This window comes from Symphalangus syndactylus, chromosome 21 (assembly GCF_028878055.3).
Source record: "Symphalangus syndactylus isolate Jambi chromosome 21, NHGRI_mSymSyn1-v2.1_pri, whole genome shotgun sequence".
Classification (NCBI taxonomy): Eukaryota; Metazoa; Chordata; class Mammalia; order Primates; family Hylobatidae; genus Symphalangus; species Symphalangus syndactylus.
Window position 1 is genome coordinate 80391963 of NC_072443.2, and position 288358 is coordinate 80680320.

Sequence of the window (288358 nt, forward strand, 5' to 3'; positions counted from 1 at the left end):
TTGCAGTGAGCCAACATTGTGCCACTGCACTCCAGCCTGGGTGACAGAGCAAGACTCCGTTTCAAAAAAAAAAAAAAAAAGGAATTTAATGTAACCATTACCACCTCTGAAGATCTGTAGCAATATGAACAAAAGGAGGCTGAAAATGCAGGCATGTAATGATTTAATTTATGTGTAAACAAAACGACGATGCTATTGTACTATGACGCAGAATCCTGGGTGCAGTCTTTTTTTCTTCTTAAAACTGCAGAAAGAATGTGGATTTAAACAAAAAAAAAAAAAAAAAAAAAAAAAAAAAAAGAATGTGGATTTTAGAGTTCTAGATAGGGCTTTTCATTTAGGCCTTGCAGCATGGCTGTTACATGACCTTGGTTGGTCAGTTTCCCTAACCTCTTTGTGCCTCAGTTGTCTTACCTACTAAATAGGCTAATAGTACTACCTCGCAGCATGAAGATGATTTTAATAAGATGAATGAAGAGTAACGACTCGACAAACTATGGTGATTGTTTTTATTGATGCCATTACTACACTTCCAGTTTTCAAAAAATTTTAAGCTCCCATCAGTTACAAACGGAAAGTAAAATAGCTAAAAAGGGAGTGAGAAACAGATTCAAGAAATTGTGCTTTTGAGTTGGGCTGCACCCACTCTGGGACTCCGCGAGGGTCCTTGAGGGTGGAAAAGCCCCGTGACTACACTGGCGCGCAGGCGCCCAGGCCGAGCGAGGCGTTCCCGGAGGTGTCCAGCAGAGGACGCTGCCGGCGGAGACGGGACCGGAAGCCGGGCCGGAGGCGGCCGGGCGTATTCGCCGACTCCTCCCGCTTCCGCTGCCGCAGCCGGTCGGAACCAAGTTGTCTCCTGTCAGCCGCTGTCCCCATCGCCGCGATGCCGCTGGAGAACCTGGAGGAGGAGGGTCTGCCCAAGAACCCCGACTTGCGCATCGCGCAGCTGCGCTTCCTGCTCAGCCTGCCCGAGCACCGTGGAGACGCTGCCGTGCGCGACGAGCTGATGGCGGCCGTCCGAGATAACAGTGAGGCTCGCACGAGCGCCGAGTCAGCGGCCTAGGCCTGGGCCGTCCCCGCGTTCCGGAGCCTGCGGGGCCTTTTTTTTGATGGAGCTCCAGATCCCTCTGACGGGGTCTCCAAGACCAGGCCTGGCTTCTCCGGCCCTTAGGGTTTTGCTTTGGTTTGGGGATACCCTGGGGGACGTCGACTTATCTCAGACGGGTCTGCATCTCTCTGTGCCGCCTTCCCCTGTAAGGGCAGCTTGGAGGAGAATCGTGAGGCATTAATATTTACCCCTGTGCTAGGCACAGCGTAAAGGCCCCGTGACTTACTGTCACTGGGGACTGCTCCCGGGCGCGGGGTATTCCGGTAGGAGAGTTCAGCTTGCCCGTGGAAGGGAAATTTGGGTTCGGTTTTTTTGGCCCTTCTATAGTGAATGTGAATGTTTGAACATATGTATGTGAGTATGTGTGTATAAACCGTCTTTCCCTGTTCGAAGACTTTTGGAACAGAATCCGGCAAGAGCAAACCGAGGATTGCCCTCCCTCTAGCCCTAGTAGAGGTTGGCAGTGCCAGAATTGGCCCTCACGCAAACCTCCCACCAGCATACGTTTATGTTTTGCCAAGCCGATTATTAAGCCCCATCGCATGCCTTCCTGTTAGTGGGGAAGAGACTGGTGGATGACTTGTGGCGGGGCGGGGGTTGAAATACGTGGGCAGACTTTGGCTTGAGGGCACAAGTGTCCCCACTCACACATCCCTCTTTTTTGCCTGTTAGACATGGCTCCTTACTATGAAGCCTTGTGCAAATCCCTCGACTGGCAGATAGACGTGGACCTACTCAATAAAATGAGGAAGGCAAATGAAGACGAGTTGAAGCGTTTGGATGAGGAGCTGGAAGATGCAGAGAAGAATCTAGGAGAGAGCGAAATTCGCGATGCAATGATGGCAAAGGCCGAGTACCTCTGCCGGATAGGTGACAAAGTGAGTAGAGATGATTTTTCCTCTCTGTAGTTAGTATAGGCTAAAATTGGAGACTATTCCAGATAGTCGTTTCTCGTTAAAAAAATTAACTTCGTTTTAGAAAAAGTATAAAGGTAATCATGCTTACTTGTACTAGTGAATCAATGTAAAGACGAAAAAGTTGTCTCCATGAAATGCCTTGTCATTTCCCCAAACAGCAGCTAGGGCTGTATTCTTCCCCATTTCACCCCATGCCAATAAAAACGTAAGTGTGTATCTAGAGAGTTTTATTTACTGCTTTTACAAAATTGGGATCATTTTCAGCAGTTTTCTCACTTGGTTGGGAAGCACTGGTTCTGGTGTCTTTAGTACCTTACACGAGTAATACTTAGCAGAAACTAAGAAACAGTATAGTAAATGCTGAAGTTCTGTTGATCTGTCTTTACTTTGTACCTGCCCAGGGATAGGCTTTTCAGTCCTTTTATTGTGCATTTATATAAACTTTTTGGTAATTTTTTTTTTTTTTTTTTTTTTTTTTGAGACAGAGTTTTGCTCTTGCCACCCAGGCTGGAGTGCAATGGAGTGATCTTGGCTCCCTGCAGCCTCCATCTCCTGGGTTCAATCGATTCTCTTCCCTCAGCCTCCCGAGTAACTGAGATTACAGGCGTGTGCCACCACACCCAGCTAATTTTTTTGTATTAGTAGAGACCGGGTTTCAACATGTTGGCTAGGCTAGTCTCGAACTCTTGACCTCAGGTGATGCACCTGGCTCGGCCTCCGAAAGTGCTGGGATTATGGGCGTGAGCCACTGCACCCGGTCATAAAATCTTTTTTATATAAAACTTTATATATAAAAGAATATAAATGCTCAATAAAAGAACCAATTTTTAAAAAAATTAATACTTGCAGAAATTTTTCATTCTACAGCATTTTTTTTTTTTATGAACATGGGATCATAGTGTATTAGTGTAGTCCTGTTTGCCCTTTTCATTCAGCATTATGTTTAAGAGGTCTTTTCCATGCCAACATACATAAATCTGGCTCATCCTGGTTAACTGCTGCCAAATGTTCCACTGCAGAGCTAGCTCTGGCATAGTTTATTTGACTGTTCAGCTGTTGTTGGACGTATGTGTTATTTTCATCTGTTTTTGCTTTAGCAAACTGCTGCTGTAAAAACGTGCTTATGTATGTCTCTGTGTATGTATGCTAGTGTTTCTCTAGGGTATAGTATATGAAACAAAATTGCTGGGACAATGAACAATTTCTTTTTTTTTTCTTTTTTTAAAATGTGTGGCCAGTTGTTCTGCGTAACAGCCAGCTTACTCCACCATCAGGGCACCAGAGGGGTACTCACCATTACTGGATCTTTGAAATTTAATTGAGTAACTGTGTAATAGTGGTTAAGAAAATGGGCTTTGAATGTTTTTAATTTTAAATTATCTGCCTGGAAGTATTTAGGTATAGAATGACATGGTGCCAATATAAAAAATAAAAATAGTGTGAGCTCTGGAATCAGATTGCCTGGGTTCTATTTTCAACCTCGGTAATTATGATTTATGAAACCCTCAGTTTTCCCATGTGTAAAATAGGAGTACTGATAGTTTTTACTTAATGCGAATTAAGGATAGGAAAAAGCTTAGACTGGTACCTAGCACATAGTAAGTGCCTAAATGTTGTTTTGTAATGTGTATCTAAAACGAGGTTTTTTTCTCTTTTCTAGTTGTAAACTTAAGACGTGGTCATTGTAAAAATTTGGAAAATACAGAAAAGTTTAGAATTAGCTAGTGGTTTCCATTTACTTTTAAGCTGTATGTTTGTGGCTTGGTTTTAAAGACTAATATATTACATATGAATGAGAAACTTCAAACTTTTGATTCAGGTTTTGAAGAATTTCAACAAGGACATGCTTGAATCAGTATCAGGAAGTTGTAAAATGTTCTTATATTTCCTCTGTATTTATTAAATATTCTTCCAAAATGAACAACTTTTCCCCTCCTATTTACTCTCCTTTTATATTTTATTTATTTTATTTAGTATTACTAAATACTTAATGGACTCAGTGGGCTTTTATTATTCACTGTTTACCACTGATGAGAGTCTTTATTCTTTATGGTGCTAAGTTTGTTGCAAATTTGTTAGCAGAGGCTCCTTCAAGACACTGTCTTTGTCCTTTTGACATATCTCATTAGTCTTATTTTCTGATAAAACAAAATGTCACAGGTTCACCTGTTATTTTCACTCTAATAAACCTAGAATTATCTATTTTTCCTAGGATCCCTGGTTCCTTTTAGTGGGGGATAGTATTTAAAAACCAAGATCTGAGTGCTAGGTGTATCCATTGCTGTATTCCCAGTCCCTTATAAATTTGTGAAATATAACTAATAATTACATGAGACAAACCAGGCAGACACATACTGAAAACTGCCAAGTATGAATAAATTATTTTATTCATATTCAAAGCAAAGGAAACATCCCACAATGCTTTGAGAGAAAATTACATATTTACAAATTTAGTCGTATTCTAATAGCGACTAAGATACAATTTCCAAAACCCTTCAGATGATACAAGTTATTTTGAAATAGTGTATTGTGATTATTAAAGAGAGAAAACATTGAATATACAGAACAAAGACAAATACTTAACAATTGTGAATGTTTTTCTTAAATTGTTTTCCAGAATCTAAGTATATGCTTGAGCATTTCTTATGTATTTTTTATACTTTATACAGGTAGAGAAAGTAGAATAATAAACCCTTATGTACTTACCACCCAGCTTCAACAATTAACAGTTAATGGCCATCTTGTACCTCTACTCCTACCTCTTCCCTCAACCTTTGAAGAAAATCCCAGACAGCTCATAGCTTTTTTTGGAAACTTGTAGCCTTTTCTCACCTATTGCCTTGGCTTTCTTGACAGGAGGGAGCTCTGACAGCTTTTCGCAAGACATATGACAAAACTGTGGCCCTGGGTCACCGATTGGATATTGTATTCTATCTGCTTAGGATTGGCTTATTTTACATGGATAATGATCTCATCACACGAAACACAGAAAAGGCCAAAAGGTACTTTCTAACAGTGGGATTATATTCTCTCTAAATTATGATGCTATAAATGAGAAGTTGATATAAGAAACTGCCTGTTTTGTTTACAGCTAGTAAGTTTGGTCAAATAATTGATGTACTTATTTAGTAAAATATTTTAAATATTTCCTTTTCGTTCAAGTTGTTACAAGTTGTTTTCTCATTTCAAATAACAGAAAATTTTTTAAAACGTGGCCTTGTCTGTTTCCAGACTATGATCTTACTGTCTTTATTTCACAGCTTAATAGAAGAAGGAGGAGACTGGGACAGGAGAAACCGCCTAAAAGTGTATCAGGGTCTTTATTGTGTGGCTATTCGTGATTTCAAACAGGCAGCCGAACTCTTCCTTGACACTGTTTCAACATTTACATCCTATGAACTCATGGATTATAAAACATTTGTGACTTATACTGTCTATGTCAGTATGATTGCCTTAGAAAGACCAGATCTCAGGGAAAAGGTAATGACCAAACTTTAATACTCAAATTTAAAGACTTGTTTTTTTGTTTAAATACACAAATCATTAAAATGTACATTTTGTTTTTGTATATGTTTTTTAAAATACCTAGGTCATTAAAGGAGCAGAGATTCTTGAAGTGTTGCACAGTCTTCCAGCAGTTCGGCAGTATCTGTTTTCACTCTATGAATGCCGTTACTCTGTTTTCTTCCAATCATTAGGTAAGGATAGAGTTGGTGTTTTTGATTATCTGTCTTCATCTTACTCCTGCTCCTGTGTGCAAATAACCTAAGACGATTTTTCACCTGTCTGAGAAATGTAGTGTGTAGGTAGCTGCATATCTTTGATCAGTATTCCTAATGTGCCCAGTTTTGTTTAGAAGGGTCATCAGATTGTGGCCTGCTGTATGGCCCAGGAGGTAAGAATGATTTTTACATTTTTAAAGTGTTGTTTAAAAAAGGAGGATGTGACAGAGAGCTATGTAGCTTGCAAAGCCTAAAAATACTTACTCTCTAGTCCTTTGCTGAGGATATTTGCCAGACCCCTGGTTAAGAGTCTTAGTGGGGTGTAAGGCAAAAGTGAGCAAATGGTTATAAGTATTGAGCTTCATGGGGCCAGAAGTGAGGGAATTCTGAATGTGATTTGGGGTAGAGATTAATTGAACCTTGAATTCAGCAATGGCTTATTCTGTATCAGTAGCTAAATAGCTAAATCTCTGTGCTGATTTGCAAATCATTTTCAAGGGCTATGGGTTAAGAAAATAATCTGTTGAACATAATTGTATTCTTTCAAAGCTAGTTTGTAGTGATCCTGCCTACACACATTTGCTTGCTTTTCCCTCTTGTCCCCATTCTTTCCTGGCTATTTGGTTTCCTAATAATGACCACAAACTATTAAGATGATAGAAGAATTAGCTTGCATCAGGTTGACCCAGGGGTCTTTCCCAAAACTTAAAATTTCACATTGATATGTTTTCTTGTTTATGCTGCAAATTTCAGAAGGTGTTTGGTTAAATAGATAGCATTGGGGAAAAGTGGGAATAGACGGTTCCAAATGACGATTGTTAATGTTTTTGCAGTGGGTTGTGGCCCAGTGTTTTTGGATGCTTTCTCCATGCATACAAATTGGGCTGCTTTATGAGAATTCATAGTACTTACCTCAGGTAATGTAGAACAGGTTTCCCCAGCATGATGAGTTACTCACTTGGCCTTATCTTCTCATACATACACACAAAGTCATGTTGCTTTTGCACATAAGGTTACATTGTAGAATTGCTCTTTTCCCTTTTTTATGCTTGAGGTCTCCTGGTCATCACTCAACTCAAATATGGACCCCTTCCCTGCTTCCTTCAGTCAGAAGAAATCTCTTACTTCTCTGCATTCCTGGGTTCTTATTGTATGCCCCCTCCTTTAAAAAAACTGAGGAATAAATCATGTACCATAAAATTACCTAAAGTGTACAATTCAGTGCTTTTTCGTATATTGGCAAGGTTTTGCAAATATTAATAATTCCAGAACATCTTGATCACCCCAAAAGGAAACCAATACCCATTAGCAGTCACTCCCTATTACTCCTTTCCCCCAGCCCCTGGCAACCACTGATCTACTTTATGTCTATACGAATTTGCCTATTCTGGACATATCATCTAAGTGCAGTCATAAAATACATGGCTTTTTGTGCCTGGCTTCTTTCACTTTATAATGTTCCCACATTCATCCATGTTGTAGCATGTATCAGTACTTCCTTTTGTTTTATAGCCAAATGGTAGTCTGTTGTATGTATATACTACATTTTATTTATCCTTCATTAGTTCATAGATTTTTGGGCTGATTGCACTTTTTGGCTACTATCAGTAATGCTATAATGAAGATTTGTGTACAGCTTTTTCTGTGGACATATGGAGTGGAATGGCTGCATCTTAATGGTAACCCTCTGATAAACTTTTTGAGGAACTACCAGTTTTCCAAAGCAGGTGCCCGCACCATTTGACATTCCCATCAGCAGTGTGTGAGGGTTCCAGTGTTCCCACATCCAGTACTTATTATTTTCTGTCTTTTTGATTATAGGTATCTTTGTGAGTGTGAAATGATATCTCATTGTAATTTTGATTTGTTTCTCTCTCATGACTAGTTTCGTTGAGCATCTTTTCATATACTTACTGGCCGTGTGCCCCACTTGCGAAAACTTAGCACACTGTTTTGTGATAATTTCCTAGTTTGCCTCCTTTGCTAATTAGAATTTCTGGGAGCAGACCTTAGGCTTTTTTTTTTAATCTTCATAATGACCCCGACAGCAGGACAGCACTTGGTACTAATGTGCTCTAAACTAATTCAGTTGGAAAAGGAAGTAGTATCCTTTTCTGGATAATACCTGACTATATTTAGAAATCAAAGATAAACTGAGAAAGTAAAAGGTTTTGTATCTCACCTCACCCCCAAATCCATACACACATTGACTCACATACAAAATTTCTCCTGAGACAATGATTTTAATATTTTGTTTTATATCCTTCTAGACCTTTCATTCATTTATTTATTTATCACAAACATAAGTATACTCTAGAGTCTCTTTTCTTGCTCGCCTTCGATATACCTGTTGCTGTCTTCCTGCTTGCATTCTGAGTCTGGCATCCTTTCTGTTCCTGGGCTTCACCATGCTTTTCCTGCCTTCAGACTTCTGTATCATTTACATTGCCCTGTGCTTAGCCAGCCCCTCAGAGAGGTATTCCCTGTCCACTCCAATCCAGTGGAGGGCTTCCTAATCACTCTATCATGTTACTTTTATTTTCTTCACAGGATTTATCTTGTGTATTTGTTCATCTGTCTCTGCCCTTTGAAAATTTAGTTTTTGTGGCAGCAAGGGTCTTGTCTTTTGGTTCACTGCCATATAACTATCTAGAGTAGTGATATACAGGAGTTATTCAGTAAAATAATTTATATTTGTGTGGATTGCTCATTAATACTCTACGTACATTTTACCGTCTGACTTCCAAAGATCTCTTCTGGATTAAGGCCATTAACTCATTGTTATAAATAAATTTTCTAGTTTATCATTTGTCTTCAAACCTTGTTCATAGTGTTTTGTTACGCAGTCTGTTTACATGAACAAATAAACAGGAAATAGTCATCAGTCTTTGCTTTCTTCTGAGTTTTGTTGCTTTTTGAAAATGTCTGATTTATACCTTTTTTCTGGTCTGTATAAATCGTTTTTCACTGTACCTGCTGTTTCTCTGTTAGAATTGTTTAAAAAATGAATTTTACTTTATTTTACTTAAGGCATAAGTAGTTCTCCGTGGTTAAAATATTAGTATGTGAACTTTGTCATCTGTGAACAAGTTCCTTTAGAAGCTGAGCTCTTTCTGAGAGTGATGTCAAATAGCCACCTGTTACTTAAAGACGATGTTTGCATACCTGGCCCCTCCTTTAGCACTGCTGTTGCTGCCGTTTGTTGATGACATGACGTGGAAAGGCAGTGAGAAATTTGATACTTGTTTATCTATCTGTTGGACTCAACTAGTGTTGCTTTAGTTTTTAATCTTTTTATCTGAAAAGGAGAGTCTGTTATAATTTGTCATTTTATTCATTGCAGCGGTTGTGGAACAGGAAATGAAAAAGGACTGGCTTTTTGCCCCTCATTATCGATACTATGTAAGAGAAATGAGAATTCATGCATACAGTCAGCTGCTGGAATCATATAGGTCATTAACCCTTGGCTATATGGCAGAAGCGTTTGGTGTTGGTGTGGAATTCATTGATCAGTAAGTTTGAATAATACCATATTAATTGAAGTTTTAAAGTTGCCTTTTAAAATATGTGAACTTGTACAGCTTTTTACTTGTTTACATTGGTTCCCTCAATCTTAACGGGGAGGGGTGAGGTTGTTTTCTCAATATTATCAGAACATTCATATCCTGTTGCCTCTGACTTCCTCATGTCTGCCCCTTGCATTAACAGATGGGAAAATGAGTTGTAGTGAGGCTAAGTGATTTGTTAAAGGTCATCAGACCAGTTGTTACCAAAAGTTGTCTTCTGTTACTTCTTTATAGACCACACTGCAGCTACAGTAATGACTCTTAGATCTGATATTTTACAGTTGGTCATATTCCCTCTGATAATTCCTTCCAGTTTTTAGGTTGCTGCTGCAATTCTGGTCAAATTGGTTGTTAAATGTGGGACTTTTAGTACTTGCATCAGTGATTGAACAAATACTTAATGAGCCATTCATTACTGTATGTTTGGTACTGTTTTACAGCTCCCTCTTCACAGACTTTCATTGTAGTAGTAGGGAAGAGATGGCAAGGAAGCAAATAAATATAAAATAAATTATATAAAATATATATATTTTATATATAAAATATATTTTATATATATTTTATATATAAAATAAATATAAAAGGTGAAATGAACTTATGGAGATGAGAAAATGCTATCCTTACATATGGCATGCTTGAGGAGGTGAGGTTTGCTCTGAGATTTGAATTGAGAGGAGTCAGCCATATGGAGTCCTTCTGCATGCAGAAAAGGGAATAGAAAAGGCTAAGGCTTTGAGCCAGGAATAAGCTTGGATGTTTGTTGTAGGAACAGAAAATGTCAGTGTGGCTCCAGCATAGTTGGGGGAGCGGTAGGAGATTGTGAGGATAATACATGGAGAGTTAGGCAGGTGATGATTTGTGTAGGGCTTTGTAGGTCATGGAATGGAGCTTGAGTTTTAAGTTTGATAGGGAGCTGTTGGAAGATTTTGAGCCCAAGTTACATGGTCCTATGCCGTGTCTTATATAGAGTAAGGTGGCAGGGAGACCAGTTGTGCCGTTTAGTAGCTTTTGGAGAAGATGTTAACGTGGCGTGGACGAGGGTAGTGAGAGTAGAGTTGGGGAGGAGACAGACATACACAATATGGGATGTCCGGATGGTATCTAGATCAGTGGCTCCCACATGTAGGTGTTTTTAAATGTTGATGGTGTTTTCAATGGTCCGCAGTGGAATCTTTAAATGAAGATGCATTTCTTTTAAATAAGACCATTCTCTTTTTAGTATTTTTGAAATTTCAAACATCCATAAAATTGTAAAGAATTGTACAGTACATTTTTACATATTTGCTTGTTATAATCTATACATTTTATGTTTTTTAAACACTTCAAAGTAGGTTTCAGACACCAACACATTTTTTAAATGATCCTTACCAAAATGGAAGGCTGGTATCCCAAGGTTTTGTTCCATTTCTGAATTCTAGTCTGTGCAATTGAAGTCTGGTGACCTCTCTAAGAGGGTTGTTCATTAGGGTGCTGGCTGGGCAGTATGAGTGTGTTTTTCATGAGTCAGTGGAAGGAGTGGCTTGTTGTGAGCAGTGCCTGAGAAAAAGGGCTTGGCTTTGCTTCTTTTTCCAGCTCTGTGGCCTTGGTCAGGTTACGTCTCTTCAGTATTTTAACTGTAATATGGAGATAAAGCCTTCATTAGGGGCACACACCGCAGTATTCCTTAAGTCATCTTGATGACAAGTGAATGCAAGGCAACTGGTACCTTTCAGGTAGTAGTTGAATTCAGGTAGTATTTGAATTGTTCAGTTTTTTTTTTTCCTTCATGTTCTAAGACCAGCTTGAGAGGCAAAGTTTGTACCACTGAGCTCTAGTTGTTTGTTGTTACCTAAATACCTAAGAATTTTAAATCTGGGTTGTCATGGATTCTTTGTTCTTTTTTTCTCCCTTAAAAAGTTAAATTTTAGATGAAATCCCCTTTTTTAAAATGGGCAAAGCAATAATTCTACATCATTTCTCCCCTTCCACTTGTTTAGACTAAGATATGTTAGAGAGGGAAAGATTGCTGTTGACGTGTTTACCCATGGGCTGTGTTCCATAGTTTTGTTTTAGGTCTTTTGTTTGAAATAGTTTACTGTTTTATCAGTTTTGGTCCCTAATTTTTCCTAACCTACAGTTTTTCTCTGAGTACATATGGTTTCATTGTTTGATCTACTTTCTCTCTGAATATGACTTTCTCTCTGAATATGAACTTCTAGGATCATGCTTATTCTAGTAGATGATGACCTAAAGCCTGCAATACACCAGGGACTACCTCAACTACTGTATATTGCAATAACAAGCTTGAAGGGAAGCTAAATGTTACAAATTTAAGACTATTTTAATGCAGTTTGCATTTTTCTAAGAATTTTCTATAAAGCTAATTCTGTTATTTTTTTTTTTTTCTCTAAATTAGGGAACTGTCCAGGTTTATTGCTGCTGGGAGACTACACTGCAAAATAGACAAAGTGAATGAAATAGTAGAAACCAACAGGTACTCTCATTTTGTGTATCATTTGTTACACTGCTCGGAATAAGGGGCATTCCTAAATCTTAAGTAAGTGCCTTAAATTTTAAAAGTAGGTCAACTATTGTCATGGAATAACGTGACTGGTAAATAATTCATTTTTTTCTTGAATTTATTTATAGACCTGATAGCAAGAACTGGCAGTACCAAGAAACTATCAAGAAAGGAGATCTGCTACTAAACAGAGTTCAAAAACTTTCCAGAGTAATTAATATGTAAAGCCATGTAACAAAAGATTTGCTTTAGAGATAATTATTTGGAATTTTTATAGCTTACTTCACAATGTGCCCAGGTCAACTGTATAAAATAAATACTGCATTGTTGTTTCTTTCCATTTATTTTTTTCTTAAACACATAGGCCTTCTAGAATGGGGTCCACTTACATTAAAATAATGTCACTTGAATTATTCATTAATGAAAATCTGGTTTATAGCATAACGTTGCAGCTGGGTTCAGCTAGGTTCAGATCCTGACTGCCTCATCAGTAAAATATGGATGATGACACAGCCCATTATCGCTTACCTTTAACCGGGTTCAGCTAGGTTCAGATCCTGACTGCCTCATCAGTAAAATATGGATGGTGACACAGCCCATTATCGCTTACCTTTAAATCTCTTACCTTTAAGCTTCCCGATTTTAGGAATAAGAGTACATACTATATAGTGGCCTACAATTAAACAGTGTCTCCCACTTAGTAGACAAAAGATAGAAGATAAAGAAAATAAGCTTTCCGGCAGTAAGTTACCCTTTTTTAGGAAGCTGACATAACCTGGATTACAGAATCTACCAAGGCTTATCTCAGTTTTCTAAAACCTTATACATAAGTAAGTATTGGCAAACTGAATCTTTTTTCCAAAAGTAGGACCATAGTAATTAATAATAGCAGCGAGGAAGACAAAGTTGTTCCCCTGTTTGTTTGAAACAGTTTATAACTAACTTTATTAGTTTTATCAGTTTTATTCAGTGTGTCAGAATAAGTGCTATAAGAAGTATAAAACCAGATAGATAGATAGAGATACAGGGTATAGGCTCTCTTCTGGGGTGCTGTGGAAGGCTTCTATGGTAAGGTGACATTTAAGTGAAAAGGAGGGAGAGCCCGTGAACATATGGAGGGAAGAAAGACAGGGAAAGTCACTGGCAATTTTAAGTGCGGATTTGGCTTACCTTTTAAGTCTCACTTATGGCATTTGGTGGCATGGATTGTACAGGCAGCTGGATTTGCTAAAAGATTTAGAATGGGGTGAGGAGGATGAGGGGGAGAAAATTTGTCAGAGGAGAACCTAGGCTTTTTGGCTTAAGTGAAAGACAGCTAGTGACCTTAATGAGCAGTTTTGGTAGAGGTGAGTTCAGAAGAGAATGGGAAATGGCATTTTACTGTAAAAGGCAGGGGAAGGAAAGAGTTTTGAGTTTTTTTGTTTTAAAGAACATTTACTGATGGGAATGATCCCTGTTAACATATTAGTAGAAAAAAACACATGATCTCATTTGATTGAAAATAATTTGATACAATTCAACATTTCTTCATGATAAAAACTCTTCAGTAGACTAGACTATGAATAATAGGTTGGGAAATCAAAGCCCTATCACAAGGTAATTAATGGCAAAATATTAGAAGGTAATTAATGGCAAAATATAGAGACAGCAGCTCTCATCGCTGGAAGAAGAGCCATTGGTTATATGCCAAGGAAAGCAATGTGGCCAGAGCTCTGTTTTGAAAGGAGTTTCCTGTAGGCACTATATGGTGGAGGGGAGGCTTTTAAAATGCGGAATATGCCTAAAGTATTTGAGAATATCCACCTATGAATTTCTAAAAATGCTTATCTAGAAAACATATTTCTTGAAGGAAAACACCTCAGCTTTTTGGTTTTCTACAGAAAACCAAAGCTAGTCAGGAATGCAAAGGTGGCTTCTGAATGCTACAAAGTTGCAGTTGGTCACCCACAGGCTGCAACTGACACACCCTAAATACTTTTCCAAGAAAAAAATTTATAGTTACCACATAAAAGTTGACAGTTTAAAAACCACATATCTAGCTTCTCTGGAAAAAGGATAGATGAGGCTAACTCTGGACTCAGGCTCCAATAAGCTGAGCAACAAGCATAGCGTGTTTTCCAGTGTGCCCCAGTCCACCCAGTCTGTTCATATATACTGCCTGTCTGCCTGGCCCCTGCTGGCATTTGAGTTTGTTATCCCTGCATTACCCCCAATATTGTACGTGAGGTTGATGATTAACAGCCTCCTGTGTTAATCAACTAAGACAGGGGTGTCCAATCTTTGGGTTTCCTTGGGCCACACTGGAAGAATTGTCTTGGGTGACACAAAATACACTAAGGATAGTTGATGAGCTCAAAACAAAACACCACATAATGTTTTAAGAAAATTTACAAATGTGTGTTGGGCCACATTCAAAGCTGTTGTGGGCTCTGGGTTGGACAAGCTTGAGCTAGGAGAAACTATCCAAAGAATTTTTTTTTTTTTTTTTTTTTTTTTTTGAGACGGAGTCTCGCTCTTTCACCCAGGCTGGAGTGCAGTGGCGCGATCTCGGCTCACTGCAAGCTCCGTCTCCCGGGTTCACGCCATTCTCCTGTCTCAGCCTCTCCGAGTAGCTGGGACTACAGGCGCCCGCCACCACGCCCGGCTAATTTTTTGTATTTTTAGTAGAGACGGGGTTTCACCGTGGTCTCGATCTCCTGACCTTGCCATCCGCCCGCCTCGGCCTCCCAAAGTGCTGGGATTACAAGCGTGAGCCACCGCGCCCGGCCCCAAAGAATTCTTAACCTTCATCCTGTCTCTAGTAGCTTTAACTGATACAGCTTGTTTTCTGCTTTTATTCAAGAAGGGTACTTCACAATATGAAAATAAGGTTATGAAATGATGCTAAAACAGTTATACATAGTTCCTTTTTCATGTTGGTAAATGTTTTCTTTTGAAGTTGGAAACAATCTTATTTTTAACCCTGGTTTCAGTCAAAATTAACTATCCTAGTGTGAAATGATATCACCAGAATAAACTATCTTTTGTGATTATTTTTAAAGCAAAAATGCCAGTTTCTCTTACCTCAGTAAAATCTGATTTTATAGCAAATCTATCCAGTAAGAGATAAATATTTTAAAGCTATGTCAAATTATGGTAATCTATTTCCTGTATTAGAAATAACAGCTTTAGGTCAATTTTTAAGTTATTAAGTAACAGTGTCTCTTAGGACAGAAACAGTCTAAAAACCACTTTTGTTAAGCACCCAACTTTTACCTGCCCCAGATGGCTAGAAGGATGCCTACAACTTGATCACTAAGCATGCAATACTCAATACACTTAGGATTTTGTGACTGAACACATTTGGTCTTTTATTACCTGACCAAACATTAACTGATAAAAGGCTACTAATCATTAGCAAATCATTTCTGTAATTTCATATTCTGAATTAGTCCTTGGTGCTGCTGTTAACCTAATGTTGTTAAGAAGATGAACAGCTGACAGTTGAAATATCTGCCCCCATGATTATGGGGAAAAAGGGTGGAGGGAACTATGATAATCCCTGGCCTTCCCAATGCTACATAAACTTGTAGTTGCTGGTAACAAACCTGTGGCCTCCACGGTGGCAATGGGGGAGTGAGGTAAAATCCCCATCTGGATAACATGAAAAGCTCTGATCATCACTAGTTTTGGTTTCAAAGCTATAGAGCCACAGATTTGCATTATGCTTGTGTTTCTGAAGGAATACAAAGGCTATCAGGAATTTGTAGCAGTCTGATCCAGGCCATTTTAACCTTGACATACATGGTCAAAGGGTATAACCTTTTTTTTTTTTTTTTTTCATTTAAAAATCTCTTATAGTGGCATAACTTTCCCTGTACAAATTGGGTTTAAGAAACAAAAGGGACAATTTGCTAATCAATGATGAGCCTTTAATCCAACCATTATATATCCCCTTTCCATCCTGAGATCCCTTGAAGCGACCATTTAGTTAAGACTACCAACAGGTGACACCCTGACAACCTTACCAACCTTGCCTTTTAGACGTGACCAGAGACCTGTGCTTTTCCAAAGTACTGTTATACGTGTAATTAGTGTAGTATCAATGTGGGGAAACTCTTACCTTTGGATTTTGAGGACTCTGCTTTTCTTGAAAGCCTCTGGGTTAGAGGCTGTTTATTCATGTGCACCTCAGGAACTTGGGGCCAAGATGAAGTTCACCGTTTCCTAGTCCTTTGCTTGTTCTCCTGGCCGTTATGTTTCCACCTTCATTCAAAATGCCTTCTGTTTGAAGCTGCTTATAACCCACCAACACCATCAACTCACTGTGCTCACTGTCCTCAATCACACATCTCCAAGTCACTCTCCCCTCTTCATGCAGATCATCCCAGAACCACGCAACCCTAACTAATTTGAAATGGACAACCTATACAACACCCTTGACTTCACAGTTCCTCAGCCTGAATTCCAGTGCTCTTTTCCTCCATGCTGCTTCTGTCCACTGCCATGGTTTCCACCCAGGAATCACAAGCACCTCTGGCCAGTTCTGCTTTTGAAAATAATATTGGAATTCCAATTCCTCTGGCCAGTTCTGCTTTTGAAAATAATACTGGAATTCCAATTCCTCCATTCCCTGTCCTATTTCTAAAAGTGCTGCATCACTTTGGTAACTCTGGCCCTTGGATCTCACTTTTATTGGCCATATGGAATTAAATGTGGAGTTTGCTCTGTGACCCTGAACAAATCAATTGTCTAATCATAGAAAAAGTTACCTGGAAGGAGATTCCTAAGACCTAACAAGAAGGCAATTCCAATCAAACCAATGTCTTAAGAGCACCTGCACAGATTCTAGTGGTGGGCTTCTAGTTCTCTTCCCTGAATACCCAATTCAGACCATCATCAATTACTCAGCCACATCTTCACTCATACTCTTAATTCTTTGGCAATCTCCCTGCTCAAGTTCTAACTTTTCCACCCACCCAATACATGCTGTTCCAATTATCCTGGAGAAAACAGCAGGATAATAGGTAGATGCATAATGGAATCGACTCAAAACATCTAACCCTGTAAACCATCTCAATGCCTTCCCTTACCTCTCTTTTTACTCTAGTGCTCTTCTCCATTTGTCTTCACAAAAAGAGTCTTCTCCAAGGTTTTATCCTGGGTTTTCTCTCTGGGCCATGGAGGATGGGCTTCAGGTTTTTGATATCCTGGAAGCGGAATATACAAATGTGGTGTGCCTGTGCCTCGGTCAGACAGGATCCATAACTTCATGTGATTCCTGGAGCCTGAGGAGGAGAAAAATTAAGAATCACTGTTCTGGCAGACATGAATTACCCTGGATCTGCCACCTATTCATTGTGGGACCTTAAGCAAGACACCTTCTTAGGAGTTCCAATCAGTATGATTGGAATCAAAATACCTGCCCTATGAGGGCTTAGTAAAAGAGAGGATGTATACAAAATGCTTGGCACAGTATCTGGCATATTAACTGCTTAACTAGAGAAGTATTATTTTAACATAATAGCCAAATCGAATAGCTACTTAATTTTCCCAGGTAAACTCATCTACCCTTACGACCTCATTGATCATCTAAAAAGTGAAAGACAACTCTCCATCTTTATTTTCCAGCCCAAACCTCCCTCCTAAGGTCCATGCAGCCTGTACAGCCAGCTGGGCACTAAACCAGAATTTCCCACCAGCAGCTCAAATCTATCGTTACGTCTTTTTCCTTCTCTGTTGCCATATCGCACATTTCACTTAAAGCTCAACTGGTTTGGCCAAGCTAGAAACCTAAAGTCTTCTTAGACTCACTCTTCCCTTTAATGTTGAACAGAATTAGACCTCAAGGCTTGTTGGTTCACTTTTTAAAGATTTCTGAAATCAGTATCAGTTATCCTCACAGTCAGCCTTCATTTGGAAACTTAATAGCTCTTACCTGGATTACAACAGCTTTGTAACTTACTTTTGTCCCGAGGTTCTCACCTGTTGATTCTTCTTCCATTGTTATTGAAGGGCCATAGATGGCAGAGATGTTTTTTTGACAAAGTATTAAATTATAAGTGATTCTCCCCTTCCCCCTGGAGACTTTTTCTTTGGCTGATAGCCTCACTCTCCCTTACCTCCTAAGAGATATTCTGGTCCATGGGTTTTGGATGTAGAAAATCAGGATAACAAGTGCCAAGAATTACAGCCTTACAAGGTGAAAGACTACTTTAATTAACTTCCATTAACAACAGGAGCAAGAACTTCTTACGAGAAAGAGGAGAATATGAAAGGAATGAGAAGGGAGAAGAACTTAGACTTGATTTAGGGGAGTGCTTTTTGTTAGGACTGGGGACAGGGGCAGGTAAAGACAGATCTTTGAGGCAAAAGAGAGTGAGAATGCAAGAGATGGGGAAAGAGACTTAAGTGCTCCTTTGCGTTTCCACAGTTTTCAGTACAGATTTGAATGGCTTTGACTTTTGGCAGCTGCACAGTGCGCTAAGACTGGACCATGAAATATCTCTGGGCTCTGACAGTTACATTTGGGTTAATCTAAGCCTGATCCCATGTGTTCCTGGATGAGAAGCCCCATGACATTCAAAGTCCTTGACAGTCTGACACCAGCTTCTCTAACCCTATAAGGCTCTTCCATCCAGCAAACTTCTGCAGAATTATTCTCTATGCCTCACATCTTCATACCCATGCTCGACGCATTCGCTCTCTCTGCCTAGAATCTTACTCTTGTCTGCCTTTCTGCCTGGTGAAATCCCACATACGCCAAGATCCAACACTGCTAAACCCCTTTCCTTGAGTTGGGATCATCTTGTTATGCAGGACCGGGATACCTGCAAGGGAATGGAATTAAAAAGGGTAAGAGATTGAGCAGTTGAACCTTTTCTTGGGAGGTTTGAGGACGGCCATAGTGAAAGGATTTACCTACAGAGAGCACCTCATGATTAGATTTGTGGAAAGTACTGAGTGGGTGGTTGACTTAAGTAAGGAGGGAATGGGAAGTCCATAGAGCAGTAGGAACTGAAGCCAACATGACTCTTTCATATCAGGTATGGACATTCTTGCTAACATACAAAGCAGTTGCTCCTCTTAAGCAACAAAAATAATTTATCAGAATGATTTATTTGCAAACAGTAAAAATGTCTGGATTTCTAGAGGTAAATGATTATGCTGTATTCCAAACAATACTAAAATGCACTTGTATTGCCAGTAAGGGAGGTATGTAAAAGAAAGGAAGAGATTAGACCAGGTCTGGATAAAAAGCTTATCTTAAACCAAAACTACATGTCATCAAATTTGCACCTAAGTACAAACAGAATGTGTTTCTCAATCCATCAACTCCCTCGTTTCCTTCACAAACATGCAAGGCCAGAATACAGTAATGTTCACTGTTTACACAGTTACTAATTTATCCAAAGCAAAGCTTTGTGCCCCCAGATGGAAACATCCCCATGCCTTACAAGTATTTAGCTTATATAAGAGGAAGGCTAAATTGAAGGGGCTTCACAAGGGTGTTCAATGCCAAAAGTGATGAAAAGTCAGAGTAGACTGAAAGGGTTTAGTATCACGAGGCAGAAACATGTAAAATATTTCATGCAGCCAACCTTATTTATTGAGAAGTCCTAATTTTATTGCCCGTTTAGTAACATGTTTGTTCCACAAGCTAATTTCTTATAAAGCAAAGCACAACCTTTTCTTATAAATAGTATAAATTATTTTATTTACAGAAACTTGTTACAAAACAAATAGACTATATATTTCTTCTCTTTTAAATATCCAAAGTAATTTTCTATCCCTTGACATTTGTTCATGTTCTATACAGCAGCCAACACAAAGTCCAGCTGAGATGCTCTTGATTATGTGTACAAATTATGAAACTATTCACACGTTTTTAACACAGGAGATTGCTTTTATAACCAAGCTCAAAAAAAAAAAGAAAACAAAAAAAAAGCAAAATGCTTTCAAGGCCCTACATTCACACTGACAGTATGTAGTGCTCATTTAAATTATCTGAAAATGTAAAATGTTTTGCACAAAATGTAAAAATGATTATTTTCTGCTAAACAAACTTTTAACAATATTTTTTCAAAGCCCAATCCCCCCAAACCCCCTGGACAGAATGAGCGACATTAAGAAATTCCTTGGCAACAGAACTCTTGCAGGAAGACAGCTGCCTTTATAAGTTACATTTTTTCAAATTATCCATTTTTTTCAATGTTCTCAGAGGTACTTCTTTGTATTATATTTTTGGAATACAAAATATTTTAAATATTTTAAATTGTATTTCATGAGTGAATAACAAAACGGACACATCGTGTAAGTTGCTGGCTGACAAAAAGATCTGTAACCCTTGGTGCCACCAGGCTATCCATCACCAACTGAATTACTATGAACCAAGAGGTCTTAATTTTAAAATACCTTATAAAATTACCAGCATTGGTAGTTTTCAACTCCTCCCCTAAAATTTTAGAAACAATATTTAGGTGGAAAAAGCAAACTCCAAAAGTTCAACTGAACATTCAAGTCTTTTTAAAGAGATTCTGTCTAAGCTTAAAACTAGTTTCAGGCACTTTCAGTTTTTTCCATTAGTTTTAAACCACATCACATACTAACATACATGTGCTCAGAGGATACACACACACACAGGCGCGCACACACGCAATCACATACTCTCACACATAAAATACTAACAAAAGAAAAGCAGTGTGTCACTTAGTTACATGTAGTCTATCGGGCAACCAGGCAACCAGGAAGAAGCAATGCCCACTTCATCTGTATGAATCCACTCCCGAGACACTAAAAGGGACAAAGACTTTTCACAGAACAGAGGCATCCCTTAAAACTGTAAAGGAGGCAGGTTCTAGAACTATTGGCTTGGCAGTGAACCACTTCAAATTATAAAAAGGTATTTACTTTTATTAATTAATAAATAAATACTAGATGATCTCAATTGTACCAAAACAGGATATCAGAAAAAAAGACCTGTGCAAAAATACATATTTAAATATGTACAATTCATTTTTAACAAAATATGTCTTCTGAAATAGGGATACTTCCATATTTATAATAGAACAAGAAATTCCAAAATAAAGATACAAAAGTAGGTTTTGTATAATTCTTTGTTCATCATTGCAGCACTTTTTTTCTTTTTGTAGGTTAAGAAAACTGCAGGAGTTGTCATGAAATTCTATTGGAAAGAATATAAAAATTATCTTGGTTTTAAATTGATACCAAAGTCTGTCTAGAAACAACCCAACCACTGCAAATTTGGTTTTTGCAAGTTAATTTAATTCAAAAAAAAAAATACTTGTACTCCCGTGTTTTAAATGGTCTTAATTATTCATCATCATAAAAAGTAGTGTAGGAGAAAATAAAATATTTGAACAACAGTCTAAAATTTAATAGCACTGTTTAGAATAGGTCTGTTTGTGGCAGGCAGAATCCGAAATGGCTAATTTCCTAATCCCGATGCTCTGTGTATTACCGGGAGACATAATGAAATTCAATTAAAACCTCAGTCTAAGAAATCAAATGTTCAATACTTGCTAATCTAAATATCTACATTAGTCTGAATCAACTTGTTATCGTGGATCCTATTCACATCTTTCGGAACAACATGATCTGTTTGTAAATTCCATTGCTAAAGGCAACTTTATTTATAACCATCAAGTCCTCTTGGCTCTGAAAATAAATTCTACCCATACCCCATTGCACTTGTCACCAAGGAATCAACTAGGTATGTTCTGATTCCCTCTCACCTCCTCTCTCTTCCCCGACTGGGATGGAAACCAGACTGATTTCTCCCAACTATACCAAACTGGCCCATCCATGCCCTCTCCTTACTAAGCTCTCCTGTAGTATCATTTTAAAAACATTTACTGATTGATTGCATAATAATTGAACAAGACACTGTTCTCTCCTTCCTTTAAAAAAAATCAGTATTTTACATCAATTTATAGCTAAAGTATCTGCATAAAGTTTTTGTTTTCTTACATAATAAGAATAATTCTGTAGCAATTCACATTATTAGGCTGGTAACCAAGTTTATTCATTCTACCTGTTGTTGACTTGAAATTCCCTGAAACTGAAGTTTGAAACCCAAGAATTGTAGGAAAAAAAGAAGGTACTGACTGGCTCTCATCAGGCCCTGGCCAGGGCAATGATCAGCGCCTTGGAAATTTTACCCTGTGTTCGGCAACTTTGTGTGTTCTTCTAAGCAACAGTGCCTGGTTCTCGTGTCAGGAGCCTGTAGTGATGGAAGCACCCATTTAAAGGCTCCGGCTCATCCCCGAATTCAATGACACCTTCTCCAAGCAATGCTGTTTTAACATATTAATTTCTTTAGGGGTGGGGGGTGGGGTACTAGAAAAAATATCCTAGAGGGCTCCAAAACTCTCAGGAAGATGGCTGGTATAATCCCAAGAAAGGAGGATGTGTGTCAGGGCAATCCTATACACGCATCACAGAAGACCTTCAGGTCACGACTTACATGTTCTCCAACTCCCTTCCCTTCGTGTCTGCTCTCGTCCCCAGCCACATCCAAATAAACATCTGGAGTGGCATGAAGGGGAGTGCATACAAAAACACACAATGCCAGAAGTGCTTGAAGCGGAAATCTACACTTAGTCCCAGGACAGTATCCAAAGAGGAAAACAAGGGTAATGCAGAGAGTGCCTTGGAAACATTTAAGTGTATCTAATAATGTCACTTTAAAAGGTGACTTTTAAAAATAGACCAGGTAGGACAACCAACCCAATCTGCCATACTGTTTACTATGAAAACTTAAAGGATTAAGAAAATTTCATCTCTTTGGAAATCTTGAAAAAAGTTTTTTCTCCCTATAGTGATTTTAACTTCCTCACTCCCACCCTCCCCCAACCCAATTTGGCCTTCCTTTCTCAAAACTAGCTTGCATTTTCTTTCTTCTTAAAAAAAAAAAAAAAAAAAAAAAAAAAATCACACAGAATTGCTTTTGTATCATGAAAAGTAAGCCTCCAAAATGATTTATACTTGCTGTCTGGGCATCAACAATTTCAAACCAGTTTGTAAGTTAGAAACTTCTAACAGCTTCTTTTCCCAAAGTACTCTCAAAAGGCTGGGCTATTTTGTTATGGTGCCTTGGGCTGACATCTGTATTTCATTCCTGGAACATTGCTATCAAAATCTAAAGCCTAATTCCCTTCCTCAGAGGGTTGCTCGGGATGCAGCCCTCTGCTCTCTGGAAGGTTTCTGGTCTCCAGTTAAGGTGCCTAACTGCTGGAGAGTGACCTACAGATGACAGTGTTAAAAAAAAAAAATGGTAGTAAAAGGAAGGAGGGAGAAAGGTCTACAGTAACGTTCTTGCCAAAACATTCTTTTGCCCAGCCAATCTACTTGAAGAGTGGCTCCGTGATATACTGCAAGTTAAAAAACAAAACAAAAACGAAAACTTCTCACAGATTGGTAGCAAGCAGTCCAGACCACTTTAACACTGATAAAAGCAATTCGGTGGCTGAACTTGATCCAGTGTCCTTTATGAGTACTCACTGCTAGAGACATAGCTTCAGGGAAATCCTCGTTAAAACAACAGCCCGGCAGGTTTCTACCCTTGAGGCCCACAGGAGGTTGGGAAAACAGACTCAAAGGCATCGTGGAGTCCAGAGTGCTGAGTGGAGGTGTAACTTGTCCTCAAAAGTGTCCGCATTATTCCTCCCCGTGCTATTTTCAGCTGTCAGGGACGTGCCTTTGGCTTTCAAAAAAGAGGGGGTGGGGAAATAATGAAAAGGTAAGTAAGCGTTTGTACACTGCACTCTATTGATTCTAAACAAGAATATTCCAAAGGCTGCATGCTACTAAAGTCTCCATTGACTGACAGACACCAGGAACAGTCAGCTATAGATTTTGGTCTTAGCTTTCAAATGCCTTCACTACTGGCACAAGATTCACTTCTAGCCAACTGGCTAGAAGAAATGCAGGCCTGGGTTTCTAACTTAGAGAAAAGGCTCTTATGTTTGCCTGTTGGTTTTATTTACTGATTTTGTGTCCTTGAAGGTATTCCAGTGATTTTGTGTCCTTGAAGGTATTCCAGGTTGTTAACTGAGAAGGGAACAAGGTCAAGTACTAGCACACACAGGTGTGACAGTTCGCACTCAAGGCAGTGCCCATGCTGGGGAGGAGGAAACTGGCATTCACACTGGGCTTTTACATCTTTGGTAGCAGAGGCCATGAACAGACTCTTGGGGGTGCCTACCCAACCCCATCATCTCCTAGGCTTCCCAGCATGTCCCACTCTTCATCCCCTTGTTTAGAAAACTTCAACTAGCCCAGTTATTTTTGTTTTAAAGGCAGCTCCACAAGGAACAGCAAGTAGAGGTCCCTACTTTTGTAACTGCAGCATTCTTATAAAGCATTTTGGGGTCACAAGTCCCTTTGAGATTCTTATGAAAGCTATACAATAAATGAACAAAGACATAAAAATGTGCAATACTTCTTGGGGTTCAATGATCCTTTGATCTCTAAGCAAGCAGCCCTGCTCCTGCCCCAGGATTTGTGTAGCATAATAAAAAGTATTCCTCTGCACAGAGAAAATCTCTCTGAAACACAAACTTAAGTGGAAACTGATTTTAAGGAAAAAGCCCAAAGTTAGGCTGTCTGCGTTGTTCTAGTAAGACACAGTGGCACTACATGGTAAAAATCAAAGGTGGTAAAATGGCAGGTCATGAGCCAAAGATGGCCCACAGATACATAGGCTATACCAGATTTAAGAAGAGAAAAAAAAGCATGTGTGTGTGTGTGTGTGTGTGTGTATATATATATATACACACACACATACACACACACACACACACACACATCTCGACTAAATTTCACATGCAAGTCCAGATCTGCAGCCTCTCTTTAAAACTGGTAACAAATGTTTGGAAGCAGCCGCTCCATGTCCCCCGATTTCTAGTAGGCACTGTCAATCTCTGCTGTGCCCCACCTGGCCCCCTTCTGTCCTTTTTGTTACCTGTGGGCATTAAGATCTACACTCCTGTCTAAATGAAGACAGTGTGCTCCCTAATACAGATGTGAGATGGACATTACAGCACAATGGAATGCCCCTCCCGTGGGGATCATGTCTCTCTCAAAGACGGTGTGTTGAAGAATGAGTACACCATGTCTTCTGTGTTTATATTGGACTGTTATGCTTATAAACTGTAATGAGTAACTACAAACCAAGAAGGAAAAGCACACTTCTCATTTGTCCAGGAATCCCATGATCAGAATGCCAAACAACATATAATAACCCATAATGTATGCAGCTAGTTAAATTCAAATATTCTCCCCATACCTTTGGCATTGGGTGTTAATTCACCCAAATATTAGAGGAAAATTATATCACACTAAGAAAATACTAAGAAACTTCTTGGTATTTTCTGAAAAAGTCCTAACCTGGCTGGCATTTGAGTTAAGTTCTGAAGATGAGGAAGGGGAAAAAAAACCATGAAAAAGAGCCTCACATTTTAAGTCAGGGCTCTGGGGTGATGTTGCTGAAATTCCTGTTCGTAAGCAAGGTGAGGAGATATCCTGATGAATAAAATAACAAGATGAGAGATGAGCTGGAAGTTAGAGCAAAGGAAGCTGGAAGAAACAGCTACAGGTGAGGTCAGTAACAGGCAGAAGAGCTGGGACGAGACAAAAATACAGCCTAAGAGAGAAAGTCATGGTTAATTATGAATCCCACAACCACTTAGCCACTTCTCTACTGATGGGTTCATATGCAGACTTCTTTTTACTATGAGCTTGGAATGAGACTTCAGTCTTCTGCTATGCCCATACTGAATCCTGTTTTCCTGCCTCCCTCAAAAACGGGAAGAGAAAATATGGGGTGAGATTTAACCAAAATATCTGAAATTGTTTTGAGAGGGAAAAATAATAATTTTTTTTTTTTTTTTTTTTTGAGACATAGTCTCATAGGCTGGATGGAGTGCAGTGGTGCGATCTTGGCTCACTGCAACCTCCGTCTCCTGTGTTCAAGCAATTCTCCTGCCTCTGCCTCCTGAGTGGCTGGGATTACAGGCGTGCACCACCACACCCAGCTAATTTTTGTATTTTTAGTAGAGACGGGGGTTTTACCATGTTGGCCAGGCTGGTCTTGAACTCCTGACCTCAAGTGATCCACCTGCTTCAGCTTCCCAAAGTGCTGGGATTACAGGCGTGAGCTGCTGCGCCCAGCCTCATTTTAAATCTTAAATTACCCCTTTCTAGATCAGTTTGATTTTAGCGCAGCTTTCCTCAGTAGAACATACTAAAGAACCACTATCCAGGAAACGATGCCTGCTTCCTTCCTTAAAGCCTCGAATGGCACACACTTCACAGCATTGGGATAACACATTACTGGCTATTTCATAAAGGGATGCCCCTCCAATTACGATTTTGCTGTCATGCCCGATGCTGGCAGAAGTGCCTGTTTTACCTTCATATGGCTGTGAACTTTTTTTTTTTTTTTTTTTTAAAAAGACACCATGAAGCTGAATATCTGTTTACAAACAAACCAACCAACCCAGCCAAACACATTTCTGAGCTGGCAAAAGATCTTAAGGAGAAGAAATGGGCATTCCCATGGGGCTCACAGTCCATTTCCTACCTGATGAAGGAGGGAATTGTTCATCAGTCCTTGTGCCCCTGGGATGGCGCCCGTGTGTTTCATGTGGACGTTGTTCATGGCTGGCACTTTGGCAACCTTTGTGGGTTTGCTGCTGCTGTTGTTGATGCTGCTCGAGCTGGGTGAGCACTTTCTTTTCTTTCCTATGAGTTTGTCTAGAGGAGTGTGTGAGTGGGAAAAACTGCCGTGGGAGTTGACAGGCAGTTCATTGGACTGGTGAATGAATGGCCCAAGAGAAAGAGTAGAATCACTGCTGTTCACCATCACACTCATCCTCTTGATAGATTCAGCGGGGCTCCCGGTGGGGGGGCCCCTCCCTGACTGGTCATGCCGGACGTTCACCGCATTTGCTTTATTCATCACACAGTTGAGGCCGATGCTATGGGAAGATGTTACCGTTGAGGGGTAGGGAGGACCAGAGTGAGCCACACAGTTTTTCCTAAAAGACTCCATGGAATGAGAAGAAGAGGAGGAGGAGGAAGAGGAGGAGGAAGAGTGAACCAACAGTGGGGAACTGTTTTTGCGTTTCTTTCCTGAGCCGCCACTGGTACTGCTGCTGGCATTTTGACAGTTAGTGCTGTTACCAGAAGACTCCTTGGGCCTCAAAGATTTGCTGGATTTCAATTTCTGAGGTTTCCTGGACATAGGGGAGGAAGGAACCGAGGAAAGGCCAGAGGGCGTGGAAGGGGATGAGGATGAAGAGGACACTTGTCTGGACTGCATACTGCACACAGGATCCATCGCCCCTGAGGCAGCAGGCTGTGCATTTAGTGTGGTTCCATGAGCTGGTACCGATTTGCTATTGGGGGAGATGCAGGTAGATGAGAGCAGGACTGGGGATGTAGAGACGGTGGCTGCTGCCAGATAGCTGACTCCACATTGTGATGTCGGCACAGAGTTTGTCCGGTGAGGAATACGTGTGGAGATGGGTGAGGTGGTACTGGGCACTAGTGGGATTTTCCTGAAAAAAAACGAGAGGACAGTGAATAACACTGACCACAGCCATTCACAGAGACTTTCAGATGGCACCACCCTCTTTGTTTATGACACAGAGAAACCATCCACATCAAAGCAATCACTGAACTACAAAGCCAATCCTGTCACCTTTCTCCTTCAAATTCTTTAATGCCTTCCTGGGGCTCTTACAGTAACTGTGTGCAACTCCCCCCTGCTATTGCCCCAGCCTCTAGCTCCACCTCCCACCCCCAACGCCCCCATTCCCTGCTTCCAGCCACTGTACTTCCTTATATTCTGAGAAAATGCCATGACCCAATACCCCAACTTCTGCTCAACCTTTAAGTGTCGGATTGCTAATCACCAAATCCTCTGCAGAGAGAGTCATCCCCAGCTTAATTACCATTGTAGTCCTAGTGTTCAGCACAGTGCAGGAAATACAGAAGGCAGTGAATAAATGTTGAGAGAAGTCAGGAACGAAAGAGAGAAAAGGAAAGGTGCAGCTAATTAACAGCAACTGCTAGGTCATAACTATTGGCCTGAACAAGGGAATAAAGTCCCACAGTATCAAGGGATATTCAGCATGGTGTTGTAACAATGGATTCTGTTAAGACTGTGTGGGCAAGGTATTTATTAGGGGATGCGGAAACCATCTAAATTCAAACCAGGGAGGGTCTCCTTTTATTTTAGCTCTGAATCTTTAATGTGACAGTAACAAAATTTCAAAAACTTCTTTGGCAGAATTTAAACCAAGGTGGCAGAAGAGAAAAAGGCCTGACTGGAAGGCAAGTGCCAGGATTGCCTTGATCCTGACTTAAGGGGTAGCCCTGGCTGACCCGGCCACTACCGCAGTGAGAAAGCTGGCCTAGACTGCTGCCCAGGTGATTTTCAGATGCTTTTAAAGACTACTGTTATTAATAAAATGAATTAATGACTGCAAGTATTTGCAAATGCTTTAAAAATCCTATTCGGCCAGGCGCAGCAGCTCACAACTGTAATCCCACCACTTTGGGAGGCTGAGGATGGTGGATCACTTGAGGTCAGGAGTTTGACACCAGCCCGGCCAACATGGTGAAACCCCATCTCTACTAAAAATACAAAAATTAGCCGGGCATGGTGGTGTGCACCTGTAATCCCAGCTACTCAGAAGGCTGAGGCAGGAGAATCACATGAACTGGGGAAGGGGAGGTGGAGGTTGCCGTGAGTTGAAATCACACTACTGCACTCCAGCCTTGGTGACTGAGTGAGGCCCTGTTTCAAAAACAAAACAAACAAACAAAAAAACCTAAAACCCCATTCAAGGGTACAGCTCTGGCCTGATGTTAGTGCTTGTCAACTCCAACTGTCGCACATTACGGTCACCTGTGGAGCTTCAGCCACATCCATAATGATTACACCAGAGTCTCTGCAGGGAGTGGGGACCCACATCAGTCATTTCTAAATCTCTCCAGGGGATTCTAATGTGGAGCCAAGATTGAGAGGCTAGGCTCTCTCTCCGCACTACTCATAGAGGAGCGTGGCTCACACTGTCATTAATTACCTGAGAGGTTGGTTAGGAAAACTGAGTTCCTGGGCCCCACCCTAGAATGATGCATCAGAAGCTGTATGGCAACAAGACCCATGGGTGATTCTGGAGCATTCAGAATCCCTGCTCTAAATGAAGTCCAGGCCCTACTGCTCACTGGGAGCAGTGGCTTCTCATGACCACCAGGTGGCTCAGGAAGCCAGGGCCTAAAGACCCGGCTGCCTGGAACCAAATCTCAAGGAAAGGAAAAGCCTTCTAGAGCAGGGAAGGATGTGGATCTCTCCGGGAGGCAATTACTAGTTCCTCTTAGAAAAGCTCATTTAAGTAGTTAATTACTCTTTTGTGTATAAAGAGGCAAAGTAACAATATGTACTCATACAGACTTGTGTTTGCATAAATAAACTATGTAGAGATACATAAAAAATAGTAAAAATGTCTGTGGGGGCTGGATGGAAAACAAGCATGTTTACACAGGAGGACTCAGGGTTTTCAATGTACGCCTCTTTATACTCGTTTTTCCTTTTTTTTCTTTTTTCAGACGGAGTTTCGCTCTGTCGCCCAGGCTGGAGTGCAGTGGCGCGATCTCGGCTCACTGCAAGCTCTGCCTCCCGGGTTCACGCCATTCTCCTGCCTCAGCCTCGTTTTTCCTTTTTTAAGCCCAGTGATTGTATTACCATTTCAAAAAGTAAAAAACAAAAACAAAACAAAACAAACAACACCAACAAAAATCTTTGAAAACCATTCCAGCCCCTTCTTAGGGAATATGGGATACTGGTCCCAAATCAACAGAGGACAAGCAGTTCACAGAAATCATAGGAGGTGGGCAGTGGCCTTTCGGGTTATGGCCGTGCTGCAGAGAAAAGTGCTGGTCTAATTTCACCACTGGCCAGAGACTCCACAAACTGAAGTTTACTCATTTCATAGTCAATTCCCACTTCACTTACCTTCAATTTTACCACAATAACCCCGTAAGGAAGGATTTTGGGCTGAGCCAGTAGGGTGGGACCTGGATCACTCTGAAAGTTTCCTTGAGGGCTTCAAAGATGCCAGGTGAGAATAGTTCTCTGGATGAGAAGTGCTGAGCTCCCCAGAGCAAATCTCAGGGGCTGCCTGAAAAGGCCGCCAGCACTCCTATGTTGGGGGGCAACACCAAGTTCCCATCTGGCCCAAGCCTACATGCCAGCTCATTACTAAGCAACATGTCCCTTGTTGCTGCAGACTTTTTAAAAACCAATGGTCATGCTAATGGAAAGGGTTGGTTTCCTTCTCCCCGGAAGCAAGTAGGCAGCCTTGAGACAGAACGGAGAGTAGACGGCGGAGTCGACCTTATGATCCTGCTTTTTAAAAAGTTCACAACATCAAGAGGAAAGTCTCACCATACAAGCCACTAGGAACTGAAACTATCTTTGCCCAAACTGTTGGCCATGAGCCACATACCAACATAATGTGGATAAAACATTCAGAAATCCATTCTAAACTCTTAGGAGTACATTAAACCCATAGTTTCATGAGCTCAGCGTGCTTTCCAAGTCCCAATGGGTAGTATGAAGAAATATGAAGTTGAGATTTCATGTATCTTAGGGAGTTCTGGTGTGGAAAAACCCCTGCAGAACCCCCAAAACCAGTCCCCTGATTCTGTGTCTGGCCAGGGACAATGTTCCTTCATAAAGAAGAACCTCTTATCCAGCAAGAACCAGAAAGAAATATGAAAAAGAAAAGCAGAGTAACAGTGCTCTGGATCTGGTGTTCTAAGGAAACAGATGTAAGTCCTGCTAATGATCATGGAGATGGTTCTTTGGGTTGCAGACAATCCAAGGCCTCCGACCAGCGTCTGACTTTATTAGGAAACCAAGGCAGGGAGGTAAATGAATGTACTGGCAGAGTCCATTTAAGGAGGCACTAGTAAACAATGCCGAAACAGAGGATCTGGGACGGCCTGGGGATTACTGGACAGTCACTTTAGCAAAGCTTACTATTCACCAAAGTCACTCCCACCGAATACTAGTTCTCCAAGACGTTCTCCTAAAAAACGTTCCGAGGTGAAAAGAGCTTGGGACATGTTCCACATTATACATGACATTCCGTGCTTCAAGAGTTACAAAGCACAGTGCCCATTAGGGCTCCGGGAAGTTCTGCAGTAAAAAAGCTTTTTTTTGTTTTGTTTTGTTTTTTACAGGAAAGGCTGAGTTAAACCTTTTTGGCCATGAACTCTTCTTCCACTTACAATCCTGTTTGGGAAGCATTAGGTACATAATATCACACAAGGTGTCTTAAATTGCAAACTGGAGCACATGGCTCCTCTACCTAAAACCTTCAACACTGAAGCAATTTCAGTGTCACCTGGCCTCTGCTGGTTTCTTGGACCTCATCTTGTACTGTGCTCACTTTCTTGCTCTCTCTCCAACAAGCTGTCTTTTCTGACTCAAGACCTTGACACAGCTGCTTCCTTCTGCCCAGAACCCAATCCTCCCTACCATCCTAGTGACTGCTATTTCTCATCCATCCTTCTCAGTTTAAGGACTGCCTCTTCAGAGAGGCTTTCCCTGAATCCCTCTGGCCTGTATATTTTCAGCTCTTTACTTGAAAACATGTTACCGCTAGGTTCAATTCCTGGCCCTACCACTAACTTGCTGCATGACACTGTATCTGTTTTGTCATCGATTAAAACCAGGGGTGGGGGTAGGGTATAATCATGGTCACTGACAGCGAATTGTGACTGTTAAGTATATTTAAGTTGTTTGGTGTATAGTTGGCTCTAAGTAAGTCTTGGTGATTGTTATGGTTTCCATTATCTCACTTAGGACAAGCTATCATCTCATTCTTCTGTAGACTAGTTTTTTTCTCCCCTCACCCAATCCCAACTAGACTGTGAGCTCCATACATGTGGGAGTCCTTCTGCTTTGAACCCCAGCACCCAGAACAATCTGTAGTTGTGGAGTAAATGAATGAATGAAGGACAAGGCACCTTCTTCTCAGGGCCAAAGGCCAGCTTCATTTAGATAAGCATATCTTCATAACATCAGCCTCACAGGAAATAAAAGACAACACAGCACTGTGTAAAGTCAGCTCCTCTCCCAAGAACAACAGGCACTCACTTCCATAGCTGTGCATTCAGATGCTTCTCCACCATGAGGTTGAGGGCGCAGCGAAGTCGATTCCACCTGGAGTCAAACACGTAATAGCCTCTTCCAATCTGCCGGCTCCCAAATGTGCAAAACTGCAAGAGAGAACATAGCCGCGTGCTTGCTGACTCCCACAATGGCATGCCCAGTTGGGGTTCTCGCTCCTTCAGGAAAGGAGCTAATCAGGAAAGACAGAACTGCCTCTGAGTACCGGAGGCTGTGAAGCATGAGAGTGACAATGCCTAGCCCTGAGTGTCATGCAAGAGAAAGGGAAAAAAGCATGAGATGTCCCCCACACAGTGTGTGTGCTGCTTCTGGGGCACCCTGTTCTGAGCTTCTCTCACACCTTGACTGCATCCCACACATATAGGCATGCCAAGGTCCCTGGCACACCCCCCTGCAGTGCCCTGTCCATGCTGTGTGGGGAGGGTCAACGCGGGGGTGGACGTGGAACTTACAGATGCCGGCTGAGGATGATGACCTGAATAATGACAGTCCAGTTTTTCAACAGACTCTTCTTTGTCATCGCCTTCGCCCTCCTCACTGGATAACCGAGAAGCTGGCTCAGTGGCAGGCAGGGGAGGGTGTGGAGATTCATGGACTGGAGGAGGGTCAATGGGGGCACTCCCACCTTGCTGAGCAGGGCAGCCTGGAGGCCTTGGTGAGTAGAAAGCGCAGCACAGATCAGATCACACACCTGGGAATCAGCCGCCTTAACTGAGATACAACAGTGTGTCCAAAACAACCTAGCAGAGGCCTGGGTTCCACCTCTAGCACTGGGGGAAAACAGATGTTGATCCAGGTGGCTTGGGAGTAAAGGAACCTCTCTCCTGAACTGCAGGATGTTAAGTTCAGCTGTTTGCCAGATACAACCAAGGTAACTTAGAATGAATCCTTTCTATTGCCATTTGGGTGGTTCAGATCCCTCTTCTATTCTCCCCCAAAGAAGGGGAAATACATGTGGAATTTAACAGAATTCTTTGATTCCTCTTCAAATTTCAACTGGATTTGGTTTACTAACACAATAAATGAAACATAGTCATCCCTCGGTATCCATGGGGAATGTGAGTCCAGGACCTCCCAGGGACAGCAAAATCTGCAAATCCACAAATGTACAAAGTGGCCTGATATAAAATGGTGCAGTATTTGCATATAACCTATGAGTATCCTCCCGTGTACTTTAAATAATCTCTAAATTACTTTTAGTACCTAATACAATGTAAATGCTATGTAATGTATTGTTTAGGGAATACTGAGACAAGAAAAAAAAGCCTATATATGTTCAGTACGACACAATTTTTCTTTCCCCAAATAGTTTCAATCTGCAATTGGTTTAAACCACGGATGCAAAACCCATGGATATAGAGGGCTGACTGTAATTTGCAAAGTGCTCTAAGATAACCTAGGAGAGACAGGAGGTGATACAAGAATAAGGTGGTATTACCACTTTATGTGGATAGCCTACAGCCTCTTACTCAAGGGCAGTAATGTATTTTTCCTACACCTATAATGGCCTCTGGAATTAAGCTTACATTTTTCTAGATGCAAAAACTTGAATGAGAAGAAGACCAAAGAAAGGACTTGGGGAGGAATCTCTGGCCAGGTCCTGACCACACTCTGAGGAGCCTCCTCTGATGGCTCCTCCAGCATACTGCACAGAGACCACAAAGCTCACGTTGCGAGAGGCTCAAACAGACACCTGGGTTTCCACGAGGGAGGTGCTTCCACCTTTACGCAACCATTTTAAAGATCAGATATGTGAGGGTGAAATGGTAAGCAATAGCAACCGAGGACTGGCACATTCCTCAGCAGAAGCTCTTGCTGCCAATAAATGAACGGCCAACACTGAAGCCCCTCTTTCTCTATGCCTTTCTCTTTCTCTTCCTCTGGAAAACTAGGTACAGTCTTTACTTCAACTTGGTTCAGTATGTAAGCACAAACACACACATATTCCACCATCACTGTCTCTGAGGTATGTGTATAAGTTCTCATTAAAACACTGTGATCCATTGTTTACTCTGCTACTAAAATGCTAATACATGCTTGGGCCAAAGCCCCAAATGAATGAATGAAAACACATTGATAAATGGATGCTGTAAAAACTCAGGCTAAATGGCTTGTCCCCAGCAAGAATTCCCACTGCTATATAAAGACAAATGAAAGGGAAACTGCTGCCAAAGCCATGTGAAGAGTTCCTGTCACTAACCCGCAGGAAGGACCCAATTTCTGCCTGCTCAACAGAGTTGAGACACTTGATGTTGAGCAAGTGTAGAGCAGATAACTCTAGCTTTATTTTGCTGCTTGCATTTACAACCAAGAGGAGCCCTGGTTGAAACTTACTGAACTCAACCTTTTTTTTTTTTCTTCATAGTAAAACTCCCTTAAAAAACTATCTCCACAGAGAGGCTGAGATAAGTTTCTCAACATCATGACCATACTGAGATTTTACAGTATCTGCAAGTCTCATCTCTGAAGGCGGGAGAGAGTTGGAGGGCTTGGCTTACCTTGGAAGACTGGGGGTGTGAGGTTTAGGTTTACTAGCTACAAAAGGCTTTGATTCGGAAGGAATCACTCCGTGAGGGTTTTGGTGCGGCTCCTGTGACGTTCTAGGAGGGGCGGGATGTGGGTCCCTGAGAGGCTGCGGTGGTTGCTGAGAGTCCGGATGGCGAATCAATTCCTTTTCCCTGGGTTTGTTTTTGTGCTCGGCTAATAACACATCAAATCGTTTTCTTCTACCCTGGACAGCCCTGCGCTGGGTTAAGGAATGTGTCTGCGGACCAAAAAAATACAGAAACTGAGGAATCTCATTAATAATTTTTGGTCTGCCTTATATCACAAAACACCACTCCCAATAAATAAGCAATCTAGACCATAAGCATAGTGAAAGGCTACTCAGCATTTGATAAGCTAAAAACCTTAAGAGCCCGTTATTTTCTCCCTAGACTAGAAGCATACATTCTAGGCTCTAAATGCAGAAGAATCTGGAAATGTTATTTCCATCAGAAGAAAAAAGAAATGTGAGCGGTGACACCTGGTATGTAACTAAGTGCAACCATTAGTGCTATATGACAAGTACTCATGTTTTGTGACACAATAGCAATTTGGTTTTGGTGGCTCCTCTTACCAACTCCATTAGAAAAACCCTCTTTGGGCCATTTAAAATTTTGAAAGTTCATGTAAACGGAAGAAACAATTACTCCATAAAACATGTATCAGAAAGTGTTCTTTTAGTAACTTCCAGAGAATAAAAATTAAACACAATTCCATCTCTCTATTCCAATGAAAATGCCATGTAAAAATAGAAAGTGGCCCAAAGCATTCTGCAGACAGACTGCCACAGCCAAGGAGCACTGGACAGAAGATGAGGCTAAGAAGAAATGCTATGAACAGGAAGGGAGACAAAGTAATCCCTATAGATAGACACTGGCTATGGAAATCAAGGAAATGGGATGGACAACACCCTTGGGTCTTCAGACAATGTCTAATTTCAGAATTAAGAAATGGACACACAGAGGAAAAAGAAAAGTCAAGTTATGGCAGTGTTTGTCTTAAGGCAACCAATACACACACCTGTGGTTGAAGCAAATCTTGTAAGAAAATGTGTCTGTAGTCTAAACGCATTTCATAGTTACTGGCATTAAAACAAAACAAAACAAATAAGCCTAATACTATTGCCAACAGAAGATAAAGTTGAACGTACAAGTGTGAACTGGTCAGAGTTGGGCAAATCTTATTGACAGCTGAGTCCAATCACTCAAGTTAAACCTGACCATTCCATACTGCTGAGATCTCAGTCTGCAAAAATGCAAGGAGATGCTAATCCTGAGGAGTGGATGAGTTTGTATGAGCTACAGTGGCCCCTAATCACATATCCATAAACATACATGAATTAACCCACGTTTCCTTCTTTTATATTACAAAATACTGTAAATATGTGTGTGCATGCCCCTACACATAATACAAATGTATTGGCATAGTTGCTACAACTTTAGGGACTTAAAAAGGGAATTATGCTTCTAACTACCATTTTCCGTTGAATAACACAACCCACCTCCTTATGAGACACACTGCAAACTATGTCTATCTAAATAATCTAACCTGGTACAGATAAATGTGTTTAGCTTTTTACATTTTTTACTTGATTTTCTTTAATATGGAAAATGTCCGTAAGAAAGTAACCTAAATGAAGACCAGGAACTTTGTTTTGTTTGTGTTGTACTAGCATCTAAAAGAGTACCTGACACTCAAATGCTTCGAACAAAAAGTTTATAAAAATAATGGCCCTCCAACGTGTGTTGAAAGAACGAATGAACGTATAATATTACTGGTCCACCTGCCTGTCTCTCCAAGCAGATGTATAAACCTCTCCTCAGCTTGAATGTTCCCGGTGCCTAGCACAGTACAGCCAAATGAAGAAAGCCGGCAGATACATTTTTCCAGCTCAGTTTGAAGCGTTAAGTAGGGTTTCCACTGAGCTGTGAAGAACATTCCAAACAGAAATCCGACAAGGGTTGCCCAAGGCTCACAGGATAAAGACTGCCTGCATAACTAGGCTCCAGGGCCCTGCACGCTCTAAGACGCTTGCTCACTGCTCCCTGCTCCTTTGGTCCCGCGTACCTCTTCTTCCCTCTTTCTGTTCAGCCACCTGGCTGGCTTTAAGGTTCTAAGGAATTTGCTCTGCCCCTGTCACAGAGCCTTCACACATATTGTTTCCTCCACCTCTCCTACCTCTCCCATCCCTCTCAGCCCAGATAAAATCATCATATTGATTTCAGCCCCATGTTCCTATGGCAAGAAAGCCTTCCCTGGAAAAACTTCATTTTTGCAGGCTTTCATAATGTAGTCCTCTCATCTTTTTATAACTCATCAGTGGTAATTTTACACTTATTTTGGTGATTAATAACCTCCATCTCTTTCATTAGACTGTAAGCGCCACAAGCATACAGAACAGGTGGTTATTGTGCTAAACCCTTTATTCCCTGGGACCTAGAACAAGTGAGGCCTGTGCTCACAGATATATGTAATAAAAAGTTCTACAATGGACAAAGGCTACAGGAGTCACAAATCTCTCTGCATGGAAGGCACAGAGGACATTCGACGGGATATTAGACAGATGAAGAAGTGAGGAGGGGCAGTGAGGGTGGCAGACAGACAACAGAGAATGAGTAATGGGAACGAACAGCAGCAAATCCCCTGACGGTGAAGAGAAGAGATAACGTTCTAAGTCTAAGACAGAAGAGACCTGGCAGCAACTTGGGAAACACTCAGGGTAGGGACAAGCAGGCATGTTTAGCCCTACCGAGCTTAACAGATTCAGACCAAAGTGAAGGCAAGGAAAAGGAAAAGAACCGACAAAACAATGAAAAAAAGTCAAGGCATCCTGTAAAAGGGCAGGCCTGGTGGATGCTGCATTTTCTGCCAGTTCTATGCTGATCTCATGACAAGCTGGGTCTCAAGACTTATTAATGCAATGACAGGCTTAGCCCAATGCCACGGAGAGTAATGACACCCTTAAAGAAGGACAAGGGGAGCACATATCATTTGAAAAGGAAGATGGGAGAAAAATGCAGACCCATTCAAAGTCAGTCTACCTAGCAATAAAGGCACAGGAAGAATGCTAGTCAAGCTCCTTGAAGATTCTGAGTTGAAAAAAAACTTCTGGCAACCTCACTTCTGGGTAGTTATTCAAAATAACTGAAATCAGAATCTCAAAGAGCTATTAGAACTCCTATGTTCACTGAAGTATTATTTACAATAGACAAGATGTAGAAACAATATAAACGTCTGTCAACAGGTGACTGGATGAAGATGACGTAGTATATACATACACTGGAATACTATTCAGCCCTTAAAAAGAAGGAAATTCTGCAATATGCTACAACAAGTATGAGGTAAGCTTGAGGACATTATACTAAGATAAATAACCCAGTCACAGAATGATTAAACACTGCATGATTCCACTTATACGGGATCTATAATCAAACTCACAGAATCAAAAACTAGAGTCATGGCTGCCAGCGGCTGAAGGGAGAGGGAAATAAGGAGTTACTCATCAATGAGCATAAAGTTTCAGTTATAGCAAGATGAACAAGTTCTAGACATGCGCTGTATAATATTCTATCATAGTCAACAATACTGTCTTGCACACTTAAAGGTGTGGTTCCCTGCCACGCTTTGTAAACCACTGAAAAAGAACATCTTGGGTTTGAAAAAAGCAAACCTCATTGCCCACAGGTACTGTATTACTGAGAAATCCATGTTACTGAGAGTCAGGTGGGCAGAAGGAGAATGGCAAGTTGTGATCATGATGTGGACAGGGCTGAGGCATGCTTTCACACATTCTCTTAGGGACAGCTGAAACTGACATAATTCTACAGAACTCAGGTGGCTATCTTCATACACCACCGTCACTACACCACTGTGTGTCCAATTAGTACCCTATTAAAAAAAAAAAGCAGTTTGTTTTATGAGAGTTTTTAATCTAGAAATCTAAGGATGGGCTTGGGGTGGGGGTGTCCATTAATTCAAGATAGGAAAATTCAGAATGTGTATGTGTATGCACTATTTTATTCTTGGAAGATGGACCGTGGTTTTTTTTTTTTTAAATGAGATATTTAGAGGTACTCTTGACCAATCCTTTTCCCCAAAAAGGTTCTGAACCACTGTTGTAAGACAAAATCTATACACTAAAATTAAATTAGAAGCTTAAACTAAAGTAAGAACCACTTAAAAATTTCCCACTCCACAAGACTGTAACATGCCTCCACTGGTTGGGGCATGGGGCAGGGCCTGAAGTCCTTTATTCAAATACACTTTAATAAAATTTAAAACACTAACAATTTTACTAATTTTTAGAAGAAAATGCTAACTTTTATCATTTTGACCCCCTCCCTCTCCCTCTAAGGTTTTAAAATTACGTGCTTCAAAGCAGTGACTCTGAATGCTTCTTGAACTTTTCTGGGGGGTAGCTGGGGACACTCTCCAGAGAAATGCACATCAACACACAAGCTCATTTATGGAGAGGTGTTCACTGATGACCTGAAGCCACCCCACATCAATAACCCTTACTTTTCAGCAAATATACCTTATTAGCATACTGGCATTTTAAAAGAAGTAAGGAAGACCCCAGAGCAAAAAGGAAGACCATTACATTTTCTTAGCTTGTATATAAATTATTAATATATTTTATCTAGTTTTTTTGTTTCTCTTAAAAGAGATGGGTCTCGTAATGTTGTCCAGGCTGGACTTGAACTCCTAGGCTCAAGCAATCCTTCTGCCTCAGCCTCCCCACTAGCTGGGACTTACAGGCATGCCTGGCTTGCAGTATTTTTTTTTTTAAACTAGAAAACAGGGCTATCTCAAAGTCACAGATTTTTTAAAAAGTGGTTCTTTAAAATTTAAGACCATGGGTGACACATTTTTTAAATGTTCATACAACACGCAAAGGAAATTTCCGGACTTGCTTTAAGTCAGTATAATTTAAAGCAGTCAAGGGTAGCCTATATGGAAATATGAAAAGTTTTTAAAAATAACAGACTGACTGGGAGAGAACACTATTCCTGTGGATACAACACTGCTTATTAGAAACAAAACCTCTGTCAAGATTGTAACAACACGCTTCACATTTTGTCAATCTGAGGCTTTCTTCAACAGAACCAAGTTATTCCTTCACCTACACAATTCAGAACAATCCACAAAGCATCTTCTCTGGGTTAGAGAGACTTTGGGAGCAGTGTGGTACATCCCAGTCACCCATGTTTATCAGGATAGTCGGCTTGACTTTCAGGAGTCCACCTACCTTGCATGTCAAAGACCGGGTGCAGGGCTTCTTGGTGTCGAGATCAATAACCCCACAGTGGATGTCAGGATCAAACTCTCTTTCTGTCAAAAGAACACAGGCATTACATGAGGCCTGACAAACTCTCCTCCATGTATTTTGTAAGTAAGAAAATAGAAGAAATCAACAGTTAGATAAATTATACCTGGAATAAAATCCACATTATCATTAAAATAAAAAATATACAACGTGTGAGCGCTGCAACAAAGCAGCAACATTACTAAGACGGGGTGACTACTGCCATCAGATGACAGAAAAGATATTAAGTCTGTATTACTTCCTTCAGAAATACACCACTACAAAGCTACTTTTACATGACCTACACACACAAACACACACACACACACACACACACACTCATGCTCTTTAAAAACCAAGAATGAAGAGAACAAACGTATTAACTAAGGAACTTCTTCCTAAAGCTGAAGTTGACCAGTTTTAAAAATAGGAATTCTAGATTGCAGTTGATTTGCTCCCCATGAATGCCCATTTAATATATAGAGAAGCATTATGAAGAAAGAAAATTTCAAGTTACCTGATAATCTCTTATTTAAAAATTTCCTATTATTGGAATTGTCTTCAGGTTTCTTTTCCAGAGTGGGCGGTGCAGGAAGCCCTTTGCCATTCAGAATCTGTCCAGGTGAAGGCAAGGTTGGCTTTGGTATTGAGGGGCAGTTAAGGCCAGGCTTGACTAAGGAACTCACAGTAGCAGGACAGGTTGGCCCCACCGCAGATTTCAGTAGTGTGCCATCCATTTTCGGATGAATCTTTTCCACTTTCACAGAGGGTGTCATGCTGTCATAGGAGGAAGTGAGAAAACCAGTGCCTGAGTGCCCCAGCAGCTCCCAGGTGAATGGTGAGCCAGAGGGATGAGGGTAGAGCCTGGGCCTACCCAAGTGCTGAACAGGGCCAGCCTCTTGGAAGGCTCCTTATGAATTTTGTTAGGAAGGTTCATACTTATTAAGTCCATAAGCCCTTCTGGTGAGGCAAAACCCTCAGTGGACCATCAAATTTGCCTGGTCTTTCATCATTTCAAAAAATTTTACACATGAACCAATGGGAAACTTAGACCTGATACCCAATGCAATGCAATTTCTGTAAGAAGCAAAACATGAGAAGGTCTCAAAGAACCAAAGACTATTTGCAGAACCCTTGGAGAACATCTTTTGAGGACTGCCATTTGTAAGAAAGGATTCATCAAAACAAAGTAAACTTCTGAGTGAGCAAATATTTCAGAATAAATGTCACTAAAGACTTATGAGAACTCAAATATGCTTAATAACATATCTCCAAGAAGAGGTTCTTTGCTTCTGTCAATAAGGGAGACTAGTATTTAATAAATACATGTTGTGTCACTAAAGTGGTAATTCTCCAGTCCTTGAAAAATGTTTCTATGACAGAAGCTTAGGGAATACCTGTGCCACTAACAAAGAAATGAATCTTGGAATCTTACTGACACTATCATTTTGGTTGGTAAAACTGAAAATACTGGTAAGAAGCTAACAACTGGCCTGGTTCCTATCTAAAGGCCTAGCTCTAAGCAAATATTTGAATAAACGAGGTTGTATAAACTTTGTTCAGTGGAGTCAGTGCTCTAACAGCTGTGAAGCTGGCCAGTGACTTACACACTACATTGGCACCGTTTTTGGCTTTCAGACAGCTCCCAGAACAAAAACCATGCTTGCTGTACTGTACTTCTGACAGAAGAACAGGGGCTGGGGGCTTAGCAACCAGGACAAACAGCCCCAAACAGCTGTACCTGGAATAGCCTGACAGCAGTAGAGAGACTGCAAGATGTCACATCCTCTCCCAGCTGGCAAGGTCCTTATGCAGCAGCAGGTGCTGGATCCCACCCTGAGATTAACCAGGTTACCAGATCTTGGACCTACGATGTGTGCTATACCCTCCAAAAGCAGGCTGGCCCGAGAAAAGCCATCCGCCACCAGGCTGAGGGATGCCATGACAAGGCGAAGTATGTTTCTATTGGAGTACATGGCTGCTCCCTCATTGGACGTCAAGAAACCTGTCAATCTACTGAGTGACCATGGAAACTTGCCAAAGCCATGCCTGGCAGGTGTGAGCTTCCTTCAGTCTTCCCTCATCACTGCTGTGATGTGAACCTAAGGCTGAAGGGAGGAAGCACTGCTTCTCTATTTGCTCTGCAGACCCCCGAAAATTCTGCAGCAGCATCTGGGGATCTCTGCATCTTTTTATCATTACTATTATCCACAGCAGCAGTAGCAGGAGTGCCAGTATCCATTTGTTAACCGTCTCCTATGGCCAGACACTATGGCAGGTGCTAGGCATATATTAACTAAAATATTCTCAATAACCCAGCATAGTGGCTGTTATTCTTAGAGAGAAATGGTGCCTTGCCCAAACCCCTACAGCTAAGAAGTGACACAAATGGGACACAAATCCAGGCCTATGTGACTTGAGGCCTTCTTGGACAAAACTCCCCCACCTCACGAAGCTTCCTTCTCCTCATCTGGAAAACCAGGATAGTAACAGTACCTATTCCATAGGGTTGCTGTGATAAGTGACATAGTACACACATAGAGTTAGGTTTCAGTAGCCAGCACACAAGAATGGATCAATAAATATTAGTAACCTTATTATCATTGCTATTACTACTCTGAAAAGTTTCCTATGACATGATAGGGAAACATCAAGAAACAATATAACATACATTTGAATTCTTCCCCAAGTAGGCTCTCTTTTATATTATTCACAGGCACTCTCACATGCCACTGGTGTACACAGTTCCATTTCCAGCAGGTAAGCTTTAAAAACCCTCCTGGCCATACTCACATTCTACCATGGGGAACTCTACTTTGCTGAATGGGATGCATTGGCCTGGTGTTCCCCCTGAGCTGCAGTTTCTCTTTGGGTGATTTCAACAACTTGGAACTTGATGAGGATGCACTAAGAACACCTCCACTGGAAGAACGGTTGCTTCCACTTGCACTGCCTCCTTTGCTTTTGGACAGAGAAGGGAAGAAGGAAAATACTGAGGTGGGAGGAACGGCCAAAGGCGGCTTGCTGGATGAGCTATGTCTTCTTTCTGAAAAGGAAAACAAAGAAAAAAAGACATCATGTTTTAGGCAAATCTCAAATGTAATTCTGGAAGAATTCCCTGAAATCAACATATTCAGGTTAAAACACGTATCACTAAGTGAAGATAGGTTAAACTCAGCAGCCTTCAGAAATGGCTCATGTAGGCCCCACAGACTTACTTAACACTCTAGGTCCTTCTGTTTCTGAAGTATCTCAGCATAAAGAGTTTTATCACATACACCCATCAGGAAATTAGACAACCATCGTAAACATGAGAATACTGCCTTTTAGGTTTTGCGTGCTAAAAATGAACCTCATTGGCTCCAACTTGCATTAAGAGAGAGGAAAATTATTCATTCATCTGCAGAGCTCTGCTAAATGACACTGCAAGCAATTCTTTCTTCTTTTCTAACACAGCACCTCTCTGATTTGCAAAACAGCAAAATCTTAAAAAAACAAATTGTACCTTCTTTTTTTTCCCTGTCACTACCCACCAGCATATGACACCAAATAAGAATGTGTCTAGGGTTATCTTATCGTTCCCTAAGAATCTGTGCTGAAATTTTCCAGTGAATCATTTCACTTCCCACCCCCCCCTTTTTAATAATCTCACTTGACTACAGATGGCATAGCTCCGGTTCACACCACTAAGATGCCAAAGGCGCAAGACAAAAATACCACAAATAGCTACGCCTGTTTTTTAAACCAGGAAGTAATTCATGGTTAAGTATAGACTACAAAGGTGTAGCTGAAAATAAATCTATCCACTGGAGAATCAGGTTTTCTTAGAGTAAGGTAATCCATACTAATATAAATCAAGAGCTGTTGAAGAATGTTACCATCGGAAACAAGTAAATTATTTGGTAACTTTATCTGCTTGAGTACCTTAGTGGCTGCCTTTAATTAATTAATTTAAAATTACACATTTTCTTAACTCTAGGTTTTAAAATGCACATGATCCAACATTGACTTATCACAATACAGGAGCTATAGGAGTATTTAAAACATCAGGCACATGATGATCAATGACCACAAGTAAGACTTCAATGGTTTATTTCCAAAGATCTTCTTATAGCAATCCTGAGCTTCTTGGTAAAACTGTGGTGACTTATTCCTGGAAGGGCATTACTGCAATGATGGCTTATGAAGTACTTAAGAGTGTGTTCCACACCAGGACAAAATTATTATCCTAGCTATCTACAGACAAAATTCAAATTTCTATTCTCCAATTCAACTATACAAAGGCTACAATCAAGTTAGGAAGGTTAAATTGATAGTGATTTATATTGTAAGTGCCTTTTGCTTTTTGTTCACCCCAAAATGAAAGCTGTGTATAAAGGAAGAAGAAACTAAAATAAATTCAGTTTAACAGTTATCCAAATTTGGCATCTGAAGATGTTTTTAATTTTAGTTTTTCTCTCTTTTATGATCCCAAAGACTCTGAACATACTTTTAGGCATCAGCACTTGTCAGCCAGGATTGCAAACATGTGTTTGCAGTTTTGTCACCTGCCTTAGACAATACAGCTTCTGTGGGCCACGTCTCCATTGTCTTTCTCTGTAAGGCATGGGACAGAGGTCTTCAATTAACTTCTGCATGACTGGTAAAGCTTTTCTTGTGAAAAGGAGTGATTTTGGAAGGCCCTAGACCAGTGGCTGTCAACCTTGGCTACCCACTGGAATAACATAAGGAGCTTTAAAAACACTAATGCATAGGTCCCTCCCTCAGAGACAGTTACTTTGTTTGGGGTGTGGACTAGGCATCCAGATTTTTGACAAGTTTCCCTGTCTGATTCTATTGTGCAGCCACGGTTGAGACACTACAGTAGACCAAGGCATCCAGATTTTTGACAAGTCTCCCTGTCTGATTCTACTGTGCAGCCACGGTTGAGACACTACAGTAGACCAGGCTAATGCCTCAAGAACCATTAACCACAGCTGAGTAAGTTATCATGCGCATGGCACTGAGAATACTGCCTGCTGCATGGCACTAAAGGGTTTGTCAAATGAAGCTCACCACTACTACTTGTGTTGAATTAGTGTTTTCCAAATTTTCATCAACTGCAAACTATTTTCAGCGTTCTTACCAAAGCTACATAAAACACTATTTTTTTAAACTCAACATTTTAATTTACATTATCAATTCTATCATCTCCTCCTCCTTATTCTAATACTAGCCAGTCTCTCATGGGGACATCATTGGTATTTTGGACAGGACAATTCTTCATACAGGATTTCGGGATGGTTAGCATTCCTAGTCTCCTACTGCTTCTTCACCAGTAGTGCCCGTCTGCCAAAGACAACCTGAAACCACCCCCCAATCCATTTCCAGATGGGCTCCAGGGTGAAGCAGGGCACCTCCACCCTCAGCTGAGATAGGTTTTTTCCAAAACAATAGTATCTATGAAACAGTAAATTCAATGACATTATATAAACTAAACATTAAAATATTCATCCATGTTTATCTACAAAAATTACCTTGTGTACCCCCTGAAACAGTGCACTAAAGGAATAGCATGTCTGCGATATGAAGAAGACAGAGAAAACCCTCAACTAGAACTTTGACTTTTAAGAAGTACACTCTAGGTATCAGAATTCTCAAGCAGTTGTCTCAGAGCAAATGTGCGATGTATTTTCTTTGAAGATCAAATGATTAGATAAAATTCTCAATCGAATTAAATACCCTCAGTTCTGCTATGAAGCCTGTTTTGAGAATGCAAATGCATTCCAAAGCCACCGATATACTAAGAAACAATTTGAACATACTGAAATTTTGCATTCGCTTTTTCATGATTTTTGTCTGTAAGAAATACCAGGAGAACACAGAAAACTATACCTGGCTGAAATGAGCCACGTGGGAAAACACAAAATGCACACCCCCTCAAACTTCCACCACCTACCTCAGTTCACCACCATGGGTGTTATTAACCACACCCAAACACAGTTGATGCTACAATTTTTCATCCAATTTCAGATAACCTCCTTCCATCACTTCACAGTCAAGCTGCAACCTTTCCCACGCCTTCCACAAGCAAATGCCAGGTCTTTTCAAGGTAACTAGCATGTTTATTCTAGTGTTTATGTATTTTTTGACCACTTAACATTTGTAAGACTGTGCTACCCTTTTCATTAGGTTCCTATGTTTTTCTGTGTGTGTCACTGATGAAGTCTTTGAGTGTTGTGCCATAACCCCGTTTTCCCAATAAGCCTCATGTGGTTTTTGCTGCGTAATTTTGCATTGTGCAGTAATTTTTTAGGAATGCATGTTGTGTTATAGCAGAACTGACTGTAACTTTAAGCTTGTCCTTTCAATTTTCTGTTCCCATCATTGTCCACCCTCCCCCTGTTTTCTTTGGTTAAGATCTTCTTTTCTTGCCTATTAACTCTTGATATGAGATTCCACTAGAAAAATCAAGGTTCAAAGCTTCTTAAAAGTCTGCCGATGTATCGATAATATTTCCAAAAAAGTCTATTTTCTACTTCAATAACAATAAAAACTATTTAAAAACTAAGAATGACAATCCATCATGTGAATTTTTCATTCACTAAAATTTGAAACAGATTGTGTGTGTGTAGTGTGTGTAAGTAACTGAGATTCTGGCTGAAAAGCGCCAGCTCAAATTCTTGTCATGCTACTGAATTAAGCTGTTCCTTAACATCATGGACTGGTAACTTACTCTGTGAAAAGGACAGCATCTGGCTTTCCCCACCACAAGAAGGCAAGAAGGAAAAACCAAATTTAATTGTAGTTGAGTTGGACTCCCCTTATCCTTTCACTGTGAGTTCTTATGTTTCATAAGATTTTAAACTGGGCATCTAGCTCTTAAAAAGTGTTTGTTCAGGCTGGGCGCGGTGGCTCACGCTTGTAATCCCAGCACTTTGGGAGGCTGAGGCGGGCGGATCACAAGGTCAGGAGATCGAGACCACGGTGAAACCCCGTCTCTACTAAAAATACAAAAAATTAGCTGGACGTGGTGGCAGGCGCCTGTAGTCCCAGCTACTCGGAGAGGCTGAGGCAGGAGAATGGCGTGAATCCGGGAGGCGGAGCTTGCAGTGAGCCGAGATTGCGCCACTGCACTCCAGCCTGGGTGACAGAGTGAGACTCCGTCTCAAAAAAAAAAAAAAAAAAAAAAAAGTGTTCCCAGATCAGAAGAGAAGTGGGCAAATTATAGGTGGGGTTAGGGACCCTATCTTAAGTGGACAAAGTGATGGCCAGATGCTGAGCACAACTGCAGTGTGGTCTGCTGAGGAGTCCAAGTTGAGTTTTCAAAGCACTCCTCTCTCCAGGATCTGGCACCAGCCCAGAGAAAGCATACTCTGTCCCTGAATGAGGAGGGCATGATGAATGGCTCCAGCAAGGGAGAGACAGGCCGACTGACAGACAAGTATAGACACAAGAAAAGAGCAGAGACAAAGAAAGACAAACATGCCTAAGTGTGTATGTGTGTGTTGTGCTGGGGAGAAGAGAGGAGACAGAGCTTCATGGGGCTCTTTCCCCTTGTGGCTTCCATATGTCACATGGCAAGGACAGGATATTAGTAGTGGTGTAGGAGGGTGGACAGCTCTCTATAGGTCTTCCAAAATAGAATGCAACCAAGAATACTAAGCTTATAATTCTGAATTCATGCTGAGATTTTTTTTAAATTATAAGTATTAACACCCAGGTACACAACAAAATGGAGTTCAAAGCAAATAATTAGATCTTTTTATATCATAAATATTGCTTTGAAAACAACTAAAAATAATTTATAATGAGCAAGTGTCAAAATTAGGGCACAAATCTAAAAAGCAATCAACACAAATTATAACTCCAAATGCTAACATTCATACTTGAAAATAATCTAGAAGGATATATGTCAAGCTTTTTAAAAAGTGGTTATTCCCGGGATTATAGCTCTATTTTTTAAACCAATTGTGTATTGTTTTTCTATAATGAATATCGTTTACTCGGTTATCAAATACATACTTCTAAAGAAGAAAAATTTGGTGTTCTGGTTTCAGTTTTACACATGCCAAAATAAAGCAAGGCATACTATCATTCCTGAGCATAGTATCAATTTGTCCCATTCTCAACGGGTATCATGCAAGTGGCTAACTACTAAGAAACCTCCACAGAACCTGAATTAAATATCTTCAGTTCTGCTATAAAGCTTGTTCTGAGAATGCAAATGCATTCCAAAGCCACCGATATACTAAGAAACAATTTGAACATACAGAAATTTTGCATTCACTTTTTCATGATTTTTGTCTGTAAGAAATACTAGGTGAACACAGAAAACTGTAACTGGCTGAAATGAGCCATGTGGGAAGATTCAAAATGCACACCCCTCAAACTTCTACCATCTACCTCAGTTCACCACCGTGTGTGTTATTAACCACACCCAAACACATATGATGCTACAATTTTTCATCGAATTTCAGATAACCTCCTTCCACCATCTCATGGTAACTCACAAGCTGCAACCCTTCTCATACTCTTTATTCAGGGCTCTTTTCTTATATCTTATTAAACCTTTTACTAATCTTTTTTTTTTTTTTTTTTTTTTTTTTTTGAGACGGAGTCTCGCTCTGTCGCCCAGGCTGGAGTGCAGTGGTGCAATCTCGGCTCACTGCAAGCTCCGCCTCCCGGGTTCACTCCATTCTCCTGCCTCAGCCTCTCCGAGTAGCTGGGACTACAGGCGCCCGCCACCACGCCCGGCTAATTTTCTGTATTTTTAGTAGAGACGGGGTTTCACCGTGGTCTCCATCTCCTGACCTCGTGATCCGCCCGCCTCGGCCTCCCAAAGTGCTGGGATTACAAGCGTGAGCCACAGCGCCCGGCCTACTAATCTTTTATAATCCAAACAACTGGCTGATGAGAAATCTCACCTTCAAGAACAACAACATCAACAACAGCTGCTATTGTGTATTGTGTACAAACCACATGCCAGGCACCATGCTACGGGATTTACATGGATTATCTCATTCAATCCTGACCATCTTTCTAACAAAGTAGATACTATCATTAACCTCATTTTCCAGATGAGGAAGCCAAGGCTTTAAAGGACTCAAGTCAGTCGTCAAACATCACATGGTTACTTAAGAGGCAAAGATGGCTGCAATCCCAGGCAGGCTGACTCCAGCACCTGGGTGAAAGCACAAGGCAACTTGCCTGCTCTGAAATGGCATTATTAGCAAGTCATAATACATGATGGAGGGGCAGGCATAAAGGTGAGGGCTGGGGCATAAATCAGTAAGAAGCCCATCTTCCCCAAGTGCTCGGCAAAATCAGGTTGTTAGTGTACAAGTCTGCATAGGCTGAACATTTGTCATCGATGACAGTTTTTTGGGATATTCAGGGTGGGATCGAGAATATGTTTAAGGGAAATTCAGATTGTTTTCGATTTCATCTTTCCATTTTGGAAGTTGCTAAGCTAAAAATCAGCTATGGGTGTGTCAGCCAGTGTAGCAATTCCCTGCTTGGAGGGTCTTAAAGCATCCAAGATGGTTTTGATAGAGGCAGACAAATGCCTAAAAAGACAGGGGAGGGTCTCCGACGAAACCCCACCTCCAAGTCGAAGACAGTTTAAAGCCTGAAAACCAAGCTACAAGTTAAATCCTAGGACTGGATTAAGAATTTGTCTTACCGTTTGGGATGCTTTCCTCTAATCGGTCCCCACCCTTCACCTATTTTTATATATACCTACCCTTTCCAAATTGGTTTTTCTACACTGTCATGCCCACCTTTGAGTTGTGCCTTCCCTTTAAACTTTTTTGCATACTCACAAACCAATCAGCAGGCACTCCCCATTCTGAGTCCATAAAGGGCCCCAGACCCAGCCACATGGGGAAAATATTCCCCTCTCCCTGAATCCTCTCTCTGCTTGAAAGCCATTTTCATTGCTCAATAAAATTCTTCTCCACTCTTCTCACTCTCCAATGTTCCACGTATCCTCATTCTTCTTGGGTGCAATACAAGAGCTCAGGAACCGCCAAACGCAGGTACAACCTTAACACAGGCACGCTGTGACACACCCAGCGTGGCCGAGGGAGGCCCAAGCAGGGCATATCGCTGGCCAGGCATCCCTGGCTTGCAGAGTGACCAAGAAGAAAAATCCTGCATCAGTTTGAAGAGTGAACTGTGACAGAAAGTGCCAACTGGGGCTGTCTTTATAGCTTGGCTAAAAAGAATCAACTTACACAGTTTCCAGATGAGCATGCTCTACAAAAGACCATTAGCAAACACCTGCTCAATAGGGTAAGGCTGGACCCACCAACCAATACTCAGTACAATATGCATGCTTCGAGTCACTCTCAGGTTGTTTATGGTCACCTTCCCAGCAGAGGCTCAGGGCTGTTGGGCACAGTCTTGATATGTATGGGTTGAGTTCAGCCTGAATAGAATCCAAATCAAATAAAAATACTTTTTAAAAGATTACCTGAAAAGGGCAAGAACTTTAGAGTCAGGGATATGTGGGTTCATATCCTTGCTCTGCCAGTTACTAGTTGGGTGACCCTGGGCAACCAGCTCACTCCATCCTCGGCAGCATCTTCAACTGCCAAGCCTACTTTGCAGGACTGCTGTGGATTAAACGATAAAGAGTTGCAAAGCCTGCAGCACAGAGCCTACTATGGACCAAGTACTGGGAACTCAACAGCACATAAGACAGAGGCCCCTGTTAGCTTGGCTGATGCCAGCTACAGGCTTATTTATTTAGACAGAAAAGTACTCACAGGTAACACCTCCTGACTTCTAAAGCAGGTGGAAATCATTTAAGAACAAACCAAACCCTCTTTACTGTAAGTTATCTTCTCCAGTGTGATAAGGATTTAGTATACATATTTTTACATGCCATTTCAGGAAGATATCAACCTCTTCTAAGATAGCTCAGGGGAGCAACTTTAAGAATTCATTTAAAAATCAGCAAATTCACACCAAACAAAAAGAACATTCACTCAAGCTAAAGTTATTTTACAAATAAAAGGTTGGCTCATTTTCCTCACAGAACTCAGAAGACACTCAGGAAGAACTGCAAGTAGAATAAAATGAAGATTAAGTCTCAAATTCAGCTTACAGATTCAAAGGTGGAAATTTTGGGCAGATTTTCTAAGTAAAACCCACAAGTTTTTCTTTAAATGAAACTCACTCACACTTTGAGATAGACTCAGTTAAGGTTAAACAGAGTGTGCACTCTGTCTGCATGGATGGGCCTTATGAGAAATACCAATGCATGCTTCAAGGAATGCATGACTTCATGCCTTCTGACAGCTCCATTCCACAAACATCCCATAATGACGCCCATTTAAAGCAAGGACTTTCAATAATGAAGGTTATACATGGCTATAAAATGTAAAACATAGGTAAACATGCACACAGTCTTTGGCCAGTCACAGTAAGTAACAATGCATGTATCAAAAGCTCAGTTTAAAAACTTTAGGTCATTCATTAAGCTGTCCCTTCACAAAATTATTTATTGTTTATTTTTATGTCCAGGTTGAAAAATGACTGCAGCTTGCCATTATACAGCTCCCAATTAATCCAAACTGTCATACTCCATTTCCAGGCCACCAAACACAACTCGTGAGGTGTCAACTGGCATCATGTGTCTTTCACAAGGATTATAACTCCTTAAGAAAACACCCAAGAGCAGGACCTGAGGCAGACTAGAAATAAAGACTGCGTTAAAAAAAAAAAAAACACACACACACACAAAAACTCAGCACTTTTTTCTTACACGTCTACTTTGCTCCAGACTAGTGTTTTCCCTAAACTTTTGTTATTCACAACAAATCAAATTTTGGATCCTTTTCCAAATCTGCACAATATCTAGACCACTATTTACTTAATATATTTTTTAAAATTCAGTGGCTGACTAGGTACTAATTTAGCATTATCCTAAGCAATAATATCTCTGAAAGAATGACTTTGTATTTGATGTAGGAGTTTTATATATATATATATATTTTTTTTTTTTTCCCTCATGAATATTAAAAAATACTTGGCATACCATTGAAAATCACACTATGGACTACACATGAACATCAAGCATTTAATATTTCCTCACTACTTTCATTGTTGTCAACTTTTCCCTCTACATTTTCTTATTCTTCTTAAAAGCACTCACATGTAGCCTGACAAGCAAACATGGTCCTACTCCACCCACTCTTTGTAGTCACAGGTCCTTTTTAATCCTAAATCTGCTTTATCTTTGATCCAATTTCCTTATGTTCCCCAGGCACTTGATGAAACTATTCCAGAGAGAGCTGAGTGTAGTCTAATTGCTTAAAAAAGGAAGCAACTCGGTGGGACTGTCCCTGGAACATTCAAATCTCAAGTTGGGGAATTCAGAACTGACCTCTGACATGCAGTGCCTCAAAGGACAATTACCCAAAATTGGGGCTGTGAGGCAACTCCAGAGCATGCTTAGGTGGGTTACAAATGGCACTGGAAAACACTGAGAAAGAAAAAGTCCTTGCCACAAAGCACTCGGCATCATTTCCACTAGAGAGATTTAACTGAAAAGGATGATTTCAACACTGGCTGCCCTAACAAATTAGTCTCCAACTGCTACCTCTGCCAAATGCATCTCTCCTCCTCCTAATGCAGAGGTGCTTTTAAATTAAAACATAAGGGGAAAGTGCAGAAAAGAGAGTCATTTACAGCACTTGGGCCACTTGAAACAACTTTTCACCAAAGGTCCTAATCAAATTATCAAGCTCTTGAAGTCAGTGCTTTATGACAGAAATAAAGGCTCCACTAAAGTATTCGGGCCTCTTGGCATTTCCACGTCTCTGGGCAGAGCGCGCACTGCAGCATACCCATTCACACTGGCTGCATGAAAGAGAACAGATCACAAAGGGCAGATTACAAGGGAGAACGACTCCACTCCAGTGGGGGAAGGGACAGGCGTGAATGGATTGTAAATAATGTTGCTAAGAAAGGAGCAGAAATATGGCAACCTCAAATAATCCTCTTGCCAGGAATTCTTCCCAAGAGGACTGTTCTTTCTGAACTCTGCTTTCAAGTATGTGAGAAATATGAAAAACTTATTGAATATCTGGGGGATACTCCTTCCCTGCCTAACTTGTTGCTTTTTGCAAACATTTGTAAAAGGGCTTTAAAAAAATCCAAATATTTTATTGAAAAAGATGGAATGATAGGGAAAAAGAGGAGGTACAGAATGTTATAACAGTTGATCACCTTGGCTATGAGTATAACACCCCTTTTTTTGTCTTTCATAAAACAGCTTAAGTAAAACCGAGTGGTCTGAGTCATCAGTTCAGTTCCTGAGGGACGCCCTTTTTATGCTCCTGCAACCCTGTTCAAGGTGCAGACTTTTGACCCGAGGATTATCATCCTCTCTAACACATGCATACACACAACACTTAGGGAAAGTACCTTTTGGGAAAAGGATGCTGTTGCTTTTGAGCATTAACACAACCATCCAACTGTTTATGCCACCTCTGTGATCTTGCTGTCACTGTTTCTGACTACAGATACCACACAATGAATGACATGCTGGCTGACACTTCTACTTTGCTAACAGCCATAAGGACTTCTCTCTGCTATCCTCAGAGAGCACGGTGTTACCCAAATGATGCTGACAGAGTACAGCAATAAATCACCCTGGCCGATTTATTTGACCTCACTATCTGGGTGATGCACATCATTTTGTAAAATTTCACTCCCCTTTCTTCCTCTTACACCATCATTCACTTGAACTGTTTCTATACCTCAGGTATACATGTGAGAAGAAAAGAGAGAGCCAAAACCAAAATCCACCAGTCTCTGGCTACTTTTGATTTAATCCTCTATCTGTTAGGGAAAAGAACACCTTAGAATTTTAGCAATTTACCTTTATAAGGATAGCCTTCCAATTTGTTTTACTACCTGTAGTTCAAGCATCAAACACACTCAGTCTTTACACAAGTATCTCTATAGTCTCAATTTGGTCTAGGTCACCATTTTCCTAAATGAAACATATGGGCTATTACCAAAATGCTAAAAGACAATTAAAAAAACAAAACTATGCCGTTAACCACTCCAATCCAATTTTTACAAAAACACAAACAGAGAATAAAAGGAACCTGGTAAAACTCAAATTAGAGGAGCTGCCTGGTTTTTGTTTTGTTGTTTCTGTTTTGTCTTTTAAAATAGAAATTTCTGTGTAGGAATCCCAACAGGGAGCATCATCTTCCCAGTCCAACAAACAAGAGCAACTCTGCAAGGTTCAACGAAATGACAAAACTATCTGCTGAAAAGTGCTACACTGAGCCAGTCACAATCCTTATTGCTATTTTCCACGAGTTTTATATCCTTTTCATATCAGCTTATTCTGGGTGGGGGAGGGCAGAATACCTGAAGACCAGAAGATGGAAATAAGAAAAACCTCACATTTTGAACACACCCTTACAGCTTCCTTCATTATACATTCTTTTAATAACGAATGAGTGATTAATTACCCAGGAATGCCAATGTTTTCAATGAGTCTGCAACACACATTTATTTTTTAGAGAGAAACAGTATCTGCTCCACCTGCACGCCAGGGCTGTCAACTAATAAAACATCAGAAGTGACATGCAAAAACGAAAGCAGAAACAACGAACCTAAAACTGTCTGACAAGAGTTTTCAGAAAAATCAATTATAGAGAATCAACAGCAATTTGATTAAAGGTTTAAGATCTTTTCATATTTAAAGTCTACAACTTGGGAGCTAAATTTCAACCTCAATTAAAACCATCCGGTCAAGCTCATTATTACACAAGGCATGAAATCTGAACCTCCTGAAAACTAAAGAACTCAATTGACACCTCACTTCCTGCATGAAGACATAAGGTCTGAGACAGGTAAGGTAATATTGAGAACAGCCTCCACATCCACCCAAGAAGAATCAGCTTAGCTCTGCTGGCTACCTTAATAACACAACTGAAAAAAATCATCTTTTCTGGCAGTCAGTCCATAATTAAATTTTTATACACTCAATTTAAGTTACTGAATGACTTCCTAGGGTTACTGTTTGTATTTTGAAGTTGTTCTTCCTCTTGACGCAGTGTTCTGTTTGAAACTTTGCTGTGGAATTGAAGTATCTGACAAAACAGCTTTCAAACACATTCTACAGGAAACACTGCAAACTGCCTGTCATGAAACCTCACTTACCACAAGTAAGATAAAAAACAAACAGTTAAAGCGTGTTACAACGTTCCTCCATTTTTAGAGAGCGACGTAACCAATACTCTCTCTGTTTTGAGATATGGGAACTGTTTGGTGCAAACCTCAGCATTTTGTTGGAGTTAATAACAAACTCGACTCCTGTCTGCATCTGAACTTTGGCCAGATCACTCAAATGACATTTCAGAATGGCTTCTGTGGACAGCTTGCAGCAGCTAATCCCTGTGGCTGCGATTACCCACGCTGATCCCCTACTTCTGCAGGCTCCCTCCCTCCACTACTTGAGCAGCGGAACCCTCCTGGCCTGCTGGCAGGGCAAGACAAACGCCAGGAGGAAAGAGGCCTGCATAAACTCTTCTCAAATCTGCTTGGTTCTATGTAAGGTTAGCAAAGACCTACCCCACCGTCCACAGGCTCATCCAGAGCTGGGCCCTGAGCCAAGCCCAGCCTCTGAAAACTGCCTCAGAAAACTTACCCAGTGGAGCTTTCAGCTCCTGCGCAGAAGAGCTGCTTTGGAGAGGCGTCTTGCTACCTTCCATTCACAGAATTTGGTTGTGCTTCATTGCACACTTGCTACTGCAGGCTTGCATCATGATTTGGGTCTGCCCACCAACTCCAAATATGCTCCATGTTTGGGCTTATGTAACATTTGCTACTACTGTAAAAAGCACTTGAATTACAAAGGTCCTGGCAGATCAACAGAAAACAGGGGGTGGAGTCTAATTTCATCTAATATGGTCATACAAGGCGTCCTGGCCGGTGTAAACTAATCTTTCTATTTGAAAGGCAACTTGTCAAAACTGGGGAAGATGGAATTTGTAAGCTTAACCTGCTAAAATGCAAATTACTTATACTTCGTGAATTTTTTTCTGAATACCTTTAAACTGACAAAGCTACTACCAGGTATATTACAAAACTTACATGATTTATTTAAAAACCTACATTTTAAATCTCAGTAGACCTAAAGGTCTTAAAGTTAAACATTTCCATAAAATACCTGCAGCATTTTTCCAGGTTTTATTTCCCCTATACTATCTATAGTTGCTAAGCTTTTCAAAAAAAGTTTATTATTCCTAAGCATACTTTTCCTTCCTAAATCTAGTAACAAAAAATCTGAACCCACTTTCTGTGCATATTTGTAAAATATGTATAATTTCATATCCACGTTTGTCCAGTTTGTTGTTTAATCACTGGAGGACTGACTAAAGCTTTCATACTTTTAAATCCAAGAATTTCTCTCACTGAGTGCCCCCTTGAAAATAGTGTCTTCCTGGCCTGTTTCCCTATCATCCCTATCATGCTCCCTCTCTCTGGCCGATCAACAAATCTACTGTCAAATGACACAGAATGGGGTGTAATGGCTCACACCTGTAATCCCAACTACCTGGGAGGGTGAGGCAAGAGTCCAGGACTTTGAGGCGGCAGTAAGCTATGACTGTGCCACCGCACTCCAGCCCAGGTGACAGAGCTCTAATAAAAACAAAACAACAACAACAAAAAATCCCCACAAGTGACATGGAAAAAACTGCCAAGTGATCTGAGTTTTATGATAATAATGACTTAGACACCTGATAGTTCAAAATGAACTCTTTTAAATGTCAAAAGAAGCAGCAAAAGATTCTTCTACAGAATCCTATCACCCCACACAGAATATTTGGCAAAAGTCATGAATTACATATGTGGAAATGATTTAGCCTCAAAGGGGTGGGGAAGAGTTCTGAGACAGGCATGAAAACGGCTTCTATTAGACAAAATTCTAAATTGACTCTAAAACAGAAGAACAGTAGCTGCACTGCCCTATTTTCACAAGGATTCAGATCCCAACCCATGTCAACAATACTAAGACCCAGGGGGTTTTCTGAAACCCACTTTTTCTCCCCCCCGATTCCTTACAGTAACGTTTATACAATCTAAAACTATGGTAGCCCTTAGAAGACACTAGAAGAACGCAAGGGAAGAGCCATCAGCAAGCCTTAGAAGCATAAGATGAGGAGACATCTCCCAAATCTTTTCAAAAGCTCATAAGCGAAAATAAGAATTTTAAGTTAATTCACTGAAGCTTCTCTTAAGCTAGAAAAAAAAAAAAATTCCATGGCTGTACAACCTGATTGCCACAGGTCTTAGTATTGTTCATCCTACTTCACCTGCCCTCCCTGCAGGGGTAGCCAAGGAATCTCCTTAATGCCATCAATAGCAGAAAAGAACAGGGTAGGAGGATCTTTCTCGAGCTAAACCTCACTTCCCTATCACTGTACTTGTACGACAGAACACCAGAGTCCTTGCTGGCCTTCCTAGCACAAATGCTTGCCTTTCTAATATTCCCTTTCGTACACAGTGATTGTACCAGTGGTGAAAAATATTATTATGAGAGTCAGCCAATCCAAGACAGTTCTAAGAATCAAGTCGTTCTGCAACCCTGTAGAAAACCAGGGTGAATTTTAGCAAATGTTCTTAAATGCTACAAACAAACGTCTATATTTAAGTTCACAAATAAACAAGAGAAAAACCAATTTTAACTTATTTTTAAGACCTACATCAGAAAAGGGATGAATGAATGGTCGTGTAAGCCAGGAAAATATAATTTTGTACACCAATAATACAGACAAATACACAGAAACTGAGAACAAAGCTCAGATTAAAATTTTAAACACTCACATGTGCCCCTCTTAATGCCCTGAATAAAATGTTTAAGCAAATGCTGCTTTGTTCTGCTTGTAAAGCATTATCACAATTTTCGTCAAACCATTTCTCGATATTCTACCCAAATAGTTTATTTGATATTAAATATCCCAATGACGGCTCAGATGTAAGTGTCTAGGTCTGGGGACATGGTCATATTTCTTTTTCCCTAAGAAAAAAATTAAGACTACAGACTAAAAAAAATACTACAGACTAAAATAACATCTTCATAGAATAACATCCGTGCCTCACTGACCGAAAATTATATGTATCAGCTGTGGTTTGGATGGTGCACACATGTCAATTTTACTCTAGTGCACAAAGGGAGTTCTGAACTGTGCATTAGCCTATTCGTAGCAAACAAGCAAACTTGCAGGAGGCTAGGAGGAGCACTCAAGGTTTGGGTTCAGGGGGCAGCTAGCCTGCAGTCTGAGCACTTCTAGTTGCGCAGCCATGGGCAAGAGACTCAGGAGAGCTAAGGACTGATACTGCCTCCTCCCACAAGCCTGGGGTGAGGAGTAAATTTGGGATAACGCAGGTAATGCAATGCCCAGCACTTGTTAAACGTTCAGCAAATGTTAGCTATTATGATTACAACCAAGGAGAAACTGGATGGATGATAGAAAAGAAGAGTTAAACAGAAACAGAAAAACTGAGGTTTCTATCATAGAAATTAGTCAAGTCCCCTACAAATCTTGGGATTTCCTCAACTGAATCCTTGAGAAGGCAGCAGAGGTGTCACTCAGTGCTCTGGAGGTCAACAAACAAGCTGCTGGCAGTTATGAAATACTGTGTTCCTGTCCCTGGTGAAAGCCAGTTCTCCATTTTACAGGAATACAAGTCTCCACTAACTCCACTTCACTGTCTCAGCAGGCCGGGCGAGTTGTAATTGGCCTTAATTGGCACTTACAGGAGCTTTAACATTCCTTACCTGCTGCCAAGGAGCACTTGAAAGGGGAAAAAAGTATTTTCAAACTTGGAAATACCAAGCAATTCATTCGGCTGTGGGCCTGGAAGCCTGCTATCCAGAATCAGATTAGCTTCACCTAGAAATGTTGCTATGTTATTATCCAGAGCTCATTAGGTACTCACACTGGATTAGGAGAGGTGGGAGATGAAATTTAAATGGGGATAATTCACCTTGCGGGCTAAAACCATGCAGCAGCCTTCCTCTAGCTGATCTTTTGGTCGATGGCTCTCCAGGGCTCAGCCACACTTCATGTGTGTAAGGCAGGCAAATAAAATATATCTTCATGGCCTGATTTACACAGGCTTTGAGTTAACCACACCGTGACCTCAGCCCAGTCATTATTTGAAACACGCAATGAACACTGCTATAAGGTGACCAATCATACCAACTGCAAAGAGGACAGCGTGATCAGAAACAAAACTGGCCATAGTTTTTCCTTGGCCTTGCAATTAATCACACTCAAAATTGTTATCCTTTAGGAGGCCTCACATTTTGCATAGTGGAATCCTAGCATAAGAGAATGAGATTTCTTCCTTAAATTCCATACGGAATGAATAAAAACTTCCCACAGATGCCAGGGAAACTGCCTATAATTGTTTAAATATTTTTAAAAATAATCACTCGTTTTGAAAGATCCCTTTGTCTCATATTATTAAGCATTACCAGACTCGTGCTTGTTTGAGAAATTTATTTCAAATTAAAATTAATCATACGTGTGTATGTGTGTGTGTGTATGTGTCTAAGGAACATTGTTAAGAGGCTTTAGAAAATTAAACGGAAGCTTAGAAAAATAAATACAACACCTACTCCTTTGGAGATACTCTCATAGCGGCTGGTAGAGATATAAAGTATTATAGCCTTTTTGGAAAGCAATCCAGCAGCAGCTATTAACACTGCAAATAACTATCTTTTGTGGCCCAGGAATCCCTTCCTGAGACTCTATCCCACAGAAACTAAACCACCAGTAATTAAGTATGTATGTACCAGAGTGGTTACTAATGTTTGGTTTACACAGACAAAACGCAAGAAACAAAATCAATGTCCATAGAGGGCCTGGCAGAGGAAGCTAAGCACAGCCACACTTTAGAGCAGTATGCAACCATTAAAAAGAGGGGATTAGTGTTATGCAGGGCTGTGAATGGATTTACATGAGCTATTGTTGAGTAGAAAAGGAACAGAAGTGTGCATAACAGGATCCATTTTTTTTGTAAAACTATCACCAAAAGCCCCTACTAATAAAATACATGATTCTATGTGCCTGGATAGAGTTAGAAGGATGAGAAAAATATACAAGGATGCATACTAAGTTACATACTAAGAATGAAGCATGTGTGATTTATAGCGTAGCACGGACTGCTACTTAGAGAAGGCAGGTAAGTTGAAAGAGCCAATAAGAAATAAGAAAAAGGCTGCACTGAAAATAGTTGAGATGATTACATTTGTGTATTTATATAAAAATACATTATAGGTGTATATATTTCATATATTCATATGCCGATCAAAAAATCTATAAAGAAACAGGTCTAAAAAATTTGTGTTATAAAAATGCACTGTGAAGGTAGCTAAGAAAAATTAAAGAAATACAAAATTCTGGCCAAGTGTGATGGTTCACACCTGTAATCCCAGCACTTCAGGAGGCAGAGGCAGGTGGATTGCTTCGGCCCAGGAGTTTGAGACCAGCCTGGGCAACATGGTGAAACCCTGCCTCTACAAAAAATACAAAAATTAGGTAGGTGTGGTGGTGCGTGCCTGTAGTCCCAGGTACTAGAAGGGCCGAGGTGGAAGGATTGCTTGAGCCCGGGAGGTGGGGGTTACAGTGAACCAAGATTGTGCCACTGCGCTCTAGACTGGGCAACAGAGTGAGAATCTGTTTTGAAGAAGAAGAAGAAAAAAAAAGAAATACCAAATTCTGGTATTACATCAAACAAGTGTATCTTGATTATTGTCACTCTCTTAATTTGTTTGGCTAAGCAGACTGAGACTTAAGTAGCGCAACAGACCACAGTTGAATCAACCAGAAAAAGGCCTATTAGCCACTTTGGCAAAATAACATCTTAACTCTCTAAAGCTCACTACAGATCTTCAGTATTAGAAGTTGTAGGCCAGGCATGGTGGTTCACGCCTATAATCCCAGCACTTTGGGAGGCTGAGGCAGGCAGATGACTTGAGGTCAGGAGTTCAAGACCAGCCTGGCCAACACGGCGAAATTCTGTCTACTAAAAATGTAAAAATTAGCTGGGTGTGGTGGCGCATGCCTGTAGTCCCAGTTACTCGGGAGGCTGAGGCATGAGCATCACTTGAACCTGGGAGGTGGAGGCTGCAGTGAGCCGAGACTGCACCACTGCACTCCATCCTGAGCGACAGAGTGGGACTCTGTCTCAAAAAAACAAAACAGAAGTTCTAACAACCTTTTTAAAAAATATATCAAGCATAAGAGGCAATGAAACAAATTTCATTCCAAAGTTTATTTGTGACCTGAAGAGAATACAAACCAAGAACTCTATATTGTGTGATCAGGGGCTATTTGTATTTTATTTTAAATGGAAATAATTATCTTTTCTTCTTCTTTTTTAACATTCAAATGCACAAGATAAAAAGGTATAAAATTACTTTGAAGTAAACCTCAAGAGTGGGATTTCTACACACAAAATGTGGGATGAGGGAAATAGGTAAATTTAGCTATTGGGCCCCTCCCAAACCAGTTTGTTTTATGGACTTGGACTAGTACATACATCAGAGGAATTATTCCAGTCAAGTAGTAGGTACCACAGCATTAAGAAGTGATAAAAACTCCCTCTTCTGGTCATATGTAAGACCACAGCTTACTAGGGTTGAAATCGCAGGTGTGTTTATCTTAGTCAACGTACAAATTAGTCTTGTGAAATGACTGTCAGGAAAAGTACTTTTTAGAAAATATAAATAAAATATGGATTTACATCCTGAAATATCTCCATTAAAGCTGAAGCATGGCGATCCTATAATAGCTAATGATTTCTACATGTAGCAGGCAAGTCAAGAGTGACACTGGTGAATATCAACAATTCATATATATATAAAATAATAATTTCTTGCTTAATTTTTATTAAGCCTTTTTAAAAAAAAATTTCCAACTGTTTTTCCCTCTATTAAGGTAAAATGACAAATAAAAGTTCTATATATTTACAGTATAATGTTTTGATACATATATACATTATAAACAATTTATATATATATAAAGATAGATATTGCCAGAAACTCACATTTTCACTGCCTTATTATTGTGGCAACCCATATCAGAACTGCTGAAGTAGTTCATCAAATCACAGTAGTACAAACCTGGAGGGCACTGTGACCAGGTTCCATGTGGAGAATCAATATGCTGAAATACTGACAGACATTCCCAAAGAAGGACGGTCCTTAGAGCACTGTATACAGTAACAAAACACTGAAGATCTAAGTGTCCATCAACAGGAGTCAGGTTAAGTGGAAATACATTAATAAAGTGGAATAACAGGCAGTCCTTAAAAAGACTATAGCAGAACAATATGTATTAACATGAAAAAATATTTTAGATAGATTATTAAGTAAAAAATGTAAATTCACACTGAATCTACTTTTTTTTATGTGAGGGGGAAATAATATACTGATAAATATTAGTTTGTCCAGGTTCTAGGAACCCTCCAAGAGTACATGTCAAACTGTACCCCTGAAAAGTAAGATGAAGGAGTTTTGTTCATTCTGACTGCATACTTATCCTCTGGTTGTTTAATTTCTTTTACAATGTATTTTATTTTAATAATTAAAAACAAATTGAAATGTAGTGGTTTTTGTTAGTCAATAAATTTTCACAATTACCCAATGAATACATGAGAAGTCCCAGGAAAGTGCACACAGTTTCTTTTGTTTCCTGGCTTATATGACTAGATTACAGTAACATTAAAAAACTGAAAAGAAAAAATGACCCCCCCCCCACCAACTTGGCATCACCGCAATAATTATTTTCTTCTACAATCTTCAGAAAATGCCTAAAGACTTAATATATCAACACTTTTTATTCAGGTCAGTGCACTTCATTAAAAATAAATGCACATATACAAACTGAAAGAACAACCTCCTGATCCATAAGCTCAAGTAAATAACCCAGCTGCTTGAGCCAAAAACCCCATGAGTCATTCCTCCTCCCTTCCTTTCCCAGTCCATCAGCAAGCCCTGCTGGCTTTATACTTCCGATGCAGATTTTAATTCTGTTCACACTTCTCTGCCCCTGCTGCTACAATCCTAATCTAAGCTTTCTCTCCTGATCCAGCTCTCACCTTAACTAGTATAAAACAGCTCACTAACTGGTCTCACTGGTTCCACATTTGCCCCCTGTGTTCCGTACAGCAACCATGTGATCGTAACACTTCCTGGCCAAAATCCTCCAGTGACTTCCCATTGCCTGCACCGTCCAATCCTGATTCTTCTCATGGCTTGCAGGGCCCAGTGTCATCTGGTCCTGGACTCACTTTCTCCAGTTTCAACTTGGACCCCTTTCCTCCTCGCACACTTGTCCTTCAGCCTCCTCACTGGCCTTCCTGCCAAGACCACTTCCATCTAAGGAACTCTGCACTTGCTATTTCCTCTATGTGAAGCACTTGTCCTCTACATCTTCAAATGGGCTGGCTCTCTTTCGTCACTGAGTTTAAACATCAACTCCAGAGACAGGCTTCCTTTAACTAGCCTTACCTAAAGTAGTCTGCCCCAGTCATTTTCCCTCACATTATTCCTAGCATTTATCACTACCTGAAACAATCTGATTTCACAATTTCATTTTTCTCTCTCCTCCTTAATGCAATATATTGTATTAAGTTGGAATATACGGTGCATGAAATCACAGACGCTGTTTTTCTACCTCAGTGGAGGGCAATGCTTAGCATATATTAGGCACACAGTACATTTTGTTAAATGCATGAATAATACCACTGCTAGTTTAATTCGTTTCTAAAGGAGCCCCAAAGGCACAGACATTCATAAAAGCACAGATACCAGTAAGAGGAAAAATAAGTACATTTTATAACTAGAAATTAAAATGTTGCTCCTACAAATGACATAACTTTATTTTAAAGATATCTGCTTATAATACAACTAAGGAAAAAAGAAATTTATATTAGCTGAGAGAGAATAAACCTTTATCTAATGCTACTTAAGTTATCTGAAAAATTTAATTAGCATTCTTTCACTTGTAGCAGAGAAAAAAATGAATACACTGTATGTCACGCTATCACTCTCTAATATTAATAACAATAAATGACAAGTGAAAGAAAAAACATTTTCTTTCTTTATCCAAAAATGGTTACTTAATGACAAGAAGTTTAGGGCAAAAGGCCAACCTGGAATTTGCTTCCAGAGTTAAACTAATGTCCACCTTGACATCATTCATGTTTTCATGTGTCTGTTTTGGTTAGCTCCCATCCCTGGCTCATCCCCCGACTGCTGGAGAAAGACCTGGTACAAGTCTTCCAAGCAAAAGAGTGAGGTAATTTTTTTTGCTCTGCAACAAGTTTCAGTCTTTATACTGACTGCAGAAATAAACATGTCAGCCAATTCTCTAAAGAAGCTACAAAATGTTATGAGTCTCATACAAAAAGAGGAGGAGTTTGGCTTTAGATAGCTACTATGATTTAGAATTAAATAAAGTAGAACAGGCAGAAGAGAAATCCAATGACTATGCTAAATCAATTATCTACGTGCCATCATTATATCTTTGAATTACTAAATGTTCTGAGGTAACAGGTTTACAATACTGATCCAGCTTCTCAAAGCAAACTTAAAATTCTACTTCAGCTAGAACATCTGTCACTAATGATAGTTTTGTGACACAGGCGATTCACATTGTCTCCGAATTTTTTTTTTAACTCAATACATCCTTATCATGCAAAATAAATCAATGTTAGTAGGTAGAAAAGATGGTCTGGTTGGTATATTTTATCTGTGTGAATGAAATTTAATTTACGAGTTTGATCTGTAAACTACCCATAAAATCCATTCAGTGGATTGTTAAGAACAGGAAATAAGATAATACATGCAAAAATTCTCTGTAAATCACCAGGTACTATTAAGTTATCATAGTAAGTGGACTTAAATTTAGCATACTTAAGAGAAAAAAACATTCTCTTTATCAAAAACAGTTTTGAGCTAAATAAAATGACATGTTAAAAACTATCTGAACCTGCTACCTTCCAGGTCTAAGTTAATCAGAGAGCAAAAGCCGAGGGAAGTGTTCTGTATTAAATGGTAAAACCTCTGCTTTGTGATGCAAGATAATTACACGATGGCAAGTGCTGGTCAGGACTATGAGAAATGTTGTCAACAATGAGAAGCAGCGTTTTTGCCAGAGCCAGCCCATCGGATCTCAGAGTAAAAATTCATTTTTCTTATAGTACTAACATTTTTCTCTTATAGTACTAACATCCTTTGAAACCAATTACTCGGCTCAAAAAAGTATGAGTAAGTTCTCATATGAATATATGAGTAATTTGCTCATCCTGATGAAAATGGTATTTTAGAAAATATAATTTATACTAGCATCTAAAAGAAGCCAAACCACCTCAGTGCATATCAAGGAACATTAAGTCCAAGCAATGTGTGTAGCTGTTAATTTTACAGGATTTGTAATATGTGCAAGGAGAAAGCTGTAAGATCACAGGAGTGTTTCTACTAAAACTACATTCATAAAGTCATGAAAAAGCCAAATTTTGACACTTCTGTTTGTGAATAGTCTGAGAGAAAGGCAGATGTTTTACACTGAAGCCTCACCAACAGACTCACATACCATTCACGGTGATCAGTAGTGGCTCAATATATAAACATATTGATAGATGACAAAGGGTATTTGTCTTACGTGGTCTTTTTACAGATCAACATGAGATTCTAAAATTCTGTTTTCAAGGTCTGTTATTTCCTAGGGCTAAGGCTGCCCTCAGTAAATAGCTCTTTAAACATCTGATTTAACAAAATTCAAGAACTTGAGCTGGTATTTCCCAACAATATGGAGTAGGTATCACTCTCTAATATTAATAACATCAAATGACAAGTGAAAACTTACTCCCTTTCCAATCTCTTTCCATTTTCCTGATAATATCACACTACTGTGTGGACAACACTTGCCTAAAATGTGCTAGTCTCCATTTTAACAGAGAGCAAGCCTCAGGCTCAGAGCCAGCACTGGCAAAAGCATCAACATAAAATTAAATAATCTTCTTTTCACAGCATTCATTTTCACATTTACTATTTCTTATAGCAGACAACACTAGTTTCCCCCTTTATTGTTCTACTAAGATTTTCCTGGTAAATTGATTTATTTAAATAAAAGTGGTCTGATTTAAAGAAAAATACTAGGTGGAATTAAGTCAGCAGATGATAAAGCCAGCACTTGATTAGGTTGGGAAAAGGTGGCTGCTCCAACCTGCTCAGAGACTCAAGCTGAGCCCAAAGGTGAACAAGTGGATCAGCCTAACTAATCTGAAGCAAATACTTCAACAGCCAACATCTGAGTAGGGTTTCAATTAATCACAGAGATTCTAAATGTGGTACTTGTCCAAGCTGAATAAACATCATTCATCTATTTCTCCTAGGTAAGATCACCCCTGTGTCTGCATAAAAGAGAAACATTAAGGTATTCTTCATAAGCAAACTCAGTGAAGCTGCAGAGCACAAAATAGCAATTCCTGGGAAGCTCTCAGTATACAGCCTCAAAAGCACCCCACAAGTCATCTGCTAACCCTGTGCTAATCCCACCACTCAGATCCAGAGTAAATGCATGTAGGTAGTAGTACACACTTTATGCTATTCAGTAGCCAGTACAGGACCAACACACTTATCACTAAACTAACTGAAGAACTTAAGATTCCCACCTCAAAAGAATGGGGCTTCTGACCTTAGGAACGTCACCATCTCAACGCTGCCTCCTACTCAAAGTTTTTTGGCAATTAATGTGACATCTGCAGCACACAATACACATAGTTTAAAAAGTAGGGTCCTCCCTTCCTGCCATTCTGGTTGGCTCAACTCATCTCTGAGCACCCATCTCTGTCAGTCCCTATATGTCTGCCACTGTATGTACCAAGCAGCAGCTCCACCAGAGTGGACTGTATCTGCATCTGTGAAAGCAATGCATCCCAGCCAGCCAGTGTGTCAGAATCAGCCCAGGGAGCTGTTTAGAATGCAGATTCCTGGGTTCTATCCCTGGAAATTCCCATTCAGAGCATCTGGAGGGGGCCTTGGGAAGCTGCTCACTTAGAAAGCTCCTCTTTGATTCAGATGCACAGCAGGTTTGGGATCCACTGATTCGAATTATATTTTTAAATCTGAAATTAGCAGTAAGAAACACCTTACTCTTTTTTTTTTTTTTTTTTTTTGAGACGGAGTCTCGCTCTGTCACCCAGGCTCGAGTGCAGTGGCGCGATCTGGGCTCACCTTCAGGGTTTCAAGCTCCACCTTCAGGGTTCACGCCATTCTCCTGCCTCAGCCTCCCAAGTGGGAGCGCACACTACCACGCCCGGCTTATTTTTTGTATTTTTAGTAGAGATGGGGTTTCACACCTTACTCTTAAAAATACTAAGTAACTGAAGAGAAATATGAGGCACACTGGAGTATTTTAAAACATTAAAACAACATCAAGAAATCATGCTATTACTATGTAGTTTCCAAGAAAGCAAACTATGCTATGAGAACAATCAGACTGAAAAACTGGAAATGCCAAAATGGCAGCAAGATCATTCACCATCATTGCTCAAATGGAAATCCTGGTTAATTGTTAACTCCTAAAACTGCAGCTTGGCTACCAAAAAAGTACAGGGCTTCTTAACTACTCTAATAAGCTGCTCACCAATTCAGAATAATTTTACCATCAACACTGACTGATTTTACAAGACTTGCTGCCACTGTAGCATGTTTTCTTGTCCTAGTAGCAGTGGTTTTAACGGAACTGCCTGCTGGAGTTTGTAGGAACTATTCATTTGTTCATAAAAGTCACAGATGGATATCAGCAATACATGAATTCACAGAAGACTGCCGACACATTTTCACCAATATCACTGAAAGAAAGTACCATCCCTCTTTTGGCGGTAAATAGACTACAACAGTCACTCTGAAAGATTCTGAATTTGAAAACTGTTTTTGTTAACTGTGGAAAACAGTAATGCAACAACTGGCTTTCTAAAAATTTCAACAAAAAAGAAAATGTTCCAAAAATAATCTTTCCTGTCACAACCGCTGTCCCCAAAAGATAGAAGAGACTGTGGCAGCACTGGGAAAGGTTGTTGGTCCTGGGAACCCTGCCCACCTCTCCTTCCCTCCAAGTAAGTGGGGTGTCACTCCAGGGCCACCACATGATGCCTCCTTCTACTTCATGCAGTTACTCTCCCAAACCCCCATCCACCACTAAACCTCTTGTCAATTCCACCAGCAGCCATCTCCTCCACTGCTGATTCAAAGAGGACATTCCTTACACATTTCCCAGCAGAATCCCTCTCTCAGAGCACTTGGCCCTCATCTTTCTGCCAGGAACTCTCCTCTCTCCTATCTTTAATATTTCCCTTGTCATTAGAGGGACCTCAGACCTCCTACCTAGTGGCTTTGTCAGTCACATCTCCTGCCAAGCCACAGGAGACCTTGGAGTATATGAATCTTGAATTCACACTTTCCCATTTACATGTTTGAAGTTACCACCAACCCTCATTCAACAAGCATCTTATTAGGAGATACCGTGCTAGGGACTGAAAGGCAGGAAAGGAGAAAGGCAGAAAAATGTGATTTTAAGATACTTTCCTGGCCGGGCTTGGTGGCTCATGCCTATATTCCCTGTACTTTGGGAAGGCGAGGCGGCAAATCACTTGAGGTCAGGAGTTCCAGACCAGCCTGGCCAACATGGTGAAACCCCATTTCTAATAAAAATACAAAAATTAGCCGGGCATAGTGGCATGCACCTGTAATCCCAGCTACTCAGGAGGCTGTGGCAGGACAATTGCTTGAACCCAGGAGGCGGAGGTTGTAGTGAGCCGAGATCGCGCCACTGCACTCCAGCTCGGGTGACAGAGCGAGACTCCAACTCAAAAAAAAAAAAAAAAAAGACACTTTTTCCTACCCATACACTGATATTCTAAGAGGGAAATGAGAAGATTAAAAAAAAAATAAACTTCATATAAATATGCTGTAACCAATGAGTAAATGCTCCTAGAGCAGGTCTTCTTTCTACCTAAGGAATCCACTCTACCCATCAATTCTCTGGGGCACCACTAAGTCACATCACTCTGGTTCTAAAAAATCTGCAACAGGTCCTCACCAACACGTCCAGAGCAGGGAACTCCGACTGGCATTGAGGCCCTATGAGCTAGTCCCAGCCTGCCTTTGCACTCCACTCATCCACAGGTGGGTACATCAGTTCTGGCCAATGGTGAGTCGTGCAGCACATCCCAGGGAGCCTGGAATTTCCTGCTCCTGTGCTTGCTCACGTCAACCTTGTTGCCAACCTGGGGCCACAAAATACGGTTGTTCAGTGCACAAACTGTGCAGCCATATGCGGCAGCTCTGTCTATCCCCAGTAAAACACCTCCCATCTTTAGTGGATTACAAGTGATTTTTCCAAAATATTGTCTGTATTGTCCACAAGTCAGAAGCAGGGAAATGACATCTTATCCACCTCTGTACCCATTCTAGTGCCTACCCTAGGGCTTCTCCTAGAAGCAGGAACTCAAAGAATCTTTTTATGGTTAAATAAAGGATTTATTCCTTGAAAAAAACGGTGGAATGTTGCTTATGATGGTGTGATTCTTAACCCAACAACAGCAGTCTCAACAGCAAGATCTGTAAATTCTAACTTTAAAATGTTTCTTGGCTGAGCGAAGTAGCTCACACCTCTAATCCTAGCACTTTGGGAGGCAGAGGTGGGCGGATCACTTGAGGTCAGGAGTTCGAGACCAGCCTGGCCAACATGGTGAAACCCTGTCTCTACTAAAAATACAAAAATTAGCTGGGCGTGGTGGCGGGTGCCTGTAGTCCCAGCTACAAGGGAGACTGAGGTAAGGGAATTGCTTGAATCTGGGAGGCGGAGGTTGCAGTGAGCCGAGATCTCACCACTGCACTCCAATGTGGGCGATAAGAGTGAGACACCATCTCAAAAACAACAACAACAAAAATGCATCTCAAAGCTATGCAGCCTTCCTAGCTCTACTGCCAGATCTTACTCTCAGTCCAGTGTTACCTCTAGCCTCTGAACTATTCCCCCTACTTCTGCCCTTCTCCCAGAACTTATTCTCAGCAAATCAACCACCGAAATAGGACTGTGTTACTCTCTTACATAAATCCTCCAGTGCTCTCAAGCTGCTTCTTAGCCTGGCCTATGAATATCAGGTTCCTGCTTACAATGCTGGATTCCTCCAGTTTCTACCTCCCTTCTCTAAATACTAAATACCCTTGAGCCACACGGGCCTTCTTCAGGTCTGTGTGCTGGCTGTTCCCTCTGCATCAAACGCTCTTATTCTAGATTGCTGCCTGAGTTGCTCCTTCTCATCACTTAGGACTCAGCTCCAGTGTCACCTCCTAAGATGCTTTCTTTAAACACTCTATCTATAGAAGAACCCCAGTGTTACTCTCTATCGCAAGCTTGCATTTGTAGCAGTAAGAGCAATGAGGAAAAAACCTATAGTTATTTTTAAAGTGTATCTAGTTAGTTTTGCCTGCCTCTCCAATTAGACTGTAATCTCTGTGGCGGTAAGAATCATACTACATACTCAATGCCTGAAACAAGGTAGGTATTCAAATACTTATGATTTGCTATTGAGCCAAACAGGGCAGAAAACCAAGTTTTAGAATCAGAATCTTATCTTAAATACTTTAAAGGCATTATGACAATGCCAACTAACTGTATTTGGACTCTTCAACAATTAACACCCAATATTTAGAACTATTGAACAGAGAAGTTTCAAAATCACATTTCCTTAAAAAAAAAAAAAAAAAAAGCCCATGCATCCATATTGTGAGTGTATATAATTTTAAAATCCACTGAATTGACAACCAGGGGCTCCAGAAGGAAACACACTTGTAATTATACTGATGCAACATTTTAAGAGAGATTTTATAAACTATACTTTCTCTAATTTTGATAAAAGCCAAAAAAATTCCTATCACTTTTAATAAAAATTTAAAAATACCCAACATCTGATAGCTATTAACCCATTGAGTGAATTAAAAAGTCTACTTCCTGGTGGGGGAAGGACATGATGCCCTATGCATGCCATCACTGTTCCTTAGTTTAATCTTGCTTTACCTTTTACCTTCTATTAACAATTTTTTAAATGGTTAAGCACTTACCATAATGTGATTGAAATGCCTGTGGTTTGACAACCTGATTACAGTCGTTACACACCACCAAGTAGAAATCATCATGGGCTGGACAGAAACCAAATATTGGCATGTCTGCAACACAGAAACAGAGCATCACTCACTCATCTAGTTCTGACTGATATAAAACCATTTTGGGAAACAATACTTTCTAAAGGAGTTGCCTTATTGTAAAGCGTACCAGGACAAATGAACTGATGTGGTACACCACCACTATTAAACAGAAAGAAATCAAACCAGGCTTACAAACACACTTTAAAAAGGGTTAAAGTGTACCAAAAATAATTATGATGAGATGGAAACAGACAATCTTTAAAAATGCAAACAATGAATACACTTGCACAATAAAGAAACATTAGATGAACTCTACCAAGAGTTAAGGGAAAGAATCTGCAACCATATAAACTGCTTAGTTCACAAAGCTGTACCATCTAATGCTTTTATTTGTTTAACTGTGCATTGGATTCCAGCTCTCTGGTTCCTGAGTTCTATGGAACATAAGAAAGGGAGCAGAGACAGAGGAGTAAGATTGTTGGTTTGCTAGCACGTCATATAAAGAAAATTATTTTCATATATTTTTTCCAAGTCATAGCAACCTCTAGTCCTTTTGCTTACATACTAATGCCACCAGAAAGGCAGAATGAACTTTAGTACAAACAGCATTTCATACATTAATCCGTTTGGTTACCAAAATAGGGTAGGATACGAGCTGTTTGTTTGTTTTAACAGTAAGACAGCAACTTAATTAAATGCAAAAGTAAAACTAAACTATCTGCATATACATGAAAACTGAAAGTAACTTGATATATGGTAAATACGGTTAACTAAAACATCTCAATCATTCAATTAATTATGAACAACAATTTGGGGAACAGAGCTAAAAGTTCAGATCCAGAATCTAACTTTTTAAATATTTCAAAATCAGTGGATTTTCAACAGCATTTTACACTATATTCACTATTTAGAATATCTGCAATGAATGGATAATTAGCACACTTCAATTTAAGCAAATGTTTTAGTAGATCAAATACCAAGTTTAAAGGACAAGGGGGAAGATCCAAAAAGCTGATAAGCATCTACTTTCTTTCCTATGAAGATTTAATTTCACACTTTCTCCAGCCCGGGAGATCCTGGTGGTTTTAAAGGGAGAAGAAAATTCCTTAAGGAGATGTCAAGTGATGATAATCTCTAAAATATCAAATTACTGATCTAGTATCTACACATGGCTACGGCTTGAATTTTCTTAAACAGTTTCTATTATACTGAATTGCACAGATAGCTAGCTATAATCTGAAATATACTAGAGTCCAGCACGATTTGGGGATGTACTTGCAGCACCGAGTAGTTTCTACATGCTATTATTTCATTTTATCCTCACAACTACCTAGGTAGACACCATTATATCCCCCCTCTACAGAAGAGAAAACTGACTCACAGAGGGGTAAAGTACTTTGTTTAAGGTCAATAGCTGGAATTCAATTCTGACTTATAATGTAGCTTGGATTTCTTACCTCTTGAAGACCAGAGGAATAATGATATCTAGAGATTCCTTCCAGATTCCAATGTCAATAAATTGGAATGTCAAGGCTGACCATCTTTGACGGTATAAACTGATTAGATAAGAAGCTTCCAGTAGACTACAGACTTCTGTGACTATGCTTATTTAATAAAAAATAAGAGCCAAACAATATGCTATTTTCCTTGAAAGCCTGCCCACATTGAGTTAAATATAGTACATGTGGGAGAAGGGGAAAGGTTATATCTATGCAATGACATACATGTAATAAGTCATTTTCCAAGATTACAGTTTCTTGACATTTCGTTCTGAAAAATAAAATTTAAAGTCGTTTACCGTAAGTTCCATATGCTTCTGTGCTAAATGCCTCTGATACATCTAAATTACAGAACTGGTATAACATTAATAATTTACAACTGAAAAGTGTGAGATAGATATCAAATGAACAATTTTATTAATGAAATTAACTCAATTAGTTTTATTATTAGAGAGCAGTTAAAACAGTATTAAATAAACAGTCTTAGTTTAGTTTTAGGTCTCTGCAATGTGCTGCTGGTGGTCTCTGTGATTTCCCTCAGTTCTGAATGTAAAGCAATGTTGCTTAAAATAGATCACATTGCCAGATACCAGATTCTTCTGTGGACTAACCCTCTACCCCTTTAAAAATAAAGCAATTAAGAGAAATAAAAACCTAAACTGATCCTTTCAAATAATAAGGATTCAATCTGTCACATGATGTTTATCATGTACAAAATTATTCTTTTTTGCCCTGGTTCCTTTGATCCTTTTCTGAGACTTACGACTAGTAAAACTAAAAAGGTAGGGATTATCCTGTAAGGAACCAAGAATCTATACTTCTGTAAAAATTTCTATCTCCTCAGTAACTTAAGATCAATTGCAACTGATGATGACTGTAATGATAACCAGCTGACATTTACTGAGAGACTACTATGTGCCAGGCCCTATGCCAAGCAGTTCTTACATGGTTTTTCCCATTTATTTCTAACAATAACCCTACAAAATAATCCCCATTTTACTTATGGAGAAACAAACTTATTTAGTATCACTCAGCAAGAAAGCAGCATAACCAGGACTCTGGTTTGTGTGACCGGAAAACTCGGTTCTTAATTTCTCATGAGCACACTGAATCTCTCTAAAAAGCATGCACACACACATCCCCTCTGCGGAAAGAAACATGGTATACTTAAACCTAGTTCATTCTACCCTATGAAACTGAGCTCCCTGGGCCAGGCGTGGTGGCTCATGCCTGTAATTCCAGCACTTTGGGAGGCCGAGGAAGGCGGGTTACCCGAGGTCAGGAGTTCGAGACCAGCCTGGCCAACATAGTAAACCCTGTCTCTACTAAAATTACAAAAATTAGCTGGGTGTGGTGGCAGGCGCCTGTAACCACAGCTACTCGGGAGGCTGAGGCAGGAGAATCACTTGAACCTGGGAGGTGGAGGTTGCCATGAGCCAAGACTGCGCCACTGCACTCCAGCCTGGGTGAAAGAGTGAGAAAAAGAAAAAGAAAAAGAAACTGAGTTCCTTTTATGAAAACGTAAAGCAACTTTAATTTTAGCTTTCTAAATACTTTCTGATATCCATATTTGGAAGTAAACTAGAGGACAGAAAATAATTTAAATAAAATGTCTTCTTCAGAAAAAAAAAAAAAAAGGAATTCTATATTCTTTTTCTGCACTGGGACATTCCAGGGGCCTAAGCAACAGGAACAGAGTGTGGAATGTTTTGGCAACAGAAAGAAATGAAATGATGTGTGTGTGAAAGACAGTATGTATGTTCCTAAATATTTTAAAGCATAAATTCACAATCAACCCATCTGCAAATTAAAATAGGGATCTTGCTCAAATGCTGTGAAAAGCGTGATTTACTACAGAAAATAAAAATATCAAATTAATAAAAATGAGTTCATTATTCAATTAAAAAGTTTACAAAATATACGTGTAATATACAACTTAGGCCATTAATTATGTACTTGAACATAAAGTTTAAAAATTGTACTTGAATTAATGGATTCTAAACTAATTTGAAAGAATGGATTTTATTGTTGTGTAAGCCCTAAATCTTTCTCAGGATTTAGGTCACCCCTATGTTCCAATTAGCGAGTAGGCCAGCACCCACATCTAGGCCATCATGTACTTTGGAGACCCCAGGCCAGCATACTAGGGAGGATTAGGTTTAAGCACAAGGACACTTGAGCACATGTATATGGAAACTTCAGTCACATGCAGAATGAAGTCCCTCTGCTAGAAACCATACCCCAAACTGTGGTGAATGTATTTACTTTGGTGTTGCTATCTCCATTTTGAGGACTTGTTCAGTAACAAGAAAACCTGAATGGCATTGCAAAGCATTTAACACGCCCAGTACCCTGTGCGTCTCCCTTTTCCCACACATCCCAAACTTCTACATGCCACTCACACGTTTCCATCTCCAGCCCAGACTGCTCCCAAGCTCTGTCTAGTTTCACGTACCAGGCTGCCTACTAGACATTACCATCTAGATGTCTTATATACATTTCAAACAGAACAAGCATGTCCAAAACTTCACTCTTGACCCCTCTCTGCTCCTCACCCAACAACCTTCCCCATTTTGGTTAAATAACACTATTCATCCCCCAACAGCTCAAACTAAAAGCCCAAGTGTCATCTCCAACTCTCTTGTCCCTCATCACATTCAGGCCACTAGCAGATCCAGTTAAATTCTACCCTAAAATCTCCATCCACTTCTCTCCACTGCGATGGCTGCCACTATTAGGCCTGCCACCAACACCCTTTCAATGAACTCTGGAAGAAGTCCCCTAAGTAGTCTACAAACCTTTCCACAAGGCTGCCAGAGTGATTCTTTAAAATTCCCCACCAGATCACATCATTCCCCTGTTTAAAATTCTCCAGTGGCTTTCTACTCCTCTTGGAATAAAACTCCAGCCCTTACCCTGGCCCCCAAGGTCCTGCCAGATACACGTGCACTTCCCTCTCATCCTCTGTTCCCTCGTTCCCCACTTCTCTCTCCTTGGCTCACTCTGCTCCAGGCACACTGACCTCCCTTCTCTCCTCAGACCCAGAAATCTTTTCCCCAGCCAGGCTCTATGCTTGCACTTCACAAGATGCCTGGTGTATTCTCACACATCAGGTCTCAGCTCAGCTGTCACCTCTTCAAAGGGCTGTTCCTTCCCCCTTCCCAGTTAGTTACTATCACTGGCATTTTAAGCAGAGTAGCTAAGAGTGTGGGTCAGTATCACTCTGAATTGTGGTTCCCTCAAACAAAAGAAACGTGACCTTGGGCAAGTTATACAATCTCTTCAAATATCACTTTTTTTTCAGACACAAGGTTTCTGTCGCCCAGGCTGGAGTGCAGTGGCGCAATCACAGCTCACCGCAGCCTCAATCTCCCAGGCTCAAACGATCCTTCCACCTCAGCCTCCTGAGTTGCTAGGAGTAATCACAGGTGTGCACCACCACACCCAGCTAATTTTGTTTTATTTTTTTGTAGAGACAGGGGTCACTGCCCAGACTGGTCTCAAACTCCTGGGCTCAAGTGAGCCTCTCACCTTGGCCTCCCAAACTGCTGAGATTACAAGTGTGGGCTACCGCGCCTGGCCAGCATTTTCTTCACATATTAAATCGTGAGGATCATAGTACCTACTTCACTGGGTACTTCAAAGGACAGAAAGACTAAGAGAGCTACTACATGCCAAAGTCTTAGAAATGCATCTGGCCCTAGGAAGTGCTCACTCAAGGTTTGCCCACAGCCTATGAGATAAAAGTCATGATTGTATTTGTCAGGAAACTAAGGCAAACAGGATTGAAATCTCACAAACTAGTGTATAGCATAACCAAGGTTTAAACCCAGGTGTGCTAGACTCATAAGCCCTGGCAATTTCCAGTATTCTCCCAGAATCACCTCCTCTATACCAGTGCCACTCCCACTACCAGTGCCCAAGGTCAAGGTATGGGGCCTCTACTCACCTGAACAGGTCTCCTAACAAGGCCAGAGACTGTTCCTCTTACAGCCTCCTCCTCCCAGCTGCCTGAGCCCACAAACTTGTAAAGCAATAATACCACTTCTCTACTTGAAGACCCCTGCTGGCTTCAAAGTGAGGGTTGGACTCTGGACCTACTTCTCTGCAACAAGGCACCTACCTAGCATTCTGGTCCCTCCCACCTCTCCAGCCTCAGTCAATGTGCTTCTGCCTCAAGTCTCCTGGCATTCTCAAAACCTGTCTTGTTCTCCCACAATTCCTTTTTTTTTTGAGACAGTCTCGCTCTGTTGCCCAGGCTGGAGTGCAGTGGCACAATCTCAGCTCATTGCAAGCTCCACCTCCCAGGCTCACACCATTCTCCTGCCTCAGCCTCCGGAGTAGCTGGGACTACAGGCGCCCACTACCATGCCCGGCTAATGTTCTTTTTATATTTTTAGTAGAGAAGGGGTTTCACTGTGTTAGCCAGGATGGTCTCGATCTCCTGACCTCGTGATCCTCCCGCCTCAGCCTCCCAAAGTACTGGGATTATAGGCGTGAGCCACAGCGCCTGGCCCACAATTCCTCCTTTCAGCCAGAACAGCTCCTACAGCATAGAAAGCTCTTCTCTGCTCTTTCTACAATTCCCACCGTTCGACAAGAACTAGCCCCAATGCCTTCTCTGCTAGGCTCCTACTCATACTCTTGATGCCTGCCATTTCAGCCCTTCACTCACTGATTTATGATTTATAAATAAAAATTTACAAATGGAAACCTCAGTGGTCCTGTCTGGACAGCAGACTCTTTGCCTTGCCTAGCACAATACCTGAGGAGTACCCTATCACCGTGTGTTTATGAAGTAAATGACTGGCATATGGAACTTTTCTGTAGCTTTCGGTTGCTCTTAGGATAAAAACAATGATCCCCGACCTAGCCCACCAGCCTTGAACAGCTTGGCCCTGCCTCTCTGCATCTGGTTACTCTGGCCTTGGTTTTGCTCCTGAAGCACACCACACTCTCTTGTCGCAGAACCCTGCGTGGTACTTGCTGCTCCTTTTGCCTGGAACTCAGTTCCCCCAGACCTGTACCTGGCTTGTTGCTCTACTTCATTCAGTCTTAGCTGCAATGTCGCTTCCCCAGAGACTTGGCTACGCAGGGCTCCTAGCCAAGCACTATCTCCCATTTGTAATCATTCATCCAGCTGTGCGAGCCTTAACTTCCTCCCACTAGACTATGTTCCATATCTATCTTGTTGACTGCTCTGGTGGCAGTGCCTAATGGTGCCTAACCTGGCTGACAGAAAGTAGCAATGAATATGTGCTAAATATTACTTGATGAATAATAATTGAAAGATTAAGTCCTTGTGATGCCACCATAAGTCAGAAGGTTATAATTGTGCCTTTACGTCATTTAGTGACACATGGTCATCATCTGCTGGAATTGGGTATGCCATTCAGTGACAGAGAAGTTCAAGTTTAATAGTCTTCCCTGAAAACATTTTATACCTAGAGGCAGTTTCTAGTAAAACTTCTGTGTTTCAATGTCTGATTCTCAAATCTGCATGTTGGCAAATTCTTTTGTGCTAGTGAATCCAGCACAGTAGCTAAAAGCAGTTCTGCGGTGAGACTACTTGTATTCAAACGTCTACTCTTCCTCTTACTAGCTATGTGGGCATGGTTAAATTATTTAACCTCTCTGAATCTCAGTTGCCTTGTGTGTAAAATACAGTTAACAGGACCTGTGTTTCACAATAGTATTGTGAAGAGTAAATGATCCATGGAGAGCACTTAGTACTACTGATAATAATCACTCAATAAATGTTAGCTCAAGAAAACAAAAACACAGGTCGGGTGCGGTGGCTCATGCCTGTAATCCCAGCACTTTGGGAGGCCAAGGTGGGCAGATCACTTAAGATCAGGAGTTTGAGACTACCCTGGCCAACATGGTGAAACTCCATCTCTACTAAAATTACAAAAATTAGTTGGGTTTGGTGGTATACACTTGTAATTGCAGCTACCTGGGAAGCTGAGGCAGGAGGACTGCTTGAACCTGGGAGGCAAAGGTTGCAGTGAGCTGAGACTGCGCCACTGCACTTCAGCCTGGGTGACAGAGCGAGATTGTCTCAAAAAAAAAACCAAAAAAACAAAATAAAACAAAAAACAAAAAACAAAAAAAGAATAACTCACAAAATTGATTCACATTAGAAATGTTTGTCTCAAGTTCCCCGGCTCATACTAATTCACAGAAGTCTGGTCTACAGTAATCCCCGCTTATTCATTGTTTTGCTTTCTGAGGTGTCAGTTACCTGTGGTCTGAAAATATTAAAATGAAAATTCCAGAAATAACTTCTAAGTTTTAAACTGCAAGCCATTCTGAATAGCAGGATGAAATCTCACACCATCCCACTCCATCCTGCCCAGGACGTGAATCATCCCTTTGTCCAGTATATCCACACTGTCTACACTACCTGTCCATTAGTCACTTAGTAGTTATCAGATCAACTCCTGCTATTGTAGTACTTGTGTTCAAGTAATACTTATTACTTAATAACGGCCCCAAAGTCCAAGAATAAAAATGCTGGCATATTGTTATAATTATTCTATTTTATTAATTAATTATTGTTGTTAATCTCTTCTGTGTCTGACTTATAAGCTAAGCTTTATCATAGTTATGTACATACAGGAAAAAACAGTATATATAGGGTTCAATACTACCCTCAGTTTCGGCATCTACTGGGGATCTTGGAAAGTATCCCCCACAGATACGGGGGAACAACTATATATACCAATTAGCAGCTGACTATTTCACAACGTGAGCTTAACTCTCAAGTGGTCTTGTGCTCCTACTGCTGGCCACACACTCCTCCCTGCAGGCCATGCAAGGGACAGGTAGGGGAGGCATGCTGAGGCTCCAGCAGCAGAGGGCCAATTCTGCAAGCCAAGGGCAACCTACGACTTTCAGCAAGGAAACCACGCGATCCAGAAGGTAACTCTGCCATGAATGTGTATTGACCTAGGTAAGGAAGGCAGCCCCCAAAGGCTGACGCAATAGAGTGAGACAGGAAGAGACTATACAATGAAAATGAGTGAAACCAGACTGAAGACATGGTCTAGAGTACCCTGCAAAGAGCTCAGGAGACCATGGATGTGAGGCTGAGGCAGAGGAAGGAAACCAAAGATGAGTCTGTAGTTTCTTCCTTCTTTACTGCAGCTAATATAAACACATCAAGGGTTAGGCACAGAATAGAAGAACTTAAGTTTGCTACAGCAATAGATCACAGAGGTTAAAATACAGCCTTTAGGAGCCAGACTGGATGTGTTCAAATCCCAGCCCTGCCACTTACTAGCCTATACCTCAATATTCTCATTTCTAAACGGGTAAAGTCAAAGTACCTACCTCACAGGCTACTAGGAGGACTACGCAAATATATGTAAAGGCTTCAAACAGTGCCTCCTACACAGTAAGTACTTTGGAAATTCAAGCCATTTTTATCATCTTCTCCACTGTTGTCCTTTGGTCTCTGAGCTGGCCATGCTTACCAGGGCCCACTCTACACTCCCCTTGCTCCCCAGTAACCACAGTGATACTCCTAAATCATAAATGTCATCAGGCCCAATTAATCTCCTCAGTGGTTCTACAATGTAGTCAGAATAATAACAAACACTGGAGGGCCCTGCCTAACATCGGCAACCTCAAGACACACTGCTCTCTTTGAATTCTCCACTTCTGAAATCCTTTACAATCTGAAATCCTTCACAATTATGCCAACCCCACTTCAGGCCCTTTGCTAATTCTGTTCCCTCTGTATGGAATGCTTTACCTGCCTGGCTCTCGGCTTGAGCTCACATTTCATTGGAAAGACTTTCCCTGAACACCCAACTTAAGGCAGGCCCCTGTGGCTTCACACAATTCTCTCTTGTCACTCAGTTATTTCTTATTTGTGTTTTGGCTATCTCCTTCATTAAGATTTAAACTCCATGAGGTCAGGGGCCACATGTGCACGGCACATTACCTGGCACACAGGTTTTCAACAAAAAAACTTGAGAATGGCCTCTGGAATAAAACTGAGTTCAAATCCCAATCTTATCACTTATTAGGAGTGTGACCCTTGGGCAAGTTACTCTGCTCAGTATACTCACTTGTAAAATAGAGATTATAGCAGCAACCTTAAGGGTAGTTATGAGGATAAAGAGAATTACCACACATAAAACCTTTATAACGGTGTTTGGCATGGAGCATGTGCTATGTATATAATACTATTACAATCATTTCTATTTTTACTATCAGTGGGATACACTAGCCACTGCTTCAATCTCTACTGGTCTGTAGCCACTACCTCTTGTAACACTATGTATTAAGTACTTAATGGGTGTCAGTTATTGTGGCAGGTATTCTAAATACATCATTCTTTCATTTATGCACTGAATAAATACATGAATGGCTACTCTGACTAGGCACTATTCAAGGTATTGGGTAAATATATCAGTGAACAAAAATCACAACCCTACACAAAAGAAAAAAACCCTGTGAAGTGTTAATACATATAACGAAAATAAAACAGTTTACAATTATGGAGTGCCTCCTGTGTTCCAGGTACAATGCTAAGCATTAACTTATTTGACTTCTCAGGGTCAATATCCCTACTTTATAGAAAGCAAGTGAGGCAGCACAGAGAGGCTGCCTGCCTTATGTCACAAAGTCAGTAAGCAGAGGAGCTGGGATGTGAAGGTAGGCTACTCCAAAGTACATGCTCTTTACCCTCTTATTAGATGAGCTCCTCCACTGCTCAGTGCCCTTCCTAAATTACTCTCCACCTCTCCCAGGAAATCCCTGCTCTTCTGTCTCATTTCATGAGAAGTCAATCAAGCTGTTCCTATCTGCCAGCAGACTCCTGCGGGTACCTCTGTACTGTCTGCTCTCGCCGCTGCTCAAAGTTTTCCTGAGATGTTAGGACTCTCAGCTCCATTGTTGGATATATTTCTAAGAAACCAGAGAGAAGGAGAAGGCTGGTCTCCACATAACAGGTTTTACTACAGTCAGTTCCAAATTTATTTCAACTGGTGACTCTCAATAGTTGGTAATCAAAAGTAGAATCAATGATATTTTTAAAGTTTTAAATTGCTGTTAAGTGAGCTTTAGTCTCAACTAGGAAAGGAAAAAAGTAGAATTTTATTTCCACCTTCCATAAGCATATCTCCCAGATTCATATTGTCTACTCCAATAATTAAAGATAACTGGATTTCCCTTTGACCAGAAGATGTCAAACGATGGAACCAACCAGAGACCAATCACAGCAAGCTGCTAAATGTATGAGGTCTGGCCCTGCGTAAACCAAAGCAGTCAATAAATACTGGATTTAAAGAAAAAAAAGCGAGATGTTTCAAGTAAAAAGCAAGCAACAAAAACCACAGCAGCAGTCCCCAACCTTTTTGGCACCAGGGAACAGTTTCGTGGAAGACAATTTTTCTACGGTACTGGGGCAAGGAGAGAATGGTTTCAGGATGAAACTGTTCCACCGCATATAACCAGGCATTAGTTAGATTCTAGGAGCACACAACCTAGATACCTTGCACGTGCAGTTCACGATAGGGTTCACACTCCTGTGAGAATCTAATGCCACCGCTGATCTGACAAGAGGCAGAGTTCAGGCGGTAATGCTCATTCCTCTCCCTCTCCCAACCCACGCACCCCATAGCCTGGCTCCTAACATGCCAATGACAGACCGGTGCTGGTCCACTGCCCAGAGACTGGGGACCCCTGCACCAGAGGACCAAGGAGCTAGAAAGATGAAAATATTCCTAATATTAATTACTCACTAATTACAAATGGCCAATAATTATCATAGTGACCTCTAACAGGTAAGAGTTACAATCTTTACATTGTCATTGCTTGTACTGAAATTGAGATAAAATGCTTGGGATAGAATAGAGGAACCTGCATTAGGAATGGCAGGTGGGGCCACAACAGTGACCAACATGGCAGTACACATGACAGGTTGTCTCACGAGTTCCTTAAGCTACTCCTCAAAATACTGCCAGCAAATCCTGACCTCTCAAATCAGAAAACAAGCTTTCAATGCCATGTGTCCCAAATCTGGAAGTGCCTACCAAAAACCTTATAAATCTTGTCTGCATCCCTACCATTTGGACAAGCGTGTAGTCTAGAGTAGGATACGGGCTCTAAGAGTCTACCACTTAGCTTGGTTTTGTAATCTCCAGCACTGCACTTAACCTCTAGGCACATCTAGGCACACAGTTTCTACATTTGAAAATGACAGTATCAACTTTAATGGACTGTTGGACTGAATGAGATAATTCACGTAAAAAGTTGAGGTCTATATCTGTCTAAACACAGTAAGCAGAGTGTACACATAAGGGCTCGATAAAGAACAGTGTTTATTTTGTTACTATTATTATTATTGTGGTTATGGTTATAATCTCATGACTCAGTTAAGAATACCATTCCTTCTTTTGTTCATTGCAACACCACATCTGTCAGGTGTATTGTGTAAATTCCATGGCTCTCATTCAACTTAGAACAAAATTAATTATGAAATGGCATTGGCTACTGACCTGTCTTTATGTTTTCAAATGCTTAATGTAGCATTTATGTCTGCCATAAGGCTCCCAGCCTTGGCTGAGGGCCTGTGTGTGTGTGTGTGTGTGTGTCTGTGTGTGTGTGTGTGTGTGTGTGTGTGATGGGGCATGGCCTCAATGCTCCAGCAGCGAGTTTATGACTCTGCTTTAGCCTTCACTTCCTGCTTGTATACAGCCTCCAGGTTAGCAAGAGGTGAGAGATTAGGGCCTTCTCAGGTCCTTTCTGGGCATGTGCACAACTCTATACATCCATGTGGTTTTCTGGATTCCCAGGAGTATGGTGGAACTCTTTAAAGCCCCCAACTGACATTTCATTCCCTGACTTTTTTGGTCAGCCTCTTGTTAGCCCCAGTTGGCATTACCACCTCAAGCAACTGTGACACTGAAGAATCACTGCTGATTTTTTTTTTTTAACACCCTAGGAACAGGTCACAGAATGAGCTCTGAGCTAGCCCAAATAAAGACAAGTCCTGAGAATGGGGCTTTTCAGGGAGCTACCAGATAAGTCAGTGACAATTCTCTGAAAGTAAGGCTTTGGGGGAGCTCCAAACCCATTCTGTCCCCTCCAGTGGCTGCTAGACTGCTGGCTTTCACGGCTACCCTAGTTGTGAAGCTGCTGGTTTTCAAAGTTACTGTGGAGCTGGGGAAGAGAGGTTGAAATAGGGCAAGTTAAAACACTATAGAACTCTCTGTACTTACAGATTCAGCCATTTTTCTTGAATATATGCTCATCAGAATTTGCAAGCCTTTAGGGTTAATTTGCAGAATTCTAAACAAGTTGATTTTGACAATTCTTGCCAGTGCTTTTATTGCTTTTATGGCAGAGGAGATTTTTGGAGGTCCTTACTCTGACATTCGTTAGTGCTTAATAGAAGCATTTTAATGGAGGATAATATCATCAATTTGTTTATTATTATGTTCAACATTGCTTCGACTACAGTATGGAGAAGGGAGGTGCTTGGTTTGAAAGTGGAAGTGAGGTGGTCAGTCAAGAGCTGTCTGCAGCAGTACAGGGTGAAAGACATGGGGATGGCAGTGAGATGACATAGAAAGGATTCCAAGATATTTAGAAGGAACTGTTGACATAACTTTGTAATAGCCTGGATACAAAGGTGGTGAAGAGAAGGATGCCATGCTTCTCATCCTACAGAACAGATGGATGGATAAGAGGTATCGGTCTCTGAGAAAGAATCCTGGAAGAATGCCAGGTCTGAGAATGAAGCCCATATATGTGGGACCTCTAAGTTCTAAGGGCCTCTGAGACAGCCAAGATACCAAAGAAGCCATCATCTTGAAGATTCTCCCCTAGTTTCAGGCAAATGTCTTATAAATCAAGTCCTAAAACTTTATTTCTTCCATATGCAAAAAAAAAAAAGCTTAAAAAAATTTAAAACGCAAGGCACGTATACTAAGTATCAATAATTCAAAGTCACCCAGGAATTTAAAATATAGTTCCAAGAATGATGAGACCCATGCATTAATATCTGAAACTACTCATTGCTTGCAATGAAGTGAATTAAAGTTTTCCCCCAAAGGCAGTTTTATTTAAAGAGAAGTTACAATAAAAATAAAGATAAATCTCCTGTGTCTAAAAGATTCTGTCGCACTCATACACATCAATTTAATGCTTTCATTGATGCTTCTGAAAACAATTAAAATCAATCAGACTCCTTCACTTTTCCACTCATTCCATAAATATTCATGGTGCCTCACAGCTGACAGCACTTGGTCAGACCAGGTCCTGTAAGTGTGAACTGTTCTTTTGGTTTTAATGCCAACTTCTCTGAACATTGTACCCTGTTAGCTCTGAATGCATTTTCCTTAGGTCTCACTTTACGCATAAAACCCATCTGTACAGCTGCTTTCTCTGGTCTGGAAAGGGGAGGGGAGAGATTTGTAAGGCAACACTGAAGAGGGGAAAGGGGAGTGTTAACTGCTGGTTAATTACTTCTACTCCTAATCCTTCTTAATATTACAAAGGCTTTTTCTGTTTAAACAGATTAGGTGCAGTTTATTACCACTGGGAAATACTTAAATTCAAGTTTGTTTTGATTGTTAGTTCATTTGCTTATTTCTGTTTCAAAAACTAGAAGACCTAATGGCAATACTTTCACAAGAAAGTATCATGCATTCTCTTATCTCAGTTTTACTTCTTCAGACTTTGCAGTTTCACTATTTGTCCTTCCCGGGGAACCTGGTCAACATACCTGAACAAGGTACTCAAAGCTCACTTTACCACAACCATATGCAAACAAATGTGGTTGGCAGCTAACACCCTGACCAGCTATAGTTCAGATTGATGTCTCAACCTAAAACACCTATTTCTTCCCAGATTTGAGTGCTTCTAAAGTAAAAGGTCAGGCAAATGTTTAAAATACAACATAACAACAGCTACCATGTCAAACATTTATTGAGAACTTAATGGGCCAAACAGTGTGCTAAGTACTCTACATGCTTTCCGTTATGTAATCCTTGCAACCCCGTAGTGTAGGTACCATTCTTAACCCCAGTTTACAAATGAGGAAACAGGCACCAAAAGATTAAGTAACTTGCCCAAGATCACACAGCTGACAAGAGGTGGGGCTGGTGTTAAACGTTAAAACTGGTTGACTCCTAGCTGGGCATGGTGGCTCACGCCTGTAATCCCAGCACTTTGGGAGGCCGAGGTGGGCGGATCACGAGGTCAGGAGATCGAGACCATCCTGGCTAACACGGGGAAACCCCGTCTCTAATAAAAACACAAAAAATTAGCTGGGCGTGTTGGCGGGCGCCTGTAGTCCCAGCTACTCGGGAGGCTGAGGCAGGAGAATGGCGTGAACCCAGGAGGTGGAGGTTGCGGTGAGCCGAGATCGCGCCACTGCACTCCAGCCTGGGGGACAGAGAAAGGACTCTGTCTCAAAAAAAAAAAAAAAAGCAAAACTAGTTGACTCCTGATCCCAGTCCCTAACCAGCATGCAATGATACGTCATTGGTTACAAAGCTTCATTCCTTCCTCCAACACATATTTACTAAGGGTCCTACTATGTTTCATCTCTAGGGAAGAGTAAACAAGTAACTTAAAAATTCAGCTCTTACAGAAGTGACCCAGCTTCTTACACTATAAATACTGTTTACTTTAAGATACTTGTGTATGTAAAACTATTCACATAAGTTACTTTATACATAGTACTACTTAAAATTCACCACTGACCTAATAAACCTCTATTACCCCAAACTGTGGTGTACAAAAAAATTACATTGAAAATGATTTGAGTAGGGGTTAAGTTCCAAATATGTTCAATTGAGGCATAAAGCATTCAAGTATTTTTGAAAAAAACTAATGTGACAATCCACATTTCCTCCCCACATTCAGCACTTAAAGACAAGAAGAAAAAAGAACTTTATGGGCTAATAAATGGAAACTAACAGAAACTATTCTTTTCCCCTACTAAGCCTTTGGTCTATTTTATTTTTGTTAACATATTTCTGTCCTCCCTCATTTTTGAAAAACAGTCGACACACTGCCTTATTGACGTCCGTGCTTATCAGTAATGACATGGCCATATCTCTGCAAACAGTTGGTTAATTAATTTGTACCCCCATCTTCTGGCAGCCTGCCTATGCAACTGAACAGCAAAAATAATTACACTAGGCTAGGCAGGAACATTTTCACTCTTGTTTTTTAGACTTCTTATCATTGAGCTTGTTGCCTTTCTTTAAATGAGTTTCAGTTGTAGAACACTTACAAATTAGATGGTGGTCATTTGAAAATGACAATGTTTTCATTCTTTACTATAGCTTGAATATTCCACTGGGACTGAAAGGGGCAGACTAGAAAATGGACCAACCAGTCAAAGGTACAAAATATGGGCTGAGTAGAACCATGGATAAAGAAAAATCAAGCTGTATTCAAGGGGAGATCATTATCTCTTTCATTATGTTATAATCTGAGGTTAAATCTATCAAAAAATATTTACCTAGTACCTATCACAGGCAGTTCCCTCTACTTTCCTACACAAAACCATATGTGAGAAAGTCAAACAGGAGGTTATTAGGATCCTGTATGCCCCACCTCAAATCACAAAATTTCTACTTAGACCTCACCTTTGGGACTCAGTCTGAAGGGATATATTTCTAGCACTTGAAAGGTAAACATGACAGTCTTTTGACTAGCGTTAAGACCACCTAAGATATAACTGAGGTCATAACTTACTGCATGTCTAATGATTTTCCTCTTTCTTGATTTTATAGCAGGTTTCCATTTTAAGGGAGGATTCAGTTGGCTATTTTAAAGTCAGCTAATATAATCCTTGAAAATTTCACAGACACCACATGGAGGCCAACCAGTTAAGTCCTACACAGTAAGTTGTGTCACTGATGTTACCACAGATGGCTGTTTCAACCAGATGAGATAGCTGGCTTGCATTTAGGGGCCTTACTGTATGAAAAAAAAAATCCATATAATTAAATACCAGAATCACAGGACAATGTGATGCTTATAGTTTGAGAGACTTGCAGGAATTGAGACTGAATAAGGGAAAAGCGACTAACGTTCCACAATTATTTGTGTGTTTACTATGTTGAAGGTACTTTCTACATGAAAATATGGTAGTGAGCAAAACCTTGCCCTCACGGGACTTGTATCTTAACATCTTAGTTGATTCATACCTCCTACTCCAAGCATATTTCAAAACAATATGCATTGAATGACTGGTAAAATTAGCCACACTATTTTTCTTTCTTTACAGCATATAGTACAATTTGCCTAAGCTAACAACACTTAAGATGCAACCCTGCTACATAAGGTTCGACATATCTGCTCATCACCAGCGTCTGGACATTAGTTTGTGCTGTATATTCACTTTTATCATGAGCAAAACGCAGTAAAACGATCAAATAACCACTCAAACTCATTGCTGAAAGGGCAAAACAGTGACTATTGAAAAAAACACTGTTGGTACTAATATCATCATGTGAAAGACTGTACTGTTTGTTGTCCTGAGCTGTATAAAGGTCCAAACCATATGAAAGGCAGTTTAAGGGCATCATCACAGAACACAGGAAAGTGTAGACTGTTCAAAAGTTTGAAGCAGTATGTTCCAGTCACTGAGCTCACTACTGGGGAAAAAAAGGCACAGTATTATAGCCTTTGCCCATAAGGAGCTTCCAATTCAGTTGCAAAGCCCAGATATTCACAGAAATAACACATTCCTTAATGTCAAAGCTGCCATCGAGTGTGTGTGAATAGCTTTGGGGGAATAATTTTTTTTTTAATGTACCCTTAAATGTTATAATCCATTCTGATTTCAGAAATACTAAAACAAGAGAAAAGTAGGCATCTTGGAAATAAGATTATACAGAGCAAGGGCTACTTTGGGACTTCATAGGTGCCACTATGCAACACCAGTGAAACTCAAGATAGGGAGACAGTGCTCCCCTTGGTAGCCACCCCAAATAATAATTTAGTTACTGCAGGGCCACAATAATCTCAATAAGTGATCTCCTCCATAATGTGACTGTTGAGAAAGGAACTAGCACTCTTTCAATAGTGGAAGAGCAGCAGCATCAACACTCATTCATTCATTCATTACCTTTACTAAGCACCTACTATGCAGTAAACACTGAAGAACATTTCTACATACCAGGCACTGTGCTCAGGGCTTTCTATATATAAAAGTTGTGGTTTTAAAGCAGGGACAATTTTGCCCCCAGGAAACACTGGCAATGTTTGCAGACAGTTTTGGTTGTCACAACTAGAATCCAGTGGTAGAGGCCAGAGAGGCTGCTAACACACAGCAAGATTAACTACTGTAATCCTACAATGCACAGAACATTCTCTCACAATAAAGAATTATCTGAGTCCAAATGTCAATAGTGTTGAGACTAAGAAACTCTACATTAATTAAAGCATTCTCATAAGAGCCCTATGGGGGAGACACAATTCAAATCCATGCCCACTTTGAGGAAACTGAAACAAAAAGGTGTTAAATAACTTGCCCAAGGTCTGTGGTAAGTGCGGTAGGGACTCTAACCCAGAAATCTGATGCTGCTGTGCAACAAACATTAAGTTCCTACAAAATTCTTGGTGATTACAGGAACTCAAGAGAGGAAGTACTTTAAAAACTGAGTCACCACGACATAATACTCCTCAATTCACTCTCTATTCCTTCAGTTCCCATCTAGAAATATTCTCTTTCTGCCTCTCACCAAGAACATCTCTTTCCTCGTGCCCTACCCCTATTCAATTTTGATCTCTGGAAAAAAGTAGGATGACTGTATGATTTCTCCACCCATGGCTTAGAGTGGTTCCCATAAGCATAAACAAAAACATCCCCTGCCCCCAAGAACCCTGAAAACCAGCAATTCTATCCCTCTGTGAATCTTCTTCCCAGAAGCGGCAAAACATCAGGACACTGTGCACCAAAGAGGCCAGACTCTATCATAGCCTCCGAGTAGGCAGGAATGAGTAGGCTGTGGGAGGTGGAAGAGGCTGCCAGCTGGCAAGAAGTATGAAAGGACAGGACACAAGGGGGTGGTTTCAGACTTCCCCAGCTCCTGGAGGAATTGTCTTTGGCTTCTCAATAAGAATACAGTGTCAGCAATTAGCTGCAAAGGAGTTAGGCCAATTGATGATTCTAAAAACAATAATGAAAATAAGTAGCTTTTTAAGTACAACATTTGTGATTCAACCAACTACACAATTTCCAATCACCACTGTTTTGGAAAACCCAGGGTCATATCTTAAAAATAAATAACCATACTAGCTAATTTCAAAAAAAAAAAAAAAACACAACAACAGAAAAGAGAAAATCAACTAGCCACTCCCTCCAACAGGTAACGACAGTTATGAAGCATCAACTTGACTACCCATTCAGCAGGATCCACTGCGCACTCCCTTATCGCCCATTAAATGTTATATAACAAACTACTTTGCACAGGTTTCTTTCAATACCTAGTAGAGAATACCACTTAATTGAGAGGGATACAAGGGACATTACCACAGGGATATTTTACTTCCTTTTTTTGCAAAAGAAAAGTAGCTGAAACTATAGTCACTTAACATTGTTTCCTGTTCAACCCCAAAATCTTGTTACAAGATATATACTTCACTCATCACAGACTTTCTTGAGGGAGGCAAAAACAGTTTTTGCCTTTGAGACTGTGGAGGCCAGGGCTTGCGGAGTACACGAAGAAAGTCAACAACAAGGTGGTAAAAACTGCACCTCAGATTCTGTGTGGATTAAAAACCTAACGTCCTAGGTACTTTCAGATTCTCAGATGAAGAACATTATTATAACCAGGAAGCCTTCAATTAATTCTTCCTTTAACAGCAACACTGACTACTTTGAAGGTCAGACTGCATTTTAAAATCACAGGGCTCTAAGTTTCTACAGGACAGAAAACTGTAATTTCAACAGCCCAAAACTTGAAGAAAGGGAGACACAGGAAAAAAAGCTAGAGCCTGCCAGTTCCTTAGGGAGAGACCAGAGAGAAAGGAAACATGTCCCGAGCCGTAAAACATACTTCTCTGTCATCTAGATAGACCTCTGACACCTGAAACTAGTAGAGGCTTTTTGGAGGGCACTTTGACATTACCTCTTTAGATATACTCTTAAGTTGTCCGAGTTTACTTACAAAACAAGCAAACAAAAGCCTCACTACTGCAAATAAACTTGTAAAAATAACTGTAGGACTGTTGGTAAAAGCAGCAACACTGCCAACAGTCTGTATGTCCATCCATAAAGGTCAAGTTTAAACAAGAATAGCACACCCATAATACCAAAAACTAGGTGGTAGTTGAATAAAATTAGACAGATCTATCTGTGACGACATGTTAACAATCTCCCTATGGCTGAACACAAAACGCAAGCAGCAGATATAAAACTGGCCCAGAGGCCTGTGGAAGCTGCCTGGAAGAACTACGGCCTAAGCCCCGATCTAAGAGATGAGAAGTAACTTTCTTTTTGTTGGGGAAAGGGGTCACGGGAAAGGAGCAGAGGGAAATTGTCTGGGAAAAGGGAAAGCGTACCTACACAGGGACAGCACATAACCTGTGAAAAAGCCAAGGAGTTTAGAGGCTGTGGTGGCCTTGGGCAAACAGAACATTGTCCACCAGCCACATTAAGTAGTTTTACCTTTACCCTAAGGGCAATGGGAATCAATGAAGTCATTTAAGCAAGAACAAGACACTATTATATGAGAGTATTAGAAAGATCACCCTGGCTGCCACCTCAAGTCCTAAAGTCTGTCTCCCATTTGCCCTTAATTTACAAATAACTTCAGTTCCAAAACCTCAGGTAGGACTGAAATTTTTTTGTCTATCTGAAATGATGCATGCCTATGTGGTATCACTATGACAAAAAAATGTTCATCTTCTCAGCCTGGCCTACTTCTGACTCTTAACTTTTAATGCATCCAAAATACTGTACATTTCTGTAATTAATATGGCAGAAAACACAGCAGTGAATGCATTAAGCAAAACAAAACATTTAGAAACCAAATTAACTTTTTTTTAAATTACCTTGAATATGGGAACCTGAACAAACACCTGCTTTAAGTACAAGTAAAATAATAATGGAAATTTGTGATGATCTTATTAAAAAACACTCTGGATATTCATTGGTGGTGCTAAACACTACTGGGTCATGAGGGCTTTTGAAAATCTGTTGGAAGGTATATTTTCTCTCCCTAGAAAACTGTACTCATGTAAATATGGCCAATATTCCGCACATATGGATGAAGTGATGCAAGGACCTCCTACTGCTCAAATAACCCCAGTCTGAGAATCCCTGATTTCAAAGCCCACACCCTCGTCCTTCCTGTGTCTACTTCCAAATTTCAGGCTTCTCTTTCCTTTGACACAGTTTTATCATCGTTATAACTTACATCTGCCACCCATGTCACCTAAATGACATGGGAGACACTAGAAGAGAGCAGCATTTAATGTAAACTCTTTTCCTAAAGTAAAAGTTTCAGGAGCAGTGGGGCAATGTAAAGAGGGTATGGGTGAAGACAAAGGAGATCACCTAATACAGAATAAATACAGTCAAGGGTATTAGAAAAAATAAAAAAATAGATGGCAATAATGTTCCTTTTTTCTGAAGAGAAGACAAAAAGGCCATAAGGAAACAGGAACACTGGATCAGACCTGCAGCGGCCTCATTAGCCAGGGGCCTTCAGTTTGCTTTCTGCAGCAAGAGAAAGTCCCTAAGTGTCCTCTATGGCCTCCAGGGGCTCTCCCTGAGCCCCTGACAACCTAGTCAAGACCAGACACACTATAAGCATAGATTCCACACATGGGTATCCACAGCTATTGCGTACAAAACCTTTATCAGAGTTATAATCCAACTTGGGGTAATTAAGCTTCATGCTTTCTCCTCTACTTTTTTTGGGGGGGTGGTGCTTACAAGTTAGTAACAGCAAGAAGATCAGCACTAGAAACAATAAATCTGCAAACTTCTGCTGTAGGCTGGATGTGGTGGCTCTCGCCTGTAATCCCAGCACTTTGGGACACCGAGGCAGGAGGAATGCTTGAGCCCAGGAGTTCAAGATCAGCCTGGAAAACACAGTGAGACCCTCTCTTAAACAAACAAACAGACAAAACTTCTACTGTATATGCCATTAACTCCAGCGTTAAGGGTCTCCCTCTTCTAGATCCTTGTGTCTCACTTCAGTTTTTTTAGCAGTTCTTTGAAACAGCATCATTCTACTCTCCCAATCCACATACCGCAATCAACAGCTGTATTTAACAAAATCAATGCACAAGTTCTTATTGTATCTTCACAGAAGTAGCCACCTGTCTAGTGTCCTAAAACTTGGTGTAAAAATTCTTCAGCAGTACATTCGAATCCATTAAAAATTTTGTAAACTCGCTGGGCGCGGTGGCTCACGCCTGTAATTCCAGCACTTTGAGAGGCCAAGGCGGGCGGATCATGAGGTCAGCAGATCAAGACCATCCTGGCTAACACGGTGAAACCCCGTCTCTACTAAACATACAAAAAAATTAGCCTCCTGTGGTGGCGGGCGCCTGTAGTCCCAGCTACTCAGGAGGCTGAGGCAGAATGGCGTAAACCCGGGAGGCAGAGCTTGCAGTGAGCCAAGATTGCGCCACTGCACTCCAGCCTGGGCAACAGAGCGAGACTCCGTCTCAAAAAAAATAAACTGTAAACTCTGGGATTTGAAAAAGATCAAGTGGCTATTCTTCCACTCTGGACTTCTCTCTTCATTTGACAGTGCCCAGATACACACAGAATTATGGCCAAGGCCTTCCAGGGAAAGCTGTGGAGGGGCTACACACAAAGGGATCCTATTACAAGATATTTTCATCAGGCAAATAGGAATTTGAGTAATGATGCCAAACCAATAGCTTGCAAGGTATATTCCCTACTCACTCTCTAGTTACCTTCTCACAAAACTGACAGCACTTAAAATTTCCTGGGGATTTGGGAATAAAAATAAAAAACTTATCTTTTAAACTATAAGGAAAATCTGTCTCTGAACAGGGGCTGGTAAATTTTACCAAATCAAGCATTAAAGCCTGACCTCTCAAAGTCCTCAGCACTATTTCAGAACCATTAAAATATATATCAAGACCTATTTTTCATGTTAAAAAAATTATGGCCTATTTAGTCATGACCATTTCAAAACCCTAGATTCCTGCCAAAGACTACTGGGCAGGTAATTCCTAGTTCCTGTGGATGGATAAGGGAGCCTCTCAGTCATCTCTCCACTACTTGTCAGTCAGCTCACTGGCAATACACAGTGTGAACCACTGCATGATGAGCCAAGGACAGGGTTCTGCGACAGGCTCTGCGGTCAGAAACAGCAAGCTGGCCTGGTCTTTGAGCAAACTCCCATCGGCCTTATGCCTACGCTGACACACACAGGTAAGGCCACAGTAATGTAACATAACCAAGTCTAAAGAAAATATCTGATGAAAAGTTCTGTCCTTTGTTGTTGTTTGAACTTATTTCCTTTCTGGGTAGCATTACCACCCGGGCAAGCAGAGAGGGGGATGAAAGAATGACAGTTCAGATCAATCTACTTAGTTACTTAATATCAACCAGAGCCTTGCTTAATGGGTACGAGTAAAAATTAACAATTCTAATTTTCAAAAGAAGGACAGGCCAGGTGCGGTAGCTCACGCCTGTAATCCCAGCACTTTGGGAAGCAGAGGCAGGCGCACCACGAGGTCAGGAGATCGAGACCATCCTGGCCAACATGGTGAAACCCGGTCTCTACTAACAATACAAAAATTAGCTGGGCATGGTGGTACGTGCCTGTAATCCCATCCCAGCTACTCGGGAGGCTGAGACAGGGGAATAGCATGAAACAGGGAGTTGGAGGTTGCAGTGAACTGAGATTGCGCCACTGCACTCCAGCCTGGCAACAGAGCGAGACTCTATCTCAAAAAAAAAAAAAAAAAAAAAAGGAGAGAAAGCTTCCTGGATAATCTTTGGATTACAATGATTTCCATGCATTATTCTAAAATGTTGGATTAGTTGTGTTTATCTTCTCAGATGTAGACATTGCCCTAAGTGGGTAATAAATACACCATTTCCCATTTAGGTTTAATTTCTAAATTGTTTTCACTTGTCTCAACTAACAAACTATTAGGATTTGCTTTCTCAGAGTTAACCATTTCTCCACCATGCATTCTACAAACTATATACCCTATAGAGTTTAGATTAACCCTTACGTGGACTAACATGCACACTCAAGCCTCCCAAAGGTTTTAGGCCCAAGGTCCTGAGATAATCCATTTCCCCCTCTCCACCAGAACTTCACTACTGCTGCTATTACCTAAAACATTAACCAAGCAAATTCCCTGATTTTAAACTGCTCTCTGGAGTGCGCCTGATGCTTTACTCATTTACCAATAAATAAAAGCCTATTCCTGTTGTCCCCACAAATGTCAGCTCAACATGCAGAAATAAGCCACTGCTGAATTGATAAATCAGGGAACTATCTGGCTATGGGGTGAGCCAGACCAGGAATCGCAGCTTTGCCACTCATAAGCAGTGAGATTTGGGACAGCGTAACTTTCCTGAGCCTCAGTTTCCTCTTTGAAACGGGGCTACTATAAATACCTGCTTCAGACTACCGTGGTAAGGACTAAGTGAGGCAGTGTCCATGTAAAGCTCTTTACTCAGTGCCCGACACACACAGTAAGTGCTCAAAGAATGAGAGCTATTATTATTACTACTACTTTCTACCAGGTATTGTCTAAGATGTTTAATTTTTTAAGTTACCAATTACTTTTCAAAAATATCTTGGCACTCAAATAAAATGGGTATGCAACCACATAGCTATAAGGATTTGTCATGTGTTCATAATTCTTGATTGCCATCTATCTAAATGCTATATATAAGTAGCTTTTTTTGGTTTGTTTTTGAGAAAGGGTCTCGCTCTGTCACCCAGGCTGGTGCAGTGGCATGAAGACAGCTCAATGCAGCTTCAACCTCCTGGGCTCAAGTGATTCTCCCACATCAGCCTCCCAAAATGCTAGGATTACAGGCGTGAGCCACTGCGCTTAGCCTTCAGTAGCTGTTTTTACTTTAGAATTACTAGTGAAGAAAAAAAGAGGATCTTTGTGAAATTTCTACAGGCTACCCAGCACTGATGAATAAAAAAATTAATTGTTGTATTTGTTACCCTAGCGTAACTACAACTAAAATGAGAAGAATATGATTCATGAATAGATTATAAACTCACATAACACAGATTATTTTCAGCAACAGCCACCAGCTTTTAAGAAAACATGTACCAAACAACAACATCCTTTGAAGAAATAGCCATCGCAGCTGACAGTTAACAATGAAAAGCTCACCAGACATGGGGCTAAGATAAGAGGAACAGAAAGTGTAGCATTTAAAATCTACAGCAGACACCAAGTCTGTCTCCAGTACAGTAGTTCATCAGAGTGGAAAGAAAAAGGCCTAGAAACAGAAATAAAGGGAAGGGAGAAAATAAATATCCTATTCAGAGGCTGAAAAAATCACAGAGTTTATCTTGGGAAAGAAAACCCTGGTGATGTAACAGAGGGATTCAACCATACTGTCATTTATTTGTATATACCAGCTATTCCAAAACCATTTCTCTCTCCACAGCATATTGTTAATCAACCAAAAAAGAATACCAGGACGTTGGAACCAAAGACGAACCACACTCTATCACCAACAGGGGAGTGTTATGCAGTGAATGTTATCTCCCTCCTTCAACAAGAATTATTATTAGTGGGTGCTCAATACTGTTTTCCCCCTCAGGATCAACTGTGAAAATTAGCCAAGACCTATGTAAACACTTGTCATGATAATTCCTTCTGCCTGGCATTTATACCCCAAATCTAACAATAACAGCATCTTTCAGCAAGAGTGATGGCTTGGTTTATGTTGACACCAGAAAGCAATGGATATCTTTTGATAATGGCTATAAAGCAATATAGAGAGTGATGTGGAAGACTCAAAAAGGTGACTCCTACCAGAAATACATTTGACCCAGCAATCCCATTACTAGGTATATACCCAAAGGATTATAAACCATTCTACTATAAAGGCACATGCACATGTATGTTTACTGTAACACTATTTACAATAGCAAAGACTTGGAACCAACCCAAATGCCATGAATGATAGACTGCATAAAGAAAATGCGGCACATACACACCATGGAATACTATGCAGCCATAAAAAGAATGAGTTCACGTCCTTTGCAGGGACATGGATGAAGCTGGAACCCATCATTCTCAGCAAACTAACACAGGAACAGAAAATCAAACACCGCATGTTCTCACCCATAAGTAAGAGTTGAACAATGAGAACACATGGACACAGGGAGGGGAACATCACACATTGCAGCCTATTGGGCACTGGGGGGCAAGGGGAGGGAGAGCATTAGGACAAATTAAAAAAAAAGGTGACACTTAAGTCTAGCCGGTTTAGAAGAAACCATCAGGGAAGAGGTGTGGGACAGCAGGAGAAGCAGTAGCCCAGTCAGTGGGAAGAGCATATGCAAAGACTGAGCAGTGGGAAAAAGCCCAAGTGCAGCCTGTGGGCAACAGTAAAGGATTTGGATTTTCAGTGGGCTACAAGGCCCTGTATGATCTGCCTGCCCAACTCACTCATAACCCTTCAGCATCTGACCTTTTCCATTGCACTCTCTCCACACCGGCCTCTCCAGCCACTCCGCCCCCTGCTGTTCTTCAAAACACCAGGTCTTCTCCAACCAGAGACTTCAGATTTGCTGTTCCTTCTGTGTGAAAGCTCATCCACAATATGCACAGGACTGAAGCTCTCACATCCTAAAAGTCATGACTCAGAAAATCCCTTCTCACCCCATTTAAAATTGTATTTCCCATACTTTATCTTTTTCCAAAACACTCCTTACCACCTGCCATATACTTTTCTTTAACTCGTTGTTGTTGCCTGTCTCCTCCACTAAAATAAACCTTTAGAGGGCAGTTCTGTTTGCTGCTGTTTTTCTGAAAATGAGAACAATACCGAGCACAAAGTAGGTGCTCAATAAATGTGTTGTATGAATGAACAAAGGCAAGCAAATAGAAACCATTAAAGGGTTTTACCAGGGAGAAACAATTCATTTTGATTCATTTGAGTGTATAAGTACATTTTAAAATTCCACTTCCTCCATTTATCATTACCTAGAAACTTGGGGATTTCACATTAAGGTGGTGGCTACATGCCCAACTGGCCCTTAACTTTAGCTACCACCAATTCATTTCTACAATGCTACCATAGTGATCTTTCAAACACATCCACTCCCATCTCCTCCACTACCTACCTGCCAAGGCTGCACAAGTTCCAGGCTCCCACACACCGATGCCCCAGCCTCACAAGCTGCTTCCACACCAGACTGGTTAACTCTCTAACTCTCCCCCTTCACCTCTTCCAGGAAGCCTTCCTTTCCTGATCTCTACTTCTTCACCCCAGTGCTCTGACAGGATTCCACCTCAAGTTGCTGAGATTTCTGATTTTCTGGGCACACACTCCCACTATCCAGGCCTTGCTAGGGAGTTTAGATTTTCTTCTAAGGGTGCTGGGAAGCCTCTGAAGCAGCAGTCCCCAATCTTTATGACACAGAGACCAGTTTTGTGGAAGACAATTTTTCCACTGACTAGGATTGGGGGGGGGGTCGGGGGAACCTCAGATCATCAGGCATAAGAGTCTCATAAGGAGTACGCAACCTAGATCCCATGCATGGACAGTTCACAACAGAGTTTGTGCTCCTATGAAAATCTAATGCCACTGATCTGACAGGAGGTGGAGCTCAGGCAGTAATGCTCAGTCCCCCACCCCCACTTACCTCCTGCTGTGTGGCCTGGTTCCTAACAGGCCATATGTGGGTACTGATCCACAGCCGAGAAGTTGGGGATCCCTACTATGAAGGATGCATAAATGTCTGTTGTTACTTAGCTGTATCCCTGTATCCTTGGCCTGTATACTTAAAAAGGAAGACAAAACTCTTCCTCTTACTGTCAACAGATGATCTCCCAACTTCCCTCTGCCTTCACATAAATGACAAGAACGAACTAACCATCTTATTCCACAATTCTACATCCCTACCTGCAATTGAATCCACATGCTTTTCCTCTCATCAGAATGTGATAGTCTCTGATTCCATCCAAAACCAGCCTGTCCATGTGGACTCTGAGTTGCATCTCCTTTTTCCAACTCAAGGTACTATACTTGTGATTATCAATTTTTGTCACATGTGACCAATTATCCCTTACTCTTGGATCATTCCCAGTGGCAGACAAACATTCCCTAATACTATCCAAATAAAATAAAACAAACCTCCTCATCATTCCCTTAGATCCTTTACCCCATGTCTTCATCCTGCTACTGCCTCATTTCTCCCATTCCGTTTCAAAGCGAAACCCTTTAAAAAGCTGTCCATACTTGCCCTCTCCACTTCTTCAGCTCGGGCTATCACTTCCCCATACAATGAGGGATCTGCCCCCCCAACTCTCCAGATTAAGGTCATTAATGACCTTCATACTGTCAAAGACAGAGATCGATTCTCTGGCCTGACTTTACTTCACAGCAGCAGGTAACACAGACCATCACTCCTCACTTAAAGCATGGTCTTCTCTCCTCCCAGATTCACCACCACCACACTAATCTGGTTTCCTTACTGCCTCACCGCACAGTCCTCCTCACCCACCCACCACCTCACTGTGGAGGGACCCAAGGCTCAGCCCTTGGCCCTAATGGATTCTTTATTGACACTCCTATCTTAGGAAACAAACCTAGGTCCCACGACTTTTCATGTCCTCTGTATGTTGAGGATACAGACTGACCCAGTCTCCACCCCAGGCTGCTCCACCATGCTCCAGATTGTGTATTCAATTGCTGACACCACAGCTGCACATGAATGCCCAGTAAGTACGTCAAAAGCAGTGTGGCCAAAATCAGAGCTGCTGACCCTTAGTCTCCCACATTCTCCAGCATTCCTCAGTTCACTAAGTGGTACCATTCAGTTGCTCAAGCCCCAAATCCCAATTCTTCTATTTCTCCCTCATCCACATCCAATTTTTCATCAAATCATGTAAACTCCACCTCCAAACATATCCTCAACAGGATAACCTCTCTGCATTACCACTGCCATTAGCAAAGTCTAAGCCACTATCACCTCTAACCTGGTCAGCCAGTCCTTCCACATATTAGCCGGTGATCTTCACATGAATTAGATCATTCCCTTGCTGAAGCTACCCCTAACCACCAACTATCCTCCCAACTTTCATTACACTTAAATCCAAATTCCTTTCCTTGGCCTCTGCAATCTAACCTTGTCAGCATTATTTCCCTACATTCCTCCCCCTTCCCTTCTCAGAGTGCCCCTTCCAGATGATCTGATGGCTGCTTCTTTCTTTTTTACTTTTTGAGACAGGGTCTTGCTCTGTTGCCCAGGCTGGAGTCCAGTATGTGCAATCACAGCTCACTGCAGCCTCGACCTGCTGGGCACAAGTGATCCTCCCACCTCAGCCTCCTGAGTAGCTGGGATTACAGGTCACCATACCCAGCTAATTTTTTTTTGTAGAGATGGGATCTCACTATGTTGCCAAGCTGGTCTCGAACTCCTAAGCTCAAGTGATCCTCCCACCTCAGCCTCCCAAAGTGCTAGGATTACAGGTGTGAGCCACCACGTCCAGCCTGTGGCTGCTTCTTTCTCAGCATTCTGGTCTCAGCTCAAATGTTAAATGCTTAGAAAAGTCTTCCTTGATCATGTTAGTTAGAATCCCCCTAACCCCAACTCATTAGCCTACTTTGACTTCACAGCATTCAACAGTCCTTGGAAATATTCGTGTATTTACTGTGTCTCACTTCCCTAGAGGGCTGGGGCTCCATTTGATTTGTGTCACTCTATCCCCAACACCCATCAGAAAACCTGGCACTTAAATATCTGCTGACCAATTGCCTGACTTGGGAGTTAGGACTGTGCTTTCTCACCTTCTGCGGAGTTGTATCCTCAGACTCTAGCCTAGCATGAGGCCCAGAGAACATGGGATAAAAGCTAAATGAGTGAAGTTAAGGCAAAACAGTCAGAGGATTCTCAAGGCAGTAATCACAAAATAAACAAAATACACTGAGGCCTACTAAAGGACACAGCCTGAAACTGGTCAGAAAGTGAAATGACCAGGTTGGCAAGTTTCAGTTTTGCTTACCAGTAACTGCCCAAAGTAGTTACATTGGTGTCCTTGATCAAGTGTGATTTGCCCTAAGTCCAAATCCTGTAACTGAAAATACAAAATTGGCCCAGAGTGGGATTACACAGAATGATGGCTTCTGTGTTCCATACTTCTATTATTAGTAAAATCTTTACAGTGAGCATGTATTAACTTCTGTAATAATTTTTTCCATTAAAACTAATCTTTCTATATAGTTTCCAAAAAGAACAAGGTAATTTAAATGAAGAACTGCTAAGTTAAAGTGGAAATTTCCAAGAACTGAAAAGCCAATTTTCTAAATTCCCTCTACAGGCAAAAAACCCCCACGACTATCACCACGCATTAAAAATATCATGTAAGTAGTATCCTCATTTATCTTTCTGATCCACTCCCCACCTTCATGATGACTTTATTCCGTTGCCTATAATTTACCTTTTTTTGCCCAGAAAAAAGGCGGTTTGAAATTCATTACAAGCAGCAGCATAAAGAAGCACAAACTACAGGCTTCCAGAAGATGAGCAAGTACAACTCTGCACAAGCAGGAAAAAGTAAATACCCACATCATGCTTCTCTCTGCAAATCAAAGAGGTGGCTAAAGGAGGAACTAAGAAATGTCACCTCCCACTTCCCATTTTTACTAGAGTCCAAGAAGGCATGAAACTGGGGTTTGGGCATGATTGCTCATGCCTGTAATTCCAACACTCTGGGAGGCTGAGGTGGGAGGATTTCTTGAGCTCCAGAGTTGGAGACCAGCTGGGCAACATGGTGAAACCCCGTCTCTACAAACAAAATACAAAAATTAGCTGGGCATGGTAGTGTGCACCTGTGGCCCCAGCTACTCAGGAGGCTGAGATGGGAGGACTGCTTGAGATCAGGAAGTGAAGTCAAGGCTGCAGTGAGCCGTGGATCATGCCACTGCACTGCAGCCTGGGCAATACAGCAAGACTCTGTCTCAAAAGAATGAAAAAGAAAAAAAAAAAGAAAACAAAACAAAAAGAAAAAAACTGCGGTTCATTTGCTACACTCTGTCATCCTGGGCATGCCAGAGTTTCCTCTCACTGCCTACACCTTGCCTGCTAAAGCAAAACTGGCATTTCACTTTCTGCTGCTCTTCCGACAGTCCTGGCTGATGACTTGATTGTGACAATGTGCTTGTGACACTGTGCTTTCATTATTGATAACCTGCATTATATCGTTTAATTCTCCCAACCCCTATTAGTTACTAGCATTATTCTCATTTTATACCTGAGTCAAGTGAGGCTCAGTAAAGCTATGTAGTTTCCTTCAAATTGCTTACCTACTAGAGCTTAGATTTGAGCCCAGGCTTAATTCTAGAACTGGAGTTCCCAGAACTGCCTCTGTGTAAAGCTAACTTCTGCAAACTTGCCATATGGAACCTCTTTTCTGCATAGCACCAACCAAGAGCACACAGAAACAGGGTTCCCTGGAACACACTTTTGGAAATAATGATTTAAAGCTATGGTACTCAAACACCAAAACAGATACTCTTCTCTATGAAGACCATAGTGAAATGAAAAAAATAATGACAATGTAATATGTCTTTCCTAAAGTGAAACTTTTTCACAATTAAAGGACTGTCCTTTATTCCAAAACAATGTTCTCATACTTTTTTGAGGGTAAGTACATATAAATTGCCAGCAACCATATGTCTGGAGTCCCCAAATTATTTCTGAAGCTTTCTTGTTTGAAATATTAAGCCTGGGGACCACCGGTTAAAAGCATTACCTTTTTTTCTGTTGCATGACTGGAGTTCAAGATTATGGAAAACATCTGTATAACCTGGGAGGGAAATAGTTTCTGTTTTAAGATTGTGAATCTAATTGATAATGAACTAGTGCTTTTTCCTTGCCATATGCTTACATACAAGACAAAAAAACATTTCATGCTAGCAGGGTCTTTATTACAAAGAAGAACAAGAATACTTAATCTAGTTTTACGTTATGAGTGGCTGAAATGCAAAAATCGTTCTTCTTCTGCTCATTTATTATAATCCCTGCTGTACAAGATGAATATAAATGTAACCCTCTGCCTTTTTCTCAAAAGTTCAGTAACTCCAACTGCTAAGTCTACTAACAGGCTTCTTTTTTTCCTTAGAAGTCAAAAAATACTTTAATAATCAGAGGGGCACATTTATTAGAAATACTGCCAGAAAAACTTTCAACATCAATGTGATTAAAGGCAATCTTGCACTGAAATGCTATTTAAATAGTGAAATTTCACTTCTCCCTTTCTAAAGGAATTTTTTTTTAATGGCACAAATCCCAGATGATTGTGTTTGCTATCTGCTGCAACCTTAGCTTTCATTTAATCTTTTTTTAAAAAGCCAATTACTTCTAATGCAAACTGCACATACTTCCCCTCCCCTTCAAAGAAAAAATTTTATAAAAGAACAACTAAATACAACACACCGACTGTTGTAAGGCACAGCAAGGAAAAGGCTCTGATATTTTTACTTGAAAAAAAATGGCTTTTGGTAAAGGTCAGTATTTCTAGACAAGGATAAGAAAAACAAAGGTTAGGGTGACCTGCTGAAGCTCATGAAAAGCCATGCACATTCTGGAAAGTGCTCGGAACAGCAGAATGGTTAAGCATGTGAGCAGTGGAGTAGTTAGACAGATCTAGGTTACAGGGCCTCTTACATGCTCTGTGATCTTAGCGAGCTACCTCACTTTGCTGAGTCGTAGTTTCCTCATCGGTAAAATGGAAATAATGGTGATACCTAGATCATAGGATTGTGATTCATAAATACCTCATACTTCGCTCCTGAGATTAGAGTATACAAGAACCAATCAAAAGTGTAAATTGGACACAGCTTGGGAACCCCATCCTACTGTGCATATGGAAACATGTGCATGGTCTCCATGAATTGTGAAACATGAGGGTTCAGAAATTCAGCATGGATTGTGCCAGGTGTTACCTTCCAGTAAGCACAAAACTGTAAAGATATGGGGCCTAAAGAACACTGTCTGCCTTCTTCTCCAATCAAAATGCAGATTTGTTTCCCAGTGAATTCTTCCTATAACTCCTAAGACCTATAACAAGGCTTCAGCTTCTTTAAACCAGCCCAGGGGCAGCGATACTGGAGAATTTGAATGGAAATTCCATGAAAGTTCTGGACTCTTTCTCCTGCATATTTACATACCATGAGGGGCTTAACAGAACTCAAGCACCATTCTCATGGTCCATGGCTCTTGGAAGCTGGGGCAATAACAGCGCTATTCGTGCTCTGTATGTGAACTGCTCCCAAACAGCTGTATGCCATAAAAAAGTTACACACCGGGGACTGTTGTGGGGTGGGGGTAGGGGGGAGGGATAGCATCAGGAGATACACCTAATGCTAAATGACAAGTTAATGGGTGCAGCACACCAACATGGCACACGTATACATATGTAACAAACCTGCACGTTGTGCACATGTACCCTAAAACTTAAAGTATATTAAAAAAAAAGTGACAGTGAATGATAAAAGTGGACAAAGACAGCAACCTTCTTATGTGAAATCTTTCTACTCTCCATTATCTCCTTCTAACTCAACATGTTTCTTTAATATTGAATGAACTCTTGGTTTAAGACTAACAGATTTTATTATTTTGAAGATTCTCCCCTTCAAAATAGTTCAAGAATAATAACATCGCATTCTGCAATTCTGCAGATTGGGTTTCCTTTTATCAACCAAGGAACTCATCAGAACAGTGGTCAGCAAACTTTTCCTGTAAAGAACCAGATAGTAAATGTTTTGGGCTTGGTGGGTCATACGGTCTCTGTTGTGTGTAGTCAACTCTGCTGTTCATTGTATGCAGCAAGCAGCCATAGACAAGTAAATGAATGCCCGTGGCTACGTTTCAATAAAATTTAGTTATGGACACTGACATTGACGTCTCATATAATTTTCACATGTCATGAAATCTTTTGAGTTTTTATTCCAACCAATGCAATGCAAAAACCATGCAGGCAAGATTTGGCCCACACGCCGCAACTGGGGAAAAGTCCCCGCTACAGGAGGGTCTTTCTGGGTCTCTGGGGGTTCGTGCACCTACGGGTTAGTGAAGAGCTTACAGGGAAGGAGTCACGCGCAGGAGCTGTCAGCAAGGACACTGCCCACTGTCACGGCCACGCTGATTCTCATCTATGGAGGTGTTTCTTAAGTGTGGCCAATCTGCAACCAAATCACCTGAGTGCTCCTTACATGTGCATTAATGTTCAACAAGCACAAGGTGATGCTGAGGCAGGGAACTTGGATTTTGCCGATTCCTGTCTGAGGCTTGGTTTATATCTCCACGTAAGATATAAGCAGACTGCAAGTACTGTCATCTGCAGAACCTTTACACACCCACAGAGAGGATCAGGAATGGTAGCCTGACTTGCCTCAAAAGAAAGGTGCAGAACACAAAAAGCCTCCATTCTGCAGGAAATAAGTTGAAGTCCATGTGAGCAGAAAATAAAAACCAAAAGAAATGATATGCTTCAAAATAATTCACTGTGAGGAGTAGGGGAGAGGTGAAGCAAGATTGGGCCATGACTCATTATTTGTTCAAACTGTGTGATGGATACAAGGAGGATCATTAAAATATTTTCTCTACTTTGTATGTTTCAAATCGTCCATAAGAAACAGTTGAGGAGAAAAGCAGACAAAAGAAACCCTAGAGAAAAATAGAAATGCTCTCTACTTCAGGAAGAGGATATTATACCTACAATGTAGTTCCTTTAACAGTAAAATACTTCACAAACACCTATTTGTTTTCCATGAATTAACCATGAACCATTTTTTTCCCCTAGGAAAGAAAAAAGGTAGTACTCTGTTGACCCAGTCTGTGTTTACTGAGGCTATCCAACTCCCCAGCAAGCTTGTTTTGGTTTATTTTATTTTATTTTTTTGAACTCTAGTTGCCTACAGGTGCTAACCACGCACTTTTCCATCTTGCCCCAGGCTCAATCATGTTCAGGTTAATTATGACAACGAAATCACCTGTCATCAAGTGTGGACTTCACACTGGGTTGCTATTCTACTTCTTTGCCTAAATATCAAAGATAAGAGAGGTGATGTCCTGTCTGTACCCTTTCTGGAAAGTGTAAATGGAGCACTATATTAAAGACAGAGCAACGAAAAGTGCTGAAAGCTTCTGGCCTCCCCTGGGGCCATACAGCAACACCCCCTAAACACACAAACACACAGAATACTATCTTCTTTTGGAGTCACAACACAATGAAAAATTGGTCATTTGAACCACACACTAGAGTGACTCAATTCAATCTTCCTAGTAGCTCTACTTATTCACTTTTGGGGCAAATATTTACTGAGCACAATGGTGTGCAGGAGCTGAATATGCCTTCATCAACAACACTCCCGCCTTCAGGGAACTTACTCTCTAAACAAGGAGCCATCACATAATGCAGAGTTTCAAATGCTGACGTGTAGAGTGCAGAAAGAAAAAGTACAGAGTACTTTGATACCATACAACAGTTAGAGAAGTTATGAACAGCTTCCCAAAGAAGATGTCATTTTTCCCAATACCATTGTTGACTCCTACAATGACACCATATAGGTTTTAAAATCTGCTGTGCAACTAAGGCATTTAAAGTTTTTATTTCTTAAGGGTCTCTAAATGTTCAGGCACTAATATAGAAACCCTAATCAGTTATTAGTACCAATTAATTCAATCTAAACATAATTTTGTTAAGTTTCACAAATCCAAAATTTGTGGAAGTCCGGAATTTCACAAATCACCTTGGGGAAAAAACAGTAATTTGTCTTTTGAGTTTAATCATTTCGAAAACGTCAACCGGGCGCAGTGGCTCATACCTGTCATCCCAATACTTTGGGAGGCCGAGGTGGGTGGATCACTTCAGGTCAGGAGTTCGAGACCAGCCTGGCCAACATGGTGAAACCCTGTCTCTACTAAAAATACAAAAAGTAGCCAGGTGTGGTGGCAGGTGCCTGTAATCCCAGCTACTTGGGAGGCTGAGGTAGAAGGATCGCTTGACCCAGGAGGTGGAAGTTGCGGTGAGCCGAGATCACGCCTGTACCATTGCACTCCAGCCTGGGTGACACAGCGAGACTCCATCTCAACAACAACAACAACAAAAAGTCAAAATGTATTACCAATTTCTTCCCACCAAAATTAATCATGCTAACAACTAATATTACAAATTACAGAACAAGAATAAGGCAATACAAGAAGGCAAACAAAACTAGGTTGACCTCTGAGCAATAACCAAATTTTGTCTTAACATTTGCCTATCTGTGCTAAATGGCAGAAGAGGGATGATACACTACCTAAACCACAAATAATTGCCCTCCATCTAAATCAAGAGTTCCAACCTTCTGCCACAACATTAACCCTTGGGTAGTCTTGCCTTGGGTAGGTTTACTACCTAAACCACAAATAATTTCCCTCCATCTAAATCAAGAGTTCCAACCTTCTGCCACAGCATTAACCCCTGGGTAGTCTTGCCTGATAAGAGTTGGTCAAAGTAATGTGTTACAAGAAGAAAAAGTGAAAAGAAAAAACAGGCAGAGAGCCTAGCTCAGCAGTTTTGAATTTTAGGGGTGGGGACATGTAAATGATCCTTTTGAGAATCCAAGGGAAGCTGTGAACACCTACCCTAGAAAACTGACATATTATTTTGCATACAATTTCAGGGGAACTACAACCCCCTGAAGCCTTTTCAAAGGTCACAGATTAAAAATTCCCGTACCTAGAAATATAGAATTAAGAAGTCAGGTTATCAACAGTCGAAAGAGTTAAAAGGAATTAGTGTGTACTGAGTCATTCACATGTTACCTAATTTAATTTCAACTCCTACAATAACCTTGGGAAGTAGGTAGTATTACCTTCCAAAGAGGCAAAGTATATTCAGAAAGATGAAATAACTAACGCAAGGTTAAGCAGCTTTCTCTCACATCCAGGCTTTCTAACCCCTAGGTCCGAAATTGCACACTGGAGAATTCAAGTCAAGCGCATATTCCCAGAGATATTTCAAGATGAGTTTCTGGCGGGGGTGGTCGCTCATGCCTGTAATCCCAGCACTTTGGGGAGGCCGAGGCGGGTGGATCACCTGCGGTCAGGAGCTTGAGACCAGACTGACTAACATGGTAATGAAACTCCATCTCTACAAAAAATACAAAAATTAGCCAGGTGTGGTAATGCATGCCTGTAATCCCAGCTACTAGGGAGGATGAGGCCAGAGAATCACTTGAACCCAGGAAACAGAGGGTGCAGTGAGCCGAGAACTTGCCACTGCACTTCAGCCTGGGCAACAGAGTCAGACTCCGTCTCAAAAAAAAAAAAAAAGAGTCGCTTCTGACTTCCAGTGATTCACTCACATGATCAATTTATCTACATGTTTCTTCAATTTAACAAGAGGAATCAGTATGGATTTAATTTCAAAACATCTTTTCTTGGTAGCTGATAATTTTAACCAATGAATAATAGTCTAATAAGTTTTGATAATATTAAATGTATTTTCATTTCTGAAGCGGCCTACAATGGTGTGTTAGGAGAACATAAAGGTCCACTGAGTGAGTGCTGGACATCCTCAAACTTGGATTTTAAAATATCCCCAGATAATCCACAAAGTCACAAACAAAGGAAGAACTGACTGAATTTAAAACTTCAGTCTCAACTCAGACAGGTGTAAGTTCCAAGTGGCCTGGTAGCTACAACATCCTCTAAATGGTTAGAGCAGCTTTAAAAGGGGGAGGAGGGGAATCCTTAAAAAACACTAACAAGGGCCAGGCACGGTGGCTCACACCTGTAATCCCAGCACTTTGGGAGGCCGAGGCAGGTGGATCACGAGGTCAGGAGATTGAGACCATCCTGGCCAACGTGGTGAAACCTCCTCTCTACTAAAACACAAAAAATTAGCTGGGCGTGGTGGCCCGCCGCCTGTAGTCCCAGCTACTCAGGAGGCTGAGGCAGGAGAATCGCTTGAACCCGGGAGGTGAGGTTGCACTGAGGAGGCGGAGGTTGCACTGAGCCAAGATCGCACCACTGCACTCCAGCCTGGCTACAGAGCGAGACTCTGTCTCAAAAAACAAAACAAAACAAAACAAAAAAAAAACACTAACAAGATCCATGTCCCTTTTGTACCTCAAGTAGGTAGTTTAACGTCTTAGATCTTCATGGAAAACACGCTGATGAAAGCATCCCAACAGAAAATAATACATATAGCAAAAATTAGGTACAGTCCCCTTAATTTGGTTGGGTTCCTGTTCAGCTCAAGGCACCCAGTGAAACATTAATACTTAACTCATCCTTTACAGCAGAATTATTGATAATTACAATCTTGTTTTCACACAGATTTAGAAACCTTTTATGGGATATGTATCCACACCCAGAGAAAGAAAACTAAGAGCAAGAGTAGGTCAGATCCTCTAAAGCTCTACTCCAACTGCTTACTATGAGAGTTGCCACCTAGTGATTTTAATTTTTTAAGCCCAGGCAGGCTGCCAATTCAGCACTAAAACCGGACTAGCAACTGATTTTTCCTATTGCAACATCATCAACAAGTCCTGTGCTTTCCCTTGCTTTCCTTTACCCTCAAATAGCAATTCTCATTTTAAAAATCAACTTATTTGTTCTATAATCTGTTCCAATTGGAAGCTCTCAGCGGGCTGTCACTGGTATTACTCTTCCTCCGAGTGCCAAGAGGCTAACGAGCGGCCAATTCAAAAAAACCGAAACAGAGTTAAGTGAAGAAAAAGCAGGTGTGAAAAGCAAGAAGGAAATGTGAAGACAGTAACAATGGGCAAACTTTGGACTTAAAAATGTTCCAGTTGCCAAAGTTCTACCTACTTTCGGGCCAGAGACAAAAATTCTGCAAAATAAATGGCTACGAGTGAGAAATAAAATTGCATTCGGGGACTATAAACTCAGTATTCCGGGTCAAACCTCACTCACAGCCTCGTCCTAACTCACTGAAAGAATAACTTGAAACTGAACCCGAAGTTCACTGGACTTCAGAAGTCCTTTCTGACCACGGTGTGCCCAGGCCTAGTGCAGGTATTAGACAGCAAAAGCTGACTATTCAAAGAAAAAGAACATCTCAAGAAAAAGTCTGACAGTTTCCAGATACCTGGCCTGATTTTCATTTGGAGGCATACCCTATTTCCCCAGTGTATCTTTTTACCAAACAGTTTAAAACTAACAAATAATTAGACCCTGATTTCACCAGCTACGGGCAGTAAAGGCTTGTTTGACCAAATAAAATTCTGGCTTGCTTTCCCCCGTGATCTTGGCAGCTCGCAAAAAAACTGACCAAATTGCACTCCAAGTTATGATGATCTTTTTGTAGCATCCTCAACTTGTACCTTAAATCCTACATAAATAAGACTGCATAGGTAAAGCATCATCTTTAAGTTCAAAATTCGTTTCGATTGCCAACAGAAAATGTCCCCTAAGCATTCGTGGAAAGGTTTCAAAGCTGAGAATTCCTTCCTCTACTCGTGTTTCTCCGTAAGGAGGTCAGAAATGCAGAGATCTAGGTTAAACTTCCCGCCGGTTCCCAGCGCTCATCACCAATGCTGCTGCTCCTGCCTGGTCACAGAAGGATTCCGGACACTCCTTATTACAGCAGGCCCCCAAACCAAACTTTCTAAGCGCTCTGCCCCCTCCCTCCCTCCTCAGGCAGCATCTTCGCAGGCACGGGGAGTCGGTATGGTGGGCTGAAGTTCCCGGCCCCAGTGAACTGTCAAGGAAACTTCCCAGGGGTTTGCACAAACTCCATCAGGGGGGCTGGACTCACCTTCCCGACAGAGCCCCATGACTTCGCGGTTTTTCCCAAACTCCTTGTAACTTTCGTCCAATTCTGTCCCTAGGAGATATACACACACAGGAGGAGGGGAGAGGCAGGTCAGTGGCCGGGAGTGTGACGCACACTCACGCACGCACGGGGTAGGTGTGGGCACCTCCGCGTTCCGCAACCCAGCAAACGACAGCATCTCTGCCCCTCGAGGGGGCGGGTCACAGGAGGGGGGCAGGGGGGAGGGGAGGAGAGAGGAGGGGGTCGCGAGGGGGTGAAGGGAGGAGGAGGGTGTGGACACTCACCGTCCTTCCCAGGAAGTTTGGAAGCCTCAACCCACAGATTCCACGACTGTCCCAGCATCACTTCAGGACTGGGCAGAGGCCTGCGCTCCCCGACCGTCGCCATTGCGGCGGCCGAGGTGGAGGCGGCGCCGGGCCCGCCGTCCTCTGGCCGTGGGCGCCGTGGCGGCGGTGGCGGCTGCTGCTGCCGCTGGGATTGCGGAGGCTGCTGCTGCTGCTGCTGCCGGCCGGCCGCGGCCGCTGCTCCGCCCGCCGCTGCCGCCGCGCGGCGCGGCTCCCCCCTGACGTCATCCGCGGCCCGCTCCGACATTCTTTCCGCTCCTACAATGTAACAAAAAAAAAGGGGGGAAAGAGTCGCGCGGGGGCCGTTTTTTAAGGAGGCGCCAGGGAGTTCCGGCGGCGTGCGCGGCCCGCGGACCGGGTGGGGCACGCTGACAGCGCCCCCATGGCCGCCCAGCCCCCCAAGCCCGCCTCCTCGAGGCCACCCCCAGCCCCGGGCGCAAAGTCCGCGGCGCGGGCTAGCTTTCGCTTTCGACTCTCGCGGCCGCCCGAGGGAGGGGACGGGCAGCAGGCGGCCCGCCACCGCGGCGCTGGGTCCCCTGTCTACCTCTGCTCAGAGGACCTGGCGCGGAGGCCAGCGCCGGAGCGGCCCCGCTCCAACCCCGCGCCCCACCATGGCAGCCCGCGCGGAGAAGCCCGAGCCGCACCCCAGGACCTCCAGCTGCCCACCCTTCGGCCGCTCGCATCCCCGGGCCCGGCCCGGCTGCCCCGCTCCTTCCTTCCGTCCCCGCGTCCGTCCGAGCGGCGGCACCCGGCCGGCTCCCTTAAGCGGAGGCGCCTCCCGCCGCCTCCTCCCACTTGCCGGTCCCTCCCTCTCAGCTCGCTCCGGCGAAGTTTGCACGTCAAGCCCCCGGACTGGAGCCAGGGCGAAGTCGGAAATGCAGCCACCTATGGAGGAGCCGGCCGGCCGGCCCCAGGGCAGCGCGGGAGGGGCTGGTGCAGGGGGCACTTTGCCTTCGGCTTGCGGGCGGCCGCAGAGTTGTCAAAAGCATGAATGGGAAGCCGCCGCAGAGCGGACTCCGGGAATGCAGGGAACCTTCGGCTAGCGGGAAGTGCCGCCCAGGTGTCTGCCCAGGTGTCAGGACGAAGTACCGTGTGCCCGCCACGCCGCCCACATGTGTGCCCCGACCCGCAATTGGAAGTCACATTGTGCGCCCGGGGAACTTGAATTCGTCCAGAGGAGAGAACATGAGATCAGTGTGCGAGGAAATGGAGGAGAGTGAAACAAACCGAGAGGAGCTTTAACCCGTGTACATATTTTAGAGGCACCACCCCAAGTTTCTGGGTTTCCACTGCTCCTGGAAGTGATTCATTCACCCCAAAAATAAAAATCTGATTCATTTTTAACTTAAGTTGTTAGTCCTTCCCTGTTTATGGTTGTCTTTTCTTGGGCAGAACGAGACCCCAGGGATTAGGAGAATATAAGGAATTCCTACAAAACATGTTTAGAAAATACTGGTTTTGGTCAAATTTTGTTCACTAAATTAAGCATTGGCCCACAAAACTTAGCACCCCTCCCCAACATACACAACATTTGCTTAGCGATAGGCTACAGATGGCAAAATAAAAGGCTACTTAATGACCTAAAGCATTAAAAATACTTGAAACAGTAGCAGACCACACCACTTTCAATAAGTGTTGATATTATTACTATTTTCTCAAATTGATGTGAAAATTTGAAGCCTGAGACAAAAACAGTGATTCTCATCAGCATGTTTCACGCATGTTTTCACACTGCAGTAGTATCAACTCCTGTAATGTGTGTCAGAGATGCTTGCTCACAAGTGCTTTCTCTGACTAGATGGGGAGGAAGTGGAATTCTTGTTTTTTTTTGTTTGTTTGTTTTTGTTTTTGTTTTTACCTCAAACATCTGGTGTGACAGAGGTGGCCAACTTCTTTGTTGGTCCAACTTGCAGAAACACAGAAAAGTTTACGTAAGCATAAAAATTAATAAAGAAATGTTACTACAACCCAAACATAAGGTGGGACTGGTAGAGAGGGTTTGGGGTTCAAAATTTAAAAGCACACACACACACACACACACATTTTTATTTTAGAAAGATTTAGAAATAAGTCTGTAAAATTTTTTCCTGGATTGCATGCAAACAAGTCCAAAAAGTGAAACCATGGTTACTTCCTGTCCTTAACAAAATAACCAAAACAGTAGAAATGATTGGAAAGATTTAATTTTAAAAATCATTTCTACATCTTTAACTTCCTCCATAACTATCAATGAGAAAAATGCACAGGAGTAAAACATATAATTCCCTTGACAGGAATAGAGTTCCCTCCTCACTTTTAACATAGCTTAGATGATCCCTGTGCAGATTTTCAATTTTTCATTCATTCCAAATCACTGCAAAATCTGAATAATTACATGAAAACACCCAACCTCTGTTTTCCTAAAGTACACAATTTATTACTTGGAATTTTGAAATTCTACACTTAAGAAAAACGAAAATTTGGATTTTAACGGCATTTGAAGATACCATTGAAAAGAAAAGCTTGCGGCCACCAAGCCATATAGATAAGAAAGGGAGCTTGCTTGTTGAGTATAGCTCTTCAGATCCCTGAAAGTACAGAGTCAGAACAAATATAAGGAGAATGGCAAACATTAAGTATAGTCCTACTGCCTCAAGACATTGCTTGATTTTCCTCTCTTGGATGTGAAACTACTTCAAGATTCACTAATATGACTTCTAGCCAATGGGGATCAATACAGCAATTTAGAGTACTTCAACTTCTTTCCTAATTCCTGCTTGATACCTCTTTTGTTCTTCAAAGTTTTTGATTGGTTTAATAAAACACAACCGGGCTTAAAATGAAAAATATTAAGTATCCTCTTGGCATTATGATCGTTATTAAGGGAAATTATTACAAATAGCAGTTACCAATTATTGAGTACCTCAATACTCAAAACTAATAGCAAGCTATCAATTATTGAGGAATCTCATAAATAAGCACTATAAACAAGCATCTTATATCAAACTGAGCAATTCAGCTCAATCCTTTAGGAAACTTACTATCAAACTGAAGAGGATGTGCAGACAAGAGATTGACGGGCATTTCCTGCTATTTCTTCAACCAGTTCTCTTTTGCTGCAGCCAATGCATTTTACCCACTCTTTCTTCACCCATAAAAAAAGTCCTAACTCCTAGAATTGTTCTGATATCCATAGTTGTTAGAAGTTTCCTTAAAGTTGGAATGAGTCATCAAAAGAAGTCACAACAGCAAGCTGACACAGTGCATCTGATATTTGAATTTTGGCAACTTTTAAAAGCGTTCCTTAGGCAAAGCACACTGTTTATAAACAAGAGTACAACAGAAACCCAATACTTAGCTGTATTACCTACAGTCCCACAGTAAAGAACTTGATGACCTCTTACCTAGATAGTCCCCTTTCCATACCACCAAATTATAAAAAGAATATAACTGTGTATAAATTTTCTGTGTGTGTATGTGTGTGTGGGGATGACAAGGTCTCACTATGTTGCCCAGGCTGGTCTCAAACTCCTGAGCTCAAGCAGTCCTCCTGCCTTGGCCTCCAAAAGTGTTGGGATTACAGGCATGAGCCACCACATCAGGCCAATACAATTTATATTCACTTAATATGTTATTTTAATATAGTATTATGCCTGTATAATATCAATCAGTGCTTCTGCCAGTGCATTTCTGATGATGCCTTGTAACTCTGAGGAACTTCACTGTCTGCAAACTGAAGTAATAATTCATTTTATATGGCTTGAGTAATGAGTATTCAGTTTATCCAACAATTCCTGATTGCCTGCTACAGACCAGGCACTCTACTAGGCACCAGGGTGAACATAAGATAGTAATTTCACTAGGTATGTGAGAAAAGTAGGAAGTAGGGGAAACAATTCATCGAAACACTCTTGTGGAGAAAAACTGTCACCACCAACTAGATTGTCTATGGCTTAAGAACTGGGCTGTCAGAGGTGAAGTACTGCAAATTCTGTGCATTTCATCCCTTCCAAGGACGTATTTAAAATGTGGTCTTATCTCATCACCCAAATTTAGGGATGTTCTCAGTAGATGCCAAGGGTAACAAGTCTGTCTTTACAAAAAGGATTCTTCGCACTCATTAAACGTTTTGTTCAAAGGCCAAAGGTATCATAATGTACAAAACAAAACCAAAAGTTGACCTTTCCTACATTAAATCCAGTTTAATGTAAAAAGGCTAAAACTACCCAAAACATTTCTAAGGTACAAGATCCCACACAACCGTTTTTAATTGGAAAAAACCGCCAGTCCCAATACAACATTTTAATAAACTTGAAAAGCAGTTAACTACAGTATACTTATCTGTGTAAATTACAGGGTTGGTAACAGAGATTCTCCATTATCAACCCCAAAGGACCGAAGTCATTTGAGTAACAAGAAACTCAGATCCACTAAATTAGGAATGTGTTGGCTTTGGTTTCTTTATATCTTCCTAAAATTGGCTGAGCCTTTGTTCAAATCCTCTCTCACTCCTCTGACTACATCTTTCCCTTTCCTTCTTTCTTCTCCAGAGAGAGCCAGGGCTGTATTCTGCACAAGGGGCATGCCTTCCGTTAACTATGCTCCCTCTAGTGAAATACCTTATAGCTTGTCATGAATTATCAGTATTCCAGTAGAGGGAGAAAAGTGGAAAGAGTAAATTGAATTCATCAGCTTAGTGGCTGGAATTGATAGCAATCAAGTGCAAAATTAGGAATAATAAGGACAGTTGCAAGTGTGAGGACTTAAAGATAAGACATACATAGCTTTTTAAAAACTTAACCTGTACACATACTCATTCTATAGTAAAATGTATCATTTGCTAAACATCTCAAACCCTGGAATTTTTGGATTGTTTTCTTAATCATATGTTTGCATGTACATATGAACTCTCCCAAAGAAACATTCACCAGTAATAGCAAATTGCTTGAAAAGAGAAGAAAATTTGAAAATACACATATAAAAGGTAATAATAAATTATAACATAAAAGGTAATTAATAATGCCCAGTGTTTCTAGGGATTTAAAACTGGCTTGTAGTTTTATGACGAACTTGATTTGAAATGTTGATTTAAAGTCTTTAGGCTGAAGAGTTTTTTAAAAATAGAAAGTTTTAAGTTATAGAAAAGGAATGGAGGCCAGGCGTGATAGGCTGACGCCTGTAACCCCAGCACTTTGGGGCACCAAGGCTCAGGTGTTGGAGACCAGTCTGGGCAACACAGTGAGGCATCGTCTCTACTGAAAAAAAAAACAAAAAACAAAAAACAAAAACAAAAAACAGCCAGGCATGCAGGCATGTGCCTATACTCCCAGCTACTTGGGAGGCCGAGGGGGAGGACTGCTTAAGTTTGGGAGATTGAGGCTGCAGTGAACTGAGATTGTGCCACTGTACTCCAGCCTGGATGACAGAGCAAGACCCTGTTTCAAAAAAAAAAAAAAAAAAAGACAAGGAATGGAAAAGTTGGACCAATATTCAGCTATAAAAGCAAGTTGACTGTATAGAGTTCTAGTGTACTGCGTCAGCTACCATAAAATGCAGGTTAAACACATTGTTAAACATAATTTCCCATGTACCTTTGTACTGACAATGCTGTAAATATCACCATTTTTGGGGGCTCAGCCATTAAGAGCATGGGTTCTAGGACCTATCTGCCCAGGCTGAATCCCACTTCTACCACTACGAGCTGTGTAACTCTGGGGAAATCACTTAGCCTCTCTGTGCATGTTTCTACATCTATAAAATGAGTAAAACAAGAGTAACTACTTTATGAGGAACATTAAGAAATTTACAGCGCAAAAAAGCACACTGTGTCAGCTATTATTATTAGCACCATACTTGTCACATAGTAAGCCCTAATTCTAATCTATGTACACTATACATCAGACCAATCTTGCTGAATTATGGCTTTAGCCATGTTAGTGATTGCTCTAACATTTTTAGGAGCTCCCCACTGACTGATAAAATAAAAAAAAACTTCTCTCCTAGCATTCAAGGTCCTCTACAGTCTGCCCTTGCCTCAGCTCCACCACTTCTACACTGTTCAGTTGCCTCCTGCAGGTGGTCTATGGTCCAGCCCAAATGACAAATTCAGAACTTCAAACATGCCCCCACCCCAACCCCATCCAACTCCCAGCTCCCAAGCCTTTGCTCATATAGGTCACTCCATCTATAACAGTTTCCCTCCCTTGGCAGAAATCCTGCTGTTCAATCAAAATTCTTCCACAAATTCCATTTCTTTAACAAACTCCTGAACCCTCTCACCAAGCACATGGGAACTCATCCCCACCTCTGTATCACAGGACTTCATGGATTCAGAATTAAGAGTATATGCTCTGAAATCAAGGTGACAATGAGACATACGTTTAGTCTCCCAGAGATCAACAGTTTGCATTCCCAACATAAGGGTGTTATTTAGAACCTGGAACCCACTTTCCCACAAACCATAAGACGAGTTGTAACCATGTCTCCAAATTGGTCAGCAAAATGCCTTTGGGGTGAAACCTAGGACTAACAATGCAGGTGTGTTAGTATAAGAGGGAAGGAACAACACAAACGCTTCTTCCTCCTTTCCTCAGCCAAGGTCCAGCTCTAAGCAAAGCCATAGATCCAGCAAACATGGCACCCTTGATTTTCCCACATTCTGTCTTTGCACCGTGATCCAGTAGCCTACCTGGGTTTGTACTGCTTCTCAAAAGACAGACTGTTCCACAAAAACTTGCACTCCCTTTCCACCTCCAAAGTAAAGCTCTCCTTTTCTTGGTAGAGGTAAAGGCCTGCAGATTTAACTATTTTTCACTTATGTGTATGAATGACTATGAATGAATACAGTTATCTGTCCTCCTCTCCTCCCAAGTACACATGCAAAGAAATATAAAGGGTAAGACCTAACCCCAAATGACTTCTAGGTGTACTGGTCCATAAACCTTTCTTCCTAGAAACACACAATTACTAACCACACTCTTATATAAGGCCATTCTGATTTTAAATGACATCATCTATGGCTCAAGGCAAATATTTATTTTCACCAATTTAATCTTTTATTTTAACCAATATTCTCTTTTGATCAACATAAAATTTTCAAGACCTGGAGACCTTGATCCTCTGTCCACTTCCTACTACGCCCCCACATCTACATCAAGGTGTTCTAAGTGAAGGAACTTCAGGAGTGGAAAAGGGGAACCAAAACAAAATTGCTCCTGGTGAGAAATCTCCCTTTCCTGCCTTCCAGAGCTTGCCCCATCTCTTCGGAAAACAGGTATTTTCAAAAAGCATGAGGATTTTTCCAAATGGTTTCTGGGGCAGTGGCAGCAGAGCAGCAATCACAAGCAGGCAATTAGTGGGCTGGAATCTGACTTACCAGGTATTTCTTTTTAAAAACAGAGCCAAGGCTGGGCACGGTGGCTCATACTTGTAATCCCAGCACTTTGGGAGGCCGAGGCGGGCAGATCACGAGGTCAAGAGATCGAGACCATCCTGGCCAACACGGTGAAACCCCGTCTCTACTACAAATACAATAATTAGCTGGGCGTGGTGGCACGTGGCTGTAATCTCAGCTACTCATCAGGCTGAGGCAGAAGAATCTCTTGAACTAGGGAGACAGAGGTTGCAGTGAGCCCAGATTGTGCCACTGCACTCCAGTCTGGCGACAGAATAAGACTACATCTCAAAAAAAAAAAAAAAAAAATTAAATTAAATTAAAAAAAATTAAAACAGAGCCAAATGGGTAAATTGAACTTCATCAAAATTAAACTTCTGTGCTTCAAAGGATACCATCAAGAAAATGAAAACGCACGGAACCTACACATTTTTGCAAATCATATATCTGATAAGGGACTTGAACTAGAATGTAGAAAAGAAAGAACTCTTTCAGCTCAGTAAATTAACAACAACAACAAAAGAAGTTCAATATCATTAGTCATTAGGGAAATGCAAATCTAAATCAGAGATACCACCTCTCACCCACTAGGATGGCTGTAATAAACAACAACAACAACAAAAGAACAGAAAATGAAGAGTGTTAGCAAGGATATGAAAAAACTGGAATCCTCATACATTGCTGGCAGGAATGTAAAATAGTGTAGCTATTGTGGAAAACAGTGGTAGTTACTCAAAAGGTTAAACACAGAATTAGCATATGATCCAGCAATTCCTCTTCTAGGTATACACTCAAAAGAACTGAAAGCACAGACTCAAACAGATACCTGTGCACTAATATTCATTAGCAGCATTATTCCTAAAAGCCAAAAGGTGGAAACAACCCATATGTAAATCAACAAATGAATAAACAAATTGTGATATATCGCTACAAAGAATATTATTGCCAGGTGCAGTGGCTCACGCCTGTAATCCTAGCACTTTGGGAGGCCAAGCCGGGCAGATCACGAGGTCAGGAGTTCAAGACCAGCCTGGCCAACATAGTGAAACCCATCTCTCCTGAAAACACAAAAAAATTAGCAGGGCATGGTGGTGCAAGCCTATAGTCCCAGCTACTTGGGAGGCTGAGGCAGGAGAATCGCTTGAACCCGGGAGGTGGGGCTTGTGGTGAGCCAAGATCATGCCACTGCACTCCAGCCTGGGCAACAGAGCAAGACTCCGTCTCAAAAAAAAAAAAAAAAAAAAATTATTCAGCCATAAAATGAAGCACTGATACATGCTCCAACACGAATGGATCTTGAAAACATTATGCTAAATGAAAGAAGACAGACAAATAGGTCACATATTATTTGATTTCATTTAGGTGAATTATCCAGAATAGGCAAATCCATACAGACAGAGAGCGGATTAGTGGTTTCCAGGTGCTGAAGGAAGAGAAGATGGAGAGTGACTGCTTATGAATGCAATGGGGTCTCCTATGTGGGTGCTAAAAATATTTTTGACCTAGATAGAAGAAACAGTTATACAATCAATACTGTGAATACACTAGAAACCATTAAATGTACAGTTTAAAGGGGTAAATTGATGGCATTTGAATTATATCTCAATAAAGCTATTTTTTAAGCCAACATTAAAACTTGGAAAATTTCACAAAAAATTCCAGATTGACTTTTCTTGAAAAAATCCTAAGTAAAATGTGACACCACCAGCCACAGCATTCCTCATGGGAACATGACTTGGAGATGAAGCTGGTCCTGGAACCCATCTCTGCCACCACCTAACTCTGGACATTGGCAGGACAATTTTTTCATCTGTACCTCAGTTAGCTCCTCTGCAAAAGGAAGATAACAATAATATCTACCTCATCAGCTTATAAAGAGTCAATAAATTAATATGTTCAGAATAGTGCCTGGCACATATTAAGTGCTCAGTGTGTGTTAGCTACTTTCACATTTTATAACAATTCATCCTCTAATAGAGGTATGTGGCCGTTACTTTTCAACTTTTTGTTTGTTTTTACAAATAAAATAGCATATAATGTAATGGTCCAAAAGAAAGAAGTGCAAAGACAGCCAAGATAAACATTTTCTAAAGAAACATGCAAAAAATACTATGAATCATATGTGCCTTTTTTTTTGAGACAGAGTCTCACTCTGTTGCCCAGGCTGGAGTGCAGTGGCACGATCTTGGCTCACTGCAAGCTCCACCTCCTGGGATCACGCCATTCTCCTGCCTCAGCCTCCCGAGTAGCTGGGACTACAGGCGCCCACCACCACGCCCGGCTAACTTTTTGTATTTTTAGTAGAGACAGGGTTTCACCGTGTTAGCCTGGATGGTCTCAATCTCCTGACCTCATGATCCACCCGCCTCGGCCTCCCAAAGTGCTGGGATTACAGGCCTGAGCCACAGTGCCCGGCCCATATGTACCTATTTTTGTGAAAAAGTGATGATGATGATGATGATGATGATGATGCTAAGTCTATGCAAAAAACAATCTAGATAACTCTAGATTTACCATATGAGAAGCAAGGAGTTAAAGAATTAAAGATGTTTTAATTCTTTAAACTTAAAGGAACTTTTTATTAGCATATATATTTATATAATGTCTAGATTTTTTATCAACATAGTTTTATATTCAGGATGATTATTTTAAAAGATGATTATCCTTTTATAAAGATTTTTTTTTGAAGAAGAAACTCTAAACTAATATTGAAACTTTTGTGAGATTGTCACAAAACTCTGTTAGGTAAGTAGCAACGGCACAGACTGATAAAACTACAGGCCACTTCCTTTGCTTGAAACTTCATCTTTAGCTGGGATTCACAGAGCACCAACCTCTCTTGAGTTTCCTTCTTCCTCATGGAGTATATGGTGCTATATTTACAGTTGCTAAACTCCTTAGCCAGTCAATATCTTTCAATATGTAGCCAAACCTTTTCCCACCCTTAGCATCCACTACTCCCCCTTACAAAGTCTCCACTCTAGCTAAACCACCTTCTCATGTCCAAGACATAAAGCACACGTTTCTGAAAGTCTTTCTAAATGTCATTATTTTTTAAATACAACTCACATAACTGAAATTCACCATTTTCACCATTTTATTTATTTTGAGACAGGGTCTCGCTCTATTGCCCAGGCTCAAGTGCAATCCAGCTGGTGCAATCATGGCTCACTGCAGCCTCAACCTCCAAGACTCCAGTGATCCTCTCACCTCAGCTCCCAAGTAGCTGAGACTACAGGCACATGCCACCACGGCTAGCTAATTTTTGTACTTTTTTTATAGAGACGGGGTTTCAAATGTTGCCCAGGCTGGTCTCAAACTCCTGAACTCATGTAGTCTTCCTGCTTTGCCCTCCCAAAGTGCTGGATTTACAGGTATGAGCCACTGCAACTGGCCTTTAACCATTTTAAGTGTACAATTTAATGACATTTAGTACATTCACAGTGTAGTACAACCAACATTACTATCTAGTTCCAGAACATTTTCATCACTCCAAAAGGAAACCCTGTATTCATCAAGCAATCACTGCCCACATTCCCTGCCCAACCCCTGAAAACCACATCTGCTTTCTGTCTCTATGGATTTGCCTATTCTGAATATTAAATGAAACCACATAATATGTGATCTTTGTGTTTGGTTTCCTTCATTTAACAAAACATTTTCAAGGTTTATCCATGTTGGAACATGTTATCAATACTTCCTTCTTTTTTATGGCTAAATAATATTCCACTGTGTGTTATACACACACACAATGGAATACTATTCAGTCTTTAAAAAGAAGGAAATCCAGCCAGATATGGTAGCTCACAACTATAATCCAAGCACTCTGGAAGGAAGGCCAAGGTGGGAGGAACACTTGAGCCCAGGGTTCAGGAGTTCCAGACTAGCCTAGGACACCCCATCTCTATTTTTTTTTTTTTTTAAAGAGAACTCCTGTCATTTGCAGCAACATAGATGAACCTGGAGGATATTATGTTAAGTGAAATAAGCCAGGCCCAGAAAGACAAATAGCACACAATCTCACTTATATGTGGAATCTTAAAAAGTTGAATTCATAGAAGTAGAGAATAGAATGGTGGTTACTAAAGGATAGAGGTGAGGGGTTTAGGGAAAGTTAGTCAAAAGGTACAAAATTTCAGTTAGGAAGAATGAGTTCAAGAACTCAGCTGCACAACATGCTTACTATAGTTAATAACAACGTATTGTATTCTTGCAAATTGCAAAGAGACTAGATAAATGTTCTCACAACCAAAACATAAGTATGAGAAGTAATGCCTATGTTAATTAGCTTGATTTAAGCCATTCCACAATGAATACATATTTTAAAAGAATACTTTGTACATGATAAACATATCCAATTTTTACTTGTTAATTAAGAAAAAAAGGTAAGTGTCAATTCATTGGCAGGGGTATTTGTCCTTTTGATTTACTAATTTATCCCCAGTGACCATAAGAGACCATAGCACACAGGTTGGCACCCAATAAATCTTTGTTGAATGAACAGATATTGGGCCTACAATCTGTTGCTGACAAGGGATTGCCACATTAGATGGATCATGGATCAGATGGTTTCTCACAGTTCCACCTGGCTCACTTTATTCCCCTCTCTGGTCTCTCTGGCCTCTACAGACTTTTGAACTTGCGCCTCCTCTTCTTTCTCTGCTTCTTGGTCATTTACTTCCTGGCATCATATTAATCTTTTCATTGGTATAATATTCAAAAAAGCATTAAGTCATCACTGCAGTCCATGTAAATCACCTCCTATTCTTCTCCTTTTCCTCCCAGGGACAATCCCCATGCACACAGTAAAAACTCCATAAACAGGCACTAAAGAGCCCCTCTGGCATTCTGCCAAACATGTTTCCTCTTAACTTCTCCTCATACCCCTCTATTGTCAGTGACTGGACACCATACAGGAAAGCCTGTTTCTCTCTTCTCTGGCACCTTGCAGACATGACACAATGAACAACATTCAATGTGATGACTTCAGTGATCACTGAAAGATATCTCTGCATTATGGCCCTTCAGCTTTAGTCCAGAAAATTTTAAGAGACTGTTTTTAAGGTGGAGACTTCATAGCTCCCCAAACTCTTGTTCTTTTAAACATCTCAACAGTACTAAAACACTTTTTGTGAAGCTGTTTCAGATTGGTAATGGTAAAAATGTTATCTTTTACATGTTGTCTGAAATGCTACCATTTTTGCTACAGTTGCCTAAAACCTGATTGTGGCATCACATTTGTTGCCTAAGTATATAAGATAATTGATTCCACAGGCTGAAACTCCTTTCGTCTTCCTTGTTTTGATTCTGCTCTGTTTCAGTCTTTAATGACTCATCTTAAACTGCACCTTAACTTAAAGGTTATCTCATTCCTTTCAGAAGTAGGAGAATAATTTTTTTGTTGTTGTTGTTGCTTGTTTTTTCAGATAGGGCTGGTGTGCAGCAGCATCATCATGGCTAACTGCTGCCTCAAGCTCATGAGCTCAAACCATCCTCCTGCCGCACCCTCCTGAGTAGCTGGGACTATATGCATGCACCACCATGCTTGGCTAAGTTTTAAAAATTTTTTGTAGGCCAGGCGCGGTGGGTCACGCGTGTAATCCCAGCAGTTTGGGAGGCCGGAGGAGGGCGGATTGCGAGGTCAGGAGATTGAGACCATCTTGGCTAACATGGCGAAACCCCGTGTCTACTAAAAATACAAAAACAAAATTAGCCGGGTGTGGCGGCGGGCGCCTGTAGTCCTAGCTAGTCGGGAGGCTGAGGCGGGAGAATGGTGTGAACCCAGGAGGCAGAGCTTGCAGTGAGCAGAGATGGCGCCACTGCACTCCAGCCTGGGCAACAGAGCAAGACTACGCCTCAAAAAAAAAAAAAAAAAAAAAATTCTAGAGTTGGGGGTGTAGCTATGTTGGCCAGACTGGTCTCAAACTCCAGAGCTCAAGCAATCCTTCCACCCCAGCCTCCCGAAGTCCTGGGATTACAGGTGTGAGCCACTGTACTCAGCCCTTTTTGTTTTTTTTTAATCAAAATTCCTCCAGGAATTTCCTGCTTCATATTATGTGAAACTTCACCACTATCCTCCCAAAACAGTAAATGTACAATGGTGGACATGCAGTGAGAAACAACATTAATGTGCCAGGCGTTGGTGGCTCATGCCTGCAATCCGAGCACTTTGGGAGGTCAAGGCAGGTGGATCACTTGAGGTCGGGAGTTCGAGACCAGCCTGGCCAACATAGCAAAACACCGTCTCTACTAAAACACAAAAATTAGCCAGGTGTAGTGGTGCGCACCCGTAGTCCCGACTATTCAGGAGGCTGAGGCACAAGAATCACTTGAACCTAGGAGGTGGCAGTTGCAGTGAGCCCCGATCACGCCACTGCACTCCAGCCTGGGTAACGGAATGAGACTCTGTCTCAAAAAAATAATAATAATAATAAAAAAAGGCACTCCATTAATGATGGCTGCTATTTTTGTAATGATCAGAGACTATTCATTACCACAGAGCTGTCTGGCAGCTTGGGCAAAGGCACTGGGCCCAGAAAGTGTGCCTGAAGAACGCTTGCCTGTTTTACAATCTTGCTGAGGATGTTCCCTGCCCTAAGCAGCTGGGTCTACATTACATGGAAAGACAAGAAAACAGGAGCTGGGGGAATGGTGCTGGAAAGAAACAAGAGCACACTTCTGGATAACTTCCAGAAAAAAGTGGGTATAGACTGGGAAAGAAGGAGGATTCTATAACTAAAGTCTTCCTGCAATTTTAACAAATTTGCAGGGGATGTTATTTAGCAGTTTTTGTGTTGAGAAACAAACACCTAATAGTATCATACTCCTAAACTCATTGTCATTTTATTTTTCTAAGATCATATTCGGGATTACATTTAACATTTAAGATCTTACACAGATGCCTTAAAATTAACAAACTGTCATCCTTTGGTAAAACTCAAACTCTATTATAATTGGAAGCATTATATTTATTCAACTGTGTTTGTGATATCAGAACAGCCAGTTACCTTTTCTTTGGAGGGTAGGCCAAAAATCCTGATCGATTTACCAATGGATCTTCATCTGCTGCAATTGTGAAAGCTCGTTCGTCTTAATTCTGTTCAGATCTACAAAAACAGAAAAAAGGCAAATGGATGAAACAGTGGATGGACAAAGCTAATCAGAAACATACAATCTCATTGGTTGCCAGATATTCCAAAATTGTATGTGCTTTGAGATGTCAAACTGTTAAATTTCAAGACATTTTACCAATTTTACAACAATGTGATTTTTTTTTTTTAAATGAACTTAATTGGCTATATTTACAATAAACCAAGAACAAATGACTATTCAATATGTACACAGAGTTAGCCTCCTGGGGTTTAAAATCATTGTATGTAATTTGCACTAATGAGTTTCCACTTAATTTTTAAAATGGCGATTCAGAAAGCCTGCTCCTACGAAACTTGTCAAATCACAGATTTTAAAAAATACAGATTGAATGAGATTATTATTTGCAGAGCTCACGCTGTCCTTCCTTATCATTTCAGCAGTTTATAAAAGCAATTTTTAATACTTCAACAGGAAACAAAAATTCAATTAAACCATCTTACTAAAAAGTACAAGGAAACTATGTGCTCCATTATCTTCATAGTTGTGCGCATATATTTCAGGTAAAATGTGGTAACTTTTTTTTTTTTTTTTTTTTTTGAGACGGAGTCTCGCTCTGTCGCCCAGGCTGGAGTGCAGTGGCGCAATCTCGGCTCACTGCAAGCTCTGCCTCCCGGGTTCACGCCATTCTCCTGCCTCAGCCTCTCTGAGTAGCTGGGACTACAGGCGCCCGCCACCACGCCCGGCTAATTTTTTTTGTATTTTTAGTAGAGATGGGGTTTCACCGTGGTCTCGATCTCTTGACCTCGTGATCCGCCCGCCTCGGCCTCCCAAAGTGCTGGGATTACAAGCGTGAGCCACCGCGCCAGGCAAAAAATGTGGTAACTTTTTAATTAATTTGTGGAGAAGCAATGAGTTAAGGAGTCAATAAATTACAGATTAACAAACCAGAGTTAGAAAATAAGCTGGTCTTCAAATCTCACATGCAGCAGAAGAGAAAAAGCAGCAAATATGGGCAATGACACAGCTATCGAGCAGATGTTGTCAAGGTACAAAGCACAAGACAGGCTGAGCTCATATGAAAAATTCACTACTCATGTACTTCTCTCCCTTTAATTCTCACTGGCTATAAAGCAAGATGTGGAGGAGGTAATATTGCTTTGCTCAACTTTTATTTATTTTCATGTACTCTAAGATGGTAACCAAATATCTCTATGGCCTGAGATCCTAAGATACAAATAAAGCATCTCTGAAAATCAGTGGCTGAAATTATATGCCATGTTTTGAACATTTACTCATAATTATCTTTATTAGGTTTTAAGTTATTCCCAGGTCATATTGCTTCCCTCTCCCTTTTTAAAAGTGTCAATTTTATTCACTCAAAATGCTATTCAGTAATGCTTAAAATCATTCCCACAATCTTTATAAACCAGATGTTTCTCTTCAGATTTCTAATTCCTTCCCAGTCTCCTTTCTTTTAAAAAATTTCTCCGGTGGCTCAAGCCTGTAATCCCAGCACTTTGGGAAGCCGAGGCGGGCGGATCACAAGGTCAGGAGATCAAGACCATCATGGCTAACACGGTAAAACCCTGTCTCTACTAAAAATACAAAAAAATTAGCCGGGCGTGGTGGCGGGCACCTGTAGTCCCAGCTGCTAGGGAGGCTGAGGCAGGAGAATGGCATGAACCTGGGAGGCGGAGCTTGCAGTGAGCCGAGATCGTGCCACTGCACTCTAGCCTGGGCAACAGAGCAAGACTCCGTCTCAAAAAAAAAAAATTTCTCTGATTTCCAGTTTAGTGCTCCTTTTCTGCCTTACTTCCAATAAAAGCTGCTTTCTTGTTTAACATGTCTGTCCTGAGCTAAAATACATTTCTTTGAATCCTAAATACTTTATAGCTATGCAAAAATCACTCAAAGCTAATTACAAATTGTCATGATAGAGACAGTCAACAAAGATGTTATGTTCATGATAAGCATTCACCACCCTGATGGTGATTCCTTCAGAGTAGACAGAAGGTGAAGGCAGAACAACACCAGCATCAGATTAGACTCTGCACTTGATCTTATTTCACTAGGTCAAGCCATTTTTCAATTTTCCATCTGGACACTACTGCTATTTCTCCAAAGTATCCAAGGAAGTCATCAGATTCAGAATACCATAAAATCTCCTTCAGGATAGTTTTGGTTTTAAAAGAATTCATCACTTACTATTCGCATACTGTAAAAATGCTTCATAGGAAATCCAATTCTTAGAGAAAAATGATAGTTGCAGTTACTAAAAATAAACATTTAAAAACAGAAACTTCTCTACTTAGAATAGGGGTCAAGAGCCTTTCTGTAGCAGGGGAAAAAACCTATTATATGCTTGTATGTTTTCTCTCATTTGATCTTCCAATAACCTTGTGTTCAAAAGAGCTGTATGATCTCCATTTTATTACTGAAGAAACAGACTGAGAAAGGTCATAATTTGCTCAAGATTACCTAGCCAACAAGTGGTGTGAAACTGTAACTAGAATCCGGGCCTTTGGTGATATTTAGTTCCCTTTCCAGTACACCAAACTGCCTCAGTGGCAACTTAATTTTGTTTTGCAAAGAGAAATAGTTAAAAAGAAATCATTTTAAATAGACTTGGAAAATTTTCTTAGAATCATTAAACTTGATACCTTTTATTCATTCAACAACTACTATGTAATAAGCATTCAATAAATATAATTTTTAAAAAGATTTCTTTAAATGATGGCCAGTTAGCAGTGGGAGAGAAAGAAAGACGACATAACTTGAAGCATAAATTTATTTACTCTTTTTTTTAAGGGGGAGGGAGATTATAGAAGACATCTTTCTTCTAGAGGAGCTGCCTAGCCTATGTTGACCCTTTTTTCTAAGCACTACGTAATTCTCAACTCCATGCCAAGTCATACTTGTACTATGGGGCTATAAACTACTTACTCCCATCTTTGTCAAAGCTGGACACACGACATAAACTGAGACAGTCAATGTGTTCTTCTTAGAATGAGAAATTGAGATGAAGAGGGTCTAGTTTGGTGGAGGCTGCAAGCTACCTCTAAGTGCTCTCTCAGTCTATAGGAAAAAGACAGTCAGCAAAGAGAGAATGAAAGAATGAATGTGCTGCTCAGAGTGAATCTGACCCAAGAGGCCACTTATCTTCCGTTTCCCCCAGGAGAAAAAACAAGAGAGAAAGAGAGAGAGAGAGAAATGAGAGACAGAAACAAGAGAGAGAAAAAGAGAGAAAGAGAGAGAGAGAGAAAGGGAGAAAGGAAGAAAGAGAGAGAGAATCTCTGCCTGGGAGTGTTCTTGGGCTTTCCTGTTACTGCCATAGCCCCTGAGTGGCCCAAAGCACTTCTTTCCCCAGGTTCCCTAGGGTTCTAAGAATCCCCTGGCATCTGGCTAAGTGCCCCTCCCCCCTACCTTTTAATGAGATTATTTTTTTGAATTGATTTGTGATAACTGCAACAAAAAATGATCTTGTCCAAGATAGCAAAAAAAAGTATTTAGAAGTAGAGCTATCACCAGAATGTGTTATAAAAGAATATACTGCAGAAGGCCAAAGGGTTCAGAAACACCCCATCATTCACTTTAAACAGAGAAAAGTCTACAATGCTACATGGGCAGTGTCACATTGGCTTTTACAGGGAAAATGGCTTATTTTCTAGGAGTAACATTTCTGTGTTCTGTTAAGATTCAGAATTTTGATGCAATTTAAGGCATAATCTGAATCACCTCCTGTTATGTCATCCAGTCTGTCAAAATTAAGCATAAACCTGCTAATCACAATAAAGGAAAGAAAAAAGGCTAAACCAAGTCAGTCTTGTTTTTAACGGTATAAACTTAACTTCTTAACTTCTAGGCAAAATCACCAAGCTTTAATGTGAGACTGCCACCCTAGGTTCTTGGAGAGGGCATAAGAGGGAAGAAAAGGGGCCAGAGAAATGAGTCCTACAAGGAAAGCACGAAGAGTTGTGATCTTATAAATTCAAAGCTTGTTGGGGGAGGGGGACGAGGGAGAGAAAAAGCAAAAAACAAAAAACAAAAACAACCTGAAACCTTGAAGGCTGACTTCAGTCTCTCCATTCTAGATATGAAAAGACTGAAAACCAAGAGAGATTTATCTCAGCTGGTTCATTTATTCAATAAAAATATGTTGAGGCTGGGGCACAGTGGCTCATGCTTGTAATCCTAGCACTTTGGGAGGCCAAAGCAGGAGGACTGCTTAAGTCCAGGAGTTCAAGACTGTTGAGGAAGAGCGAGACACCGTCTCTACAGAAAATTTTTAAAAACTAGCCAGGCATGGTGGCGCATGCCTGTAGTCCCAGTTCCTCAGGAGGCTTAGGCAGGAGGATCACTTGAGCCTGGGAAGCTGAGGCTGCAGTGAACCATGATCATGCAACTGTACTCCAGCCTGGGGCAACAGAATGAGACTCTGCCTCAAAAACAAAACATATTGAGAATGTGCTCCATGCCAAGTACTGTGTCTGGCACTAGAATTGGCAGTGTTATTCAGCTGAGCCACCTAACTCCTAGGCTGTGCATTTTTCTCTCCATCTTGATACTCGCTGCAAATGGAAAAGTCCACAGGCCTAAAATAGCCCACTTTTTTGTTTTCCATGGTGATCTTGGGGAAAACAATATGACTTTGTTAATATTTAAAAGATATGAAGATTCATATAAAATTCCAAACTCCTGGTTTCTCTGGGAAAATCTAAAAATCTGGCCACAGGGGGCCAACTTTCCTGGAGGGGGATAACTGAATGAAGCTGTGTTGGGAGCTGCCCTTTGTCACTGGGCATGTAATTCCCAAAGCACTCAGCTGGCTGCATCACTTATTTTCCTTTCAGACCTGTCTCCTGTAGGTAGCCATGCTTGTGTCCCCAAAACTATACTGTCTTCCTAAATCTTTTCTTCCAAATGAAAATCGACCACCCAAACCCAAATTTTTTAAGCAGGTTACAAAAATGTTTAAACCAAGTTATGTATCAACTGCAGACATATTCTCCAGTAATACAAATTAATATGGCGTCTAGTTTACTCCCTCTCTTTGGACCCCAGTTCCACCTTGCTTTCACTCTCACAGGCTTTCTCCTTGGCAAAGCAAATTTAAGAATGAAACTCTATACACTACCATGCGCCCAGTAACAAAAAGCAAGCCTTTGACATGCATCATTTCACTTAGTCTTCCCATATATAACATATGAACTCTTTCTATGCTCCTTTAACAGAAAATTGAGGCTGGTGAGATGAGGCCAATAAAAGCTGAGGTATTGCATGTTAGAGTTGAGCTTAAAACCATTCCCTCCACTGCCATACACCACAATTCCCACCTGTTTCTCCACACCTGCTGTTCATGCCTCCTTGAATTCCTTTCTTACTTTCCAAGTAACTCACATCTAGACTTCAAAACCCAGCTCAGATGAAACCTCATCAGGTCATCATGCCTACTGCCCTAGGCGGACTTCCTGGAGGCTGGGTCCGCAAAATTTCATTCTTGTATCCCTAGGGCCCAATGCTGTTAAGTGTTAATAAATGCTTGATGAATTGAATTGGATGACATGGAACCACAGGTCCTGACGGCTACCCAGCCACTCAGGTTAATATGGGCCTGGAGTGGGATGCTACTGCCTTGCTAAGAACTCGCAATTAGGCGAGTGGAATAAAGAGCTGCTCTGGCATTTACCTTCACTCTCACCAGGCAAACTCTCCTATAGACATCAATGCTAAGGAAGGGAGAAGGAGGGACAAGAGGCAAATTAAAGTCCAGTACTCCTGTTGACAGGAGTTGGGGTGTGTGTGTGTGTGTGTGTGTGTGTGTGTGTGTGTGTGTGTGTGTGTGTAGAAGGGATAAGAGGCAAATTAAAGGCCAGTACTCCTGTTGACAGGAGTTGGGGTGTGTGTGTGTGTGTGTGTGTGTGGTGGAGATGTCTTTAAAGTTGACTGGGAGGAGGAAAGCCTGGGGAACAGAGAGAGTTTGTTCCCCAATAGTCTACCAGGGGAACGTTAATCTCCTATGACTGGCCTGGGGTTACAAAATTCTAAAATTCATATATGTGTCCTCAGTCAAGTCATTCTTTGCTAGTCTAGCATGGTCCCTTAGGATAGATGTTAAATAAATGAACAGCTAGCATGCATTTTACTCTGAGGCTATACTTATCAACGCTACGAATAAGAACAATTTTCGCTGAGTGCTTAACTTGGATCAGACCCTCTGCTAAACTCTGTACATGCACTATCTTGTTTAATCTTCACCACGGTCCTACAATGAATACTTGTAAGTGAGGAAATGCAGGTCTGTAACGAATAAATGGCTTGCCAAAGGTCACTTACCAAATGACTGACAGTAAGGGCAGTGGCTAGTGGGATAAACGTAGTTTTCATTAATAATGCTCGTACAGTTTTTAATTATTCTACCCACCTCTTTAAATATTACCTCCTAAATACAGACTGAGCAGCATACAACAAATTTCACTCTTCTCTAAAAGATCCAGGGAAAATGCTTCCACTTCTATTAAGCCTTTGTAAATACTATTTGTGATAGAGATTGCCAATAGTCACCTATATTTACATTCTCTGCCTGAGCATATAATTTGCCTAAATTTCCCAGTATTCATTGCAGTAAGGTAGAGACATGTGACTGAATCCAAAATGTTAACAAAAATGTTGCATAAGCCAGGCGTGATGGCTCACGCCTGTAATCCCAGCACCTTGGGAGGCTGAGGAGGGAGGATCCCTTGAGGCCAGGAGTTCGAGACCAGCCTGGGCAACACAGCGAGACTCTATCTCTATGAAAATTAAAATAAATAATTAGCCAAGTATGGTGTCGCACACCTGTAGTCCCAACTACTTGGGAGGCTGAGGCAGGAGGATCACTTGAGCCCAGGAGTTCAAGGCTGCAGTGAGCTATGACTGTGCCACTGTACTCCAGCTAGTGCAAAAGAGCAAGACTCCATCTTTAAAAAAAAAACAAAAAAAATGCTGGGGCCAGGCGCAGTCGCTTGTCGCTCACGCCTGTAATCCCAGCACTTTGGGAGGCCAAGGTGGGTGGATCACTGAGATCAGGAGTTCCAGACCAGCCTGGCCAACAAGGTGAAACCCCATCTCTACTCGAAATACAAAAATTAGCCAGGCGTGGTGCTGCGTGCCTGTAATCCCAGCTTCTCAGGAGCCTGAGGCACAAGGATCACTTGAACCCGGGAGGTGGAGGTTGCAGTGAGCCGAGATGGCGCCACTGCACTCCAGCCTGGGTGACAGAGCGAGACTCTGTCTCAAAATAAATAAATACATAAAATAAAATAAAATAAGAAACGTTAGGTGCCACGCTTCTGGGCTAGGCCCATATAAACCGCTCTGGCTTGAGCCTCAGTCTCTCCTACCCTCTGTTGGTCAAATGGAAAGGGCTGCAAGTACTTACAGGAGGGCAGAGCCACACAATTTCACTCCTGAATGACTGGGGGAATCAACAGTCTCTTTGCCAACACACTCTGAGCTTAAACAAGAAATAAACATATATTGTGTTAAGGCACTGGGGTTTTGGGTCATTATAGCAGTTAGCCTACTCTTATAACGTATTCTTACTATCATCATAATTTTCATTACCAACAGCAACCGCTATAATTTATTGACGGTATACTAAGTAGTAGGCATTATATTAAGTCCTTTATATACATTATTTTATTCACTTCTATGAGGTAGCAAAATCATACAGATAACAAAATCAAGGGTCAGAGAACAGTAATCATTTCCTCTTCTGAATATTAAAGCATTTACAATCTGAAAGATTTCAAAAATAATTATGTAATGCCTTGTTATACATGTTGCATTGATGGGTTAAGCAGTTTAAGTCCTGTAGTTAGTCGATATTTTCCTTTAACTCAAAACTTGTTTCCCTCATTTGGATAAACAGTTGAGAGAGGGGCTGGGTCTTAATGTCTAAATTCTGTATCATTTTACATACTGTCTCATGAATATACAAATTAACAGATGTAATTATATTCTTTAAACCATTTCTCACAGGCATATATGCACTATGTCTCACTCTCTACTGTGTTTTGGTCAACAAACCCCTTGAGCAAATCTGACCCAGAAAATTGGCTTGCTACAAAGAGTTGCTTAGGATGCTGTTTATTTCAAATCCATAACTTAACGAGTATCATTAATGAAATTTTTCAATACTTCAATTACATGCATGAATGTACATAAACACTTAGCAAAGTGGCTGGCATATAGCTGATGGTCAATAAATGATTGTTTCCCTTCTCCTCTATCCCAATAGCTACTTTAAGTACAATCATATACTGCTTAAAGAAAACAAATGTGATCAAGGGAAAAATCTTAAGCTGGTAAGTAGAGGATGATTTTAATTACCAGGAATATTTTCCCAACTGGGAGGAAAACTATCTAAAATGTTAGGAGCTAGGGCCAAACAAAAATCATTTGCTAGTTGCAAGATTATCCTATTCATAAAAATCTGTCCGGACACAACCTCAGGAACATGAATTCTGGAGAAGATGAGGAGCCAGTGCTTATTCACTGCCATGAGCTGCAGAATGGTATCCTGGGATTCACCTTCTATTTGCTTAGTGCTATAGGTTTGACCATGTGGCATTCCCTAGAGCCATGGTATCATTATTTGCAGCCAAACACTAACATGCCCTCCTACAAACCCTAGAATATGCTCCGTATTTTGTCAGAAAACAGTATACCAGCATCTGAAGATTTGATTTTTCTAAGGCTATTTCCAGCCCTTGCCTATCCATAGAACTCTATTTCCTACTTAAGACATTCAAAGAAGCTTAACATGATGCAGACACTTGATTTCGTATGGTGACATTCCACAATTCTGTGACATAAGCTTTACATTAATTAATGTAAATATTTCAACTGCTGTTCATTTAAATATCATGCTCCAAAAAGTCTCTCTCCTTTGAAGATTGCAAGATGAAATGAGTACAAATATGGTCGGTTACTTTATTTGATATAAACATTGGGACTTCTTATTCCTGCTCTTCATCAATTGTAATATCTACTTTGTTGATAGGATGGACTTTTCCCAGGGTAATTTTCCCTTTAACATCAGGGTATCATCCTTAACAGCAGGCAATAAGGTTAATGCTATAATCAGCTATTACGTCGGCATATTCGACTTTAGCTGCTGTTCAAATATAGCAACACACAGTATGGAATACCCAAGCTAGAAAAATACGGTCTTAAAAATTAGTGAATCAAACTCTGGGTAACAACTTTAAAAAAATAAATATTCGTTTAAAAATTTTATCATATTCTTTTAAAAATAAAATTCTTTTTAAAATGCTAAGTGAAAAAAGCCAATTTTAAAAGATCATATTTATGTAACATTCCCAAAATGACAAATTTAGAGTTGGAGAACCGATTAGCAGCTGCCAGGAGTTAGGGACTGTGAGGATAACAGGAATGAATGTGGCTATAAAGGGGTAGCACAGGGGAGATTTGTTTTTTATTTTTATTTTTGATATGCAGTCTTACTCTGTCGCCAGGCTGGAGTGCACTGGCACGATCTCGACTCACTGCAACCTCCGCCTCCCAGGTTCAAGCGATTCTCCTGCCTCAGCCTCCCGAGTAACTGGGATTACAGGCACTTGACACCATGCCCAGCTATTTCTGTATTTTCAGTAGAGATGGGGTTTCACCATCTTGGCCAGGATGGTCTCGATCTCTTGACCTCAAGATCCGCCTGCCTCAGCCTCCCAAGTGCTGCGACTATAGGCGTGAGCCACTGCGCCCGGCCAAGATCTTTTTAGTGATAGAATAGTTCTGTATCTTGACTGTGGTAGTGATTATATGAAAATACATATGATAAGATGACACAGAACCATATACGTACTTTAAGCCAATGTCAATGTCCTGGTTTTAATACTGCACTATAGTTAAGACACAATAAATGGGAGAAACTGGGTGAAGAATAACCAGGACCTCTCTGGACCATCTTTGCAACTTCCTATAAATTTATAATTATCTCAAAATAAAAAGTTAAAAAAATAGCTAAAAACATGTTGAATTATAAACATATTCCACAGAATAATCTATTCAATTCATATTATTAAATAATATCCAAGCCTCTGTAAAAATCTCTTATCATCTGACTTTCCATTTTGTACATAAAGCAACTACTGATTATCTTGATGGGAGAAGAAGGGAGTGAAAATAGAGGTTTTAGAGTAGGTTTTGCTATCAGGATGCTTACTGTCCACAACACTGTCAGTAACAGAATATTTTGGCAGCCAATATCTGGGTATCTTGCAAAGGAGTAGGTAGCACACAATACGTAAAAAATAAAAACATGTATTTAAAGTCTCCTTATATCCTAAAATCTATAAGATTTTTCCATTAAAAAAAAAAAAAGACAGAGGCTGAGGACAGCGGTACACACCTGTAATCCCAGCACTTTGGGAGGCTGAGGCAGGTGGATCACTTGAGACCTGCCTGGGCAACATGGTGAAACTCTGTCTCTACAAAAAAATACAAAAATTAGCTGGGAGTGGTGACACATGCCTGTAGTCCCAGCTACTTGGGAGACTGAGGTGGGAGGATCACTTGAGCCTGGGAGGTTGAGGCTGCAGTGAGCTGAGATAGTGCCACCATACTCCAGCCTGGATGGCAGAGTGAGACCCTGTCTAAAAAAAAATAATAATAAAATAAATAATAAAACAGAGATCCATCTAACAGATACTTTAAACATAATTTAAAAATAAAAAATACTTTGAGGTTTCTATGTGCTAATCAAGATATCACTGTGCATATGTTTATACGTAATTTCCAAAATATATTATTAGACTTATGTGACTACCAAACAATACACTTTTTAAAATGTACACATGGCAATAGTTTCTACAATTCAAACATCTCTCTGGCTAAATTAATACAAATTTTTGCAATGTGCCAATAATAAATAAGAGACAAAAAGAATTGCGGAAGCTGGGAGATGCAAATTAAACAAAGCCAGTGTAAGTCATTTCCACTACGGTTTCAGACAGAGATCTTTTATCATTGGTTGAAATATAACATTCTGGCACTACATCACAAACATGCCCCCTGATTCCCTGTATCTCACACCTAAACGGGCTCAACACCAGTTCGTCATGACTCTGAATCTAAAGAGACATTGGCATTACTTCATAAATACCTTCCTGTTCGCTCCTTTCTATGGTGATGCAATTTGACCTACATTTCCAGTGCCCATTGAAACTTCATGGGAGGGGGAAGAGGAGAGTTTTTCATTTCTCCTACCCTCTGATTAACTAGGACAGCAAATGCCACTCAAGGGACTGCTACTGGGCAGAAGCAAAGGGGAAAAAAGTCGTGCCAGTAGGAAATTCCACAGGAGGACATTTAGAAATACTGCATTCTCTGATTCTGCAAACAAACCGTCATGGCTTTATAAGACAACAGCAAGGAAGAATTGCCCCACTTTACACCATAGTAAGACCAGAACACTAAGGGCTATTTTATTTACCTCAGGCTCCCTATGGGATGAAAATTAAGCTTGAACTATAGACTATTGTCCTTGCCATAGTCTTTTTTAAAAATAAACTCTCAATTTTGGGATGACTTTAAATTGACAGAAAAGTTGCAAAGATTATACAGACAGTTCCTGTAAACCCGACACCTGGTTTTCCCTATTGTTAACCTCTTATATAAGTATGGTATCTTTGTCACAGGTAATGAACCAACACCAACATGTGATTTTCTATTTTCCTCCAGCTTTAAGGCATGATTGACAAAATTATACGGTGTAAATATGATCTTTTATGTATATAAAATAATTAAATCAAGCTAATTAGCATATCTGTCACCTCATCTTTTGGGGGGTGAGAACATTTAAGATCTACTCTCAGCAATTTTTAAGTATACAGTATTATTAACTATCGTCACCATTACTGCATAACAGATTGCTAGAACTCATTCATCCTCACTGAAACTTGTACTCTTTGATCAACATCTCCCCATTTCCCTCACCACTCCCCCAACTCCCAGCCTCTGGCAACCATTATTCTACTCTCTGCTCCTGTTGTTCAATGTTTTTAGATTCCACATGTAAGTGAGATTCCTGCAGTATTTGTCTTTCTGTGTCTGGCTTATTTCACTTAATATCCTCCAGGTTCAACCATGTTGTCAAAAACGAGAGGATTTCCTTCTTTTTTAAAGCTGAACAGTCTTACATTATTTGCATATATACACTGGATATCACATTTTCTTTTTTTGTTGTTGTTCGAGACAGAGTCTCGCTCTGGAGCATAGTGGCGCAATCCTGGCTCACTGCAACCTTCACCTCCCAGGTTGAAGCGATTCTCCTGTCTCAGCCTCTCAAGTAGCTGGGACTACAGGTGCATGCTACCATGCCCTGCTAATTTTTTTGTATTTTTAGTAGAAATGGGGTTTCACCATGTTGGCCCAGCTAGGTTGAACTCCGGGTCTCAAATGATTCACCTACCTCGGCCTCCCAAAGTGCTGGGATTACAGGCATGAGCCACTGTGCCTGGCTTAAATATCACATTTTCTGTATCCATTCATCCATTGATGGACACCAAGATTGACTCCATATCTTGGCTATTGTGAACAATGCTGCAATGAACATGGGAGTGCAGATACCTCTGTGACATACTGATTTCCTTTGGATATATATCCAGAAGTAGGACTGATGGTTCTACTTCATATAGTTTTTTTCTGTTTTCAATTTTTTGAGAAACCTCCATACTGTTTTTCATAATGGCTGTACTACAATTTACATCCCCACTACCAATGTACAAAGATTCCCCTCCACATACTAACCAATACTTGTTATCTTCTGTCTTTTTGAATAGCCATTCTAACAGGAGTGAGGTGATATCTCACCGTGGTTTTAACTTGCATGTCCCTGATGATTAGTGATATGGAGCATCTTTTCATATACCTGTTGGCCATCTGTACCTCTTCTTTGTCAATTCAAGTTCTTTCTCCCTTTTTAATTGGGTTATCTGTTTTGTTATTGAGTTCCTTATATTAGTTATCAACCCCTTATCAGATGTATGGTTTGCAAATATTTTCTCCCATACTGTTGATTGTCTTTTCACTCTGTTGACTATTTCCCTTGTTATACAGAAGCTGTTTAGTTTGATGCAACCCCATTTTTCTATTTTTTTGGTTACCTGTGCTTTTGGGGTGATATCGAAAAAATCACTGCCCAGGCCAATGTCAGGAAGCTGTCTCTTTCCTCCCTTTTCATATTGCACTCTTTGGAAGGAAGTCACTAGGCACAGCTCAGACTTAAAAGATGGGCAGCGGGCTGGGCTCGGTGGCTCACAACCGTAATCCCAGCATTTTGGGAGGCTGAGGTAGGTGAATCGCTTGAGCCCAGGAGTTCAAGATGAGCCTGGGCAACATGGCAAAATCCCATCTCTATAAAAAATAAAAAATAAAAAAAAATTAGCTGGGCATGGTGGCACACACCTGTAGTTCCAGCTACTCGGAGGCTGAGGTGAGAAGACACCTTGAGCCCAAGAGACAGAGGTTGCAGTGAGCTAAGATTGTGCCACTGCACTCCAGCCTGGGTGACAGATGGAGACCCTGATCCCCCCCCAAAAAAATAAGAAAGAAAAAAAAAGATTGGCAGTGATACTCCATCTCCTTGAGAGAAGATTATCTGCATAAATCATTTGGAATTCTTTTATATTAAAGATTTATCTATTCTTCCGCATTTGCTTATTTATCCAATCATTTATTTATGCCAGTATGGCCTCATGGATATTTATGATTTTATATCACATATTATTTATGTTTATATATTTATATGAACCTTTAAAAATATATATATACTGTATATTTCATTTACATTTATTTTATATATTGGGTTAAAATCTAATACTATGTTTTTTAGCTGCTCAAATTGTTCTAGGTTTGACCTTTGGGAGCTCTTTCAGTTGTCTCTTTGGTCCCTTTGACATACCCCGTCATTGTGTGTGGGGGGAGAGAGAGAGTGAGAGTGTGTGTGTGTGTGTTATTTTCTTACTTTCTGGAACCAGAAGATACTACAGGCTCATATTGTTTATTCCCTGTCCCAGGCACAGAATCTCCTTTTAATGGAGAGTGGTATTAGAAACCAAGATCTGGACACTGGGTCTTAATGTTTGACACTTTAAAATTTCTACATGAACTACTTCTATAGCAAATGAACAAAATTATCTCAAGTATCTTCCTTTCGTGGCATAAAATAATTACAAAAAGGATGCTTGGTAATCAGTCAAGCTTGGTAATCAGGCTACCATCTGACTTTCAGGTTTGACAGGGTCAATAAATATCCTAATCAAGTTTCCCCAGGGGAAAAAATATATATATATTTTTTGTTGTTGGGGGAAACGAGAAGAAATCTAGAATTAAATGTTACTTGTTTGCTATTCTATGCAATAAGGTATCCTCTTTTCTCCCCTTAATACTAAATGATATTTCCTTGGTGTCAACTCTTAATTACCTGAACTAAGGGAAAATAGAAATACCAATCAGATCTGGCTTTGAAATACACTAGTGATGACTTACGGCAGTTATACCTTCCTACTTATGTTTAAATAGAATAGTTACATAGGATTATTTAGGATAGTCACACCTATCCTATTTGCATATTTTAATGTTACAACTAGTTTTTTTTTTTTTTTTTTAATTGGGAATAAACGAATCAGCTGAACACAAACACAGAGCCTGGAGCTTCTTGGGCAGTAGGGGTACCTAGTGGGAAGTGAACAGATTTCTAGAGATAACTAAATTGCTCAGACTGGAGTTAATCCCATGCAACACACATGGGCAATTCTTCACCTCAGCCTTCAACCAACCATTAATCTGCAATATTAACAAATGGACTATGCTAATAAAATCTCTGGTGACCTCAGACTTTTTTAAAATAGAAAACAGGCTGGGGCCAGGATCTAATACTGCTTTTCTCTATCTTTTTTTCACTTGGTCTGATTCAGATTTATATTCAATAAACATTTACTGAGCCTCTACTATGCACCAGGCAGCACATCATGCCTAGTGCTTCCAATTAATCCAATAATGACAAAAAAATTAAGGGCCCTGTTTCCATTTTTCCCTTCCAGCAGAACTGCTGAAGTTCATGGAAGGTAAGCCAAGCCTCTACAATGCTGAAGGCTCAACAAGTTTTGGAGAAGCACATGGTTTGGTGTCCATGTCTGCAGCTGTCTGATAACACCTTAGAAAGAAAAGACCTCAACCTTTATCTGTAAAATAGATACTGTATAATCGAACCTAATTCTCAGGAAGAATGCATGGAAAACACAGTCCTGGCACATACCACGAGCTCTTTAAGTACTGGCTCATGTTCATATTATGCATTTCATCTATGTATTCATCCTAAACACATCTAGGAAACACCAAAACCACCTCACTAAGGTGTTCGTTGCCTTTTTTAATTGCCAGTTTTACTTTGTAAGATCCTAAAATCATGATCTTTAAAAATGTCAGTACCTATGTCCCAATCAACCTGTCTGATAAATAAACAACACATATTAATTTAAGAGTCATAGGCCAGAGGCTAAGTTTGCTGGCTCACACCTGTAATCCCAGCACTTTGGGAGGCCGAGGCAGGCGAATTACCTGAAGACAGGAGTTCGAGATCAGCCCGGCCAACATGGTGAACTCCGTCTCTACTTAAAATAAAAAAAAATTAGCTGGGCGTGGTGGTGCATGTCTGCATTCCCAACTACTTGGGAGACTGAGGCACGAGAATTGCTTGAACCTGTGAGGTGGAGGTTGTAGTGAGCCAAGATTGTGCCACTGCATTCCAGCCTGGGTGACAGAGAAGACTCCGACACCCCCACCCCCCGCCAAAAAAAAAAAAAAAAGAGTCAAAGGCCAGAATGGATAGGTCATATTAAAAACAATAATGTTGCCTAAAAGTTTATTTTATACCATGCACTGTGTAAATGTTGCATGACAAGCTGACAAGACAGATATTTTAACTATTTCTAATTTCCAGATGAGAAACAGGCTACAGAGGTGAAGTAACCTGTGTAAGGTTGCCATCCATCTGGGTTAGGGAATCTGTCTCCAAAGGAAAACAGTAACAGCAGCAGCAAAATTATACTGCTGCAACTAAACATAAAAATCCATTCCTCACCTCACAATGCTGGTTCCTTTTCAAACACTGTCACACTGGGTGCAGCAGTAGAATGAAATAATTAGTTAAAATGTGTTCTTTGCTAGAGATGCAAACTGAGAGAAGGGCTTTGGATACTTCTGCCCCCTCAGATGGACTCCAAATTGGGACTTCCTTCTTCCAAAATATTTTCAACAAATAAAATCCATCAAGGACTCCTCACAGTGTTTAGCAGAAAGTAACTCCCTGGCCTAGCCTGGCCCAGCAGCCTGTAAGTCCCTTTACTTTACTCTCTGGCCCAACCTTATAGTTCTTAGCCTGTAGAATGCTCCAATCAAGCAGCCGTGTGCGGTGGCTCACACCTGTAATCCCAACACTCTGGAAGGCTGAGGCGGGCAAATCACGAAGTCAGGAGTTCAAGACCAGCCCGACCAACATGGTGAAACCCCGTCTCTACTAAAAATACAAAAAATTAGCTGGGCATAGTGGCGGGCACCTATAATCCCAGCTTCTCAGGAGGCTGAGGCAGGAGAATCACTTGAACCCAGGAGGCAGAGATCGCAGTGAGCTGAGATTGCACCACTGCACACCAGCCCAGGCAACAGAGGGAGACTCTGTCTCAAAAAAAAAAAAAAAAAAATGTTCCAACCACAATGAACAAGGCCAGTTTCCAGCACACTGAAAAGTTCTCTTAGAGTATTTGCACTTCTGGCTGCTTCTAGACCCACCTAACTTCTTCAGAAATCAGATTAGAGGTCACTTATCTCTTCAAATAGGCAGAGTTAATCCCATACTGATTCCCTAAAATGGTTTAGGAGATTCCAACCCTACTCCCTCCTCAACCTCAGCATTCTCAGCATTGGTACTACTCAATTACAAAAAGGCATGGCTAAGAGCAATCCATTTTATTGAATTAAACAGACCAGAGTTTAAATCCTACTTTCTATTTTCAAACTATGTGACCTCAAGCAAATCTTTCACTTCTCTGATGGGGTTTAACTGAAAAGATAATGCAAGTAAAGCACAGTCTGGCACATACTAGCTGCTCAATAAATGATAGCCATTATCATCATTATTCCCATTCTACAGATGACAAATTGAGACTCCAAGAAGCGAACCACTAAAGGTCACAGAACTGGTGAGTAGTAGGGGTTGGGTTGAAACCAGTTCTTTTTCCCTTTTTTGCAAGTTTCTATTGAACGCCATGGTCGGCACTGAGGAGACAGCTGTGAAAGAGACAGCAGTGAACGCTGTTCTCATGGTGTTTACTTCTAGTAGGAAAGAAAGCCATAAAACCTTTACACAAATAAATTGAAAGAGTGCTTTGAATGAGAAAGTCGGGGCGTGTGAATACACAGGGTTTTAAAGCAAGTAACAAAGTCATTGAATTTTGTCTAGAAGGTCAGGGAAGGCTTCTGTGAAGAGGTGGCATTTAAAGGAGGCAAAAAAGTGTTAGGGAGATGAGGGTGGCAGCAAGCACCCCAGACAAATGAAATCTCAGTAGAAAAGACATTGAGGAAGAATGGCAAGTTCAAGGAACTAAAAAGCCAGAGCATCTGGTGAGACAGAAGATACAGGCAGGGCCAGATCAGAGGACCACTGAAAGATCTGTTCAAAGTTTTGGATATCACCCCTCCTTTAGGCAATGGAAAGGCACCAAAAGACTAGCTGCCCTTAAGGAAACAGCAATGAAGGGCTCACTCTGACACCAACTCCTTGAGTCAGGGCTATTTGGCACTTTTTTCATCTGTACTTCTAGGACATGGCAACTGTAGACTTTTGATAAATATTTGTGACCTGTCTAAAAGAATCTCTGATAAAGACAGACTACATCACTTTTCCCTCTTTTTTAATCCCACAGCTGATGCTTTTATTAAAGCACCAATTATTATAGGAAGGTGTGGACCTCTTTTCACTATTCATATTTACAGAGTAAATATTCATCTTCCCATTTCTCAAACCTCAAAGCTCAATAAAGTTATGGACTAAAATAGACTTTCTTTTGATAAGCTAAAAATCTGTTCTTTTTTTCTTTTTTGAGACGGAGTCTCGCTCTGTCGCCCAGGCTAGAGTGCAGTGGCGCGATCTCGGCTCACTGCAACCTTTGCTTCCCGGGTTCAAGCAATTCTCTTGCCTCAGCCTCCCGAGTAGCAGGGATTACAGGCACGTGCCACCATGCCCGGCTAATTTTTTGTATTTTTTTTTAGTAGAGATGGGGTTTCACCATGTTATCCAGGATGGTCTCGATCTCCTGACCTCGTGATCCACCCGCCTTGGCCTCCCAAAGTGCTAGGATTACAGGCATGAGCCACTGCGACCAGTCACATCTGTTCTTGTATTTCTAGATTGGTGGAATAAGAAATCTTTTTGCTAATTCATTGTGCCTTATAAAGATCACCTGAGGTCCGGAGTTCGAGACCAGCTTGGCCAACATAGCGAAACCCCGTCTCTACTAAAAATACAAAAATTAGCTGGGTATGGTGGCGCACGCCTGTAATTCCAGCTACTCAGGAGGCTGAGGCAGGAGAATCGCTTGAACCCAGGAGGCAGAGGTTGCAGTGAGCCGAGATCGTGCCACTGTACTTCAGCCTGGGTGACACAGTGAGACTCTATTTAAAAAAAAAAAAAAAAACTGAAGAGATAATGCATAAGGACTTAAGTTGCACTTTCCTTTTGCACCTTAACCTTAACAATAAAAAACACATTTCAGCAATGTGTCATTAAAAGTACAAGTTTTATATTTTAAGATAAATCACTTGTACAGTTCATATGCATATTTTTTAAATGTTAGTTTAATTTTAACCAGGAACAAAATGCCCCAACAGAAGGTCTTTCAGTGATTTTCCAATTCTTCTGAGAACTGTTCAGATTCTCTCTTTGAATATTTAATTTCTCTGATAAGAGTAGGGTAACTCTTTGGGCTATTTATATTAAAAGATAGAACTGAGTCATAATCAATAGTTCACATGCTTTAAGGTTTATTTTGGGATTTCAGGAGATGAGGATGATGAGATAAAATGATGAAAGCGAAATTAAGAATATGCTATAGGGTATGGTGTAATTTTGTCTGATCCACTTTCCATCCCCAGACCAACTTTCCACCATTCTGGGCCCTGCTGAGTCCCAAGACGCTGACCTCTACGGGCAGCATCATAGATTCATCTGCTGGCCAGCTTTCAGGTGAGTCTGGCCAATAGGAGGCACTGGAAAAAGATCAAAGAGCAAAGAAAAAGTCAGAGAGGAGAATATTCCCTCCTTGTTCCCTCCCTGCTCTGGGCTCCCTTTTCTGGCAGTGGCTGAATCCCTCTAGTACTATAGCCCCTGTCTAACAGCCCATCCACTATGGCACCAGCTCTCACTAGACTCCAGTAACACTATTTCTTCTCTTTGCTCCCTCAGATCTAGCAGTGATTAACAGCTTGCCATTGCTATTAGTTTCTAGGTGACAGAAACCCATGTCATACTGAACTCTGCCCATCCTTCTGAAAATAATTCTTTCATTTAAAGTCTCTTAAACCATCTGAGTTGGACTCTGTTTCCTGCCAGATCTAAGACAGCAAACCATACACTTGTAAAATCAGCAATCTCTCTCCTTTGCATGTGAGCAGTTATCACAATGGTTATTCATCTTGCAAATTAATTCTTTCACACCAAGCACTGCATGGGAGCAGAAACAACACCTTTTAAACTGGTCAGTGCAGGAGAATACTGAGAGTGCTCCTGAAAGACAGCTGGCAGAATGGAGGGGCCAACGCTTACAATTCTCTAGGTAGGAGTCTGTTACTTGTCAAGAATAAAATGTTTACAAAGAGATGCCACTGCCTCCTACTTCTCCAGGGTTTCCTCTGGCTGATGGCAAGGAATCAAAGTCAGCTTTGTATTTTCACACTGAATACCAAGAAGTTGTATCACCGCTTGGGGAAGCTGCCCTGTGTATCACTTCACTTTAGTAGTTTTTCAAACCTGAGGACCTGCTTACCACTAGCCCAGGCAGAGAGGAAGACAACCAACCATCTCCTGTTACTAGCCACCTGCCTGCCATCCTTTCTTCTTTCATCCTGAGATAAATCTTTTTTCTGCACTAATGCAAAAGATGAACAGGATGAGAGAATTCTGCTGTGCTCAGCCTTGCCTGTCTCTTTAACAGTTCTGACCAGATTAGCACTTTTCTTTTTCCACAGGAGAGGACTGGCATATGCTTATACCATAATCTGCTTTGAGCTCCTTCTCTGGATTTTTCTCTTACCAAGGAGACCGGATTTGAGGTTAGATGGTAACTGAAATCACCGGAGAGTCTCTGAATACCTTGCTGGTACTTGGTGCAAGTAATCTGAAGGATACTATATTTGTGAATATTCGGGCATTCTTTTGAATAAGAGCTAATTTAAAGAATTTCTCTATGGGGTTGATAAGAACTTATGGCTCATATCAATAAGCCACTCCAACAAGGACCCCAAACGTCTCCCTCTGCAACCAGCAGGCATTGGAGCTGACAAGAAACAGTTGCTAAGATAAAGACAGACAGATATAGACAGTTGTCTAAGAAAAGATGCTCTGCTGCAAATCAGCCAAAGCTGGCCAAAGGGCCAGGCAGCTCTCATCAGCCTGAAGTTAACACCTAGCGGGCAGTCTGACAAGCAGTAGGATTAATAAAATTTGGTTCATACTATGTACCCATTTCTACCACTCTTCTACCCTTACTTCTAGCATGCATTTCAAAGTATATTTTATTGGAGAACTTTATAAGCAGCTGGGGGGATATACATCAAATGTTAATAGTGATATCTGGGTAGAAGTATGAGTAACTTTTATTTCCTTCTATCTGTGAAATTTTCTGAGTTTTCTACAAACACTTATGACTTCTGTAATCATGAAAAAAATTAAAAACCTCTGTAAGCATTCAGGAATTTCAGCTTTCCATAAGACCCAAATTTATGTAATTCTTGAAACATAAAATCTAAATTACCTTTTTTAGCTTTTGAGATTTAAGATTTTTCAATAGTATAGTCATTCTATGGACTTTGTTCTTAAATTTAAAAAACCATTCAAAATGTGCAAAACAAGAATGCTAAATTGAATTTAAGGTGTAAGTTTTTTCTGGTATACATCACAATCTTAACTGAGACAATTTAGATGCTTCAAGGTCAAAGTTCACTATGTTAATATTCTGAAGTACTCCGACTACAAATGAAAAAGAATACAACTATTTCTCTCTGTAAGAACGCCATGCAGATGATATCATATGCAGTTATATGGCTAAGAGACAGATAAAACAGACTGGTGCTTCCTCCACTACAAATGCTAGCCAATACCAGTCTACAGCTGATTAATACTTGATACCAGATTTATGGAAAAGAAAGCTACTCACTGCTGGCCGTTAGTTAAAAGAACAGACACACCAAGAAACCTGCCTACTATCAAATCAGGACCGCTGTTTATTATGACAACTGATTTTTCAGTTTAGCGCCATTTATAGTACTAAAAAATCTTTTCTAGGAGCTAGCTTTCCTCATAATCTATAATGGCTGAACATGTGTTATTCACTGTCTTGTAATGTTGAAATATATTAACAGGGAATCTTGGAAATCATAAACATCTTTACTAGCTTCAGGAAGCTAGTAAATTTGAACAAGCAAATTCCTTTAAACTGTCCTAATGTAATGACAAATGGTCCCTTTTCTAACTTCGATCTGCAAATGATTTATAGTTATAACTACCACAATAATAATAATCAACAGGGTAGGGAGTGGAGGACACAGAGAATTAAGCCTTAAATATCTCCTCTTAGAGCAGCTAAGAGGAGCTATGAGCCAGAACTCTAAAAATGCCTTTCTGTTCAGTATGCTAAAACTTAAAAATGCCAGTGAAAAAAGTATAAGGAAATGAAAAATATTTATTTTTCAATGTAGAACTTTACTCGCATTCTTTTCAGAATTAAGTTGAAGGATTCCAAAGGCTCACAGTATCCACAAAAACCATAAGACAAAAAACAAACAAACAAAAAACGCAAGAGGAAAAAATACTTTTTTGACTAGTGCTTATCAAAACATGGTTAGAAGCTGTAGAAATCAGTGCCTGAAACAAATTAGAAAAAGACAACTTTAAAACTAGTGTTAAATGTCAGAACAAGGTTCCAAAAGCTACAGAAGTCTTGGGATGTGTCTATTTACAAAAAGGTCTGGCCAAACAAGAACCACCATATTACCACCACAGACAAGTTTATGATCCAGACTACAATGAAACTTTAAAAGTAATGGGGGGAAAGTGCCTAACATACAACCCTGCTATTAACAGAAAACTGTCTGGAGACCTGAATTAAACAAAAGTGTCAAGTGCTCCTCTCAAAACCTCTTGTAGTGATAGACCTGTCAGCAGAAAACAGCCAGGACCATACAAAAGAAGAGTCCAGGAGCTGAGAGGACAAGTGACTACATCACAAGGTGGTAATTACAGGGAAAAGAAGTAAAAAAGGCCAGATCGAAGGGCTCCAAGAGGTACTTCAAACCCAGCTAATCGTGGCAAGAACAGATGGGGTAAATCAGCTCCTCAACTGGCTATCTGTGGGGAAATAAAATGATGCTGGGCCTCTAAGGCCAGAATAAACAGCAGCAGCTATTAATTACCAAGGTGACTACTAGACACCACCATTACACATTTTCACGGTCGGAATGTTTATGTCCCCCGAAATTCACGTTGAAATCCTAGGCTGGGCACAGTGGCTCACACCTGTAATCCCAGCACTTTGGGAGGCTGAGGCAGGAGGATTACTTGGGCTCAGGAGTTCAAGACCAGCCTGGGCAACATAGCAAGACCCTGTCTATTCAAAAAACACAAAAAATTAGCTAAGTGTGATAGCATGCACCTGCAGTCCCAGCTACTCTGGAGGCTGAGGTGGGAGAATCACTTGCCACTCAGGAGTTCAAGACCAGCCTGGACAACACGGCAAAACCCTATCTCTACAAAAAATAAAAATAAAATAAATAAAATAAAATCCTAACCCTCCAAGTGATGGTAATAGGATGTGAGACCTTTTGGGGGGTGACTAGGTCATGAGGGCAGAACCTTCATGAATAGGATTAGCGCCATTACGAAAGAGGTCCAGGAGCTTGTTTGCCCCTTCCACCATGTGACACCATCTACGAAAGAGGAAACAAGCCCTCATCAGACACACAATCTGCTGGTGCCCTGATCATGGACTTCTCGGCCTTCAGAACTGTAAGAAACAAAGGTATGTTGTTTACAAACTACCCAGTTTATGGTATTGTGTTAGAGTAGCCTGAACAGACCAAGACACACACCAATGTCACTACAATTAGGGAATATTACTCAAATGAGGCCAAACATTAGTTTACCCATCTCCAGTTCAGCCTGGAAACTTCAGAATCCAGAAAAGGAGCTTCTGCAGTTAGTAAACCACTGTTCTAGAACCACCCTCAATAAGGCATGGGCAATCAGAACATCTGAATTCTGCAATAGTCTTAGGTTGGAGGGGAAATTACCCTTTCTAAACCTTATCCTCTGCTGAAAAATAGAGAAAATATCTCCTCTTCCCTGACTTCAAAGGATTGGAATATACAATGAAACAAGAGAACATACATGAAAATGCTCTGTATAAAATCACACTGTATATGCACAGCATTTTATCATTTGAAGTGTGGTTTAACTCATACTTAGAAAGGCCAAATAAATGTAGGTTGCCCCTTCAGCCTATAAGCTATAAAGTCTAACATGCGTATTTTAAAGTATTAGCAAAGTTACAGTGAAAGCACTTAGAGACAAGAAGACAGAAAAATAAATGCAGAGAAATTTGAGAAAATTTAGTGCAGAGACCATAAACTTTATCTCATTGGGTTCTAAGGGGATCACTATGCACTGGATAAAAAATGTTTATAGTGACTCTGTTACCAACAAATCGTTAGAATCTGTATGCTTTTCTTTAAAAATCAGGAAAATGCATATTTTAGGAAAGATTATCATGTAAAAAACACATGTAGTATTGCATTTAGAGTGGTAAGTACCAGTTAGGTTAAATGGAAATAGACAGTGTAGAGCCACAAGAATGCTTTTAAAGATGGGAGTTCAAGAATCCTTGGGGCCAGGTGTGGTGGCTGATGCCTATAATCCTAGCACTTTGGGAGGCAAAGGTGGGAGGATGGCTTGAGCCCAGAAATTGGAGACCAGTCTAGATAACACAGTCTCTACAAAAAAGAAAAAAAAAAATTAATTAGCCAGGTATGGTGGCACACACCTGTATCCCCGGCTTCTTGAGAAGTTGCAGTGCGAAGACTGCTTGAGGCCAGGAGGTCAACACTGCAGTAAGCCACGATTGTGCCAGTGCGCTCCAGCCTAGGTGACAGACAGACAGCTTGTTTCAAAAACAAAACAAAACCCTTAGATGTAGGGTTGGGAAGGAGACAGGTGAACCAGGGATCATTATGGTGTCACTTACATGTGATACAATGTCTAAACCAAGTCCACTCATAGTGGCCCACAAATGTTCAGAGAGTAAGTATCTGTTGGTTTTACCTGCCCTCCATCAATTCCCACTGCTGGGGAATGACAACTCCCCTAAAGGGTACTGTCTGAGTGAGGCAATAACCAAAGCACCTGCTAGGACCCAATCTAGGCATGAAAGATACACTCTCAGTAGAAAGTGGGATTAAAAACTGCTAGAGAGGTTGGCTCTCCTGTATCCTGAGAAGACTGTCTACTGAGTCCTGCTACCTGGATCCCTGAAGCTGCTCTAGATCTGGTTCACTCTGAAGCCTGATTCTTTGGCATTATTGTCACCACATCCCTCCAGTAACCTCTTTATGTTTAAAGTAGTCAGATTTAGTTCTTACTGCTTACAACCAAAGATCTCTGGCTGATTAGCTGTTATACTGTGTCTAGAAGAATTGCGTTTTCTTAAAAATTGGGGGGATAAAATTTAATTTGATTGGCAAGTAATTAAACCATTAATTTTACATTGAAAAGGGACATATTATAGAGTAGAATACAAAATTCACGTAAAATTTTAAGATAATGGATTTTGAGATTTTAAAAAATACGCTTCCTCCCACTTCCTATCCTTCCTCTCTCCCTCCCCCATGCAAGTTATTTAGTGATGGGATTAAGAAACACTGGTATAGAGATAAATTTTCCTTAACTTTTAAGATTTGTCCCTAACTAGATAAAAGCTCTAGGGCAGGTTACTTAACCTTTCTAAGGCTCACTTTTCATACCTTTAAAAAGGGATAATACTACCTACATGTAGAGCTGTTATCCCAAGAGGTAACACAGGAAACCATTTAGCACTGTTCCTCAGAGCACAGTTTTATCAGCCATGGCAAACAAACAGAGTTTAGTTAATATAAAAAAGGTAGGTTGGCACATGTTGATGGCTGTAACAATTCCCTGTAGGCTATCCTGTGCAATATGACTTGGCAGCATTTGCCATCAAGTGGGGGTATCTTTGTCCAACCCCTTAAATTTGAGTTGACTTTGTGACTTGCTTTGACTAGCAGAATATGGCAGAGTGGTACTGTGTGACTCTTAAGCTTCAGCCTCCAGAAACCTTGCAGTTCTCACCCTCTTGGAACAAAGTGCCTCCACCTGAGGAAATTTCATCTAGGCTGCTAGAAGATGAGATTCTGTGGGGCTCAGAGAGATAGCCCAGCTTGACTAACTAGTTCTGACTCAAGACTTGAGGACTGCAGCCACATTAGTGACCTCAGGCCAGGCACTACCAATGGAAGAACTGCTCTGCCCTAATTATGAGCAAATAAAATGGTATGCATTTTAAACCACAAACTTTTGGAATGGGTTAACAATAGATAAATGACAGATATGCTTCATGAATTATCGTAATATTTCTATATTTTATAGTCTATTCACTTCCTAAAATTTCCTATAACAAACTCTAAGGCCCAAAGTCCACAGTCACTATGTCACAGCCAGATGTGGTTACGTTTCTCATTCTTCAACGCTAGATCAACGTTGCTAATTTCATATAAATAATGAACTGTATCTCCACCAGAATGCGGGGCATAGGAGATAGAACATACTCCAAAGCCAAAATAACTGAGTGAAAATTTGCTAAAATTCTCATAGTTAAACCACAAAGATGCAGGTGCAAATAAAGGTGAGTTGAATTTGAAGGTAACTGGCTAAGGAAAAAAAGGAACAATTTAATTGATAATTTAATTAAAGCATTAAATTATAATGTTTTGTTTTTTAAAAAATTAAAAATCAAACCAGATTATAATAATCTGTTTAATAATCAAAATTATAGTTTTAGATTATAATTTAATAATTAAAACAGATTCTCCCCTGTAACAATTCTTGCTCCTGGCATTTTCTTCCATATACTTCAAAGATGACTAAAATTCTATTCTAGAAGTTCCATCTTATACATAGTCTCATTATATACCTTTTTTTCCTATGAATAAATACTGATTGCATCATTCTTTTTAAAGATTGCAGCATATTCCACTACATGGATAGGCCCTAATTCACTTAATCCCTTATCAATAGGTATTTAGATCACTTTCTATGTTTTGTTATAAAAAAAGGAGAGGTGAGCAGTCTGGTACGTACATCTGTGCATACTTCACCAACTGCTTCTTTAAATTCCTAGATGTGAATTTACCTTTTTTTCTTTTTTTGTAATGACTTTGGGTTCATATTGCTCAAACTGTCATCCAAAAGATATGTACCAAATTTACTTTAACAAGAAGGAAACCCTTAAATGCTAACAGTAAGAACACATTTTACACCTATAATATCTATATATAAAATGGCAAACAACTTTTTAAATTGCATTCTATCTCTATCTAAAATACTGACTCATGCCTCTTATACTGTATTTACTGTACATTTGGAGGGGGAAAATCCTACAATACCCAAATAATTTCTAGTGGTTTTATTTTCAGCACAATGTTGTTTTCAAAAGGTAAACTCCAAAAAGAGTGTACTTGCTGCAAAATAAGCAAATCAGTAGAGAATGTTGAAAAGCAGGAAAGGAAGCAAAAAATAAACCAATCAGTTAGAGCAGTTATCAGCTCACCAAATCTGCATCCTTACACAATGGCCAGGAGAGAAAGGTAGAGAGAGTGAAAAGGTGAAACTAAAAGCAGCAGCCCTCAGAGCTTCAGGGATGGCCGGATGAAATTACACACAGACATATATATCTACATGCTCTTTACACACCAATCCTAGAGCTAATCTCCAGGGGTTAAAACACAAGAGGAATCTTTGTGTGCTTTATAGAGCCAAACATATCATGCAGAAAGGGAATGGGGAAGGCCAGGATACAGATTTCCTTCAGGTAAGAATGTCTAGTTAGCAGCTTGAGAGGCCAGTATCAATTACTTCCCTTCCAGGGCAAAGAAGGATTAATAGGAACATTAAGCAAAAGACAGCTCCAAAAGCACTGATTCCCTTCAAAAACCATCACATCTGAGAGGGTCCAATCATCAAGCTCTATAAAAAAATGGGCAAAGTGAGAACACTTAATAATAAATAAAATTAATTGATGACAGAATCATGCATGTGCTAAGGTGGCCACACAATATGACTAATAACAACTTATTGACTAAAGTTTCATCCTATCCAAAGAGATGAGGGCATTAGATCAAACTGCCATTCCAAAAGCAGAGTATGCTAAATAAAACAGCAGTGTGTCAGCATACACACACCTATGTGTGTGTGCATACGTTGGGGGTGGTCACTTGGAAATGCCACAAATCTATGCATCTAATATTCTAGGCAAGGATTCTGCAAATTATGGCCCATGGACCAAATCTAGCTAAGATTTGTATATAACAGGAGCTAAGAATGACTTTTACATTTTTAAATGGTTGAAAAAATAAAATATTATGTGACACATAAAAATTGCATGAAATTCAAATGTCAGTGTTCATAAACATTTCTTGGAACACAGTCACACCCATTCATTTATATCTATGACTGTTTTCCTGCTATCATGGCAGAGCTGAGTAGGTGTAGAGACCCGGATGGCTGGCAAAGTAAAAAATATTTACTATACGGTCCTTTACAGAAAATTTGCTCACCTCTGTTCCAGGCTATAAAATCACAGTTGTTTACTGGATCACAGCTCCAAACCTGTGCAGGCTTGTTGGTTTGGCCCCCGACATATCCAAGATTTTTATATAACCTGCCAGGCCAATGGAGAATGCAACCCCATTGGCTAAGAACAATGGAAAAGTCCAATAGGTCATCAAGATGTTGGGATACCTGCCTAAGATAACAAGAAAATGTAAAAGGCTTTTCTGAGTTGAAAGTAAGATGGTTCCAGAAGGTCTAAGTGGGAATAAGGATGAATACAGGTATTCTCTTTAAAAGGATGTATAATATCTCTAGCTGGGTGCGGTAGCTCACGGCTGTAATCCCAGCACTTTGGGAGGCCAACGCAGGTGGATCACCTGAGGTCAGGAGCTCGAGATCAGCCTGGCCAGCACGGCGAAACCCCATCGCTACTAAAAATACAAAAATGAGCTGGGCGTAGTGGCATATGCCTGTAACCCCAGCTACTCAGGAGGCTGAGGCACGAGAATAGCTTGAACCCTGGGAGGCAGAAGTTGCAGTGAGCCAAGATCATGCCACTGCACTCCAGCCTTGGCAACAATGAGCGTCTGTCTCAAAAAAAAAAAAAAAAAAAAAAAAACAGAAAAAGAAAAAGAAAAAGATGCATGATATCTCTTTCTAAAGATGAGACTGTAACTGTCTTCAAAATGGCTACCACTTTCTGAGCGCTTACTAGGAGCCTAGGACTAAGCAAATTTTTTTGCATTTATTATCCCAGTTAATGGTCATCTCCTCTAGACTCAAAGAAAGAGACTGGACCAAGTTGAACACAACCAGAGAGCTCAGGAAATGAGAATCAAGGCCATATTCAAAGTCTAAAGGCTGTGTTCATAACCATTTCCCAACCCAAGGGCAGAAAGCATAAATGATCACCGTGAATAAATGACAGGAAAGGGAAAGACTATAGAAATAGTAGAAGCAAGTTTATTTTTATGGCCATAAGCATTATACAGTATTTTATTTATATATCTCACACTTTCTTTTGACTCATAACGCCCTCTCTCACTTCAGCATTTAAAGTAAAATATGATTCAGTCCCGCCAGACCCTTTCCTATTGACAAAAATCAACACAGGTACTCAACTGTGAAGGCATTTTAAAGACAGCAGAATTAGACAACTAAAGTTGTAAGTGTAACTTCCACCCATGAAGTCCCTGGGTTACCTGTGAAGGTCTCAACACGAAAGGAGTGGTGAAGCACTTTTAAGCGTGATGGACTATAAAGTACATGTGCAGTATTTTAATTTTTTAATTCAGATTATAAGTGAAGAGAAAATGTTAAATAGAATCTTGCCCACAGAGAGAAATATAATGCTGGTGGGTGGCTATCGTTTCTTCCTGCCCAGCAGCATCCATGTCTTCCCCTCTGCCAAATAAACCATCATTTTCCACTTTCCTCTAAATGTCTACATTTGGGGACCACTCAATCCTAACTCATTTTTGAAAATCTTTTTCTTAAAAAACAATGTTTTAAGTGTTAATATCTTCATCACACCAATTTGGAAATAATGTACTTATTATCCTATACCATGAATATACATGTTTCCTCAGATGTTTATTAATGGTTCCCCAAACCTGGCTTGTAAGTCCTTCTTGTGGGTCAAAGAGGAGCTAAGAGTTTTATACGGGAAACTTCTAGCCAGCCTCCCAACAACTCTACTAGTTAGCCATATCCAGATGAGTAACTGAAGAGTCACACAGCGTAAGTAGCTAGAGTGAATAAAGGAAACCAAATTTGAATTTTAAGTCTATTTTGACTCACACTGTGTTTTTCCCATCATGTTCTACTGTCCTGCCAAGGCACAAACACATTTTCTTAGAATGATTCCCTTTGAGTCAAATTTCAAATTTTCTGGAGAGAAGGGAGTGGAGCTGAAAGACCCATTTACTCCAACGGCTGGTGTCAAGATCACATCTTTGCTTATCTACCATCAAACTATCTGGTCTGAATTTTTAGACATAATTTTTTAAAAACACAGCCACAGTGCATGCAGGACTAGCATGTCAGGCCAGCTTGGCTTATCAACTGATAGGCGGTGCTTTGCTGTGGGAATAAAATGGAAGTGCTTTTACATCTCTAAGTCTGAAGACAACTTTATTTATTTATTTATTTATTTATTTATTTATTTATTTATTTATTTCAGTGTCTTACTCTGTTGCCCAGGCTAGAGTGTAGCAGCGTGATCTCGGCTCACTGCAACCTCAGCCTCCCGGGTTCAAGCGATTCTCCCGCCTCAGCCTCCTGAGCAGCTGGGATTACAGGCACACGCCACCATGCCTGGATAATTTTTTTTGTATTTTTGGTAGAGATGGGGTTTCACCATGTTGGCCAGGCTGCTCTTGAACTTCTGACCTCAAATGATCCACCCGCCTCGGCCTACCTCAAATGATCCACCCACCTCGGCCTACCTCAAATGATCCACCCGCCTCGGCCTACCTCAAATGATCCATCCACCTTGGCCTCTCAAAGTGCTGGGATTACAGGCGTAAGCCACTGTGCCCAGCCTGAAGATAACTAAAAGGCAAGTAACGAGCACATAGATCTACTTTTCAAAAATGTTTTTTTCTCTTTAGAATGGTCATTCTGTGATGGCTCATGCCTGTAATCTCAGCACTTTGGGAGGCTGTGGCAGGAGGATCACTTGAGCCCAGGAGGTCAAGGATGCAGTGAGCCATGTTCATGCAATTGCATTCCAGACTGGGCAACAAAGTGAGACCCTGTGTCAAAAGAAAAAGGAAAAAAAGAAGAAAGAAAAGAAAAGAAAAGAATTCTAACTCCCATTTTATTCAATAAAAAGATGTGTCTCTAATTTTTTTAAGTCCTGGATCTCTTTCCTAAAACAACTACAGACCCTCTTCCAGAAAAATACACATACACAAAAAGTTTTGGTCACAACTACAGGGAGCTCAGGAATCCCTTGAAACCAACCCTTGGAGGGTCACAGACCCCCAGGATAACCCTTGCTCTAAAAGCATATTACAAAATTCCTTACATTATTTCACAGGCCCGGAATAAAGACCATATAGCTAGCTCTCTCATCATCATTTTTTATATTTTCAGAAAGCAAATATCAAATAAACACACAAATTTTCTTAACTAGCCTTTCATATTCTCAAAAAAACCCAGAAATCTTATGACTCAAATAAATCAATAAATATAAGGTCATACAAGTTCAAAGTCTGAATCAGTTTTCTTAAAATCTGCTACTTCCATTTCTGTGTTTCTGCCCATAAAGATCTCTCTTGAAAAAAAGAAACATTAGTATGGTAAGGGCTTGAGTCTGCTACTTTAACATTCATCAACAGGTTAATATGTAAAAAGAAGATCACTCGTAAAGTTTACTAAAAGATTTCTCTCATATATATGAGATATACAATATGATGAAAAGACAATTCTTAAATGTTCAATGAATAGATCTGTGTCAATGCAATTGCAAGTAAAATCATGTAGCTGACAAAACAGTTTTTAGAGTTCATAAAGGCTCAAATTAATGTGTTTCCCACAACTTGAGTAAAGAACTTTCAGGCTGGACACAGTGGCTCAAACCCATAATCCCAGCACTTTGGGAGGCTGACGCGGGAGGATCGCTTGAGCCCAGCAGTTCGAGACCAGCCTGGGCAACATAGTGAGATCATGTCTCTACAAAAATAAAAATAAAAAACTTAGCCAGGCATCATGGAACATGCCGGTAGTCCCAACTAGTTGGCAGGCTGAGATGGGAGGATTGCTTGAGCCCAGGAGTTCCAGGCTGCAATGAGCCCTGATGATCGTGCCACTGCACTCCAGCCTAGGCAACAGAGGAAGGTCCTGTCTCAAAAAAAATAAAGTAACTTTAAGGAATGTTATATTTTCAGGGACAGCTCAAACTTTAAAGTCTTTCAAATTCCTCTTGGTCTTATTACTCTAGAAAATTTCTAGCATCATCCAACAAAATTATAAGTTATCAAATGAACTTATAAAAATGTTTGAACAGCACTCCATTTACGAATAACTGACAGAATAGCTCACGAAAATTTAAGTTACAGAGGGCAGTGATACTTTCCCATGAAAATATTACAGATTATTTTAAATCACTAGATACTGTTTCAAAATCAGTATTATGATAAGATTAAGAAACACTTAAAAAGAACATTTCACCACATGACAATTACTTTCTAAACAATAACTATCCCCACCAAAATGCAACTTGGTATTGTGAACCCCAATCAATTGACAATTTCAGTTCACAATCTGTAGTACTTAAGATTTAAAACAATTCCTCTCTTAGAGTGCCCTGTCTCCTAAAACCAAGGAAATGAACAGGGTCTGATGCCCACCTACAGCCAGCGTTTAGGTCAGTATTTTTTCAAAGTCAGGGAAACTTCATACCTTACAGGAGGGCAAGTTACGTCTCAGAATCTTCATGTAAAGTAATTTTTGTCTTTGTGACAAAAATGAAATTCTTGAGCACTAATTCTTGAGAGCACTATAATGGTATTATTGAAGTCACTGGTCTCACATAATATGACTAAAATTGTACATTTTTCTTGCTAGAGATTAAACACACTTCACTTAATACATTTGCATCTGCAACTTCTCCTCTTTGAAAGAACTGAGGGAAAACAGGGAGAATGTACCTAAATTTAGTAAGGAAAGTGAAACAACCAAGTTTATCCTACACAACTTCTTCATCCCGGATATGAAGATGCAAGATCTACTTGGGGGACAGGAAAATTGGGAAACAACGATATGGCTGAATAAAATAACAAACCTGGGTTCAACCGAGACATGATCCTGGTGCTAATCGTATCTATCCCACTGGAGGTCAAATCAGCGGCATTGGTGCCTATTTCCTCATCCACCTCTCACCACCTAAACGTGCCATTTACGAGAAAGCTATTGAAGTTGAATCAAAGTGACTTTTGGAAACAGATGCCAATATAATTTGCAGTGTGCTCCAAACAACTACACACAAGGCAACGTTTCTCATTGAGCACCCCCGCCCCCACTTTCAACTTCCCCTTAAGATAGGGACAGTCACATAGACATTTTTTGAAAATCAAAGCGAAAAATAAATAAAAGCACCCCATCACGATCACCGACGAGATCCCGACTCTGTGGTGGAATTGGGTGCCGGGTGAGGACGATGGGCACACGCTCCTGGTCGCTTCGCGAACTCCGTCGGGAGGTCGCCAAGTTTCTCTTTCACCCTTTTTCCCGCACCCGCCGAGCCCAGGAAGGAAGGGGGCGGCCGCAGGGGCCGGAACCGCGCGACCTGGAACCCGGGGCCTTTTTTGATTGCCGGCCGCGCCCCGCGCAAGTGCCGGCGTTCGAGACCCGCCCCAGCGCGCGTGGGCGCCAACTTCGCGGGGACCCCCAGCGACGCGCCCCCTCGGCACCCCTAGTCCCGCCTCTCCCGGGCTCAGCGGGATTCGGGTGTCCCCGTCACCCTCCCCACCCCCCAGGGAAGCGAGCCCACCCCTAGCAGCGTCACCCTGGATGGGGCGGCGGGGCCGCAGTCACCTTCCCGGGGAAGAAGCGGCGGCCCCGACTCCGGGCGGCCCGCAGCCCCCGCCGCACCCCCGCAGACCTGGCGGCGTCCGGGCGAGCTCACCTGGCGGCTGGCTGCGGCCTCCGGGGCGGCCTCTGGGCGTGGGCCGGGCGGAGGCTGCAAGGGGGGCGGCGGGAGCCCGGGCTGCAGCCGGGGCCGCCGCCGGCCGCCAAGCCTCGCCCCAACTCGCGCCGGCCGCGGCCGCCCCCGGGGAGTACCGGGAGCGCGGGGAGCGCGAGTCCCGCGGCGGCGGCGGCGCGGCGCGGCTCAGGCGTCGGAGCAGGCGGCCGCGGGCGCCGCCGCCTCCTCCTCCATGGCTGTTTACCCGGCTGCATTGTGGGAGTTTGACCTCCGCCGCCGCCAACCGCCGCCTCAGCTTGCGCCGCCGCCGCCGCCGCGCACGCCATGGGAGCCGTGACTGACGGTGAGGCCCCGCTCGCTGCCACCCGCGCCCGCTGCACGGCCCGCTGGGCCTCCCCCGAGACCCCTGGCCTCCCAGCCCGCTTCCGGGAACCCCTCGCTCTCCCCGGCCGCTTCGCCAGAGCGCTTCGGCCTTCCCGACCTCTCCCCGGAGCCCCGGGCCTCCCTGGCTGCTTCCCTGAGTCCTTCCTCCTCTCGCCAGAGCCCGAGCGCCCCTCGGAGCCCCTCGGCTTCCCCCGCCTGCTCTCCCGGAGGCAGCGCGGGGCTATAGGGTGTGCCGGGAGCGTGGTCGGTGGGCTGGGAACACACGTGGGTGGCCGAGACGGCTAGAAGCGGTGCAAGGGCGGGTGGGACCAGAGGGAGTCCGGGTTTGTCTAGGGGCGCGGTGAGGGCCCAGGAGCCGCGAAGGGTGGACGGTGGTGCTGGGCTTAGGGCTGGGGGCCTGGAAGGTTTGTGGAGGGCTGGGAGGGAGTGGGAGCTCCAGGGATGGGGCGGGAGTTTCGGGACTCGTCTACAAGGGGTGTCAGGATACAGAGCGTGACACCTGGAGGGGTTCTGGGGCATATTAGGAAGGACTCACAGACAGTGGAGTCGATGGCAATGAGGCCTTGAACTGCGAGTGGATTGTGGGTGAGGAGAAGGAGCAGGGAATTATTTATAAAAGAAGAGGTAGGGATGAGGTATCAGGAGGGTAATCAGGAAGTGTACCTGGGAGATTTACGGGGGTAAGGAGGAGCCAGTATAGTGGTGAAACTGTCTAGGGTAGATCAGGATGATAAAAGATGAATGTGTGTGTGTTGGGAAGGGTGATTTGTCAGCTGGGATGGATTTAGAGGGGCAAAGGCTGGGTTTGTGGACAGTCTAAGGGAGATGGTCTATGGACTGAGAGCAGAAATAAGGTGACACTTTGGGGAAAGGGGAAGGGGCATGAGAACCTACAAGGTATCTGGTTAGGGAGGAAGGAGGTCCTTTGATATCTGGGTAGGGGATATCTAGGGCTCTTGGGTGTTTTTCAGGAGGTGGTGACCAGTAACTGTAAATGCCTGTGGAGAGGCCACTTCTGAAGAGTTGAAGACCACCAGGGTCTCCACATTAAAGAGCCTGGCCATGGGAAGAACAGTGATAGGCCCAAATTTGCAGACTGATAAAGAGTAGTGGAGGTGGGAGGCTACTAAAGACCCAGGAACTTCATGTGGAATTTCAGCTTGCTTCATTCCAGTTTCATTTATTTAGTGGATATTTATCCTTCCTGGACTAGGCTTTGGGATTACAACCCAGAACTAACAAGCAAGAACTTTTTCCTCTCCAAAATTTCGGTCTGAAGGGAAAGAAACGTTGACTAATGAGTTTTAAGAGTGTCAAATATTACCACAAGGAAGTACGAGGTTGGGAACTGTAGGAACATGTAACAAAGATTATTTATCCAATCAATGGAAATGAGAAAGCCTCCCCAAAAAAGTTAATCCCATTTCTGAAGAATAAATAGATGTTGGACTGGTGTTCTGGGTTGATAGCCACTTGTACAAAGATCCCAAGATGTTGGAAGAACTCAAAGCTGACAGGTATTGCTAGAATTTAGAAAGTTATGAGCCAGAGATTTCTAAGGGCAATAGGAAGCCATTAAAAGTTTTAACACTGGTGTGGTGTTAATCAGATTGGCATTAACACACACACACATGGCCAGGCACAGTGGCTCACGCCTGTAATCCCAGCACTTTGGGAGGCCGAGGCAGGCGGATCTCTTGAGCTCAGAAGTTCAAGACTAGCCTGGAAAACATAGTGAGATCCCATGTCTACAAGTACAAAAAAAATTGATCTGGCACAGTGGCACACACCTGTAGTCCCAGGACTTGGGAGGCTGAGGAGAAAGGATCACTTGGGCCTGGGAGGTCAAGGCTGCAGTGAGCCAAGATCGCACCAGTGTACTCCAGTCTGGGTGACAGAGTGAGACCCTGTTTCATAAAAAAAAACAAAACAAACAAACAAAAAAACACATACACACTGTCTCTGTTATGTGCAGAATGATTAGAGGAAGAGAAAATGAGGAGCTAAGTTTCCTCGCCACTTACTGAGGTTTACATAGTGCTGTTAGGTATTATTCTAATTGTTATCCCCATTTTGCAGATGAAACAGACACAGGTTAGCTTGCCTAAGGTCGCACAGATAGTAAGTTACAGAGGGTCAAAGGCAGGGAGACCACCTGCGGAGTTCCTGCTCTTCACTATTATGCATCCTGTGTCTGCTACTTCTGCAGTGGCCCTGGTGAGAGACAATGAGGACTGTGACCAAGAGGGAATGCAGAGAAGAGAACAGGTGGGAGGGAAATTTGTGAGGTAGAATGTCAGGACTTCAGGTATTGAATGGATGGTGGGAGAAGGGATTTAGGATGATCCCAGGTTTTTGACTTCACTGTGTGCCTGTTAGTGCTACTTTTCTATTTATTGAGATAGAGATGTCCAAAGAAGCGATAGGCTTTGTCAGATGGGAGATAAGGACAGAAGATGAGTTCTAAAGTACTGACTGCAGTCAAGTGCCCCACCACATCCTTAAAAGCCACAGGAATCTCTACCCTGCCACTTACAGACTGTCAGCTTCAGTCTCTGAATGGAGATAATAATAAAATCCACATCAGCGGATTGTTTTGAGGATTAAACACAAAAAGTTGTAAAGGGCTTTGCATTGAGTCCAACACATAATAATTAATATTCAGTAAATATTAATGTCAGAGTTGTTTTACTAATCTGTCTTCCACTTTCCTTTGATGTGGACTGTGCCTTCTCTCTTAATCTGCACAGGTTGCCTTTTCCTGCCTTTTCTGTCAGGTGACGTGCCACTTATTCCTCAAGACTCACCTCAAAAATCCCCTCTTTTCTTTCCTAGAAGTAATTGACCCTCTGCCTACTAGCTATATTATTTTATGCATATTGCTGCTGTCACTCTTAATACGTTATTTATATGCCTTATGCTAGAAAACATTTAAGGCAGTTCACTGTAATGAGAAAATATAAAAATTAAACAGATTAGAAAACAAGACAAAAGGAACATTGAGATTAGGAAAAATAAAAGGAAGTCAGAAGTGGGGTGATCCTCAAAATGCAGGAGGATAAAGTCTAGTACATTAATTAACCAAGCTGTAAGTGACCTGTTTCTCCAATAGGCCGTGCCGAGAGGCAGGACCGCGTCTACTCTGTGATCTAGTGTTCATGAGAGAAGGCAATCTTAGATGCCCAGGAAAAGCACTTTTTTTTTCTGATTTGAACTAGAGGAAAAGTTTATCATTGAGGTCCTCATAAATGAGAGCCAGTGTCATATCCTTAACCTCTTTTCAGCACTGAAGATCATAGAGCTGTTTTGTAGCACATCCCTTGCTAGGTAAAAGAAGGCTAAATCACAATTTAGACATTATAAAGCCAGTAGAGGCTGGATGTGGTAGCTCACACCTGTAATCAATCTTAGCACTTTGGGAGGCCAAGGCAGGAGGATCACGTGAGCCCAGGAATTTGCGACCAGCCTAAGCAACACAGCGAGACATCATCTATACTACAGAATTTTTCATATTAGCCAGGCGTGTGTGGTGGTGTGCACCGGTAGTCTCAGCTACTTGTCTCTACTAAAAATTTTCTAAAATTAGCCAGGTGGAGTGGAACATATCTGTAGGTAGTCCCAGCTATTCAGGAGGCTGAGGCAGGAGGTTCACTTGAGCCCAGGAGTTTGAGGTTGCAACGAGCCATGATTGCACCACTGTACTCCAGCCTGTCAACAGCGCTAGACCCTGTCTAAAAATAAATAAATAAAACCAATGGACAATGTGGTTTAGGTGGGTAGTGGGTAGCTCTGCTGATCTGGCTTGATTGAAATCAGGGTTTTTTGATTGAATATCTAGACCATAGAGGAAAGACAAACTGAAACTTCTTCAGACAATCCTCTATAAACGTGGTTTTTGTCAGCTGAGCTTTTGAAAAAATCAAGCTGAAATGAGTGGTATGTGTGATCAGTCAACAAGTATTTATTGCATACCTTCTAGGCACAATGCAAGGTCCTGGCTACTTCGCAGTAAACTAGACAGAGGAGGGCCCTGGCCCCTGCTTTGGGGAAAGAAGCCATAATGTGCAATCAAATAAGTAAATAAGATAATTTCTGAAAAGGAATGTAATTAAGTTCTGAGAATGAACTTGATGGAATGAGGACGGAGAGTAATGGGGGAGGGCAGTGATACCTGACAGGTTCAACCACATGAAGAGCCCAGGAAAATATTCCAGATAGAGACAACAACTAGTGCAAAGGCCCGAGGTGAAAACAAGCTCTGCACCCTTTGGAGGAAATAAGGAAAGCCACTGGGCTAGATCTAGGGACAGGACTGTATCCAGGTGGGCCAAGAGGAGTATGATGCAAAAGGAGGTAAAAGGGAGCTCAGGAGGAGCCTTGCAGGCTTTGGAAAGGAGACTGAATTGTCCTTTGTGGGCATTTAGAAATGATTGGAGGATTGTAAGCAGGAGAGTTAGTGATCCAATTCTTCTTTTAGATCATTCTGAGTTGCATAAAAAATGGATTCTAGGAAGGCAAGAATGAAAACAGGGAGCCCAATGCAAAGTATTCCAGATGAGAGAAATATGGGCTTGGATTAGAGTGATGTTAGTGTGGAAGATAAAAGTGGATGTTCTTGATATCTCATTCATCCTCCTGGAAAGCTCTTGGAGGAGTACCAGTACTTCTCCATGGAGCTTACATGAGAGCCAATGTCTGTTACAAATTTGAGGTGCCTGTATCACTGTGCCTTTATGTAATCCATTCCTCTGGGTCTGCATATCCAATTGGACTGGGAGCTCTTGAAGAAGCAGCCCTTTATTTCCTGCACTCAGTTTGAGGAACTGCCCTGCTTTAGAATAGCTATAGCTACTAAACTGGATATTTTCACCACTACTGTCATGTTATAAGTGAAAAAGTGGAGGTCTTTGGAAGTTAGTGACTTGCAGTCACACAGCTAGTTTGTGACAAAGCCATTTTCTTTCCTTCCCTTGTTGCCAACTCTAGCAGTTTGGCTAACTGAAAAACAGTGTGAATGTTGTCACTGTTAATTTAAACTATGTTAACTGTATTTTGTATGTGTTAATTTAAAGGATGCTAAATATTGTTAGTACCCTGATAGAAATCATTTCAGAAGCACTTTTTGCAGTACAGAGAACATTAGGTAGATATATTGATATGCCAGAGCAACAGATGAGAGATGGAGAAAGGGGTTGGGGTGGAATGTGGCGCTACATACCATTTAATAAAGCTTGCTGGTTTTGACGGTAGCTTTTTTTTTTAACTTAGAAAAGTGTAATGCATGAATATATACTTGTTGCAATTTGAAATAATGGTTTTTAATATGCCTACGAATAATATGACAGAATAATGGAGCTGCACTATGACTTTCTAATAATGTAATTGTATATATTTTTCTGTGAATGCAGAGGTGAGTAGTAACTCATCTGTGAAAGGAAGATAATAGTACACACTTTGTAGAGTTGTTTCACAGATGAAACATGATAATATATGTAAAGCACTTTGAAGTTGAGTGACCATTTAATTTATTGTGTAAACCAGGACACTTTTCAGAGTGAAAAGAAACAAATAGGATGTGTGGTCACCAACTAGGATTGTATAAATGCTGTGAAAGTGTTTGCTGCTGCTGTTATTCCTATTTCAGTTGCTGATCCAATGTTAATTAGACATTTGTGGGCACAGGGTTCATTTGTTTTTGGGTTTTTTTTTCCATTAATGCCATTGGATTTGCCCACTTTGTTCCATCTTCTGGGGCCCCAACACAGGGATAACTGCTGCAGTTCAACTATGAAATGATGTTTCTTTAGCCAAGATAATTGGTTTTTCAAAGCAAGATTGACATTTCACCTTGACTTTATTAGCACTATACTCTAAACATTTAAACAGAGAGAAAAGACAAAGGACCTCAACATGATGTTTTGCATTTCTTTTCCTTTTACAATTTTAAATGTAATTTTGGTGTAAGTAATTTACCTTGGCGTCAGCAATTTATGTAGACTGGTGAGAAGTATCTTAGGAGAGGTTAATATCTACATGGAGGAATCAAACCATCTTATTGTTCCTTCCACCCACCTTTTATGTGTCTTCTTAATATCGTTGACCTTAAAAATTGTTTTAATGATTTTGAGCTTTTTGAAAGGAGGGACCAGGTGTTATTTTACCATTAGGAATGTAACACAATGGGCTAATATATGTGATTCATCTTAATAACATGAGCTGTGGTGGTCTAACGATAAATCTTACAGGAATCTGCATGAACATTGTTTTTACATGGCCTTAGTCTCTCTTTTTGTTCATTTAAAGTAGGTCAAGTCAAGCCAGTTTTCTTTGTTGTTGTTAACACATCATAGCTTTATTCAGTAACAGAGTAGAATTTTTTAATACAGAGAAAATGAAGTACCTGAGAATGATAAATAAGTTTACCACCCAGTTAACCGCTGTTACTACTTCAGAAAAAAAGTACTACATGTCAGTAAATTCAAGAAGAAATGCGCAATATGAAAAATGAAAACCTTCCACTCTTTACCTTCCATAATAATTCCTCTCCCAGAATGATTTTTAATGCCTCTAAAAGGTGAAAGTATCTTCTCTGGAGCCTGACTCCTGAGTTTGAGTTCCATGTCTATTCCTTACTTCCTGTGACATTTAATTTTTGGCAAGATGCTTTTTCATTGGTAAAATAGGGATAAGAATATCTATAATGAGGCCGGGCATGGTGGCTCACGCCTATAATCCCAGCACTTTGGGAGGCCGAGGCGGGCATATCACGAGGTTAGGAGATCGAGACCATCCTGGCTAACACGGTGAAACCCCGTCTCTACTAAAAATACAAAAAAATTAGCTTGGTGTGTTGGCGGGCGCCTGTAGTCCCAGCTACTCGGGACGCTGAGGCAGTAGAGTGGCATGAACCTCGGAGGCGGAGCTTGCAGTGAGCCGAGATCGCGCCACTGCACTCCAGCCTGGGCAGCAGTGCAAGACTCTGTCTCAAAAAAAAAGTATAATGCTGTTGTATAGATTAAGTGTGTTTATATGTGAAAAGCATCTAAAACAGTCCTTAGCATATTTAAGTGTTATATATCTGTTGGCTAGTATACCAGTGGGTATATATGCTTGAAAATTTTATACAGTCATTTACACACTGGTCTGTATTCAACTTCTGTGTACCCATAAAAATTTTTTTAAGTGATATAGTAGGTTTGTATATTTATGGGGAACATGAGATATTTTGATACGTGCATACAATGCAAAATAATCACAGCAGGGTAGATAGGCTATCCATTGTCTTCAAGCATTTATCATTTGTTATAAACATTCTAGTTATGCTATTTTAGTTGGTATAAAATGTGCAATAAATTATTGTTGACTGTAATCATCCTGTTGTGCTATCAAACACTAGATCCTATTCACTCTATGTTTTTGTACCCATTAAGCATCCCCGCCCCTCCCCTGCCGCCACACACCCCACAGCTCTTCCCAGCCTCTGGTAACCAGCTCTACTGTCTACCTCCATGAGTTCAGTTGATTTAATTTTTAGCTTATCATGGAGCTCTTTTGAATATAAATCTACCTTATTCTTTTATATCACTGTGTATAGTCTATTAATTTTTTAGACAGATCCTCTGTTGGCATTTAGTTTGTTTTCAGTTTTTTACTCTTCCAAACAGTGTTACAATGGAGATATTTGCATAGATATATTCGTGTACTTGTGGGAATAATTTCTAAAAGATAAGTCAAAAGGTGTATGTGTCTTTAATTTTGGTATATCTTGCTGTAATGCCTTAGTAGCTAGCTGTTTTCCCCACTATAATCCTGTCTGAAATTGTTATCCCTTCCTGTGGCTTTCAGTTTGGCACCTACAGAATTTTTTGCCAAACTGCATTTAGAAAGGAAATGCTAATCCTCACCAGTAGATCACAGGATTACTAGTTCACAAAGGCAGGTGAGATTGCAGCCTTCCCTCAAAGGGAGCCACATTTGACCTGCAATTTAGCCTTAGCAGGGAGTTACATAACAATGATGCTATTGCCACTGGTTGTCAAGCTTTGACCTGTCTCTGAAGTTGTTTTGTAATCAAGGTTTTCATGGCAAATATAGGGAAAGAACAATTATGAATTTTGAAAGGAATGTTAGTCTGGATTTATGAGAAACTCCCTTTTATGCTAAAATGAGAGCACAGCTAAAATGGCTGTGTCATCTGACCAGAAGCCTGGAAATCTAGAGGTGCTCTAGTAACTGTAAAGGAGTCATTTCTTCCTGCCTTTATGTTTATGAAAAATAGAGTTTTAAGATCTAACTTGTTGAAAGGACTTTTTGAGGCTTATTTGGTGTCTTGAGTAATTTTATATTTCTTCTGGCTATATGTTGGCATATATGTATCCCATTTTGCAAGTAAATATTTACATTTCAGCATAAATGTGTCATTACTGATTTTAAACTGATTTTGAAAGACAGATATTTTGTATGTGCAATTATGGTATAACGAGATCCAGTAGGAAGTCATAAGTTCTAGAATTGTGATAATAGTCTACTGTTAAACCAATCCTGTTTTTTATGTCTTCAGTGGTTAACATTTAGACATATTGGATATGAGGCATTTTGATGAGCAAATATGTATCTCATGCCCCTGCCTCATAGACAGTATACGCTAGACAATGTGTGGTCATATTACTTACTAATTAATACTTGTTAATTGCTGCCTCCTTTTCTTGACTCAGATTCACACTCCACAGTCTTTCCAGGAGCTAGATGGGTGGTATTATCCAGCCATCGTCCTACAAGCCTAAAGCCAGGTGGAAAACCACCATCCTCACAGCAGGTGTCAAGTATTTTGGTTTAGAAACTCATTCCAGCTGATGTTGATCCTCATAGTAAAGAAAGTAATTATGACAAGGAGTGATGTTGATAACATCAATAAAATAACAAAAAATCTGCTAAGCCATCTTTACTGTTTTTACAGGATAGACCAAAGCCCAGCAGAATTACTAATATAAGCATTCAAACTGCTTACATCGGGTTTCAAGCATGATAATTTGTGAACTCAATGTGTATAGTAAACAAAACATGTTTTAAGTGTGTTCATTATGGAGCTAATTGATAAGATGTCATTAAAATAATAGTGCTCATGGCATTTGTGTTAGGAACTATCAGCAGCAGTCCGTCTTTAAATTTAAAAAGAACAGAGGCTATTCTCAAACTGAGAGCTTACCTTTTTTTTTATTCTGTATCTGTTGGAGCTGTGCTCTGCACTTTATACATGTTATTTCAGTAATTCTTGTCCACAGAGTTTTCTAGGCAGCAACTGTGTATGCACAATATAAGCTAGAAATGCCATGACCTTCCCAGTAAGTTTGAGACAGAAGCAAATTTGTAAGGAATCCTAACTGGGCAAAAGTTGATATACATAAATGCCTAATATGTATCTACATAGATATATCTATAGATAAATCTTCAACATTTACTCTGACTTTTATAGGATGATACAAGTTGTGGATTAAATTTTTTTTTTTTTTTTTTTTTTTTTTTTTTTTTGAGACAGAGTCTCGCTCGCTGTCCCCCAGGCTGGAGTGCAGTGGTGCGATCTCGGCTCGCTGCAAGCTCCACCTCCCGGGTTCACGCCATTCTCCTGCTTTAGCCTACCAAATAGCTGGGGCTATAGGCACCCGCCACTGTGCCCGGCTAATTTTTTGTATTTTTAGTAGAGACAGGGTTTCACCGCGTTAGCCAGGATGGTCTCAATCTCCTGACCTCGTGATCCTCCCGCCTCGGCCTCCCAAAGTGCTGGGATTACGGGTGTGAGCCACCGTGTCTGGCCGTGGATTAAATTTAACATAAAGATAAGGATAACATATTTTTTCTTTTCCTACTATAGACAGACATTGTGCTCCTTTGTATACTTTTTATTTCCTTTAAGTTTCCCAATATTTCTACAAAGTAGGTAGTTTTATTCCCATTTTACAGATGAAATCAGATGTTGGTCTTACGTGAATATATACACATGCACACACAGTAACCACTGGGTGGACTAACCAAAACATTGGCTCCAGTTTTTTTTTTTTTCTGGCCTAGGCAGTTGGCTGTGAGGTGTGCTTAGACTAAAGAGGGATAGGGCTGAGTGGGAGGAGGGCCTGTGAATGAATGCCTGGACAGGGAATTCCCTGTGCTGCCAGAACTAGTGGTGCCACCCCAGTGTTGGCATTGGCCCCTATTTTTTCCTAAACAAGTCATCTGCTCAGTCCTAACCTGCCTTCTAGGACCTGTGATTCTTTTTTTTTTTTTTTTTTTTTTTTTTCCTGTTTTGAGACGGAGTCTGCCACCCGGGCTAGAGTGCAGTGGCGAGATCTAGGCTCACTGCAAACTCCACCTCCTGGATTCAAGCAATTCTCCTGTCTCAGCCTCCCGAGTAGCTGGGATTACAGGCGCATGCCACCACGCCCAGCTAATTTTTGCATTTTTAGGAGAGACAGGGCTTCAACATTTTGGCCAGGCTGGTCTCGAACTCCTGACCTCAAGTGATCTGCCCACCTTGGCCTCTCAAAGTGTTGGAATTACAGGCATGAGCCACCGTGCCCGGCCAGGACCTGTGATTCTCATCTCTCCTTTTTAGTTCAGGCCATGTTAGCTCCTAACTGTGTATGCTTTGGTAGCCTCCTAACTAACCTCCCTGCCTCTGGGCTTTTCCCAGTTACAATCCAGTTTTTACCTCCTCCTAAAAATTCTGGCCCATGAATCTTTAGCAACTCCCAGTTTCCTACCAGCAAGGTGTACAAGTATAGTATTTACTGGTGTGGACTCCCAAAATCTGACCCCCAACTTCTTGTATATCTTTGGGTCCTGCTATTTGTCTTCACTCATCCAGCCTCCCTAGTGTTCTAACACACTCATGCCCCAGATTCAGCCTTTCATTCCCCACCCAGTCTCTGCTAGAGCACAGCTTTCTCCCTGCCTGAGGTGAGAAGGAAAGGACTTCAGCTTTCTTTTTTAACAACAGCTAACAGGTTTTGAGTACTCATATGGTTCAAAAATCAAATAATATAAAAAGATAATCTCCAATCTTCCAGTCTGTTCCTCATCCACCCCACGTATACTGCCTTCTCTCTTGGTGTAACCCCTTTTATTAGTTTTTTGTATATCCTTCCAGGGTATCTATACTGCTCAGCACTGCACTAGTAGGGACTCTTTGTGCCCCTTTGATGGGTCTCTGTCTGGGCTTCTAGGCTGTCCACAACATCCTTTGAAATCTAGGTGGATCTCTTGGAAGGTCAGAGAACAACTTGCATTCTGCATGCCTGCAGAAGTAGCGTCATGTAGATGCTGCCAAGTTTTATGGCTGTATCTTACCAAGTAGTAAGTCAAGCTGCACTTGGGCCTCTTAAACTACAGCTGCGGTGGCTGAGGAGCACCGTGCCAGAATGCAAGGAGCAGAGACCCTAGGTAGCTCTGGGCAGCAAACCTGTGGAGGGCACCCTAGGTCAGTCCTCCAAAACCATTCTGCCTGCCTAGAGTTCTGGGCCTGGGTGTGTGGTGGGAGGGACAGCCTTGAAGGTTATTTTTTAGTTTGAAGATCTCTATTGACTTTATTCTCGATTCTAGAATTGGACCACACATCATTCCATAAAATAGAATAAGTGTTCCAGTGAGCTGAGGAGCAGAGGCCGGCTTTATATACAGAGAAGGGCTAAAGAAAGTAGAAGCACAGAACAGACAGCATATTAATCATTTCAAAGCTACTCTTTTTGTAAGGTGGGGACAGAGAGGCCAACAATAGAAAAATAACTGATTAGTTAACATGAGGTTATTTCAGCCTACCTTTTTTGTAGAGAAGCAAGGACTAAAGTAGAAGGAACTTCATTATTATGCCCACTGAAGATTTAAACTGGCCTCTTTGGGAAATTAGCTGTTATCATTCTCTTCTGATCTCTTAGAAGGTTGGGTAACAACTTAGTCTAGGTTTGGTGACGTGGAACTTTAGCATGGGTGACTCCATTTTGATTTTTAGTCTGGTCCATTGGGACATAGTACAAGAACTTAGTCCAAAACAATGGCCTCCTGTAATTTTTATTTGACAGTTTTCCCTTTTGGTTAGGTTGTTGTATAGGTGAGAGTGTAACCAAAACTTAGGTCATCAGTACTACTCTCAGTTGCCATCATTTTGAGTTTCTAGTCTCAGCATGTGTTTATAGCTTATTGTGTCCTCCCCATTATTATAAGTTTGTTTGAGTTTTTGTTGTTCCAGCTAGAGACATACCATGTGATGCTTGACACATGGCTCTCTGGAAACATTTAAACCTTTTTGAGAAGACGCAGTACACCAGGGGTCTACTGTTGTGATTAGCAGGTGGAAAACATGAAGAGTTTGGAGCTTTCTCCTTAGCCAGGATCCCCATGAGCCAAACCAACTAAAATCAAATAGCTAGATGAGGAGTCTACATGTTTTAACAAAGTAATCTGCTCTACAATACCCAATGTGTTTATGTGCAACAAGAAATATCAGTTGCACAGATTGATCCCTGTTTAATTAGTTGATATCTAGCCTCCCATGACTATCTTAAAGCAGAGGTCAGGTGCAATGGCTTACGCTTATAATCCCAACACTTTGGGAGTCTCAGGGAGGTGAATTGCTGAGGTCAGGAGTTTGAGACTAGCCTAACCAACATGGTGAAACCCCATCTCTACTAAAATACAAAATTTAGCTGGGCGTGGTGGTAGGCACCTGTAATCCCAGCTACTAGAGAGGCTGAGGCAGGAGAATTGCTTGAACCCAGGAGGGAGAGGTTGCAGTAAGCCGAGATTGTGCCACTGTACTCCAGGCTGGGCGACAGAGCGAGACTTGTCTCAAAAAAAAAAAAAAAAAAAAAAAAAAAAGAAATATAAATTGCACAGATTGCTCCATGTTGGTAATCTAGTATCCCATGACTATCTTAAAGCAGAGGCCAGGCATGGTGACTCACACTTGTAATCCCAGCACTTTGGGAGGCCAAGGTGGGTGGATAATTTGAGGTCAGGAGTTTGAGACCAGCCTGGCCAAAATGGTGAAACCCCGTCTCTCCTAAAAATAGAAACATTAGCTGGGTGTGGTGGTACGTGCCTGTAATCCCAGCTACTTGCGAGGCTGAGACAGGGTTATTGCTTGAACCCGGGAGGCAGAGGTTTCAGTGAGCTGAGATCACACCACCGCACTCTAGCCTGGGCAATGGGAGTGAAACTCCATCTCTAAGTAAATAAATAAATAAAAGCCGGCAGTCCCAAATTACTTCTAGGAACTACTGATTGTGAAACTGTATGGCATTATCTTGTCAAGGGAAAGAAGTAGGCATAAATAAGGATAATTAAGAAGAGTAAGAGTCTTCTTATGATGGGGAGTCTTACTCCAATGATCTTGGGAAAAGTTGTCCACAGCATGAAGTCGACAACTTCTCATCCTGATTTGCAGTTTGATTGTCTCTGGTGTGACATCAGGCATTCTGGTGAATTCTGTATGTGGCACATGTATCAGATATGAGACATCTCCCTTGAAATTTACATTGAGTTGTCCAGCTTTGGCTTATAGGGCTTGAGAAACAGCCGTTTTTGTTATTTGAGGGTCTTAGCCAGATATTAGAGAAAACTAGAAGAATTCAGAATCCAGTCTAGTCTACTAATAAAAAAAGGAGAAAAAGAAAAAAAAAAAGCAAAAACAATGAGCCAGGCTACAACCTAATAACAAGGCCACTGTAACTTTTTTTTAACGTAATTTTTTTCTCTGCATTCACCGTCATTTCTACAAAAGATAATCACAGACCAATTTGCCTGATTATTTATAAAAGTGCAGCAAGAATAACTACATGGCCGTCTTTTAAATTTGCTTTGCTGCAAACTTTGACAAGGAATCTCAGATTAGACTTTTAGAAACCTCTCAGTGTTAGGAAGCCAAATGAAGACACACATCAGACTTTGCCTGCTGTATCTAGTACCTTGAGGTTCATGGGCCTGCCAGGAAGTGACAACCTTTACTCATTTATTATAAGGCTGAGAATCCTTGAAGCTAGGCATTCTTGTTTTTTTGAGATGGTGTCTCACTCTGTCACCCAGGCTAGGGGGCAGTGACGCAGTCTCGGCCCACTGCAACCTCCACCTCCTTGGTTCAAGCAATTGTCCTGCCTCAGCCTCCCAAGTAGTTAGGATTACAGGCTCATGCCACCACACCCGGCCAATTTTTGATATTTTTAGTAGAGACAGGGTTTCACCATGTTGTCCAGGCTGGTCTCGAACTCCTGACCTCAGATGATCCGCCCACCTTGGCCTCCAAAGTGCTGGGATTACAGGTGTGAGCCACCGTGCCCAGGTGAAGCTAGGCATTCTAAGAACATTTTCAAATACGGTATTCCTGTCAGAGCCTTGATAATATAACCAGTGTTTCCATTTGTATCCTGTTAAAGAGAACAGTTTATTGAACTTATGCAGACAACCGAATTGCCATAAAAATAACGGTACTAACAAATAGTTTCCAAATTCTGGAAGTACCATCACGTAGAAAGGAAAAGCAAATGTTTCTATATTTATTCATAAAAGTATGCTTTACCAAATTGCTGTAAGCTATAGATAGCTTTTAAAAAAAGAAGTTTCCTTAAATCTGTGAAACAAAATAATAAAACCAGCAATATTTCAAATAAAGAAGCCATGAAAACCCATAGTTTTTATTTATCAGTTCAATCAGTCTCGTGTAATTAATTTGTGCTCTGTTTGATCTTGGTTAGCAGTTTTACAAACCCATCAAATTTGTGGACCAAAAAGTATCTGAGACAAGTCTTAATTTAGGAGTTTATTTTGCCAAGGTTAAAGACATGCCCAGGACACAGCATCAGGAGGTCCTGAGATGTGCCGAAGGTGGTTGAATTACAGCTGATTTTATACATTTTAGGGGGACAGAAATTACAGGCAGACATCAATGAATACACGTAAGATGTAAGATGTATATTGGTTCAGTACAGAAAGGCAGGACAACTCGAAGGTGGGGGATGGGGAGGACTTCCAGCTCATAGGTGGAGTCAATTTTCTGATTGGTAATTGGTTAAGTTATTATCTAAAGACTTGGAATCAATAGAAAGGAATTTCTGGGTTGAAATAAGGGGTTGTGGAGGCCAAGGTTCTTACACAGATGAAACCTCCAGCTAGCATGCTTCACAGAGAATAGATAGTAAATATTTCTTATCAGACTTAAAAAGGTGCCAGACTCTTAATCTCTCCTGGATCAGGAAAAGACCTGGAAAGGGAAGGGGATTCTCCACAGAATGTAGATTTATGAGACAACTTTGCAGGGCCATTTTTAAATACATCAAAGGAATATATTTCGGAGTAAAATACTTCAATTTATTTCAATGTCTGCTGTCATGTGATGTATCTTATTGGTACAAAGAGTCTGTTTGGTCAGTCTTAAGATCTCTGTTTTAATGTTCATGCTGGTCAGTTGTGCCTGAATTCTAGAAGGAGGGTGTAATTAGGCATTCTGACCCTACCCCCATTCCCATCATAGCCTAAACTAGTTTTTCAGGTTTACTTCGGAAAGCCCTTGGCCTGTTGAATGGGTGTCCATTCATTTGGCTGGAGGGCTTAGAATTTTATTTTTGGTTTACAGTTTCTTCATTAAACTTTCGGAAATTTTGTCCAATGGTATAAACTAAAAGTTATGTCAGAGTTTGTTTTTTGTTTGTTTGTTTTTTGAGACAGAGTCTCACTCTGTTGTCCAGACTGGAGTGCAGTTGCACGATCTTGGCTTACTGCAACCTCTGCCTCCTGGGTTCAAGCAGTTCTCCTTCCTCAGCCTCCTGAGTAGCTGGGATTACAGGCATGCAACCCCACACCAGGCTAATTTTTGTATTTTTGGTAGAAACAGGATTTCGCCTTGTTGGCCAGCCTGGTCTCAACTCCTGACCTCAAGTGATCCGCTCGCCTCTGCCTCCCAAAGTGCTGGGATTACAGGCGTGAGCCACTGCACCCGGCCTTCTTTTCATTCTTCTGATGTAGCTTTTTGGAGACACAGCACTTCAGGATTATAATTGCTTGCAGAAAGCTTTCATAAAAGGCATTAGAACCAAAACAATTAACTGTGGACAACATGACTTAAAATGGCCATGGTTAAAACCTGATGAGAGTTCATTATAATAATGATGAAATTGACAAGGAAATTTGGTTATTTTTCAACCAAAATTATGACTGATAGCATTTATACCAATACATACCAGATTTATAGGAACTTTTTTTTTATCACGGGGTGGGTGGGAAGCCTGATTTTAGGGGCTTTCCTAGAAATTTTTTTTAGCAGTCCTTTTTCCAATGTCCTGGTTGTTTGCACAAATGGCAGTGAATTTTTGGAAACTGCTGTTTTAGGGATTGCTTGTTTGGGGAAGCACCATAGGACAGGCCCAAATGTCATTCTAGGTTGCTGGTTGTCATGGAGCTGAAATACTTGGGGAATGGCTTTTCAAAAGGTAATTTGCAGTCTTTTGGGTTTTGCATGACCCATAAGTAGATCGGACGGGACTTGTTGGGTACTTGATAGAATTCTCAGGAGACTACCATTCTGCCTCTTTCATCCATATGGGGCTCCCTGGAGTATACCAACACATGTACTAGTTGGTACAGATCAAGTATACTGGGGTTATAAATTACCAGTAAGGCCAGGCATGGTGGCTCATGCCTATAATCCCCGCACTTTAGGAGGCCGAGGTGGTTGGATCACCTGAGGTCAGGAGTTTGAGAACCAGCCTGGCCAACATGGTGAAACCGCGTTTCTACTAACACTACAAAAAAATTAGCCGGGGGTGGTGGTGGGTGCCTGTAATCCCAGCTACTTGGGAGGCTGAGGCAGGAGAATAGCTTGAACCCAGGAGGCGAAGGTTGTGGTGAGCCAAGGTTGTGCCCTTGCACTCCAGCCTGGGCAACAAGAGTGAAACTCCATCTTAAAAAATAAAAATTTTAAAATAATAAGGTTACTAGTAAGACCCTGAATTCTTCAGAAAACTTGTGAAATTCTTCTCTAGGTTTAGGAAAATCTTGAACTGTGGCCCCGAAGTCCATTTTTGTCCAGGGAGTGCAAGTCACTTGGGAATTTTCTCCTGATTTTTCAGATGATTCTCTTATAAGGAATCTGTTTAACTGCTTTTTTTCAGGGAAGAAAGGCAATTCAGACAAAGCAGACTGAATATTTAGTAGTAGATTGTAAATATTCAGGCAAAGTAAGGGAGAGAGAGGCAGTAGGAGTTACATCAGTTTTACCATCCTTGGTAAGGGAATATCTTCCATTTCCAGCTTTTCATTAGCTGTTTACAGTGAATCTTTTTAAAAGGTGATTTTAGAGCACTGTCTCTTTGAGGCTTCTGAATGCCAGTAAGAATTTTGTTCTGTCTGCATAATTTGGGAGGCTTAGGGTTCGAGTGCACTTCTTAGATGAATAGTCTTTTTCATCTGGAACATTCCATGTAATGGCATCATAATTCTGAATTATCTTTTGTAAGATTTTGCCATTTGTAAATATTTGTAGCTTCCAGAACCAGAAACCTTATACACAAAAAAGGCAGATTGGCCAGAAGGCAGGGTACTGAAATCTTTAGAAATTAAAGAAACCATTTTATGTTGGATATTGGGTCTTCCAAAGCCAAAATGGCTTTGGCTTTGAGATCGCCTTGACCAACTTAGCCAATGACATTTCAGTTTCTTTTTTGTCTGACCCAGTCAGATGCCTGAGGCCTCCCTCATCTAAGCATGTAAGAAGAAAAGAACACACATACCTATGAATTCCAAAAGCCAGAGTTCATGCCCCGCTCCACCTCATGGTAATAACCACTTACCGTGACTGCTGTTGGTTACCTTTACTACTGCAGCCCTTTATGATAGCCACAGAGAGTGTAACCCACATTTCCTTCTGGCCATATGCTGGTCACCAATGGGATGCAACCCGTATTTCTGTCCAGCCACATTCTTCAGGGCTTGACCCTAGCCTTTTATGGCATCATGCATGAGATATCACCAGAGTGGGAGCCGAAACAATGCAGTCCTTGCCAGTGACTTGTCAGCCACTATAAACCCAGAAGTCATGTGCCCTGCCACAGTACAAACTAACCCTAGGTACCCCAAAGTCAAATGTCCTCTCACAGCACAGACTAACCTTGATACCCCCAAAGCCAAAGATATCAGCGAGCTTAAATACTTAAAGAGAGCAGAGCTCAGATATGAGAGGGACTTAACCCTCAGGGCTACGTGAAGGAGATAATACCCCCCACCCCCAGAAAAGAAGGTTAGCATCACCTTTTCCTGTGTTCCTCAAAGAGTCTCAGGTCAGCTGTCTCTAGGTCCTTTTGTGGTCATCTGTCAAAAGACAAAATTACAACAAATTGAAAGATCTCAATTGTCTTTATGATTCTAGACTTGGGCAACACTTGCCACTTCCACATTTTCAGGAATTATAGCAACAGCCACACTGCCAGTACAATTTTCCATCTTACTCTGTTTTCGGAGGCTGTAATAGAATACCAGAGAATGGGTAATTTATAAACAATAAAAGTTTATTTGACTTATGGTTCTAGAGGGTGGGAAATTCAAGATCAAAGGGCCAAATCTGGCGAGGGTCTTCTTGCTGTGTCATAACATGGCAAAAGGTATCACATGGCAAAGGAGAGTGTGAGATGGAGAAAAGAAATGGAGCTGAACTCACCCTTTTATCAGGAGCTCACTCCGAGATTACTAACCTATTTCCACAATAGCCGCATAAGCCTGTTCATCGGGGCAGAGTCCTAATGACCTAGTCACTTCTTCAGTCACCTCTTCAAGGTTCCCCTTCTTAATACCGGCACGATGGCAATTAAACTTCCTTCTTTTTTATGTGTTTATTTTAAAATGACAGATAACATTGTGTGTTTTTGTCATGTACAGCATGATGTGTTGAAGTATATATACATTGTGGAATGGTTAACTAGCTAATTAACAAATGCATTACCTCACAGAGTTATCATTTTTGTAGTGAGAGCATATAACATTCACTCTTTTTACATTTTTCAAGAATATACTATATCATCATTAACTATAGTCACCTTGCTGTGCAGTTAGATCTCTTGAAATTTATTCCTCTTGCCTAACTGTAAGTATGTATCTTTTGACCAACATTTCCCCAACCTCCTTCTCCCTAGCCACCCCAGCCTTTGGTAACCACCATTATAGTCTCTACTTCTGTGAGCACCTTTTTTAGATTCCATGTGTAAGTGTGATCATGCATTATTTATCTCACTGTGCCTGCCTTATTTCACCTAGCATAGTGTTCTCCAGGTTCATCCATGTTGAAATGACAGGATGTCCTCCTTTTTATGGTTGAATAGTATTTCATTGTTTATGTATGTGTGTGTATGTGTATATATGTGTGCGTAAGTGTGTGTATATATGTATACACATACACACATATGTATACGCACACATCCACAGTTTTTTTGTTTTTTTTTTTTTTTTTTTTTTTTTGAGACGGAGTCTCACTCTGTCACCCAGGCTGGAGTGCAGTGGCGTGATCTCGGCTCACTGCAAGCCCTGCCTCCCAGGTTCACGCCATTCTCCTGCCTCAGCCTCCTGAGTAGCTGGGACTACAGGCGCCGGCCACCACACTTGGCTAATTTTTTTGTATTTGTAGTAGAGACAGAGTTTCACTGTGTTAGCCAGGATGGTCTCAAACTCCTGACCTCGTGATCTGCCCACCTTGGCCTCCCAAAGTGCTGGGGTTACAGGTGTGAGCCACCACACCTGGCCCACATTTTTTTAAATTTATTCATCTGTTGGTAAACACCCAAGTTGATTCCATACCTTGGCTATTGTGAATAAGGCTGCTATAAACGTTGGAAGGCAGATACCTCTTTGACATACTGATTTTATTTCCTTTGGACACATAACCAGTAGTGGGATTGTTGGATCATATGGTAGTTCCATTTTTAATTTTAAAAGAATTATTGAGGGCTGGCACAATGGCTCATGCCTATAATGCCAGCACTTTGAGAGGCCGAGGTAGGCGGATCATTTGAGGTCAGAAGTTTGAGACTAGCCTGGCCAAGATGGTTAAACCCCATCTCTACTGAAAATACAAAATTAGCTGGGCATGGTGGCACATGCCTGTAATCCCAGCTGCTCGGAAGGCTGAGGCAAGAGAATCGCTTGAACCCAGGAGATAGAGGTTGCAGTAAGCCGAGATCACGCCACTGTACTCTAGCCTGGATGAAAGAGTGAGACTCTGTCGCTAAACAAACAAACAAACAAATATACATACAGTTTTTGGAGGGGTTGGGGCAGGCACAGAGGCTCATGCCTGTAATTCCAGCACTTGGGAGGCTGAGGCATGTGGATCACTTGAGTTCCGGAGTTTGAGACCAGCCTGGGCAGCATGGTGAAACTCTGTCTCTATAAAAAAATTGCAAAAATTAGCTAGGCATGATGGCCTGCACCTGTAGTCACAGCTACTTGGGAGGCTGAGGTGGGAGGCTGGCTTGAACCCAGCAGGTGGAGGTTGCAGTGAGCCGAGATCATGCCACTGCATTCCAGCCTGGGTGACGGAGCCATATCAGTGGTGAATTCTGATATTTTAGTGCACCTGTCACCCGTGTAGTATACTACACAAGTGTGTACTTATACCCAATGTATCCAATGTAGTTTTTTTTCCCTCACCCCTCTGCCAGCCTCCATCTTCTGAATCTCCAGAATCCATTTTGTCACTCTGTATGTTTTTGTGTCCTCATAGCTTAGCTTCCACTTATAAGTGAGAACATATGGTATTTGATTTTCCATTCCTGAGTTACTTCACTTAGAATAATGGCCTCCAGCTCCATCCAAGTTGCTGCAGAAGACACTATTTCATTCCTTTTTATGGCTGAGTAGTATTCCATGGTGTATAGATACCACAGTTTCTTTATTCACTCATTGATCAGTGGACACTTAGGTTGTGAATTCTCCAGCTCATATTTTCAGTTTTTTGAGGACTCTCCATTTCGTTTTCCATAATACCTGTACTAATTTACATTCCCACCAGTAGTGTATAAGGGTTCTGCTTTCTCCACATCCTCACCAACACTTGTTATTTTATGTCTTTTTGATAATAGCCTCTCTCAGTGGGGTGAGCCAGTATCTCACTGCGGTTTTGATTTGCATTTCCCTGATTAGTGATGTTGAGAATTTTTTCATATACCTGTTGGCCATTTGTATGTCTTCTTTTGAGAAGTGTCTATTCAGGTCATTTCAATGGCTGTTAAATTTCAACATGAGTTTTGGAGGGGACATTCAAACCGCAGCATCAAACTTTAATCTCTCTTCGATCTGTTAATATTCTTTCCTCTCAATCAGGGCACTCACTCCCCAGGTTGGCTTAGATGTTGTTTTTCTATTACTTGAATGTATTTACAATCCCCAGTCCTCAATACGGTTGGAGATCCAGGCATGTAGGAAAAAAATGGTATTTCTTGGAGACTTGAGAAGAACACAGATAAGACTAGCAAAGGATCTGTTGAATACCATCAGTGCCACCAGATTTACCCACTAGATGCTTCTTTTTAATAAACTTAAAACATTTGTAGTAAGAAAATTCTATTAGTATTTATTTTCTGCATTTTAATGTCTTCAAGGACTATGTTTTATTTGTCTCAGTCTCTTCAGATAATGTTGGTGGTTAAAAACTGAAATCATTAGTTTGTATTTTTAAAATATAAAATTAAAACACCTGATGAATATGTAGCTTGAGCAGTCTGTCAAAGCCATGACTCTGAGAAGCAAACCCAATTCTAAAAATGTTTATCTGATGTTATCATAGAATATATTTTAAAACTGGAGCCATCTGCCTTCCAAAGTTTATCTCCGCTGCACCTGCGCTCAAAAATACTTCTGCCTACACACAGGAACTATTGTTTAAAGATTTTGCTGTTGATTCAGCATGAGGCTCTCCAGGAATTATTCACACTTTAAAATTTATTTTAAAAAATAATTACTGCATACTATAAAAAACAAAACAGAAAACCCCCCAAATTCTACAAAGACATGCAGGAAAATTATCTTTTCCCACCTCTATCTGTAGTCCCTCTTACCAGAAATAACCACTATTACAAGTTTCTTGTGGATCTGTCCAAGGATAGTCTCTGAATACACACATGCACGTGTGATGCACATGCACACACACGCAAAGCCTCCTTTTTCCGCACATATGGCAACATATTGTATTTGCTTTTCTATACCTGTTTTGTTTTCATTTTAACGTATCTAAGGAGAGTTTTTTGGTATCAGTATATCTGCACTATTCTTTTGGCTCATACTATTACATTATGTGAATGTTTCATCATTTAACCAGTTTGTTACTGATGAATAGTTTTGCAATCTTTCTACTATAAACAGTACCAGTAAGAACATCCCTTTATGTCTGTCTTTGTGCATGAGTGCACTTCTATAGGACAAACTTCTAGAATTGGAATTATGGGGTCAGAATGGTATGTGTGTTTTTAATTTTATTTGTTATTGTTCAGTGGCCCTACAAAGAATTACCAGTTTGCATTTTATTAGTGTATAAAAGTGCAGTTTTCTAACACCCTTGCCAACAGTTTTATCAGATCTTTTGCCAATCTGATAGATGAAAAATGACGTTTTACTGTGGTTTTAATTTGCCTTGCTCTTGTTATGATCCAGCATCATTTTGTCCAGGAAAGAATACTAGCTCAGGACTGCCAGGCAGACAGATTTGGACTCCACTTGTTGGCCATCATTGTCATCTATACTTTTTTATTTTTTATTTTTTTCTTTGGAGACATCATCTCGCTTTGTTGCCAATAGGCACTGGAGTCCAGTGGTGAGATCATGGCTCACTGCAGCCTTGATCTCCCAGGCTCAAGTGGTCCTCCTACCTCAGCCTCCCAAATTACTGGGACTAATAGGCACATGCCACCACAGCCAGCTAATTTTTATTTTTTGTAGAGTCAGAGTCTCACTGTGTTGGTCAGGCTGGTCTCAAACTCCTGGGCTCAAGCGATACTCCCTTAGCCACCACACCCAGCCTTAAATTATATGTTTATCTAACAAATCCATTCCTTTTTCCCTGACCCATCTCATTCTTTTTTCCTAGTTTACCACTACATCTTTTAAATATTTCCCGTCTATTCCTTTTATCAGTGCTTCTCAACAGCCAGAGACGAACATTTGGACTTCTGTCTGTCTGGGCAGCTTATTTCACAAAAGGTTCTCTATGAATTATTGGCTTATTTCCTTGATTGTACCTGAAAATTATTTCCACTCGACAACCCAGTAGACTGCCAACTCTGTAAGGACGTCTTTTCACTGCTATTACTCCAGCCCCTAGAACAGTACCTGACACACAATAGTCATTCAATAACTTTCTTTTTTCTTTAGTATATAAATATTTTTTATTATATGCAGTAACAAACTATGCATAACATAAAATTTACCTTTTTAGCTAGCCATTTTTAAGTGTACAGTTCAGTGGCATTAAATACATTTACGTTTCAATAATTTTCTTTTGAATAAACAAATGAACAGTGATACTAGTTATTTGTACTTGAAAGTTACCAGGAGCCAGATAGTAACGTTGCCCTTCTTTCCTGCAGACGAAGTTATACGGAAGCGTCTCCTCATTGATGGAGATGGTGCTGGAGATGATCGGAGAATTAATCTGCTAGTGAAGAGTTTCATTAAATGGTGCAACTCTGGGTCCCAGGAAGAGGGGTATTTCATTTCACTGTTGTTTCCATACTAGTATCCTAATGTGATTTTAGGCCCTATATTAAGGTCCTGTGAATAGATCAAATTTTCACTCACCTTAAATGTCCAGTTTAGTCAACTCTTAATTAACCAAGACTAGATTTTCTTGGCCTTCTCTTCAAAGGCCTCTCATATGTTTATTAAAACGTGGAGAAGGCAGATTGGTAAGGAGAAATGAAGATTAAATTCAGACTCATTAGTTTGGTTACTTTTAGGACATAAGTGTTTAATAAGATAAAATATCTAAATGGAATTTTCTCCTTTGCTAATAAAAGGCTGATGCTATGTGTGTATATATTAAGTTGGTGCAAAATTAATCATGGTTCCTGCCATTAACTTTAATGGCAGAAATGGCAGAAACCACGATTACTTTTGCACCAACCTGATACACACACATACAAACACACACACACACACACACACACACACACGTATATCTAATCTTTTTTTTTTTTTTTTTTTTGAGACAGAGTCTTATTCTGTTGCTCAAGCTGGAGTGCAATGGCAAAATCTTGGCTCACTGCAACCTCTGCCCCCCAGGTTCAAGCAGTACTCGTGCCTCAACCTCCCAAGTAGCTGGGGTTATAGGCATGCAACACCATGCCTGACTAATTTTTGTTATTTTAGTAGAGATGGGGTTTCACCGTGTTGGCCAGGCTGGTGTCGAACTCCTAGCCTTAAGTGATCTGCCCACCTTGGCTTCCCAAAATTCCAGAATTACAGGCATGAGCTACCACGCCCAACTATATTTATTTATTTTTTAACATAGTAAACTTTTCCTCATTTGAATTTGCTTTCCATATAAATAATTTTATAGAGTGAAAAAATTGTGGGAACAGAATTGTGAAGTTAAAAAAAATCTTAAAGTTTTTTTTAAAGTCTTGTAAACAAAATTCAAATAATTGTTTGAATAAAATGTGCATTGATAAGAACAACAATCCCATCTTTGCATTTGTAACTAAAGTAATTAAATTCAAGAATACTACATTCGATAAAAAGAAAACTTAAGGGACAGGTATTCTAAATTATTTTAAATAAGCAAATGATTCTCTCAGAACTTGGTATAATTTAATTAGCAAATATTTGTCTGTATTATAACATTTCCCTTTTGTCGATCCACAAATATCTTTATTTCGGTTTTCTCTCTTTTTCATTAGATATAGCCAGTACCAACGTATGCTGAGCACGCTGTCTCAATGTGAATTTTCAATGGGCAAAACTTTGCTAGTATATGATATGAATCTCAGAGAAATGGAAAATTATGAAAAAATTTACAAGGAAATAGGTAAAGAATCTTAATGTTTCTATCTGTAATTTTATTTTTTATGATCGAAAGGAAACAATACCTGCTAACAATTTTCTTTGGTGGTAAAAGAATAATAACAATTACTGTATTAATGGAAAGAATACAGTAAATGTTAGCTATAAAAAATGTGTATTCTAACATGATATAGTACTTTGGGTTACAGCTTTTTTTTTAAATACTAGTGTCCATTTTGTTACCAATAGAGGTTAATTTATAAATGCATTTTAAAATTAAAAATGGATTATTGATTTTGTTACAACTATCTTTTAAAAAACCTTCTCATATAGAATGTAGCATAGCTGGAGCACATGAAAAAATTGCTGAATGCAAAAAGCAAATTCTTCAAGCAAAACGAATACGAAAAAATCGCCAAGGTAAGGGTTTTGAGGGATTTAATGTGCAAATACATTATTACTGACTACAGTTTTCATGCAGTTTTTAATGTTGTGAGGTAAAATCTGCAGCCTGAATCGACATGGATGAAAAAAAAAGATCCAAATTTTAATTCCTTAAAACTATATTATTCTTTAAAATAGAGAAGGAAGTCTGTGTTGAAAAGAATGTTTTTGCTGGATTACATGGATTATCCAAGTATTTCTTTTCTGTTTTTCTTTTTTTTCTTATCCCAGTATTTCTTAAGTATTAAATTTTTACCATCTTGGACCCTTCTGCCTAAATAATGTTATGGTTAATCAGCAGAGGCGATTTACATAAATATACTAGATTTATGGTTTGGGTTTTTTGTTTGTTTGTTTAATAGAGCTACTTTCCAAAAAATAAAATGGAAAAGAATTTAAACTCTGAGTTTTCATTAAGTACAAAGCAAGCAAACATTTCTAGACTGCCTAGAATATCTAATAAGAAGGTTAAAGTTGAGTTTTGTTATAATCTCTTTTTTTTAAGTTAGAGTATGTCCTTATGTAGTTCCTAAATACTATTTCAAGATAATTTTTAATGTTAGAGGCACTGCTGTTCTTATAATGTAAATTGAAGAAAAGTAAAAATAAAAAATATAATGTATTACATTGATATGAAAAACTAGAAAAAAAATAGAAAATGTTAATGGTTATTTTGAAGTTGTGGGTTTTTATGGCTTAGGTTCTTTTCTTTGTTTTTGTTTTGTTTTATTTTGTTTTACATAGGGCATGTATTATTTTGTAATTCAAAAAATTTGTATTCAAAGGAATCATACTTTGAATTAATATGCTCAGTTCTAAAACAATGAATTTTCACTTTTTAATGAACTAATTAAGATGAAGCTTAATTTCCTCTTTTTACAAGTTTTTTTTTTTCAGTTTAAAATATGTATGGTGAAGTTTTGGTGCCCTATTTACAGTAACATATACCAAGTTAGTATCAGTTCTAAAGTCATCTAAAAATATTTTGCAGTGTTTTCATTGGTTAATGAGGTTTTTAAGTAAATCCTGCCACTCATCACTTCAGAAGAAAGCTTAACAGGAGTTACATGACTTATCTTGGAGGTCTCAGTGGAGCAGAAAATAGAACCTGAATTTTAAGTTATTTCCAAGTTTCTGAAATCTTAACTTTTGGAATGAGTGAGAAGTGTAATTTGCTGTTGACTAACAACTCAAATTAATGGTAGGATATATTCACTGATTTTATTTTATTTTATTTTATTTTATTTTTTGGACAACTAGTGAGTAAGATCCTTCTCAGTATCAGTCTATTTGATAATCAATAATAACTTAAATTTGCTTATGCTTATGCTGACTCTTATTTTCTGTCCAGGACATATAAATGGAAAAAAGTGGGAGCTAAAACCCCGGTTTGGAACACTTTTGATGTTATGTATCATTATAACTCAGTTAACTGAAACTGGCAATACTCATCTTTCAGTGATTTCATTTCTTGATGTACTAGGAAAGTGATTAGGAGAGGTTTGTGATATTACACATTTTGTTTTGATAATTCACATTCAAAAAATCCTTAGTTTGATAAATATTTTTATGTGTTTCAGAATATGATGCTTTGGCAAAAGTGATTCAGCACCATCCAGACAGGCATGAGACATTAAAGTAAGTTAGTGTAGAGCTTTACTTTGAAAGGAACTAACCTTTATACATAAATGCTCATAAACAACCCTAGGCATTTCATTTTTGCAGAAAGAAATATGTTTCAAAAGGAGGGGTCAGATATTCAATATTATATTTTCCCATACTTCTCTGTTAGATTTTATTTTCCTCTAACCTTACCAGCTATATGTCTAAAATAAATTGCATGTAATATGCATCAATAGCACAATGGATAAATAGAATATGGTCTTCATATATTAAAATACTGAATTTCAGTTAAAAAGAATAGTTATACCCTTTTAAAACACAGCTCTCAAAACATAATCCGTGAAAAGACACATAATAAATTTTAAATTATATTTAAATTCCTGAAACACATACAGAATAATAACCATTTATAAAAGTTAGAACCCCCTTTCAAATATTATATACCAATACTGTGTATTATTCAGGGATACAAGTATATGCATAAAAAAGAATTAGAATGATATAGTAGTTGCCTGAGTGGGAGGTAGAGGAGATAAAAAGGCCCAGGATAGAGGACTAGGGGTAAGATTCAAAGGGTATTTCGAGTTAATTGGCAATATTTTATTTATTTTACCAAAAAAAAAAACCCTTGAAGTTAAACTTCACAATATGTATCATTTCTTGGGTCTTGTTATTCTATTATCTGTATTTTTCTGTACTTTAAGAATGGATCCAAAAATGTAATTTTAATGAAAGTAAGTCCATATTTAGAAGTTAAGAAGAAATCATCCTCAGCTTTAAAAGTTTCACGATAACAGAGTGTTATAACTCCTTATAAGCCTATTTTTTATTTTAAAAATCCTATCTAGTAACTTAAAAGTTAGGTATTAATTGTAAACTCTTTTCCCCCATTCAGCAAAATGTAACACTGTTTTATTATTTCCAGGGAACTAGAAGCTCTGGGAAAAGAATTAGAGCATCTTTCACACATTAAAGAAAGTGTTGAAGATAAGGTATTTGTATATATATTTAGTGTTTGTGATCTATCTGTCTGTCTATATATCTATATATACAGGTCATTTGTATAAATTTTTTTCTTGTTAACACAGCTGGAATTGAGACGGAAACAGTTTCACGTTCTTCTTAGTACCATCCATGAACTTCAGCAAACATTGGAAAGTAAGTAGAAATAGTCTCAAAATAAATGTTTATGAAGATTTTTTAAATGACCCAGGGATGTACCTTTTGAAATATACATCTTGGAGAGAGAGTATACCTTCAACTTCTGAACAGTATAGCTAGCTGGATGACGTTAGAAGGTACTCATGTTCAACTTTCTTGAATATATGTAGAAAAGTCTTAATTTGTAGTAATACAGGATTTAAAGATATACATAGTGGTTTAAATTAAGAAAAATTCATGGATGATAGATTTGGAATGTTTCTTGGTTCACTGTAGTTGATTACTATAATGTAACAACTCAGGACCCAGGCAGGCAATAATAAGGAATCAGTACATAAGAACATTTGCATACCCACTGAGTAGTGGGTGCTTTGGGGAACTGGAGACTTGCTCTTTATATTCACTGTAAACGAGTGGAAATTTTTGTGTTATCTGATCTTCTGATTGTTTTAAAGAATAGCCTAAGACCCATTTTTTTTTTTTTTTAAGACAGTCTTGCTCTGTCACCCAGGCTGGAGTACAGTGGCACAATCTTGGCTCACTGCAATCCTCACCTTGCAGGCCCAAGTGATTCTCCTGCCTCAGCCTCCCGAGTAGCTGGAATTACAGGTGCATGCCACCACACCCAGCTAATTTTAGTATTTTTAGTAGAGACGGGGTTTTACCATGTAGGCCAGGCTGGTCTTGAATTCCTGACCTCAGGTGATCCACCTGGTTCGACCTCCCAAAGTGCTGGGATTACAGGCATGAGCCACCAGACCCTGCCCGGATTTTTTTTTTTAAGTGAAATCTATCACATAAATTTTAAAGTTTGATTCAACTAGTAGCCATCTTTGCTTTAATTGTATTGGCTAATAAAGGATAAACATGTTTTCATGTGTTCATTGAATATAAAATATAGGCAAACTTGACTAAGGTTTTTTGTTTCCTTCTCAATTACAGATGATGAAAAACTCTCAGAGGTAGAAGAAGCTCAGGAAGCAAGCATGGAAACAGATCCTAAACCATAGACAGGCTAATTGCCCACCACTCCTAGGAATATTGAAATAGCTACATGACCATAATGTGTTTAAAATGTGGTATGCTCTTGAGATATTTAAAGTTTTGGCAGTACAATACTCTGTTTTTAAGTATGAATGTATTTCATTCATATTTCCTCACACAAAGGAAAATGACTTCAGTATAGATTTGTTTTTATTAAAATGCATTTTTTATTCTTAAGTGGTAGGAAGCAACATCCAAAAATGCTTAATAACATGCTTTTAACCTGCATATGTTTGTGCTCATTAATATTCTAGGTAGTTTTTAACTGGTAACATTGATTGGCTTACAAAATAAGTTGAAAATTGTTAGAAGCTGGCATTTCTAGGATGTACATGGGAAAATGGGCCAATTTCTGGAAATGGTTACACTTCTGAAAACAGAGTGTAGGAAGAGGCTTTAGGAGGACCATGAACCTGTGAAATTACATGCAAAATGTTAGTGGTGTATGCTTATTGTGGAGAGAGGTTCCAGGCTGTTAAAAGTCGCTGGTATGAGAGGTAATTATAAGATACAAAGTAAAATAATGCACATTACTTTCTATTATCTCTCCTTAGTATGTGAGGAATATGGTTCTCAAATGTTTTGTTGATCTGTTTTCTCTACTGTTTTGTTCTTTAGGAATCATTTTCAATAGAAAAAATGTATTGATAAAGTGAAGAGTTGTTTGAAGTAAATAGTTTGTTAAGATTGTCTTGCATAGGCCAGGCACGGTGGCTCACACCTGTAATCCCAGCGCTTTGGAAGGCCGAGGCGGGCAGATCACCTGAGGTCAGGAGTTCGAGACCAGCCTGACCAACCCCGTCTCTACTAAAAAAAAATATAAAATTAGCCTGGTGTGGTGGCACATGCCTATAATCCCAGCTACTCAGGAGGCTGAGGCAGGAGAATCACTTGAACCCAGGAGGCGAAGGTTGTGGTGAGCCAAGGTTGTGCCATTGCACTCCAGCCTGGGCAACAAGAGTGAAATTCTGTCTAAAAAAAATAAAAAAGATTGTCTTGCATAAAGAATTTATAATCTTTTTAAAAATTAAGCTAAGGCTGAATCACTTGTAATTTTCTTAAGTATTTCATTATATGTGTGATACTTGTTCAGCTCCATCCTTATCCATTTATTTTAGTTCAGAAACATGACACTTTGCATGAATCATGCCTTAATGATGTTACATTTTTGTAATTTTAATAATAATTTTTATCTTTAAAAATGAAAGTTTAAAATTAGCTCAGTTGTAGTCATATTAAAAGTGTCATAATACCTATAAATGCTTCCTCTAATTTCATCTGGCAAGTCATGGGAGAAATTTCTTTGCAGAATTGCTATGCTGTGACAAATGTTTTTATTTTCCATTATTAGTAAGAATTATGAGACAAAAATTTGCCTATACTGACTCAGAATTAAAAATCCATTTTTCTTTTTTTTTCTTTTCTGTGACAGGGTCTTGCCCTGTCATCCAGGCTGGAGTGCAGTGGCTTGATCACAGCTCACTGTAGCCTTGACCTCCCAGGCTTAAGCAATTCTTCTATGTCAGCCTCCCGAGTAGCTGGGACTACAGGCAACACATCGCCATACCCAGCTAATTTTTAAAAATTTTTCGTAGTGACAGATTCTCACTATATTGCACAAGCTGGTCTCAAACTCCTGGGTTCACATGACCCACCCACCTTAGCCTCCCAAAGTGCTGGGAGCATAGACGTGAGCCACTGTGCCCCAAATACCAGTTTTTCAAAAAAGTTATTTATTTTTTAAAGGACTATTGGGTAGAATTTTTTTTTAAAATGCTGCCTTCGTATCCCCACCCCCATTGATTAATTCACTAGAGAGATTTATTCAGGATTAAGTACCAAAAGATAAGAATCTCTTGGAAGACAACTTTTATTTATTTATTTATTTTCGAGATGGAGTCTTGTGCTGTCGCCTAGGCTGGAGTGCAGTGGTGTGATCTCAGCTCACTCCAGCCTCTGCCTCCCAGGTTCAAGCAATTCTCCTGCCTCAGCCTCTCGAGTAGCTGGGATTACAGGCGCCTGCCACCACGCCTGGCTAATTTTTGTATTTTTAGTAGAGATAGGGTTTCACCATGTTGGCCAGGCTGGTTTTGAACTCCAGACATCAAGGGATCCACCCGCCTTGGCCTCCTAAAGTGCTGAGATTACAGGCATGAGCCACCATGCCCAGCCTAGGGAAGATAACTTTTAAAGAATCGGGAACAAAGTCAGAAGCAGCAGCAGGTACATGGGAAACACACATTTTTTAATTTATACTTCATCATGGTTCTCTTGGATATCCTCTGGAACTGTTTAGAAGACTGAAGAATTTCATCCCCCAGAAACTCACACTGTTGAAGCTCAGCATGTCTTTGGGCCAATAGCTTCATGGATTTATCAGTCACTGTTTCTATGAGGTCATCCACCTATGACAGATAAATACAAAGAAATGAAGCCATGTGTTGGAAAGCCTTGTCAAAATCAAAGGGGTAGTTGCTTTTCCTGAGAGAAGAGTTCTGGAACTGGTGGACATTTTGCAAGTCTTAAAATATTATTCTAATTCAAGTCATAGCAAATGGAGCTTGAAAGCGTACATTTACCACCCAGTGATAAAGACGATCTCAGTTCTTCTGAAAAGAAACCTATGTATATGCCTTCATTTTAATTGAATTCATTTAATATTTATCAGCTACACACCATCATCCTAGGTGTCCTTAGCAATCCTTTAGCCACTTTCAGAATGCCCCCCTTGCTAACATTATTTCTTAATGCTAATCATTAATTTCATCCCACAACCATGCTGTCTAGCAGGGCTGTGCGTTTGCTTAAGCCTGGCTGTCTGATGCTTCTGAGACTCAAAAGTTAAAAGCCTTTGTCCACTACCTGCATTTGAAGCTTTCCTACTGTCAAGTCTGATTTTTGAAGGATGTTTTCCATGCCACGCTTCTTTTTTTTAAGTGCTGGAAAGTATGGTCTCTTTTTTGGTGAATATGGCCCCTATGGTAAAAATGCAAAACACATCAGATTAGGAACTACCAACATTATTTATGTGATGGTGCTTAAACAAGAGTTCTCACCCCTGGGACATTATCTTATAAACTGAACATTTGCCACATAACAATATTGGATTGGAGACTGTATTCATATTATTCTCCACACCCCAAGTATCTTCTTTGTGCTTAGAGCTCTCTTTGAAGAGATCTATAGGGTGCAGAGAAATGAGATTGTCTGGCTCTGAAAGAATATACAGCATCAGGGAAAAAGCAGGTCATTCATAAGGGGAAGAAGAAATTGCCTCTGCAGCTGCTGAGCACAGTGAGAGTGTGGGGCCGTTGTGGACCAGTGCCCCAGAAAGCTCATTATCAGTGGATCTAGTTGTTAATTTGGTCTCGTTTCTGCAGGTTTCCTTATTTTCACGGCAGTCATGTCTTCAAACATAAAAAGAAAGCTCTGGGTTCTTTTCACCCCATGCCTGATACTTTTCCCATTGTCCCTGGCTTACTGGTTACAAGTACCTGTCCTAATATAGTGTTGCAATTGGAAATCATTCCCAGGTCATGGCTCCAAGCTAATATGCCCTTTTTAGTCTTACTGAGTTTACTCTTCCTTCCCCTTGTGCTTAATAATTAGCATTAGGACTATTGTGAGACCTACACAAAGTAGGATATGGGACCACATCTGGGTCCTACCCTTTGCCTTTACAAATGGAGTCTGCTGAACCACTGCTACCCTGCCAGCTTGCCCAGCTCAAATGTCACTTGCAGAATCTTCCCCGATCTATCTAAAGTAAGACCCCTCTTTTTCCTCTTTCGTAAAACCCAGTATTTTTTCCTGTTAAGCACCTAGCATAGTAGCATCCTTGGCAGTTACTACGTTATGTCTGTGTTTATTGAATACAACTATGGTAAAATCTAGTGCCTAGGCAAGTTTTGTAAAGCAGGACTAGTTGGGGCTGGTATGGACTGAAGAGACCACACCTCTTGCAGTACCCTGGTGCAGCTCCTGCTTGTTGCCATGAGGAATTGGCCTAGTATTTTCAAATCTTTTTATTTTTCAAAAGAAAGTTGAAAACCCAGAATTGTATTAGAAATATCCTAATTTTTAAATGTAGACAATTAATTCAAATACATATATATATTTTAGGATGAGGTCTCACTCTGTTGTCCAGGCTGGAGAGCAGTGGCATGATCATGGCTCACTAAAGCCTCGACCTCTGTGGGCTCTGGTGATCCTCCCACCTCAGCCTCCTGAGGAGCTGGGACTAAAAGTGTGTACCACCATGCCCAGGTAATTTTTATATTTTTTTTGTAGAGATGGGGTTTTGCCATGTTGCCCAGGCTGGTATCAACCTCCTGAGCTCAAGTGATCCTCCCTCACCAGCCTCCCAAAGTGCCAGGATTACAGACATGAGCCACCACACCCAGCCAATTCAAATATATTTTTGAGAACATTCTGAGGGCTAAACAAAACATTTTTATAGCTAGTTGACAACCTCTGATCTAACACCTTTGATGGACAGAAATTCTTAATCATAGCCAAATTGCTTCGTCTTTATGATTATTGTTATGTGTGTCCTAAGAAGTGTTTCTCTATCCTGAAGTCATGAAGATATTCTTATTGTCCTCCAGGAGTTTTAAGATTTTTGCCTTTTCCACTCAAATCTATAACTGAACAGAAATTAATCTTTGTATATGGTGTGAGATAGGGATCAATTTTCATTTTTTTCTATATGAATGCCCACTTGTTCCAGCAACATTTGTTCAAAAGATTACCCTTACCCCACTGCTGTGTGGTGCTATGGTTTAATGTCTATCTCTTCTATTTGACTGTAAGTTCCACAGAAGCAAGACCATGTCCATTGGATCACCCTATACCCCCCAAACCTACAAACTGCCTAAAACATAATAGGGGCACAATGAATACGAACCTAGCACACAAAAGGCAAAAATTCAAAACTAATATCAGTGCACTCTGACAGTGGTGTTCCAGAGCAGCACTGTTCACTGTAACTTTCTGTGAAGATGGAAATGTTCTCTATCTGTGCTGTATAGGACAGCCACTAACTAGGTGTGATTATTGGCCATTTGAAACGTAGCTAGTGCAACTGGGGAACTGCACTTCTAATTTTATTTAATTTTAATTAACATAGGTGGTGACATGTAGCTATTGACTAGCATATTGGACAGTATAGTTAATCTATAGCATCGCAATTACTACTAAGGACTCTAGAGCCAGGTGTTCCCGGGTTTGAAACTTGGCTCTGTCACTTACGTGGGCAAATTACTTAAACTCTCAGTACCATCCCTAAAATAAGAATAATATTGCTACCTACATTATAGGGCTGTTGTAAGGATTATCTGAGTTGATATTTTTAAAGCACTTAGAGTTTGGAACATAGCTTTAAGGTAAGTCTTATATCTAAAATAATAGTTCATGGTTCTATTTTTGAAAAATAGTCTGGGCAATTTAGGATCAAACATACATACGTGGCCGGTCACGGTGGCTTACATCTGTAATTCCAGCACTTTGAGAGACCAAGGCAGGTGGATCACTTGAGGCCAGGAGTTCGAGACGAGACTGACCAACATGGTGAAACCCTGTCTCTACTAAAAATACAAAAATTAACCAGGCATGGTTGTGCACTCCTGTAGTTCCAGTTAGATGGGAGGCTGAGGTAAGAGAATCACTTGAACCCAGGAGACGGAGGTTGCAGTGAGCTGAAATTGTGCCACTGCACTCCAGCCTGGGCAACAGAGTGAGACTCTGTCTCAAAACAAACAAACACGCACAAAAAAACCCATGCTTACCTATGGATAAGTAAAAGCATTGGTTTGGAGAGTCCTAGATAATCTACGCTGCACTTTCTGTGTTGTACATACGGCTGTTTACATTTCAGTTTCAATGAAAATTAAGATTAAAAATTCAGCTCCTCAGTTGCACTGACCACATTTCAAAGTCTCAAAGCCAAATGCGGCTAACGGCTACTATATTGGACAATGTACACTTACATCTCCACCGAAAGTTCCATTCGACAGTGCTGGTCTAATGAGTTCCACTCCACATAGTATGTACAGATAGGCCAGAATGCTAATATACTAACATTTGAAGAGTGAGAAAGTCAGTTATAAAAATCCAAACTCCACTGTTGCCCAGATGTAGTAGAAGCTGAACAATTTGAGCTTAGAAGTAGAAGAATCTGACCCAGAGAGTACCCTAAATTCTTGGAGAGGAGACAGAAGCAGCAGATTTAAAGGGCTTATTGTGGAGGACTCATGGTGGGAGAGAACTTGGTTTTTGCAAAATCTCTAGACATTGAGTTATGTGTAAGTCTTCAGAGGCAAATTTGTTTAGCGTTTTACCTTTTGCAGTCCTGAAGGAAGAGATGTCACAGATAACCGCTTGGTGGTTCTCCTGGCCCGAAGGAGTGTATTTCCCTGGGTTATCTCCTCTGTCTCTGCCTCTACAACATCAAGTTGTATAGTCGCTTCGAGAAAGGGGGATAAAGGAATCTGTAAGGATCACAATGAGGAACACATTCTTCCTATTAAAAATACAGTATTCTTAGAAGACAGCATCACATGCTGCTTCAGTAGCTTTTTTTCTTTAGAGTTAAAAATAAAAAATTGATTTGCTCTTCCCAATCTTACACTTTCTCCTGCACACATTTGCCTTTTGTTATGGTCATGACCTAAGTGGACACCAACCCAGTCTTTGACAAGGTAGCTACCTCTGTCTCTCTTCGAGATTTAAGTTTTTCCCCTGAACCATTGTAGAATTAGAAAAGTAACCCTCTAACATGCAAGGCCCTCCCTTGGGTATTCATTGTGGATTAAAGCAAATTTTCTATCTATTTTCGAGAAATGTGGCTCAAGGCTCGATCATTTACATACCATTGATTTGTCTTTCCTATATCCAGGAGCCAGGTGAACTTTGGATTCCTTAGCATTTTAAAACATATCAATTCAGTTCTTAACTCCATAAATGTATTTATAAAGGAAACTTTAAAACACTACCATAAATTATGACTAGTATCATAAATAGGCATTAAAATTAAATACTATGTTATTTTTTGCAGAAGGCACTAAACCTGAGGTTACTCTCTTTTTCTTTTCTTTTTTCTTTTTTTTTTTTCTGAGACGGAGTCTCGCTGTGTCGCCCAGGCTGGAGTGCAGTGGTGTGATCTAGGCTCACTGCAAGCTCTGCCTCCCGGGTTCAGGCCATTCTCCTGCCTCAGCCTCTCGAGCAGCTGGGACTACAGGTACTCTCTTTTTCTTAAAAAAGGGGGTCACTAAATGAGACATTTTCCTTGATGTATTCAAAAGGATGACAGCATTGGGGAAAGGGTGTTTGCAATTTGCTGTGTGTTACACTGTTCCTTCATGCTGTGTGCACACCTAAAATCATCTTGTTGCTTAAAGTCCATTGATAAGGACTTCTCTGGGAGCCTCAGACCTCAATGAATACATTAGCCTACTTGACACTTCCACTTGGCTATTTGGCAGGGACCTCAAGTCAGCAAGTCTAGCTGGAACTCATGACTTATTTTTCAATCCAGGTCCATTGCTCCTTATCTTAGTTTATGATGCCTCCACCTTCAAAGCAAGTGCTCAATCCAGAAATTCTTCCCTCTCCCCCACCCTTCACTGTCCAACTCTTCCCCAACTGTTGTAACTTCTACCTATGCTTATTTCTCCCTTTATCTCGCCATTCCCACTGCCATGACTAATCCAAGCTAATGTCATTCCTTGCCTGAAAGAATGTACGGGTGCTTATTGTTCTTCCTGCATTTGCGCTTACCCTCATCCAATCCACTCTACACTAAAAGATAGCCAAAGCTATCTTTTAAGAATGCAAATCAGATTATATAAATCCCCAGCTTGAAAGTATCCAATGGTTTCTTATCACCCTTAGAAGAAAGTTAAAAATTCTCAATGTGTGCTATGACAGGCACCCTTACAACCTAATTCAACCAGCCTCTCCTTAGCTCTCTGTGTTCCAGCCTCCACTGGATTTCTTTCATTTCCTAATTGTGCCTGGTGCTCTTGATATTGTGACTTGAACATGCTCTCCCTTATTCCTGGGAAACTGTTCTCCCCGCTCCACCTTGTGTAAGCCATCTTTATGTCTTAGACATCCTTCAGATTTCAATTTAGTTGTCCCTTCCTTGGGGAAGCCTTTCCTGAGACCCCTCCCCTAAAGTTAGAGCACCCATGATTTCTTTCAATAGCATCCTGTGCTCTTGGAACAAATGTAATTTTCTGCATGTTTGAAAGCCCCTCTATGCTATAACTCCACGAGGGACGGACTATGTCTGTCCTATATGCTACTCTATCCCAAATATTGTGGCTGTCTTGTAATAAGTACTTAGCAGATATTTGTTAAATAGATAAAAACACGTTTTGAAGGTCAGCAGGGAAGAGCAACTGATTTTGGGCCACAACAAAGGGTATTAATGTTTGAGCTACATCCTAAAGGATGAGCATTTTTTCTGGAGAAATCTTAGTTGATATTTGTTATTCTAACTAAGATAAAAATAAACCAGTGCACAGATTAAGAGTAGAAATTTGATCCTCTGTTTTCTGCTGGATTCTTCAATTCCAGCCCCAGCAATATAGAAGCATATCCTCTTTGTTCTTTCCAACAGAAATATACAGCTCAATCCATACCACGTAGTTGCTAGATGCTTGGATGCTTGTATTAGTGACCGCTTTTTCCAGAACACAGAGTTTGTTTGAAAGTAGTTGGCTGGAAACCATCAGGTTTTGTTTTTTTTTTCCTGGAAAAAGCACACATCAGTTTTGTTGCCTGATCATGGTGTGTAAAATGTGAGGTTGTATGTATATTTACATATACTATAAGAGCTGTGTGTTTCCTGATTCTGTGCTGTGAAGGACATTAAAAAGCTACAGAGGATATATAGAGCAGTGAAATTATTCTGTATGATACTGTAATGGTGGATGCATGTTATGATAGGGTATGACATAAAAGTAGGTATTTGTCAAATCCCACAGAACTGCACAATATAAAGGGGGAACCCTAATGTAAACAATAACTTCAGTTAATAATAGTAATATATCAATATTGGTTCATTGATTGTAAATGTACCACTGTAAAGCAAGATGTTAATAATAGGAGCTATGGGAATCAGGGAAGGGAGGGCATATATGGGAACTCTACATTTTCTGTTCAATTTTTCTGTAAATATAAAAGTGCTATAAAAATAGACTTTTTCTTTTCTTTTCTTTTCTTTTTTGAGACAGGGTCTCTTTCTGTTGCCCAGGCTGGAGTGCAGTGGCATAATCTCGGCTCATGCAATCTCCGACTCGCAGATTCAAGCGATTCGCCCACCTCAGCTCCCCTAGTACGGAATACAGGCACATGCCACCATGCCTGACTAATCTTTTTTGTATTTTTGGTAGAGATGGTTTCACCATGTTGCCCAGGCTTGTCTCAAACTCCTGGGCTCAAGTGATCCATCCGCTTTGGCCTTCCAAAGAACTGGGATTACAGACGTGAGCCACTGCTCCCGGCCTAGACTCCATTTATTTTTTTGAAAGCTACAGACAACAATGCAAACGTTGGTAGTATTGTTAGTCATGACTCATAGGATGCCAAATGGCATTATTACTAGTTGCAAAGACGACTTAAAGTTAACAGTTCAAATATTGATTCTTTCACACAGTACATAGAAAGTAGATGCAATAAAGGTGAGCATTCTTTATGACTTACCAGTTATACATTTTATTCATTTAATTCTCACTACCCCCTCCACTGTTAGAAGTAGCCATGTGAAAGTCTGCATCACTACTTTTTCCAGAAACAAAACCAAAAATCCCCCTTGAGTTTGACTTTGCAATAAATATATACATGTATATATGAATATACACACACGTATATATTTAAATAAACAGTGACTTTAAACTGATTAGAACACTGTTTAATTGAACTGGGAGGAACCTCCAAGGCAATCCAATTCAGTGCTTCTCAAAAGGTATGAGCAAGGTCAGGCGTGGTGGCTCACACCTGTAATCCCAGCACTTTGGGAGGCCGAGGCAAATGGATCACCTGAGGTCAGGAGTTCAAGACCAGCCTGGCCAATATGGTGAAACCCCATCTCTAGTAAAAATACAAAACTTAGCTGGGCGTGGTGGCACGCTCCTGTAGTTCCAGCTACTCAGGAGGCTGAGGGAGGAAAATTGCTTGAACCCGGAAGGCAGAGGTTGCAGTGAGCCGAGATCATGCCTCTGCACTACAGCCTGGGTGATAGAGCGAGATTCCATCTAAACACACACACACTCACACACACACACACACACAAAACGGTATGAACATACAAGCCAACTGAGGATCTTGCTAAAGTGTGGCTTCTGACTCAGAAGGTCCCAGGTAGGGCCTGAGATTCTGCATTTCAGACAAGCTCCTCAGGGATACCATACTGGTGTAGCGTGATAATCCATTCTAATTTCACTCTTCCTCTTGGCCTCAACCCAAAGACAAATTGCCCAAATTTGGTTACCATTCTCTGACAGCTTTCTCATTTTTGCTGTAAATAACTTGGGAGATGGAAACTCCTTGACAATCCTAGGGATTCGAAGGCTCTGCGTGTTTGACAGGAGGGCTTCCTTATGGTCAGTGGAGCCCTCTTGGCTGGCACTTGCTGACTTGCTTCTATATTTGTAGGACAGCATCCTCCCAAAAGCAGTCTTCACTTTCGTCTTCAAATTACTTTTCTGATTTTGCTGGCTTTCATGAAATCCCATGTCACTATCACTGGATGATTCCTCTTTAGGGACCAATACATTTTGTTTTAGTAAGTTGGTAGACACAGCTCTGTGCCATCTAAACAAAATAAAAATGGTTCATATTAGGGAAACTGTAAAGTTAAAAGTGAAAAATTTAAATCATTAAAACACAAACTTCAAATGTGAACCAATTATACAATTCAGAAGAAAAAAAAGAAATTGAAGACCAAGAATCAAATCACAGAAAAACAAAGCCAAAGCAACTACTTGGTGTTTTGTTACCAAATTATAGTAATCTGGCTGCTATTTAATTTAAACACAGTACTGTTAGAGGTAGGTTATATTATTATCTTCATTTTACTTATGAGTAAACTGAGACATAGGTTAAATTAATTGACCAAGGGCTGAATGCAGACTTCAATCCAGGTCTGACTGTTGGAATCCATTAACTTATATTGGCAAACTGGCAATCTTATTTCAGTGATAGTTTGAAATGGTTTTTGCTAGATTTGGCAGTTTCAAAGGGAAAGTAGTAAAAGATGAGAGAGTCTGCTAGGGTAGTCAATAAGGAGTAACCTCCAAGGCCCCATAAATACTGCATTTACATAAAACACTCATTTAGATAACATACTGTAAACTCATATATAGTGACTATGTGTACCATCTTCATAATTTTGGCATATTTTATTTTACACAATAGACTAAACAATAGACAACATTTCCTGATAGCTTTCTGTGTGCTAAACACTCTTCCAAGTGCTTTCATGTGTATAACATAATTTAATCTTTATATTCTCATCTCTGCTTCACACATGAAGAAATTAAAGCTTGGAGAGATTAAACAATTTATGTCCAGATTATCTATCTGATCCTGAGGTCTGTGTTGTTAACTACTATGCTAGAGTATCACCTATACCGTGATACAATTATTACCTAATATTCTTCCTCAATTAACTATTTTTTGTTAGCTTCACCCAAAGTAATAATATCCATGAAATTTCGGTGTTTTTAAAATTAAAATTTTGATGTTGAGATCATTATAGTTCCACATGCAATTCTAAGAAATACAGGGAGGGGGCCAGGCGTGGTGGTTTACGCCTGTAATCCCAGCACTTTGGGAGGCCGAAGCGGGCAGATCACGAGGTCAGGAGATCAAGACCATCCTGGCTAACACGGTGAAACCCTGTCTCTACTAAAAACACAAAACATTAGTCGGGCGTGGTGGCGGGCGCCTGTAGTCCCAGCTACTTGGGAGGCTGAGGCAGGAGAATGGTGTGAACCTGGCCGGCAGAGCTTGCAGTGAGCCGAGATTGCGCCACTGCACTCCAGCCTGGGCGACAGAGCGAGACTCTGTCTCAAAAATAAAGAAAAAAAAGAGAAAGAAATACAGGGAGATTCCGTGTGCTCTTTATGTAGTTTCCCCAAATGGTGACATCTTACAAAACTATATTTTCACAACCAGCATATTGACATTGATACAGTCAGAATACAGAACATTTCCAGTAACACCAAGATGCCTCATGTTTTATAGCCACATCCGCTATCCACTGGTCCCCCCTTCTTAAACTGGCATCCACGAGTGTGTCTTCTGTTTGCGTAATTCTCGTCCTTTCCAGAATGTTATGTAAATGGAAATACACATCATGTAATTTTTTGAGCTATGCTTTTTTTCACTCAGCATAATTCTCTAGGCATTCATCCAGATTTTGTGTATTAATTCTTCATATCTTTTTATTGCTGAGTAATAGTCCATGACATGAATGTACCACATTTTGTTTAACTATTCACCGATTGAAGGATATTTGGGTTGTTTCCAGTTTGGGGCTATTATGAATAAAGCTGCCATAAACATTTGTGTATGGGTTTTGTATGAACGTAAGTTTTCATTTCTCTGGGTGAAATCCCAGGTTTTATATTATGCTATTACATTATATTAAATGTATAACATATATTTCTAATATGGATTAAAACCAATTTATAACCATTAATAATATTCTTCATATATTACCTAAAATATCTCACGTACCATGAGTAGCATATGTACTACTCTCCAGGAAAACACTGTTCTAAACAGAACCCAAATCATTCAGCCTTTTTCTGTAATTATATATGGGAAGTGGTTCAGTGACAGCCTGGACACTGGAGTTCAATGGTATTGGTTCAACTCAGGACAATTCCTAACTCTGTGACCTTGGGCATGTCATGTAACCTCTATAAGCGTTGGTCTTCTCATTTGAAAATGGGCATAATCTTTTCAGAATTATGAAAATAAAAGGAAATAATTCATGTGTTTGGAATCTTAAAAAGCATTCAATAAATGATACTTTTTATTACCATGTGGATCAGAACAGTGGGGAAAATGTAAAAGGCAAGGAGGGAGCCCACACTAGAGGGCAAAATAAGGGAGAAGCTAGCAGCCTCCCTTCTGGGACCAAGGGCAGGGTTCTGCAAATTATACATATACGACTTCTAGGGGGTGCTATTCAATTTCGTCCTTAGACTTGTGTAAAGTTATAATGATTTTCTGGCAGATGGCAGTAAAATGTCCTGAGGAGGGAGCACCATTTCCTAATTTGCCCAAAGATAACTTACGGGCTAGGATTAACCTCCCGTAGACCCCTCTGAGACTCCTTTAATAATAATTTAATTTTTAAGTGATTCTACTACTATAAACACGTGCACACATACACATACTCTGGCACAGAACAATGCAAATACAATTTCAGGAGATTCAGGAATTTCGAAGACCACCCATGTTAAAAGCCCAGTTCTAAGTGGTCTCAGAATCTCTAGAAGGTGTTTTCCATTCCCATCCTCCCCACTCTCATCCCCAGTCTATCGAAAACATAATTAACAAAGGTGATTTAGCTCCAGAGCCTAGGAACACAACTGCTGCAATTTCTGATATGAGCAGAACCCTCCCCTTCTTAAGTTTTTAAATATTTTTGTGTTGGTACCGAATTTATTTGGTTGTATTGCTTCCCCCGGAGCTCCTACTTTTCACTGAAAGTGGAAATCTCTGCAGTATTTTATTTTGTCCATGGAAGTTCATAAGCTTGGTCTTTGATGCTTACAGGACTCATTAAAACACCTCACTTCTACATGTCTGAGCTATAGCCCATGGACCTGGTAAGAGAGAAGCCCAAAGAAATTGGAAAATAAATCACCACACTGACTTTCCAAATTAAAATATATTATATTTTGGATGTTTCATACCTGTGTGTATGGTTTTGTCGTTGGCAAAAAATAGTAGGTCTAAGGTAGTTTTAATGTTACATTAAACAATGTGTCCATAGTGAAATGTGATTAGCACATATATCAGCAGCCCAAATTGCTGGGATAGGAGAAAGAAAGCACCGGTCGTGGACCTATTTTGAAGAATGCACTAATGACTTTTCAAAATAATAGTATTTTCGTGGGACGTGAGATGTCCAAAATTCTGATGCTGAAATATCAACATAGGATCAGTACTTATTTTAGTCTCCTATGCCACATTGAAACTCAATTTCAAGTGGAAAGGAAAGGTTTTCCCTGTTACAATTAAGACGTTTCTGATCATAAAATGAAGCTTACATTGTTGCACTAGATTTCTGGATCCAATGCAGTACCCTCCCCGCCAATCCATCCAGAGTCTTCATTTCTAAATGCAACGCTTAAAAGGACATGCCACTATGCCAAACCCAAAGACTCTCATTTGATAGAAAAGGAGATGAATATCTGTTACCTTTCTATCCCCTTCCTTTTGAATGAGCCATTTTTCTTCTTGAGTTGCTGGAATCTTCGGTACTGTCCAACTTTTCCATAGGCAATCTTAAAGGGTTCTGGTAGATACAGCTGAGCGTGGGCCATTGCTGTCAACTTCACCTGTAGTAGCTGTTTTGGATGGTTTTAGTTATTGAACTTACAGACTTCAATACAAAATCAGCCAGTGACTGAATGTACTGTCAAGGTGTGGGCTATTCGAAATAAAATACGTAGGAAATTTTTAGAGTCTTTCCCTTATTCCCTTCCAAGTGTTAAGAGACATTATTTGTGGGACTGGCCCTGTTTGCAACTTCACAGAGGTCACCAATGATGTATTTGACAGAGCTGTGTGAAATTCCATGGACCTTTGTGGAACACTTCACAGATTCTTGAACGAGGCAAATGCAGAAATGGTGATCTGATTGCCTCAACACTGGCATTTGGATAGGACAACAACAACAAAAAAAAACAAATAACAACAACAAAAAACACCCATGCACGAATTGACCACCACAGTCAGAAGTGTGTCTTTGAACTCCGAAGGGGTAGGGACCTATAGGAATACCAACGATCTGTTAATTAACACCAGTTGAGCTTCTGTTAGATCTCTCAGTTACAGCTGGTGAATGTTCTCTTGTCCTGTGGGACACATATGACAAGGCCAGTTGTTGTTTGGCCATCTCAAAGTGTACCCCAAGGGTGGTTTTCATTACATCTTGGAATTTTGTAGTGGTCTCTCAAAGTACATTGCTAAATTGAGGACCTGATCCACTCCTACCTTCCAACATTGCCCCATTTATTTCGTGGTGAAGAGCGAATTCTGCCTGGGATGGAACTTCTTACCACAAGGTGGCAGCAGACACTAGGATTTATTCCTGTCACCCTCTCCCTTTGAGTTGTTCAGTCAAATAACTAGATGCTTAACAAGAGAAACTCCTCTAGAAGGGTTCTGGGAGTTACAGGAATTACTCTGCTTTCTGTATTTGCATTAATCAATAATGTGGAGCATACTTCTCAAGCTTTCAAGCGCACACAAATTTCCTGGAGGTCTTTTTAAGATGCAGATTTTGATACAGTACATCTGGGGTGGGATCCAAGAATTTGCACTCCTAACAAACCCGCAGGTGACGCTGATGATGCCAGACTGCACTTGGAGTAGTGAGGGTCTTGTATGTTTCAGCACTGGGGAAAAGAGCTTTAAAATGGTCTGGAATGAAGTGTATAATGTTGAGGGGCTAAGAGTTAATTTGGGAATTATGCCTGAGTTCTCATTTCTAGCTTAGTTATGCGACCTTGGTCAATTCATTTTAACCTATCCATGCTTGTTTTCTCATCCCTAAAGTGGGACTACTCATAGTGCCCAAGCCATAGTTTTATGGCAAAATTCAAGTGAAATAGAAATTCTGCTTCAGCAGGGAATGAGATCCAGGAATCCATATTTTAGGAGAGTGGGTGCAGATATTCCTCTGTCTCTTATTTAGGAAACGGTGAAGTAGAGCATATCTAATATGCCTTGGCCAAATGGACATATGCTCCTCCCTGGTCTGTTTTTCCTCATCTGTTGACATCCTCAGAGCACAATAAATAATAGGTGCTTGAATAAATGAATACATGAATATTTTCTTTAGCGAGAGGGCAATATTTTTCATGCAATTATTGGCACTCCTGTCTTAATTCTGTTGTATTTCATCAATTATCTAGATGAATGAGATGAATTTTATGCTAGGAAGCAGAGCTGCTTTTATTTGTGCATGGGTGTCTATGTACATGTCTCTGTGTGTGCATGTCTGCACGTACATGTGTATGTGATAGGCTGAAACATTTGCTGCTGTGGCATCTGTGACAAAACTTCTAGGTTCCCAGAGGAGTCCTGAAGCAGATGATAGAACTAGAAGGAATGGGATGGGGTGGAAAGAGAGTATAGAGAGACCAATTTTGAGCTGTGTCTGGATTTACATTCTAGATCTACCCCTTCCAAGCTTATGAGTCCTTGGGCAGGTAACAAAAACCTCTTTGGACCTTCATTTTCTCATTCTTAAAACAGGAGTAATAACTGCTACCACCCAAGGTTCTTTGAGTCATTCAGTTATTCAACAAATATTTGCCTAGTGGTTGCCAGGCACCACCCTAGACACCAGGGATACTGCAGTGAACAACATACACAAAATCTCTGAACTCATATAACTTAATATGCTGTGGGAGATGCAGGTAACAAACAAGGGAATGAACATTTTAATTTCAGCTGGTAGTAAATGTTATGAAAAAAGTAAAAGAGGACGGTGGGATAGAGTGACTGAGGATGAGGAGTGACTTTAGATGGGGCGTTAGGAAAGCCTGTCCAGTGAGGTCATTGGTCCTGAATGCTGAACGGGGAAAAGAGCCAGTTGTGTGAAAATTTGTGTGACCCAGGCAGATGAAACAGCGTGTGCCAAAGCCCGGAGGTGGAAGAAGCCCAACGCCTTTGAAAATGTGGAAGAAAGCGGTCGGGTGCGGTGGCTCACACCTGTAATCCCAGCACTTTGGGAGGACGAGGCGGGCGGATCACGAAGTCAGGAGATTGAGACCATCCTGGCTAACACGGTGAAACCCCATCTCTACTAAAAATACAAAAAATTAGCTGGGCATGGTGACAGGCGCCTGTAGTCGCAGCTACTCAGGAGGCTGAGGCAGGAGAATGGCGTGAACCCAGGAGGCAGAGCTTGCAGTGAGCCGAGATCGCGCCACTGCACTCCAGCCTGGGCAACAGCGAGACTCCGTCTCAAAAAAAAAAAAAAAAAAAAAAGGAAATTCAGTTGTGAAGAAAATGACTAGAATCCTTGCTGAGGAATTAAAATTCTAGTGGAGGACACAGACACCAAATATGTTAACCAATAGAAAATTGCTTCAGGTACTGATAAAGAATGCTATGAGACAAATAGAAAAACAAAAACAAAATCAAAAAAGAAAAAATAAATAAATGAAAAGAAAAACAGGCCGGGCCTGGTGGCTCACGCCTGTAATCCCAGCACTTTGGGAGTCCCAGGTGGGCAGATCACAAGGTCAAGAGATCAAGACCATCCTGGCCAACATGGTGAAACCCCATCTCTACTAAAAATAGAAAAATTAGCTGGGCATGGTGGCGCATGCCTGTAGTCCCAGCTACTCAGGAGGATGAGGGAGGAGAACCTCCCAGGTTCATGCCTCCTTGCTTGAATCCAGGAGGCAGAGGTTGCAGTGAGCTGAGATCAGGCCACTGCACTCCAGCCTGGTGACAGAGCAAGACTCTGTCAAAAAAAAAAAAAGAAAGAAAGAAAGAAAAAACAAACAAATAAAAAGTAGAAAAATGTAGTAGAAAGTGACTGGGAGTCGGCACTCCTCCAAAATGATCAAGAAAGATCTCTTAAGGAGGTGGTGTTTGAAGCGAGACATTTAATGTTGAAAAAGAGACAAAGTATGCAGAGATGTGGGGGAGGTATTTCAAAGACAGAAAACTACATGAGCAAATGTTCACAGGCAGGTGCAAACCACGCATGTCTGAGGGCAGGAAGAAGACCAATGTGGTGGGAACATAGGTGACATGGGGAAGGCATAGTTATGCATATGTTTTTAAAATGTTGCTGTGTACAGCTTGGAGAATACACTGGAGAGGAAAAAGTGAGCGTTGAAAAGTCATTAGGTAGGCACCTGGTCCAGGCCGGCAACAGATGGGGGTGAGGAGTACCAGAAGTGTGCAGATCCAGGCAATATTTAAGAAGTTAAACACTGAAATGAACTGGGATATGGGGGAGATACAGTTTGGATATGTGTCCCTGAAATGAACTGGGATATGGGGGAGATACAGTTTAGATATGTGTCCCTGAAATGAACTGGGATATAGGGGATGATACAGTTTGGATATGTGTCCCTGCCCAAATCTCACATTGAAATGTAATTGCCAGTGTTGAAGGTGGGGCCTGGTAGGAAGTGATTGGATCATGAGGCAGTTTCTTACCCATGGTTTTGTACCATTCCCTGTTACTGTCCTCGTGATAACAAGTGAGTTCTTCCAAGATCTGGTTGTTTAAAAGTGCGTGGCACTCTCCACTCTCTCTCTCTTGCCCCTGCTTTCACGTAGTGATGTGCAAGCTCCCACTTCGCCTTCAGCCAGGATTGTGAGCTTTCAGAGGCCTCCCAAAAAACAGATGCTGGTGCCATGCTTCTGGTACAGCCTGCAGAGCCATGAGCCAATTAAACCTTTTTTCTAGTAAATTACCCAGTCTTGGGTATTTCTTTATAGTAATGCAAGAACAGCCTACTATAGGGGGTGAGTAGACAGGAGATACTCAGTTGGGGTGTTAAGTTGTTGCTGTAGCCCAGGGGTCTAACTAAAGGGGGAACAGTGGAACTAAAGAGAAGGGCACCCATTCAGGAGTCCCCCATCAGTCAACTCTCTTTATCAACCACCCTTCACAGGACATGGCTTGGAGCTATCCCTGTGTGATCATTCCCTAGACATTATTTGTAAATGTCCCTCTGAAAAGCCAAAAAGCCAGCTGTAGCAGGACAAAATCTGGTCAAAACACAGTCTCCTTTGTTCTCAACATTATTCTTCCATTGAATATGTCTGAGATTGCATAATCCTATTCAGGTAACCATGACAACAGTTGACTCCTATTGAGATAGCAATTGATTGAAACCTCTAAGTCAGAGATTGCAAACATGAATACCCGCAGGAGCCAAGTAGGGAAATGTGAGAAGCAGTGGGTGGGGTGTAAAAGGGAGGGGTGGGAATTGTGGTGAACTGTAGAGTACTGGACCAATCCAATTCTACTGAACTTCAAATCTTTAAGAAGCCTCGCACATTTAAAAATGTGATCTGCAGGCCATCTTTAGCCTGTGGGTCACCAATTTGCTGCCTCCAGAGATGCTTTCATGTTAACTCTCTGTTCAGCCAGGTCTCTCCCATCAGTGCTCCTAAAGCTGATTTTCCCCTAAGCTTTAACTTAAACATACTCACAAGCATTCAGTTGGCTCCTGGCCCATTATTAGACTGTTTTTGCATCTTCTTGCTATCTAGTTGCATACTAACCTTGCCTGGCAACTTGTAAGCCCTCTGCAAACTTGGTAAGCTGAGATTCTGGATTTTTATTGCAAGTCTGGGTGAAGTAAATACATAGAGTAGAGCAGGACAATGTCACTTTAGTGACCTGGAATCATTGTTAAGCAGAATCCTTTGATACATGAGTTTCCTGAAGTGTCCTCACTAATTCTGGCCACCCCAGTTTTACCAGGATTTGGGAGACTTTGCATGTGGGGAAATAGCAACTGGGGGCTTTTCCACCTGGCTCAAGCAAGTCCTCTTGCTGAATCTTTTGCCCTTTTGAGAGAAGGAGGTATCACGTTACAGATCACTCAGCAAGAACTGTGTCACGGGAAGTGTATAGAGGATGCCTGGAGACACAGTGTTTCTCCTGGGAAGACTCCTTACCAAGGGGTGAACTCCCCAGAAGTCAGCAAAGGTGCAGCTGGAGTAAAGTGTCTTCGAAGAGCCAACAGGCTTCCAAGTTAAATCATGCCTTTTCTTCATTTGTTTTTTGTGTTGGTTGCTGCCCCAGGTTAGTATTTCTAACTTACGACTCATATAACTTTGAAATAATTATTTGGTAGTCTGTCAGTTGGCATTTACTCTGTAACTTCTCACTGCTGGCCTTTAAAATTGTCCAGTGCTCTGGGCTGTACCACACTGGAAAGTCAACATATGAATCAAAACGTCCTCTCAGATGCTGTTGATATCAGTGGGAGTAAGGTCTTTGGAGAGCAATTTGGAAATACCTGCCAGCATCTGAAATTTCTAGCCTCAGAGCCAGCATTCCACCTCTGGACAGCTATCCTACACAAGTACACAATGATATAAGGATATATGTAGGTGTATTTGTAATAACAAAAGCTAGAGGCAACCCATATGTCTACCAATGGAGGATTAAATGAATGGTGCTTCATGCATGATATGGGTATTGGAGCCATTAAAAGAAGAAGGTTGGTGTGGGTGTTCCGACGCGCAGGTAAGGAGGTAATCTGTGGTGTACTGTGGAGTTCTGTGGAGGCAGGATGTGCTAAAACTACGAACACAAGAAGATCTTTTAAAAAACACCTGTCTACATTCACATGCCAACAGGCATAGAAAATCCTGAAATAATGTATAACAAAGAGTTAACTGATTGTTTCTGGAGATTACGAGTGAAAGTTGTAGAGCAGCAGAGGTGGGGAGAAATATGTAGGAGATTTAAAATTTTTTACTTTATAGACTTTACTGTTTGACTTAGGAAAAGAATATGAATTACACTTATACTAAAAAATTGAACCCCAAAGTTTAGAAATGAATCACAAAAATTTTGAATGCATAATAACAACGGTTTAAATTTTTTTTCTCTCGTTATGGCATGAATTGATTCATAAAATAACTCAATTGATGAATTCAACCATTTGCTTTAGAATCAACCACTTCTAGAATTGGAAAAGAGCCAAACTGTATTATTCACAACAACCAAAAAAATCAAGTAAAATGTGTTTACTCTTATAAGGATAAATGATAGGTATCTAAAAGGCTGAAAGATCTCATGAAATGTAAGAAATATTTTATTTCAACTTAGTTTGTTATATTTTGACTTTTTTGTGTGTTTGGGTAAAGATTTTTATCTTAAATGTGGAGACACACAGTGGAGATGCTCAGACATGTTTGGCCTATAGCAGGTTTGTCCAACATGTGGCCCGTGGACCACAGGCGACCCAGGATGGCTTTGGATGTGGCCCAACACTAATTCATAAACTTTCTTAAAACGTTATGAGATTTTTTTGTGATTAAAAAAAACGTTTTTAGCTCATCAGCCATAATTTTTGTTAGTGCATTTTATGTGTGGCCCAAGACAATTTTTCTTCTTCCGTTGTGGCTCAGGGAAGCCAAAAGATTGGACAACCCTGGCCTATAGGATGTTTTGAATATCGGAAGATTTCACATAAAAATCTCCATTTCAGGATCTCAGAAAAAAATAAGAGTCCCTGGCAACTCAGCCCACATTCCCAGATAGGCAGAGGAGTGGCACCCCAGTTGGGTGGGAACAAGTTCTCAGTTTACCGCAGTCACTACTACTCCCAGTGCTCTACACCAGCTGTCAGGCATTATTTTACAATCTCCATGAACAGAGTTCAACTAGTTTTTTTCTTTTTAATTTTAAATTAATTTTATTTTTAATATATTTTTTCTATTGGTTCTTTCTGGAGATCAACTTTTTTTTTTTTTAATCTCCTCTTGTCCTTGAGTATGAAGAGGCAGCCTCTCAGTTTCCATCATTCTTTTTTTTTTTTGAGATGGAGTCTCACTCTGTCGCCCAGGCTGGAGTGAGTGGCGCAATCTCGGCTCACTGCAAGCTCCGCCTCCCGGGTTCACGCCATTCTCCTGCCTCAGCCTCTCGGAGTAGCTGGGACTACAGGCACCCGCCACCACACCCAGCTAATTTTTTGTATTTTTAGTAGAGACTGGGTTTCACCGTGGTCTCGATCTCCTGACCTCGCGATCCGCCCGCCTCGGCCTCCCAAAGTGCTGGGATTACAAGCGAGAGCCACCGCGCCCGGCCTCTCAGTTTCCATCATTCTATGCCAGCATTTTCACATAGCATTCTCTATTTTTTCACAATTTGTCTTTGTGATACAGCTATGAGCCTATGATCATTTTTATTCTTTTTATTTTATTCTAGAGAAGGGGTCTTGCTATACCTCCCAAGTTGAACTGAGGCTCAAGTGATCTTCCCACCCCAGCCTCCCAAGCAGTCTGGACTACAGGTGTGAGCCAGTGTGCCTGGCTCTATTCTTTTTCTTTTTTTTTCTTTTTTTGAGACAGATCCTCGGCTCTGTGGCCCAGGCTGGAGTGCAGTGACACGATCTCGGCTCACTGCAAGCTCCTCCTCCTGGGTTCACGCCATTCTCCTGCCTCAGCCTCCCGAGTAGCTGGGGTTACCGGCGCCCGCCCCATGCTCGGCTAATTTTTTGTATTTTTAGTAGAGACGGGATTTCACCGTCTTAGCCAGGATGTTCTCGATCTCCTGACCTCGTGATCCGCCCTTCTCGGCCTCCCAAAGTGCTGGGATTATAGATGTGAGCCACCGCGCCTGGCCGTGCCTGGCTCTATTCTTATTATTTTTACTTATTGATTTAATTTCAGAAAGTGAAAAGTTTTTTTTATGTAACTATTTTGACAGGAAATGCATAATAAAATGCCAGCCCTACTTATTTAAATAACAGTTTGGGCCAAGTGTGGTGTCTCACAGGTGCAATCTCAGCACTTTGGGAGGCCAAGGCAGGCGGATCACTTGAGGTCAGAAGTTTGAGACCAGCCTGGGCAACACGGCAAAATCTCATCTCTACTGAAAATACAAAATTAGCCAGGCATGGTGGCATGCACGTTTGTAATTCCAGCTACTAAGGAGGCTGAGGCACAAGAATTGCTTGAACCCTGTAGGTGGAGGTTGCAGTGAGCCAAGATCGCACCATTGCACTCCCGCCTGGGTGAGAGAGTGAGACTCTGTCTCAAACAAAACAAAACCAGTCTGGTGGATGGGTTGATATTCTTGGAAAATTATGATCCCCTTTTCTAGAGATTATCGTATGTTAAGGGATTGAGATTGTTTTTCAGAATATACCTTTAGTGGAAAACCAAATTATTCCCAAGTTTCTTAGCTCATGCAAATATATTGAAGAAAAACCTAAAATCAATTCACTCTTTAATGCAATGGCAACAAGACACCATCGAATACAGATATAAGCCATCATTGACATGGCCCAACCTGTGGAATTGAATAGAGAATCCTAACCAACAAAATGACATGTAGTAGCAAGTTTTCAAGCGCATTCCGTGTCACAAAATAATAAGGTCTTGACCCATAGGTCAACAGGATTGATATACTTCAGTTAGCAAAAAAGGATCATTTTATGTATTCATTTATTCACCTAATCATTCCACAAATATCTATTAAGTGCCTACTATGGACAGACACTGTTCTTGGTACTGAGCATACAGCAAGGAACGGATGAAAGTTCCCAATTTCATGACACTTGTATTTTAAGTGGGAGGGGGATAGGGAGGAGGCAAAAAAATGAACAAATAATATGTGAAATTTTAAGAGATAGGAAGTGTCTGCAGGGGTGGGAAATTTTTTTATTTGGCCTGAGAAGACGTCTCTGCTATAGTGACATTATATTAGGTTGGCACAAACGTAATTGTGGTTTTTGCCATTACTGTTTTTTTGGAGATGGCATCTTGCTCTGTCACCCGGGTTGGATTGCAGTGGTGTGATCTCGGCTCACTGCAACCTCCACATCCCGGGTTCAAATGATTCTTCTGCCTCAGCCTTCCCAGTAACTGGGATTACAGGCACGACCATGCCTGGCTAATTTTTTTACTTTTAGTAGGGATGCGATTTCACTATGTTAGCCAGGCTCGTCTTGAACTACTGACCTCAAGTGATCCACCTGCCTCAGCCTCCCAAAATGCTGGTATTACAGGCATGAGCCACTGCGCCCGGCCTGCCATTACTTTTAATGGCAAAAACCACAATTATATTTACTCCAACCTAATAGCAGAGACCTACAGGAAATGAGTAAATGAGTCACGGAGAGATCCAGGGAAGATGCACCTTGGACGAGGAGAATGATCAGAGCAAAGTCTCTGTGACACAGACTGCTTGATGTGTGCAAAGAACAGAAAGGCCTGTGTGGCTGGAACAGAGGGAGGGAGAGCAAGAGTGGTAGAATATGAGGTCAGACAAATAACGAACGACCTAGCATGTGGGATCTGGAGGCCGTTGTAGGAGGTTGGCCTTTTGCTCTGTGTGAGATGAGAAGCTCTTAGAGGATTTTGAGAAAAGGAGTGATGCTACCTGATTTCAGGTTTAGCACATTGGCACATTCACTATGGGCAGCTCAATCACGTAAGATGTGCTTACTGATATTTTCTTACATAATCGAAATAACCCCTGTATTAATTTTCTTTTCATGCTGCAACAGATTATCCCAAACTTGATGATGCCTTTAAAAAGCATAGATTTGTCTTACAGTTCTGTAGTTAAAAGTTCTGACATGGGTCTCACTGGGCAGAGCCCAAAGTTTCGGCAAGGCTGTGCTCCCTTCTGGAGGCTGGAGGGGTGAATCTGTTTCCTTGCCTGTTTCAGGAAAGTCAACGAGCAAAAATAAAAAATATCTAGTTAACAAATCTTATGGTTCAGAAATTTTCAGACCATTGCTTAAACAGAAATGTTGTATGTATCCTAAAGCACACCTTTGGAAGTAGAAGATAATTTTAAGATTCAGGAAAGAGGATGGTGAAAATATACATGACTGGAGACAGGGTTGCAGCCACCTTCATGAAATAGATTCATGAGGTTTAGGAGAGGAAAGGCTCCTTTGATGGAGACCAAAAAAAAAAAAAAAAAAAAAAAAAGCACATTAATTCTCCAGCACTTCAGTGCCAGAGGACACCACAGGTACCTACAGATGGAATTGGGCCAGTGTGCACTGAAATGGTAAGAGTGAAAGCGATGTGGGTGGGGCACTGACAGTGTCTGCCTCACTGCTCTCTCCTGGATACATCACATTTTCTCCTGGGCTGAGTGTACCTGGGCAGGGAGTGAAGGGGCAGGTATGAGACCCTATTCATCCTTGTGAATTTCTTAAGTTATACCTAATACCTAGGGACCAACCTTACCATTCAATAAAAGCTTGACCAACTAAATTGGAAGAGAAGTTTTAATTTGGGAATAAAGAGGCAATAGGACCTGAATTCAGGGCAGTCTAAAAAAAATTTAGTTGCTGTTTCCAAAGATGTTCTGAGAGTCTAGCCTTAGTTACCTTTGCTAAAACCTTCACTGTAAAGAAAATGCTCAGCTGAAATTAAGGGGAGCAGAGAACAAACAAAAGAGAGAGAAAGAAGAAAACAGAGAAAAATACAAAGTAAGCCAGCACAGTATGCATTGTGACTTCAAGCATTGAGTAATTTCCTGACCCCACAGGGTTAGACAGAAGTTGTATGAAATAACATCATTTAGGGAACTATTTTTACCCACCTTTCATACGTCCTGTCTAATAAAACATAGTGAATTTATTTAAAAAGAAACTCTACATTTTCTATGAGAATGAATGACAAGTCATAGTGGCCAATAATCTGTATCACTTATCTCTTAAATAACAATGAGCAGCTTCCTAACTGGTCCGGCCAGAGGCTTCTTATTGAGTGACAGTTGTCTTCTAGCCTCAGAGAAGATGAGTTGCTTGTCCAAGTGGTCATTTGTACAGTGAGACTCAGAATTAGGATCTGAGCCGAAATCTGCTTGATCGGAAAGTTCGTTCATTATGTCGTTTTCCTCCTTCCTCCCCAGAGCTATTGTTCAGTTGCGTGAGAACTTTCTCAAATTTTGACATTCTGAAAACTTTCACTTTTTCTTTTTTCTTTTCTTTTCTTTTTCTTTCTTTCTTTCTTTCTTTCTTTCTTTCTTTCTTTCTTTCTTTCTTTCTTCTTTCTTTCTTTCTTCCTCTTTCTTCTTTCTTTCTTTCTCTTTCTTTCTTTTTCTTTCTTTCTGTCCTTCTTTCTCTTTCTTTCTTCTTTTTTTTTTTTTTTTTGAGATGAAGTTTCACTCTTGTTGCCCAGGCTAGAGTGCAATGGGGTGATCTGGGCTCACTGCATCCTCTGCCTCCTGGGTTCAAGTGATTCTCCTGTCTCAGCCTCTCGAGTAGCTGGGATTATAGGCGCCCACCACCACGCCTGACTAATTTTTGTATTTTCAGTAGAGACAGGGTTTCACCATGCTGGCAAGGCTGTTCTCGAACTCCCAGACCTCAGGTGATCCACCGGCCTCGGCCTTGCAAAGTGCTGGGATTACAGGTATGAGCCACTTGCCCAGCCAACTTTTGCTTTTTCTGATTTTTACCCAAGAGAAGTTCATCCTGAATCATGAAAGCATCAGTCATTCGAGAACATGAAATTTGGTTCCAGCAAGGCAAATTTTGAGTTCAAATCCCAACTCTGCCACTGATTAGCTGTATAACATAAAATCACTTGGTGTTTCTGTGTCTCAGCATTCTCACGTGGAAAATGGAAGCGAGAATAATAGTACTCCTCACCCCAGGGTTGTTGTAAGGATTAAATGAAAAAAAAATGAGTGAAAGACTGTCCTACAAATGATCATTAATATTACTTATTATTCATTCAAAAAATATGAGGGGCCGGGTGCAGTGGCTCACGCCTGTAATCCAACACTTTGGGAGGCTGAGGCAGGTGGATCACGAGGTCAGGAGATCAAGACCATCCCGGCTAACTCGGTGAAACCCCGTCTCTACTAAAAACACAAAAAAATTAGCCGGGCATGGTGGCGGGTTCCTGTAGTCCCAGCTACTTGGGAGGTGGAGGCAGGAGAATGGCGTGAACCCAGGAGGTGGAGCTTGCAGTGAGCCAAGATCGCGCCACTGCAGTCCAGCCTGGGTGACAGAGCGAGACTCTGTCTCAAAAAAAAAAAAAAAAAAAAAATGAGGTATTCTTGTTCAGTTATCAAATAAACACGTTTTTTGCAGTTAGAGTTTATGGTTCCCCTGAGGAGTTACCCAAACTAAAGGCAATTATAATACAGTGTGTCAAATGTCATGATGGTGTAACATACAAACACTGAGAAGGAATACTGAAGCAGAGTCAGGCAAGCCAGGAAAGGCTTTCTGAAGAAAATTATGTCTAAGGGCCAACTGAAGAATGGGTAGAATGTTAGGAAGTTAAAAATGCTGCAGAAAAAATATATATAAGTGTTTAGAGGTGGACTAGAGAAGTGGAAAGAAGTTCGGGATAACTGAAACACAGCATATGAAAAGGCACGTATGGAAAGATGAGGCGCCGGGCGCGGTGGCTCACGCTTGTAATCCCAGCACTTTGGGAGGCCGAGGTGGGCGGATCACGAGGTCAGGCGATCGAGACCACGGTGAAACCCCGTCTCTAATAAAAATACAAAAAATTAGCCGGGCGTGGTGGCGGGCACCTGTAGTCCCAGCTACTCGGAGAGGCTGAGGCAGGAGAATGGCATGAACCCGGGCGGCGGAGCTTGCAGTGAGCCGAGATTGCGCCACTGCACTCCAGCCTGGGCGACAGAGCAAGACTCCGTCTCAAAAAAAAAAAAAGAAAGATGATGCCAGAGACATGAGCAGGGATCAGATACGGCAGGGCAGAAGACCTTTCTAAACTTCAGTATTTATCTGAATTAACTGATGATATCTGATCTCCCTGATACTCTTCTCTTACTGGAATGGCCAGTGCCATATTCTTTATGTTTTATTGTACATTGCAAAACATTATTATATCACATTGCCTTAGTTCAGATTCTCTTGAAAGCCAACATTAAGGGAAGGGTTCCAGTGCAAGTACTGTGATTAACTTGGGAGCTGATCCCAGGAAACACCCGGAGTGGGGTAAGGAAGCCAGACAATGAATGTTAGGCAACGGATAAAGTGTGTGTTAACAAGCATGTTAGCGCCAGGGGCAACCAGAGCTCGATTTCACTGGGGCACTCAGGAATCCAGTGTGGAAGCACATCTCAGTGTTACTTATCCACACTGAAGGTGAGGAAGCTGAGGTATGTGATCACCATATCCCTCTTGGCTATTGCTTGAGGACAGCTTCCAGGGGACTTCACTCTCTGGCACTCTGGCTTATCCTTTGTGCAGGAGAAGCTGCTCTCCAGGCAGAGTTGTAGAAGTAGCATTCCACTTGTAGAAGTGAGTGTGGAGGAAATGGGGACAGGGCACTGAGCAGCTGCTACACATATTTTTTAAAGTATAAAAAAAAAAAAAACAACAAATGAAAAAAGAGCAGCCCTTGCTGGGAGACAGTTCTCCGTGGGTCTCTTGCACTTCTGTACATCTTGTGAGCAGAGGCACTGGCTGCCTTTGTTCTGGACAATTTTTTTTCAAGCATGTTTAAGTAGTAATAGAAATACTATTTCCCTCTGAAGCAGAGGATGGTTTGTTTAGCATCCAGTATAATAAAGATATTTTCTCCCTCCAGGTCAAAGGTCAGGCAGGCTTACTGCTCGTTTTATAAGATGTGGGTTTGTAAGTTAAGGGTTTCTCAATTGTGATACAAATGCAGACCCAAAGCATGCACAGCATCTTTTTAGGGCATTTGTTTTTGCCCCCATGGGGCCTGAGGAACAAAGAGAAAGGACGTGAACATGAAGCTTATGCTGGTTGCTGAGCTATGAGTAATAAAGTCCTTTGTCTGTGACCCAGAAGTCTTGTGTCTTCTGCCAGCCTCTGTGAAACTGCAGTATGATAACTTTTAGGGTAAGTTCTGAAATCTTTCTCAGCTCTTGATGACCCTACCAAGCCAACTCAACTGATTTTTAAGACATTTAATTTAAAAAATAACTTCTAATTTAATAAAAAAAGAAAACAAGAAGTATTTATTGCACTTTTCCTTTGTGGTTTTAAAATACAAAATAGGTTAGGAAGCCTTGTAGAAATCCTCATTAAAAAACCAACTTTTGTGTTTCCTCTAAGATGTTCTAGCTTTTCCAAATTTTGTCGTTGAGAATGCCAGCCCTCTTCTGGAAAACGCCTCTGAACATACACAGTTCGCCAGAATCACTGTGTCTCTCTCACCTCATGCTTCTCTGGTTGGAGATCCTGTTATTATTAATGCAAATCCCGCAGTCCATCCATTTGTGCGGTCTCATAGATCCACACATCTCTGGGAAGTAAGTATGTTGGCAAACAGTATTATCACTTGATACCACAGAAAAAAAAAAAAAAGCCTTTAAAATGAAATATCATTCTCTTTTTTCTTACCTTCTACTGTATGTTATTAATTTGGTGACCACTCTTTGGAATCCTATTATATGTCAGACACTCTAAAAATCCTTGGGGACATCAAGATCCATTTATTTCACAAGTAATTATTGAGAATCTACTGAGACACGGGGAGTTCCTTGCCCTCATGGAATTGACTTATTCATAGGGAGACATACTGATCAAGTGAATATACCCAAAAGTATTAGGCTAGTGCAAATGTAATTGCAGTTTTCGCCATTACTTTCAATGGCAATTAGATTTGCACCAACCTAACATAAAATTGTAAATGCGGTAACAGCCAAGAAAGGCAGACTTATGGGTCTGTGGGAGTCCCTAAAGGGAACATTTTAACTAGTCAGGCTTCCCTGAGGAAGAGCTACATGAAATGCAATCTGCAGAATGCCTAGGAATTGAATAGATAAAGAAGAAGAGAAGAACATTCCAGGCAGAGGGAGCAGCATGTGCGAAGTCCCTGTAGCAAGAAGGGGAATGGTAAAAAGAGAGGACTGAAGGATCAATGTGACAGGAGCCAAAGAGAAAGCATGGTGGGAGATTATACTGCAAAGGAGATGGGGGAGGCAGAGCCTGCAGTGTTTGTAAGCCATGTTAGGAAGCTTTGTTTACCCAGATGGCTATATCATACCCAGCTAGATATAATATAGCTAATTTTTCCCTCTGGATCAAAGTTTAGGCAAGCTGATTATTCCTTATAAGAAAGGGCCCCCAACCCCCCAGGCCACAAACCAGTATCCGCCCATGGCCTGTTAGGAACTGGGCCACACAACAGAAGGTGGATGGCAAGCAAGCAAGCGAAGCTTCATCTGTATTTACAGCTGTTCTCCATCACTCTCATTACCTCCTGAGCTCTGCCTCCTGTCAGATCAGTGGTGGCGTTAGATTCTCATTGGAGCGTGAACCCTATTGTGAACTGCTCATTCAAGGGATCTAGGTTGCGTTCTCCTTACGAGAACCTAATGCCTGATGATCTGTCACTGTCTCCCGTCACCCTCAGATGGGGCCATCTAGTTGCAGGAAAACAAGTTTAGGACTCCCACTGATTCTACATTATGGTGAGTTGTATAATAATTGTATTATATATTATAATGTAATAATAATAGAAATAAAGTGCACAGTAAATGTAATGATCTTGAATTATCCCGAACCCATTCCCACTCAACCCTGGTCTGTGGAAATTGTCTTCCATGAAACCAGTCCCTGGTGCCAAAAAGGTTGGGGACTGCTGTTGTAAGAGATCCAGATTCCCTAAGGTCGGAGTTTCTCAGACCTTGATACAAACCCACTGCATGCACAGAATTCAGCTGTACTCCTCTACATGGTCCCCATGGCACGTGAGAGCAAGGGGACCAATGTGAACATGAAGCTTATGCTGCTTGCTGTGCCGGAGTAATAAAGTCCTTGAGAGCAGCATGTTGTTTAGCTGATCTAGCCTGGTTTGGCTCCAGTCTGCAGGTTGAGTTCAGGTCTGTCTCTTGTCTTTCCCATTCTCCTTGGGACACTGGCTAGCAGAGGGATATTCTTCTCTGGGCAAAAGGAGGAGAGCAAGAGGATTTCTCACCCCCACATGTACATTTCAAGACCCACATCTGCTCATATCATTGGCTAAAACAAGTGTCACATATCCAAGCCATGGGCTGAAGAAATATACTCTGTTTTTATTGGAGGAATTGCCAAGGCACATGGCAAAAGACATGAATATAGAAAAGATTAAAGAATTGGGGATATTAAATCCACCTGCCACACCTAAGAAACCACTGAGGAGTTGTGCAGGAAAGAGACATGATTTGCTTACAGCTTAAATTGCTATTGTAAAGAGAACAGATTTAAGAGGAGCAGGAGGGGTCTGTTATGAGGCTTTTGAATATCCTTGCCAAACCCTGGTATTGTCAGACTTAAATTTGCTTCCAGCTTCAGTTTGGTGTAAAATGTTTTCTCCTGCTTGTTCTTAATTAGATTTTTGTTATAAGTCTAAATAGCAGCAGAATGACGGCAAAGAGTGTTCAGTAGTTTTGCTTAGTGTGTGTGTATGTGTGTGTGTCTGTGTATGTGTGTGTGTTTCTGTGTGTGAAGGTAGTGAGCATAGCTGCTCTAAGCACTGATTTGGGGGTCTGATAAACCTAGTTTTCAACCGCAGCTCCTTCAGTCAGTAGAAACATGATCTTGGGTAATTTATTGGACTTTCTGTGCTTTAATTATTATTTTCAGGGATTAGCAAGAAGATTCTAAAAGATAATGTATGGAAAGTGCTGTCTTACTGCTATGTCCATAGCAAGCAGTCAACACACACTAGCCGTTACTGTAATAAATATACTTCAATATTTAGCAATATTATAGCCAGATTATAGGTAATAAAAAAACTAAGAAAGATGTGGCCACATAATCATAACTGTATTAAAGACAAGCTTTAGAAGTAGTTCAATTATGCAGCAGTTTCATAACAAGCAAATACACCTGCAGATAAAGGCTAAATGAAATAAGTCAATAACTGTTTCTACAACATTGCAGTACAAGGACAGAAATACTGTTCTATTTGGGGTTTAGCATATCCCAGCATATCACTATCCTTTGCTGAACTGCTTTCCTTGCAGCATATATGCTTGTTTGTTTTGCAAAAGACTGATTGAGCTTAGGAAGGGCGATTGGTCAGGCAGTCAAACAAAAACCACCAACCACCAAATGAACACCAAACTAGTCTCTGCAGAAACAATAGCAAAGCTTGAAGTGAACTGATTATATAGATAAATCAATGGAAATGAGACAAGGTACACTCCAGTTATGTAATCTTCAAATTGCTACCTGTCATTGAGCAACATAAGTGGGGTTGCATAGGCAGGTTGGGAAAATGAACCTAAGTTACCCTTTCTGTGTTCACCCTGCCTATTCCCTGGATGGGAGTAATCTGCCAGATGGAGACTTAAACCATCTTCCTGTTTTCTCCCAGTGTAAAGAATAGGCATTTGCATTGATTCGTTAAATATATATTGAAAACGAATGGGAAGCCTGATACCATGTAAGATGCTAGGGAGCAAAATGGACACACTTGCTGTCCCTGGGGGCTCCCAGGACAGAGGGAAACACACCTGAAGGGCCAGCTTGAGCCCAGGGTTGTACTTCTTGGTTAAGGGAGCTCCTTGAAGATAAGGCTGTGCTTAAGCAGAGCTGGAAAACCTTGTATGTTTTAACACCAGGCTATGGTATTAAATTAACTTATCAGGAAGCATTGGGGTATGATGAAAAGAAAAAAATTTAGAGTCAGAAAGACTTAACTTTAAATCTCAGCTCTGTCACTCCATAGCTGTGTTACCTTGAGCGAAGTATTTAACTTCTGAGCCTCAATTTCCTCATCAGTAGCATTGGGATGATAATAACATTTATTCTATGGGATAATTGTGAGAATTGAAGAGATAAAATGTCCAGTCTACCATAAGTGCTCAGCAGAGTATGGCTATAAAATATCCATGTATTACTGACTTTTCATGCAATTGTGTGAAAAAGAAGCAGATGTTGCAGTCAGCTGATGCTGATAAGTGCAAGATTGGCCCGGGTCAGGTCCAGGTTCTGCCTCTTCCTGCAGCATGACTTTTTAGGATATATTTTATAATCTAAGCTTCAATTTATTCACCTGTGAAATGGGGATGCTAGTAAGACTACGTTTCTCACAGGTTGATTTTGATGATTAAGTGAGTTAAAGGGCTGAGAGCAATGCCTAGCACAAAGAAAGTGCTCAGAAAATGTTAGCTTTTGTTAATATGTTGTTGGTGGGGTGACATTGTGCTCCTTTTTTCTGAGATTCAGTGATTCTATTACTGAGGAGGAGGCCACATTGGTAGTGTACTGCGTGGCTAAGAGCACGGATTTTGGTGGAAAGTCTGGATTCCTGTCCTGCCTCTCTGTTCCTTGTTAGGTGATCTCTTTAAGCCTCTGTTTCTTCATCTGTAAAATGGGCATAATAAAAGTATCAATCACAATGTTTTTCTGAGGGTTAAAGAATGTAATTAATATTAAACACTTAGAGTTGGTAAATAGTAAGTGCTCAATACATGTAAGCTATTAGTATTGCCTTAAAACCCATAATCATTTTAGACAAAGGGTTCATGGTTTGACATAGAATGCCCAAAGACAAGTAAATATCTAACCCCTTCTAGTGGCTTTTGCTATTCAATAAAATCTTTGCTTCCTGTTACTTTACTAATAAGAAAGTTTTAGAAACAAGTGATCCCTAACCTAGCCGCATCATGACAGACCTGGGAAGGACATTAGCAACAGAACTTACGAGGCTTTCCTGTAAGGATGAAGACATCTAATCTAGAGACGTGAAAGATCATGGCCAAAGTCTTAGGGCCATTTCATTCTAGACGTGAAACTGGAACCCAGTTCTCTTGATACTCAACCTCAAGAGGACTCTGAACAGAGCAGTTTGAAAACCAGGTGAAAACCACAAAGGACACAGGAAACAGGAGACGTGGGTGACCGAACAGGGGAGGGAAAAGAGGGGCTCTTATCCGGCCCTTTCATCCATTTTGTGTGCTAAGCAGCTTAGACTCATGAAGAAGAGCATGAGCCTGAAGTCAGGGGAATCCAGGTTCATTGTATTTCTATCCATGAAAACTTGGCCAAGCAGCTTAACTCTGCAAGTCTCAGCTTCTGCACCTGTAAGATGCATCCACTTGCAATTTCAAGGATAGAATGAAATGTTTGTAAAATGCTCAGGATAATCCTTGACAAAGTGAGGAAGGGGTTCAATAAATGGTTAACTTTGTTTCTAGGAAGAATCGTGGAAAGATGGAAAAATGAAGGAGAAACCACTGGATACAACATCAGTGAATTCTCGGCTCATGGAAGTTTTTAAAAAAATCAGATCACCATGCTTTTTAGGTACAAAATTTTTATGTCTTTAAGAAAGTGCTGACTGATATTGGGGATTATAGATCTAAAATATTCCATCTACATCCTTGTGAAGCCAGTCATTCACTCCATTGTTCTTCATTTTTAAAAAATGTAGTTATTCGCCACTGGAGTATCCAAGCTAGACTTTGAGACGGTGACACTCTATTCCCTGATAATCTATGCCAAAGACAACCAAGGGGCAACAGCATCACAGACCATTTTAATCCAGATTGCAGATGTGAATGAACCGCCCACCTTCACTGGATCTCTTGCCCAGGGTGACCAAGGTACAGAGGCTCTTCTCTTGGGGAAAGAGGGCTCTAGTGGATATGTCTACATAGATGCTGTGCCCTGTGCCCCTTGTACTCTCAAAACTTCATGGCTATAATGGTGATAAAAATGACAATAACAATAGAAATGACAAATGGCTGACAGTGGGCACTAACTATGTACCAGGCACTGTCCTAAGGGCTTTAACTGGACTACTTTATTTAATGCTCACAACACTAGAGGTAAGTTCTACTCTTATTTCTATTACATAGACAACAGACTTAGAAAGGTGAAGTAACTTTCTCAGTGTTGAGAATTATTCATTTATTTGTTTGATGGTTGTGTACTAAAAATTATTATCTTATTTGTGTGATTATTTAATTGATGATGTGTCCATATCATTAAGCTAGAAGCTTCACCAAGGACGGGGGCATGCCTCTTTTGCTTCTTCTTGCTCTCTGTTTTTTTGATTTTTATTTTTTTTTTTTTACCGTGTATGTATCTTTCACTTTCTCTCTTTCTCATCTCTGTGTCTTTCTATGTAGTCAAATATTTAATGCCTACATGTTCTCTACTATAAAAAAAAATTTGAGGCTCAGATATTGGAGTGGCCACTAACTGGAGAGAATTACTTGTCGTGTCTAAGCCTCAGTTTCCCCATTGATTAAACTGAGATACTAATCCCATCTTGATGAGGCTCAGGGTTTTAAAGTGCCAGGTACACAGTAGGTGCTCAACAAGTGTCTCCTTTTTTCCCTTCCCCAGGGCAGATGGTAAACTCCTCCTGGGCAGGTCCAAGGTGAAATTACGCTCTTCTGACTTCTAAAACTGCGAGCTTTGTGCCAGAGTGCTTGTGGACACTTCATGAGCATTTGCTCATCAGAATAGCAGGTCCTGGCTACCCTCTAAGCAGGCCCATTGACCACTTGGCTATCCACAAATCCTGCCTTCTTGGCACAATAGTGCAGCAGTTTCCCCTGGGTGGTTCTTCCCCTCAGACACTCAAGGATCTCTTACTGCCTCAAGGTTCCTGTTCCTTGGAAAAGCGATTCCACTGGCAAATTTGCAAGTTTGTATTCCTCGCTGTTTTAAAAACATATGGGAAGAGAGCAAAATTAAGGACAAGACAAACTTTAATAAAATAATTAGGCAATATTAATGTATTAGCTATGTGACCTTGAGCCAGTTAATTCAATCTTTCTAAACCTTGGTAAAATGGAAATCATAATAAAGTCACCAGTGATGTTAAGTGCTTAGTAATTAATAAGCACTCAAAAAATGTTCAACATTGTTCCTGTTTAAATGTATAAATCTCATTGCTCTATACTTGACACATAAGAGACACTTGACAAATGGCATATTATTATTATTATGGGTTTAATGGGAATATCCCTATAAAAACATCTGTGCTGAGCAAGCGCAATGCCTTCAATTTTATCTGAAATTCAGGATTGGATGAGAGATTTTAGGCTTATGGTGCTGATGCTCATTCAAGCACATCTGCTGTACATTTTCTGGCAGTTACTGAGATTTATATCCTGGAAGATATTGCCCCAGGCACAGTCATTTACCGAGCAGCGGCCAACGGCCCAGAGGATACCGTTTTGGAGGTAATTTTTGCTTTGGGACAGAGAATAACAGTGTCTGGTGGTTTTATGTGTGATTGAATTCAAATATAAAGCCATGGAGGCAATCAAGTCAATTATACCTACAACTTAGGTTTCAAACATACCTTTGCCTCAATTATCAGGATACTTTATGTGCCAATGATTAAGGTCTGGGTTGTCTGGGTAATTGCTTCCCTTCTAGTACATTCCATCCTGTGCAGGCTGACCCAACCTAATCCTTAAGTAACTTTAGCAAAAGATGTCAAGACGTTTCATTTTGTTCTTAGGAATCTTGGCTGTACACAGGTAGAGAAAGAATCCAGCTTTCTGGCAGAATTAATTTGTATTTCAAAACTCTAGGTCTCGTCCTCAGGTTTTATAATGCCCTAGATGGAGAGGCAACTATGGGCTTGGTACCAAGAGGCTTGGGTTTAAGTTCTTACTCTACTACTGCAAATCACTTAACATTTCTGCTTTGCTGTTTCAACTGTAAAATTGGGAAAATGATACCTGCTTTGTCTTGTCTCATATTGCTTTCTCTCATTACAATTAAACATAATATTTGATTATGCTTATATGAACATGAAAGTAGTTTTTAAACTTTAAAACATTTTGCAAATGATAGGCTTTATAAAAATGTCTTAATTTTTGATGCCATATGGAATGGTTATGGCATTATTAAACTATAATATTTTGGCTAATAAATTGATAGAAAAGAATATTGTGTCTTTCGTTTTTAGTGTTTTATTGCTTTTCCAGACTGGCTAAAAATTACAGAATTGAACATGTTGATGCTGTACCCTCAATATCTACAACTTTCGGTAATGCTATTGGATACTTGCTCAAGGCCACTTGAGTTATACAAAATTTTCTTTAAGCTGTAGATGTCCACTAATATTTGAGGTATTGTCCACATGGTTTTAAAAAGTATTGAGTACTCTTGAATAATTACACAAGCTTCCCCACACACATTTGTCTCCTCCTTTTCCCAAGAGCACAATGCCACATCCAGGAAGGGACTGGAAAGGTCACAGCTTTCTTTGTAACATGCAATTAAACCACCTAATCATGCATATTGCTCCAAATCAACATGTTCAAGATTATAGGATTGAATGCAGCACTGAGCAGCTCCAGCCGCACAGGAATCAGATATCATAACACAATTGCTTCCTTGGTGTTCTCCATGGCAGCTCACCCACCTAAAATGTTGACATTATAGGGCATAAAACACATCACAGTCCGATAGGGTTTAGCTGTGACTCCAATGTACAATCGAAATGACTTACTAGACAATTAATGCAAGTAATTCATTTCACATAAAGGACTTCTAAATGCTTGCTCATAGAGATTAAATGTTTCTGGTTTCGGCCCTACACTTTTCACAGAAGAGAATTTGTTCCTGGGCCATATTTGGAAGGCCTGTGCAATGTTCTCTCAGAATTTCACCAATCATGGAATGACATTTCAGCGGTGACATAGGCTGTGGAAACTTACATTTAGACACACTCCTACACACATCATTCTGACACAGTAGATCAGGCCAGATGCTATTCATGTACTCATGACTGGGTAACAATATTCATTTGTTTGAGTCTTTATATTGATTCGGAGAGAAATAGGTTCTAATATTAGGAAGAGGTTGCCACTGTTTTGGGGCCTGATGATGATGATGATAGTAAAATAATATTAATAACTATTAAGTGTTTGTTATGTGATAGGCATATACTTTATATCATTGCATCCCCATGTTAATCCCTGTAGTAGATGCTACTGTTGCTATAGTATTACCTAATGTGTTGCTAAAGAAGTATTATGTCTTTAATTTATAGAGGAGGAAATGAAGTAATTTGCCTCAACAGTAAGTAGTGGAGTTGCAATTCAAATTCATGTCCATCTTGCTCTAAATCTTGCATGTTTCCTATCATACCAACAGTTCCCAAAGTGTTCCACAAAACACACATTTTACCAGATGCTCCATGAGAAAAATTATTTTGGGAAATGATGTCTACACATCTCCCCTGAATTAACAATACACAGCACATTAAATTCCCTGTGGAGTTGTCTAGTAGAGAGATGTGTGTTTAATCAAATTTGTTCCAATTATTTGTCCCTTGCACTTAAAAAAATTTAACACCTGGGTAACATCTTATACAATACCTAACTAGAATCCACAGAGTGGGAAGATTGTGCCAGATCCCTCTGTAAGATTGATCTAATATGATCTATCTCTGGGGTTATTAGAAAGATGAAAGATGAAATTCCATAGTAATTGCTGAATAAATGACAATGTAATGAGCCTGGATTATATCCACATCTAGACCTACCTAAATTCCAGGGCCAGGGCTTTTCATACTTCACCACCATTACTACTCTACATGTTAAGAATCCCTGATACTTGTTCTGTGATGTAGAAAAAGTGGGACTTCTCTTCTTCACAACAAAGAAAAGCTGAACAAAATGAAAATCAAAACCTTTCTTGGACGCCTCAGGGGAAACTGCCACTCCAAAATCTGGAGTGACGGGTAAACAGAAGAATGATAGCCAACCTCTGCTTATTTGGCACAGAAGCTTCTGGAACCGTAGACTGGTAGGAAGATTTACTTGGTAGCTTTGATGAATTACTGAAGGCTAAGTGTGGACTAGCAGGAGAGTGAGAAACTGTGTGTCACAGTCTTGTGGGGGTAGTCCTACACTTTCGTAAATTTTACCTTTATGAACTCTACTGGGTTCTCACAGCAAAGATCCAAGAAAGAAAACCTTGTGTCTCTGGGAGAGGGAAGAGAAGAGAATCATTGTGAAATAATCCCAGAGTTTTCTTCAGGACAAAGGCCTACCCTCCAAAGGAAAAGACTTTACCTGAGCCTTATATTATCCGGGACTAACCTACCAGATTTTATATATTCACACATACCGGCATACACACACATACCCCTAAACATACCATATTCAAGCCTCAGAAACCAAAGAGAGAGACAGAAAATCTTGAAAGATCCCAGAGGGAAAAGCACCTTACCTATAGAGGAACAGGATAAGAATTACAGCAGACTTTTCATTAGAAATCAAACAAAATGAGACTGGAATGAAGTATTTAGAATGAAATTTTATTGAAATATAAATAAAATATATCCAATAAAATTATATCAAGTCATCAAATTCCATACCTTAGATATATCCAATTTTAAATTGATGTCAAATATACCTCAAATAAACAAAAAAAGCTAAGGAGAACTAAAGACTTTCTCAGACAAACAAAAACTGAGGAAACTCGTGACCACCAGATACCTGTCCTGCAAAAAATGTTAAAGGAAGTTCCAGGGAGAAAGAAAATTATACAGCACAGAAACTTGGATCTACATAAAGAAGGATATAGAAGGCATAAATGAAGGTAAAGTATATGTATTTCTCCTTTTAGTTGATCTAAAAGATCACTTTAATAGTAACAGTGTACTGGGTGATTATATCACGTGTATAAGTGAAATGAATAGCAGCAACATCATAAGTGACAAGAGGAGAAACTGGAAATAAGAACTCTCTTGTAAGATACCCACACTATCTATGAAGTCATATAGTGTTATTTGAAGCTACACTTAGATTAGTCAAAATTGTATATTGCGTATATCTTGGGGTAGAATATTGTTGACAAAGGCCCCGAGGAAGAAAACAGGCTTAGCATTTATTTGGAAGGCACCACAAAGAGAGCGATTTGACTGAAGAGCAAAGAGTGAGTGGGAGAAACAGAAAGATGACATTGGAGATGTAGGCAGCAATCAGATTTTGTGGGTCCTTTTAAACATTGGTAAGGACTCTGGATCTTCTTTTGACTAATGTGGGATTAATCCCCTTGGAAATTTTTGGTAGGGGAATAAATCATATTAGTAACATTTTTAAAAGATCAAACTATCTTGTGTGTGAAAAGGTTGACTGTCAAGAGGCAAGAGTGGAAGCAGGGAGACCATTTAGAGGTGACTGCCACAGTCCAGGTGAGAGATGATGCGGGCAGTTGGGGTGGTTATTGCATTTCACACATTTTTCCCAACATTTCATCATAGAAAATTTTAAATATACCAAAAAGGTGAAAGAGCTGAAAAATTGAGAGTGAACACCCATATACCCACCACTAGATTCTATCATTAATATTTTACTTTCTGCGTTATCACGCCATTATCCATTTTTGTATCCATATAGGAATTCCTCTTATTATATTTGTGCACTTCAAAGTAAGTTGCAAACGTGGTTACCCTTTCCTCCTAAACACTTTGGCAGCTTGCATATATTTTGGAGGTAATGTTGACAGACTTGACAAATTGGGTGTGGGATATAATGGAAAGAGAGGGATCAAGACTGTTTCTAGGTTTTTGGCCTGAGCAACTCATTAAAGAGAAATGAGGTTGAGGAGGAAAATTATGTGCTTTGTTTTGAACATGTTTAGATTGAGAAGCCAATTAAACATCCAGAAAGAGTAGGCAACCAGGTTTAAAAATACGTAGTTCATCAAAGACATGGGGCCTGGAATGTCAATGTGGAATTACCAGTTTGTACACAGTGTTTACAGCCTGGAACAAAATGAGGTCACCTCGGGCTGTTGGAAGAGGATGATTGAGCGAATGAGACTGAACAGGACCAGTAAGGTAAAAGGAAAATCAGGAGAGTGGAGTGTCTCCCAGAAGTATAGGGCTGTCACTAATAGAGGGTCGTGACTGCAAGTTGTCCAGATTCTTGGCATTTTGAACAAAGAATTGGACAAAATGCCCAGCAAAGCAAACAACGAACGAGGCAGTGAAAGAATAAAGGAGGAATTAATTGAAAACGAAAGTACCCTCCATAGTGTGGGAGCAGACTTGAGTAGCAGCTCAAGGTCAAGGATACAGGATCTCCTTGGGTTCAAATACCCCCTAGAAGTTTCCCATTGGCCACTTCCTGCTCACTTCATGTAAATAAAATGGTAGCCCACAGTCAATCTGATTGTAGAAAGCAGCCAACCAGAGGCTGAAGTGAAGTTAAAAAGTCACATTCCTATGCAAACATCTGATTGGTTGCAAAAAGTAACCAATCAGAGGCTAGGGTGAAGTTACAAAGTTTTACTTCTATGCAAACAAAGGCTCTGCCCGCAATCAGTCTGACTGGTTGTGGACAGCAACCGTTCAGAAGCTGGAGTGAAGATAAAAAGTTGCAAAGGAAGACTGGACCTGCAACCAGGCTGATTTATTGCAGACAGCCAATTTCCCATCTGCAGAGCAGAAAAGGTGGGGGGTTTGCAGAGTGTAGCCTCTGTTCCTTTTGTTACTTAGGTGTGGAAAGTTAGGGTTTTCCTTTCAATTTAGTTCTAGGAAGTCGTTGTGAAACAGCCTTAGGTTCCCTGCCTCCAGATCCTATTTTCCTGCCTCAGGACGATGTATTTCAAGAAGAGATTGGTCAAGTGCAGCTGAAATGTTGAGGGAGATGAGAACTGAGATCACCAATCACTGAAGTGGCAAAATGCTAATTGCTAGAACTCAGACACATAGGAGGGGTTTAATGAGTGAATGAATGGAGATCTTTGGTGACCTTGATAAGTGGGTTCATTTGGTGAAGTGAGAATGAAAGTCTAATTGTAGAAGTTTCAAGAGAATGATAGGTGAGGAAAGTAGCCATAGTGAGCAGAGACAATTTTCAAAGAATTTTCCTAAAAAGCAGAGCAGGGAAATAGGATAGTACCTAAAGGAGATTTTGGAATCAAGGGAAATTTTTACTTTGGAATGATGAGAAATATTATAGCATGCTCTATGTGGATAGGGATAATCCAATAGAGAGGAGAAAATGAATAATGCAGGAGTTAGTGACAACAGTTGTTGAAGTGATGGCATCCAGGCACGACTGGAAGGCCTGCTGTCAGAAGCATAGTTTGTTTGTAGAAACAGGGAGGAAGATGGGGCATAAGCGGACATATTCAAAATGGGAAATAGAGTAATTGCATGTTCATTCTTTTGCCCTTCCAACAATTATGTGTGTGTGTGTGTATGTGTGTGTATGTGTTTGAGACGGAGTCTTGCTCTCTTGCCCAGGCTGGAATGCAGTGGCATGATCATAGTTCACTGAAGTCTCAACCTCCCAGGCTCAGGTGATCCTCCCATCTCAGCTTCCTAAGTAGCAGGGACTACAGGTGCATGTCACCACCACTGGCTAATTTTTTAAATTTTTGTAGAAACAGTGTCCTGCTATGTTTCCCAGGCTGGTCTCAAACTCCTGGGCTCAAGCGATTGTCCTGTTTGGCCTCAGCAAATGCTGGGATTACAGGTGTGAGCCACCTCACCTGACTAACAATTAGTTATTGAGCACTTATTTGTCCCAAGTAATGTTCTAAGAAGTGGGGCTTTAACAGTGAAGGAAACAGACAAAAATCTCTGCTCTCATGGAGCTGATATTCTAGCAGTAGGAAGATTGCCCATATATTTTGGTACATCAGATGCTGCCGAGTGTGATGGAGCAAAATAAAGCAGTGAAAAGGATAAGGAACTCTATAGAGGAATAGTTTGCAATTTTAAAACGATAATCAAGAATTTTAAATAGTGGCAGTGGATATTTTCTTCTGATTGCTTCCACTCAGTGAAATAAGAAATGAGGCCAGCAGCAGAGAGTGAGGAGAGGGAGGGGGTTGCAGGGAGTGCTGGAGACTTGGAGAAGGGTAAAAAGCCATGAATTTGCTGCCTCCAAGAGAAGGGGAGGGAATTGTCCAGAGAAATGTGAAAGGGAAAGGGAACATTCAGAGAAGAGGTGGAGGATATAAGGGAGATTGCTGATGAGAGACTAAATTTTTTTTTTTTATTATACGTTAGGTTTTAGGGTACATGTGCACAATGTGCAGGTTTGTTACGTATGTATCCATGTGCCATGTTGGTGTGCTGCACCCATTAACTCGTCATTTAGCATTAGGTATATCTCCTAATGCTGTCCCTCCCCCCTCCCCCCACCCCACAACAGTCCCTGGAGTGTGATGTTCCCCTTCCTGTGTCCATGAGTTCTCATTGTTCAATTCCCACCTATGAGTGAGAACATGTGGTGTTTGGTTTTTTGTCCTTGCCATAGTTTACTGAGAATGATGTTTTCCAGTTTCATCCATGAGACTAAATTTTTGAGGACACATTGAGAGGGTTTGATGATATCAGTGGGCTAAGCGGTTGTCCTGGTGATGAGGACTGAACTTCCGGGGATGAGTGAGGTATGTGAGGTATGATGGTTACGTCCTGGTGGTTGCTTAAAGGTGGCAGGAGGTGAATAGTCTGCACTGATTATAATTTATGCTTGAGACTAGTTTCTTAGGACATTTAAACGGTTAATATAGTCATTGCCCTTGAAGGAGAATAAGGTTGGCTATCTTTTTGGGAACAGAAAGATCTCTTTGGGGTTTCCTTAAAACCCACTGTGGTCAGTGTCAAGAAGGAGAGGATGTGAAAGGGGTGGGAACCCATTCATGGCATTACTACACAGGAATCCATAATTTAAGTCTATTCACAGAAATAAAATGAAGATTTGTCAATGGTTAACCTGTTTAAAGTAAACAGCCAACAAAACAAGACAAAACAAAAATGTTTTGCTGTTCACGTAATACCACATCACTTGGGTAGTGCCGACGCACACAAATCTTTTCTCGTATTTATTAAAAAGGTGAGATTACCGAGGGATGCAGACCTTTTGCACCTAGTAGAAAAACTACCTCTGGGCTACTTGTGCCAATTTACATAGCAAGGGAATGGTTTGCTTTTATCTAATTGGTTTGTGGTCCTGTAGACATATCAACGCTCCTATAAAATTGTATTATCTGTGTTCTTCCTTCACATAAACAGGCAGCGGGCCTTGTTTTTCTTAATTCATAGTAGACTCTCAGGAAATGTTTGCAGAATCACTTGAGAGATTAATTTCTGGGTTGCTCCCAGTGTCCTGGTCTTCTACCCTAACGTCATCTTAAAATTTTATCTTTTTGTGACACCAAGATAAAAGGGGTAAAAGATTTGAGTCGCATGATATGATGTTAGATAATTTTGTTATGTGATGAAATATCATTTAGTTTAGGCACAGAGTGGCCAAATAAATTTGAGAATGGAGGCAATTATCTGGGTTATTCAAGCTAAAAAACAATTTGGCTTGAAGTAGCTATATAATTGTAGAAAAGTGATTTTAAGAAAAGCTTTAATTATCTAGAAAATATCTTTAATTCTCCAAGTGAAAGTCATGTATTTGGAGAAAACCACAATCATAGTTTTAACAAATATTTTTGGGGCAGTTGTTTACTTCATAGTTGCACAACTTGCAACATCCTCCACAAGGTGGCATGCAAGTTTGTAACATACCGTAGCCGGTGGTGATGCCATTGCTAAATCATTTTGCTGCAAGCAATAAAGTCCAAACAATTGCACAATGAATTATTATTTTCTGTGTTACACACTGCAAATGTATACACTCTGGCAATGTTTTCTATAGGTAAAGATGATTGTTTTACAGAGGTATGTATGTCTCTGAGTGTAAATATTTGAAGGATATATGAAAAGAAATCAATAATTCAAGTCTTTTCACACAAGATGAAGATTTGGTGTCAGTTGTCATGTTTAAGGTCAACACTTTGTTGAAGGCCCAAGACAAAACAAACAAAAATGTCCTGATGTTCACATTTGAAAAAGAAATTTTTATGAGAGTAAGGAAGGAATTATAATAAAATATTTATTTTTAGGAGGATTTATTTCATTGTTTTAAAGTATTCCTGAAAATAGTTCCTGGAACAACTGGGAAATAGTATGGCAATTCATGGTGGGTATTACTGTGGTTCTTTGTCCTGACTGCAACAATAGAACCAAGTGGGATGCTTTTAATAAAACACAAATGCCAGGGCCCCCTGTCAGACCAATTAAATCAGAATCTCTGGGGGTGGGCCCAGGCATCAGTATTTTTTAAAAGCTCCCAGGCATTCTGATGGTACCTTAGGCATCAGTGTTCACTGACAGTATTGGTTGCCTTCTCATTTGCTCATGGCAGGCATCACTAATGGAACCTGAGCTCACCTTTTCTCTCAGTACAGTGCTCTGGGTAGTCCTTACCAATCAACTCAGAGATGAAATGAAGCCCAATTGCTATCAGACTTATCAAAGAATATGGGAGGGACAGAATTAAATGCTACTCACATATAAGGTGATTGATTTCTTAATGTGGTAACTAACTCTGCTTTCTAGTGTGATTCAGCCAAACAATTATTTCAGCCTTCTACAACAAAGGAAGTTTTAGAAACTGCAGTGGACAATATCCATCCTCTTCCCATATTTCTTTGGATACCTTTTTGCCATTTTTGTGTGGGGCATCCCATTCCCCACCTATTTCAATGTGCTTCTGCTTCCATCAGCCAGAAGAGAGGGCTGCCTTTGGGTGTTTCTTGCAGGTTGAAAAAACAAAAAGTTCCTGGGAATTTACATCTCCCTGGAGTAACCCTTAACCACTGAATAAATATGAAAGCCCCACCTCTTTCCTTGTATGGGGACAACTCTGAGGCAGAACGTGCACTCCTGAGCTTGCCTACAGGGCTAAGCTAAAGCTGCATCTGTGGGACTTTGCAATCACACTTTTGCTTGGCTTCCTCTCCATCTCAATCCCTCTTCTGCAGTTTTTCTGAAGCACTTACTAAATAACTTGCACACAAATTTTCATCTCAGGGTCTGTTTCTGGGGAAACCTTAAGATACATACCAAAAATAAAGGCCACTGAGCTGCAAGAGAACCTATACAAACCAAATGTTAAATAATGCAGAGTTAATCCGTCTAATGGGAACATGTGAAAGAATGATGAATACTGGTCTACTCAGATTCATGAAAGATGTAGGTCTTAAATAGATTACTGCATTGAGGTGCCAAAAAAAAGGTAGATGTGCTATAGCAAGATCCTAGACTTGGCTGCCCTGTGAAATTATACACCGTTTAACAAATATTCATTCCCAGGTTACACCCCCAAGATTCTGATTTCACTGGTCTCGGGTATGTTCTGGACATTGTCTCATTTAAAGCTCTCCAGGTGGTTCTATTGTATAGCCAATGTTGAAAATAGCTTTAAAAGAACCAGATTTAAAATACATAAACAGCACTTTGGTCAGTCTGTTAGAAATTCACATTCCTGGGCCTGGCTACACTAGGTATTATGATTCAATAATTCTGCGTATATTACAAATATTTGTTTTCAGATGTCTTAGCTGCTACCAGGGAAACAGTAAACACCTGGGTAAGTCCACTGAGAACATCCGGCTAGATCAGGGATGGCAAATCATATTCCACTTGCATACTCTCTCTTATTGATGGATAGAGGCTCTCAGGAGTGTTGAGAAGGATTGTGAGGCTGGGTCTGGGTTCAGCAAGCAAAGATACCACAGTGAAAACTTGCATAGAGGTGTCCAGCTTTATAGCCAGCTATAAGGACAATGTATTAGAGTGGTTAATAAGGATTTGTGCTAGGAAGGATAATGGCTCTAATAGTCCAGTGGAAGTGTATAGGTAAAAAACCGTTCCTATTTTTTATAAAGTGGATGTATGAGAGGGATCTAATATACTCTGGAGGAAAGGAAAAAGGATTTCATGTGAAGTCTCAAGCTTTCAAGGGCAAGCGTATGCCCCATTGTACTTCGTTTTTTTTTGAGACAGAGTCTTGCTCTGTCACCCAGGCTAGAGTGACGTGGCGCGATCTTGGCTCACTGCAACCTCTGCCTCAGGGTTCAAGCTATTCTCCTGCCTCAGCCTCCCTAGTAGCTGGGATTACAGGTGTGTGCTACCATACCCGGTTAATTTTTGTATTTTTAGTAGAGATGGGGGCTTCTCCATGTTGGCCAGGATGGTCTCGAACTCCTGACCTCAGGTGATCCTCCCTCCCTCAGCCTCCCAAAGTATTGGGATTACAGGCATGAGCTACTGCACCCGGCCCCCCATTGTACTTCGGTTGAAGAAAATGCTCAGGCTGAAGTGATATTCTACTCTAGATAGCCCTAAAATGAAGATGCAAAGTTACACTAATGTAATGGATAGGATTATATGTGTGTTTATAGTTTGAAACTATTTTCTTAAAAATATATCTCTCCTGTACAAGGTTTTGTAAATCAACGGTCTTCAACCTTTTTGGCACCAGGGACCGGTTTTGTGGAAGACAATTTTTCAATGAATGGAGGGAGGGGAGATGATTTTAGGATGAAACTATTCCACCTGATATCATCAGGCATTAGCTGAAGTCTCATAAAGAGCGTGCAGCCTAGACCCCTTGTATGCGCGGTTCACAATAGGGTTCACACTTCAATGAGAATCTAATGCCCACTGACCCGACAAAAGGCGGAGCTCAGGTGTTAATACTCGCTGGCCCTCCGCCCATCTTGTGCTGTGTGGCCGAGTTTCTAACAGGTGAAACACCAGTACTGGTCTGTGGCCTGGGGGTTGGGGAACCCCTGTTGTAGATGATCAGTGATTAGCCAATATTTGTGCTTCAAAAGAATCATAAAATATTTCTCTATTAGGAAAAAAAAACAGCCCAGATCATACTTCAGTACTAATACCCCTCAAGAAAATGTTACTCTGGGTCGATCAGCCGAACTAGACATAGTATATCAGCACAAGAACACGGATTCTAAGGTTAGTAGCTTAGGTTAAAATTTGGGCTTTGTTAGTTTCTAGCTTTGTGACCCTGGGCAAGTCTCCTAACCTTTCTGTACCTCAGTTTTGTTTTTTTTTTTTTTTTAAATTGTAATAGGGTTACTAACAGGATCTTCCTCCAGGCTGTTATGAGGATTAAATGAGGTTAAAAAAAGAAAGAAAGGAAGAACGACTCTATCTTATTTTGTTTCCTGGTTTACCCTTCTCTGTTGGCCCTTTCAATGTTGCAAGTTCTCAGGGCTCCATTTTAGACCACTCTTCTCTCGCCTTGTCCTCCCCCTCTGCCCGCTTCCTGTCCTTTCTTTCCTTATCCCTCCTCATCTTCCTCTGTAAACAGTGACACTGAGTGCCTCTGTAACAATGTTTTCACCCAGCTAGATTCTTTAATCCCCTCTCAAAATGCTTTTAAAACAAGTTTAAAAATAGAAAGACATATTGTGTTTCTCCCAGGAACGTAGTCTTCCATGAGACCAGCAGAATAACACAATGGCTCTGGAGTCAGAAAGACTTGGGTTTGAGTTTCAGCCTAACCACTCACTAGTTATGTATTCTTGGATCACTTCCTTAACATTTGCAAGCCTCAGTTTCCCTACCTGTAAGATTGGCTAGCATTATCTCAAGGGTTAAATGAATTCATTAAGGAAAAGTCTGAGCACAGGGTCAGAGTAACTGGTAGCTATCACCGTTGTTATTTTTATTATCAATGATGCTAAGAACCCAGAATAATCCAGCCATGGTTCCTATGTCCCTGCTCTTGAAGCACCGAGCTTGCCAGCTGCTGGAGAGGCTCTCACTCTTCTCATTGTGTTTGACCTGAAGTTTGGGCACTGACATTTCCAATTCCCAAGCTTCTCTAAAAGCAAACAGTCATGGACAAGGCTTTCAGAGAAGGGAATAAAGTGGATTCTGTGGATAAGTCCATCCAGAAAAACTGATGGCTCCTTTTGACACACATGTCTCCCCTGTAATCTGTTCTCATGCTTCAGAACCTGGGAGTTGGGTTGCCATTGTCATTTTATGGCTCAAATATTTCTTCACCCGTTGATGGCATCATTACAGATACAATGGGAGGGGAAAAAAACAAACAGAAAAAGAATCTAAGTTGCCTGGCCCCACAGAGAGTTAATTTCTCATCCTTAGGACTGCTTTCCTGTTCGGGGGAATCTTTCATTTAGGTGGCTTTCCCGGTGATGGCCCTGGCTGCCTAGCAACCACCATCTCCAAACCTTCCCTAAAGGACGGCGGGAGTTGTTCTTATCAGTGTCATCAAATTTTTTTTAAAAAAGGGTATTGAATTTTATGAAAAATTAAACCTCATGAAGATGTACCTTCCCCATGTGCATTGCTCCCAAACAATTGTTGACAACCGTGTGACACTGAAATTGAATTTGGAACTGCAAACATAAATGCAAGCATCTTTTAAAAATCATATATATTTATATATAACCGGAGCCAGTGTGTGTAAGTGCTCTCAGGTAATTTAACCACAACCTTCTTTCTTCCTTTCTCCATGAAATAAGCATTATTATTCCTGTGTTTGATGTAAAAGTAAATATGTGATGGATTTGCCTGTGTTCCTGAATGCTAATATTCCACATTGTTCTACAGAAAGAGCAGAAATCAAGTCCATCTTGTTTATATATATGGATAGGGATGGTATGAATTAAAATGAATCGGAACATGATGATTCATCAGAAAGTCGATAAATTAAAAGGTCACTCATTTCTCCAAAGATTTTGAGGTTGTTTTGCAATTCTTCTGGGCTTAATCTTCTCTATTAAATGATCTCTGTGTCTACACAATTATTAAGTAAATAGCACTCAGGGTAATGAACTCTTGATATTAATTCTTTTACGGATTTTTACCCCGTTTTTTTCTGGTCGTTTGATTCTCATCTAGATTAGAGACCCTGACTTCCACTGCTGTCTTTCTCAGGAAGTTTATCTTAGGGATACAATATGGAGAACAGAGAGGCACGATGTAAAGTGACTAAAGACTCAGCTCTCAAACTGGGGACAAGCCACTTGAATTTTCTAAGCCTGTGTTTCTATCTGTGAGATAGGGATAATATCAATACCTATGACATAGAGTTATTGTGAGAATTAAAAGACAACGTGTTTGAAGCACTTAACAGAATAACTGGAAGGTAGTATAAACAAAAATCAGCGAGAGGTTAAGAAAACAACTTGATAAAATATTGCCTGTGCCTACACATACGAATTCAGATGAACAGACGTCTCAGTATTTCATATTTTTTTCCCCTCTTTAGCTCCATGATCTCCCTCCACATAAAAGCCCATCCTTTCCATCAACAAGCAAACAAACAAAATTATCCCTGAATTCTCATTGAACAGTCAGCATGTTTCTCTAAATGTAAACTCCTTTCTATTTAATTTTAGCATTGGGGGAAGTGTGACAAATGTTCAGATAATATACTGAACATAAGAGAACAGGAAAATTCATTTTTCTATTCTTGAAACAGAATAGAAATTTTTCAAGAATAGAAACTTGAAAGAATTGAAACTTGAAATTGGTTGAACGGAATATAATTTCATCATCATCATCACCATCATCATCATCAGTTACGAACATTTACTGAGCGTCTATCATATATGGGGGAGGGGGTCTGGGGAGTGGGAATGGGCTCAGAGCAAAGAGGGATTTCAGGCCTGGTTTTTACAGATGCGTGGAATCAGGCCAGGGAAGTAGTTGATGTATCTGCAATATTTTGCTTTCTCTTTACTGTCCAATAAACAGTACTTCATTTCCCTGGAGGGCTCTTGCTTTACAATCAACAGCATCGGAACAATTTCCACAGCAGCAGTTTTTGATTTTGAAAGTGAATCTAGAAGGTAAATACTGCTACTGGATTTTCATTCGAAATGCCAGTTCTTTGGTTTGTATTTCCCTTTTCATGAATATTTTCCCTCATCTGGCCTTGATGTGCTCCCCAAATTAAGATGCTTTTGGTGTTTTTTTTTTTTTGTTTTTTTTTTAAATGAAATCATTACTTAACAGATAGTTGCACGGTGGCTGGTTGATGCTAGACTTGGCTATTAGGGCTCCTCTCTGCATCATCCTGTTTTCAGAGTGAAGCCACGATTATTTTGGGGGTGGTATTTGCATCCTGCTGTGGAAGTAGGTGAGTACTCCTCTCTGTGACACCAAATTCATTCACAGTGTAATACAGCATCTTTAAAAAGTTAATGCAGGCCGAGCGCAGGGGCTCACTCTTGTAATCCCAGCACTTTGGGAGGCCGAAGTGGGCGGATCACGAGGTCAGGAGATCGAGACCCCGGTGAAACCCCGTCTCTACTAAAAATACAAAAAAATTAGCCGGGCGTGGTGGCGGGCGCCTGTAGTCCCAGCTACTCGGAGGCTGAGGCAGGAGAATGGCGTGAACCCGGGAGGCGGAGCTTGCAGTGAGCCGAGATCGCGCCACTGCACTCCAGCCTGGGCGACAGAGCGAGACTCCGTCTCAAAAAAAATAAAATAAATAAAATAAAATAAAACAAAAAGTTAATGCACTGACATTCCATCTGCTAAGTGGGTAGCCACTGGTTCAAGTTATTATTTTTATTTTTGTAATGATTTTTGTGAACACCCTTTTTAGTCATATGTTCTGCATCAATGTGCTTCATAGGCAAAGGAAATGGACCTTTAAACCTTTCCAATCAAATTGCTCCTCAATTTGATAAGAGATTCTTTTCTATTATGAAAGCTGAGGATGGGATATATCCTAAGTGTTAGCATCTTTAGAAGAGAAGTCCAGTAGAGGCCAGGCATGGTGGCTCACCCCTGTAATCCCAGCACTTTGGGAGGCCGAGGCGGGTGGATCGCGAGGTCAGGAGATCAAGACCATCCTGGCTAACACAGTGAAACCCCGTCCCTACTAAAAATACAAAAAATTAGCCGGGCATGGTGGTGGAAACATGTAGTCCCAGCTACTCGGGAGGCTGAGGCAGGAGAATGGTGTGAACTCAGGAGGCAGAGCTTGCAGTGAGCCAAGATCATGCCACTGCACTCCACCCTGGGTGACAGAGGAAGACTCTGTCTCAAAAAAAAAAAAAAAAAAAAGAAGAAGAAGAAGAAGAAGAAAAGTCCATTGGAGACTAGAGGCCCACGCATCATATCAGATTACCCCTCAGTGAAACAGATTAGGAGTTCAAAACTGGACGAGATCTGCAGCATTAAAGAATTCAAGCTACCTGGGGTCTAGCTGAATGCTGGAGGGTTGATGACAGCAAGGAAGGAAGAAAGCAATGAGCCTTTCTAACACTCTCACTTTTTTTTTGAGATGGAGTCTCACTCTGTCGCCCAGACTGGAGTGCAGTGGTGTGTATTTGGCTCACTCCAACTTCTACTTCTGGATTCAAGTGATTCACCTGCCTCAGCCTCCTGACTAGCTGGGAGATGACAGGCATGTGTCACCATGCCCGGTTAATTTTGTATTTTTAGTAGAGATGGGGTTTCACCATGTTGGCCAGGCTGGTCTCAAATTCCTGACCTCAGGTAATCCACCTGCCTCGGCCTCCCAAAATACTGGGATTATAGGCGTGAGCCACCACGCCTGGCCAAAGACAGGGATATGCTTTCTTCTGCCAACTTCTTAAAGTCAGCTGTATGCATTATCTTTATATAATTTTTTAGTAGAAATTGCCAAAATCTTTAACCATTTTCCTTTAATTCCACTGCTGTGCCCCATGACAAACAATTATTTGAATTATCTTATTTCATAAATCGCTCTGGGAATAATGGATTATAGCCATCACAGTTTTGTTTTTCTTTCCTTTTTGGCCTGGTGTATCTCATGGAAGAGTGATTATGCACAAGCAAGGTATTTATAAATCCCCAGATTTGTTAATAATGGGAGTAAAGTTGTTAATGAGTGTTTAACAAACTAACTTTTTCTTGATAAGTGAAAACTAAACCTTTCCTTTTTCTCAGTATGATTTAAATCAAAGGAGCTAACGTGGGACGACTTAACCTTTGTTTGCAGAATTTGAATAAACAAGTCTTTGGCTAAAGCTTTGCAATGGGACCTCACTGAAGTTTTACAGAGAGTAACTACTCCTTAATTTTCTTCTTAGCTGCGGAGCTTCTAGGGTCACTGAGCAGACCTTTAAGTGAGAGTCAAAGAAATTTTGAAATGCCTCATTGATTTTTATCAATTCTCGCCATTCTCTCCTTTCAAAAAAGATATAGGGGCCATGAAATCACTTGTTCAAATGCCGTTGAAAGTGTTAGAAAGGCTCATTGCTTTCTTCCTTCCTTGCTGTCATCAACCCTCCAGCATTCAGCTAGACCCCAGGTAGCTTGAATTCCTTAATGCTGAAGATCTCATCCACACCTTATTCCTTCTATTCTTGCAGTTAAGGCTTCCCAGAATTAATTATTTATTTATTTATTTATTTATTTATTTATTTATTTATTTTTTTTTTTTGGAAATGGAGTCTCGCTCTGTCGCCCAGGCTGGAGTGTGGTGGCGCAGTCTTCACTTACTGCAAGATCCACCTCCTGGGTTCACGCCATTCTCCTGCCTCAGCCTCCCAAGTAGCTGCGACTACGTGTGCCCGCCACCACACCTGGCTAATTTTTTTTTTTTTTTGTAATTTTTAGTAGAGACGAGACTTCACTGTATTTACCAGGATGGTCTCAACCTCCTGACCTTGTGATCCGCCCGCCTCAGCCTCCCAAAGTGCTGGGATTACAGGCATGAGCCACCAGCCCAGAATTATCTTTTAAATGTCTTTATTCTTAACAGTGATTGACTTGTGGTTTTTGTCAAGAGTATCTAACAGATAATCTTCTTGTAGGAAAAATTATGAAAGAAGAGAGATATTGAAAACTGGTTTAGTTTTTATTACAAATGGAAGAAAAACAATCAGTTTGGTCTTAACAGTACATTTCAAGTGTATTTTTTATTTTTCTGAAGGGATAACCAACTCTCTCACTTCGGCTGGAACAGAGGAGTTTTCTGGGTTGGGAGATTTACAGTGCTAAATCTCTGGACCTGGACAATCTTGGGCAAACTGAGAGAATCGACCACCCAAGATCATACTTTATGGATATGAACATTCATCTTTCAATTAGGATACATTCAGTTTCATCATTTCGAGCACTCTTATGCCTCAAACCCCTACACATCTCTGTTAAAATAAAGTCCTATTAGTCATCTAACTGTCCTAATATCCCCCCATAGTCATTAAATTGTTTTGAAGTGTTCTTAATACCTTCTCCTTTGCTTATGTCTGTTTTCAAAATTGAAACATCAGTGTTTGGAAGGTAAGAACCCACAGCCATAAGTTCTGTTTGCTATAACATGCTAAGGATCTCCCTTTGCCTTTTTATTGTGTATGGAGATTAGCAGACTTTTCTAAGTTCCTGCCTGTCCTTTCAACTGACTCGACTGATTTAGTCCTTAACAAAATGTCAGCCATTTCTAACCATTAAAATAACTGGCTTGATTGACATTTTAACTAGATGAATCGATTGTTTTAACTGATTGTTGTAACTAAACAGATTCTACTTCTGTGAAAGCCTTTTAGTTTCTATACAATCTCAACTGTCTTTCTTGTGGCTTCATTTTCAGTTTTTCACTGGTTATTAAAGTGGTTGATTCTGGAGGCCTGTTTACAGCTGGAAATCTAAAGATTTTTCTCATCAATGTAAACAATAAGGACACCATTCTTACCTGCAGGTAAGATCATAAAACCTAATATTTTAGTTTGACCTTGAAAATTGAATTTGAAAATGTTTTGCAAATTCATTATTAAATTTTTATGTTTGCTTTGTTTGTTTTTTTCTGAGAAGGAAAATAAATGAGTAAGATGTAAACAACCACTTTAAGACGTAAAAAAAAAAAAAAAAAGATTTTTTAAAAGGGGTTTTTAAAAACTGAAAGCAAAATAATTTTAGAATATAAAGTGTATTGAAATTGCAATAGAATGAAGTTTTAATGCAATATGTTCTTAGTGTCTGACTTATGTTGGATTATCTCTATCCTCAAGGGAGATTCTGGCTAATATTATCATCAAGGATTTTATAAAACCATATTGAGGGTCAACAGTGATTCAGTATAAGAACCAGTAAGAAGCTGGTTCTTACAGAAGGATAAGAGCACAGTGATTAAGCATACAGGCTCTAGAGCCAGATAGGCTCGGAGTCAAATCCTCTCTCAGCCACCTTGATATTTACTTCTGAAAGTTACCTAATGTCTTACAATTTCCATTTCCATGTCTGTAAAATTGGGACAAAAAATGGTCCCTACTTCCTAGGGTTGCTGTGAGGAATAAATGCAACAATACTTAAAAAATGCTTAGGAGTTTGTCTAAACTGTAGGTAAGTGACCAATAAATGGGTTGCTTGTTAAGCTCATGGTCACGGTTTCCACTCTTATCATTGCAGTCTCCAGTCTCCTACTTTTTTGCCACCATAAGGTGTAGAAAAGAATACACAGCAAGCAAATGCTTCTCTCATAATCTTTCCTTTTTAAACAAGTTTATTAAATATTGAAAATGCTGTCTCGAGTGTGACTTCCATAAACTCAACTCAGCACACATACTGCCCAAGGTAATTTATAGATTCAATGCCATCCTCATCAAGCTACCAATGACTTTCTTCACAGAATTGGAAAAAATTACTTTAAAGTTCATATGGAACCAAAAAAGAGCCCACATCGCCAAGTCAATCTTAAGCCGAAAGAACAAAGCTGGAGGCATCACGCTACCTGACTTCAAACTATACACAAGGCTACAGTAACCAAAACAGCATGGTACTGGTACCAAAACAGAGATATAGACCAAGGGAACAGAACAGAGCCCTCAGAAATAATGCCGCGCATCTACAACTATCTGATCTTTGACAAACCTGACAAAAACAAGCAATGGGGAAAGGATTCCCTATTTAATAAATGGTGCTGGGAAAACTGGCTAGCCATATGTAGAAAGCTGAAACTGGATCCCTTCCTTACACCTTACACAAAAATTAATTAAAGATGGATTAAAGACTTATATGTTAGACCTAAAACCATAAAAACCCTAGAAGAAAACGTAGGCAATACCATTCAGGACATAGGCGTGGGCAAGGACTTCATGTCAAAAACACCAAAAGCAATGGCAAGAAAAGCCAAAATTGACAAATGGGATCTAATTAAACTAGAGAGCTTCTGCACAGCCAAAGAAACTACCATCACAGTGAACAGGCAACCTACAGAATGGGAGAAAATTTTTGCAATCTACTCATCTGACAAAGGGCTAATATCCAGAATCTACAATGAACTCCAACAAATTTACAAGAAAAAAACAAACAACCCCATCAACAAGTGGGCGAAGGATATGAACAGACACTTCTCAAAAGAAGACATTTATGCAGCCAAAAAACACATGAAACAATGCTCATCATCACTGGCCATCAGAGAAATGCAAATCAAAACCACAATGAGATACCATCTCACACCAGTTAGAATGGCGATCATTAAAAAGTCAGGAAACAACAGGTGCTGGAGAGGATGTAGAGAAATAGGAACACTTTTACACTGTTGGTGGGACTGTAAACTAGTTCAACCATTGTGGAAGTCAGTGTGGCGATTCCTCAGGGATCTAGAACTAGAAATACCGTTTGACCGAGCCATCCCATTACTGGGTATATACCCAAAGGACTATAAATCATGCTGCTATAAAGACACATGCACACGTACGTTTATTGCGGCACTATTCACAGTAGCAAAGACTTGGAACCAACCCAAATGTCCAACAACGATAGACTGGATTAAGAAAATGTGGCACATATACACCATGGAATACTATGCAGCCATAAAAAAGGATGAGTTCATGTCTTTTGTGGGGACATGGATGAAGCTGGAAACCATCATTCTCAGCAAACTATCACAAGGACAAAAAACGAAATACCGCATGTTCTCACTCATAGGTGGGAACTGAACAATGAGAACACATGGACATAGGAAGGGGAACATCACACACTGGGGCCTGTTGTGGGGTGGGGGGAGGGTGCAGGGATAGCATTAGGAGATATACCTAATGTTAAATGACGAGTTAATGGGTGCAGCAGACCAACATGGCACATGTACACATATGTAACAAACCTGCACGTTGTGCACATGTACCCTAAAACTTAAAGGATAATTAAAAAACAAACAAACAAACAAAAACTCAACTCTGCACAATAAAGTTGACGTCACACTGGATGAAGAAATTCCAGTTGGGAAAATGATTGGAGTATGCCGGGCAACAGATGAAGATAACCTGGGGGATTTCACCTTTGAACTAGATCCAAGGAATGATTACTTTGCAGTTGACAAAGGTAGGTTGAGAAATGTTCTTGGCAAATTATATATCCTATCGTATGCTATTGCCGTCTTCTGTTGATCTTTATATTTCCTCCACAGACTGAGTTTCTTGGGGTTACATATCGGTCTTCTTCGTTTTCAGAACCTCAACATGAAGCACATAGTAGATGCTTCATAAACATCTGTTGACTAACTCTCTGTGAGACCCAAGTCTTTGTTCACTCATGAGCTAATAATATGTGGCTCTTCATCTGCTACAAAGCAGCAGTCCTAGCCCTTCACTGAACATACCCTTCTAGCACATCTTGTCAGATCTAACTAACTCTACTCTGTACTTCAGGTCCAAATTTTTTGAGAGAGAGAATTGGATTGGACTCTCTAGAGTCACTCATTCATCCCTCATCCAATCTGCTGTGGCTGAGGCTGGGGGAGGGTCAGATTGTGTGGTATTTACGGCTTCCTCTAGGGCTGAGTACAGAGGAAAGGTGGTCATCTTAGCACATAGGCTGGTTTAAGCCATTGTAGCAGATGCTGTCAATATCCTACTCATACCTCCTCAGGCCTTAACAATTCAGTGCAGCAAGCCCAATTTCCACCTGCTAGTATATGCGTTTCTTTGCTTGAGGTATTATTTGGATCTGACATCTGCTCTGCCCTGCCCCACCCCTCAAGAAGTGTTAGAGAAATACTACCTGCTAGGAGTTCTGTCAACGAATGAAAGGAGTTGGTGCACTCTAGTTCTTTGCCTCTGGTGGGGGACAATTTTGAATGTGTATTCTACACTGGCTTCCAGGGATCCCAGGATTATTAAATTCTAGCTTCCCACAGTAATGACTTGTTTGATGATGTACTTTTTATTGTGATTTTTTCTTCCCCGTCTCACTTTCCTTATGCCATATAGCTCTGATCACCTCCCAAATAAACTGCTTTCACTCAAATCCCCAACTCAGATTCTGTCTCTAGAGGAGCCCCCAGTCATGACAGCCACCATTCCGTCTTACCTGAGTTAATGCTCATTTCTCTTAACTGGGCTTCTTTCACCCTTACCGCCTCCAAGAATCTGCACAGAGCAGCTAGAATAATTTTTTTTAAAAGTCAGATTGGATCATATTCCTCCCCTGTGTAAAACCCTCCTGGGATTTTCCTTTGCATTTGGAATGCAATCCAAACTTCTTACCTCACTCCCAAGATATTCTCTCTGGCCCTTGTATCCTTCTCCAACCTCATCCTGTTCTTTGGCCCCCTTGGTCCATTATATTGAAACCAAACAGCTAGGCTGCCTGGCTTGGGATGTTTGCTCTTGTGTTTTTCAGGATCTGACCATTAGACCTTATTTTTAAAAATCACTTTACAGTTTTCATTTTCTTAATGTCTATTTGAATTTTGTGTTTTGATTTTCTACACTTGCTTAGTGTTTGTGTCCCAGCCCAGATTATAAATTTGGTAAATGCAGAGATTTCACTTCATTGTGGCATATACAGAGCATAGCACAGTTCCTGGCACATAATTGGCACTCAGTAAATGTTTGTCAAGCGAGTATGTGGATGGATGTGTGGAAAGAAGCACGGTGAGTTATGGTTCATGTTTTCATTTATGGTAGTCTCTATTGGGAACGATCTCCCCATTCACCACCGTTTTCTTATCCTACATATGTCAAGTCCCCAAATAAGGGCCTCATCTTCTAAAAAGTCTTCTCTCTTCCCTAAGCCAAAAATAATTTTGTTTTTGTTACCAGCTAACATAATATGATTAGTTAGTGTATTTTGGTGATAAACAGTTAAAATTGTGCCTGTATTTGGAATCACTTTCTTTTTCTGTTATTTTATTTATTTATTTAATGAGACAGTTTCTTGCTCTGTGGCTCAGGCTGGAGTGCAGTTGTGTGATCACAGCTCACTGTAGCCTTGAACTGGGCACAAGCGATCCTCCCACCTACACATGGCTAACTTGTAATTTTTATTTTTGAAGAGATCAGTCTCATTATGCTGCCCAAGCTTGTCTCATGCTCCTGGCATCAAGTGATCTCCTCACCTGGGCCTTCCAAAAATGCTAGGATTACAAGTGTGAGCCACCACACCTGGCCTGAATCTATGTCTTAATTCTAATGAATAGGGCATACTTTCCCCCTTATCTTTTCCATTGCTATGTGTGTAATAAAGTAATTTTGAAAATGACAGCATGGACCAGTTTGTAGAAGATGTGCTATTTGGTTACAGAGTGTGGGACTGTGATTACTGCTACACATCTTGACGTGGAGAGAGCTGGGTTTTCAAGTGTCCAGTCCTTCTCCATTAAGGCTTGTGACTGTGAATGGCGGTGTGCAGCAATTCTAGTAACTGCCTATATCCATGGCATTAATGATAATTCACCTTTCTGTGATCAGTACCTCATTAGGTGAGCTAAGATAGGTGGGCATGGGCAAGAATTTGGAGTGGGCAGAGAGAAGAGAGACTGCCGTATTTATTGGCCCAGCTGGATATATGTGGTTAATCATCAAATTGACTCTTGTTCATCCCCAGGTGATGGTCCTCAGAAATAACCTGTTGGGCCTATCTGTGTTAGTCCATTTTGTGTTGCTGTAAGAGAATACCTGAGACTGGGTAATGTATAAAGAAAAGAGGTTTAATAAGATCATGGTTCTGCAGTCTGTTCAAAAACTATGGTGACAGCATCTGCTTGGCTTTGAGTGAGGCCTAGCAAGCCTTTATTCACGGCTGAAGGCAAAGGGAGAGCCGATACATCTCATAGCAAGAGAGGGAACAAGAGAGAGGTGAAGGTGTCACACTCGTTTAAACAACTAGCTCTCCTATGAACTACCAGAGTGAGAACTGACTCTGGACGGGTGGCACCAATCCCACAAATCGTGGGGGATCAACTCTGATGACCTAAACACCTCCCACCAGGCCCCATCCCCCAACATTAGGAATAATATTTCAAAATGACATTTGGAGGGGCCAAATATCCAAACCATATCACTATTCATTATTGCAAGTTGGGTTTCCAGGATCTGACAGTAAGTGGTAAAATCTTGAATTTTGGAATCATAGACCTAGCTTGGAATCCTGGTTCTATCACTTTTCAGCTGTGTGATCTTCGGTAACTTACTTAAGCCTTTGGTTTTCAGTTTTTCCTTTATAAAATTGGATAATAATAGTACTTACCTACAGGATTGTTGTGAAGAAAAAATGGGATAATTTATGTGACATTCTGAACATAGTGCTCATATATCACATGAGTTTTATAAATGCAATTTATTACAGTTACATAACCCATTATCTGAAACCTTTGGCATTGAATAAGTTTCAGGATGAAGATGTTTTTATCTGACTTTAGAAATGTAATAGGATGTGTATATCATATATTATGCAACTTCCCCAGCAAGAATAATACTCCATATACCCCATATTCAAATTTATAGTGAATACTCACACTAAATGGGACAAATAAAGATCTGACAGTTCAGGTAAGTTTTTGAAGTCGAAAATTTCTGGTAGGGTCAGGCTAAATTTTGATGCCAAGTAAGTTATGAAAAAATTCTTAGTTTCAGAGCTTTGGATATTGGAGTTTGGATAAGGGATGGTGGGTTTGTATTACTGTTAGTATGAATATTTTTATTATCAGAAGCTCAGTCTCCAAACCTACATCTCTGTCAGTCTTCTTCCCCCTTAACTCCCCTCTGTTTCTTATTTACACATAGGACAGCTGTCCCACGTTTCCTAGGTTTTATTCCTGATTGCCTAATCAAAAACAAAATCTAGTCTTGCTAACTACCACCCATGTGGTCTTGTTTGGGTCCCAATTACTCTACCTTCCAAATGGAGATGATTATTGCACCTACCTCATAGCATTGTCATAAGGATCAAATATAACCAATGCTTGGAATTTATTTAGTTGGGCTTGGCATACACTCAGTAAATGTTATCCTTTCTGCTTCTCATTTTCCTTCTTCTTCTACTTTTACTCCTTCTTCTTCCCCCAGGAGAATCGTATTTAATTAACCAAACACCTACCATATGCTGCACGCAGTGCTATAGCCCCTAATGGTGTCAGTTTGAGTATTTGTTATGGTCATTTGCTGTAAGAAGATTGTATCTTGTCAGAGTGATAAGATGAATATATGTAAAACAACAGTTGATAAAAATATGCAATGACTTCAAGTTCTAGGTGCTGTGCGTTAATTGTTAAGGGGAAGAACACATGAGACTGGAATAATCAGAGGAGCTTCTTTTTTTTTTTTTTTTTGAGATGGAGTCTCGCTCTGTCTTCCAGGCTGGAGTGTAGTGGTGCAATCTCGGCTCACTGCAAGCTCCGCCTCCCGGGTTCACGCCATTCTCCTGCGTCAGCCTCTCCGAGTAGCTGGGACTACAGGCGCCCCACGACGCCCGGCTAATTTTTTTGTATTTTTAGTAGAGACGGGGTTTCACCGTGGTCTCGATCTCCTGACCTCGTGATCCGCCCGCCTTGGCCTCACAAAGTGCTGGGATTACAAGCGTGAGCCACTGCGCCCGGCCAGAGGAGCTTCTTGAGGAATGAGAGCTGTTAGCCTTTGAAGGATGAGTAGGATTTATACGCTGAAGGCTTAAGAGTGAGCATTTGAGGCAGAGAGATCCTGATGAAGAAACGGGTAAACATACTGAGATGAAAATAAATCCACTTTAACTATAGAATGGTAAGGTTTATCTCTCTTGACCACACCATCCAGATGTTCCAGGTTGGAACAATCCCAGAGAATTATCAGATTTCCACTCAAGACTTCTCCACTAAGGTGATGTCCTTGATCAACTGCCCATCCCAAACAAGTGCCCTTCTGGCTTCAGAAAATACGTACTCCCAGAAAGTGAAAACAATCCTACCAAATTCATAGAACCTTTTGGGAAATGGCTTCTTAGATGGTATGCCAAAGTTGAGCTGTCTGCTCCGGGATACATAGGGCATCTACATACATGCATTACCCAAACTAGTGGGTATTTATGGAAAATGCATTACATTTAAAAATAATGTCCATCTAAAGGGATTTTTTTTCTTAAAAAATTAAACAGGCACACACTCAAGGAGGAAATTGCGAAAGATACAGTAGTTGGAAAACTCTTGTGTCATGACCTTGATGAGCCTCCTGATACAATCCATTATGCTCATAGCTCAGGCCCAGTTGGTTCTGGACAACTCTTTGAGCAAGTGCCAAATGCTGAAAATGTCATCCAGGTGAGAAACAGTTGCTGTAACTCCAGAGAGATGGAGTCATTTTATGGCCACAGTTAAGATGCTGCTGGTAGATTCAGCAAGAGGAACTCTAACATAGCACAGCGTATTTCTGGGCTCCTCTGCTGTCTTAAAAAATATTTTTTTAGAAATAAAGTTTTGCTCTGTTACCCAGGCTGGAGTACAGTGGAGTGGTCATAGCTCACACAGCCTTGAACTCCTGCCCTCAAATGATTCTCCTGCCTCAGCCTCCCCAGTAGCTAGGACTACAGGCGTGTGCCACCACACCCGACTAATTTTTAAATTTTTTTGTAGAGACAGGATCTTGCTGTGTTGCCTAAGCTGGTCCTGAACTCCTGGCCTCAAGCGATCCTCCCTTGCTGGAAGGCATTGGGCCAAGTCCTTTATTATCTCGCTGCCTGCCATCAGTTTCTCCTTCTTTTTTTATTTTTTATTTTTGAGACAGAGTCTCACTATATTGCCCAGGCTGGAGTGCAGTGGCGTGATCTCGGCTCACTGCAAGCTCCACCTCCCAGGTTCACGTCATTCTCCTGCCTCAACCTCCCAAGTAGCTGGGACTACAGACGCCTGCCACCAGGCCCAGCTAAATTTTTTTTGTATTTTTAGTAGAGACGGGGTTTCACCGTGTTAGCCAGGATGGTCTCGATCTCCTGACCTCGTGATACACCTGCCTCGGCCTCCCAAAGTGTTCGGATTACAGGCATGAGCCACCGTGCCCGGCCAGTTTCTCCTTCTTATAATAAGCACAAAGTAATTTGTGTCCTAGTTAACTGGGGAAATGAATCAGAGGGTAAAAAGCACACTGATTTCCTTAGAGATAAGTCTGTGTGACTATGTGTGTGTCAATGGTTCATTCTCCTGGCACTGGGAGCAGTTGATCAGCTCCTCTTTTCTATACCCTCTGGAGATTATACACTTTCCATTGGCACATGATGGACACAGTAAGTTTTCTTTTTGCTTCCCAAGATGGGATTCTGTCTTGGAAGAAATCCCTCCTTCTAACTTCTAATTTTCATAGGTCTTTATTTCAAAGTGCTAATCCTTGTTAGATTTTATAACCCAAATATCACCAAGCAGCCTCCCCACACTTAGCCAGAAGATATGGCTGAGACCATTGGTAACCTTTCTCTTTCTCTGGCCGTAACCCCAGATTTTTGTGACAAACTCCATAAGCTACAAGCTGGGCTTTTGCGTATATTGTGAATTTTGGAAGCTTAGGCACTGAGACAAGAGATTTCCTGGGTTGATGTTCATTTTGAAATGCAATGCCAAACTATCACCTTTTAAAATGAAATTTGGATGAAGATGGAGGTTTTATAAACACGATGCTAAGATTTGGGTCTTCATATGTTCACTTTATATTTGGGTAGCTATCTCCATCATTACCCACCTCTAATTTATTTTTATATTTGCATAATTGTTCCACTGATATTAAATGTTACTTATTCCTAAGAGCTTCCTTTAATGCTATAACTGTCTTAGTTCTCCCTGACAAGGGCTTGCATTATAAGTTGTATATTCCCTATCAAATCACCTGTTAGACTCTGTTGTAAATGCCTACTTCATTGTTGCTCTTATTAGACTGTACGCTTTACACATTTCTAAGTGGTTTATTTTTTGTGTCAACACCTGCTTGGTGCATAGTGGGTACTCAATATACTTGAATGGATGGACAGATGAGTCAGTTTCTAAAATTTTAAAAATGTAGTTGTTCCTGAACACCTGGGTACTTGGTGTCATATAGATTCATTCCAATTTATGCCACCTGAGATTCATGCCCATGCTACTAAATTAGGACTGTTCTCAAGTCTCTGATAGGGGACTATCTTGTTTACTGATATATCCTTAGTGCCTACAGCTGTACCTCAAACACAATTAGTACTTAATAGGTATTTTTAAATGGTGAGGAAACATCATAGTAAGAATAACTTACATTTTTTACAGTGCTTTATCGCTTACAGAGTACATTCGAAATATTTTCTCTTTTTTTCCTACACTGGAGTTTGGAAAGAAACAGAATATTTTCTCTTTTAAAATATTTTGCCTAAGGTCACAGCATTTACATGCAATAAAGACAAGATACAACCCGTATTTTATTCTACTTTGCCACAATGCTTTGTCCAACAGTAATCTACACTGGAAGGAAATCGAAGATGTGCCTTTGTTTCACCAAATTGCCTACTTTTGTGTGTCAGTCTGTGTCAGTCTTGGGAATATTATGAGACCATCCCTGTGAAATGAAGATGGAGATATGCTTGCCTTTTGCAGAATGATGTATTGCTTGAAACACATACATTTATCTGGGTGTGCAGTGGCACATGTCTGTAATCCAGCTTCTTGGGAGACTGAGGTGGGAGGATTGTTTAGCCCAGGAGTTTGAGAATAGCCTGACCGACATAGTGAGACCCCCATCTCAAAAAAAAAAAAAACCAGAAAACATGTACATTTAAAAAATTTGGTCATTTTTGCTGAAGAAATCTTGTTTTATAAGGTTGCTAAAGAGTTGGACTATGAAGACCCAGAGATAATTGCAGCTAGACATACCCATGAAATAATGATTTTAGTATTTGATGACCTACTTCCTTCCCATATAGGTAATCTGGATAAACTTTTCAAAGAGCAGTAAGTGTCTATACTTTAGGCTCTTCAATTTAGATTTTAAAATGTAAAGATCCATCATGTTTGAGGCAGTTTTGTGAAGTTGGGCAAAGGAGGAAGAGGAGAATTAGGTAGACTCATGTTGGAAGTTTTCATTAGATCTGGGAAGTCTCTTTTGCCTCTTAACAATACCTTAAGGAATACTCAATTCTTAAATACCACTCCAGCTAGAGATCCTTGGAGGTAGAAGGGGCAAGGGATGTGTAGACCTAACTCTTATGCCTTATGCTTGAATGCCTTTATGCTAGTAATGCCAGACACTTGTTTGAAAAGAACCAGATGTTGGGCAACATGTAGTCTGAACACATAGGTAATAGGATGTTTTAAAAGTATTTTATTTGAATTATTTTATATGACATATATAGAGCCATATTAATGCAAATCATGAGTTACTTGCCAAGTTCCACAGCTCAAGAACACCTTCATGGAGGTGCAGGGCATGGTTATCCCTCTCTGCCATTTGGTCTTTTCATAACCATCCCACCATTTTGGGTCAGCCTGTGTTAGAATGAGTGTTTGGTACAGTGAGATTAAGTCCACCCAGATTCTATGATCATAAAATTCTCGGCATTTGTGGAATTGACAGTCATAGTTTTGCTAATTGTAAACCACTGTTTGGTACATATTTAAATTGTGAGCTATAGATCTAGAGCAGAGTACTTAGAGAGTGGCTCAGCTTAGTTAAACACCTGACACCTGCTTCTCTTTGCTTATTGTTCTACACATCAGAACATACAAGTGCCCTAAAGGGTCATTTCCATATTCACCTATGTATTTCCATCTAAAGAGTTAATTAGTTAGCTATAGAGGTATTTGTGAAAATAGGGATTCTTAAAATTCTGGGTACATATGTTATTAATGCCAAGCATCTATTCTATCTGGAAAATACGGTAATAAGTAATCGAGCAGGTGGTTGGCATCAAAGATATTCAAAACAATGTGGGTGTTTGGGTTACAAACATAAATTTAGTAGTAGAATGTCAGTTCCTGGTAAAGGAGAGCCTAGAATAGGGGTGGCATTTGAGTTTCTTCTCTTGTGAGAAGTCTGAATCATTGAGAAGGATTTTGAGATTGCATCTGGGAGCAATGAGGAAGAGTGCTTTGTCTGTCATAGATGGATAAGACTGGAATGATCGTATATATCTATACTTTTGCAACCAAAGGGAACTTATGCTGAACTGTAATCAGCACATCTAGGTCTCATTAAATCCCTCTTGACTCACGGATACAAGAGTTCTAATGAGGCTAAGTCTACAAAGGTGATTTGTATACTTAAATGACCCAACCATGTGGAAAGGTGATGTGTAAGGGACAGGGACTTAAGCATGACACTATGCCCGGAAGTGTTCTTGTTGTAGTTTCTCTGTTCCTAACTTGTGTTCTGATGCAAGAAGCCTATATTGTAGCCCAATTGAGCTTTCAGGATGGATACTTTTTCTTGCAGCTACTCATATTGATTTTCTAATCAAAAAAGAGTCTTCCCCTCTCACCAGATTTGAGCCTTTCCCTGATAAGGAAGAGGAAAGTCGTTTCTCACAGTAATAAATTCCCATTCTCCCTAGTCCCTTCACACCCAACACATTCAAAGGATGTGAGTAAAGGATGCTTGTAACAGTACACAAGTGGTTCAATATATTTTTACAAGCCAGCTAATTAGTATAGTTTTGAGTGTTGATGGATGCAGTAAAAATCATTGCATGGCAGAGCTGTAAATGGCACTTGCTCTTGCAACAAGAATGACATTCATTGTAGGAAATATAAAGGCTTTAAAGTAAATCACCTGTCTTTGTAGAATAGTGTTTCTTAATCTTTCTTGCGGGGCATGAACCCTTTCGAGATTCTGATAAGAGCTTTGGATCCTATCCCTTGAAAAATGCACATAACAACACATACCAAAATACAATGAATGTCACAGATCCTCTGAAGTAAATGTTCTATGAATCCTAGACTAAATTTTCTTATTTGACACACGTGGCATGGATTTTAAGTAGAGGCAATACCAGCATTTTTCAGAACACGAATTCCATAAGATAATCCACTATAGAAGAATTCTTTGGTCAAGTAAGTTTGGGGAGCAAGTCATACCTGGAGATTTATAATATATAATATATTAGAGACCGGAAGAAGTCTTGCCAAAAAGAAACCTTTTACCTCTGTTTAATTAGGATTTTACATTTGACACATTAGCATCTCAAAGAAGATATTTTGGGAGATGCTGGTGGACATAGCTTGGTTTAATACCCATCTGGTGACTTAAGAGTTTTGTGATCTTTGTCTAAGAACTGAACTCTGTGAACCTCAGCTTTTTTGCCTGTGAAATGGGGACAATAATACCAATGGCAAATCAGTACCTTTTACAGTAAATGTTAATTATTATTTTACTTTCATTAAAATTTTTCCCTGTTTGCAAGTTTCTTGCTTTTATGTTGGGACATCAAGTTCCTTCTTTTTGACAACTCTGTAATGATAGTTTAAGCTTGTTTGTCTGAAGTACAGAGTTCATTTTTGGTAACATACAATATACAAACATTTGGCTGAGGTGAATAAAATGTAATAGCTGCTTTTTACTTAACCTTTTATAGTTTAAATATACTTTCTTGGGCATGATCTCATTTTGTCTTCATACCCACACTGTGATGTAGGAGATTGAAACTGATGTTATTCCTCTTTTTTCTTTGATGAGGAAACTGAGCCTTGGAGAAATTAAGCTAGTTCAAGGCCTCAGGGTACAGGTGAACCGTGAATAACATGGGTTTGAACTGTGAAGGTCCATTTATATACAGATTTTTTCAACCAAATGCTGATCCAAAATACAGTATTCAGTATGAGAAACCTGCATGTATTAGAGTGGCAACCTTTTGTATCCACAGATTCTGCAGAGCTGACTGCAGGACTTGAGCATGTGCGCATTTTGTTATATGCCAGGGCCTTGGAACCAGTCCCTGTATATACTGAGGAACAGCTGTATGTGTTCAAGGCTAAGCCTTGAACGTGATTTTCTGAGTCTCTTTCCCTTCCACTTTCTAGGATGTACATTAAAAGCAGAATTGAGAATGTCACATGCTGGGTTGAGAATGACGCTCCAACAAACTCTCTAATGGAGGAGATTGTACCCATGAAAAATACAATAAACTACCTTGTGTGAAATATATAATTATATATTTAAAATGATGTGTATAAATACATGCATATTTCTACTATACAAAACAAAATATACCATGCAGTACATTATGTATTTTTCACTAAATTGCTTTGGCTAGCACCAAAATTTATTTGGGTTCCTTGGGAATGCTTTCTGGGAGCAGAGGTTACTTGAGAGCACAGAGAATACCATTGCAGTTTCAAAATTCCATGCTAAGCCTGTTCCTGGGGGGACGGGGAGCTTGTTTGTGGAATAAAACTACGACAACATGGTATTTCTAGTTCTAGATCCCTGAGGAATCGCCACACTGACTTCCACAATGGTTGAACTAGTTTACAGTCCCACCAACAGTGTAAAAGTGTTCCTATTTCTCCACATCCTCTCCAGCACCTGTTGTTTCCTGATTTTTTAATGATGGCCATTCTAACTGGTGTGAGATGGTATCTCACTGTGGTTTTGATTTGCATTTCTCTGATGGCCAGTGATGAGGAGCATTTCTTCATGTGTTTTTTGGCTGCATAAATGTCTTCTTTTGAGAAGTGTCTGTTCATGTCCTCTGCCCACTTTTTGATGGGGTTGTTTGTTTTTTTCTTGTAAATTTGTTTGAGTTCATTGTAGATTCTGGATATTAGCCCTTTGTCAGATGAGTAGGTTGCAAAAATTTTCTCCCATTGTGTAGGTTGCCTGTTCACTCTGATGATAGTTTCTTTTGCTGTGCAGAAGCTCTTTAGTTTAATGAGATCCCATTTGTCGATTTTGGCTTTTGTTGCCATTGCTTTTGGTGTTTTTGACATGAAGTCCTTGCCCACACCTATGTCCTGAATGGTATTGCCTAGGTTTTCTTGTAGGATTTTAATGGTTTTAGGTCTAACATATAAGTCTTTAATCCATCTTGAATTAATTTTTGTATAAGGTGTAAGGAAGGGATCCAGTTGCAGCTTTCTACATATGGCTAGCCAGTTTTCCCAGCACCATTTATTAAATAGGGAATCCTTTCCCCATTTCTTGTTTTTGTCAGGTTTGTCAAAGATCAGATAGTTGTAGCTATGCGGAAATACCATTTGACCCAGCCATCCCATTACTGGGTATATACCCAAAGGACTATAAATCATGCTGCTATAAAGACACATGCACACGTATGTTTATTGCGGCACTATTCACAATAGCAAAGAGTTGGAACCAACCCAAATGTCCAACAACGATAGACTGGATTAAGAAAATGTGGCACATATACACCATGGAATACTATGCAGCCATAAAAAATGATGAGTTCGTGTCCTTTGTAGGGACATGGATGAAACTGGAAACCATCATTCTCAGTAAACTATCGCAAGGACAAAAAACCAAACACCGCATGTTCTCACTCATAGGTGGGAATTGAACAATGAGAACCCATGGACACAGGAAGGGGAACATCACGCTCCGGGGACTGTTGTGGGGTGGGGGGAGGGGGGAGGGACAGCATTAGGAGATACACCTAATGCTAAATGACGAGTTAATGGGTGCAGGAAATCAACATGGCACATGGATACATATGTAACAAACCTGCACATTGTGCACATGTACCCTAAAACCCTAAAGTATAATAAAAAAAAAAAAAAAAAAAAAACTACGACAACAAAGCATTTATTCAGTGTTCAATTTCACAGTAACTGTGACCATCATTGTGAAGGTTGCTCCTGCCAATGACTTCAGCCCTGTATTTAAAGCTGCACACTATTCATTCTCTGTTCCGGAAACATGGGGAGGTAAGAGATTCCCCAAGTCTATGGTGTTGAAGCATGCAGAAGGAAACACCTACCACATTTCAAATGAGTGGCCAATGGAAAAAAGCATATACGTTTACAAAATGCAAGCAATTAAGAGAGCATTATGGGATCCCAGACACTCAAGAACAAGGCACTTTTCGTTGGTAACACCTTCAGTGTATCATTTTGATGGCTCCCCGAAGACTTCCTTAAAATTTGATGATGTAGGATTTTTGTAATAAAAATTACACAATACTAATTTTATTCCATTTATCTTCCTTCTTGCCTCTAAATTAGATCTAAATGCAAAGAAGGAAGAAACGATGTGGTCACTGTCCACGCAATTCAATCCTGTGAATGTCTAGGGTCATGATTTTAGGTCCAGAGTCAAGATCTTGGTTAGGGTTCTATTTCAGCCATTTATTACATATAAGTAGGACTGATTTGTTAGTATAGATCAAGGAACATTAAATTTAGAAGAGACAGCAGAGGTCCTCCTTGTATCTTCTGTCATCTAAGAGAGGAACACATCCTTTCCTCAGCATCTCTTTCAGGTTTGACTTGAATACCTCAAGGGATGGATGGAACCAGTTGTATGCTAGAGTTGAATCATACTGGCTTGCAAGATCCAATTGTTAAATCTGCAGGAATTTGGTAACCTGATTATTAATAATAGTCATTATTAAAAATAAATAAACTTAGTTACAAAAATTATGTTAAAAGTTACTAAATACTAAAAACTCAGTACTTCTTAATTATGTTACTATGTTTTACTATTAGCTTTGCCTTGAGGTTATTTACATCTATTGGGACTGAATGGTGAAATTCCATAGATAGAATGGCATGCTACTGCATTTCTCTTTCCAAGTTAGTGACAATTATTGATAATTTAAAATTGAAAATGGTGAGAGCATTTATACCATAGAAATCAACAAATATTACATATTAAAACTTGATTCATAGTTTTTTAAAAAAATTATCTTGTCTTAAGAAACTGATAGAGAAAATGTTAATAATATAGATTAAATGTAAAAGTCTGAGGTTCCTGTTGTGAGTGCACAAAAATTGTGGAAATAGTCTTCTAGCAATCAAAAACTGTTTTTCAATTCAGCAAATAAGCCATTCCCATCATTGATGAACTAGTGAAGTTCTGACATGGCTTCACTTTCACCTAACTCTTTAATACAAAGGAAAATATCAACTAACATTCATGTTGGGGCTACTAATTTGTCATTTGCAATCATAGTGTGGCAATGTATAGGACAGTTTGTTAAAAATCAGTGAAAGTATTCTGTGAAAATCAATTGTCTATATGGAAATTTACAATACAATTTTATATCTCATCATTAACTGTAAATTTTATTCTATCTTTTATATCAGTAAAATTTGTAACAAACATATATTTATGTGAATGCGTGTGCGCACACACACACACCAGTTTTTTTTCAGAGAGCTGGTTTTTAAACATTCGCCAGCATGTCACTGGGTGGAACCCACGCTACTTCAAACCAGCTTATTTCCTTGCCAGACAACTATAAACGTTGAGAGACTAGGAAATCAAACATTAGACAAATGTTCTGAGGAAAGACTGGAAAATCAAAAGCTCTCATATTTGAATTTCTTTCTTTCTTCTTTCTTTCTTTCTTTTCTTTCTTTCTTTCTCTCTCTCTTTCTTTTTTCTTTCTTTCTTTTTCTTCTTTTTCTTTCTTTCCCTCTTTCCTTTTTCCTTCCTTCCTTCCTTCCTTCCTTCCTTCCTTCCTTCCTTCCTTCCTTTCTCTCTCCTTCCTTCCTTCCTTTCCTCCTCCTCCTCCTCCTCCTTCTTCTCCTCCTCCTTCTCTCCTTCCTTCCTTCCTTCCTTCCTTCCTTCCTTCCTTTCCCTCTTTCTTTCTTTCTTTCTTTCTTTCTTTCTTTCTTTCTTTCTTTCTTTCTTTCTTTCTTTCTTTCTTCTTTCTTTCTTTCTTTCTTTCTTTCTTTCTTTCTTTCTTTCTTTCTTTCTTTCTTTTTTCTTTTTTCTCACTCTGTTGCCTAGGCTGGGCTGCAGTGGTGCAATCACATTTCACTGCAGCCTCAATCTCTCAAATTCAAGCAATCATCCCATCTCAGCCTCCCAAGTAGCTAGGACTACAGGTGCACACCACCATGTCCAGCTAATTTTTGCATTTTTTGTAGAGATGAAGTTTTGCCATGTTTGCCAGGCTGCTGTTGAACTCCTGGGTTCAATCAATCCTCTTGCCTCCACCTCCCAAAGTGCTGGGATTACAGGCATGAACCAATGTATCCGGGCTGTATTTGGATTTCATTTCTTTGCTTTCCTCACTATGCAGCTTTGGAGAAGTTCTTAACCTCTCTGTGAAATAAATACACACCTATTATATCCTGGTTCTGGAATATAATACAGTCTGATTCTGCAATATGTGACCAGACGATCCAGAAAAGTTGCATATAAATTGAATTTATCGTAAACAGGATTCTGGTCCCCTCTCACCCCCCATTCTGCCTATGGGCTTTTGCAAGTACTCAATATTGATTTTTGAGTAATCTTTTATCGATAGAGCCTCATTACAATGACTTCTTTCCTTTCTTCATATTCTCCCATTTCTCTTTGGTGGTCAATAGTGTAATCTTCTAGCTCCAGGGAGTTCTAGAGTTAAAAGAGCATGACGATGAGTCAGAAGTTGAATAGTTCACAGTCATCTAATCATTTCCTGGCTTGTAAATCCTAAATCTGGAGCAGAGGGTGTGAACATGGGCTTTGAGAATCTCTGGGGAAAAGCTCCATAGCCTTCATCAAGTTACAAAACGGATTCCATGACCTCTCAAAGTTAACAGAACCAAGCAAGATTTTAAAATAGATACTTGCATTTTTTAAAAAAAGAGACTATTTTTTAGAGCAGTTTTAGGTTCACAGGAAAACTGAGGGGAAAGTACAGAGATGTCCTATACACCCCTTCCACACCGACATGCACAGTTTCTCCCATTATCAACACCCCTTGCCAGAATGGTGCATTTTTACAATTGATGACTCTACACGAACACATAATTATCACCCAAAGTTAACAGTTTACACTGGGGTTCACCCTTGGCATTGTATATTCCATGGGTTTGGACAAATGTAAAATGACATGTATCCACCATTTTACGATTGTACAGAGTAGTTTCACTATCCTAAAAATTCTGTTCTCTTCCTTTTTATCTCTCCCTTCCCCCAATCCCTAGCAACCACTGATCTTTTTACCGTCTCCATAGTTTTGCCTTTGAGACTGGCATTTTTAAAAATGCCATTTTAGGAGAAGCAAGTGTTTCATGTCAGTTTCTTTCCAACTAACTGAAGTTTTCCTGAAATTTAATTTTATGTTTGAAGATAAAACCCTCTAAATGTATTGAACACTTGCATGTTTTCTTAAGCATAATTTAATACTTTATTGATGGCTGAGAAGAAGGATTGAGAATTTTCAGTCATAATATTGTTGATTTGGAACGGCTGAAGGATTCAACCTCTTTTTTTTCACTATGAGGAAATTGGAGTGGAGAAAGAAATGAGTTTACTCAGATGCACAGCTAATAAGTAGCAGATGTTGTAGCTAAATGAAAACTTCCAAATTCCTGGTCCAGTTCTCTGTTTAGTATTACAGGCTGGTTTTCTTGGATGGATTTTGATGACTGAGACCAACAGAGATCTGAAAACAAGTTCTGAGAATTCATACAAAGAGTTAAGTGGGTACTATTCTCCAAATAGTTGTCTAGTGACTTGCTCTCCCAGACAGAGGACTTCTAGGTCTTTGAAAGGGAGCGCACTGGTATAGCAAAAAACTATGAGAGCTGGAGCCATATAGAACTAGATTCAAAGCTGACTCTGTTACTGCTAGTTAAATGACTCAAAGCAAGTCACATAATCTCTATGTGTCTTCAAATTCTCGGGCTGTAAAATAAAGATTGCAATAATTATTTTATGAATTAAGAGGAGGATTAGCACCCTATTGCAAATAATAATCACTATCTTTTACTGAGTGCTTACAATGTAGAATGTGCCAGAACTTTTTTCTCTTTCTTTTCTTTCTTTTCTTTTCTTTTTTTTTTTTTTTAAAAAACAAACTCCCTTTATCTTCCCCACCAGAGTACGTAAACTGAGTAAATTTAGTACATAAACAGAGTACGTAAACTGAGTAAATTTAGGTGAGAGTTGGTCTTCGAGATGATGTCTCATCTCAAATGATGTCCATCAGAGGAGATAAATCTTCACAATCAGTGGAAATTTGCTTAAAAGGAGGAAATTGGGAAGGTAAAACTACTCAGAAAATGAACTATCCTAGTAATATCAAACGTTTAGCCTGTAGACTTTGAGGACATTTAAAAAAGTCCATTAATGTGGAAGTCTTTTTCATGCTGCGTGGATTAGCACAGAAAATTTCAGTGTATTTGAGAACTACAGGAGGTTTTTACCCCCAAATTATGGGAATTTATAATATTTATAGTAAATTTTTTCTAAACGTAAGTGATAAATTCACAAACACTTCTAGAGGGGGTTAGGAATAGGCAAAAATATTTCTTTATCTGAAATTATTTAGAAGAGAATACACGATAATTAAATCACACTGCTTTGCAAGTCACAAGGCAAAATGTATTTTATTTCCAATAGTTTTTGATGAGGTATTTGGCAGAATTGCAGAGTTTCATAATTACTCTATTTTAAACTTCAGCTAAAGATGCTTAATATAGCTTTTAGTTTTTATTGAAAGGTTAATTTTACACTTACAGAAGAATAAGCTTCCTATTATACTTATTCAGGTGTTAAATGTGAAAATCACACCTTCTTTGCCCGGGACTGTCTGACAGAGATGGCAGTTTTACCAGTAATCTATTTTATGTGGTCTTCTATCAGTTGTGACATTACTCTCTTAATACTAATGATTTCATACTAGCAATAGGTTGGACTCTTTATATTCTGGATTTGCCATAGTAAAACACATTCTTTTTCATAGGTATGGCTTCTCTGTTTTTGGTATTATGAGGTGTGTTCATTGCCTGCTTAATAACACATTATTAGGCAGGGCATGGTGGCTCACTCCTGTAATCTCAGCTCTTTGGGAGGCTGAGGTGGGCAGATCACTTGAGGCCAGGGGTTCAAGACCAGCCTGACCAACATGGTGAGACTCTGTCTCTATTAAAAAATAATAGTAACAAACGAAAAATAACATATTATTAGAGACTGATAGGGAACCTTCGTAAAAGGAGGTTACAAACAGAAAAAGAAACCCTATTAGGTTGAAAGTGGCGGGCACAGCAATGAAATGATTTCTTTATCTTAATTTTTTATTCTTGGTTATTAGCAACCAAAATGTCCTGTATATGTGTTGGTGAGCTAGCCATTGTATAGTGGTATTTGACTAAATGGTAGAGATAAGGTGCCTGCCCTGGAGTTTACAGTTCAGGCAAAAATGATTGAGGGATAAACTTGTGGTGCCAGTTACCTACTACTATAAGTATGCTACGTAATAAGACCCACAAAATATTAGTGTAATACAGCAATAAACATTTATTTAGCCCATGAGTTTAAGAAGTGGCTGGCTTGTCTCTCTGGTCATGACTGGGCTTGCTCAAAATTGTGAGAGTTGGCTAGCTTTCAGCTGATCTGTTCTGGCTTTGGCTGGGGTGACTGGGAAGTTTGGGCTCCTCTCTCATCTTCCAGCAGGCTAGCATGAGCTTGTTTTCAGGGAAAAGGAGGAAGTACAAAGAGGCCAGTCATGGTGGCTTATGCCTGTAATCCCAGCATTTTGAGAGGCCAAGGAAGGTGGATCACCTGAGGTCAGGAGTTCGAGACCAGCCTGGCCGACATGGTGAAACCCTGTCTCTACTAAAAATACAAAAATTAGCTGGTCGTGGTGGTGGGCGCCTGTAATCCCAGCTACTTGAGAGGCTGAGGCTGGAGAATCGCTTGAACTCAGGAGGTGGAGGTTGCAGTGAGCGGAGATTGCCCCACCACACTCCAGCCTGGGGGACAGAGCGAGACTCCGTCTCAAAAAAACAAAAACAAAAACAAAATTAGCCAGGCATTGTGATGGGCACCTGTAATCCCAGCTTCTTGGGAGGCTGAGACAGGAGAATCACTTGAACCCAGGCAGCAGAGGTTGCAGTGAGCCGAGAGCAGCCGAGATCGTGCCGCTGTACTCCAGTCTGGGTGACAGAGCCAGACTGTGTCTCAAAAAAAAAAAAAAAAAAAAAAAAGAAAGAAAAAAGAAGTGCACAAGAAAGCCAAGTCTGATCATGCAAGTACCTTTCAGGTTTCTGCTTGCATCAGATTTGCTAATATCCCGTTGGCCAAAACAAGTTGCGGGCTGGGCCCCAAGTCAGAATGGGAAGGGCTCTATGAGGTTAAATGGCAAAAAGCACGAACATAAGAAGGATAAAGAATTTGGGTCTAGACTGGGTGCAGTGGTTCATGCCTGTAATTCCTGCACTTTGTGAGGCCATGTGCAAGGATTGCTTGAGCCCAGGAGTTTGAGACCAGACTGGGCAACATAGTGGGACCTCATCTCTACAAATTTTTTTTTAATTACCTAGGTGTGGTGGCATGCACATGTAGTTCCAGCTACTCAGGAGGCTGAGGCAGGAGGATCACTTGAGCCAGGAGGTTGAGGTTGTAGTAAGCCATGGTTGCACTTTTGCACTCCTGCTTGGGTGACGGAGTGAGACCCTGTCTCAAAATAATAATAATAATAATAATAATAATTAATAATAATAATAATTTGAGCCTATTTGTTATGCAGCCAATAGATCATACTCATTTCTCTTCTAAGAGATTATTTGGGGGTATTGCACACTGGAATTACAGAAAGGGATTTTAAAAATATGGGCTGTAGAATCATCAGGTACCAATTTAAATCCTGATTCTACCACTATTAGCTGTGTGATGGTGAGCAAGTTACTTAATACCACTAGACCTAATTTCCTTATCTATAAAATGAGGACAGTAATAGTAGATCTATCATAATCCTGTTAAGAAGATTCGATGAGATAATTCAATTAAATAATAGCTAATTTTTACTTAGTATTTACTTATATACCAGGCACTATTCTAAGTGCTTTATACATTTTAGGTCATTCACTCCTCACAACTTTGTATGGTAGCTATTATTCCTAGTTTGCAGGTAAAGAATATGAGGCCTGGAGAGGTGGCAGAATCTTCCAATGAGTTGCACAAATAAATGACAGACCTGAGACTTGAAACCTAGGAAGTCTGGTTTCAGCTAATCTTAACATAATGCCTAGTAGAAAATATTCATGCAGTGCATGTAAGCTAATCATTATTATTGTAAAGTTACTGTTAACTCATGTTATTTGACTCAAGGCAAATGGTTTAAAGTGATAGAGGACTTTCTCTGAATTTGTTTTCCATTATGTAGAGTTGAAGGTCTTCAAACATATTTCATTGTCCAAAAGAATAGAGGCTGATCATTTGAGAAACTATGATACTATTTGGTAAGCAAAGACATGTTAAGTTTTTTTAAAGCAGTGTATCTGCATGATGAGAATGAGCCTTATAAAATGTTATTGGCAGCATTCTACAAAGTTGGGAGAGTGATCGCCATTGATGAAGACCACCCACCAAACTGTGTGACATACAAAATAGCCAATGGAGACACCCAGGTTATACAAAGATTCTGGATTCATCCTCTCTCTGGAATGATTGAACTTACAACACAGCCAGACTATGAGTCTGTGAAGCAATATAACCTCACCGTGGAAGCTGTGGACTGTGACAGATTTCACCCTCGTACAGCAATGACCATGATAAGTAGAGACCCAGGTTTTGACATTATAGAGATGCTCTATTAAATTCTAATTTATTAAAATCAGACTGGCCAAACAGTTACAACAATGGAGAATGGAGAAGCTCATAACTTTCTCTTACTGCGTAAGCATTCTGTAACTTTTGCACATGTTAAACTTTAAAAGTTTGAGGCTTAGTTGAAAATGAAGAACCTGCTAATGCCCCTCATTCTGATGAAAATAATAAACCAGACACATTATATATATTGACATGGTACAACTCCACCTTAAACTTTTTGGGTAGGTAATAATATACTATAATCATTTTCACCCTACAGGTGAGGAAACTGAGGGACAGTGTTTAGAAAACTTCCCTTAATTCCCTAATTATAAGATTTGTAGAACTAGACTTAAATACATGTTGCCTCTTGTTAAGAGGTGATGTTTGTCGTGAAGGTAGTTAACCAAGGTGCATTCTTTTGGCATCAAAGTGGGGGAAAGTATGGCCCTCTAAGTTATGTAAGCAATGTCAAAGGACTCTTGAAAGAAACCAAGAGTGAATGCTGCTGTACTGATGATGTGGTGTGTGTTGTTAATGACAATAAAGTTTTGTCATTGGAGAAGAAACAGGAAGCTCTTTTGAGAAAGAGGAATAAAATTTATGTATGCCTTTAAGCATAGATATTTAAAGAGTTCAAGGGATGACAATTTCTAGAGGCATCATTCTTCAGCTTTCCTTTTTCTCATCATTTACATTAACAGTAGGCTTAAATAATTATAAGGACTCCATCTGGCCTAATGACTTCCTGTACATTTCCTCCTACTGTACAGAGCCCCCCGGCTTGCTGCTTATGTGGTTACTAGGTTTCCTGAGTGTGTCATTGTGATGAAAACATCAGACCATTCATATCATAATTAGAATGACTTTCGCAGTCGTGAGGAAGGGATTATGTGGCTTGTTTGTCTCAGTGTGATACCCATGAGAGCAATCTTTAGACCTAGGTATCTGTGGCAGTTTTTCCTGTAGACATTTAAGGACTCCCAAATAGTATATGATGATACCACTTAGAATTATCATTTACTTACTACAAATGAGAAGAGGGGAAAGCAGATTTAATAATAATTCAACAACCCCCAAATCTTCAAGTGACCCTGTCTCGCCCAAAAACAAAGCAGGAGCTTTGCTCATTCGTTCTTTCTTTAATGAATAGTTATTGAATGTTTACTCTACGTACAATGTCCTGGGTTACAGGGAAGTATAAGGTAACATATATGACCAGAGAGCTTCAAAATTTTAACATGTGAGAAGTTAACTAGTATGTAGCAAGTGCCAAATTTTATATATATTTATATGCCAAATTTATATATATATTACATGTATATATATATACATGTATATATCTATATCTATCATCTATCTATCTATCTATCTATCATCTATCTATCTATACAATTCAGAAAAGGGAGATAGGACTTTAGGCTCCAAAGTTTAGGAATCCATCATCATCATCATCATCATCACTATCATCATCACCCACTCATTATTGAGAATCTAATAAAAGTCAAGTGCTATGAAATGCCCTTGATGATCTCATTTAGTATTCAATCTCATCTCGTGGAGTAGTTACTGATACTCCCTTTAACAGATGGAAGAATTTTATTTCCAAGGCTTCAAAGTTAGGTAACTTATCCAAGATCACCCATCTGAAAGAAGGAGAAGGATTAGGTCTGAGCACTTAATCACTATCATATACCCTAAATTATTTCTCCAGTCCAGCAGCAATTTCTGTCTTCTCTAATTTCAAAATATATCCTAAGTCCTTCCCCTTCTTACTTTTCTTACTTGTCTACTGCTAATACCACAACTGTGCCTTTACCATACCTCCCCTGGTCTAGTGTAGCAGATTCTTGATTAGAACCCTCATTCCTACTTGTGTCCTTCACAGCCTACTCTTCACACCACAGCCAGAGTGACCTTTTAAAAAGATAAATCATCCTCTTCCTCAACATACTCCATTGGCTTCCCATCACGCTTAGCTAAGCTCCAATGTCATTTCCAAAGTCTTCAGTGCCCTGTATGATCTGGGCCCTGGCTACCATTTTGTCGTTAGCTCCTAGCTCTCTCCCTCTTACTTAAATCCAGCCACATGAAACATTTGTTGTTTTTCCAACACACCAACAATGTTTTACCTTAGAACCTCTGCCAAAGGCTGTAATGCTTATCTTCCATTGGCTCATATTCTCACTTTAATCATATCTCTGCCCAAATGAAATTTGTTTCTAAGGGCCTTTTATGTTGTGTGTAATGGTGGGCATTTGAAGCAATCCATGTGTGTTCATCATTAAGGAAATGAACAAGTAAATGTGGTAGATGCATACTATGGAATACAGACTCCAGAAATAGCAAATGAGTTCTACAAACAAAAACATGGAAAATACATATATGGCACTGGGTGAGAAAAGTAGGAAACACAAAAGGTCTATAGCACCATATCATTTATGCAAGTCAGAATTATACAACTAAAAGCTACATATTCTATGAGGATACATACATGCTTAAGGACATGTAACAAATATGGGAGAGAGGGAATAGGTGAGTGGGTCAAAGAAACAAATCCCTCTTAAAATACTCCCATCAGCTATTCTCTATCTCCTTAACCCAAATAGCATCAGTTTATTCTATGATTTTGCCTAATATATTTATTTGTCAATATGGTTATTACTTTGCTCTCCTCATTATAATAAATTATATTAGATCAGGGTCTTTGTTTTTGGTTTACCACTGTAGCTTCTGCAGTGTCTAGATCAGTGCTTGGCACATAGTAAGTATTCAATAAATATTCACTGAATGAATGAACTGATCCTTCTGACAGTCCTGAGAAGGTAGAGATTGAGATCTGCTTTTTGCAGATGAAGAAAGCAAAGGTAAGTCACTTGTGCCAAATAAAGGCACCAATAAGTGTCAGGCCCAGGATTTTAATAAAGATTTCTGACATCTTTCTGTGATATAATGGAAATAGCACTGGACTATTCCAGAAATCTCCTTAAAATCCATTTAATTATTATGTAAAAAGTCTCACATATTTAGTGAGACACATAGGTGTATTCAGTCTATAGAAGTAGCATTAAAGAATGAACCATTCCTTAAGAATTTAGCTGTGTTTTTAAAACGTTACATAAAACATTTTAAAAAGATAATGCTGGCAAATATTGGCGCACCACAGACTCTTCTGCAAGTATTGTTGAGAAAGTTATTAGTCATCTAAGATAGGGGTAGATAACCTTTCTAGGCTGACTGGCATTCGATCACTGACATTTAAAAATTCTTGATATTTTGATCTTTTTCTATGTAAATTATAGTTTCCTTGTTTATGGTATTTTAATTAAGAAAAGGTTGATAACCGTCCCTAATTCAGGTCAGAGCATACTTTGAAGTAATCATATTGTTACCAATAAAATTTTGAGTTTGAGAGAGTAGTACTGAGGAAGCTCTTTTGAGAAAGAGGAAGCAAATTTATCTATGCCTTAAGCATAGATATTTAAAGAGTTCACGGGATTACAATTTCTAGAGGCATCATTCTTCAGCTTTCCTTTTCTCATCATTTACATAATTTGTGAGCTTTCCACAACCTTGTCTAATGAGCCAAAATCCTACCTAATGGCTACATTGAACGCCACAGTTAACCCAGGAATAATAAACCACTGACTAGTTGATTGACAGCCAGAATTCAATCTGTAGGAACATTTTTTTCAAATCCAAATCCCTAGACTTTTTATTTAATAATTCCAAATGATCCGTCTCTACCCATATGCTTATTTCTGATATTGTGTATAAATAGTCACTTGGTGTGGATTTGATGTTTCTTCTTCCTTCATGGCTGACAGGTCACTGTTGACATTGAAAACAAGAATGATGAAGCACCTGTCTGCACACCCTCTCTATATAAGACAGTCATTTTTGACAATGTTGTTCTTGGGACAAATGTCAATGGCTTCACCCTGAACTGCCACGACAGAGAGTCACAAGATTTTGAAATGCGTTTTGAGATGGTTTCTGGTTCATAATTTTATTATTTCTTTTAATCATGACCATATGTCAAATTGACGTTAGTTTTGCCCTGTTAGACATCATGTATAACTTCAGAAATAATTATGTTTATAAGGGTTAAACTATTTAATATCTGTAGCATTGTTTCCTCAAGCCATCTTTTTTACTTTCACATATCAAACCTAATTCCTCCTATAATGGAAGTATCAGCAATTTTACAGATGCTTTGACAACAGACTTTGAACCTGGATGGGAAATGCTGAAGGTTAAGTTACAAGGAATGAAGTCTGCTGTCCATGGTGCTGGATAACTACAGCCACCTCTCCATTTGATGCTATTAGTACAGATTCAGTAGGATGCATGGTTTCAAACTGTGTTATTTTTGGATTTACACAGATCCATATCAACTTAAGCCATCTTTTTTTTTATGAAAGGCATATATTGGGACCAACTATGTATCAGGCACTGTGCTGGGAAATGGGCACACAGAAGTATATGAGACAGATATTCATGGCACTCGTTGTTTATTAAACTGGTAGTAACACCAGCAATTATAAAATTACACACTGTGATAAGTTCTATAAAAGAAAACTACTGGGTATCATGAGACAGCATAAAGTGGAGACCTATTTAAATTATGGAGGTCAGACCTGCTGTCATGTATCTGAAGGAGTAGAAGCTTGGAAATCAGTTAGCACATTGCCAGTTGATTATAAAGAGTAGTTTGATGTCTTATTCCCTTGCTGGGTGATAAGCTCCATGAAGGTAGGGACCATGTGCATCAACCTTGTCTCCAGGGCTATGGCGATAACTTAAAATTAGAAGGGGCTCAATAGATATTTATGAGCTGACCGGCCCATTCGATATTGATCTAGACTAAGTTGAAGATGAGAATCAAATTGATCTGAGTAGAAGGAAAGGAGAATCAATTAGATAATAATTTGAAGCTTGCTGGCTATATATGGGATCAGATTCATGATCTTAATCTTTAAAATTTTTTTTTCCTAACCAAGTGAAATTGTTGCTCGTTTGATCTCAGCTTTATTATAAGCCATGTATAGATACAAAAACTCAGGGTGCAATGGAAATGTTAAAAAAATTTACCCCTACTGTGTTTTAATAGCAATTTAAGGTAGTTTGAGAAAACCTTTCAATACACCTTAAAATAATTCTAACTTTTCAATTATCCCTTTTAAAGGAAACAAGAACCATCATTTTGGATTTGACCCAACTCAAGGTTCAAATACTCCAAAATTAATTGTGAAGAATCCTTTCAATTTTGAATCTAGAGCTGAAATACAGTGGCAGTACCATCTTGTTGTGCATATAATTGATGATAACTTGAAATATGGTAAATCCACAAAGCCCAGGACTGGCACTGCTGTTATAGATATTTATGTGAGAAGAGCCAATATGCCACCTCCTCCAACCACTAGTTCTGAAGTAAAGAGTTATAGAATTTAATTTGGGTATCTGTATCAGAAATTTTCTACTGTAAGTTCAAGTTTCATCTAAAAGGGCTAAAGAGCTACTCAGGGCAGCACCTTCACCCATATGCTTTTCTGCTTTGGCGCTACCCCATCTAGCCATGGGACCACATTTTAGAGTGTACACCTATGAGTATAAATTGAGAGGTGAAACAGAATTTATGAGAATTGCAGGTAGAACATAGAGAACTCCTAAGAAACTAATTATGTCATCTGAATGATCTGAAAGTCCTGCCCATCAGAAGGGCCCACTACTCAGTGAATTTTATCGATTAAAAAATCTCTACATGCACATGTACCCTAAAACCCTAAAGTATAAAAAAAAAAAAAAAATCTCTGCAAATGGGTATTTCAAAAGTTTATTATCATGGCGGAACACGGTGGCTCATGCCTGTAATTCCTGCACTTTGGGAGGCCGAGGTGGGCAGATCCTGAGGTCAGGAGATTGAGACCATCCTGGCTAACACAGTGAAACCCGTTCTCTACTAAAACTACAAAAAATTAGCCGGGTGTGGTGGCATGCACCTGTAGTCCCAGCTACTCGGGAGGCTGAGGCAGGAGAATTGCTTGAACCAGGGAGATGGAGGTTGTGGTGAGCCGAGATCGCCCCACTGCACTCCAGCCTCGGTGACAGAGTGAGACTCCAACTCAAAAAAAAAAAAAAAAAAAAGTTTCTTCTCTAGTAGCCATGATATTCACACTCATGAGCACATACCATGTGCCAGGCACTGTACTGCATGTATTATATTCATCAGTTCATTTTATCTTCGATCCAAACCCCACCAAGTTTAGCAGACTTTTTAGTATTTTATTATTTTAAAAAATAGGTATGTAAAGCCTCTGCAGAATTCCAGAATGGCTCCTGAGTAATGCACAGATAAAATCTGTTCAGTAAACGTAATGGTTAGTTTATTTTGTTGTTTTCTATTCTTTGAAATAGAAGCATTGATAAAAACATGGATGGTAAATTCTCCGAACAGAATGCTTGATTTTCAAGAACACATTGTTCTCTTAAACTGCACAAAAGTGGTTATTGTGTATAGAGTAGATAATGGGGCATATAAACTTAAAAGGACCTCAGATACGACCTAGTGAAAACCCTTGATTTTACAAATGAGAAAACTGAAGACAAGGAGGAGAAATGGTTTGTTCAAGATCACAGAGTGGTCGTTGCATACAATTCAAGTCTTCGCATCCTTAATTTGGGGCCTTCTATATGCAAGGGTGTTCCTCGGTATTTTAAAACACCTGTAGTGTTTTAAAAAATACGTATAAGTTAGACAGTATCTTCCTGTCTGTAAAGGACTATGGTTCTGTACCGATGCTACTATGTGTAAACAAATGCTTTCTGAAAACACAACTATTGCCCTGTTTCCTTTGAAATGATATTTCCCAGCAAAGAAAAGGTCTGACCGTCGTGTACACAGCTATAAACTTGTACAAATCCAATGACTGGTACATTCCTTTTATTTTCACTCTGATGGCTATTTTCTTTGCTGGGTTGATTTCCTGGATGTGTTTCCTGCTTTGGAAATATGGGAATACTATGGAATTCTGTCAGAAAATGACCAGGGAGGTCTCCAAGGCCAAACCCAAGTATGTGATTTTTCTTTCTAAGCTTTTGATATAAAGAGCTAAAACCGGTTGAGGTTTGGTAAACTTACTCTAAGGGCTTATGTATGCTTTTGAAGGGCAGAGGAAAGTACTTGGTATACAAAACCTGATGGTTCCTTTTACCAATGATCTCAAACCTACTCTATCCCAGAAAGAGTTGGGGAGCTTTCTTTGAAAAACAGCAACAACATGTTATTGAGTTCTACCTTAGAACACATGAAACAGATTTTCTGTGAGAGAGATTATTATTATCATTTTTTTTTATGGAGTCTCCCTCTGTTGCCCAGGCTGGAGGGCAGTGGCAGGATCTCGGCTCACTACAAGCTCCACCTCCCGGGTTCTAGCAATTCTCCTGCCTCAGCCTCCCGAGTAGCTGGGATTCCAGGTGCATGCCACCATGCCTGGCTAATTTTTTGTATTTTAGTAGAGATGGGGTTTCACCATGTTGCCTAGGCTAGTCTTGAGCTCCTGAGTTCAGGCAATCAACCCACCTCAGCCTCCCAAAGTGCTAGGATTATAGGCGTGAGCCACTGCACCCGGCCAAGATTATGTTTTAAACATAATATATTTGTGAGCCAATAAACAAACAATTTTTCATATTATTTTGATGTAAGTGGTTACATACGTGTTTGAGAAGCACCAGAAACTAGTTGAGGGATTGGTGATAAATGTAGGTACCCTCTCCACACATCTGACTGGTTTTAAGTCTATCTGAAGCATATCTGGAGCAGGGCAGAGAGGACAAATGGATAGAAAATGTAGCTACTTTCTTCACCATCTAAAAATATTTCTTCAGAGTGCAGAATATCATGACTTCAAAAATAGAGTCGGACATGAGTGTTTATTAACTAAATAGAATTTATTTATGGTGCAGTGAAGGAGGTGGTGATGGTTAATGAAGACCATTTTATTCTTCCTTATACAGTATTTCTTTTTTCTTGGAGATGGGATAATCATGTGCTGACTATTGAATGAAATTATTTTTGTCATGTGTTAACATAATAAAGCTGATATTTTGTCAAATTTTCTTTTCATACAGAGGAATTAAGTATATTGCAGGTAAGATACAGATTGCTAATTGTTACATGATTATGCTTGAATTGTGTGATTTTTAAAATGCCACTCATCTGGTACCTGAGTTTTATTTCTTTATTTCGGAATAGGTGATGGAAATCAAGAGGAAAATATTGTCACAGGAAACAGAAATAAAAAATTAGCAGTATTAACAGTAAGTACATTTTTGTGAGCCTCTCCAGTAAAAGAAAGAGAACTACATTTTCCCCTGTAATTGTTGTTCAATGAAAAGTTCTTTCATATAAACATATGGTAAATATACTCAATCATCATAGGAAGTAAATCAATTTCAATTTATCTCCTTTTGCTGAATTTGTATGCATTACAAAACTGTAAATTCGGGTTAAGTTTTAGAATTTGGCCTAGGTCAAAATCTGCCTCAAGTACTACACGTGCATTCAAGAAAAAAACAAACAAACAAAAAACTCTAGACAAAGGGAACCTTAGCGTTATTCACCATTCTTGAAAATAAAAATTAGGCCAGGCGTGGTGGCTCACATTTGTAATTCCAGCACTTCGGGAGGCCCAGAAGGGCAGATGACTTGAGGTCAGGAGCTTGGGACTAGCCTGGGCAACATGGCAAAACCCCGTCTCTACTGAAAATACAAAAATTAGCCAGGTATAGTGGTGCACGCCTGTAGTCCCAGCTACTTGGGACACTGAGGCATGAGAATTGCTTGAGCCTGGGAGGTGGAGATTGCAGTGAGTCAAGATTATGCCATTGCACTCCAGTCTGGGTGACAGACTGAGACTCCATCTCAAAAAAAATAAAATAAAATAGAAATAAAAATAAACACTGTATTTGTAAATAGTTTATACATGTGATTGATCTAAATAAGTTCTTCAACCCTGAAGTTTCTTAGCAGATGTTAAAAAATCTACACCCTAGAGTATGCAAACCGTCTTCAAATTGACTGAGGCTCATTCACTAAATGATCCACATAAATGACTATACAAGGGTAAGGCTAGTTCCAGGAAAAGCAAATGTAGAATGAAACAAGGAAGGGCATTTTTAGTCTTCATTTCCTTTTTTCTATCTGCTTGCCTCCTTATAAACCAAGAACATTTCTAGATGAATCCTAATTGACCACAACATTGTTTCGTAAACTTCTTATCTTTCAATGCGTCCTTCCTCTGCCTCTTCCTTTAGTAAACCGATGCCAGCTCATCTCCTGTATGAGTCTGCTCCATCTGCCATAACAAAATACGACAGCCTGGGTAGCTTAGAAAACAAAAATTTATTTCTTACAGTGCTAGAGGCTGGAAGTCCAAGATCAAGATGTCAGCAGATTTGGTTTCTTCTGAGGCCTCTCTCTTTGGCTTACAGATGGCCACCTTCTTACTACATCCTCACAGTTGTCCTTCAGCCTGTGCTGTCTGTGTCCTAGTCTCCTCTTGTTAGAAGGACATCAGTCATATTGGATTAAGTCTCACTCGTGTGATCTCATTTAACTTAATCACTCTATCTCCAAATACAATCACACTCTGAGGTTAGGGTTAGGATTTCAACATATGAATTTTGGGGGACATAATTCAGCCCATAGCGCCTCCCATATATGATAAGAGGGTATGGTAGGCAGACTGATGGGGGGATGGGATTAGGAGGAGATACAAACAGTGGGAAGTCTTTTGTCTTGAGGCTGCTAGCCCTCTATAAATTAGAAAGATGAGGTAACTTATAAGACGTCATCTGCTCAAAGTCTTCAACACTTGTAAAAACAAATCTTATAAAACTGATTTTATTGCTGATTCATTGTGCTTTTTAAAGGAAACCACTGTATATGAGACTGTGTTTGATGGAGAAGACATTGATCCACTTATGGTGTTTAAATATCTTTTGATTTAAGTGCATATCACCTATTTAGATATTAAACTATGTGAATGAATTACTTATTCTTTCATAAAATGAGACTGGGTCCTAAGGCATACTATTTTAGGGCCAGGCAGGTAAAATAAATGACTGTAAGGGGTCAGATAAAACAGTAAATTCAATCATCAATGGCAGAATACGTGGGGGACATCGCTGTTACTCAGCTCCATCAAATTACTGGGAAGAGGCCTTGTGTTGCCATAATTTTGATACTTCAAAAGGAAGATAGAAATCCAAATTGTTACATGAAATCCACCCACCTTTAAAAGTAGGCAAATAATTCAATTAAACTCCACTGTGTGGGCCAAATAAAATACATCTGCCTCATTCCCTAGTTACATACTGTGCAACAAACTTCCCCCAAGTCTTACTAGCTTAGAAGAACCACCATTTTATTATATCTCCCAGTTTTCTGTGTCAGGAATTTGAGCAGGTATTACCTGGACTTTTTTTTTTTTTCTTTATAAAGGGTCACTTCAATGGTATTCAGTTGGCAGCCTGTCTGGTCTTATGGGTCCACAGTGGCTTCACTCACAAGCATGACAGCATGGTGGGGACAGTTACAGTTTGGCCCTGCTGGGCCCCACTTCCTCTTCATATAATCTCAGGGACTGATATGGTTTGGCTGTGTCCCCACCCAAATCTCACCTTGAATTGTAATAATCCTCACATGTCAAGAGTGGGGCCAGGTGGAGATAATTGAATCGTGGGGTCAGTTTCCCCCATACTGTTCTCCTGGTAGTGAATAAGTCTCACGAGATCTGATAGTTTTATAAATGGGAGTTCCCCTGCACAAGTTCTCTTGCCTGCTGCCATGTAAGATGTGCCTTTGCTCCTCTTTTGCTTTCTGCCATGATTGTGAGGCCTCCTCAGTCATGTGGAACTTTGAGTCCATTAAACCTCTTTCATTTATAAATTGTGCAGTCTTGGGTGTATCTTTATTAGCAGCATGAGAACAGACTAATACAAGGACTCTTCATGTAGTTGCTCCAGCAGGGATGGGTGGACACCCTACATGGCAGTTTAGATCTCTCAGAGAAAGCCAAGAGATAGGAGGGAAAGTTGTGATTTCTTGAGGATCAGGCCTGGAAATTGGCATAGCATCACTTCTGCCTCATTAAAGCAGTCAGAGTCTATCCAGATTCAAAGAGAGGAGCATACACCCCACTTCTCAAGGTATGGGACTCAAAGAATTTGTGGCCATCTTTAATCAACCACATCTATAGTCCAAATGGGTCATGGATTTGCAATATCTGGTCTAAAGGTTTACCTGTTATGATCCCTGGAATTGCAGAGAGGATCATACCTCCATTTTACAAAACATTTTGAAGTTTTTTTTTTTCATGCATTTCTTCCCTAAAGAAAGAGGAAGAAATAGAAAGTCATCAGAATTATTGGAAAAGCCTTGGTGTAGAGTTAGAAGATTAAGGTCTGAGTGTTAACACGACTACTAGCACTCCATGTGAACATGGACAAAGTACTTGACCTCCCTGAGTCTCCCTTTTACCAGCTGCAAAGAAGGCATGAGAGTGTGGGCTTTCTGTCTTTCATGGGGTGGTTGTGAAGTTTAAACATGAATATAATAAAGTAAAAGTCATTTTGTAAAGTGTCACTCAACATGAGGTATTAGCCATTAAAGACTCATTGGCATAACAGCTTGAGACACTTTACTGCAAGTTAAATCCTGACAGCTCTGGATAGCTTGGCATGAAATTATTGACGCTTTATTACTGACTGCCAAGCTCTCCTTAAAGAAAGTCATTCCTTTAAAAAGTATTTTGTAAAATTAAAAACATACTGTTTATATCCTAATCTGACCTATATTAAATAACTTGACTCTAATGATTTCCAATTTCCAGGAATTAATTGAAAGCATACATGAACATTTATTGAGTGCTCACCTATGCCAAATATGACTTGTCCCATTGAAGTTCCAAACAGTGAGAATTAACATTCTATTTTCATATTCTATCTTCCTATGAAAGAAGTACCATTATTGTCCCCATTTTATGGATATTAAAACAAGGCTTAGAGTCTAGAGTATGGAATAAATGTGTCTAGAGTAACATGGCTTTCTTTCCTTTCAAAGACAGGGAGGAAAAGAGTTAGTGGAAATGTTTAGAGCAGAGATTGAATCTTAATAGTGGTAGAAAAGAGTCAGATAAGGAGTAGGTAGCTAGGTCCTTAGGTACAAGGGCAGCAAGATGACTTTTGTGTGACAGCCGAGGGTGGAGTGTCTTGTACCAGACTTCTTGGTGTAAGAATGACAGAGCAGCCTGCAGTGGAGCTCCATGCCCTTCTCTGGGTTCTTTCTCTACTTTCTTGTTATTATTGGAACTAATAAAAATGGAATAATAAATTGGAAAATAAATAAAATGAGGATAATAATACTAGTCACTACCTCATAAGTAGTTATGAGAATGTACAATTCATGTAAAAGCATAGAATTCGGTAAATGTTTACTGTAATTTGATATTAGAAATACCCTAAATAAATAAAATAAATAATAAAATTGGAATAATAAAAATATGCCATTTCTTGTTTCCTTCTTTAAAAAAGTATATATGTATATACACACACACACACACACACACATATATATATCTAGGTTTTTTTATTATTATACTTTAAGTTCTGGGATACATGTGCAGAACCCGCAGGTTTGTTACATAGGTACACACGTGCCGTGGTGGCTTGCTGCACCCATCAACCTGTCATCTACCTTAGGTATTTCTCTTAACGCTATCCCTCCCCTAGCCCCCCACCTCCTGATAGGCCCTGGTGTGTGATGTTCCCCTCCCTGTGTACATATGTTCTCATGGTTCAACTCCCACTAATGAGTGAGAATATGTGGTGTTTGGTTTTCTGTTCCTGTGTTAGTTTGCTGAGAATGATGGTTTCTACCTTCATCCATGTCCTGCAAAGGACATGAACTCATCCATTTTTATGGCTGCATTGTATTCCATGGTGTATATGTGCCACATTTTCTTTATCCAGTCTATCATTAATGGGCATTGGGTTGGTTCCAAGCCTTTGCTATTGTGAATAGTGCTGCAATAACCATAGGTGTGTATGTGTCTTTATAGTAGAATGGTTTGTAATCCTTTGGGTATACACCCAGTAATGGGATTGGTGTGTTAAATAGTATTTCTGGTTCTAGATCCTGGAGGAATTGCCACACTGTCTTCCACAATGGTTGAACTAGTTTACAGTACTGCCAACAGTGTAAAAGCATTCCTATTTCTCCACATCCTCTTCAGCATCTGTTTTTTCCTAACTTTTTAATGATCGCCACTCTAACTGGCATGAGATGGTATCTCATTGTGGTTTTGATTTGCATTTCTCTAATGAGCAGTGATGATCTGTAAACAAGTATATTTTATAAATACTCATTTAGTACTTACAATGTACCAGGCTTGTTCTAAGCAGTTCATAATTATTAAGGTATTTTAACCTTTATTGTGTTAAATATATACAACAGAGAATTATCATTTTAACTATTTATAAATGTAGAGTTCTGTGGCACTAAGTACCTGCACATTGCTGTGCAATCATCACCACTATCTCCAGAATTTTTTCATCTTTCCTAAATGAAACTCTATACTCATTAAACAATAACTTTCTAATCTCCCCTCCCCACAGCCTCTGTTAACCACCACTCTACTTTCTGTCTCTATAAATTTGACTACTCTAAGTACTTCATATAAGTAGACTCATACAATATTTGTTTTTGTGTGACTGGCTTGTTTTACTTAGTATAATGTCTTTCTTCAAGGTTCGTCCTTGTTGCAGCATGTGTCAGAATTTCCGCCTGTTTAAGGTGGAATAACATTCCCTTGTACTTACATACCACATTTTGTTTGTCCAGTCATCCATGAATGGATATCTGCATTGCTTCCACCTTTTGGCTATTGTGAATAACGCTGCTACGTAATCTATTTAATTTTAACATTATTATTCTTAGCAAACTGAAAATGTTTATATTTAACTATGCAGTTGCAGACTTATTGCAAGATGTTTTTAGGGTATTTCTATTATCAAATTACAGTAAACATTTACCGAATTCTATGCTTTTACATGAATTGTACATTCTCATAACTACTTATGAGGTAGTGACTAGTATTATTATCCTCATTTTATAAATGAGAAAACTGTGGCTGAGAGAGACAAGGCAACTTCCTACAACCATAGTTTAGTGAGAGGAAGGAGTCAGGCTTAGAAGCCAGGCAGTCTGAAACAGAAACCTTTATCCCTAACACTATACATGACCTCTCCGATCATTGAATGGCCTGGCAAAAAACCAGTGCATCAACAAAGGCTTGGCTCTAGCTACTTCCATTTTCAAGAGAAAAAAACAACTATACATGATCTAATAAAGACAACAAGCTATTTCAGTCACTTTCTGTTGATTCAGTGTTTGACAGATACTTGTCACCTTTGGTCTACTCAATAGGAGGACATTGTTACTGTAGGTTTGGATGGATGCATTTGGCTTATTTTGAACCTGGATGTTAGATGTGTGCCTCAGCAGTTTGTTTTCAGTTCATGAACTGAACTGAACCGTTGAATGACGGTGTAGATTTTTTTTGGTGGTTTAGATTTTTGTGTGTGTGAAGGAAGGGAAGTGCATTATATCCACTCTAGTACAGTGGTCCTGGCAGAAGAATCACCTTTCAATTAATGTATCTTTGAGAGCAGACTCAGTGCTGTGAAGTTTCACATGACATTTAAAGAGGAGAAATATTTTAAAATAAAAATAGATTTAGCTATATGTGTTAGAACATACTATCATTTATCAAATGTTCCGTGGAATCTAAAATATGGTGCATAAGGCACTATTTTGTTCATGGAGACTGACCTAAAGTGAGATAAGATGTGGCCTCCTACCCTAGGTCATTAGTATTTAGAGTCTGCAGCTGGACTGTTGGGATTCAAATCTAGGTCTGCCAGTTATAGATGATGTGGTATTGGCAGATTACTTAACGTATCTGTGCTCCAGCTTTCTTATTTCTAAAATGTGGCAAATAATATTTACGTCCCTAACAAGGACATTGAGCAGATTAAATAAATTGATATATGAAAACAGAGTCTGGCATATAGTAGATACTATAGGATCAGTTATTATTGTTAGCATTATTCTTTTTATTCATTAATTACACCTCAGTCACCTAAGAAATAATTGGTTAATTTCCTACTATATCAGGCCATTTTTTACCTTATTTCTTTCCTCTTGTATATTACTGTTACTACATTATCGCTTCTGTGAAGGGTTGGCTAATTAAACCTCAGATCCTGTACATGGCAGATTAATTTCAATTAAAAAAACCCATTTGACTTAAAAACACTTTTGCTTTTCAAATAATTACAAACTCACAAAAAATTACAAAAAAAAAAAAATACAGAGAGGTACTGTGTACCCATCACCCACCTTTCCCCATAGGTCACATCTTTCCTTACTATAGTGCATTGCCAAAATCAGGAAATTGACATTGGTACAATAAAACTAACTAGACCACAGACTTTACTCAGATTTCCCCAGTTATTGCATATATTTATTTTTTATATGTCTATGTGTATGACATTTAATCACCTTTATAGATTCAGATAACTACTACCACTGTCAAGATGCAAAACTATTCCGATATCACAAACTAACTCCCTTGTGTTAAAGTGGCAATTTTTAATGCATGTGAAACCACATACTGCTTCAGGTTCTGCTTCTAGTTTTTCCTTTGGTAATAGAACAAGACTTGAGAAGAAAAACTCGTCACTATGCCAGCTATCTAGCAAATGCTCAATAAACATTTCATGGCAAAAATAAGTGCTTTGCAAGTTCACTGTAACTTAATTTGTCTGTGTTTTGTTTTTTCCTTCCCACGGTCTCTGGGAACGTATATGAATATAACAGCAGAACAGGTGCAAGAAAGTGGAAGAAGACCTCCAGGCACCAGAAGGAGCCCTTGGCAAACATACATTCCCTCCCAGAGGTCCATCCTTTAGAGGAGTCCACATCCTTAAAAATTCCTCTGCAAGGATAGCATTTTTCCAGCATCTGAATGATTGCTTTTTTGTGTATATATGACTGTCACAGGCAGTTTTCTTGGCTACCTAAAATTATAGACATGAGGCCAGCTGCTTTGTCTGTGTTTATATCTTTCTGTGGTCTTCCATTTCAGGGTGTCTGTGTGAAGGTGGCAGGAGTGGTGAGCTTTGAATCTCTGAACATGTTTAGCTGAAAACGAGATATTAAATTGACATATGTTCATTGTCTTACTTTGCCCAGTAGAGTGTATGCTTTTTAAGATCAGAGACTATTTTGCTCACTGCTTTAGCCCCAATACATGTTTGGCACAGAGTGGGGACTCTGTATACATTTGTGAATAAATAAATTTGAATATATGAATTCAGATCTCTTGCCTTTAATTCAAATTGCTTATTCCTCCATGACTCATGGAACAGAAAGGAGAATTATCTTTAGAAAATAACTTTTTTGGTGTCTGGTAGTCATTAAAAAATTCAAGATTTTTTCAGCACTTTTCAAAAGCACAATTGATTTTGCTTTTAATTTTCTTTTTGTAGCCCTATAGAGACTGACCACCTGAAAACTTTACTTATTAGTGAATTGCCAAGGAAATGTCAAAATCAAGTCTTACGAGAGCTATGTACTTAGACAATCAGTTTTAAAATACATATGGACTCTCTGATTGTCTCCTGCCTTGGATATCTGAAGATACATGATAGAAAGAGGCCAGAAATGCTGTTGATGACGGAGGCTAAATTTACATTTAGTCCATGATGGAGTTCAGCTTGGAATAATTTTTTAAAAATTAATCTTATCCAAAGTAAAACATAATGAGCAATGAACTATTTGACTCAGAGGATATTGCGGGCTTGGATGATAAGAAATGTCTTATTTATCTTCCTTTCCATATGTACACACAGAGGATTCCTTTTCAGCTCAGAGACACCAGGCTTCCTAACGAAAGAGAGCATCTGAAAATAAACAGACTCATTTTTTCTTGATGCCTACTTCAAATGGGTCCATTCTCAGGAGGCATTATGGTGCAGAGGACATCAGTGAATTTGAAGTCTAAAGCTTGTGGCAAATCATGTAGCCTCTCTAAACCTTGTTGCTTCTTCTTCTGGAAAATGTATACAACAATATCTGCCCCATTTGTATCTCACAGTTTTGTCATGAGAAACAACAGAAAACAATTGTGGTTCGACCTTTGGCAGTGCTTTTTAAACTGTAATCACTATTTAAGCATAATGTAGGATCAGTTTCATTAAATTAAAATTGGTTTCTGAGAGAGCAGTGGCTTGGGACACAGGAATACAGAGGGGGTCACTCCATGGTTCTAGGCCAGTCTAAGTTGGAATTCGTTGGTAATTAACTGCACAACGTCTGTGAAAGGAGTATACTGCCTTTTTCCAGGTGGCATGATAATTCTCCACCAGGGGAGAGATCAAAGATTGTCTGGGAAAATGCTCTTCTCTCTCCAGCAAGGCTCTCTCTGGATCAATTATGATTTGATGGATATAGATGTGTGAGTCTCCATCTGCCACCACCTGGGCTTTAAAAAAAAAGGGGGAAAAGCATTTATTAACTTTCTTTTCAAAGTTGGATTGGATCAATTTGTATTTGATCTGCCTGTGCCCAAACCAAGAAAAATCGGTAAGTTAGTATTTGATTTCCCTCGTTTAGTTGTTTTGGGTCTCAGTTTCAGATGTATCTGGGAGAATGCATGAACTGGAGACGACAGTGGTCATTGGAGAAAGAGTTACAAAGGCGTCCACAGGGGCAGGACTGTGCTGCCTGACCCCTCTTTGTGTCATGATCAATTTGCCTCCAAACTCTAGATGCTCTTTCCTATTGTAATGACCATCTTCAATTGACTAATAATCATTGTATTAGTTTCTTGAGGCTGCCATCACAAATTAGGACAAACTTAGTGTCTTAAAGCAACAGAAATGTGTTCTGTCACAGGTCTGCAGGCTAGAATTCTGGAATGAAGGTTTTGGCAGGGACACATGACCTTTGGAGGCCCTAGGGAAAAATCTGTTCCTTGCCGCTTTCAGCTCCTGGTGTCTGTCCCTACTTTCTGGACTGTGGCTACATCCCTCTAATCTCAGTCTCCCCCTTCACGCCTCCTTTCCCTTTACGTATCTGTCAAGTTTCCCTCTTATAAGAACACTTATCTTTAGATTTCAGGCCCACTTACAGAACCAGGGTAATCCCTTCATCTCAAGATTCTTAACTTAATCACATCTGCAAAGACCCTTTTTCCAAATAAGATCATGTTCACTGGTGCTGGAAATTAGGAAATAAATATATCCTTTGGGGAGAGTCACAATTAAACTATTACGGTTTAAAAATATTTTAATATTTGTGATAAATCAAGCCAATCTTTCTGAGAGACAATATAACCGTTTTGGTTTTAAAAGTATTTGAGTGCCTATTAAGTAACAGAAAATTTTCAAGGCCTTTAATCAATAAAAATGCAAACATCTTCGACTTGGCAATTTCACTGCTTGAAATTTCCCTGTAGAGGTGCTTACAAGAGATCTACAAAATGTATGTAGGTATTTGCTCATGGTAGCATTGTTTGTAAGAGAAACACAACTTGAATAAAATAAAAGTGTCCACTAATAAGAAATTGGTTGAAAAAGCATATCATGTCAGTATTATGGAATGTACACTGTGGCTATTAGAAAGAATTAGGTTACATCAGCAGAATATAAAGAAAAAATAAGCATGTATCGACATGAAAAACACACTAAGTAATAAAGTTGGATAAACTACAGAACTATTAATATAAATTTAAAAATAAAAATAAGTATAGGTGTATGTATGATATATACATAAACTTGAGAGGGTTGTGAGAAATTCAGGAAACTATATTAATCACCATTAAATGATTCCATTTTCCTAGAAAAGTCTCAGGGAGGAAAATGCAGAGGATAAAGTAAGATTTTTACTTTCTCTTTCATAGTTTTACGTAACATTGAATTTTCTAACCTTGTACAAATATTATTTCTATACTTTGGTAAAGTAAGTAGGGATTTTTTGATGGTGATAATTTAGGGCATGATTTTCTTTTAAATACTTTATTCCTGGAGTTCTGGAATTTTATTAGAGATCTGAGACTCTTTTTTTAAATCAGCTTGAACCTAGGTTCAGGTCTCTCTACTGCTTGGGGTATTTTTTTCCCCAATTTGTATAATTAGTGTGGCTCTTCCATCTGTCTCTTTCTCCTTGTGAAACTGATTCTTGGGTCTCCAGGATTTAGTAACTAGATCTCTTCTCTCATCTCTCATAGTTTCTAACCCATCAAATTTGTGCTCTGCTATTTCAGAGATTTCTTTCACTTGATCTTCAGTCACTAATTCGAGTCTCATTAGTGACCACCTTCAGTTTCAGCTCATCTACTGATGTTTTAACTTTTAAAATAATATATATTTTTAAAAAGACACATTTATTCAGCATCATGATCAGACTATTACATTTAGCAGTCAACAGCATAGGTGCAAAAAAAAATCTGTATTAAACTCTTTATTGGAATGCCTTATACTTTCCACAGAAAAGAAACTAAAATAACCTGTTATATGACTAGTCACAAATACAGTCCTACAGTGTTTTGCCTGTACACATGAGTATTTGTCCGAAACATGTCTTCTTTGTAGCAACTAAGCCTTGCCACCACTGTGTATGGTTGAGTAGTATTCTATGGTGTATATACATATATATATGTATATATATAATTTTCTTTATCCACTTGTTGATTGATGGGCATTCGGGCTGGTTCCATATGTTTGTAATTGCGAACTGTGGTGCTATAAACATATGTGTGCAAGTATCTTTTTCGTATAACGACCTCTTTTCCTCTGAGTAGATACTCAGGAGTGGGATGCTGGATCAAATGGTAGATTTACTTTTAGTTCTTTAAGGAATCTCCATACTGTTTTCCATAGTGGTCATACTAGTTTACATTCCCACCAACAGTGTAAAAGTGTTCTCTCTTCCTCACATCTCTGACAACATCTATAATTTTTTGATTTTTGGATTATGGCCATTCTTGCAGGAGTATGGTGGTATCACATTGGGGTTTTGATTTGCATTTTTTCTGATCATTAGTGATTTTGAGCATTTTCTCATATGTTTGTTGGCCATTTGTACATCTTCTTTTGAGAATTGTCTATTCACGTACTTAGTCCACTTTTTGATGGGATTGTTTGTTTTATTCTTGCTAATTTGTTTGAGTTCCTTGTAGATTCTGGATATTAGTCTTTTGTCAGATGTATAGATTGTGAAGATTTTCTCCCACTCTGTGGGTTGTCTGTTTACTCTGCTGATTATTTCTGTTGCTGTGCAGAAGCCTTTTCATTTAATTAATTCCCATCTATTTATCTTTGTCTTTGTTGTGTTTGCTTTTGCATTCTTGGTCATGAAGTCTTTGCTTAAGCCAGTGTCTAGAAGGGTTTTTCTAATGTTATCTTCTAGAATTTTCATGGCTTCAGGTCTTAGATTCATCTTGAGTTGATTTTTGTATAAGCTGAGAGATGAGGATCCAGTTTCATTCTTCTGCACGTGGCTTGCCAATTATCCCAGCACTGTTTGTTGAATAGGGTGTCTTTTCTCCACTTCATGTTTTTGTTTGTATTGTTGAAGATCAGTTGACTGCAAGCATTTGGCTTTATTTCTGGGTTCTCTATTCTGATCCATTGGTCTATGTGCCTGTTCTTACACCAATACCATCCTGTTTTGGTGACTATGGCGTTATAGTATAGTTTGAAGTCAGGTAATGCAACGCCTCTAGGTTTGTTCTTTTTGCTTAGTCTTGCTTTGGTTATGTGGGCTCTTTTTTAGTTTCATAGGAATTTTAGGATTTTTTTTCCAGTTCTGTGAAGATTGATGGTGGAATTTGATGGGAATTGCATTGAACTTGAAGACTGCTTTAGGCAGTATGGCCATTTTCACAATATTGATTCTACCCATCCATGAGCATGGGATGTTTCCATTTGTTTGTGTCATCTATGATTTCTTTCAGCAGTGTTTTGTAGTTTACCTTGTAGAGATCTTTCACCTCCTTGCTGAAGTTTATTCCTAAATGCTTTATTTTTCTTTTGCAGCTATTGTAAAAGGGGTTGACTTCTTGATTTGATTCTCAGTTTGATAGTTGTTGGTGTATAGCAGGGCTACTGATTTGCGTACATTAATTTTGTATTCTGAAAATTTCCTGAATTTATTTGCCAGTCCTAGGAACTTTTTGGAGGAGTCTTTAGAGTTTTCTAGGTATAAGATCATGTCGTCAGCAAATAGTGACAGTTTGACTTCCTCTTTACTGAATTGGATGCCCCAAATCATATTTTTAGTTCCAGAAAAGTGTACATGTCTGTCTGTGTGTGTGTCTATGTGTGGGGGGAGGATATGCACCAGTGCATATTATATATGAATCTAGGTCATCTTGTTTTGTTTTTATTGAAGTTGTTGCCTGCCTCTTCCAGCAGTTCCTTTTCAGTATTGGTCTGTTCATTTTATTTGTTCTTCCTCAGGGTTCTTGGCTCTCTTGGACTCTTGGGCTCCTTGGATTTATTATCATTTTTCTTTGTTTACTTTGAGGCTGAGGTTGAGTTGCAATGGACCTTTCTGAGGCAGGGGTGGAGGCACTTCTGACTCCTTTGTGTGGGTTGATGGTACAGTGAGGCAGGCCATCAGATCTATCATAATAACAGGGCGTCCCTTGATCTGTCAGTTCCAGGGACAGAGGAGACTTACCCTATACCTGTCAGTGCCTCCACAGTTCTATGGGGCCAGG

The 288358-nt window shown here is 40.2% G+C and overlaps 5 protein-coding genes across 19 annotated transcripts; 3 read left to right on the forward strand and 2 right to left on the reverse strand.

Annotated features, from left to right (window-relative positions):
- The first annotated feature begins 297 nt into the window (after nucleotides 1–297).
- Nucleotides 298–12151, forward strand: PSMD6 (proteasome 26S subunit, non-ATPase 6). 4 transcript variants are annotated; one of them, XM_055259976.2, is made up of 9 exons: nucleotides 804–1028; nucleotides 1502–1660; nucleotides 1781–1986; nucleotides 4882–5027; nucleotides 5286–5505; nucleotides 5615–5723; nucleotides 9091–9259; nucleotides 11709–11786; nucleotides 11942–12151. In XM_055259976.2, exons 1-9 carry the CDS (start codon nucleotides 884–886, stop codon nucleotides 12036–12038), a joined length of 1329 nt encoding a protein of 442 aa, XP_055115951.1. In that variant the 5' UTR covers nucleotides 804–883; the 3' UTR covers nucleotides 12039–12151. The 4 variants fall into 4 exon arrangements, with proteins under 4 accessions (XP_055115953.2, XP_055115952.1, XP_055115951.1 ...); XM_055259978.2 differs by lacking the exons at nucleotides 804–1028; nucleotides 1502–1660 and adding an exon at nucleotides 298–499; XM_055259977.2 differs by lacking the exon at nucleotides 1502–1660 and having other exon boundaries at nucleotides 761–1028.
- A 3771-nt stretch (nucleotides 12152–15922) lies between these two features.
- On the reverse strand, nucleotides 15923–160210 carry ATXN7 (ataxin 7). 12 transcript variants are annotated; one of them, XM_063630786.1, is made up of 15 exons: nucleotides 160145–160210; nucleotides 132822–132896; nucleotides 125320–125418; nucleotides 110881–111198; nucleotides 110579–110647; nucleotides 71034–71138; nucleotides 42665–42917; nucleotides 40389–40648; nucleotides 39815–39897; nucleotides 34521–34786; nucleotides 32475–32673; nucleotides 31990–32111; nucleotides 26398–27376; nucleotides 25271–25337; nucleotides 15923–23517 (listed from the first exon to the last, which is right to left on the reverse strand). In XM_063630786.1, exons 4-15 carry the CDS (start codon nucleotides 111185–111187, stop codon nucleotides 23408–23410), a joined length of 2820 nt encoding a protein of 939 aa, XP_063486856.1. In that variant the 5' UTR covers nucleotides 111188–111198; nucleotides 125320–125418; nucleotides 132822–132896; nucleotides 160145–160210; the 3' UTR covers nucleotides 15923–23407. The 12 variants fall into 12 exon arrangements, with proteins under 12 accessions (XP_063486856.1, XP_055115941.2, XP_063486854.1 ...); XM_055259966.2 differs by lacking the exons at nucleotides 132822–132896; nucleotides 160145–160210 and adding exons at nucleotides 158365–158465; nucleotides 158679–158961; XM_063630784.1 differs by lacking the exons at nucleotides 132822–132896; nucleotides 160145–160210 and adding an exon at nucleotides 159208–159344.
- LOC129471444 (serine/arginine repetitive matrix protein 1-like) lies at nucleotides 111282–112284 on the forward strand. Its single transcript, XM_055259982.2, has one exon. The coding sequence runs from the start codon at nucleotides 111323–111325 to the stop codon at nucleotides 111929–111931; it is 609 nt and encodes a 202-aa protein (XP_055115957.2). The 5' UTR covers nucleotides 111282–111322; the 3' UTR covers nucleotides 111932–112284.
- THOC7 (THO complex subunit 7) lies at nucleotides 159370–201464 on the forward strand. The gene is made up of 8 exons (XM_055259981.2): nucleotides 159370–159568; nucleotides 183207–183324; nucleotides 184518–184645; nucleotides 184954–185040; nucleotides 186645–186702; nucleotides 187613–187679; nucleotides 187776–187845; nucleotides 188791–201464. The coding sequence occupies exons 1-8, from the start codon at nucleotides 159550–159552 to the stop codon at nucleotides 188856–188858; spliced, it is 615 nt and encodes a 204-aa protein (XP_055115956.1). The 5' UTR covers nucleotides 159370–159549; the 3' UTR covers nucleotides 188859–201464.
- Nucleotides 189255–203462, reverse strand: C21H3orf49 (chromosome 21 C3orf49 homolog). The gene is made up of 6 exons (XM_055259980.2): nucleotides 203338–203462; nucleotides 199388–199710; nucleotides 195231–195355; nucleotides 191755–191868; nucleotides 191133–191297; nucleotides 189255–189305 (listed from the first exon to the last, which is right to left on the reverse strand). The coding sequence occupies exons 1-6, from the start codon at nucleotides 203460–203462 to the stop codon at nucleotides 189255–189257; spliced, it is 903 nt and encodes a 300-aa protein (XP_055115955.2).
- Nucleotides 203463–288358: the final 84896 nt, after the last annotated feature.

Coding starts and splice junctions, on each gene's coding strand:
- PSMD6 (XM_055259976.2), top strand. CDS start 884: ATGCCGCTGGAGAACCTGGAGGAGGAGGGTCTGCCCAAGAACCCCGAC. Junction 9,260..11,708: donor GGTGTGGAATTCATTGATCA/GTAAGTTTGAAT, acceptor TCTCTAAATTAG/GGAACTGTCCAGGTTTATTG. Junction 11,787..11,941: donor GAAATAGTAGAAACCAACAG/GTACTCTCATTT, acceptor ATTTATTTATAG/ACCTGATAGCAAGAACTGGC.
- ATXN7 (XM_063630786.1), bottom strand. CDS start 111,187: ATGTCGGAGCGGGCCGCGGATGACGTCAGGGGGGAGCCGCGCCGCGCG. Junction 71,139..110,578: donor CATGGGGCTCTGTCGGGAAG/GTGAGTCCAGCC, acceptor TCTGTGTTGCAG/ACATGCCAATATTTGGTTTC. Junction 23,518..25,270: donor CCAGAGCCCTGACTTAAAAT/GTGAGGCTCTTT, acceptor CTTTTTTGAAAG/CCAAAGGCACGTCCCTGACA.
- LOC129471444 (XM_055259982.2), top strand. CDS start 111,323: ATGGCCGCCCAGCCCCCCAAGCCCGCCTCCTCGAGGCCACCCCCAGCC.
- THOC7 (XM_055259981.2), top strand. Junction 183,325..184,517: donor TCTGGGTCCCAGGAAGAGGG/GTATTTCATTTC, acceptor CTTTTTCATTAG/ATATAGCCAGTACCAACGTA. Junction 185,041..186,644: donor AATACGAAAAAATCGCCAAG/GTAAGGGTTTTG, acceptor TATGTGTTTCAG/AATATGATGCTTTGGCAAAA.
- C21H3orf49 (XM_055259980.2), bottom strand. CDS start 203,462: ATGGCCCACGCTCAGCTGTATCTACCAGAACCCTTTAAGATTGCCTAT. Junction 199,711..203,337: donor AAAAGGAAGGGGATAGAAAG/GTAACAGATATT, acceptor TATTTTGTTTAG/ATGGCACAGAGCTGTGTCTA. Junction 195,356..199,387: donor GAGAAAGCTGTCAGAGAATG/GTAACCAAATTT, acceptor CCTTTCTCGAAG/CGACTATACAACTTGATGTT.